Genomic DNA, 234,795 nt, shown 5'->3' with positions numbered 1-234,795 from the left:
CAAAAGACGCGCTAACACGGGACACAACTCTAGCTGAAGCACTCGGCCCGCTCGCCTTAAAAATGAAAGCATAGCAACTCCCGCCGAATATCCCTCTGCTTGATAGTTTCTGGCATAGAGTATTCGCACTGGCGCTACCGTCGTCTTTCAAGGTCGAGTTCGAGGAAAAAAGAGTACTTACCTAAAAGATCGGCTTTCTCTTTTGAGTTGTGGGCCAGATTACCATCCGCATTTCACACTTCACAGTGGTGGTAAATACGATTGACGAAAATATCCCTGCTGCCTTTTGGCAAGGCGGGGAGGTAGTCTTGCCCATTTTGGCGCCCCCCCTTGGACGGCGCCCGGGGCACGTGCCCCCTCCAACCCCCCCCCTAGTTACGCCACTGACAACATATGTAAAAATGGAATTCGGAATATTCCTATAAACATACATAGGGAACTTGCGCAGGGATTTTCTTTCTCAATCACTTAAATCAGGTCAGAAAGGGCGATGAAAAGAAATATTGATTTACCTCTTCAACGGTTTGGCTACATATTTAGAGGTAATGGCTGGCTGAGATACGCGTCATACTCGTGAACGGGTGCTGTTTGTGGAGACTGGTCTGTTAAGCTAACACGAGCTATTATACTTAGTAACTTTTATTAATTAATTACAGTGAGACGCCTCATTCTGTTCTCGTATGTTTCTTTTCTTTTAATGAATGTATTAATTATACAGGATATTGACTCTTGGAGACCTTATACATCTCTAAGGATAACTTGATAAACTATATAATCTTATAGTTCTGACACCTAGAGACATTTACACCTCTAAATATTATAGATTTTTTTGTGTGTGTTTTTTTATCTGTATTTTGTATGTAATTCGACATTAAGAGACCATATACATCTCTTAGTAATTGTAATACGTTAGATTGAATTGTTAGTTTTATTTTATAAAATTGTTGATGTTATTATTTTTGCTTTTATGTAAATTCAATGTTGACGTGTAAAAGTGCCCTTGTGGCCTATTTGCTGAATAAATGTTGATGTTTGATGTAAAACGCATTATTTCCCCCCTTTTTATCTGATTTGATGTACTTGTACTAGCCAACCCTGGTGACATTCCTTTATATAAGCAGGCGTGGCTCACTCCGCGATTTTATCGCTTTGCTACAGGTAGCTAAATGTACATCCGTTCCACGCCAATTTTGGGGAAAGCCATAAGCCGCGCGTGGCGCTGACGCCACCTAGCGGCCATATCTGTGCTGGGGTAGCCAAATTACATTCGCTCCGTATCGATTCGATCTCTACGATCGTAACAGACGCGTTTTGTTAGAGTGAGTCTTCTGTACCTAGTATTGTTATTTATTCTGTAATACATATAAGTATGTACATTAATCTTAATATCTAACATGTTTGAAACGATCGATGAGGGTAGTAATGACTTATTAATATTATCCATAGTCTAATAAAACATGGTCTTCTCTTCCCAGAGTGACACAAGCCTACTTCACAAGTTCACAATAACATGGCCGCGATATATAGCGCCATCGCAAATTATCATATAGCGCTGTTAGCTTGTTTGTTACTGTACACCGTGGTATGGGGACCTTGCACTTTGAGACTATGCGCTGAAACTTGGCACACCCTAGAATCTAAATGGTCGCGCTCTGTGCGGTTTAAGAGAAATTCCCTTCACAGCGGGCGGCAGGAAATTCGTCGAGAAAAAGGAGCTCATTCCATAATAAGTTGAATAAGTTCCCTTTTCTCGACAGGCTACAGGCTATGGTGACCTCCAAAAAAGAAGTGTATAAGTTTTAAAATGGTCGGCAACGCGCATGTAATATAACACCCCTAGAGTGTAGACGTCCATATGATGCGGTGACCGCTTACCATCAGGTGGGTCGTAAGCTTTTTAGCCACCAATGTAATAAAAACACATATACTTATTATGTATTTGTCCAAGTTAAAAGTAAACTTTAATAAGTAACAAAGTGACCCTTTCGTTAGTTAATTTAGTTTGGCGGGGGGGGGGGGGGGGCGCAAATTTGGTGCCTGCCCCGGGCGCCATATCCTCTAGCTACGCCTCTGTATGTTGTTGAAATATTTTTCAGCCACCACAAACAAATTTGTGTCAGAATTAATGATTAATATTAAACATGTTAGTAAAAACTACAGGGGTTGCGAAACTAAACTTCTATAAGGGTTCCTATAGGGTAGTTGAATACGGATTCCTAAAAACAAGCAAACAGCCTCTGTAAAAACATAACGATGAACGGAACACTAAATGCCTCGAGCTATCTCGGGCTTGGCCAAATTATTTTAGCATTAGAAAGAACTTGAAAGAAGGTAAGCGAGCTTGGCATGTTTAATAATAGTTTTAATTGAAAACAGCTTTTTAAAAATCAGTAACTATTACTTATGAAAGCAGAATAATATAAATGATCGTATTAGATTCATAATGAATGATTCGCAGCTTAACACATTCTGATACTGGACGAAAGCCGTTTCTTCAGCTATCGCAGCTGACACCATGGACCTCTCGGTCAGAGTTAGGTACATACTTCGTTACAATTACAAACCCCCTGACATTTTAAGTGACTACTTGAAAGAGCAAAAATCAGTATAATTTGTTCGCAAAGTACTTCTACATAATCTGTAACAGGCAAAACCGACTGCACAATACTGTATAAAAAAATAAATAATTTGGAAGGAATAGGTATACTTTCAAACTAAACAATATTTTCCCAAATCGGTTCAGGAATGACTGAGTTCTGAGATAATAAACAATAAAAAAATACTACCGAATTGAGAATCTGAAACAGCTATAGAAGTCGGTTAAAAATAACAGAATTTCTTCTTTACCAACCACCTGAGACAAGTTAACTTATAGATTTGCTTTGCCATTGACAGTGGTAGAATATTGGGTTAGGTACCTGGGTACTTTACAATAAAGGTTTACCTAGTTTGAAATTTATTGTCCGAGACTAAGTAAAAGCGTTGTATTTTATTTTATGGACTGATTGTATGATTTGAACGTGTCGTGAACCCGTTTCGCCCGTCACGCATGTTTACAAGGTAGATATAGGTATTAGCTGTTTAACTTCTACATTACCGCCTCGTGTCCTTTAGTCGGTACACCCACCTATTAGGAGACTTATTTAAGGGTACCTAATACCTACTTGTAGGTATATATCTATTTATTTCAGTAGGCATGAATGGCATTATTACACTCTGTAAACTAGTGCCTACGCCTATTCTCGGGATTAGTTGTCAAGCGGACCCCATCAGGCTCCCATGAGACGTGGCAAAAAGCCGGGACAACGCAAGGAAGATGATGAGGCATGATAGGTATAATATGCATGATATACTTGTAACATATATCTGGGCATGATAGGTATAATATGCATGATATACTTGTAACCTATATCTGGGCCTCTTATTTACATATTAGCTTTGTTCGGATAAAAAACTGTCTCCATTAGGTTTATAATTTTTACCTGGCCCCTTATAGGTATGTAAGTACCCACCTACTCAATATAGGCGCGTTTTCCGGGCGGGGCGTGAGCGTTTTATATGTAAAAGCGCGCGCACCGCTCTTGCGCTGCTCGCAAACGCGCCTGTGTGACGGAGCCTTTACCCATCTGCCAAAATGTACCTACTTAGGTAAGAATTGTCAACATGACTATATGCAAATACTTACGTACATAAATTATTACATTTGCCAAATCCAAAAATAATACTCCATTACATTACGTAGGTAACCGTACACCATAAACAGTTTTGCAAGTGGGTGTAGGTACTTCTTAGGTACATTGATTGCGCAACTGTGCACTCTAATTGTACGCATTTTCCTGTTCACGTGATGGACTTCCCTGGCTGCACATTGCGGAGCTGCATCGGAAAGGGTAAACGAGCATGACATGACTCAGCGGCTCGAACTACACAATATCACACATCTAAAAAGATTCCTCGTCAGTTTGATTGAAACCAAACGTGCGAATATCTGACGTAATGGGAATTTACATAATACTTTCTACGCGAAATAAATATTATAGGACATTCTTAAGCAAATTCAGTAAGCCCCGTAAGCTCAAGAAGGATTGGCTTGGATTGAAGTATATATTTCATACGTCTAAAGCGTTTCTTTTATTTTTTGCCATTTTTTCTATTGTGACGTTTTTTGCCACTTTTGTATTTCTAGTCAGGATCGCGAGCCCTTTTCATCCTTATAGGAGAAAAAAAGTGTCCTAAAATTTCCATAGGTACATTTTTCTTTTTGTTACCACCATACAAAGTACACGGGGAAATGGTAAAACAGTAGAAAAAAACTCTAGGACATTTTTTTAATTCCATTAGGATCGAAAGAGCTCGTGATTCTGAGTAGAAATAACATAAAAATGGCAAAAAATAAAAGAAACGCTCGTTTTATTAAATACAAGTAGGTACATAGTATATTTTTTTTAAATAATGCAATGTAATTAACATTAACTTTCGATAATACGTGGTCTGAAAATGCGCAAGCTAATATGAGATAATACCTGAATAATATGGCATTGTCTGTGCGGAATCTATGGGGTCCATATAGGGTTGCCAGATGGTCGGGATTTGGCGGGATTCTCCCGATTTTTAGCATGTGTTCCTGATTCCCGACAAAGTGTAAACTGTCCCGAAAAACAGCTCCACGTTATAAAACAATAATTTCAAGTTCCGAACTGCCGTCGAGCGAGCGAGCTGACGTAGTGCCAATAATGTAAAATATCGTTGTTTTTAATACAATTACTTTAATTTGAATGTATATTTTTTCCCGACTCAAGTCCTAATATCCCGAAAAATTGATATTGTTTCCAGATAATAGCGCATTTCGATCTGGCAACCCTAGGTCCATATATTCCACGATCTTCTCTTTCCGAACAGACTATAAATGGCTGTTAGCCGGTGCTTGAAGAACCTATACAAATTAAAAAGTATTACTTTCCACCCTAGCGTGGAAAATGCAATTTTCACCCGGCTAATATCAGCCTATGAAAGGTGAACATTCCGAATAGGAAATATGAAAATAAATTTTGTGGTCTAAATAAAAGTAAAGACGTTTTCATAATAATTTAATGCTGAACTACGAGTAACACATGTAACAAGAGGACTCGCCCCAGAATTCCGATAGGTACCAATGTGACGAATACAAATACACGAATATAGCAAAATATATTCTAAGTTTATTTCTCTGAGGCACTAGATCTACTCGATTGGCCTGCTTTCTGGTGTGTACATTTACAATTAATTAAATAGGTACTTGTGTACGTTTAGGCAATTTGCTTTCGTCAATTTCGTCATACTCGGAATCAGAAAGGAATCATTTCGTAACAATCCTATCATCACCTCACTCATCATCATCCATTAGGACTAATTAAATACAATAAAATAAATAAATGAGGGTGGGCTAATTCGCCCTTTTGACCATTAAGGGCAAGCGAATGTCACCGGATAGGTGCCGGACAGACACTAAATTATTGTTTTTAATTCCCAGATAGTAAAACCACAGTTCAATCGTCCAATCAATCTACTTTCCAATCTGCCTTCTATTTTGTACTGAAATGACAGTTGTAATGTGCAAATTCAATAAGTAGATTGAGAAATTGAGCTTCCCTTTCAGGATCTGGGATACAAAACAGATCTGAGGTACATTCCTCACACACACATACATACACACACACGCGCGAACAACACACATCATCGTCATTAATTATCTAAAATTTCAGCACTATTAGGATAATTGATTTATATCAAATATAATTCAATAATAAAGGCAATAAAATACTTATTCGCTTATAATAAGGAATTAAGGACCGGCACGCATTAACAACATAGAGGAAAACTTTACAAAAATATAAGACGTTGGTAATTAAGAAAATAAATAAACGTAGTAAGGGTAAGTACTATCTGTTTCGCGCTGGTCGTCAGCGTAGAACCTATAAACTAATAATTTATTAGTAATAAAAGTACCTATATCACAATCCTTGCCTTGCTCACTACTCTCACTTCCTCGAGCACCAATATTTATTTATATTATATTAAATATAAAATACTCGTTTTGTAAAATAGACAATCGCCGGTGCCGCAAGAAGGTTAAACGCTAATCACGCTATTGTGCTAGCAGATGGCTGCGGATCGAGTAAACTAGACTAAGGGCCGGTTGCACTGACTACAATTGACGGACTGATCAACATAATCCAGCACTGAACTATGCAACTTTTCATATAATAAAATTCAGCGAACGCTTTGACGGTGACAGACGGTTTCGTGCAACCGTACCTTAATCAAGCAGAAGTGCAATAAGTGAGCATCAGTGTTCATTAGGTTTGATGGCGGCGATGAGGTCCTCCTTGTTGGGCTTGAAGAAGTGGTTCCTGAAGAGGGTGTAGGCCATGCCGGCGGTGAGCGCGCCCACGGCGGCGCCCTGCGCGATCACGCGGAACTGCATGAGGAACACGCTGGTGCTCATGGCGCCGCGCCGCTTGTACTGGTACGCGCCCATGCCCACGGCCGCCGCCAGCCCGCCTAGACCTGCCCCGCAAACAACAACCTTATCGTAAGGGGCCCCACTGATTAACAGTCCGCCGGATGGTATCTGCCTGTCAGTTGTTCGGAACTGTCAACTTTTTGTTCTAACTGACAGGCCGATTCCGTCCGGCGGACTGTTAATCAGTGGGCCCCTTACGCCGTGTTTTTATTCCAGATATGTACTAAAAATCATTGAAAATCACTATATCTTTAGGGTTCCGTACCCGAAGGGTAAAAACAGGACCCTATTACTAAGACTCGGATCCTCTGTCCGTCTGCCTGTCACCAGGCTGTATCTCATAAACCGTGATAGCTGGACAGTTTAAATTTTCACAGATGATGTATTTCTGTTGCCATAAGCTGCGATCATATATAGCATTTCGCTGGCCAAAAGCAATAAAATAAATATTTTTTATTTTAAATGCCTACAAACAAAAATAGTTATTTGTTTTACAAGGGGGCAAAGTTGTTGTTTAACTACTCGTGCCAATATTGATAGCCGAGCAAGCGAAAGATTCCAAAATTGAACCACGAGCGTAGCGAGTGGTTCGAAAAATGGAATCTTGAGCGTTGCGAGGGTTTCAAAGCACGAGGGTTAAACAAAATTTGCCTCCGAGTGAAACACAAAATTTTTCACCACACCAACCCGAAGCAAATATTAAATGTAAAATATCAAACAAAATCAAATGAATGTTATTAAATATTTATAATCCAAAATCATCATTCAAAAGTCAATTATACCAGCAAACATGAGAAAACAACTCAAAATTTGCATTTGATTACTTTGCCTCACATGTGAATAAAATGCAACTTTGCTATCAGTTTTTGAAGTGCAAAGTAAGCCTTTCCGAGCTGGTGTGGTGAAAAGAGATTTATTTAAAATCCAGTATAGTAGGGTCGAAGTGAATTGGCCTCTGAGTGGATGTCGGTTATAAAAAAACTGGACAAGGGCGAGTCGAACTCGCCCACCGAGGGTTCCGTACTTTTTAGTATTTGTTGTGTAGCGGCAACAGAAATACGTCATCTGTGCAAATGTTACTGTCTAGCTATCACGGTTCATGAGATACAGCCTGGTGACAGGCAGACGCACCGTAGAGTCTTAGTAATAGGGTCCCGTTATTGCCCTTTGGGAACTGAACCCTAACAAGGTAGGTATAACATGCTTGTTACAACTTACATTAGGTAGGTACGCCAACTAACTCTACTTTTGGATAAACCCAATTTGGAGGTTTATATGGGTTTGGCCATCACCTAGTTATTAAAAAATATTTTCTTATGTTTGCCGGTAGAATTGACTTTTAAATGATAATAACATCCATTTGAATTTGATTTGGTTTGAGTTTGATATTTTACATTTAATATTTGCTTTGGGTTGGTGTGGTATAAATTTTTGTGTTTCACTCGGGGGCAAATTTTATTTAACCCTCGTGCTTTTCAAACCTCGCAACGCTCAAGATTCCATTTTTCGAATTCGAATTTTTCGATCATCCAAAATCATCATTTAAAAGTCAATTCTACCAACAAACATAAGAAAACAACTCAAAACTTTGCATTTGATTACTTTACCGCACATGTGAATAAAATGCAACTTTGCTATCAGTTTTTGAAGTGCAAAGTAAGCCTTTCCGAGTAGCCTAAGCAAATTAGAAAAATCTGCGGAATTAATTCGTGTAGTTTTGAAAATTGGTACAGGTATACCTTGTGGTGTCCAGATAAACATACTAAAAGTCCTCGAGGGTAGGGGGTGTGCTGGGGGTGTAGAGGGGGGTTGAAGGTACTTTTTTTTCATATTTTTGCTCATATCTCGAATATCTGTACGAATAGCATTATAATTACTTAAGACAAAAGTTTTAACATAAAATTTACTACAAATTTGGTTATGTTTATTTTTACTCTGCGATCAATACTTTAGGGGCTACAGGCTGTTAAAGTTAAATAAGTAATTAAAAATAGACGGTTTAAGAAAACGTCGTTTTTTTGTAATTGTTCATCACAAATAAAAAACTTAGCTTAGAATAAGCAAGCTAAGCAACCTGCTGATAAAATATAAAAAATAGGCCATATGCATGTCGGGCCATGCTCAGTGTAGGGTTCCGTAGTTACCCGTCTGTCAAAATAGACTATTTGCCATAACTCAAAAACAGCTATACCGATTAGGTTCGCTATATTTTTCCTTGAAAGTATTTACTAAGTTATGTTTTCACGATTTTTTTCATATTTTTTGGACCCATGGTTCAAAAGTTAGGGGAACTAAGGGGTAAATCACAACTTTTTTTCTTTCAGATCGATTATTTCCGAAAATATTAAGTTGATCAAAAAATGGTTCTTGAAGACCCTTATTCGTTTTAAAAGACCTATCCAACGACACCCCACACTATAGGGTGGAAGCGAAAAAAAATTTCATCCCCACTTTAATGTAGGGCAACCACCATAAAAATTTTTTTTCTAGATTTGACACGAATATATAAATCAGTTACGCTGACAAAGTTGTAAAATATAAATTAGAAAAAATATTTTTTTAGGGTGGCTGCCGTACATTAAAAAGGGGATGAAATGTTTTTTCGCTTCCACCCTATAGTGTGGGGTGTCGTTGGATAGGTCTTTTAAAACGAATACGGGTCTTCGAGAACCATTTTTTGATCTGCTTAATATTTTCGGAAATAATCGATCTGAAAGAAAAAAAGTTGTGTTTTCCACTTTAGTTCCCCTAACATTTGAACCATGGGTCCAAAAAATATGAAAAAAATCGTGAAAGTAAAGCTTAATAAAGACTTTCAGAGAAAAATATAGCGAACCTAATCGATTAAGCAGTTTTTGAGTTTTTTCAAATAGTCTATTTTGACGGACGGGTAACTACGGAACCCTACACTGAGCATGACCCGACATGCTCTTGGCCGGTTTTTTTATATTTTATCAGCAGGTCATTTAGCTTGCTTATTCTTAATTAAAATTTTTATTTATGATGAACAATTATGAAAATACGACGTTTTTTTAAACCGTCTATTTTTTATCTCTTATTTAACTTTAACAGCCTGTAGCTCCTAAAGTATTGATCGCAGAGTAAAAATAAACATAACCAAATTTGTAGCAAATTTTATGTTAAAACTTTTGTCCGAAGTAATTATAATGCAATTCGTACACATTTTCGAGATATGAGCAAAAATATGAAAAAAGGTACCTTCAACCCCCCTCTACACCCCCAGCACACCCCCTACCCTCGAGGACTTTTAGTATGTTTATCTAGACACCACAAGGTATGCCTGTACCAATTTTCAAAACTACACGAATTATTTCCGCAGCTTGCCCAAATTCGGCTTAATTTGACGTGGCTAGAGGTGGTGTGGTGAAAAATACTTTTATATATTGGCATTATTACATAACTTTTTACAACTACGCCCGAAGGACAACTATTTTTTTTCTCCATAGAAAAGTGATCCACCGTAATGAACACGCAAACTCAATGCCATTGTCGATAGTGTTGATCGATAAGCACAGCTGACTAAGGTTAAGGTTATGCGACGTGATGTGAGGCAAACGTAAGCAGGCAGTAGGGACGTACCTAGGCACTTACCAATTATCATAAACGGAGATTCCTTTGATTTACGCGCCAATTTCTCGCTTTGAGACTCTTCGTGGTAGTCAAACACGGGGTTACTTTGGGCCATTTTAATAATCTGCAAGGAAAACAGCTACTTAATTTAAATGCTTTCACACGAAATGTTGTGAAATATTTATAACACCATAACACTATCGCACCAAAATGAGTTATCAAAATTAGGTACCTATACGCAATTAAAACTTACCAATTACCTTAAGGATTAAGACTAATAAAATAACAGTGAATACTATGTTGTACCTATGTAATGTTCAACAATTATTCACCGACAAGCGAGCACCGTAGGTTTAACAATGCGACTGAGTGAGACTGACTGTGACGGCTGCGAGCGAGTCCCGTCCCGACGGAGTGCTCGCGTGAGCAAGCTGCGGCGGCGGGGCGGGGCGAGGCGGAGGACCGCGATTAGCGGGTGACGTATGCGATGATGTGACTGAGGGCCTACCGCGAACCACGTTCGACGTGTTGCCTCCCTGTCACACTTACGTACGTGTTTACAAGTGCGACAGAGAGGCAAGACGTCGAACGTGGTTCGCGGTAGGCCCTCTGGTACCGTGACGTGACGTGAGGAAACTGCCGCTACCAACTGCAAGTGGGTATTCACCGAGCTACAAAAAGTGACCTTCATTGAATTCCTGTAAACCTTTCATACTTTACTGATCTTTGCTTATTATAATGCATTTGGGAGCAGGTACTTCCTTTTTTTGTATGAAAGCATAATAATTACCTATATAATCTATCTATATATATTATCTATATATATATATTATATATATATATATATATATGTATATAAATGCAAGTGTCCTGACTGACTGACTGACTGATTCATCAACGCAGAGCCGAAACTACAAAAGCCAGAAAGTTGAAATTTTCACACCAAATTGCATTTATAATGTGTACACGAGATAAGAAGCGATTTTGAGAAATTCAACCCCTAAGGGGGTTAAAAAGGGGATGAAAGTTTGTATGGGGTTCAAGTTTTATTTTAAGCAAGGAATTAGAAACTTCGTAAAAATATATATTATTAAAATACAAGAAAACTAACTTCAGCGTTTTTGAAAATTCATCCCCTAAGGTGGTGAAAAAGGGGTTGAAAGTTTGTATGGATATCAAAAAAAATTCCAAGTGGTGGACTTGAATCTTTGTATTTAGGGATATTATTAGAAGACAGAAAAAGTAATTTCAGCGTTTTGTAAAATTCATCCTCTAACAGGGTTAAAAAGGGGTTGAAAATTTTAATCCATTACAAATGCTTTGAAACTTCGTAGAAAGGCATAATAGCCGATTACAAAAAAAGTGATTGCAACGTTTTTGGAAATTCAACCCCTAAGGGGGTTAAAAAGGGGATGAAACTTCGTCTTCGGGTGCAAATTTTATTTTAAGTTAGGAACTTGAAACTTTGTAAAAAAAGTATCAAATTCAAATACAAGAAAACTAATTTCAGCGTTTTAGAAAATTCATCCCCCAAGGTGGTGAAAAAGGGGTTGAAAGTTTGTATGGATATAAAAAATTTTCGAGCGCGGGACTTGAATCTTTGTATTTGGGGATATTATTAGAAAACAATAAAAGTAATTTCAGCGTTTTGCAAAATTCATCCCCTAACAGGGTTAAAAAGGCGATGAAAATTTGTATGGGGTTAAAGTTTTCTTTTGAGCTAGGAATGTGAAACTTCGGTAAAATATAGGGTACATCGCCAATTACTAGCCACCCCCCAATTACTGGCCACTTAATTTGATTTCTATTTATAGGTGAACAAAGTTCATTTTAGTATATAAGGTACGAAAATCCAATTATTAGCCAGTTTTCAATTACTGGCCACCTATTCCAAAAATGAATTCTATTTACAGATAAATAAAACTCATTTTCAGTATAAGGAAAATGGCCAGTAACTGAAATTTATCCACAACCCACTCGTTCAATAACTGGCCGCCTCTTACAAAAATGAGTTCTATTCACCTATACACAGAATTCATTTTAGTATAGGTGGCCAGTAATTGAAAACTGGCTAATAATTGGCGATGTACCCTATATTATTAAAATACAAGAAAACTAACTTCAGCGTTTTTGAAAATTCATCCCCTAAGGTGGTGAAAAAGGGGTTGAAAGTTTGTATGGATATCAAACATTTTTTCGAGCGCGGGACTTGAATCTTTGTATTTGGGGATACTATTAGAAGACAATAAAAGTAATTTCAGCGTTTTGTAAAAATCATCCCCTAACAGGGTTAAAATGGTTTCAAAATTTTAATCCATTACAAATGCTTTGGAACTTCTTAGAAAGGCATAATAGCCGATTACAATAAAAAGTAATTGCAACGTTTTTGGATTTTCAACCCCTAAGGGGGTTGAAAAGGGGATGAAAGTTCGTCTTCAGGTGCAAATTTTATTTGAAGCTAGGAACTTGAAACTTTGTTAAAAGGTATTAAATTAAAATACAAGAAAGCTAATTTCAGGGTTTTTGAAAATTCATCCCCTATGGTGGTGAAAACGGGGTTGAAAGTTTGTATGGATATCATAAATTTTTTCGAGCGCGGGATTTGAATCTTTGTATTTGGGGATATTATTAGAAGACAATATAAGTGATTTCAGCGATTTGTAAAATTCATCCCCTAACAGGGTTAAAATGGGGTTCAAAGTTTGAATCCATTACACATGCTTTGAAACTTCTTAGAAAGAGATAATAGCCGATTAGAAAAAAATGTAATCGCAACTTTTTTGGAAATTCAACCCCTAAGGGGGTTAAAAAGGGGATGAAAGTTCGTCTTGGGGTGTAAATTTAATTTTAAGCTAGGAACTTTAACTTTTTGGAAAAAAAAGGTAATAAATTAATAAACATGAAAACTAATTAAGCATTTTTGAAAATCATCCCCCAAGGTGGTGAGAAAGGGGTTGAAAGTTTGTATGGAGATCAGATATTTTGTGAATGCGGAATGCGGAACTTGAATATTTGTGTAAGGGCATAGGTACCTATTATGAGAATACAAGAAAAGTAATTTCAGCAACCAACATCAAAATCCACTACTTGACTTAAAACTTCATACAACTTGCTAAAAAAGAAAAGTACTTAATTTCAACATTGCTTGGATATGAAAATTATAGGTAGGTACTGAAGATGTAAAATGTTGAAGATAAGATTCCACGCGGACGAAGTCGCGGGCAACAGCTAGTAATATATGTATGTATTATGTAGGTAAGGTGTATTCGGGTAATTTCGTATGTCGGATAATTCCGAAAATCAGATGAAAATATCCAAAATCCCATCATAATAAGAGTCCGTTTTCGGAATTTTCCAACGGTTTTTGACATTCGTAATTATTCGAATATACCTTAATCACTTTTTGCTGAGCAGTCTGTACCTAAGTAAGTCTAACTTGGTCTAACCGTTACATTTTTGACAAAATACCTATATGGAATTTGACATTGACCGTCAGTTTTGTAACGATTGCTAACCGCGGCCGTTAATGATACGCACTCGTGGTTCGAGAAGTGGAAAATTGAGCGTTGCGAGGGTTTCAATGCACGAGGATTAAACAAATTTTGCCACTGAGTAAACACAACATTTTTCACCACACCAACGCAAGGAAAATACATACCAACTATAAACCATCAAACAAAATGAAATCAAATCCAAATGAATGTTATTAAATATTTATCATCCAAAATCATGATTTAAAAGTTTATTCAATCAGCCAACATGAACAAACAACTAAAAACTTGCATATATAATACTTTGCCTCACATGTGGATAAAATTGGACATCTTTCTTATCAGTTTTTGAAGTGCAAAGTAAGCCTTTCCGAGCTGGTGTGGTGAAAATAACTATTTCACCACACCAACTGGTAAAGGCCCTCTTGGTTGTTCAAAAACTAATGGTCTAAGATTCCACATATATGGTCGACCTTCACCAATCTGTCTGACGGCTTTGATTTGATTGAGTTTTTAAGCACTATTTTCATGATTTTTTTCATATTATGATTATTTATGTCCTGGAACATATTTTCTTTCATATTTTCATAGTTTCATCCGTCAGAAGATTGGTGAAGGTCGGCTATATGGGGGATCTCCTACTAAAATGATAAAGTTGCATGTTATCTACATGTGTGGGAAGGTAATCCCACTAATCTGATCCAAAGTTTGAGTTGTTTCCTTATTGATTGACTTTTAAATGATGATTTTCAATAAAAAAAAATTATAATGTTTCTTTGGATTTGATTTGATTTTTTTGGCACCTTACTAATTTACTATTAAATTAGTACCTATTTTCCTCGCGTTAGTGTGGCGAAAAATGTTGTTACACATTTCACAAATAGCTATTACATATTTTGTATATAATTGTCAACTATTAAGAACATTAACGATTAAGTAACGAGTAATGATTGCAGACGGTCGTTGTTTGCCATCGTGACGTGCGCATGCCACGCGCTGAGTCGACGCCGCGCGCCGCCATGTACCCGCGGCGTGACTAGCGTCACGTCGTGGCTCTTCACTCGGCTCAGCGCCGCCGCCGCCGTGTAAAATGACGTACTACATACCTATTATAAAATCAACTTGCTAGATCAGACTATCAGCTCCAAAAATTTATTACAGTGCACATGGTGCTACTTTCCCGCACTAGTGCGGAAGTAAGCACTTTCCGTGCTTATGTGCCGAAAATTTAAAGGGCCAATATCAGTAAAATTAGATTTTCGGGAAATAATCGCTACAGGGGGCTGATTTTTGAAATTCGACCACTCAATTCGTGTATTTCGTTCAATAATATCTCCACTAGTAGGCATTTAATTCTACTAATAGAATTGAAAATGAGTGGTCAATACCACTAGATTCCCAATTTCTATCGCTCGTATTTCAAAATTTTGCATTTCGCCGTTTTCCACCGATTTTTGAGTGACGAAATCAAACGATCGAAATTCAAAATTCGGCCCCCTGTGCTTTAATTTATCACCACTTGTTGCGAATTTCCTACTTTCCACAGTTGTATCGTAAGTAACTATTACAGTACAAGGTCTTAATTGAGTTTTATGATTCACCGAGTTTTATACACTAGTAGCAGTAGTAGCGGTCGGGACACAATGAAATGGCGTCTTGCATATTGTTGCAAACATTTAAAAATAAAGCCCAATTTGGAAGAAAGAAGATTCATACGGCCATTTCCCACATCCAGTATAGCCCAACATACATTGAAGGCAGCCATACCCTCCTATTAACCTTCTCAGTGGAAGTGGGGAAAGTCATGGAGATGGTCATGGGTTGGCACCCCATGGCCGTCATCATGTGGTTGGGGGCTGTTCATAAATTACGTCGTACTATTTTTACGATTTTTTCCGAATGACCCCCCCGTTTCCTCCTACGTCATGTTACCATCATCCGATGTCCTGACCCCCCCCCCCTTATTTGAAATGACGTAATTTATGAATAGCCCCTTATCAGAAATGTTACTTATTGAATGACATTGCTGATTGACATGTCACATAAAACGTGCTCTGTGAAGAACCTTGTCTCCTTCTGTCTAATCCTATTTGAAATGGAGTGTAGGTGAACCTCGCGAGGTGCTGGTATAAAGAGTAAAAATACCTATATTATTAAACATTTAATATATTATTCCAGTAATAAAATAATAACTTACACGAGAAGTACTATCGGCCGCCCCAACAATGGCCGGGAGCGGTATAATTCAATAAGGGAACAATCATAAATGAATTTAAGTTGTAACAAGGTTTACCTCTGAGAATAACACGGCCGAATAGCAACGACCGCGGTTTAACGGGCACCTAATGATGGTCTGCACCAGAGGGCATACCGCGAACCACGTTCGACGTGTTGCCTCCCTCTCACACATACTTACGAATTTACAAGTGCGACATAAAGGCAACACATCGAACATGGTTTGCGATAGGCCTTCTGGCTCGGACGAGCCATTTAAACACGTTCACTGTCCGAGCCCCGAATATGAGTCATGGTAATCCTTTGACCGACAGACTTGGTACAATTCAGATTGAGACAGTGGACATGTTAAAATTCCATTCATTTTTCGTTCCCATCATACTAAGTCAATGAAAAGCCGTAACGGAATGTAATAAACATTACGGGACACTTTTTCTCGTTAGGATCCAAATAGCTCGTGATTATGAGCAGAAATAACATAAAAATTACCAATCTAAAAAAGTGTAGTACTTACACAACTTTAGAAAATGACCCCGAGCACTATCTAATCTTCCTATTGCGCTTGGCCTTACTTCAAGCTTGTCTTGCTATAATTAAAATTACAATGGTGACATAACATGTCCCTGTCCAGGTCCCTGTGACAGGTAATTAGTGTTCCGTACAAAACTTTGTTTACGGAACACTTATTTTATATGGAGTAGCTTCACATAAATTATAAATTTAGAAATGTACCATTATTAACCATTAACTTTAACCATTTGAGGTCCCTCCTATAGTATTTTTCTAACTCGAACGAAGGGTAGGCTGAAACATGTGAAAAAGGAGTTGAGGAGTTGTTTATAGAGTTGTGACAATGCAAATTAGAAACGATTTTTTGCAATTGAGTTCCATTTTACATAAATAAACTCAACGAGATTTAAATTTTTCTTTGTATTTTTATAACATAATAATATATATTTTAGTCATTTGTGTCTATTATTATGAGATATTCTAAGCTATGTATTTTTTGTCCTATTGGAATTTAATTTATTTTTGTTCAAAAGGTTGGTCTGAAACGCCATGGCATGGAATGAAAAAAATCAAATGTTACCCTACCCTTCGCGTTTGTAAAAATAAGTACTACACACAGACTTGAATATTCAAGTCTGTGGTACTACAGTTAGACCAAGAAAAGACAGCAACGATTTTCATAGCACACGCAGTGCAAGTGTTATTTTAAACGTTAAACTTGTATGAAATTATGATTTATAAAGTACACTGCGTATCAAAATTGTGTCAGACTTTTCTTGGTTTAACTATAGTCATTCGATTTCGAGTATGCTTCCGTTAGGGCCACCCCACATCTAGCGTCCCTCGAGCTTCGGCGTCTGGTTAGCGCCACTCAGCGCTATGGAAAATGACGTCGCTGCGCAGTTGCGTCGACGTTGCGTCGAGCAGCGGCCATAGAATAGTAGACGCCGACGCTCGAAAGACGCCAGATGTGGGGTGGCTCTTATAGACTTTCAAGGGTTAAGTAATAAAAATATGGTAAAAACATATTTTGTTGAATTATTTTCTAAATGAAGCACAATCAAGACTAGAAGGGACTGTCATAAGGGATCATCACTCGGCACGCTACGACATAGGTCGGTAGGACCTATGTTTCACGGCCAATTCAATTTTCTGTGACGCCCTCTAGTGAAGCTCCCAACAAGGTATATTCTTACGAATCTTTTATAGTTCGTTTTTTTAGCATTAGAATAAGACTACGCGATCTGTGCCCTGTTTATCAAAAGCTTGTAACTTGTAATACAAGTGGAAGTCCCTTTTTGACAGCTTTTGTTAGAAAGGGACTTCCACTTGTATTACAAGTCACAAGCTTTTGATAAACAGGGCACTGGACGTGTCTTGTAATTAAAAACGCCTTTTAAAAATCAGTAACTATTACTTATGAAAGCAAAAAATTTAAATAATCGTACCTATATGATTCATAACTGTTACATTAAATATTTGCCGTGACTTATTTTTCAAGTGTTTTTCAATTAAAGACACGTCAAGTTTGTTTAAGTACCTTTTTTCTAATACAAAAAAAAAAACGAACTAATTTAGCAATGAGTGCGTATAAAAATAATGTACTATATATTTACATACTATATAATATCTATTAACAATTTTTGCCAGATCATCCTTATTGCACAGGGGACCGATTTTTGAATTTCGACCACTCGATTTCGTGTATTTCGTTAAATAATATCTCCAATACTAGGCACTTAAATTCTACTAGTAGAATTGAAATCGAGTGGTTAATACCACTATTAGGGAATGCAAATCGGTTATTTTTTGTATGGAAATAATCGGTTATTAACCGAAACCGCGGTTATTACCATACAAAAAATAACCGATTTGCATTCCCTAACCACTATATTCCAAATTTTGCTCGCTCGTATTTCAAAATATTGCATTTCGCCGTTTTCCACCGACTTTCGAGTGAAGAAATCGAGCGATCGAAATTCTAAAATCAGCCCCCAGTGCACTAATACAGGTGTACAAGTCATTAACTAATTGAATGTTATTTAAATAAAGCCAGTTAACCTTAAAAAGGAAGCAGGTCAGTATCATATATTTTTAGTATAGTGCATTGTGCCATAACAATAATGAAGTTATGACCAAATTGATAACGAGAGTCAAAGAGAAACAGCTGTTAAAAGTTGTCATGATTCGGGTTTAAAATTAATATCTCCCATGTTACGTCACCTAAATCATTTTAGCCCGCATGTTAAAATTACCACATAAAGCGTATGGACTTACCAGAAAAATACACTTCGTTGAACAACTTCGGAAAAAGATAGTAGTTTAATATAAAATCAAAATTCCGTATTGTATCAAATTGTTATTATAAATCTAAGAGGATATTCATTTCAATTTAATTCTCGTAAAATAGTAATGCCACTGAATCAAAGAAAAATATACATAGATAAATAAATTAGGGTTACGGTATTTGTACATGTCTGAAAATACACTTACATATCAACGTGTATGGAGAAAGAAGGCGGGCGGCTTTATTAGAAGATGTGATGTTCCAACAGTAAGGAACCACCGACTGAGGCCGGCCAGGGCCGGCGCGAGAATAGCATTGCACTAGTAGCCAGTACTTATGATTGTGTTTTTGGTAGCAGTAAATCCTTATGATTATGAACTCACCAGAAACTGTGATATGCCGTCTAGTGCTCAAAATAAACTTGATATGGAATGACCAATCCTTCATGGTCTGTCATTTTGTATGATGAGTGAAGGACACGTTCACATTAGGCTAGCCGCCTGCGCTTTGAGGTCAGCGAAAAGAGAAAGATAAATGAGCGTTCATGCTATACGCACTGGAGCGTACGTCGCCGAGTATAGTAGTTAGTGGGTGTCGCTAATTACGGGCCTAGGCTCAGTGAACGTACCCTAATATAGTTCCTAAAAGCCCTCATATAGATGGAGCGTGTTGTGCGGCGGGCGGGGCGGGGCGGGGCGGCGGTTCACTGGTAGTGCGGGGGCGCGCTGGACGACACCTTCTCCAGCTTCTCGAAGTGCTTGCGCGCGTTGCGGATGTTGATGAGCGTGGCCTCGGACGGGATGCGCGGGTCCGACATCTCCACCATCACGTACGTGTTGCTCGTGAACCCGTCGATGAACGCTGCGAACACGCTGTTGCGGACCTGATCGCAAACATTATTATTACTATATATGTACACATATAAACAATGAAAACAAGAGACATTTATGGTTGAACCCTTATGTATTTTAAGGAGATGGGTTTACCAAACAACCGGAAGACTAACAAAAATATTGTTAGTATTCATTTAGTTGTCAAAACTGGCTCAAGTCTTTGAGTCTACGAAGTACGAAGTCTACGAGTAAGATCCACCCCCCAGTCCCAGAACTTGTTTAGTGCAAGGCAAAGACCACCAGTATTCTACATGCAGAGTATATTTAAGATTTTTAATATTTATTTATTTGAATTTAAAGTAGGTAAGTATAGTACCTAAGCGTGACTATATCTAGAGACCACTCTGTATTGTGTTGCTAACGTGTTTCACTTTCGACAGACACATTTGATCAAAAACAGGAAAAACTAACAATTAGATGCATGCTGTGCTCACATGAGCAGCTCAATTTTTTTATTTTTTTCAGGTACTAGCTAAAAATACTTGTAGTGTGTATATAGTAAGCAATGAGCGAGGATACCTCCATGCTCTGGAACTGCGCGGCGAGCTTGGAGCAGGAGAGCTTGAACTGCTTCACGATGTTGGAGACCTTCTCGAAGCGGTGCGCGTCGCGGTGCGCGCGCCGCTGGCAGTGCGACACCACCAGGAACGTCGCGCGCTCGAACAGCAGCACCTGCCCGATACGCATGCATCATATTATTATACATACACATACTAATGGAACTTGATGCATCACTTAGTCTAATCTAATGTATCTCGTCTGACCACAATGGTACCTTGGTACCTTATTAAGGCACTTATTCCAGATAATGAGATGAGAGAAAACGTTAATAGGTGTTGTAGTTATTATAAAAATACAATAACTACAACACCCATTCACATTTAAAATTAGACTGTTTATAGAATTTAAAATTGAATTGAAACTGTACTTACTTCATCAGCATCCACAATTGAGGCAAATTGTTTCAATGAAGATTCTAAAGCTTTAACATTAGGTATAAGTTTATATACTATGCTTGACCATGCCCTGGAACAAACATAAACATATATATATCACATCTAACAACAGACAACAGTCTTTTGTAAAAAATGTAAACAATAAACATTACTTATATAATGTTTCATCCCATATACTGGTTCGAAAACAAGTGCACTCTAAGGGTTTGGAGAGTCGCTTCAGATCCTCTTCTCTTTCCTTAAATATTTCCTCCCTCGATTCTTCTGGAATCAAGTCCATTTTGTGCACCAGACAGAATATCCTAGCTTCCGGTGAATTCTGGAATATTTACCAATATAATATTAGGAACTATGTATTTTTTCATAAATTATAATATTGTCGGGTGACAAGCCTAACTAACACCATTGAAATTATTGGACAATAACCATGTTTCAAGTGTAATAAAGTGCATTGTTACTTTAATTTTTTGATATTTGCTTGTCACCTAACAATATATGTAAGTTGCATACTTTAAATTTATATATTCAAATTAGAAAAGGTATTGATAGCGAATGATAACAACTAAAACTAGGTAATAACAAGACAATGGAACTCAAACAAATAAATTACAATAAAATACTAATGTGGTTACCTGAAGAATAGCTTCCAAGCAGGACTGATAGTAATGCATGTCCTTTTCCATTTCTCTACTCTCCACATCAAACACATATATAAGTACTTCAACATTTCGGAAAATGTTGTCTCTTTGAGAAGCAAAATAATTTTCCATGAAAGCTTCCTGGCCGCCACAGTCCCACAGGTTGAGCACCAGGTTGCCGAGGAAGCGCACGTGAGAGTGCTCCACGTCGACTGAAACATTCAGGCACACTCTAAGCATCAACAAAACCCCTTGGAAGACTTCACACATACTACTAGCAACTAACTTGTAGCGCCCAGCCGCCTGGTGTCTCTTGCGATGTAGTTGGCGAATATTATGGACCTCATACTTGTCTTCCCTGAGCCACTCTTACCCATTAACAGTACCTATAAAATATAAAAGTCGTCACTAGTTTAGAACGAGAACAGTTATTAAATAATATTAAAATAGCAAATAAATATATTTTAAGACGTACCTTTTTCTTCATGTTGACAAAGTTTGAACTACGAAGGCCTTCAACTTTATAAGATAGGGAGTTTTTATCTGGAACAAGATTTCATGTACCTTGTTAGAAGTATAAAAAAACTCATACCACTTTACCAACTAACCTTCGTGGGGTGATTCAATTACCTTAAAGATTTAATTAAAAATATGTACAAAAATTACAAATAACAGTAGGCGTAAAAACACTGTTCGACAGTCGTCAACTCGTCAGTCAGTCACTTTGTGTCATAGACCAATTCTCTTTTTTTTTTCTAACGACATGTCGGTCCAGACCATAGATATATAATATTTAGAGATTACGTCAAAGCGAGCTGTCACTGTTACCTTGCTGTTACCACTTTTGTTTAGTGTACGATTAACAATTTAACACCACCTTGCTGTACATAGCCATGTCCATAAAGTCATATCGATAAACTATCGACATTTCTTGCAATTTTAATTTTACTTCAAAAGCCCCCTCCAGACTATGCGCGTGAATCGCGGGCGAAGCCGCGAACGCGAGTGTGGAGTCGATTTCGCTGTCTGCGAAAATCGACGAAACACTCGCGTTCGCGGCTTCGCGCCGCGATTCGCGCACGAGTGTGGAGGAGGCTAAGGCCCCATTCGCACGACAGTTTAAAAAGCGTTGTGTTAAAACCCGACGTTGGCGCTTTTTTACCGTTTCCAATATTTGTGTTCATATGAACGCTTAAAAATCACTTGTGAGTCGTACTGCCACGTACGCATCTCAGCAAAGCCATACTTTATTTGCTATTACGACGTATTATTTGAATATAGCTTGAATATTTCAGGAATTTGTAAGCATAAGTTGACATTTTTAAGGTGAAACTAATAATAATCTTGACGATTGACACCAAAAATTGACACTTGACAGCCAATTGACAGCAGCGCCGGCGCTTTTTTGAGTCCGGTTAATACACGACCAAATAAGAAAGCCAAGGGACTCAAATTATTGGACGCGAATTATGGGGTCGTACATTATTGCCCTGTGAAAAGAGTGGCTTCGTATTATCGCCCCGGACCAATATTTCGCGGCCCGAGAATGCTCAACCCAGGAATGTACAGCCCAATAATACGCGTCCACCATGGACGCCTATTATTGGGCTGTACATTCTTGGGTTGAGCATTATTTGGTCGTACATTAGTGGCTCCCAAATTATTGGACGCGAATTATGGGGTCGTACATTATTGCCCTGTGAAAAGAGTGGCTTCGTATTATCGCCCCGGACCAATATTGAGCGGCCCGAGAATGCTCAACCCAGGAATGTACAGCCCAATAATACGCGTCCACCATGGACGCCTATTATTGGGCTGTACATTCTTGGGTTGAGCATTATTTGGTCGTACATTAGTGGCTCCCGCTTTTTTAACGCTTGTGAGAACAGATACACGGAGTTCCGTATGCTCTATTCAATTTGACGCCAACGCTCAACGCCGAAAATCGAACAGTGCTCGATAAAAAAGCGCCGCGCTTAAAAACCGCCTTCGTGTGAATACATACATGGTTAGAGTCTGTGCGGAAAGAGAAGAGTCGTGGGATTTGAGGGCGCGCCAGTGCTATTTTATGGTTTTTGCTATGCTGACAACACTGGTCACGTGATTATAGTACGACACTAAAGGTCATGATACTTGAATCCCTTTTGTTCCGGTTTTTTACCACGGCTTTACATTCCTACCTACCTCATTATTTAAATGTACAGCGATTAAAAAAATATAAATTAATTTTCGGTTACTGATGAATATTGATGAAGTTAAAGTGACGTCACAATGTTTGTGACTCCCCCCTCCCCTATGTCACAACACTGCTAAATATGAAATATAATTTCGTAACTAACAGAACCTACAAATAAAGAAATATTTTATTAGAAAAAGTTTTATTCTTTGTAATCGAAGTCTGAATTAAAATATTCAATGTCACTTATGTTTGAGCTAGCTTCAGAACAACCAGGGACACTCATAGAACTATCTTCATCTGAACTGGATGTGCTTGAATCCGGCACGTAGATTACGAATTCTTGCATATCACCTACTTAGCGGTCTTTTATTCGAGATGCCGTAGGTACTTTTACACAATCCTGAAAAAAAAAATTACATATAAATATGCATAAAATGGCAAGTATCAAGACTATTTGTCAGTTATTTTAAAGACCATGAATGACCTGCATATTTATGAAAATTAATATATTTTGAATGAATATACTTACCGATTATGTACCGGAGACAAGTTACTTAGGGGCCTTATTAAATAGGTAATTATTTAATATTAAATACAACATCAATACCCGCGAATAGCGGAAACACGTTCCGCGACTTTTTGTAAGTCGATAGTCGGCTTTTAGCCGTTTTCTTCCCGCTGACAAAACCGAACAATGTTAAATATAACTTTCCTTGTGGTTTTATGTACGGTTTTATCGTGTTTTGAAAATATTTTATACATAAAACTTGCGGTTTTTGTTAATAAATATACAATGACAGAAGTTTGTTTACTTTTTACATGACAAGGTGTCAAAGGTTTGATTGCCATATAAAATTTAAAATGTTAGTTCCCGTTTCTGCCACGACTCTTCTCTTTCCGCACAGACTCTATCCATTTGTGTCATTCAAACGCTTTTTTAACGCGCGTTGAAAAAGCTGCCGTGCGAACGGGGCCTAAAGGTTTAACGATACCTAAAATGAACAAAAACGCTTTTATTCTTTATTGTGGTTATCAGATCACAATTTTATCGTCACGCCCCAGCAGAGAACGAAGGGAAAGTTCAGGTATTTAATTAAAATACATAAATACCTACTAAAATATGTGTTCCGCAATATTTGAATTATTTTATTATATTCTAATATATTTATTATTCATTAGCATTTCAATTATGTTTATGTTTAACGACGATACTGAAGCTTCAATTAATAGCTATTTCGTTCCGCTGTGTAGCGTTTATCGATATATAATAGATTAAAATCGACTTTTCACATTCCTAAATCTCAAATTCACATCTCAAATTCCTAAAAGAGCACACATACACAGCCTGGATGCACCAAAAAAGGTAACACTTTGATTTGAAGTTCATCTTGTCAACAGTATGGTTGTCCTTTTTTGACAAACGGCATTTTTAAAAAAGCAAGGAGAGAGAAATTATACTAGTTGCTGCGCCGTCAAAGAGAACAGACAGCGTTGGGGCCTTGTGCCAGGGGTGCGAAGCTCCTGAGATCGGCCAAACTCGGCTCCGCTCGGCTCAGCATTGCTCCGAGCAATTATTAGGGTTGGCACCACTTGACTTCCTTTGGCGTGCACGACCACAGATAAGATAATCACTTAAATTTTGACAACCCTAAATAGCCGAAAGGGATAGTGCCATATATTAGAAAGGGATAGTATGATTCGACCCTGAACCGCTGTCAAACTTCGGTTTTGTAGGAAGCTTCCTTTCTGTACGGTCATAGATATAAGAATATATACAGATGCCTTCCAAGCGAGCTGTCAGTGGGACCACTTTTTGTTTAGTGTACGATTAACAAAGCGACCCACTTTGCTGTAGCGATGTCGATAAAGTCATATCGATAAACTATCGACATTTCTTGCAATTTTAATTTTACTTCAAAGGTTTAACTATACCTAAAATGAACAAAAACGCTTTTATTCTTTATTGTGGTTATCAGATCACAATTTTATAATCACGCCCCAGGGGAGAACCAAGGGAAAGTTCAGATATTTAATTAAAATACATAAATACCTACTAAAATAGGTGGTCCGCAATAATTGAAATATTTTATTACATCATAATATATTCAGTATCCATTAGCATTTCAATTATGCTTATGTTTAACGAAGATATTGAAGCTTCAATTAATCGCTATTTCGTTCCGCTGTGTAGCGTTTATCGATATATAACATGATTAAAATCGACTTTTCACATCCCTAAAAGAGCACACATATACGTTTTTACGCACACATGCACAACCTGGGTCGCCTAAAAAGGGGCCACTTGGATTTGAAGTCCATCTTGTCAATAGTATGGTTGTCCTTTTTTGACAACCGGCATTTTTAAAAGAGCAAGGAGAGAGAAATGATACTAGTTGCTGCGCCGTGAAAGAGAACAGACAGAGTAGGGGGCTTGTGTACGGTAGTACCAAAAAGAATAGATAGTATAGAGGGGTCCTGTCAAAGTAAATTTTGTAGTCACGGTACATTTACTGCCATCTATCGACACACGATTAAAACTTAAAATAAAATTGAAAATGTATAAATGAATTAAAATATGTTTACGGATATATGATTATTAATTTTTATTGTTCTACAATGACCCATGTTCTTTCACTGATACGTGTTAAAATTGTTAAATATCAAACGGTGTCGCCAACGCCATCTAAACGACAATAGGCCAAAGGTGTATGGCGCCATCTATTCGACAGTGACTTTTGCTTGACATCCGAGGCACGTTTTTTTCTTAGACTTTATTTATCTTATACGGAGTTATATATATCTCTGGTAGTACTATTATTTATTCTGTGCTTGTGCCAACCCTAAAGTTGTATCCAGACGAGACAATTTTTCGCCAATCTGATGAAATTCTCCGATCGAACAGGGCCGTGCGTGCGGACGCAAATACCAATTTGATCCCCTGATCACATCAGCAGGTGCGGACACAAAAATGCCAATTTTCATAGTAGAATGCAAATTGGTGATTTAATTTGTGTACGTGTGGACGCTAGATGAGATTGACCAATTATTTTCTTGAACAAATCGACTGATTTCGTCAGTCCCGTCTGGATACCCCATTAATTGCTCGGAGCAATGCTGAGCCGAGCGGAGCCGAGTTTGGCCGAAGTCAGGAGTTTCGCACCCCTGCCCAAGCCAGCCGTGTGTTCCCAATGTGTTCCAAGTTAAATGTCAAGCCTCCTCCACACTCTTGCGCGAATCGCGGCGCGAAGCCGCGAACGCGAGTGTGGCGTCGATTTTCGCAGACAGCGAAATCGACTCCACACTCGCGTTCGCGGCTTCGCCCGCGGACCAAAGGACCTAAAAATAAAATCTCGATAAACCTAGGTAGTCTATATAGTTATTAGCGATTGATAAGTTTAGAATGTCACACGCACCGTTGTAACACACGTGCTATAAGTTCAGCTTGTCTTCTTCCTTGCGTTATCCCGGCATTTTGCCATACTTCATGGGAGTCTGGCGTCCGCTTGACAACAAATCCCAAGAAGTGACGTAGGCACTAATAGCTTTTACGCATGAATCTAGGATATACCTGGATCTGGCATGAGTGGTGGGGGTAACTGACAGAACGAGATAGTCTTATGTATCTTTCAGTAGGAGTAGCAGAGAAAGCGGTATTATTGCTTGTCACAGTCTCACTTTTTGTTTGTTCCCCACCTTTTTATTAGTATGGAGAATGGTGGGCAACAAATGAATTCGACCAATCACAGTGTCGCATTTGCGTATGTTTTGCCCCTCACGGGAGGCACGCGTATACCACTTCTATGCGATCCTACCTTCTATGCTTTTACGAAAGGACTGCCATCTTGACCTTGTGATGTTTTTCTTCGCCGAAAAGCAACTGGTAAATATCAAATGATATTTCGTATGTACCTAAATTGAAATAAGTCCCGAAAAACTCATTAATACGAGCCGGGGCTTGAACCCGCGACCTCCGAGTTGAAAGTCGCACGCTCTTACCACAAGGCTACCAACGCTTCTGCGCTAAGTTCGACTTGTGAAATTTCATTTCCTTCTTATTTCCTAGCAGTCACAGTTTTCATTACTTCTCGGTCTTCGATTTCCGTTAACCCTACAACCTACAAAATACAATGTGTAGCGTAGCGAGTGGACTAGACGCCGGCGTGTAGGTATGTATATGTATGTACCTTCTTACTTCGTGTCGATAAACGAATGTTGCAATTTCTGCAATCCGTTAGCAATCCGCTACTTATACCTACATATTCGGCATTAAACAGTTTTTTTGCCAAGTTTTCACAACGACATTGATGCAACAAGGCGGTTTGTTTACTGGTGGCCTACCGTGAAACGCGAAAATCTAAATTTCGTTATCTGCGTCTCATAAGCAACGCGTCGAATAGCAAGAGTGATAGAGAGGCAGAAACCGAACTTTCGATTGTCGTTTCGCGGTAAGTAAGCCCTGTGATGGCGCTTGTGACGCCCTCTACGCTGAGTTTTACGTAATATTTCCTAATGCGAGATTTGGTGCCTTTAGTTTGTAAATTATATGGAGATGAGACCTGACATCCTACCCTTCGAGATGCTCTCGAGTTTGACTAATATGGAGATGAGACCTGACATCCTACCCTTCGAGATGCTCTCGAGTTTGACTAATATTATATATAAATACCAGCCAAAGCGCGTCGGACCATCCATAGTGAAGGATTCCGAACCTTCATTATGATGTGACAAAAGACAAGCAAAATAATTAGACCTATATGTATTTTTAATAACCAGAGAAGAATTTTGGAAACACTCAAGGTTCATCCGCTCATTTTCAAAACAGATGTGTGTATAATGCACTTATTTTCAATGCTATAGGGCAGCCATTCTCAAAGTGTGTTCCGCTCCCTAAGGCTCCGTAACCCCTTTTGGGGCTCTGCGATAATATACAGGGCGTCCCACAGCTATGCCACATGGAGGGTAAGTACCCTGAATATTGTAGATAGAACATTTTGCTGAAAGAAGACATTATTTTAATTTAAAAAACAATTTAAACTGCATTCATAGATTTTTAAATAATTACATGGTTGAACCGGGAATCGAACCCGCTACACGAAAAAAAAAACATCCTGTAGCTTTTTCATACCGATCGAAAGGATTATTTTTTGTTAAATAACATAGTGTCGGTAATAAAAAGAAACCCATGAATTTTAACATTTTTAATTCAAATTAACCAATTTAATTTATCAAATGCTCAAAATGAGTGTCATTCTGTTGAATACAAAGCCGCTCTCTTTTGATTATTTCGCTAAATTTCACATCAAATGTTAAAATTCATGGTCTTCCTTTAGTTTCTGACACTATGTTATTTAGCAAAAAATAATCCTTATGATGAAGCCTTTCGATCGGGATGAAAAAGCTACAGGGTGTTTTTTTTTTCTCGTGTAGCGGTTTCGATTCCCGGTTCAACCATGTAATTATTTAAAAATCATGAATGCAGTTTAATTTGTTTTTAAAATTAAAATAATGTCTTCTTTCAGTAAAATGTTCCATCTACAATATTCAGGGTACTTTCCCTCCATGTGGCATAGCTGTGGGACGCCCTGTATATATACTTGTAGGTAATAATAATAAAAATAACCAGCTTTTCTTTAGATATGTCTGGTTCACAGTGACGAACGAATTTTTTTTATTTGGGGCTCCGTCACGCGTAAAATTTGATTAAGTACTTACATTTTTTTTCTGTCGGAGAGATTAAGTATATCAGAAAATATTCACTTTATCAAAAAAATACTGTTAAGACCCATACTCGTTTTGAAAGACCTATCCAACGATACCCCACACCAAAGGGTGCAAGCGAAAAAAATCATCATCCCCACTTTAGGTCTATAAATATCCATGTCTAATTTCAGCTTTATAGCACTAACGCAGCGTCTTACGTAGGCGAACAACGCGCGAACGCGGCGCAGTGCGGCGCGGCGGCAGCGCGGCGCGGCGCGGCGCGGCGAGGAAGAAACAAAACGTTGATACGTATAGGTGTGTCCTATTCACACAGCGAAGCGGCGCGGCGCGGCGCGGCGAGGCGAGAAAGAAACAAAAGTTGATACGTACATATAGGTGTGTCCTACTCACACAGCGAAGCGGCGCGGCGCGGCGCGGTGTGGAAGAAACAAAACGTTGATACGTATAGGTGTGTCCTACTCGCAGGGGCGTAGCTAGAGGATATGGCGCCCGGGGCAGACACCAAATTTGCGCCCCCCCCCCCAAACGAAATGAACGTAAGGTGGCCACTGCCAAGCCTTCCAACAGTCCAAATAGCGTGGCTGCAATCCAAAATCGGTCCGTGAATGTCAAAAACGTACAATGTTTAATATTAGGATGCCGTCCATTTGGATGAATCCATTGTAACGGCATCCATTTGGAAGGCTCGTCAGTGGCCTGCTTAACGAAACGAAAGGGTTATTTTTTGCTTTAATAAGTTTACTTTTAATGTAGACAAATACAGTGTAGGTACCTATGTTTTTTTAGTACATCGGTGGCCAACAAGCTTACGACCCACCTGATGGTAAGCGGTCACCGCATCCTATGGACGTCTACACTCCAGGGGTGTTACATGCGCGTTGCCGACCGTTTTAAAACTTATAAACTTCTTTTTTGGAAATCTCTATTCATAGGTACAGCGCGGCTTTGGACTGATTTGAAGGACCCAAGGTGGCATCCAGGTGCTCCTGTCCAAAGGTGACAGCAGTACTCAATATATGGGATCAGTCTACCCCAGAGTAAAGTATGGCGGTGGCCTCCCTTTATTGAGCACACCGAGTTTTTTTTGATACGAGCGCAGCCTACCCAGCAAGGTGGCTACGAAATTATTGGACGTCACTAATGGAGATGTCAACACCGATCGAGGCTCCCAATGAGGGTTTGCACGACGGATCTGAAATGTATGAGAAGATCCGTGGATCCGGATCCAGATCCGGATAATTTCATACATTTCGGATCCGGATTGCAAACCTTACTCCCAATACTCCCTGACATGGGAAGGGTTGTGCCTTGAAAAATGAGGTTTTCTTAGCGGTAAAAGCGCAAACTTGAGTCATGGTAGGATTGAATCGGATTAAATTGTCCTGATCCCACACCGAAACTCTGGATAGAATGCCTCGATACCTGACACAGTTATTTCTACTATTATTTTATGGGGTCACTTCCCCATCGCTATTTCAGTTCAGTCCAGTTCAGTTATCAGTGCAAATACCACGAACAATTATTAGAAGGCAGAAAAGCAAAGCAAAGCTTCACCCCAGAATTTCTTAACAAAAGTTATAAGACTCGAAAACTACGAAAAATCGGCTAACATCTGGTACATGGGGTATATTCTGATAACCCACGACGAAGATTCTAAAAAAAAAATATGGGCGTCAAGGTTTGGACCAGCCTGTAGGTATACAGGGTGGCTAAAAAATAACTGCATTTTCGTTGCCAGGCAGGTTTTTGGATTATACTGAGCAACTTTTACTATTAGTCCAACCCCTAAGTCGCGAAAAAAAATTTGGCTGTTTCCTACATTTTGGCTGGTCCATTTTCTATGGGAGGGTAAACTTTTTTTTCGTGATTTCGGGGTGAGTCCCTTAGTAAAAGTTGCAAAACCCAAAACCTCCCTGGCAACGGGAATTTAGTTATTTTTTAGCCATCCTTGTATAGTACTGTCGTCCGCATATCGATGAATGTCGTCGATAGACAACATGTCACAGATATGCAGCAGCTATTGAAGCAGCCGGCCTAGCCAAGGTTACAATCGCTATCGCTTCGACAACGAAAAGCATTATGTCTCTCTATCACTCTTCCTTATTAGTGTGACAGTGACAGTTGCGTTTCGATCGCTACAGAGCGTAAGCGATTGGCATCTTGGCTACGCGGCCAGGTTCCGTCTACTACGGCTCATATGCGCCTGCCGGACAAAGGGCTAGCGATCCATTTGCATAGGTAGTTTCTTGGAGAGTCCATAAGATGGTAACTTCGACAGGAGACCCCTAACGGAAAAGACGCGCTAACACGGGACACAACTCTGAAGCACTCGGCCCGCTCGCCTTATAAAACGAAAGCATAGCAACTCCCGCCTTGATGGAAGTTTCTTGCATAGAGTATTCGCACTGCGGGATGGTGGGCGGTAGGGTGCTACCGTCGTCTGTCAAGGTCGAGTTCGAGGCAAAAAGAGTAAGAGTAAAAGATCGGCTTTCTCTTTTGCGCTGTGGGCCAAAATACCATCCGCATTTCACACTTCACAGTGGTGGTAAATATGACTGACAAAAGTTTCCCTGCTGCCTTTTAGCAAGGCGGAGAGGTACAGGTCTTGCTCATTTTGGCGCCCCCCCTTGGACGGCGCCCGGGGCACGTGCCCCCTCCAACCCCCCCCCTAGTTACGCCTCTGCCTACTCGCACAGCGAAGCGGCGCGGCGCGGCGGCCTTGTCCGGCTAGGGAGACACTCCCGACCGCCTAGGCCGCAAACAGACACGGTTTATTAGAAAATTCGTATTTAAATTATGAGTAAACTATAGTTCGTTTTTTTTAGCATTAGAAAGAACTCCACAGAAGCAAGCATGCAGTTTTTATCAAGCTCTTTAATTGTTAATAATTATTGAATTATCTAATGTAGCATGGTCAATACATATAATTTACTTCAAATTATTACCGCTAAAAGTGCCGGATTTGGAACCACAAGCTTACTTCTGCGAAGTTCTTTCTAATGCTAAAAAAAACGAACTATATGTCTTTTTATGCAAGTAAGTGCAGCGTTCTTCGTTGTCTGAAATTTTGGTTTACTGGCATTTTGATTTGGCACCGCCTTCAAAAACTAAGTACACAATTACCCCGGTGGTTATTAATTTGCTTATTATTAGGTATTAATTACGTTTTGGCAGAAATTGGCTTTACGACGGGATAGGGACTATCCTTTGATAGGGGTGGGATCTGGGTATATAAAAAAATATTTTGTACTTTTCAGCGGGTTGGGTTTTTGAAAGTACCTCAAAAGGAAAAACGGAACCCTTATAGGATCACTCGTGCGTCTGTCTGTCTGTCCGTCTGTCACAGCCTATTTTGTCGGAAACTACTGGACCAATTAAGTTGAAATTTGGTACACATATGTACATTAGTAACCTAAAGATAGACATGTTTTTTTTATAATTTTAAAATACATAGGTTCTAAGATATTTAAGATAATAGCCAAATAATGACCATTCCCCCTCTTTATCTCCAAAACTAACTAGGTCTAAAATTTTGAAAAAAAATATATACAAAATAGTTCTTTACCTATAGATGTCAGGAAAACCTATTAAAAATGTGAAGTCAAGCGTGAGTCGGAATTATGTACGGAACCCTAGAGAAACGCGAGTCTGACTCGCACTTAGCCGGTTTTTTTAAAGAAATTATAATATAAAGTTATTTTGCTTTTATGTTTGTTTATTTAAATTGATTTATTTATTTTTTTACTTTTTTATTTCGTTGTATTTATTTTTGTTTCATTATGACGATCGGTTGATCTTGCTGCGCGCACGTAATATAGGTACACACTCCCACCCACTCGCACTCGCACTCCCACTCCCTCTCCCACTCTAAATCCCACTGAAAACCGCATCAAAAACACGGACAAACATACATACATACACACAGGTCAAGCTGAGAACCTCCTTTTTTTAAGGCGGTTAAAAACAAAAGTAGTTGCTCTTTTCTGTGAGCTGTAGATTTCGCAATTAGCTAAAAAAAAATTAAAATAATTACTTTGCCGAATCTCTATTACAGCGAACTCAGAATAGTCGTAAGTGCCATAGACGCTACTGGAGTTAAGTCTTTTATGCCAATTTCCGCGAATTTGTATATTTTTTAGTTTTGTGCCTATAGAATACAGGAAAAACCTATAAAGAAATCAAACGGGAGTTGATTAATCAAATCAAAGCCGTAAATTCTATATACGCCACGCCTCTAGCCGCGTCATACTCGCGTCTAAAAATCAAATGGATTGATCGCGCCAGATCCGCGCCGCGCCGCGCCGCGCCGCCGCCGCGCCGCTTCGCCATCGCGTTAAAATCGCTCACCTAGGACACTTCCATATGCAACAACGGTTTGTTTTTTCCGTGCCGCGTCTCGCCGCGCCGCCGCCGCGCCGCTTCGCCATCGCGTTAAAATCGCTCACCTAGGACACTTCCATATGCAACAACGGTTTGTTTTTTCCGTGCCGCGTCTCGCCGCGCCGCCGCCGCGCCGCGCCGCGCCGCCGCCGCGCCGCGCCGCGCCGCGCCGCCCGACATTCGCGTGCAAATCGCGCCGCGCCGCGTTCGCAACGAGATCGCTTACGTAGGACACTTCTATGGGCATCAAAGGATTGATTTAGCCGCACCGCGCCGCGCCGCGCCGCTTTCGCGTGTTGATCGCCTACGTAAGACGTAGCGTAACGGTCACGAAGGAAAGCCTCGGATGGACAGGTAGACAGAAGACATGGCAAAACTATAAGGGTTTTAGTTTAATAAGGAACCGAACCGTAAAAAGTGCAGGCTGGAAATTATCATGGAAGTTTAATTATCTACATATAGTAAGAGCACCAGTCAGGGGACATTTAAGAGGAAATTTGGAGTATTTATGATATTTCCCTTATACATGTAAATGGTCTACCGCTTAGCGTGTTAAAAGATGAAAGTCCTATCCGTCTTTCATGTTTTAGGCGTGTTGTACCAAAGATACTGCAATTAGTTTCCACACTTTTAACAAATTAAAACTATGCTTTTTTTCTCCAGTCATGGACACCAAAGCTCCAGTAATGGGCCCCCGGTAATGGACGTGGATCCAGTAATGGGCCCCCTATAATGGACATTGCTCTATCAGTATAAAATATTGAAATGGGGAATAAGTTACGGCAAAAAAATCAATTTTTGGTATAAGCTTTTATCGTTGAATGTATTTTTCTTTCCACAGCCAATTATTATTGTATTAGATCCATCGAGACAATTCTAATATACCCAAACACAATTAGTTAGGGTTTATTGCGATAAAGTTCCCACGGCCACCTCCTGTCTCCATCATCAGATTAGGTCCATGTTATCATAATATTGCATTATCATTCGATTTGCATACTTAATTACATACTTACACAAAATTTCAACTGAATCGGAAATCGAAAAGTGGCTCAAATTCAGCTACCAAGATTGGACCCACACTAACTAACAGGGCAAGTTAAATAAAAGTTTAGAAAAACGATATTAATTTATCCGAAGTCCGAGAATACCTCCTGATTGACATATTTCGTAACTACATTTTACTTCTGTATTGTTTAAACATGAAATTATGGCATGGCAAGCATCATTCTGTCAATTGTCCCATCATAGGAGGTACGCAGTTTTACAGCTCCTATAATGGGATTGGGCCAAATACCACTATTTTTTTACATCTGTGGAGTCACAACATAGGTGTGTTGTATACCTTATCTCATGGTAAATGCAATTAACAAAACACATTCTAGTTTTCATCAAGTATTAATTAATTAAAATTTAATAAATTAACTCACCTCTCTTAGCGAAGTTGTTAAGAATTCGTAGTGGTATTTTTTTTCAGTGACACGACAACTTTTGGGTTGACGCCAATTTCTTAAAAAGCAACCAAATTTAATGAAACTTCAAACTGAAACAGCTCTAGGACTCTTATTTATGATAATATGCAGCCAGTGTTTATAAACTACTTTTAGATACTTATTTTAGAGGAATTATGTTTTTTTGTCCCATTACTGGTTCCACGTCCATTATAGAGTATACTACTATAAGAATAAGAATAGTTTATTGCTCACATATTGATCACGCTGCGTCGACGTTGCGTCGATGTCGGCCATAGAATTGTAGACGCCGACGCTCGAAAGACGCCAGATGTGGGGGGGGGGGGGGGCCCTGAATGTTGATTCCAAATGGCAAGTTGTCAATGTCCACCTAAACCGACAACTCCTAATTGGGTATGATTCGAGATCGTCGCAGTTCATTAAATCCAGTAATGTCTGCTAAAGCTGAAAGAAAACGTAAACCTATTTCACATTCTACTAGGTAGATAATAACAAGTAGGTAGGTTAGTAATAAAAAAAATAACCCCACGTTTGACCCCTTCACGCCCCTAACACGTGTGAAGTAGGTATATAGTAATCGTAAGTTTGTAGATAAGCGATAATTTCAAGTTTAGTCCTGCTTCGTTAAAATAATACATATTGTACATACAATCTAGGTCCCACATGCATTTATGACTAAGTACCTAACCTACCAACAAGCATTGGCACTTATATACCTGCACCGAAGTCATTTTGAGAATAACCGGTAACATCTTTAGTTTTAAAGTGTTTAAACACGATTGGTCTCAGGTCCACAAAAAGGACTACCTACCTGTATGCAAAATATTCGAAACGGGTTGAATGAATGGGGATATACAGGGTGATCAATCTAAATGGGTCAGTATGGAGAAGTCAGAAACTATAAGAGATAGCGAAATCTGTTCTTAGGAACCATGGCTTCGATTTTAGATTTAATAATAATGGCATTAATTTTTTTTTTAATCTATCATACATAACCGGGATTCGAACATGGTCAATATTCTTGTTGTTTGTTTGTATGGCAAATTTTAAACGATGCGTGATAGCTGGGGGGTGCTCGACCAAATATCATAGAGGGCCCCGAGACAAAACAAACTACATTAAAAAAAATTCAAAATGGCCGACTTTTTTTTAATTTTTTCAAGTTGGTCCGAGCGCGCTGAGATTTGGCATGCGGCGAGCCTAGGAGCCCAAAATTACCATGTCAAAAATGTTTTTTGAAAAAATCCAAAATGGCGGCGAACACGGGCAAAGTCAAATTTCCAAGTAGGTTAAGCGAGCCCGAAGGGCGAGCTTCAGGCCGGGAGATCGAAAGCTGATCCCGGCGGAAGGCCGATGGCCCGGAGCCTCCACCCCGACTCCCAAAACGTGAGGCCGAAGGCCGAGCTGCGTGAATGCGGTGCTTCCAAGCTTTTTACCAAGTCAACTGTCTTGATGAGCGAACCCGGCGGGCCGGGCGGTCACATGAGAGGGGGCAGTTGGAGCTTAAACACGACCCAACACTTTTCCTATTGGGAGTTGGGGTGGAGGCTCCGGGCCTTCGGCCCTCCGCCGGGGTCGGCCTTCGGCTTCCCGGCCAGAAGCTCGCCCTTCGGGCTCGCTTAACCTACTTAGAAATTTGACTTTGCCCGTGTCCGCCACCATTTTGGATTTCATCAAAATTTTTTTTTGACATGGTAATTTTGGGCCCCTAGGCTCGCCACATGCCAAATCTCAGCGCGCTCGGACCAACTTTAAAAAATTAAAAAAAAGTCGGCCATATTGAATTTTTTTTTATGTAGTTTGTTTTGTCTCGGGGCCCTCTATGATATTTGGTCGAGCACCCCCCAGCTATCACGCATCGTTTAAAAGTTGCCATACAAACAAACAACAAGAATATTGACCATGTTCGAATCCCGGTTATGTATGATAGGTTTAAAAAAAAAATTGAATGCCATTATTATTAAATCTAAAATCGAAGCCATGGTTCCTAAGAACAGATTTCGCTATCTCTTATAGTTTCTGACTTCTCCATACTGACCCATTTAGATTGATCACCCTGTATAATGATGGCTCGGGATCAGTTTTTAGTTTGCAAACCGGTTTGAAGATTGCTTCTAAAGGACGTTTATCTGTTGCGGAATCTCGGTATCGATATTGCACATACTTAAGTAGGTACCTATTTCTATTTATACATCCAAGTCCAAGTTTTGCGATATGGCTTACCTGATTGCGTAACAGTGGAGATGTCTCTCTAACGAGAGTTATCTACTTTTGCACTATTTAGGGTTAGTGCTTAATAAAATAAAATAAAATAAAAATTCCTTAAACCAGCCAAACAATGTGCGCTTAGATATATTTAGACCACTAAAAACAACATATTATGCGGCTCTTTGAGATTCATAGAAATAGGAACTGGACCCCTATTGGACAAGCGACGTTTGAAGTGTCGTGTTGATGTGGGAAAAATCATAAGTTCTAGAATACGTAAGTACAATGTAAAAATTTGACATGACATGAGCAATCCACAGTTAGGTGACAACCAAACCAAACCGAACCACCCCGAGTTCAGAGTTGAGTTTTGGTTACTTATACCAAATAATATTATCCACAGTTGATCGAATCAACACTTAATAGAATCTTGTTGTTAATTTGACGTTGATGCGAATTCTACCACTGATGATTTTTACTGTGGTTGGCGGAGTTTTGGCAATAAAAAATACCGTAAATTGGGGCTATTCGGTTCAATTTTTTGGAGTAAAACTTCAATAACTCCAAATTACATTCATGATAAGATGGTATAAGAATTTAACAAAATAATTAAACTAAAAATTAAAATTAAAACTAAAACTAAACTCTAACAACTATACAGGGTGATCAATCCAAATGGGTCAGTATGGAGAAGTCAGAAACTATGAGAGATAGCGAAATCTGTTCTTAGGAACCATGGCTTCGATTTTAGATTTAATAATAATGGCATTCAATTTTTTTTTTAAATCTATCATACATAACCGGGATTCGAACATGGTCAATATTCTTGTTGTTTGTTTGTATGGCAACTTTTAAACGATGCGTGATAGGTGGGGGGTGCTCGACCAAATATCATAGAGGGCTCCGAGGCAAAACAAACTACATTAAAAAAATCAAAATGGCCGACTTTTTTTTAATTTTTTCAAGTTGGTCCGAGCGCGCTGAGATTTGGCATGCGGCGAGCCTAGGGGCCCAAAATTACAATGTCAAATTTTTTTTTTGAAAAAATCCAAAATGGCGGCGGACACGGGCAAAGTCAAAGTTCCAAGTAGGTTAAGCGAGCGAGCCCGAAGGGCGAGCTTCAGGCCGGGAGACCGAAGGCCGACCCCGGCGGAAGGCTGAAGGCCCGGAGCCTCCACCCCGACTCCCAAAACGTGAGGCCGAAGGCCGAGCTGCGTGAATGCGGTACTTCCAAGTGTTCTACCAAGTCAACCGTCTTGATGAGCGAAGCCGGCGGGCCGAATGTCCGACGGCGAAGCGTCGGGCCTTGCGAAGGCCGAAGGCCGAGCTCCGCGTAGGGCCGAAGGCCCGAAGCGTCACACGAGAGGGGGAAGTTGGAGCTTAAACACGACCCAACACTTTTCCTATTGAGAGTCGGGGTGGAGGCTCTGGACCTTCGGCCCTCCATCGGGGTTGGCTTTCGGCCTCCCGGCTGGCCTGAAGCTCGCCCTTTGGGTTCGCTTAACCTACTTGGAAATTTGACTTTGCCGGTATCCGCCGCCATTTTGGATTTTTCCAAAAATTTTTTTGACATGGTAATTTGGGGCCCCCAGGCTCGTCGCATGCCAAATCTCAACGTGCTCGGACCAACTTGAAAAAATAAAAAAAAGTCGGCCATTTTGAATTTTTTTTAATGTAGTTTGTTTTGTCTCGGGGCCCTCTATGATATTTGCTCGAGCACCCTCCACCTATCACGCATAGTTTAAAAGTTGCCATACAAACAAACAGCAAGAATAATTGACCAGGTTCGAATCCCGGTTATGTATGATAGATTTAAAAAAAATTGAATGCCATTATTATTAAATCTAAAATCGAAGCCATGGTTCCTAAGAACAGATTTCGCTATCTCTCATAGTTTCTGACTTCTCCATACTGACCCATTTGTGTATACACATATTTACAGATAAAAATGAGAGAGGCTGTATCAGGGACACAGCCGCTATGGCTGACGTGAAACGTGGTGTGGACCGCCAATGCGAAGGCCGAAGGCGTAGGGCCGAAGGCCCGAAGCGTCCAGGATTTAAGTACTATAACACAAAGCAATAGTACAAGTGTCTAAATGCGAAGGCCGAAGGCCGAGCTCCGCGTAGAGCCGAAGGCCCGAAGCGTCCAGGATTTAAGTGCTATAACACAGAACAATAGTACAAGTGTCTAAATGCGAAGGCCGAAGGCCGAGCTCCGCGTAGGGCCGAAGGCCCGAAGCGTCCAAGATGTCAGTGCTTTAGCACAGAAAAATAGTAAAAGTGTCTAAATGCGAAGGCCGAAGGCCGAGCTCCGCGTAGGGCCGAAGGCCCGAAGCGTCCAGAATGTTAGTGCTTTAACACAGAACAATAGTACAAGTGTCTAAATGCGAAGGCCCGAAGCGTCCAGGACATCAGTGTTTTAGCACAGAACAATAATACAAGTGTCTAAATGCGAAGGCCGAAGGCCGAGCTCCGCGTAGGGCCGAAGGCCCGAAGCGTCCAGGATGTTAGTGCTTTAACTCAGAACAATAGTACAAGTGTCTAAATACGAAGGCTGAAGGCCGAGCTCCGCGTAGGGCCGTAGGCCCGAAGCGTCCAGGATTTAAGTGCTATAACACAGAACAATAGTACAAGTGTCTAAATGCGAAGGCCGAAGGCCGAGCTCCGCGTAGGGCCGAAGGCCCGAAGCGTCCAAGATGTCAGTGCTTTAACACATAACAATAATACAAGTGTCTAAATGCGAAGGCTGAAGGCCGAGCACCGCGTAGGGCCGAAGGCCCGAAGCGTCAAGGATTTAAGTGCTTTAACATAAAACAATAGTACAAGTGTCTAAATACGAAGGCCGAGCTCCGCGTAGGACCGACGGCCCGAAGCGTGCAGGACATCAGTGCTTTAGCACAGGAAAATAGTACAAGTGTCTAAATGCGAAGGCTTCGGCGAAGCGTCCAGGATTTAAATGCTATAACACAGAACAATATTACAACTGTCTAAATGCGAAGGCCGAAGGCCGCAGGATGTCAGTGGTTAAACACAGAACTGACAGACTGGACGCTTCGGGCCTTCGGCCCTACGCGGAGCTCGGCCTTCGGCCTTCGCATTTAGACACTTGTAATATTGTTCTGTGTTAAAGCACTGACATCCTGGACGCTTCTTGCCTTCGAGAGCGCAGCCTTCGACCTTCGCATTTAGTTAGACTCTTGTACTATTGCTTTGTGTTTGAATACCGAAGTCGCACATATTTGTGTAATATCTAAATTTTATCTGTAAAGATTATTTGGGGTCATAATGATTCACTGTATCTAGATGAACTTGAATACATTTGATGGGTAATTTTAAAATAATTAATTACAACGTCACACCTATTTAAATAAATGATCAATTCATTTTGGAGTAATGAATGTAACGATTATAGGTACAATTTTTTTGTAAATAACACACCAAAATTACGAGAATACATATTTTATACGGGTAATACACGTTTTATAGCAAACTCGTTCGTGTCTTTTCTGTAGCCATCGCATTTAAGGGAATCTAAAAGCAATTTTTTGCGCAGCACCTTTACAGGCAGAATATTTCATTCAATACTTGAAACTCAAATGAGAAAAACAGGATATATATGAACCACAGTCGTTACCTTTTATAGTACCTGTTGTCCACAGAAGTGACCTTTTCTAAATTATGTTTTACCCATTACATCAGAAAGTACCTAACTAAGATTACTATATACTTACTAGCATTAGGAACTCGGGATTGTCAAGCAGCCGTCATACGTTAAGTATACGTGTTCTATCAAAGTAACTCGCGCCGCCGCGCCGTCATAGATGCTAATGCATTATTTGAGGAGATGAGCATGTAGTACTATGGTGAATGTGGTATTAAAAGAACCGTTATTGCTTTATCTTACTATTTCAGGTATATTTTGTCAGTTATGCGCCCTTTTTTTCGCACACGGTGGCCTCAAACAAGAGCAGTGATAAAAATTCTGTAAAAACTGTCACATTTTTATTTTTTAACAGCTTATTATAATTCCACGTACTTTATTTTACTCATATTTCATTAAAATAAAGTAAGATCTATCAAATGACATGAATTTTACCGAAATCGGTTAATGGGCTAATGAGTCATTACTAAATGAACACTGAAAATAGGGGTCATTTTTTCTCCGAATACGTCGTGTCTAGCGCAGAATCAGCGCCATCTATGTCAGCGGCACGTGCTGTTTCGAGTAATGGCTACTTTCTTCTACACATCTGTATCAAAACTATGTTTATAGGTATTATAGTTTCGGAGATATAAGCCGCCGCGCCATAACACTTTTTCGTTACATCGGTTTTTGATCCGAGCCCCTCTACGGGTTTTTAAAGACGTTTACCTACGTGGTAGGTCCCATAATGACCTGGCCTGAACCAAATATTATTATGCTAGCGAAATAAAACTATTATCACTTTTCAATATAGTCGCTTTTAATGTCAACGCACTTTTGACATCTTTGAATAAGCATCTCTATTCCTTTATAAAAGTACTTTGAAGTATTGTCTTCAAAATGACCTAAAATGGGCCGCATCCAGGTCTTCGTCAATGAAAAAAATTTTTCTCGCAAGTCTCGCTTCAGGTTTGAAATAAAAAGGAGTCACTGGAAGCCATGTCCGCACTATACGAGGGATGGTCAACCTCAGTGAACCCGCACTTGCGAACTGCAGCCTTGGCCACGAAGGCGGTATGCACGGGAGTATTGCCGTGTAGCAGTAGTACCCCTTTGGCTAGTTTTCCTCGCCTCTTTTCTTTTACTGAAGCCCGCAATTTATCGATCAAAGAAGCGTAATACTCGCCATTTATAATGGTATTACGTTCTTTAAAATTGACCATCGGGATACCATGGCAATCCCAAAAGATTGTGCACATCAGCTTTTTGCTGGACTGGTGCACCTTCGCTTTCATAGGAGGCTTTTCGTTTTTAAAACGCCACTCCATCGACTCGCGTTTGCTCTCGGGATCATAATAGAGCACCATTGTGTCGCCTCCAGTCACCAGTAGTCAAATTATGCTTTTAGGGTTTTTGCCACTGAGCTCCAAAAATTCAGAAGCACTTTGCACTCGTCCTTCTCTCTGAACAGCTGTCAGAAGTTTAGGTATCCACCTTGCACTGACCCTACTCTTGTGAAGATGATATTGAATTATGCGGTGGACGGTGCTATTGGAAAGCCCTAGCCTTGCTGCTATTTCTCTGATATTTAGGCGGCGATCACTTGAAATTTCCTCTTGGACGCTGTTGATATTTTCAGGAGTAAGGACCTCCACGGGTCTTTAATCATATCCCAGATCTTCGTTAGCTTCCCGGCCAAATCGAAACTAGTTCCCCCAGTTTTTTACGGTGCTATAAGAAGGTGAAGACTCGCCAAATACGACATCTAAATGAGCTTTGATTTGAGCGGGAGATAATCCTTCTTCAACCAGGTATTTTATGACACTTCGGTACTTAATTTTGGACATTGTTAAAAATCTTGCTACAACCTTGACTTAACTTTCTCTAAACCTGAAAATAAAGCAACCAAGTTGCTGCTTTTCCGTTTACAAACTACTGATTTAATGTGCTATCCAATAGTGCATAACATGTCATGACATGTTGCGTAGAAGTGGATCAGGCCAGGTCATTATGGGACAGCCTGGTACGTTTCACGTCAAAAAATGGGAGCTAGCTCGGCGCCGCATGGTAGGGTGCCCAGAAGGCTGGTGGCATTGCCGCGCTGAATGGCAATGCCAATTCGTTGGGCAAGGAAGTACCCAGCCCTCTGGTCACCCGTAGCATCATTAAGACGCTTCGCCTGCTCCCTAAATATTTGGTGTGCCCCGGGTCCCCAAGGCCCGAGGGTTTCCACCCCTAACGGCTCAAACATGCAACCAGAATCAATGGCTGCATATTTGCGCCGTTTGAGGTGCTCGGCCGTTGCGGCGGCCGTCCCGGCCTTGGTCGAGGTTCCCGGGAGGTGGGACTGCGCCAGTGTGTCGACGCACGTAGCGTCCCACACTAGGGGCCGGCCCAGCCTCCAGGGAACCAAAGTCATTCCGTCGGGCCGTTTGCCGTCGTCCCTGGTCAGGCCTGTGGGTTCCAGGACGGCTGGTGCTCCGGCACTGGTAAAGGCCCGGCGCAGAATGTCATTGATGCTATAATAGATGGTATAATAATTCATTCTTTTGGCCCAACGGTAAAAGTTACAGGATTTCAATAAATTAGGTATCGTTATCATATTGATGATCTAACAATAGTGTGGTACATTTTTTTGCCTAACGTTTGGTTACATACTGAACTTTGTGGTGGTTCGCCTAGGTTACTCAAAACTTAACTCTCGCTAGATGGCACCGCTTTTGCAAAGTTTCAGATTTTATTTTTTTGTGAAATGGTCTTGGTATTTGTATACTTAAAAGTATGTTTCGCGCACTATTTAAGTAAATATTGAACTATTAAAATAAACATTGAATACTTCATTGTGCAAAAACCACCTTTTTAATTCGACGGAGTGTTGCTGTCACGCTTTTTCCTACTATTACTCACACATGCAAACAGTGTTTCCGTGATCCTTGTAGTAGACAATTTCACACAACTTAAGTATGTTGCAATAGCGTAACGGTATGTTCGTGGATATACGTGCAAGAGGATTGGGGTTCAAGACTGGTGCGAGTAGGTAAATTCTTTTTGTTTCTCTTTTGTGTTATCTTACCTTTAAACGAGCAATTATTAGATATATAATTATTTATTTACATATTTGGATGGTATCAGAAACGGCTCTAACGATTTCGATGAAATTTGCTATAAATTTGAAAATGCAGGGTTTGATCTCTTAGCTAGGTCTATGAGAAAACGCGCATTTTTGAGTTTTTATGTTTTGTAAGCTTTGGTCGGTCTCCCAGATATTCAATCTCCGCTTGGCAACTAATCCCAGAATTGGCATGCGCACTAGTTTTTACGAAAGCGACTACCCTGACCTTCCAACCCAGAGAGTAAACTTATTTGGATTAGTCCGGTTTCCTCACATTGTTTTCTTTCACCGAAAAATAGGTATCGGTGTATAAATAGGTAGGTATCAAATGCTATTTCGTACAAAAGTTCGAAAAATCATTGGTACGAGCCGGGGTTAGAACCCCCGACCTCCGAATTGCTTTCCGCTAGGCCAGCAGCGCTTCCCCCACATACTCCAGTGTTATCAGGTTTTTTAAATCACAAAACGATTACTTATGAAAGCAGAAGAATATAAATGATCGTATTAGATTTATAATTGTTACATATTTGCCGTAACTTATTTTTAAAATGTGTTTTTCAATTAAAAGACACGTCAAGATTGTTTACCTTATTTCTAATGCTAAAAAAAACAAACTATAGTAATAATTGTGTTTTTCATTCATAGACAAAATACATTATTTTTAACCACAGGAAATTTTATACACTTCTTTTTAGGGTTCCGTACCCAAAGGGTAAAACGGGACCCTATTACTAAGACTTCGCTGTCCGTCCGTCCGTCCGTCCGTCCGTCTGTCACCAGGCTGTATCTCACGAACCGTAATAGCTAGACAGTTGAAATTTTCACAGATGATGTATTTCTGTTGCCGCTATAACAACAAATACTAATAAATAAAATAAAGATTTGAATGGGCCTCTCATACAACAAACGTGATTTTTGACCAAAGTTAAGCAACGTCGGGAGTGGTCAGTACTTGGATGGGTGACCGTTTTTTTTTGCTTTTTTTTTGTTTTTTTTTTGCATTATGGCACGGAACCCTTCGTGCGCGAGTCCGACTCGCACTTGCCCGGTTTTTATTGCAGTGAGGATGTCCTGATTGTAAAAATCAGAGAGATTAGGAAGAGTATAATTTCTAATTATCTTTGTAAAAATAAAAGAATACGTGTAGCCCATACTTAATAATCGATTTATGATAATAAGAAAAAATAAAAATAAAACAACAATACGAAATTTAGGTGTAACAAAAATACAAAAAGTTATGTTCCAGCATACAATGACTGGGGATCGAACCGGGAATCTTCCGTTTGCAAGCAAAAAAAGCGACTGTTTGCATAACACGCCATGATAGTTCTTAGCAAAGCTGACGAACTTCTCGCTTAGGTCAATTAACTACCTGTCAAATATCAGTGTCAACAAAATTGCACTAAACATGACGGCACTCCAAATTCGAGCCGTGGTCAGCCTGGCAACGGCGGAAATGGTATGGCAACGTCGCAAATGTATCTGTACACGACATTTGTGACACACACATACGTAAAATTGATGAAAAGTTAACTATGATTTTTGCATGATTTCTGTATGAAACATTGTTTTCCTGTTAATTTCGCGCAAACGAATATTCGAAAGAAGATAAATGCGGAAATATTTGTGTACTAATAGTGTGTAGTTACTTAATGAGCTTTGATTGAATTTTGTATGAAAAGCGAACCACCTTAAATCAAATTTCCAATCGTGCTAGAAAATTGCGTGGGCCTCGGTGAAGCCAGTAAAAAGCGCTGCGTCCCAGCAGCAGACGTAGGAGGACGTCTAAAGTAATTGACAACTCGCACTGCGTTGGTGTGCGTTAAATCTGTGACGACCGTGTCGATGTTAATCTTCACCGTAATTACGTGTACTATTCAAGCAGAGAAATAGGCACTGCATGCACAATAAAATTAGGGGGCGTTTTGTGTAGAACAGATTGCAATACGAGTATTAACATTGTGATTAACGATATAACCTAACTATAATTACCTTGTTGTTAAAGGATTACTGCCCGCTGGTAATGGCTCTCTTGATTGTTCAAGAACCGATGAGAAAGGTGCATTTTATCCAAATGTGTGGCAAAGTAAACTTATGCATATTTTGTGTTGTTTCCTTTTGTTTGCTTTGTATCTCCGGGTCAAACAGAAAACTGTGTTACGTCTTTCCTGTAGACATACACAAGAGTTAAGGGCTATACAGGTTAATTTTCTTATTTAACTCTTATCCACGTGAAAAGGTCCTCCTTTTATTCATAGAACTATGATAAAATCATTACTTACATGCCCACAAGCTGTTAACTATTGCCCACAGGAGAGAAAACTAGTGTGTACGCGCGAACGGACATTTTTCTCTCCCAAATAAAAGGAGGACCTTTTCACGTGGATAAGTGTTAAATAAGAAAATTAACCTTTATAGCTTTTAACTCTTGTGTATGTCTACAGGAAAGATGTAACACAGTTTTCTGTTTGACCCCTCCATACAAATTTTCAATCCTTTTTAACCCCCTTAGGGATTGAATTTTTCAAAATCGCTTCTTAACTCTTGTACACTTTATAAATGTGCAAATTTCAACTTTCTAGCATTTGTAGTTTCGGCTGATAATAGTAATAGATCAATTAAACAAATAGCAAACCAATTTTGATTTGTTAGTCAATATTTTTATTATTTTCTATTAAAGTGTACATCAAAGGTTTCAAAAATGAATTCCTCATGCCCGATTTATCTGGAAATGATACCAAACTCGAGGTAGACTTAGCTAAATAGAAGCCGATATGCGGCGTGTTAATTTGGATGCCCCCCTGCCTAACCCACCAGGGGGTGGCGGATGGCTACCGGGCTGGATTGGTTTAGCTTTACCTATACTACATCTGTGCCAAGTGAATTCATCCGATACCAAAATTTGCACGTCCCATACATTGGGTGACAGTACTTCCCTCACTAAACGGTATGTATCGGTATACCTACCTAGTAATTTGAGGGTCTACCACGAACACCGAAGTTCGCATTTTCTGTCATTTCTATTATGCCCTAATTGGACAAAGAGAAAGATGTCCGCAAATTGCGAACTTCGGTGTTCGCGGTAGGCTTTCTGTATCCTAGTCTTTGGTTTGCAGCATCTTTGTGATTATGAACAAGAGTTTACGAGTCGATTTCTGGTTAAAGAAAGGTAATTTTAAAGTATTTAATAAGAAATTACTATCTGAATGTACATAAAATACGCCATGCAGTTTCCTGTCCCGTCCCAAGGCGAATGGGATCCATAAGTTCGATTCCGATCCAATTGGCTCGCTCAAACCTATTTTTATTTACCAACAGTGTTCTTGACTGTAGCTAAACAAACCGCCTGTTTCCATTCCATTTTCTGCAATATCAATACACATCGTATTGTATAATATATCATTTAGCTATTGCTTGACCTTACTTATCGGTGACCTATGTAATGACCTATGTAAGAAAATAACTTTTTGCAGTTTTTGCTGTAAACAAATGTAACTTAATAAAAATGTTTGTTCGATGGAGCAAATGCTTTGGTGTTAGGTACCTATAGGTAAAAACACATAGTTAAAGATCATCTTGCTTGTAGTTAAGTACAATTTACAAAAAATCAAAGGAGTCACTGACAATTAATTATTCCTATTGTATCTTCATGAAATTTAAATATTATAAATTGTAAATGGCCAGAATTCATCGATCTTTTAAGCAAAGTAAATATGTGGTGATGGTGGTGGTGGTGTACCTTAATGAATCTGCAAACCTTATGTCTATCGCATCACATTTATTTCTGCAATTTGGAGGTTTCTAAGACAAGTAAAATAGATGTTTAAATTAAGTACCTATAACAAACATTTTGAATCTCACAGAAAGTAGAATCGATTGTCATCTTACAAAAAATTCATGCATGATGTAGCTAAATAGCATGGAAAGATTGGATGTTCAACTTCATCGGTTACGTAGGACTATTTAAGTATTTAAGCCACCCTCTTGCATTTTACTGTACATAGTAGAATAAGTTACCTATAGTTAAAATAATGTTAATTCTGAGCCACGGAGATGTAGGTATTTATATAGTTTCGTGGTAACTGTGTGGAAAATTAGGATGAAAATTAGGTTGGAGGCGAAAAATGGTGATGCATCGATAGGTAGGTTTAGTTAAGTTACCCTTGCAGAAGCTGAGTTCATATGCGCTCTCCCCACAGGAATGTCCAGTTCTCATATCCTCAATCTCATGACATAATACATACACGAGGCTATACCTACACTAAGAATGCCGGTCACATTTTGACTCATAACTACCAACTGCTTGATTAATGTAATGAGCCGGATGATTCAATTTGGCGACCATTTGTGGCGCGCAGGAATATAGCTATCAGCACGTTACACATCGCATCGTGTTCTATTCCATTGTGTTGGCGAATTAAGACACGCGCACGCGTTTGGATGCTCGTTCAGGAATAACACTCGCTACATGATTCGTCAAGGTCACAGAGTCGACGACTTATCAATTCAATGGAAGGATTTTAATTAATTATGCATCGTCACTTTGAATAAGGCAGGCGGCCACAAATAAGTAGCGGCTCCATTTAAATAACATATATATGTTCTGTAGCAGCATAGCACTATTAGTTATTCTGTGGTAGCAGTAAGTAGGTACCTGAACGTAGTAGGCAGGTATGTAAGTAAGTAGGTACCTAATATACCTACTACATTAGGTATCATAATTTGCCATAAGTACATATGGTGCTACTTTACCGCCTTAGTGATAATATGTAATATGTAAATGGCACAATACATGCATAATGTCGAAGCATAAGGTGTATTCGGGTAATACCGAATGTCGGATAATTTCGAAATTCAGATGAAAATCACCCTAAATTCCATCATAATAAAAGTCTATTTCTATCTATCCGACAGTTTTCGACATTCGGAATTACCCGAGTAAACCTTATATGCACTGTAAAAAAGTACTCACGTCACGTTAGACCGGGCCGTGTCCGGGCCGGAGCTTTAGGCGCTTACTGTTCTATGACATGACAGTCGATCACGTGATGCTTTCAACAGAAAACAATGCGTCGGAAGCACCGTGTTGGACACGGCCCGCTCTAACGTGAACCATCCTAAAAACGTACAATACACGCGCGAATAGATAATTCGCACTTGTATCGTGATGTACTATTTTAAACTGATTTGTCCTATGTAGGCTCAAAGTTCAAAGTTATTATTGTACTTATATAAGAATCAGGTTACATTGCAGGTCGAAAATACAATTACACTGAGACTTTACCTTTAGCGGATGGCGCTGGAGCTAAATATACGGCGTTGCATGAACAAGAGATTTCCTTTGGCAGGATTGGTCCTTAGGACCCAAGGATGGATTCAAGAAGTGGAGCCATCGCGAACTAAATTGACATGAGTTTGACAAATAAAATTATACCAGGAATAGCAAAGAAAAAATAGTCACGGGTATATGTCGATAAAATGATATCGATAAGTAAAATATTGCACTTACTACCCATGTCATAATTATAAAGGGGTCACAAACGATTTCGATTAATATGAATGTGACGAGAAAAGTGGTTAATTCGATTGTAAGATTGTGTCGTTACCAATCAAATCAGGAGGTGCGGATGAGAAACTGACAAATTTCAGTGTCATGTTAGTGTGCAACAACTTGCCGTTCTTTATTTCAAGAGCTCGGTTGTCGCCATAAATCTAAAATTCATCATCATCATCATCTCAGCCTATATACGTCCCACTGCTGGGCACAGGCCTCCTCTCGAGCGCGAGAGGGCTTGGGCTATAGTCCCCACGCTAGCCCAATGCGGATTGGGGACTTCACATACACCTTTGAATTTCTTCGCAGATGTATGCAGGTTTCCTCACGATGTTTTCCTTCACCGAAAAGCGACTGGTAAATATCAAATGATATTTCGTACATAAGTTCCGAAAAACTCATTGGTACGAGCCGGGGTTTGAACCCGCGACCTCCGGATTGCAAGTCGCACGCTCTTACCGCTAGGCCACCAGCGCTCTAAAATCTAAAATGGTGATTTAATTTTATACATGTGGCCGGTAGATGAGATTGATCCATAATTATTTATACTTGGTCAAGCAGATCTTATCAGTAAAAAAGGCGGCAAATTTGAAAAATGAAGGCGCGATGGGATATCGTGTCAAAGTAAATTTGAATTTCGCGCCTTTGTCTACTGACAAGATTTGCTTGATCTTGACCTAATTGTCAACTTAAACGTCCAGTTTAGGGACTGGGCTTCACAATCGAAGCCATAGGGATACTGAGGCGATTTAATTTTTGCGTTCACACCACTCGAATTAAATGAGAAATTAATCACATTATACGAAATATTTCCCCGTCTGGGCCGGCCTTTTTTGTACTTTGAGCCAAAATCACTTTTTCTATGTTATCACCTACAACTTAATTGTTACTCTAGCTGTAAGTTTTCCTAACAAATAAAACAAAATAAATATAATAAAATATTTATTTAATTACAATATGTTTATTCAATATCTTTGTCTCTATTAGGTACTATAAAATTGCACAATTTTGGAAATACCGACATTCTCTAATTCAAACTTTTTTGAAAATATCGATATGAACAACACTGTCCAAACTGTGGTATCATTTGTGCACATTGACCTGTCAATTTAGTTCGCGAGTTTCTGGAGGCAACGTAGGTCAAGTTTGGTATCGTTTCCGTATAAATCGGGGGTGCAGAATTCATTTCTGATATCATAATGACACCATTCCGAAGTAAAAACACATAAAATATATAAAAAAAACTTTTTTTAAATTCCTCTTCACGCTTAAACTGCTTAACCAATTTAGTTAAAATTTATTACAGAGATAGTTTGAGTTACAGGGAATAACATAGCATACTTTTAATCTCAATAATCATCCCTTAAGGGTGTGAAAAGGGAGGAGAAAATTTGTATGGGGATTCAATAACCGTTGAACCGATTTAGATAAAATTTGGTATAGAGATCGTTTGAGTCCCAGGGAAGAACATAGGATAGTTTTTATTCAAAAAAAATACCTTAAAAAAGAAAGGTAAGGTGTAGGATTGTATGGGAAATCAATAAACGCTGAACCGATTTCGACACCCCCCACACCCCACCTGCATTATAAATCTGGGTGGCTCCACTTCTTACTTAAATCCATCCTTGGGTCCTAAGGACCAATCCTGCTAAAGAAAATCTCTTGTTCATGCAACGCCGTGGTTGACCTTTTTTGCTCTGAGCAAATCAGCAAACTCAACTACTTTTCAGGTACATACATTTATTTGCAATATATTTATAAATTACCTAAATACTACAAATACTTAGGTATTAAGTACCTATTAGTTGATAGATATACTCGTAGTGTAGGTAGGGAGGGTCTGTGCGGAAAGAGAAGAGTCGTAGAATACTTATAATGGGCTCCCCTACATTTCACGACTCTTCTCTTTCCGCACAGACTCTACAATGAAAGGCTTAAAAACCTTAAAAACGATTTATTAAGCTTCGTTTCTTTTTTCGATTTATAATTAGGTAGGTACTTTTTATAAAAGTTATTAACGAAATACAAAATTCAAACAAATTATTGAATTAAAATCAAGTTTCATTTTATCTATTTTCAGAACTGACTGATAATCTTTACTCTTGCTTAGTTTTGTGCTTGGATGGCAAAATAGTAGATTGTTAATCAAGGGATGAAAGGCACTGATTTCTGCCGTTCGAGCGCCAATACTCCGAGGCTAAAATGATGCCGCAATGAAAGATGAAACGAAACACTCTACTTTTTATTTCGAATACGAGGGAAGTAAAATGCATATGTTATTTTAAAAGTATAAATATTTTCACCACACCATCTGGTAAAGGCTTGTTTGATTGTTCAAAAACTGATAGCAAATTTGCATTTTATTCACATGTGAGATATATGTAAGGCAAAATAATTTAATTCAAATTTTGAGTTGGTTTCTTATGTTTGCTGGTAGAATTGACTTTTAAATGATGATTTTGAATGATAAAATAAAAATATTTCATAACATTCATTTGGATTTGATTTTGTTTGATATCTTACTGTTAATATTTTCTTCGGGTTGGTGTGGTGAAAAATTTTGTGCTTCACTCGGGGGCAAATTTTGTTTAACCTACCTTCGTGCTTTGAAACCCTCGCATCGCTCAAGATTCCATTGTTCAAACCACTCGCTACACTCGTGTTTCAAGTTTGGAATCATCTCTCGGGTATCAATATTAGCACGAGCAGTTAAACAACAACTTTCCCCTACTTATAGTATTTTATGAGGGTAGTAATTTTATTTATGGAATGTGGAGTCAAATATCAGAATGGAAATTGTATAACAAATCCATTTATACCCAAATTTCAATTGGTTATCGTAAATAAATAATAAAATCGTACGTGGAACCTAAAATGCTCTAGTGCAGAAACGTATCATTTTCTGCACACCTTTTAGAACAACAATGACCTTCTTTTAGAGAGCCAAATGGTAACATTCCATTTCTAACCGCAGCCGCACTACCGGTACTGAACGCGTCGCTGTCATTGTCAATGTCCATACTAAAATGAACAGTAAGTGCAGCTGTCGTTGGAAATGGACTGTCACCTTAAGAAATGAAAAAGTACATTGAACGATTTGCGGAAATGAGTGTGTAAATAATTGAGATTATCTGCTCAGCGGCGCGGGCGGCGGGAACCGGTCCGCGTCGGCGGCGGCGCAGCGTCGCGCCCGCCTTCATTTAATGGTTGGGGAGTCCAACGGGGGATTTTTCTAGTTACTCAGCGCGTCAGATCTCACTACCTTTACCACTTATAGCCGTCTATGTTGAGGCGTTGGTTGATCGTTATAATACTCGCTATCCCAGATTTAAAAAATCTGTGGACTTTTCCTGCTTGCTGGAACAGAAAAATGTAGGTATATTAATATTAATCTTTTTTTCTTCTTATCATCTAGTCTTTCGATTCCAATAGGTCTCTACGACTCTCGCTCGAGTAGGTAACTACACATTTAGGCCGACACCACCACCTAGGTAGGTATATATCTACCATACATGCTATCATATCTATATTTTCAAGTTGATATCACTTTAATACTTAAAATATGTATAATTTTGAATCGGAACTTTCCTGTAGGAACGTCCAATATTGTTTAATCCTGAAGCCCTCACCAAGAGACGGTTCAGTAATTGCTCTGGTTGTACAATTATTTTCCCCTATGACTACGTTGTTGATATAGCTTTAGGGTTCCAATCCGACATCGCGACAAACGAAACCTCTTTTAATAAGCCTCCGTTGTCTATCAGCAGAATGTATATCATGAACAGAATGAAATAAAATGAGAAGATAGCTAATGGCTAAGGTCCTACAGGGTCTCCTGTACGGGTCCAACTTAGCTGTCGTTTAACAGGTAGTTGTGTCGTTCAACCTTTCTCGTGAACCATTAATATTAGGATTGTTTGTATTTTCTATGTCTATACCTAACTGATTTTAAATATAAAGAAGAATACTAGGTACTTACATCCGTGACCAGAAATAATTTTCCACCACACCAGCTCGTAAAAGGCTCTCTTGGTTGTTCAAAAACTGATGAGAAAGTTTTACATTTTAATGCACAAAAATATCAAGCAATTGAAGTAATTTGATGATTGTGAGGTGTTTCCTTTTCTTGCCTGGTAAAGTTGACTTTTAAATGATGATCTTGAACGATAAATAAGTAGGTAGGTACTTAATTAATGATGACATTTTATTTTAGATTTTGTTTGTTGTTTTGTAGCTTGTATTTATCAGAAATGGCATGAGCGCGGGCGCATCGTCGCGTGACAATATTGGTTACTTAAACCTTTGCATCGTTTAAGGTTTATGATTCCGTCTACATAACATAAACAAAGATGACGACACTAAACCCTTGGAGCCGATTCGCACTTGGCTTAGTTTTTTCTGATGTTTTGACCTCCGAATCACTTAATGCTACCTAGGTACCTACATAAGGTAGGTGCAGCCGTGCATGCTGCCTGCACGGTCCGTTTAAAATACTAAGTGGCTAAACTCTTCGTTAATTAATATCATTTTATTTTTACGATATTGTACAACCGTAGAATTTTAATGCAGGTAAATGATACTTGCTGCCCTATCGGTCAACCGTTGGCTTAATTATCAGTTCACCGAGTTATTAAAGTTCTTAAATGTCAGTAACTATCATTAATATTAAAGGGACGTGTAGGTACCTATACAAAGTAGTCGCTGGATTTACTCGTGTTAATATAAGTCTTGAAAATAATTAGTTGGGAAGAATTTTTAATTGAACGCATCAGACAACTTCGGTCTTGCTAAAATAACGGTCAGAATACGTATAATAGTAGAATTTACCCAACTACTGCCTATGCCTACAGGGTGACTAAAAAATAACTATATTCCCAGGCAAGCCAGAGCTGATAGTCCTGCGGGTCCTCTTGAGGTCCACTCCGACTGACGCGACGGGGACACGCTGGAGACGGAGACCCTGATAGGTTTCCCCTGTCTATTGTTTTGTTCTATAGTGCTCATTCTGTGTCACGGAACTACTGTCTGATCAATAGGTAGAATAAACTCGGAAAGATCAAATAATTTGCTTGAGTGTTTTTTGCGTTTTCGCTTACAATCGTCTCGGTGCCTGGATGGACAACTCCACTGGTGCCTGGTTATAACACCCATTGCAAATATCATATGAGATGTAATGCGGACATTATTTGAGACTTTTACAATACATCACGATTTCAATTGAATTGCAATATTAATAGCTGACTATCGTTTAATTAATGTACCTATTAACAAAGTGTCGGCTAGCGAAGCTTTCCCTCAATTATAGGGTTACCAGATACTGAATTAGGTCCCTGACAAAATTTCTGATTTCCGAATATTTTTCCTGACGCTCATATCGGTGATGACGACCTCTAGCCATACGCGATAGGGGACATCGGGGCGAGCGGGGCGGGGAGAGCACAGCATTAATGTAGTAAAAGAGGTACCTACACAATAAAAAAGTCTATTCATGAAAATTCCTGACATTTTCCTGTTCCGGCCACATTCCTGACAAACGGCCAAAATTCCTGACGTCTGGTAACCCTACCCTCAATGCTCGTGAATCGTGATTTCATTTGAAAACTTTCGAAGCTGCAGTCTGATTGCGGAACTTCCTCACTGACATAGATTGTATTTCGTTTAAGGCTTGTGCTGTAGGTACATGAATTAGGTATCTTGTTGCTAGAGGTCCAATAATAGCCATTCGGTAAGCAAAAGATTTCCTTCATACATTGAAACATATGGCGATTAAAATACTATGTACGTATATGATGTAGTTGTAGGTAATAAAACCACTAGGCATTTACCTATCTAAGTAGTGATTGATATGTATATCGATTTTACATTGGTTTCACGCGGCGTTTTAAATAATAGGTATATGTCGATGGTCGCAGGAGGAAGCGCATCGTCTCGTCAGCCGTTTAGTCGTCGATCGTTGACCCGGGTTTCAATTCCGCATTGAATGGCGCTGGCAGCGACTCCTCGCTTCATTTGATGCGAGATAACATCTCAGCTTCTGGAGTTGTCTGCGCCCGCAGACGCGCCTAGCCTAATGGTCGCTCCTGAGGGTTACGCGCTCGGTGCTCTTAATAAGGTAATGTCATGTCATGTCACTTGTAGTAAAGATAATATTATTGGTACCTAATTAGCGCGCGCGGTGTCTGGCTTTTCTCCTCTATAGGTCACATTTCTCAAACGATTCTCGTTATTTTAAACACGCTTTTATTGTGTCGACCTCTATGTACTCATGTAATGGAATCTAAAGTAACTAATTTTAACCATCTTCCAAGGATCGTAGCGTCATGAAAATTGGCAGCTGTATTATGTACTTACGTAGTTTTGCAATACAATAATATGGTTCCGTCGAACTGGGGGCCGATTTTTTTAATTTCGTGCACTCGATTTCGTCACTCGAAAATCGGTGGAAAACAGCGAAGTGCTAATTTTTGAAATACGAGCGATAGAAATTGGGAATCGGGTGGCATTTGACCACTCGTTTTCAATTCTATTAGTAGAATTTAAATGCCTAGTAGTGGGGATATTATTGAACGAAATACACGAAATCTAGTGGTCGAATTTCAAAAATCGGCCTCCTGATCTGATGATGGAGCCGGAGGATAGGCACTGGCATTCCATGATGGAATATCGTATCATAGTCGTGTTTGCACTTGTGAGAAAGGTCACGTTAAGTACCCAGCTAATTTCTATTTTTTTATGACCCTTGAGATATTCAGTTTTGTACCTGCAATAAAAATAAATACTCCAAAAACAATGCCAAAAATGCTGACCACACACACGTCTAATCGGCAACACTTAGGCAAGTACGGTAGGTACGAGTATAGGTACCTAAGGGGTTTCGTCATACAGTGAACCTTCTGTACGTAGTAAGTACTATTATTTATCTGTATATACCTAACAATCGCTCCGCTAATGACGGGCAATTAACGCGTTCGTGCTCCACGCGATACGTTTCATAAAGCATTTCAATGTGTTTCATGGATAACATTCGGTATCAGACTAAAGTTCGACATAACTTCGGAAATAATCAATTCCCAACGAGTGATGATAATTATCACTCGTATTTCTACTGCACTGTAAAGGTTGGCTCACGATAGACTGGGCCGGGGCAGGGCCGGAGCTTCGTTTTCTACGGAAAGCACCGATCAGCCGTTGTGGCTCCTCTACACGATGGCTCAGCGCCGGCCACACCAAGGGACGCATTTATTTATGCGTTAGAGGGAGCAAGTGATATTGCTATCTCATTCTACCGCATGGCTGCGTCCCTTGGAGTGGCCGGCGTTGGCCCATCGTGTAGAGGAGCCATTATAGAAATTGACATGTTGGACGCCTCGGCCCGGGCACGGTCTAACATGAGTCATCCTTTAAGTACTTACCTAATTACATTAAATTTTCAGTCACGGCGACGTCTGAGGATTTTGTTTAGTTACCTACTAGTTAAGTATTAAGTCAACTAAATCAAAGATGTAGATCGACTATAACATTTTTTTTCTAAAACGGTTCACCGGTTATTGATAGCGGTATAGTGTGCAGTTTTAATCTTTCCCCTTTTTAGGGTTCCGTAGTTTTAGTTTTATGTAGTTTTGTTAGTAAATTACGTCTACGGGATCTCGGAAACGGTTCTAACTAATTTAGATGTTTGCTATATGGGGGTTTTCGAGGGCCAAAATCGATCTAGCTAGGTCTTATCTCTGGGAAAACGCGCATTATTGAGCTTTTATGCTTTCCGAGCAAAGCTCGGTCTCCCAGATATTATCAATAATTTGTCAACTCTGAAGACAGAGTCGTAATGTTATTAATATCTTCAAACTGCACTTTCTAAACCTGCATGTAACGTGTTTTGGCGTCATTTTCGAAGGCACGGTTTACGTAGGTGTTAAAGTGCCTCGAATGCAGTACCGTAGTCATTATAAATAATGAACATAAAAGCGTGGCGAAACAATAGATCGCATCAGCGGTGGGTGGCGGCCGTGGCGCCGCTCGGCGCGGCGCGGCGCTCCGTCCGCGATGTGCCGCTCCGGCGCCCCCGCCCCCGCCCCGCCCGGTACTTGCATTGCGATTGCGACCCCTGCGCCAGCCTCATTCACATTCCCAAACGACTTCCTACTCTTCCTAGGTATTCATACGACTTTGTGACCTTTACGAAACGAAAAAATACATTTAAAATAAAATCATCTTCCTGGGATCTGTTTGGCAACTAATCCCAAGAATTGGTGTAGGCACTAGTTTTAAGAAAATATACTATGTATAAGTTTTTTCAATATGGTGCTTTGTGACGAAACGATATGGCAGTTATACATATGTCTAACGGTGTTATTCATAAACGTATGATAAACCTAACAAACCGATTATAATCTACGTCGTTTTGACATTGCTGCTTGTTTAGAAAGAGACTAAAAACAATGCTTTGTAAGAGGTTAACAGTACAGTCACCTGTAATAATATGTTACTCTTCGAAGGCCGTAAAAATATGTGACAAACTCTTAGCCCCCATTCGCACGACAGCGTTTTCAACACGAGTTAAAAAAGCGCTTGAATCTGTCCGCACTCTAAATTCGATTTAACGACCAAGGCTTAAAGTCGAAAATCCAACAACGCTTGATAAAAAGCGCCACCGTTGTCGTATGAATACATACATGGTTAACCATTTGTGTCATTCAAACGCTTTTTTAACGCGCGTTGAAAAAGCTGCCGTGCGAACGGGGCCTTACGGCTCAACAAATAAGATGGTGTCACTGTCAGATATATTTGAGGCCTTCGTTGTGTAACATATTATTGCAAGTGACTGTACATACAGATACATTATTAGCATTATAGAGGAGACTGAAAGTGATTAGTTAAATGTACTGTCAACATGGAAAGTTGTACAACAAGGGGCTTGGCTGAGTAACACTAAATTAAGATATTATGTCAGAAAATATAACAAATAGTTTTAAAGGCCCGGAAGGTATCAAGGTACTTAGTTCAATTCTTATTTATTTGTTTCTAGGAGTCTGGGTTAGGCTGTTAAAGGCTTCAGTGGTGGTGTGGTTGTATTAAATGAAATTAAATCATGCGTGGTACAATATTTATTTTAATATATATTCAGATTTAACAGCAAGATGTCTTGTTTTTGATCTATTTTACCATAATTCCAACAATATATTTACATTTTGTTTGAGTTTATTCCGACAGAGTCCGAAGCCTGTGTCGGGCTTTCGGTGAACGGAAACAATAACTAGGTACATCTATGGTACGAAGTGCGGTGCTCGCCGCTACTGAGTAAAGGCATTTAACACGAACATTCGCGTCGTCTCAAACGACACCTTAACAATATATATATTCCACGTGCCAATTCTGGTCCTCTCCATTCTACGCCTCCATATAACCTACAACACATTTACAAAAAACTCCAGCGCACCATTACATGGTGTCTGATTGTACATAATCCATACGTACATACTTTTTATTATGATTAATATGATGTTATATAAATATTTTTACTTTTAGACAATTAGTAGGTCCGGTGACGACCTTACGACTCACAGCAGAGGGCAGGTGCAAGCGCTACATTGCCGGCGTAGGTACAAGCGTGACCGGCGTCCGCGTATAATGCTAATTTTAATGACTTCTAACAAGAGAAGATAAGTCTCTTGAATTGTATTCTCATTAAAATTAAAACTCGTCTTCGACTTGGGCGACTGCAACTGCATGCAGCTCTACCTCAATAAGTAAGAACCAAAGGGTAACGCAGCATTGGGCAGCCGTTGTTGGCTTTGACAAACCAGCACGTTGATTGGGGCCAGTCGTGGTCGTGGCCCTAGCGAGCTCGGCCGCGGGCCCGCCTCCTGCCCTGTCTCCTGCTGTACAAGTGTACTCATACACTGCTCTATTAGGCACACCGCAATAACAATTGCCACAATCAACCTCAGGACCAATTTACAATTTATAAATAACTTAATTCGCATGCAATAAATCTTATCGACTTAACTAAATCAGTATCACATAAAATATTAATACATTAAATTATGACTTAATTATTGTTATAAATAATAGTATCCGTAATTTTAATATGGCAACAAAATATGTTTACTAGCTAAGCACCTAGACCGTCAGAGTTTTAAGTATTTACATCTGTACATTAAACCCTTAATAATTCTATCACTTTTTCTAATCGTTATACGTTCTTCCTTTATATATTTATAAATTTATTGCCAATCAGCTAGTACAATTCAACAGTGAATTCGTGGCTACACGAGCAAATACCACAATATGACGTTTTGAACACGTTAAATGCAAACAAAAATGTAAAATGTTTCATTTCATAAATGTACTCGTATCTAGTAAGTATAGATTATATTTACAAAAACATTTATTGATAAAATATTGATATGCATTTGACAATTGCAGGCCATTAAAATCTATCGCGTAGGTATGTTTAATTTAAATGCATAATTCGTACGGTGTAAAACGACAATGCATTATTCTATCATCAGTTTTTTCTTTAAAGAAGAGAAAACACACTGTATATTCAATAATTCTGGAGCTAGTTACTGTCACACAGTATTTTTCGTAGGTATATAAAGTTCTTATGAATCCGCTACAGTATCACCGAATAAACGGTACGAAAAACATAGGAGTCTTCAATTTTTCACACTACGTTTGTTACGCAAGGCTTTTTACCTAATGATTTCACACTAAATGATATGAGAATTCTAGGTAGTTCAGACTCCTCAGGGGCGGAAGTGTCGCGACGGGATCTCGAGCGGCGCGGCGGCGGCCTAGGTGAGCAGCACCAGCAGCGCCAGCGCCACCAGCGGCGGCGCGCACGCGCGGCCCGCCCCGCCGGCCGTCGGCGGCGGCTGCGCCCGCGGCTCCTCTCCCCCGTCTGGCCGGCTTCCTGTACACAAAATATCATACCTCATTAAAAGAGAACGTCAAGAAGGAAGGAGCACCGGGTCGGTATTACGCGCGGTGTATAAAAAGGAACTTACCGACGGCGACGTGCCCGGAGCCCTCCTCGCCGGAGCCCTCGGCGTCGAGCGCGGCGTCGTCGTAGGCGTAGCTGCGGCCCGAGCCGGAGCCCTCCTCGCCCGCCTCGTCGCCCTGCATGAACGCCTCGGCGGCCGGCGCTCCGCTCCACGTGTTGCTCGCCAGTAGCTGCGTACATTCACTACTTTATCGATTGCTCTGAGAAATCTCCGATTAACCAGCCAAATTAATCATTATAAATATGTGCGCGTTGAGTGTCCATCTTATCTTATACCTTTAAAGTTTAAACGAGCAATTATTCATTTATATATTTCGGGGATCTCGGAAATGTCTCTAACGATTTCGATGAAATTTGCTATATGGGGGCTTATCTCTGGGAAAACGTGCATTTTAGATTTTTTATATGTTTTCTGAGCAAAGCTCGCTCTCCCAGACAATATTCATAATCAAAGGATCCTATGTTTGCATTCCGTGTGGACACTATAGGTGTGTGTTCCGTGTTCTATAATTTATACCTAAGCAGGCAAGGTAAATGTACTGGTGCTCGACGCAGTCCCAGTCCCGGTCTTCAAACTTAAGTCATTGTCAATAAATAATAAATAGATAAATAAATAAATAAATAAATAAATAAATAAATATTATAGGACATTCTTACACAGATTGACTAAGTCCCACAGTAAGCTCAAGAAGGCTTGTAATAGTCAATAGATGTGTTGTTTTATCATTATCAGTGGATTCATACCAAATTAGTACGATTGAATAATTAGGAACTCAAGAAAATATAAATGCAGTCAATATTATTTACATATTTTACTAAAAGTTTTCTTATTAATAACCTACTAGGTATAGGTACCGGTTATAAGTACTTAATTGTAATTGCAGCTATATGTGTGAGCAGTGTGAGTAATAATTGTAGACGTCAAATCATTATAATTGGATATGCGATAATTGGATATAGGATTATTATCATAGCAGCATCCTTAAGAAACGAGTTATGTTTATGTTGCGGATACGAGAAGGTGAATGATGATTGCTGCCGTATTAAGTTGTATTCCATGCCTCTACAATTTTAATTAATTGTTAAAAACGGTATGTTACACAAAATTATAAATAAGTAATGCGTAGTTATGTTCTAATGTTTACGATCACAACGATGCTGCCATAAAGTGATCTGATTTGAATATAAAACATCCCTAATGTATACAAGCAAACGTTACGTAAGATTTAAGCAAAAGTGTTATTCTGGTTATTCAGTACATACAAGCGTATTTTCGAAGTCCGAATAACGTTGTCCCTTATCGCAAGTTTGATCACACCTAATCTTGCCCAACCAATCTAACCATGCACTTATAACTGCATTTTTATTTCGAACATACACCGATAACTATGAATACTGAACTTACAAAATGAGCGTTAAGGTGACAGTCCATTTCCAACGACAGCTGCATTACTGCAGCTGCGGTAAGAAATGGAATGTTACCATAATGTTACCTGTCTGGCCTGCCGCAGTTGGTCGCCAATGGCCGCCACCTTCGGGTCCTGCGGTACGGCGCCTTCGACTTCAGGGTTGTATTTCTGGTCGCTCAATGAAGAGCTCGCCACAAGGGGTTTTTCGTACCTGAATAGTTGATTTTTATAGGTAATGGACCACGTCAATCTTTTTACTGCATTCTCAAACTAGTAAGAGGCACGTTATGGAATATCTACCAACACCAACAGCCTCCGGAAGAAATACAATGAGTTTCTCGGAAGTTACAGTACCAAGTAAGTATGACATCCTTTGTAGGCTTCGCCACGCGAATTTACAGGCTGGTGCCTCGATAACCGATCTGGCGTGTCTCAAAGCCGCCTCCAAATCTGAGTCGGGTGCATGGTTGCACGCCTTGCCATCCCCTCAATTAGGCACACTGCTAGACAACGATTCCCTAAGGATCGCAGTGGCCTTAAGGTTGGGGTGCAAGGTGTGCAACGCGCACCGCTGCATCTGTGGAGTGATGGTAGAAGAGAACGGCCACCATGGGCTCAGCTGTCAGAGATGCGCCGGTCGTTTCCCCAGGCACCATTCTTTGAATGAAATAGTCCGTCGAGCGATGCTGTCGGTGGGCGTCCCGTGCCTCCTCGAACCACCGGGGCTGTCTCGAACAGATGGCAAACGACCCGACGGGCTGACGCTGGTTCCCTGGCAGAGAGGGCGGTGTCTTATATGGGATGCAACTTGTGTGATTACATTTGCTGCATCCCATGTAGGACACACCGCCAAGTCGGCAGGTTCGGCGGCAGAGACTGCCGCCAAAAATAAGCGACAGAAATACTCTGCCCTGGGAGCCACGTACGACTTCGTGCCCGTCGCTGTCGAGACAGCTGGGCCCTGGGGACGGGAGGCACGAGAGCTTTTCAGGGAACTTGGAAAGCGCCTCAGAGAAAAGGGGAATGACCCCCGTTCTGAGTCATGGCTTGTCCAACAGGTCTCCATCGCCATACAGCGGGGTAACGCTGCTAGTGTGATGGGGACCTTTGGACCCGGCATGGCTCAGAACGGGTTTTAGTTTGTTAAGTTTTATACATACATACATAATATGTAAAATTGAATAAATAAATTATCTTTATATAGTAAGTAGGTACCTACTTGATAATTACATACTTAGTAACTGTAAGATTTTAGCTTAACACAGCCAAGGGTAAAGGATATTACCTACGTAACCGACATAAATTGTCTCAAGGAAGGGCGGACGCTGCTGGAGAGCTGATAGTACCTAGGTACCTACTCAGAAAATCTATGTCGGTTTATTGCATTGAAGATAAATTGGAACGAATTTCGCGTATCTAGTTAGTATACTTATATTAATAAATTATCGCTCTACACACGGTATTGCAATACATACGTCTCTACTTTCAATAGCCCGAATCTAGTAGCTATCATGAAAAGGAAAAAGAAATGAAAACCTAGGCAGGTATGTACTTACGTTCCTAGTGTGTTCCCGTTCCAGCAGTGATCGTTGTCGTCATGGGCGAAGTCGGGTTCGTCGCATAAGTAGTCGGGCAGCGCCGAGAAGAGTCTCTTGCTGGCGGCGAGCGAGGCGGCAAACTGCAGCAGCTCTGCGTCGGGCGGCGGCGCGCGCAACGCGTCGCGCCGCGGCGCGCCCGCCGGCACCGCGCCGGCGCCGCCCGCGCTGCCGGCCTCCGTCGTGTCGGGGGACCCACACTCCAGCCGCACCTGTCCAACATGCACCCGTTAATATTATTACTGACGTAACGACTGGGATAATATTCAAAATATTCACAAATTATGTTATGTATAGTTCATAACATAATTTGTGAATACATATTTATATTATTATTAGTCACTTAAGAGTCGATCAACTCAATGTTCTCTACACTCTACAGAATCTATATAGCATTTTAGATATTCAGTACATAATAGGTACATGCTTGGCACCGAATTGTAACATATCAGTTGTTAGCGCATGTAGAGGGGTAATATTTTATTTTATAGTCCTTTTTAAAGTCGGTATTCTTTTTTAAAGTTGCTGCGTTACTAAACGCTGACGTGAGGTTTGAACGTTTTATTTTTCGGTTTTCACTTAAGTATGCATATCTTGGAAATTTTGCGTCTTGTCTTGGACATGACTAGGTAGGTACTTACACAAAACGAAAGCTGATTAAATTTGCTAAATGTTTAATTAAGTCACGTTTTTCGATATTTTGACCAATTTTCGAGATATCCTCTCTTTAAAGTTTATTTGGGGCTCTAAATTTTAACTTGATATCTACATCAGTGAAGCTACTAGGCCATGTTTGGTATCCTTTTTATATAAATCGGGAATGACAAATTAATGCATGGTATCACATTGCCACGTCATTGACACCTATCCGATATAAAACAAAATTAAAAAAAAAAACTTTTTAAAAATCTACTTCACGCTTAAACCGCTGAACTGATTTCGTTTAAATTTGTGTTTGGCATAGAATAGTAGAGATAACTAGTTTGAGTCCCGGGATCTATGTCCTGATATAGGATAAGTAGTTATTGTAACCAAAATCATTGTAGATATTAGTAACGTGTGACTGCAGGTGTAGCATCAATACCTTTCCTTACAGAGTCAATTTTGAAGAAACATAACAACAACATTTCCGTTTGTGGCCAGGTGAAATACGAGTATCTGTCTGTAGGCTAGGTTTTTATCGGACTTTCAACGACTGAGAGTTTAGATTTGGAAATACAGAAACCAGGAATACCATAGTACTATAAAAACAGGAACATATTGACAAAATGTTAACATTTGTGACGTTAACATATATACGTACGCACATTAATGTAGGAATAGTGTAAATATATGTATAGATGAATAAATACGCATTGATATCTCTGACACCTGAAACATTTGCGCGGCCTAAATTATCAGCTCATTCCGCGTAGGGCACTTGCTATAAGTATCTGGAGTGGCGCGGCGCTGGCGACTGGCGAGCGAGCGCGGCACGTGTGAACGGCCGCTGCGCCGCGCACAGCACGCAAATAAACCACGCTGCCCGCTGCCCCGCTCCAGCGCCGACAAATACTGTCCATGCATACTCACTCGAACGCGACTAATCAAAACTAAGTACCTACTTGTCATGAATGCTTACTTAACACACTAATTAATCCTCAATAACAGGTTATAATTTGAAATTAATTTACTAAAACTTTAATATTTTAGTAGATTGTTAAACAAGGGATGAAAGGCACCCATTTCTGACGAGGTATTTAGTTCGAGTTAGAATCGGTGCTTTATACCTTTTTATTTCGAAGATTTCTGGTATTTTACAAAACATGACATGACTAATTGTATTTTTTAGGTTACCTTCAATTAAATTTTTAAGTAAAAGGATTCTTATTTATGGAATCGGGACTTAAATATGAAATGATACACAGATTAAATTAAGCATCCAGTTTTCTGTAGTATATACCATATTGGAAGTGTCAGCTTACAATCTGGATTTCCCCACTTTATAACTGCCAAATAATAATATCTAAAACATTTTAAAATTTAATGTGAGGATTCATAATTTTAATACCCTTTAGGTACTTATGTCGCAGAAGTTGTATAAAGACAAAAGTCTCAGTAAACAAAATCTACTATGTTTGAAATACAGGTAGGGTTGCCAGATCGAAAGGCGCTATTATCGGGAAAATATATAAATTTTTCGGGATCATGGGACTTAAGTCGGAAAAAAAAAATTCACAGATTTCGTGCCTCACGCGACTATCGAGCACATTGGAAATGAATTTACGGAATTCGAAAAAATATTGTCGCTGAGCGACGAGAAAGTCTGGATAAGGAAAAAGTTACGAAATAAAACTACAACGTTGAATGATAATTATTTTATTCTTAGATTAACACAAGTATCCTGGACATAACGCATGTGAACAAACAAATTGCAAAATTTCCACACGCGTATCGAAGTTTGAATAGTTGTCGCCGTGGCGCATAAGTATAGGTACATATTTCATTTTTCGATTAATAAGCAGGATATATTAATGTTCAAAGTACAAGAAAATTATTACACGGCAAATCCGTAGTAAACTCGAGAAGTGGTAGCCACATCGCCGTTATCGTCACTCGAGTCTTGATCGGCAGCGGCCCATTTGCTGCAAGATATGAAGTTTTCTTGACAGCAGCTTGACGCGACGAGAGATGACCATAACAGCGTTTGTCTATGTTGCACCAAACCTGAGTTCCAATAGGTACTACCAGGGTTCAGCATCAGCTATCTTGGGTAATGCTCTACCATGTGATCATCATGACGAATCGGATGTCCAAAACAGCGCGTGCCTATGTTGCACCAAACCTGAGTTCCGCTAGGTACAACCAGGGTTCAGCATCAGCTCTATTTTGGGTACTACTCTCCTAAGTGCTCATCAAGATGAGTCGGATGACCAAAACAGCGTGTGCCTATGTTGCAACAAACCTGAGTTCCTTTAGGTACAGCCAGGGTTCAGCATCAGCTCTATTTTGGGTACTACTCTCCTAAGTGCTCATCGAGACGAGTCCGATGACCAAAACAGCGTGTGCTTATGTTGTATTAAACCCGAGCTCCACTAGATACTGCCAGGGTTCAGCATCAGCTATCTGCTAGCAGCCGCCAGCAACATGCTCAGGTGAGACCATTTCGTGGCACTTTCTCTTTTTTATGTTTCTCTGTATAAATTTTTATTTTGTGTTTGTGCTCACGAATAAAATTATTTCTATTGCTACCTCTCCCTCTACCTCTACCTATACCTCTACCTCTACCTCTTCTTCTACCTCTATCTCTATCTCTATTTCTATTTCAAACACCACAAGAATGCATAGATTGTCGAATAGTGAACACGTTATCTCTACGCCCATCTCAAACAGGATAGATAGAGTTAGACCAAGAAAAATCTGCAGCGATTTTGATAGCCCACGCAGTGCAAGCGTTATTCTGCCGTCATAATCCCGATAATTCACAACAAACACCGATAACGAAATCTGCGAAACATGAAGTCATAAATGTTATGTGAAAAATGTCGTTCTGAATTTTTGACTATTAGGTTAGGCTACAGGGCAAACCCTTAACCCGATCGTCTTTGTTTTAGGCTCAAATTGTAGCTGACTAAATTGTCCAGAGCCGTTTTTCTCAAATTTTTGATATCACTCTTCGTTTCCAAATTATCGAGCACCAAAATTAAAAATTCGGAAAAAATTGAATTTTATTTTCACTATTTCGACCATAACTTTTTTCGTTTTTACTTTCTCGAATAATTATTTTTGCACCTTACAGCTCTCGTAATTATGCGTCTTTTGAACCTTTTAATATCATATCTTCACAACTTTCCGAGATATAAGGGGATCGCACTTTTTCGTGAAATCGGACCCTATACTGGAGCGAACGAAAAGACATTTCCAATGTTTTGACATTTAAATTAAAGTAATTGTATTTACGCTCGACGTGGGGCGCTCGCTCGCTCGACGACAGTTTGGAACTTGAAATTATTGGTTTATAACATGAAGCTGTTTTTCGGGACAATTTTCGCTTTGTCGGGTATCGGGAACACATGCTAAAAATCGGGAGAGTTCCGCCAAATCCCGACCATCTGCCAACCCTAAATACAAGTTTATCGTCTCGTAATTACTGTCATGTATAAAATAGGTACACCAAATTTTTAACTTTATTCCGCCTCTTTTTGTCTATAACTAAAAGAGGCGGATACGTGTGTTTATTAGCACACTTTTATAAGCGATCCTTTACTTGCTTCGAAAATATTTTACATACATCTTTACTAATCTAAAAGGTATCACACGTATTTTCAGGAGAAGTATCTCTATATTTCACCGTTTCAGTTTGTCGAGTAGACTAACTCTCATCTCAAGGGAATCAAAAATTTATCAACCTACCGTTGAAAATACATATTACATACCTTATTACTTAATTTATAGTTAAAGTTTTAATATTTAATTACTTAAAATGTCTTAATTAAATGTTAAGTACATTTAAGACATTTTGAGAGCTTTAATTACATATGTGTATATACCGTCATTTCCGTCGCTGAGGTATTAAGGTATTCGTGGTATTAATGTTGATGTGCAGAGTCAGACTAGGTATGTAATCAGAAACTTAGAACGTGCGAATAGAAGAGGAAAGGTCAGTGACACAAATCACTAGTGGAACTCGATCCGAACTGAAAGGTGAATGTGATCTGGTCGAGCAGTGCGCACGCCGGCGCAGCGACCGGCGCCCTCGCCGCCCACGCCTAGCCTAGCTTTCACTTACAAGGCGGCTTGGAAAGAATAGACCTGGCAGCATTTCTTCGCTGAATTCTTAGCTGATACGCTGATCGAGGAAGCTGCAAGCCTTTTGGTCTCCTGTGGCGTCTCCGAGTATCATTGGAAATGCCAATTATTTACATTTTTTTCATTGTATTGTACTTACCATTACCACAAATGTGTTTTCTATCAAGATACAGGTTAATACGGTTTATTGTGTATGAAATGAAGCATTGAAGTCAGGCTGCGTTGACAAGGCAACATAGCTCACGGCTGGTACCGCCGCTGCGGCCTACCAGGGTACGTGCGGCGTTGTCGATCACACTAGCTGCCATCGTTATTGACAATATACCCAAATATACCATCCGGCCATCAATACTCGTATTTATTTAAATACAAATAATGACGACATAATAAACCTGTAAGTATTTCAAACACAGTAGATTTTGTTTACTGCGACTTATCTTTAATACAACGTTATACATAAATGTTTCTGCGACATAAGTAACTAAAGGGTACATTTATAAATCCTCACATAGAATTTAATAATGTTTTAGATTTTTATTATTTGGCAGTTATAAAGTGCAGAAATCCAGATTGTAAGCTGACACATCCCATATCACAGAAAACATCCATAAAGGGGCCCACTGATTAACAGTCCGCCGGACGGTATCGGCCTGTCAATTAGAACGAAAATTTGACAGTTCCGAACAACTAACAGCACCTCTAGCACATCTTGCATCCGCGACTTAGACCGCGACTCGAGTCGCCATTCCCGCGGCTGTCAAATCTGTCGATTTCCGTAGCAGCCGCGTAGAGAACTCAAAGTCGCGGCGCGACTCGTCAGTGTTACCCGGCGAAATCAAAGTCTAAACAAATCGATATTTGCAAGTGGCAACACTGAATCGGAAACCAGGGATGTGCTAAATCATTCGTTCTTTGGTGGTAAAAAATCTAGTTTTTTGTCGATGGTTAAGTTTTTCCTGTCAAAGTCAAGGAATTTTCAAATTTTGTTAACATTTAATTACGGGAAAAAATATGAAAAAATGTAAGTAATAGAGCCTTATATACTTAATATTGATAATATTCCTTAAAATATATATTGTTTAAAAATTTCTGTTTAATAAACCTTTTAAATAAAATATTTTTGTAAGTAACTATAATAATGGAATTGCTATTATTGGTTTTGTTCTCATATTCCTGTTGTAAATAGTGTTTTTTTTTTTCAGAATAAGTTCAGCATTATCCTAGACACGATTGATATCCCAGCACCGAAAGGAAAATATTATTAACAGGAACGTGCCAACGGAACCCGAAGTGGAGATTCAGGAAAAGAAACACACTAGGCAAGCTTGTAGGTTTCAAACGCGGAGCTGTCCCCTTTTCTAAATTAACTAAGATGTGAGAAGCGCTTTAGCTTTAAGAACACCACCGAGGAAGTGAACTATTAATAATAACCCTATATAATGGTTATGGCGTAGTACCTATCTAAGCTGCCACAGTAACTCTCAAATAAGTTTCATATAGTTTTTCTTGTGCCAATAATGGATGGCATGTGTGTGTACTGCCTACTGTGTATCTAACTGTATATGATTTGACAAATTGATATGAAAAGCTTATTTCATAGTCCTCGATGAAGTCATGACCATATTTTATTGTCTTGTTTACAAACCAATTTTCTTTCCAGGGTGATATTTTATTGTCCTACGCCGCATGTCGAAGAAAAAGGAAGAGAGAAAATACTTTTCAAGGGTAATAAAGAAGATTCTTACAATTTCTCTATAGTGGTTCTAGATGTTAATATATATTAGGTTTAATAATAAGAAGTCGAATATTGCAAGAATATATAGGTAAGGCAAAGCAATATACTATTAATTTAAATATTGTTTTTTTTCTCTCCTGTATTTTTACCTGAAAAGAAACAAAAATAAAGTAGGTAGGTAAGTACCTAGAACTCCTAGAAGCCATGATTAATTAGCTCCCCAAGGCCCACTTCATACCTAATGCTGACAGCAACGTATCATAGCATGATCGTATCAGGCCCTGTCAAACATGAAGTGAAACATCTAGAACATGGGTATGATCTAGAGGAGTTTCAATATGGTAGACCATATGATAACCGTACCTATGCTACCTACGCAGACTATGACATGAGTGTAACGACTCCTTCAAAATATTGTTGGTCGGCTCGGTCCAGTCACGTCACGGTATGGTGTTGGCAGGGGACGGAATGGTTTAGTGGGTGATGACTGATAGTATTTCATACAAAGCATGATTTTGAGCCGGACATGATCCTGTTATAGGCACGTATTACATCATTCTGTTACAGTACGATGCAGCGGGCAAAGGCCACATGTAGGTATGTTTTGTTGAAGTCGAGGAAGGTTCCAAACGGTACCTAAATAGTAAGAGATTGTTGAAATTAGACATCTAACCGTGATCCTAAATATTACTACTAAGACTATGGCTTACTTAATAAGTTGGATAGTTTGTTTTGAACATTTGTACCTACCCACCTCATCGGCTTCATTTATGTACAAGCAAGCGGGCTCCGTTGTTAGGTTGATGAAAGTTTTGTGTAAGGAAGTCTTAGGATTACTTCTACAAACTTACGAACCGAATTGAAATTAAAAAATCCTACATATGTACCTAATTACTTAATTGAGTACCTACAAGCTAGCTGTTTGAAATTAAAGTTGTAAACATGATGGGTGTGTTGTGGTACTTGTAGGTATCACCGTGCATAATCGATATAAGAGTGCGTAAAGCGCATTTAGTGATTGTTCCATACTTTTTCTCTCAGTGTATCGGCCTGCACCTCTAGCACAACTGGCCGCGACAGGCGTGAGAAGTGACAGATCGGCGCGACTTGGCGGCTTGTCGCGTGTTGGCAGCACAACTCACGCGCGAGAGCCGCGACAAACTCGCGATCAGGTGTCACTGTCAGAAAATGACAACGATCGCGACTTTGAACTAAAATCCGTAGCACAACTGCCTATTTTGAGACAAAATATTCTCTCGTCTTTATGTCAATCCGCGAGTCGAAGTCTACGCGACTTTATAACGCGACTCGCTCTCGCGGGTGGTTTGCTTGTACTTTTTTAACTAAACTCATGATAATTATAACTTAAAAACAAGTTTCATATATTATGTAATAATATAATTTGTATAATTACTTATTGCCCTAAGGAATAAGGAAGTATGGAACAATCACTAAATGCGCTTTACGCACTCTTATATCGATTATGCACGGTGATACCTACAAGTACCACAACACACCCATCATGTTTACAACTTTAATTTCAAACAGCTAGCTTGTAGGTACTCAATTAAGTAATTAGGTACATATGTAGGATTTTTTAATTTCAATTCGGTTCGTAAGTTTGTAGAAGTAATCCTAAGACTTCCTTACACAAAACTTTCATCAACCTAACAACGGAGCCCGCTTGCTTGTACATAAATGAAGCCGATGAGGTGGGTAGGTACAAATGTTCAAAACAAACTATCCAACTTATTAAGTAAGCCATAGTCTTAGTAGTAATATTTAGGATCACGGTTAGATGTCTAATTTCAACAATCTCTTACTATTTAGGTACCGTTTGGAACCTTCCTCGACTTCAACAAAACATACCTACATGTGGCCTTTGCCCGCTGCATCGTACTGTAACAGAATGATGTAATACGTGCCTATAACAGGATCATGTCCGGCTCAAAATCATGCTTTGTATGAAATACTATCAGTCATCACCCACTAAACCATTCCGTCCCCTGCCAACACCATACCGTGACGTGACTGGACCGAGCCGACCAACAATATTTTGAAGGAGTCGTTACACTCATGTCATAGTCTGCGTAGGTAGCATAGGTACGGTTATCATATGGTCTACCATATTGAAACTCCTCTAGATCATACCCATGTTCTAGATGTTTCACTTCATGTTTGACAGGGCCTGATACGATCATGCTATGATACGTTGCTGTCAGCATTAGGTATGAAGTGGGCCTTGGGGAGCTAATTAATCATGGCTTCTAGGAGTTCTAGGTACTTACCTACCTACTTTATTTTTGTTTCTTTTCAGGTAAAAATACAGGAGAGAAAAAAAACAATATTTAAATTAATAGTATATTGCTTTGCCTTACCTATATATTCTTGCAATATTCGACTTCTTATTATTAAACCTAATATATATTAACATCTAGAACCACTATAGAGAAATTGTAAGAATCTTCTTTATTACCCTTGAAAAGTATTTTCTCTCTTCCTTTTTCTTCGACATGCGGCGTAGGACAATAAAATATCACCCTGGAAAGAAAATTGGTTTGTAAACAAGACAATAAAATATGGTCATGACTTCATCGAGGACTATGAAATAAGCTTTTCATATCAATTTGTCAAATCATATACAGTTAGATACACAGTAGTCAGTACACACACATGCCATCCATTATTGGCACAAGAAAAACTATATGAAACTTATTTGAGAGTTACTGTGGCAGCTTAGATAGGTACTACGCCATAACCATTATATAGGGTTATTATTAATAGTTCACTTCCTCGGTGGTGTTCTTAAAGCTAAAGCGCTTCTCACATCTTAGTTAATTTAGAAAAGGGGACAGCTCCGCGTTTGAAACCTACAAGCTTGCCTAGTGTGTTTCTTTTCCTGAATCTCCACTTCGGGTCCCGTTGGCACGTTCCTGTTAATAATATTTACCTTTCGGTGCTGGGATATCAATCGTGTCTAGGATAATGCTGAACTTATTCTGAAAAAAAAAACACTATTTACAACAGGAATATGAGAACAAAACCAATAATAGCAATTCCATTATTATAGTTACTTACAAAAATATTTTATTTAAAAGGTTTATTAAACAGAAATTTTTAAACAATATATATTTTAAGGAATATTATCAATATTAAGTATATAAGGCTCTATTACTTACATTTTTTCATATTTTTTCCCGTAATTAAATGTTAACAAAATTTGAAAATTCCTTGACTTTGACAGGAAAAACTTAACCATCGACAAAAAACTAGATTTTTTACCACCAAAGAACGAATGATTTAGCACATCCCTGGTTTCCGATTCAGTGTTGCCACTTGCAAATATCGATTTGTTTAGACTTTGATTTCGCCGGGTAACACTGACGAGTCGCGCCGCGACTTTGAGTTCTCTACGCGGCTGTTGCAGTCGCGGGTACAAGGTATGCTACGGAAATCGACAGATTTGACAGCCGCGGGAATGGCGACTCGAGTCGCGGTCTAAGTCGCGGATGCAAGATGTGCTAGAGGTGCTGGAATGCTGTTCATATCGATATTTTCAAAAAAGTTTGAATTTGAGAATATCGCGAGAATTAAAAAACAGTTCTGTACTGGGGGAAAAAATGAAATTTTAGTAATATATAATTATGGACATTTCACTATTTCTGTAAAGTTTATTTATTTCCACAAGCAGCTCAGTAATCCCAAATATAATTTCAACAAACAGATAATAGAAATTGCAAGAACTAATAGAAATTGCAAAAGTCAATTTGTTCCTATTAGTTAACTCTCCTTGTCCCCGGATTAAGTTTATTTTTGTAATTCTAAGTGTGTTTTTGTTGTACTTTTCTCTCAGTGTACCGTCCGGCGGACTGTGAATCAGTAACCCCCTTAAGTCAATACACAAATAAAATGCCATGAATGAGGTACCTTTCAATATCACACTTATTTTTAGGAGTAGTATCTCTATTTTCCACCGTTTTCGTGTGTCGTGTCGAAATAGGTATAAATACGTTATTTGCGGTGTACCACTGCCATATATCTTTTTATCGTTGATTTAAAACTCTTAAAAGTTTGAGTTTTTCACTGCTTAAAGAGACTATATAATCTATATTTTCTCCAATATGCTCGGAAATGTTCACCTTAAGCGCCCTCCAGACTATGCGCGTGAATCGCGGGCGAAGCCGCGAACGCGAGTGTGGAGTCTAGTTCGCTGATATGCGAAATCGACTCCAGACTCGCGTTCGCGGCTTCGCGCCGCGATTCGCGCACGAGTGTGGAGCGGGCTTTACTGTAGCAAAAATAGTACGGGAAGTTCTTCGTTAATGTCAAACTCTAACTAAAAAACATCAAACTATCGCTGTCCTGTTCTAGCGGACGGGAAGTAAAAAAACACTACAGTAATAACTTATTACTGTAGTGTTTTTTACTTTTTAATAATAAAAAACGCAAACAGCCAATTATTATTGTCGCGAGCCGCTTCTACACGACCCGATCAGCTATCATTTCACGTGTATGATCGTGCGAATACTGCTTAATAAAATCAAAGATTATTTTTATATTTTTTTTAAATCTCATCCGTGTTCATAAAGCTTACATAGTTTGTCAAAGGACTTTCTCATTTCAAACATAGACAAAGAGAATCATACTATCTTTGTCTTACACTAGTACTAGCACCCAAAAGAAAAGGATGGGTGTAGTTTTCCTGGTTCTTACTGACTGAAAAGTTGGTTTGACAAACTATATTGCGCAATTATATTGAATGAACGAATATTGAATGGTACTGAATGGCAGAATAAGTTTGTGCTTTTAACTTTTAAAAATTAATTAAAGAGGGAAATAAATTGTTTTTGACATTTTGGATGTGAAGGTTTGATTTGTATGATGCTTGATGCTTAAATAATAATTATTTTAGCTTATTTCCTCGCATGTTTGGAGAAAAGCACTATATATGCCTCGGCAGGAATAGCAATTCGTGGATTCGTCTTCTTTGTCGGACTCCGCTTCTCGTCGTCCGACAAAATCGAAACTCATCCACGAATTGCCCTTTCCCGGCCTCTGCAATAATGTACTATTTCTCAAACATGCAATGAAATATTGATGTTATGTTCCTTATAATAGGCTGCGAAGTATGACGTTTCAGGTGAAAGACTATGTAAACTTATGTGACGAAAACGACAGTCAGACGGATACAAGGCGAAAAAATCAAAGATACATGAAAATATACGGGTAGTAAAGATACACGAATCTTGTAAAACATACGCGTGATAATGATATAGGTACGTGTTGGTTATATTTTGGGTGTAGTTTACGTTTAGTTTTTTCTATAAATAAAACTTCGTGGATTTTTTATTTTATTTATTTCATTGCATGTTTGAGAAAAGCACTATACATACCTCGGCGGGAAATGGGGTTGCCCGCGCTCAGACCTATGTCTATATGTCTTCGGCCGGCAACCCCTTTCGTCCCGGCCTCTGTAGTAATGTACTATTTCTCAAAAATGGACGGCAAAGTAGACTTTGCCGTTTAAAAAATAGGTCGCGAAGCGCGTAGTTTATGGTCAGTCAAAAATTAAAAACTCAAAAACATTGCAGTCTCGATTTTGGGACTGCAATGTTGCATACAAATTCCATTATTTGTCGAGTTCCAAACTTTTTAAAAGTTGAAATGGCCATATCAAATGAAGGCACAGGCCCATTAAACAGCCAAATAGATGATTAATACCTACCGCGACTATTTAGCTGTCTCAAATAGGTTAGCGTTTTTTCGGCAGAAAAATACACTTCTATTTTTTTATTAAAAAAATAAAAAGGCGGCAAGGGCTTTTTTCTGCGAAAATATATACGTAAGAACGTTGCTTTTGTAAAACATTTCTATGATATTTATATTTCATGCACCATTTTTGAGAAAAGCAAAGAATACTCGGCTGGAAGGCTACTTGCTGGCTTCGGATTCAATTAAACGGACTCCCAAGGTCGTCCGTTTAAAAGGAATCCTCAGCCTGCAAGTAGCTACTTCCGAGCCTCGACAATAACGTAAGTACTATTTTTCAGGTGTACTTTTAATAAATGGCATTAGGTGACAACTTCACCTGCTGTGCCGCTCTGCTCCCGGCTGTGTGGTGTTGGTGTAACACATGCGATTCTCATTCCAGTGCCCGTATGGCCCGTAAGCCCGAAGTAAATTTATACTCTGTACAGATAGGTAACTACGTAAGTAAAAGCATAGTTATAAGATAGGTAGGTTGCGTACCATACAGTGTTGCCAACTTGGCATAAATGATGCCAGATCTGGCATATTTTCACTCGCTTTGGCACCAAAATTTTCCATTTAGCATCTGGCATATTTTTTAGCATAATATAGTAGGGGCATTTCACGCCAAGCGGGCAGCGAAAAAAGTGTCAGGTCATAGAATTTGCTGAAATTTGGAATAATTATACTACTCGATATTCTAAAAATACGCATTTTTTTATTTTATTTTTTATTTGGCACCGTTTCCGGTTTGGAAGCATTTGAAAAATGGACGAAATTTGAGGAGAGCATTTTACAAAAGCTGATGCAGCTATTATTCAATAAACTGAAAAATAAGTTTAATATTGGTTTGTATACAATTTGTTGCTTTTTCTTGTAGTTATAACAATTTTGATTTTTTTTCTTTTTTTCATACAAAAAACCGGAAATGAAAATTTCAAGTCGAATTTATATAAAGTTCGGTTTTTTTCAAAAAAAATATTTTTACCTCGAAATGTAGCTTATAGTCCATCAAAAATACATGGAAAGTTTGAGAATGGGATCTGCATTAGTTTCGGAGATACATGAACTAAAGTGCAAACGTGCCGGTCTGAGCGTCGTACTGGCGATTCCTTAGTTACCCAGTCAAATAAAGGTTTTGACCCTGGAATGACAAATAATAAGCTGGAAACTCGTATAACTACACCTTCGTTTCGGCGGTCTATAAATTACGTTAAAAGTCACAGAAAACCTCGTGTTCGCGCCGGAGTTTATTCAAGGTCAAAGGTCACAAAAAATGCTTTATCACGAATAACAAGGTTTCTATAGCTCCAATGATGTTTACATATAAATGAAGATTGTAGAGCATATAATTTATGACAAGTCATGTTCAGGAATTTTTTTCCGATCCTCAACCGTTTTGTAGGAATTGTCGAATAATTCGGATATAGACGGCGCAAAACGCGTAACGGTCAGCCATACGCTCAGTAATGCAAGTTCACCGTGAATTCCGGTTAATAATAACTTATATGAAGTTATTTATTTCATAAGATGCTAATTACGGATCATACGCTGATTTTAGAACAAAAGTTGTCTCTCCTGTGGACAATAGTTAACAGCTTGTGTGATTTGATTTGATTTTGATGAAGCTTTTGGAATTCATCACCGCCACGTTCTACAAAATATTTATATTCTATAAAAAAAATTATGAGTGCCTATTTTGAAAAAAAAAAATTATTGGAAATAAATATTATAATAAAATAATAAATATTATTATGAATTCCACATAAATTACCTACCTAACCCTTATATTATAGCTAAGAACTGATGTAAAATTATAAAATTTTGAAAGGCTTTATCTCGGAAAATATTAGATGTACAGAGACAATTCTAGTGTCTTATTATAGCAAATTTAGTCTACTTTAAAAACGCCCTAGGAAGTTACTATCAAAAACTAGTACTTTAGGGTTATAATCGCCCAAATCTAAAAAAATTACGGTATATTCGATTTTTGACAAAGTTGCGTTCGGCGCTCGAGGTCACAAACTTGGATTATTCATTGGGCCATCATCATAAGCAAGCCTGCAAAAAATCAGAACTACCGGATTTGACGCAAAATAGCCAGGTTACAAAATTCGACAAAGTTACTGGATTATTAGTAGAAAAGGAACCATAAGCGGAGCGATTGAAAATTCCTAAAAAGAACTATGGAAGCTCCGGCCCGGACACGGCCCGGTCTGACGTGAATCATCCTTTAGTGCATCAACTCAAGAGACTTTTTGGAGAGATTCTCTACGAAAACGCTAAATTATTTCAAACGTAGACTGTGGTAGGTATTCAAGATTTTTTTTCCCAATTATACAATCGCATGAGTAGGAAATTATTCTTAAAATTGTGTGCTGGCGTCGATTGCCAAACACATCCAAATAAGATGGACCGATAGCCCTTTGGCCATTAAGCATTTAAAAGTATACTTATATATTTGCGGTAGGGGCCAACAAGTGGGCGAGGCGCCCACGCTGCTCTCGCTGTAACATGTGACCCCAGATCGGGCAGGTTCCTGACTTAACGATTATAATGGCGGAACACACTATTGGATCATCACGCGCCTGAATCACATTTAGTATGAACATCCGATGAGAGACCATGCGTGTACACTACCCTACAAGCCAGGGGGCTGTTCATAAATTACGTCATCTATTTTGGACGATTTTTGACACACCCCGCCCTCTAAAATCATCCAAAAATCATGCTTCGAATGACCCCGTTTCTTCCTACGTCATGCTACCGTCATCCGATGTCCAGACCCCCCAAAATTTGAAACGACGTAATTAATGAATAGCCCCCAGGCGCCACGTTTGTAGGCGCTAATACATGGTTTTAAATTAGAGATGCCCCGAATAGTGAATTTCGCCGAATACCGAATACCGAATATTCGGCCCCTCTCTCGGCCGAATACCGAATATTCGGCATGACATGCGTACATTTGTGACTCAAAATATTATGAAAACTGTTCGCCAACAAAGCACAACATTTGCTAAAATATATTTTTATGTTCAACAGAATTAATGAATCTAGTTAGAGTCAATAAAATCAGACCCATGATAAAAATTAAATATTTTGGAATCAACAAATGGTCAAAAACGTGCCTTCGTATTTAACCATTTTCCAAGAATACATTTTAAATATTAAATATACCTTGGTTTTGGTTATTTCTTTTGTGAAATTTTTCTTTTTAGGTAGGTGTAACAGATATTCGGTATTATGCCGGCCGAATGTTGCCTACTATTCGGCCGAATACCGAATATTCGGCAAATGGCCGAATACGCCGAATACCGAATAGTTGCCGAATATTCGTGACATCTCTAGTTTAAATACTATGAAATTACAAGAGTGTCGTGATATAGCATATCAATATATGTACATATATGTTACGAGACTTACGGGTAATGTTAAAAGGTTGATTAAACTTAAGTACCCAGTAAACCCAAGCCTTTTGGGTAAAGTCCGAAAATTTTAACAACATTAATCTGTATTATTGTAAATGGTGTAAGTTTTATTTAATTTTCGGGCTTTACCCAAAGGGCTCGGGAATTACTAGGTATATCCCTGTATACCTAGGTAATCTTAAATTTACTTAAATTAAGTACATATACACATGTATGGGTAATGCCAGAATATTAAGTAAACTTATTTAGGTTTACCCGGGGTTATTTACTTAGTATTACCCACGCTTTTTGGGTAAAGTCCGAATATGAAATAAACATACATATAAAGTATCTGAGTCGTTGTCGGATGATATGTATGCATTTGCCTATTTAAGTATGTATGTATATCGTCGCCTTGTACCCATAATACAAGCTTTCTTAGTTTGGGTTAGGCGGATCAGGGTGCAGATTGTCCCCAAATTATTTATTTAATATTCTATTAAAGAATCATTTGTTACAAGAATCGAAATGGACATTAGTCATCCTTTTATTTGAATAGAGTAAATATTTTATTTATTTAGAATGTACCTAATATAGCTCTAACCAGATCACGAGTTTGACATAACCGGCCAAACTTCATAACCGGTTTCGGTTACGGTTATGTCCGAAAAATAACCGAATCTCGGTTATAATCGGTTACGGTTACTTTCGACGAAAAATTATAAATTTACAATGAAGTAATTAAAAAAATACAAAAATGTTTATTTTAGTACCTACAGTATGGGAATATGAGTAAAAGTCTTCGTTTTTAATAAAACACACCAAATAAGGTGTATTCGGGTAATACCGAATGTCGGACAATTCCGAAATTCAGATGAAAATCACCCTAAATTCCATCATAATAAAAGTCTCTTTTCGGAAATATCCGACAGTTTTCGACATTCGGAATTACCCGAGTAAACCTTACAGCAAAAGTAAAATATGATCTTGGATGTGATACAATATTCAATAAAAATATTTCATAAATAAGGGAAGTAAATTTGGTATATTTTAGTTATTAAAGTCCAGGAATGACAAAAATTATAGTCACAGGCGTCACAGCCAAAAAAGGGAGGATTTTGTAGTAATTAGATTAGATGATAAAAACATAAAATTTAAGTCATAAATAAATAACCGAAAATAACCGACCGGTTATTCGAGTTTCCAATATTCGGTTATGAAATTTTGTCAAAATATTCGGTTATAACCGAATATTTCGGTTACGGTTATAGCCGATTTGCATTCCTAACTCAGCGGACGGCAAAAAGCGGCCCGCGGGCCTCATGCGGCCCGCGAACCTCTCACTTGCGGCCCGCGAGCGTCCCTGTAGGCCACCAAACGAAGGAAAAACAGGGGAAATAATTCGTGTATGAGCGAATTTTGGCATAGTTGTAGGTCAAGGTGCCTTACACAACATACTGAAAGTACTGGTGGATGGGGGGTGTGCTAACGGGTGGAGGGGGGTTTAAAGGTCCCTTTTTTTAGGTTTTCGTAAATAACTCGTAAACGGTGGCTCATAGCAAAAAATGTTCTTATACATAAGTAATCTATATAAAATTGCCTACAAGAAAGATTCCGTACACTTTTTTGCTAGGATCAATATTCAAGAAGATATCAACACGGGAACGTTAATTAAAACCAATTTTGTGGTCTGTTTTTTTATATTTTCGTATATAACTCGTAAAGAGTGGCCAATAGCAAAAAATGTTCTGAAACGTAAATAATCTACACAAAATTTCCTACAAAAAAAATATAGTACACATTTCGCAAAGATCAATATTTAAAAAGTTACTAAAGAAGGAATGTTATTTATAATCAGTTCTAAGGTTCATTTATTTTTAGTTGTTCGTAAATAACTCGTAAACGGTAGCTCATAGCAGAAAATGTTCTACAACACAAATAATCTACATACGATTTGCTACAAAAAATATATTGAATACTTTTCACTAGGCTCAATATTCAAAAAGTTACTAAGCGAGAAATTTAATTATAATCAATTTTAAAGTATCTTTTTAGTTTTTCATAAACAACTGGTAAACGGTAGCCCATATCAAAAAATGTTCTTTTACATAAATAATCTGCATAAAATTTCCTATAAAAAATATACGAAATATTCTTCTCTGGGACTAATATTTTAAAAAATATAAAAGGGGGAATGTTAATTACAATCACTTCGCAGGTCCCTTTTTTTGCTTTTTCATAAATAACTAGTAAACGGTTGCCTATTGCAAAAAAAACGTTCTACTTAAATAATTGTGATAAAATTCTCTACAAAAAATATTATTTATACTTTTTCGCTAGGATCAATATTTCATGAGATATTAAAGGGGGAAATTTAATTTTAATCAATTTGCCGGTTTTTTTTTAGTTTTTCGTAAATAACTTGTAAACGGCGGCGCATAGCAAAAATTGTTCTTATACATAAATAATTAACATGAAATTGCCTACAAGAAAGATCTCGTACACTTTTTCGCTAGGATCAATATTTAAAAAGATACTAAAGAGAGAAATTTAATTATAATCAATCTACACATAATAGTAACTTTACTTTTAAGATTGGGACGTATAGTTCTATAAATAAAATTTCTAATTATGTTCTAAAACTACAAAATCATCATCATCATCATTGCTGACGGTAATTTCGATGGGGGATCCGTTAGTGCATGAGCCAGAGCATACACCGCAGACACTGGAGCACGAAATTCCTGCTTTCCGGCAGCTGCATCGCGCCCCACACCCGGTCGTGCATCGGCAAAATATGGTGTTGAGAATGGAGTCAGGTGCCACTGGGTCGTTGGTTGTCACCCTTTTGACGTTTCCTGCAGTAGTGAAGTCGACAATAGCATTATTGCAACGCGACATTAATGCCGACTGCATTACTGCCGCAATTGTCAAAATCAATGTTGCTTAGTAGATATTTGCTATTTGCGACAGTAATGCAGTCGACAGTAATGTCGCACTGCAATACTACTGCATTACTGCCCGAAAAATTACCTTTTCTACTTTTCCTGAACTAGTGCAGTCGACGGTAACACTATTACAGCGCAAATGTCAAAATCAATGTTGCTGCGCGATTTTCGTCATTTGCGACAGTAATGCGGTTGGCAGTAATGTCCCGGTGGAATACTGTAGCAGTAATGCTGGCGTAGTCTGAATCCAAACAGTACCTTAAGGCTGATATGAAAGATGTAGTAGTAGAAATTTTCGCTGTCTTCGGGTAAGTCTCGGTAGCTCAGTTGGCTTGGCAGAACAATGGGTTGGTTCCAGAGTGTATATAATCTTTTTTGTGTGCAATTTTATCTAGATTATTTATGTTCATGAATATTTTTTTGTTATGGGCCACCGTTTACGAGTGGGAGCATAAAATTGATTATAACTAACTTACCGGCTTTAATATCATTTTTACTATTGATCCTAGCGAAAAAGTGTACGGAATCTTTCTTGTAGGCAATTTTATGTAGATTACTTATGTATAAGAACATTTTTTGATATGAGCCACCGTTTACGAGTTATTTACGAAAAACTAAAAAACCCTTTAAACCCCCCTCCACCCGTTAGCACACCCCCCATCCACCAGTACTTTCAGTATGTTGTGTAAGGCACCTTGACCTACAACTATGCCAAAATTCGCTCATACACGAATTATTTCCCCTGTGTGGCTGTTTTTGGTCTTCATTTGGTGGCCTACTGGCTATTTTGTATGTAATATTGTCCAACGACAATGTCTGATAAAGTCATAAATACAGGGTTACTTTTTTACCGGTACAATAAATTTTACCACATCATTGGTATCGATAATAGATCACATTGCACAAATAAATTTTTTTTATTTTTTATTTCGCATCAATTAATTTATCCTTCACCAATTTAGTAACCTCTGGTTGCACTAATTACAAGGTGTCAACGGTATGAAATCGCGCGCGATGACGTAAACAAACAGTTGCCAGTTCGTGCGTTTGCTAATAATTGATGCGTAAGGCATCCACATTTTCTAGTATTTAGCAGATAAGTTCGGGCATTGTAATTTTTGTCTTTTTGTTCCCAAATAGTAGTAACAAAGAATGCTGGTATTTTTTATTTTTGGCAACAATTACGTATGTTGATTTATTGTACTGGTAAAAAAGTAACCCTGTATTAACAAAGTGCGGCCCGCGTTAACTTCGGTAACTACTATTTGGCCCTTGGCTGCTAAAAGGTTGCCGACCGCCGCCCTAACTGATATAGGTATGTTCTCTCCATCTCGCTCTTACTGACATTGGTGCGTGCAGATGCGAAACTCATGGTGAGATTAGGTACTTCATGTTGTAAGCGAATATATATATGCGTGGCGGAACGGAACGGCGGCGCACCGTAAGTTACTTCACTCGTTAGGCTCTTTAGATGTTAGTTTACAGTCGGTGTAAGTACCTAAGTCTTTCGCGCTAGAGACATAAGAGTGTTGGGGTTGGGTGTGTGAAAGGAATAACGCCGGTAGTGAGTAACGTGCTGACCTTCTTCTCAAGCTGAACTTTGTTTTCCAGCGCGTGCATGACGGCGCGTGAGACGCGCTCGTCGAGCGCGCGCAGCGCGGCGTCGGCATCGGCGCGCGCCAGCGCCTCCACGCCCTCTACATAGCTGGTCCACGCGCCCGCCAGCTCCGCCACCGGCGCCCCCACACATCTGAAACAATGTTACATACTCGTATCTCTACATTATTTTCAACACACTTTCTTGTGACGAGGAACTTATTGAACCGCTTATAAACTCATAATCGGAAATATTAAGCACGCGCGCTTTTTCATTATCGCACTTGTGCGGTAATTAATGTATGATAATCCGATGCAAGTATAAAGACATTCTTAATTGGTCGAGTAGCTTTTACAGTACAACAAGGAATGGAGGGCGCCGGCGCTCCGCCGTAGGCCTGCCGGGGCCCGGCCGCCAGCGGAGGCAGGCAGTATGACAGATTTTGTACTTTTACTAATTTTTTTAACTAATTATAATTTGATTAATATGAAAAACGTCGTATGAAACGCGTGTGCGTTGGTTATTGTACACATCGGGTACATCGGCTTTCTTATTGCGCGCTCGCTTTCTGCTCGCGCGCACGAAATCGTCTCGTGTATAATGACCAACGTAGCACACTTGTATCACATGTACTATTACTGCTTTATTTATTATTAACATTATTTTCCCACTTTTATTTTACACTTAGCCCTTTTACACTTGCATGGTGCCCACTAACCGGTTAAACAGACCCAGTGTTTGTACTGGTAAGAACACTGGGTAACCATGGTAACTCCAGGTCTAACCGGTTAACCTCGGGTTAATGGGATGGTGCAAATGGCGCTTAATGATTCAACATTTAACTTATTCTTAAGATTCTATCTAATGTTTCTACTTTTCGCATCTGCTAATATATAGATAGCCATACGGATAAAAGAGTACAATTTTATGCATATTACAGGTGAGTGTGGTAAGATACTTTACTTCTGTGCTTTTAGGTATATCAGTACAAAGTACATACTTCTCAATTTCCTACACTAAACGTGCATTTGAAGTAGGCATCTTACATTTAATACGAATTCCTCAGTTTACTCCAGACGATCCGGGAATGAAAAGCCTGTGTAAGTCTCCGCGGGAAGTTCTTAACTCAAGCTAAGAGCTTAATTAGCACAGTTTCAAGCTCGCTCGGCTATTGAACTATTTTAATTAATGAAGCATTACTCCGCAGTCAAGACTACTAGACTCTTATAAAAAAAAATAAGCTCATAAGCCAGTAGCTTAAGATTTTGTATATTTAAGTAACTAGTAACTTACTAAAGTATGTTATTTTAAAATTTAACCTTTAATGCAATTGCAGTTATGAAATTGTAGACGATAAACACTTTTAAACTAATTGTAATTTTATTTGCAAGCACAGATAACATACACATAAAAAAAAATTAAAAACCGCCTACGTAAATAAGACTTATAATGTAATAGTTATTTCAAGCTATTTAGATAACATTAAAAAATATGTCAAAAATGCCTAATAACATTTTGGAAAAGAGCTGGATACTCTTCCAACATAGCTAATAAGAACGACCACAAGGAAACTAGATTCCACGTAAAAAACCGCATCGAAATCGGTCCATCCGTTTGAGAGTTACAATGCCCCAGACAAGCTAACATTGGGGTTAAACTTATAACACCCCTCTTTCTGCTGTCGGGGGTTAATATAAAGGTATCATTTGGAATACTCATTTATTTAATCAGTTTTCGTCTATTCGCCAGGGCAGCAGCTTTTCGCTAAGCGCATGCGTTCCATAATTTAAGAACAATAAAGTATTGCGGGCATAGTGATGGGGCTTACCCTCGCACGACGTTGAGGCAGTAGTGTCGGCAGGGCGGCGCGTCGAGACCCCGGCAGCGCGCGCAGCCCGCGGCGCGCAGCAGGCGCGCGGCGCACGCGCCGCTCGCGCGCGCCACCGCCTGCTCCGCCGCCGCCAGCGCGCTAGCGCCCGCGCCCAGCGCCACGAGCAGAGCCCGCGCGCCCTGCATAGACTTCGACAGCGTCATACCCAACTGTCACACAAAACACACGTTTTAGTTTCATTTCATAAATTTTCAACTTGAAATTAGGTATTTTGTATAAAAACAATCTTAGGTAACGATAAAAACCACACTAACCTGTTGCGGAACGTCTCCAAAAGGCTGCACGGCATCATAAGCATCTTTAAGACACATTTCGTGCTGGACCGTGAATTGTTTGGTATCTAGTTTGAGTATATTGTGGTAGGCCAAGGGGAAAAGTTCACGAAAGAACTTGTCAGTAGCAACAGCGAGGTCCCTGGGCGGCTCAGCGACTAGCGCGTCGAGCAGGTCGGAGGCGGGCGGCCGCAGCGCCGCGCGCACCTCGCCGTACAGCGCGCTCAGCGGCCCTTGCGCTCGCGCCCCTTGCGCGCGGTAAACTTGCGCTAACAACACCGCCGTTTTGTTTTGTGACTGATGTGACAGCGCCGTTAGGTGTTCTGTATAACAAAAAAAAGTTATTACCTTAAATAATTGTAACAATTGTCCGTAACTAACATTACGTGCGAGTAATAAGTCAGGAGACCATGTATGTAGAGCTTTCTAATAATTAACATTATTAATACAACAACACTTAAGAATGATAACGAATATGCGCAAAAGAAGGCGAAGACATCATACAAAGGGTTAAACTCACAGAGGTTAACTAGAAACTAATATTTCACGCAAAAAGTTGAACAATTTTATTGTCGCTTAAAGAATGATTCACGCTATACCGGGCCGGGGCCGGGCCGGAGCTTCCGGCGGTTCCTTTTCTATGGAAAGCACCACGTGATCACCGATCAGCCGTCATAGAACATGGCATGTCGGCCGCCTCGGCCTTACGTAGCATGAGTCACCCTTAAATCTACACATGTTTCATCTATCTATACCTACGCTAGTTAATATTTTACATATTAATTTGATGAAAAACAAATTCGCTTTTAATCACTGCTTTACATAAGGGTACATTCAGATCAGAGTACGTGCCAAAAGTCTACAAAAGTGAAACAAACAATAATATTAGTGCTCTCTATGTAACAGTGGCGGCGCGTGAAATATATCCCATCAAAAACATAAATGTAAACAAGGAGAGCCAAGTTCAATACAAAAATTATGCTTGGCTGTGGGGTTCGCCGCAAAAAGAATGGAGATTTAAATGAGTGCCAAGTTCTATGCAAAATCCAAATATGTATTTATAGGAACAAAATAACATTATAAACAAGTATTAAACTCTATTTCTTTGCTTTATTGGATACCTATAACAATTGCTGTTATTTATAAAAAATGCGAGATCTTAAAGCAGGTTAGATTTGACTTGGCCAGTTTTCATTACATCAATCATTTTATAAAGTTATTCAACATATATATTTTGTAATTCTGATAAAAACTGGCCAAGCCAAATCTAACCTACTTTAAGATCTCACATTTTTTTTAAATAACAGCAATTGTTATAGGTATCCAATAAAGCAAAGAAATAGAGTTTAATACTTGTTTATAATGTTATTTTGTTCCTATAAATACATATTTGGATTTTGCATAGAACTTGGCACTCATTTAAATCTCCATTCTTTTTGCGGCGAACCCCACAGCCAAGCATAATTTTTGTATTGAACTTGGCTCTCCTTTTTTACATTTATGTTTTTGATGGGATATCAATACTTTTTGTAAAGAAAACTAGGCAGGTATTGAGATTTAATGTTTTTTCTTGTGTTTCCGCTGCATGTTTTTTACTTCTGTTCTTTGTATTAATTATGTGGTGCCGCGCGCCGCCAACGACACACCGTTGGCCGGTTGTTTAGCGCGTATTACAGGTTTTTTGTATGGGGACCCCCCCTAATTTTTAACTTTTTTTATTTTTAGATTTTTTCCTACGCTTACACACAATTACCGAGCTGGATTCCAAATTTCATCCTTCTAGGTCATCTGGAAGTAGGTTAGGTTTAGGTACTATATGCCAGTCACAATAAAAAAGAAATTTGTATGGGAACCCCCCCTATTTATTAACTTTTTTTTGTTTTTAGATTTTTTCCTACGCTTACACACAATAACCGAGCTGGATTCCAAATTTCATCCTTCTAGGTCATCTGGAAGTAGCTTAGGTTTAGGTACTTATATGTCAGTCACAATAAAAAATGGTTTTTTTGTATGGGGACCCCCCCTATTTTATAACTTTTTTTAATTTTTAGATTTTTTCCTACGCTTTCACACCATAACTGAGCTGGATTCCAAATTTCATCCTTCTAGGTCATCTGGAAGTAGGTTAGGTTTAGGTACTTATATGTCAGTCACAATAAAAAATGGTTTTTTTGTATGGGGACCCCCCCTATTTTATAACTTTTTTTAATTTTTAGATTTTTTCCTACGCTTTCACACAATAACTGAGCTGGATTCCAAATTTCATCCTTCTAGGTCATCTGGAAGTAGGTTAGGTTTAGGTACTATAGGTATGTCAGTCAGTCTTAAAATTTACGACTTTTTGACCTTCATATCTTTATAACCGTTTGAGCTAGCTTCATGAAATTTGGGCTTCTAGATGTCCTTATGGATATAATTAAACACACGTAGTTTTATGTGTTTATGTTAAAGATGTTTTGAGTTATAGAAGGGTCAAAAGTGGCACCAAGTGGTTCGTGTAATATTACACTTGGCGCTGGCTAGCCAGTTCCTTTGCTTGAACTTGGCTTGACACGCTGCCGCGTGTCTAGATCCATAGGCAAGCCGGGGGGGCTAATTTGGCTTACATATTTCCTTTACAATTCTGCTTAAACGTCCAAAAACAGGCAAGCCGGTGGGAATTGGCTTTATTAGACGCGCCGCCACTGCTATGTAATGTAAGTACTCGTACTTAAAACAATCACGACTTTCACAGATATGTACTTTTGAAGGCGAACGGTATATCTTTATTTAAAAAGTATTCCAGGGTGGCAGATATATTTGGCGCGTTGTTCCATCCGCTACTAGGTAATGATTAATGATGTATACAGGTACCTACAATACATACACCGTAGTTATCTCTATACTTACAGGTACCTACGAAAGAATGTGGCCCTAGAGTCCATGACAGATAAGATACCTATTTAAACTAGAATTAAGTAGGCCACAAACAGAGTTGTCACAGCTAATATGAAATAGTAGACAAGTAAACATGGGGCTACGGAAGGCAGCGGCGGCGGCGGCGCGCGAGCACCTGCCGGGAGATCACGCCGGCCCGCATTCCTCGCTAGCTCGCCACTGATATACTCGGCTAATAAATCCCGGGAATGCTCTTAACTTTTTAACACACTGTCTTTCAACATTACTAATTGCAGCGAAATACTAAGTAGGTACCTACACTTCATTAAATTCCTAAAGTAGACTGTATACTCAGGTAAGATACTTAATATACACATCAATCCGGGTAAGTTTTACGTACTGTTAGAATAACATTGGACGGACCTAGAAATATTTTTTGTTAGGTACCTAAGTTCTTATTTTCACGTAAATTTCGCGTATTAAATATTGTAAAATCCATTTCATTACCAGAGCTTATAAATTGAACATAGTGTACATTATATACAATGAGGCATTTATATGGCGGAGAGACCAGAGAGGAGAGTAAAACATATCGAGTGCGATGACGAAGATACGCCATGCTCATAACAGTAATTACGGAAGGCAGTATTTTTCAGACAGAGAGACCTCTGAAATTTCTGTCTCCTGGGTTGGAATCAGAATTGACGGGTTGTTATTGACACTTAAAATTTGGCTTGGTATCCTTGGCCCCGCCTTCAAACCAACCAAAAGTTGCTAGCGCATATAGAACGGGATAATATTTTATAAGTGATGCATCATTCTGTAAGATAAATTCTAATAATAATTCAGCTAAGAATGCGGCACAAAAATATAACGATCACGAACCGGTGGAAAAATCTATGTTTCTGCGACCTGTCAGTGAGCAGGAAATCTTCAAAATTATTAGGGGGTTTAAAACTAAACATAGTTCGGGAATTGACGAAATCCCAGTCACTTTATTAAAAATCTGTAATATGGAACTGACACCACCAATCACTATGCTAATAAATCAATCTTTCGCTGAGGGAAAGTTCCCAGATGACCTAAAAATAGCTGTAGTCAAACCGTTGTTTAAGAAAGGCGATGATACAGACCCTTGTAACTACCGACCTATTGCCTTATTATCATCTTTGTCGAAAATATACGAAAAAGCTATGTGTAATAGGTTGTACAATTTTTTAGAAACCAACAATGTGCTTCATGCAAATCAGTATGGATTTAGAAAAGACCGATCTACAGCTCTTGCTGTGACTAACTATATACAGCATGCTATAACAATATTAGACAAGAAAAAACACGCCGTTGGCCTTCTATTAGACTTAAGTAAAGCATACGATAGAGTATCACACGAAATTCTACTTAAAAAACTTTATAATTCAGGGATTAGAGGTGTAGTCCACGATTGGTTTAGATCCTACCTGCAAAACCGTATTCAATATGTGCAAATTAAATATCATAACCCACACACAAATGAAATCACCGAAATACGTTCGGAAAAGCGACATCTGCTAGGATCTATACCACAAGGTAGTGTTTTAGGATGCGTGCTATTTTTGATATATGTACATAAACGGCCTTCCAAATTTAGTTAATATACACAACACCTTATTTGCAGATGAAATTTCGTTATTGTTTGAAATTGATAAAGGCGAAAGTCATAACGATACAATCAAAAAATGTCTCCACGAAATCAATAACTGGCTAGAAGTTCAAAATCTCGAAATGAATCTTAACAAAACTAAATTAATGCAATTCCATCACGGACTTAACAAACCATTAGAACTTAATATAATAATAAATAACATCAAAATTGAGGAAGTGGACACTTTTAACATGCTAGGAATATCCCTTGACAGTAACTTAAACTGGAAAAAACATGTAGAAATAACTAAAACCAAAATCTCAAGCTTCCTATATGCACTGTACAACCTTCGTCGGACAACAGACTTAAAAACTGCTCTGTCGGCCTATCATGCATTAGCGCACTCGCGGTTAAGTTATGGAATCATGCTGTGGGGCAACAGCACAGATGCCGAGGATTTATTTATTATGCAAAAAAAATGCGTCCGAATAATGGTTGGCATTCAATGCCCCGAAAGCAGCAGACCCTATTTTCAGAAACACGGGATACTGCCATTGCCATGCCAGTATATCCTATCATTAGCCATACATATATGCATTTAAATATAAATATTTATTTAAGGAAACAAATAGTGCTAGGAGAAAATATCAGCTTGTTATCCCCCCTTCCGGCCCTTCCAAAACAAAAACCCTATCCAATAGCCCACAATATACAGCAATTCGGGTATATAATAAACTGCCAAACAACATCAAATCGCACAATAAATATGAATTATTTTATAAGGCAATCAAGGAATTTTTATTAGAGGAATGCTAAAATAAACCTTAAATGAATTTTTAAATGATATTTCGGAATAAATTGAATTTAATAATAATAACGTAAAAATGTTATATTTTATTTGGATTATTATATTATATTAGGATTATTATGTTAAAACTTATAATTTAATAAAATTTAAGGCGGTGAATAATGTATACCTGTTAAGATATAATTTAGATTAAGTATTATTTAAGTACCAATGTTGCTATGCCCTTACGGGTGCATGTTGTAACCTAAGATATATAACCTACTGTAAACACATGTATGCAATAAATGATATGAATATGAATATGAATAAGACTCGTTCCTGTCTGGCCAAACTGTCATGTCACTAGACATTATTGCATTTCGGATACGTGCAAGTTTTAAGGTCTGGGTCTGAAGCTATCTAGATTTGAGGAGTTGGACTTCACAGAACTCATCATCAGAAGTAGATCTTAATACAAATATTCCTTCAGAACTTGCTTACCATGCAAATAACGAAGAGGTTCGACAAATCGCTAAAAGTGAAATATGCGTTGTTAAAGAGTCCCGTTATGGTCATCATCAGTTCCACTTCATTAAATGGCACTGTTTTAGATGAAAATGCTTGGTTTGTTGAAAATAATACTAAAATCGCTATATATTATGCCTATAAGATTTGAGTTCACTAGATTATTCACGGATCCCATTATTAGAGCTGGGTTTTGGCAAAATGGAACCAACTTTGGACTTTTGGACCATACATTCAATCAAAAAAATAGTTTTCCAAATCGGTTCAGAAATGAAATGAGTTGTGAGGTAACATACAACATACAAATTAGGTAAAAAAAATACGGTCGAATTGAATGAATGAGGAAGGAACACGGATATCCTACGTACCTACAAAAAGACAAACGTTAGTAGTCCTACAATATGTATTGAAATAATAAGAGGCATTATAGTGTCTTCATAAAGACTAGAGATCTTAGGGCGGGTGTGGGAGCGGGCGCTCGTGCCGGGGAGCCGCGTCGGGTGCTCGGGTGGCGGTGGCGAGACCTCCAGACGCCCTTCCCCGCGCCGCCGCGCGCCGCGCCGGAGCCGCACAGTCTCCGACTCACCGTCGGCCCCACTCTCACAACGCGAACATTGTTGCCTTTTTAGCGACACCCTTTGCGACATATTAATATATATTATAACTATCTATATGTCACAAACTGTACAACGAAGAGAAATCCACTGACCTCTTTACTTGACAACCGACGATTTCAAACTCCTAAAAAGCTCATGTGGTTTACACATTACACACAACGTAGGATGTAGGCTTATAAGTTCTGTGCTAGATAGAACAAAATATACATAACAAGAGGAATTCATATACTTAAATATGCTGGATTTTGAGGTTATATAAATAGTAAATGGTATCTTATTATTTCAATACTAAATAAATCCACCTATATACTATATCATATATATATGCTCATTTCGAGGTACTCGAGACGAGATCATTGGGTACCTAACAAATAGCAAGAAGATTTGTAAGTTGTAACTAGGATGACCTCATTTATTTCTCTTCTTCTTCCTCGCGTTATCCCGGCATTTCGCCACGGCTCATGAGAGCCTGGGGTCCGCTTGTCAACTAATCCCATGATTTGACGTAGGCAACTAGTTTTTACGAAAGCGACTGCCATCTGACCTTCCAACCCAGAGGGTAAACTAGGCCTTATTGGGACTAGTCCGGTTTCCTCACGATGTTTTCCTTCACCGAAAAGCGACTGGTAAATATCAAATGATATTTCGTACATAAGTTCCGAAAAACTCATTGGTACGAGCCGGGGTTTGAACCCGCGACCTCCAGATTGCAAGTCGCACGCTCTCACCGCTAGGCCACCAGCGCTTCACCTCATTTATTTCTAATTTTAATTTCTAATTAAGTATTTAATTATTATTTTCCGCTTATTATTTTCCGGGCATCTAATGGTTATTTGTGTGGAGAAAAATATTAAACACCAACTTTCAATTTTTATTTAATAATAATAAAATTTGGCAGTGTATTCATATTTAGCTTTGTATTAATAAAACTGGCAGCAAAATCAAGCCACCCAAAATAATAATAGGTTGTTTTTTAGGGTTTCGGGGTTTCGTAGTCACCTAGTACTAGTAACGCTTTCAGTTTCGCCATGTCTGTCGGTCTGTCCGAAGCTAAAGCTGCAATTTGGCATGGATACATAAATCAGGCATTGTGACAGAACAGTAAAATATAGTAGGTAGTGTCCCCTATAAAGGATGTGGAACCGGTAATGGGACAAAAAACCACAAATCCTCAAAAATAGGTTCTAAAAGTAGTTTATAAACACTGGCTATATGTTATATTTGACGCTAGGAATTTCAAACTTCGTTAAAAGATATATTATTGAAATACAAGAAAACTAATTTTAGCGTTTTTGAAAGTTCATCCTCTAAGATGGCGAAATAAGGGTTGAAAATTTGTATGGAGATCAAATCGTTTTTCAAGTGTGGGACATGAAAGTTTTTATATGAGCATATTATTAGAATACAAGAAAAGTAATTTAAGCGATTTTAATAATTCATCCTCTAACGGGGTTAAAAATGAGTTGAAAGCTTGAATCCATTACAAATTACTTTGACCGGCCCCTTGCCTACCTGCCTACTTCCCGGACTTTAGTGCCATCCCATCAGCGATTCGAATCCTGAGTTTTCCCGACTTTCGCTCGACAGAAAAAAAACAGTAACTAATTACGAACACGAGTCTAAATGCGCTTAATTTATTATAATAAATTTTACACATAAACTATACGTATGATAATTATTTCTAAAAATGAGCAATATTATGTTTTAGAGAATTCAGCGATTACGTCATTTATTATTAAAACATATACAAAAGTGCGGGCCCACTCTTACGCGCAGTGAGAGTGAGAGAAGAATGCGAACCTACTGAGCCTTAAGTATAAGTACACTCCATTCAACGTATCAATGAGTCCCGACAACCCTAATCACATGCACAAAGCAAGTAAGATCCATTGTTTGCGATTCCATTAATTTTGCATAGAGCATTAACATGAGTACTATTTGGAAATACGTTAAACATGACAAGGGGCAAGGTAAATTATTTTAGTGGAGGAATGAGCGGCGAGTTGAGTCGACGTGATGTGCCCGCGGCCCCGCGGCGGCCCCACGGACACAACGCCGACGAGTGCGCCACTCTCCCCGTGTGCCCTCTCGTCTCCAAGGATGGAGGGGTTGGGAGTGCTCTTCATTGTACTTGTCAGCTTAGAACAGAGGTCATCGCTCTTATAGGCACACTGCAATGTCTATAAGTAAATTGTCAAGCTCAAGTTAACTTTAAATTGTTTTTTTTTTTTTTAAGATTTTATGTTGCCTTGTTTTCTATGGCATTTCCAGTGCCATCTCGGGATCTTTCTCCTTCCTTTGTTTTTCTGTTTTGTATATTTTTCTCTACTGTGTTTTTGCTTATCTCCTTATATTCTAATAGGGGTATTACTGCAATGTTCTGCCGTCAGAGTGCAGTGCACTATAGTTAGTATTTATTAGCATTAGAAGAATTAGCGAATCATATAAGTATGTAGTTAACTGTGCCTTCATGAATCTTTTAGTAGGAGTAGCAGCGAAAGCGCTATTATTGTTTGTCCTTGTCACAGTCTCATTTTTTTAATTCCCCACCATAAATTAGTATGGGTTATGGTGGGCAACAAATCATCATCATCATCTCAGCCATAAGACGTCCACTGCTGAACATAAGCCTCCCCCTTGGACCTTCATTCGTACCGAATGGAACTGGACATAAATAAATTCGACCAATCACAGTGTCGTATTGCCTATGTTTTGACCCTCACGGAGGCACGCGTAACATACCACTTCTATAGGATCCTACCTTTTATGTGTGCCTTAAACTTTATTTTGACAAGTTTTCACAGACAATATAATATGAGAATATGACATTGATGCATCAAACAGCAACGCGAAAATCGAAATTCAGCTATCCACCTCTTTATCGCTCGAATATGCAAGAGTGATAGAGAGGTTAGATAACAAAATTTCGACTCCTTCGCTCCGGTAGACCCCAGATGGATTATGGTAGAGGCGCTCCCTACGCAGAGTTTCGCGTAATAATAGGGAATATTACGCGAAACTAAAATTCTATTCTATTCGATTTTATAAACACACCCCTCAGAACTTGTATTTCGTGGGTAGTATCACAGAATAAATAATAGTACTAGGTACAGAAGACTCACTCTCTATAACAAAACGCGTCTGTCACGATCAGCACAGATATATATTCTGATGTATTTTGGTAAGGCCCACTTGCACCATTCCACTAACCCGGGGTTAATCGGTTAAACCTTTAACCAAGTGTCAAATTGCACTGGTAACCATGGTAACTCCATGATTTAACCAGTTAACCCTGGGTTAGTGAATGGTGCAAGTGGCCCTAAGTATTTAGTTAAAATCGCATAGCACATTAGTAATAAGACTTACAATAAATTAAAAAAAATAAAATAAAAAACAAACACTCGCGCTATTATACAATCGCTTAGCAGGGATAAGTTGGTACCACGTAGGTACGTCGACGATACCAATCTGTGTGTTCGTCTTGTAATTCTTTTGGATTATTTTTATTATATAAATTTAAGTAGATATGTAATTAATTTTAAATTCTTATTGAATATATACTATTATAAATATAAATAAAGAATACAATGCAACAGCCTTCTCGGCACACTGCGCATCGGGTGCCATCGGTAGCGTTTGGACGATTTTACTGATTTTACTGTTAAGGTTCCGTACCAAAAAGGTAATAACTAAAAAGGAATCTTGATTGTGCGATTCAGATGTTTGTTTACCGATAAGTAATTTATTTTGATCACTATGTCACATGAAATAAATTAATTAATTCCCATGCAATAACTATTGTCGTATCTCATCTTGCGTACTAAAAGTTCCGTCACACAGACGCGTTTTCCGAGCGGGGCGTGGGCGTTTTACATGTAAAAGCGGCGCGCACCGCTCACGGCCCGCCCGGAAAACGCGCCTGCGAAGCCTTACATCTTTACGCATCTATATAGAAGGTCTGATGATGAGACCGGAAAGATGCCATATGCACGCATACATAGGTATTTCTGATTAACTGTACAGTGTGCATAGAATAGAAACTAAAATACACAGATATTCAGCGGGTTTAGGTATTATATCAAAATGTTGTGTATATACGACGTGTCTCTACCCTCTGGACATAGATGAATAGGACATGTCGATTGGGGTATTGCTAACATATGTACAAAGCCTCATTTCATGCATTCCAAACGCCACAGTATTAACGAAGAAATTACTGATTTACGATTTAATACTACGGAACAGCCTGTATCTATAATATCTATCCTAGGTATACACGGTAATTAAAGAATACGTCAAGTCACTGGTGTCACTTTAATCTTATCGACCGTCATTGTGAGCGACTGATAGAGAGTATGCTCCTATTTATTGATGATTTATTTTAATTATTTAACCATTAAAATATATATTTTTATGTCAATAATCAATAACAAGTAATTTACCATTTTAGAACATTCCTGAGAAGTAACTCACCTCGGGATCACAGTCCAAAGAGTAGCGACATGTTCTACAAGTATATATGTAGTATATGTATTTTTTCATATTAAAAAAATATCACCCATGTGCATAATTATGGCCTATGTTAGGCCGTGGCGTGGAACGTTCCGAAAGGCCTCATCAATCATACCTACTCCTAGGTATGTATAGGTAACGGAGCAATGTGTCAATCCATTGTTATTATTACTTAGTTGAGAGCTGATTCAGATGTTAGACAACTGTAACTTTTTAAGACTTTGGCCTGAAGTTGACGTCATACGCCGCTTGCTGCATTAAGGCACTTGTCCCACCGCCGACGATGAGCGATAAGCGATTACTTAGAACGATAAATTAGAAACGAGTGGGCGAGCGGCGAGAAGCGAGTGTTAGATCCAATAGTTTTGTCGCTCGGCTATAGGCGAGCGTTCGAGTGCGACGGGCTATTACTCGCGTCACTCGCTCGGGCGGTGCAGCGTAGCCGAACATGCAGACGTCGCAGACTTGTTCAAACTACGAAGCGAGCATCGCCGAGCGAGTACCGCTGAGCTAGTTTTATCTTATCGCTGCGACAAACTAGTAGAGCGAGTGTTTTCGCCGGCAGTGTTACTTGTTGTCTCTCTTTTACTAACACAGGATTCAAATCTTTTGATAGTTAATCGCTTACTCGCTCTTGATGGGACAAGTGCCTTAGAAATGATGCTGTTTTCCCATATATAACGTCGCGTACGACGTCAACCGGAGACCATAGATAACTAGGTAACCAATTGTCATTAAGGCGAGCCTGTTATTTATAGGTTAAGTCTATTTAGTGACAGTTGCGTACCTTGCAGCGTAGTTCTCGTGGAGAGCAGTAAGGTGGCGATGGGGCGCGTGGCGGCGGCGGCGCGCGCGGCCGCAGCCCGCCGCAGCGCCTCCCGCAGCCGCGCCTCCCGGCCCCGCCCGCAGCACTGCCCGCCGCACACCAAGCCTGCAACAATCAATCAACAACACCTTGTTTCATCTTTCATCACTAACTACACCTTATAAAACAACGTCCCCCGTCGCGTCTGTCTGTATGTTCGCGATAAACTCAAAAACTACTGAACGGATTTTCATGCTGGATGGACTTATACTAGTAGTTCGCCCCGAACTGTGAACTCGCGGTTCGCCAAAAAGATCAATTGAATGCAGTGCTACTTAGTCCGAGATGGGCATTTAGTAATTGATTCCTGATTCCACGACTACTTGAAATTACTTTGTAAACTTTTATGACATAGTGCATGGCAGCCATTTTGGAATTCAAAAAGGTCAACGTTTTCGAAATCGGGGCCCCCTAAAACCTATAAAACGACATCCATGACGACTTTTATGTCATAGTGCATGGCCGCCTTGTTGGATTCCAAAATGGTCATCATTTTCGAAATCTGCGCCCCCTAAAACCTATAAAACGACATTTATGACGACTTTTATAACATAGTGCATAACCGCCATTCTGGAATCCAAAATGGTCATCATTTCCGAAATCTGCGCCCCCCAAAACCTATAAAACGCCATCCATGACGACTTTTATGACATAGTGCATGGCCGCCATTTTGGAATCCATAATGGTCATCATTTCCGAAATCTGCGCCCCCCAAAACCTATAAAACGACATCCATGACGACTTTTATGACATAGTGCATGGCCGCCATTTTGGAATCCGAAATGGTCATCATTTTCGAAATCTGTGCCCCCTAAACCTATAAAACGACACCCATGACGAATTTTCTGACATAGTGCAAGGCCGCCATTTTGGATTCCAAAATGGTCATCATTTTCGAAATCGGGGCCCCCTGAAACCTATATAACGACATCCATGACGGTTTTTATGACATAGTGCATGGCCGCCATGTTGGATTTCAAAATAATCATCATTTTCGAAATCTGCGCCCCCCAAAACCTAAAAAATGACATCCATAAGGATTTTTATGACATAGTGCATGGCCGCCATCTCGGATTCCAAAATGGTCATCGTTTTCGAAATCTGCGCCTCCCAAAACCTATAAAACGACATCCATGACGACTTTTATGACATAGTGCATGGCCGCCATGTTGGATTCCAAAATGGTCATCATTTTCGAAATCTGCGCCCCCTAAAACCTATAAAACGACATCCATGACGACTTTTATGACATAGTGCATGGTCGCCATTTTGGAATCCAAAATGGTCATCATTTTCGAAATCTGCGCCCCCCAAAACCTAAAAAACGACATCCATGACGATTTTTATGACATAGTGCATGGCCGCCATTGTGGATTCCAAAATGGTCATCGTTTCCGAAATCTGCGCCCCCCAAAAGCTATAAAACGACACCCATGACGACTTTTATGACAAAGTGCATGGCCGCCATGTTGGATTCCAAAATGGTCATCATTTTCGAAATCTGCGCCCCCCAAAACCTAAAAAACGACACCCATGACGACTTTTACGACATAGTGCATGGCCGCCATCTTGGATTCGAAAATGGTCATCATTTTCGAAATCTGCGCCCCCCAAAACCTATAAAACGACACCCATGACGACTTTTATGACAAAGTGCATAGCCGCCATGTTGGATTCCAAAATGGTCATCATTTACGAAATCTGCGCCCCCCAAAACAAAAAAAACGACATCCATGACGATTTTTACGACATAGTGCATGGCCGCCATCTTGGATTCCAAAATGGTCATCGTTTTCGAAATCTGCGCCCCCCAAATCCTATAAAACGACACCCATGACGACTTTTATGACAAAGTGCATGGCCGCCATGTTGGATTCCAAAATGGTCATCATTTTCGAAAACTGCGCCCCCTAAAATCTATAAAACGACATCCGTGACGACTTTTATGACATAATGCATGGTCGCCATCTTGAATTCCAAAATAGTCATAATTTTTGAAAAAAATCTAAAATTAAAAAGATAATATTATAAATGTGTAACAAACCGAGCACTTTCATTTGATACAGTTTTCTTTGAATAAAAGTGACCAGAATAGCTAGACCCCTCACAAATGGCTTTTTAGCATTTTAAGCTCTTCTAGCTCAATAACCACTTGTTCGAGCCTGCTCAAAATTTAATGACTAAAATATAATGCCCTCAACTACACGTTTACCCAATTTAATTTAAATTAGAACAAATTTACTTAAGTTCTTGAGTATCAAACTATCTTCTGACAGTTCAGCTTAAAAACATCGAAATGCTGGGACGTGCCGCTAGCCAGCCGCGTGATCCAAGTCGAATGTAAGAACTTCGCTTCGCTTCGCTCGCTCGTTCGATTATTACGTCGTGAAGACGGGCCTTACGGGTGAAACCAAGTGGGCCAGTCTAACGCAACTAGGAGCAAAAAACGAAAAAAACTTTTATACTTACTAATGAAAAATTCTAGCATTTTTATAAAAGAACAATACTTTGATTGTCTGTTCATTGTTTCTGGTAGCTTATTGTAAATGTTTATATTGGTATGTGCTATATCATGTGTATATCATTCATAAATAGGCAATAAAATAAATTAATAAGCAGTAGGTATCTTAGGGATAATTATTACCATGGAAATTTGATGTAGTAGGTGCGTACAGACAACTGGATTCAAAAGTGCATGACCAGTGGCCACTTTGTGAATAATTCCATTAATTACTATAGATATATTGCTTAGTTACGATTAGGTACTATGTTAAATATCACATAAATTGAGTGAGTAGGCGAAATATACTTTTTCAAAGTATGTAGATGCTATCACTTTATTATTTAAAAATATCAATAATTAAGGCCCGTATTTTGGCTGAAAAGTGGAGATACCTACAGTTATTAGTTTTGGCAGAGCTAGGCACCGGCAGCGGGCCGGGTGACCGCGCCGGCACGCCTTGCGAGTTCAAGGCTGCATCGGAGTTGGTGTGACAACCCAATAATAAACACTACAAATATCTTGTGCCAAACTGGACGTGCAATCTCAATAACAAAATGCGGAACGTGTGATTTCTTTCACTCGGCCCGAACACCGCACTAGACAGAGCGGGACAGAACAACGGGTTATCCGATATTTTTTTTAAATAAGGTACGAGTAGAAACGCTACAAAGGCGTGGAACGACGCGCCTGAACAATGAACTGAGGCCGCGTCTCGGCGCGCTCAGTCGAACGACTTCTACAGACGCACCTCGCTCGTGAGCTCTACAATAAAGAGGCCATAAATATTCTAGGAGATACCTACATACGTGTATCCAAATGAAATCACAATATCCGTAAGTATAACTAAAGGTAAGGTTTTAATATTAACTACTCTTTAGGCGCACAGGCATAATGGTATTCGCTGCAACGTTTTCCCGACATTCACCGAACTTAGCGGCCGAAATGGTCTCTAGGGCAATGAAGGGGCTATCTAAATATAGCTCACAACTGACGTTACTCTAGCTAGAGTCTAGACAAAATGCGCCAGTCAAAGCTCGACTAGTGTAGGTCATTCTCACATTTAAGTGAACGGTCACCCTCCAATCGGTCTCCTTTGGCACAAATTTGTAGTGCTAAGTTACCTACATAAAATAGTTATTTGATATACTTCAAGGGTGCAAAGTTGAATTTTAACCGAGTATGGAATTGAAACACAAGCTAGCGAATGGATTCTAGGGTTGAACTACGGGCTAGCGAATGGATTCTATGGTTAAACCACGAGCGAAGCGAGTGGTTCATAAATAGAATCCTGAGCGAAGCGAGTGGTTTGAAAAATAGAATCCTGAGCGTAGCGAATGTTGCAACACACGAGACGTAAAATAACTTTGCAGCCGTGTGTAACACAAATCTTTTCACCTCACTAATGTGAGGAAAAAAAAGAAAAACAACAGAAATATGTAAAATCAGACTTTATTAACTAGAACACAAATCGGCAGGAAATCTTATGTAAGTAGTCAGCCAAACCATTAGCTAACTATTAACAGATATGTAGAGTTGGACCAAGATAAGTCTGCAACTATCGTTAAACCTTTGAAGTACTTAAAATTAAAATTGCAAGAAACGTCGATAGTTTATCGATGTGACTTTATGGACATTGCTGCAGCAAGGTGACAGCTCGCTTAGACGTCGTCTTTAAGTCTATATCTATGGTTTGCACTGTTACTTGTGGTGCGTCCAGAATTTTAAGCGTTTTTGGGTAAAACCATGTAATAAATTCTATTTCAACAAGAAATGTTGGTTATCACTTACTCTATAGTAGCTTAAAGGCCGGAGTCTTACATATTTTTAATTGTTAAAATCTCTTTCATTAAGAAAAAAATGGAAACTCGTTAAAAATATCACCACAACGTTAGAATTAAATAAAATTCCGACTTTCATATTTAACCCTATTTGATCTTTGAACTCCATTCGTTTTCTGCCATCGAAGCCTAGAAAAGATAGCAATGGTGGCACCGGGTCGCCGGCGGCGCCTACGCGGGCGCGCGTGGGCCCGCGGTGGCCTTATGAATATTCCTCATCTTTGTCTCTAAACTGCTATAAAATTAAAATAGAACATCGACAGCATCCGCTATTAATTCTTTTTACGATTTTTAAATGATGTCGCGGTAAACGTGTTGGCACAGGTATTTGCATTTTGTGACGGACACAATAAAGACAAGCTATATACTTACCGTTTGTTCTAACGGTTGACAAAGATTATGACATTATTAGTTACCTACAGTATAATCTTGTACATATATTCATTCAATATACTTAATCTGAGGCAAAACAGTCGACCGGTGTTCCACTTCACCCAGTGTTGCTAATCAAAAGCAGATTCAGGAGTAAATACCTAGGTAGTTAGGTACTAAAAATACACAAAGTAAATACTTAGGTCTTACAAAAATTCTCTCAATATCTTTAGATACTGACATGAATTCATTGGAACCACTGTGACGTATTTTTTTTTTTTGTTAGCCTGGTTAAGTGTCCCACTGCTGAGCAAAGGCCTCCCCTCGTTTCCTCCACTCGACCCTGTTTTTTGTAGTTTCCCGCCAATCCGGATGACGTGACTGTGACGTATAAAATGAAAAAAAGCAAAGCAGCAAAGTTACTGCTATCGCCAGCAGCTTTGCTGCATTGCCGTCGCGATTAGAACGTGCGATGTGTCACTCAATAATGTATCAAGGTAATGAACAGTAATATCGCCGCAGCGAGCGGGTAATGTCGCTCCCTTTACTGCTTCCAGATTCCCGTTTAACTTTTCAAGATCTCTACTAGCCACGTCAAATTAAGCCGAATTTGGGCAAGCTGCGGAAATAATTCGTGTAGTTTTGAAAATTGGTACAGGCATACCTTGTGGTGTCTAGATAAACATACTAAAAGTCCTCGAGGGTAGGGGGTGTGCTGGGGGTGTAGAGGGGGGTTGAAGGTACCTTTTTTCATATTTTTGCTCATATCTCGAAAATGTGTACGAATTGCATTATAATTACTTCGGACAAAAGTTTTAACATAAAATTTGCTACAAATTTGGTTATGTTTATTTTTACTCTGCGATCAATACTTTAGGAGCTACAGGCTGTTAAAGTTAAATAAGAGATAAAAAATAGACGGTTTAAAAAAACGTCGTATTTTCATAATTGTTCATCATAAATAAAAATTTTAATTAAGAATAAGCAAGCTAAATGACCTGCTGATAAAATATAAAAAAACCGGCCAAGAGCATGTCGGGTCATGCTCAGTGTAGGGTTCCGTAGTTACCCGTCCGTCAAAATAGACTATTTGAAAAAACTCAAAAACTGCTTAATCGATTAGGTTCGCTATATTTTTCTCTGAAAGTCTTTATTAAGCTTTACTTTCACGATTTTTTTCATATTTTTTGGACCCATGGTTCAAATGTTAGGGGAACTAAAGTGGAAAACACAACTTTTTTTCTTTCAGATCGATTATTTCCGAAAATATTAAGCAGATCAAAAAATGGTTCTCGAAGACCCGTATTCGTTTTAAAAGACCTATCCAACGACACCCCACACTATAGGGTGGAAGCGAAAAAACATTTCATCCCCTTTTTAATGTACGGCAGCCACCCTAAAAAAATATTTTTTCTAATTTATATTTTACAACTTTGTCAGCGTAACTGATTTATATATTCGTGTCAAATCTAGAAAAAAAATTTTTATGGTGGTTGCCCTACATTAAAGTGGGGATGAAATTTTTTTTCGCTTCCACCCTATAGTGTGGGGTGTCGTTGGATAGGTCTTTTAAAACGAATAAGGGTCTTCAAGAACCATTTTTTGATCAACTTAATATTTTCGGAAATAATCGATCTGAAAGAAAAAAAGTTGTGATTTACCCCTTAGTTCCCCTAACTTTTGAACCATGGGTCCAAAAAATATGAAAAAAATCGTGAAAACATAACTTAGTAAATACTTTCAAGGAAAAATATAGCGAACCTAATCGGTATAGCTGTTTTTGAGTTATGGCAAATAGTCTATTTTGACAGACGGGTAACTACGGAACCCTACACTGAGCATGGCCCGACATGCATATGGCCTATTTTTTATATTTTATCAGCAGGTTGCTTAGCTTGCTTATTCTAAGCTAAGTTTTTTATTTGTGATGAACAATTACAAAAAAACGACGTTTTCTTAAACCGTCTATTTTTAATTACTTATTTAACTTTAACAGCCTGTAGCCCCTAAAGTATTGATCGCAGAGTAAAAATAAACATAACCAAATTTGTAGTAAATTTTATGTTAAAACTTTTGTCTTAAGTAATTATAATGCTATTCGTACAGATATTCGAGATATGAGCAAAAATATGAAAAAAAAGTACCTTCAACCCCCCTCTACACCCCCAGCACACCCCCTACCCTCGAGGACTTTTAGTATGTTTATCTGGACACCACAAGGTATACCTGTACCAATTTTCAAAACTACACGAATTAATTCCGCAGATTTTTCTAATTTGCTTAGGCTATACATCAATGCTTGTTCTTATTTATGTACCGTATAGGTGATTAAGAGGATTCTCTTACAAACATTCTGAAAGGACCAAAAGGCCCACTTCCATATGGTAAGACACTATTATCTATTACTTAAAATCTGTGAGCCATAACATAAAAAGAGTACAAACTTACTAGTATGCTCACCAAAGCATAGAGTTATAATATAATAAATATTTCACTGTATAGCATAGATAGGTCCCAACATAGTATAAATAATACAACACTACGAGTAACAGGTACCTAATTATATGTATATGGTAATTTGTACAATCGAGACTCAGTTATAGAACTGTGGCTACATTTTAATTTCACCTCGACCTACCATTCATTTACTAATACCTTAAATTTATTTAACTACAGTCTGACAAAAAAGAGTAGAAATTAAAAACCGGGCAAGTGCGAGTCGGACTCGCGCACGAAGGGTTCCGTACCATAATGCAAAAAAAAGGCAAAAAAAAAACGGTCACCCATCCAAGTACTGAGTACTGGGGGCCGATTTTTGAATTTCGATCGTTGGATTTCGTCACTCGAAAATTGGTGTAAAACGGCGAAATGCTAGTTTTTGAAATACGAGCGATAGAACTTGTGGGAATCTAGTGGTATTGACCACTCGTTTTCAATTCTATTAGTAGAATTTAAATGCCTACGAAATCGAGCGGTCGAATTTCAAAAATCGGGCCCCTGACCCCGCCCGACGTTGCTTAACTTCGGTCAAAAATCACGTTTGTTGTATGGGAGCCCCACTTAAATCTTTATTTTATTCTGTTTTTAGTATTTGTGTTATAGCGGCAACAGAAACACATCATCTGTGAAAATTTCAATTGTCTAGCCATCACGGTTCGTGAGATACAGCCTGGTGACAGACGGACGGACGGACGGACAGCAGAGTCTTAGTAATAGGGTCACGTTTTACCCTTTGGGTACGGAACCCTAAAAAGCGGCAATACTGTAGTTTCGTCACGTTTTATTATGATTAACTTGAAAGGTACGACACTACAGTATATATATTGACTCTTTTTAATTTCTACACTTTTTGTCTGACTATAACTGCTTTGCAACTATGTCTTTGGATAACACGTAATATACATAATCATATATGATAAAATATAACGGAAGACAACAACCCTACTGTAATAAACTAATTTTATTATACCAATTATCTCTGAATATATCGATAAATTTGTCACAGTAGCCCATCCGCCCACGCGCGCGCGGAACGGAACTTAAAATACGTAATCCGTACAACATTCTACCGCGGGTCACGTGTCGCAGTCTCTCGGCCGGTACATGGACACGGGCAGTGGGCAGTGGGCACCGTGCACGGGGCAAGTCTGTACGAGGACACGGCGGCCGGGTTGTGAACTTGTGGCAAATAGCAAGCGACAAGGTGTCGCCCCTGATGTGATCGTGTGCCTGTGCCACCATTGTGCTGCCCAATGACAGCTTATGGTTTCCGACGAGTGTATTCCATAAATAGCCCATGTCTGTCTAGTCTAATTGAACGTAATACCTCTTGGTATTACCTAGGTACATACAGTGAGTTTATTAAGTCGTACAAAAAATTGTTAAAAACATTACAAAATGGATGCAGTGGTTTACCTACCCGTCAAATAAAAAATGAGGAAACGTGTTAACGAGAAATTACATGCTCGGAAAATGCAAATATGATGGGTGTCATCATCATCATCTCATTGTCAGCCATAAGACGTCCACTGCTGAACATAGGCCTCCCCCTTGTGATGATGGGTGTAAGTGGGTCAAATGAGCTTTTTATTTTTAGGCATTGAGGCTTCTAAGGCTGAATTACAAAAAAGGTAAGTATTAGGTACTTACGAAATACTTTTACAACTAAGGAGTGGTAAGTAACTTCATATTTTAGGTACACTTTAACCCTTAAATTGGCAACGTGACTCACGTGATACGTTGACTTTGAAAAAATACTGAACTTGATTTAAAAGTTTGTTTGTAGAGTTTTTACTGGCAACTCGTCAATTGTATTATATTTTATAGTAGAAAAAATAAATAACACTTGCAACACTGAGTTATAACTGTCAGTGTCAAAATGAGTTCGCGAAGGAAACACTTGCCGGCAACTTCGGAAAGTTATACTAACTTTTTGAAGTTTTTGGTGTGCTGATTTTACTTGACATGTGTGGAATTTAATTTAGAAATATTAATCTATACGAATAATTACACGATCACTTGTTTCCTTCTTAATTCAAAAGTCAGGCAAACGAAACATTTGTATGTACCACAGGAGTACCGTTGCCAATTACATAGAAAATTGCGAACGGGTACTACGAGTTCCATCGCCAACTTGTCCGAAATATACTTTTGTTTATTAATTGCATGGTTTTGTGAATTTTTGTTTATTTTTGGGCATGAATACAGTATTGTTGTGTTTCTTTGTCGACAGTGCTTAAAACTAGCACGACCGCACAAAATCTTGGCTTTGGTTCCTACACCTTAATATGCATGTTCGGATGATGGGTCGGATTCTGAAGATGAATCAAACTTACTAAAATCTCATGAACTGTCAGATCAAGGCATAAGCTCTGATCCACCATCCATCAATTCTTCACTAGAGAGGTTAAACATACTAGGAAGCAGCTCAGACGAAGTAGATTATGATAACGAAAATGCACTAACTACTGCACCGCTTTCCCACCTATGCACCGAAGTTTTGCCATCTCCTGTTTCGATGTATAATGCTTTATCACCATCAGTACAATCAATACAAAAACAACACGCCTTTTTCACCAAAAATAGAGTTTTAATACACTTCTTTTATAAAGATTTCATAGTAATAAAGTGCATTTTTCTTTGATTTGTTGTTTTACTAAGCTCTTGGTAACGGTACACACAAGGCACATTCACCAGACAGGGCATTTCACTGGTTAGTTGGCACTGTGACACGTGTGGTACATAGGTTTTCAGGAAATCTGAAAAACCTGGATTTTTTTTACTATTTTTCCAGGGCAGCTTGGACTATGTCTAGTCACTTTTATCAGTTAAAACTACATTATTTGTAACTTTTATGTCTTGCCAATTTAAGGGTTAATATGCTAAAATTCTCTCTACTTTCTCTATAGTATAGGTACCTATACTAGAGAATATTACCTATGTACCTCCATACTACCTACATATTAGTAGCTCTATGTACTTATACAAAATAATATAGTAAAACAAAAAATATTATTAAATTAATTTTGCGGTGGGAGGTTGACAACATTAATTGCATGTAAAAATACGCAAGTAAGTATAACGGGTTAGCACTGATTGACTAGCACGTTATCTTTTCGCGGATTAGCAAAGTAATATTTTGGTTTTCATTAAAAAATACATTTATATCTGCAAAGATATATCTAGTTATGTATATCTTTACTAATTCACAGATTTTGTAAACGTTAACAACCGATGGGCGACATATTCCCTGTCCAATTACAATAAAACTAGTTTCAAGGTGCGTTCACACCTTCACTTCGCAAGTCACAGCAAAACGACAGTGCAGAAAGATGGATGGATAGGTACCTAGGCACCTACTAACTAAACCTAAAGTTTGGAGCTCGGCGCCCTTAAAAACCATTTCCTTGTGTGGATGGGTAGTATGGGTACCCTAGTAATTGAGCGGCTGCATCGATCGGGAGCACCGCACCGCCGCCGCTACGAGCGGCTACGGCGCCGCGCGGCGCTAGGCGCTACGCCTCGCCATTATTTATGTAACATGAGTCGCGGCACAATCGCCCTGGCCCGTCCGTGATGACGTAACGTCTCATCTACCTACTCATAGCCCTTGCCCTAACTCACTAGTTTTTCAGTCAAATGAACTGTTACTAATTCACGTAAAGTATAACAGGTACCTATTTTTAGTGTTCCGTACAAAACTTTGTTTACGGAACACTTATGGGATCACTTCGGTCTTGTTTTATGTGAGCCACACAAGCTGCTTTTTGACCCTCGCTAAGTCAGTTTTCTAGTTCGTCGTAATAATTGCACAAGTAAAACAAATGAAATGAAAAACTGTATAAACGGTTAACTCCCAAGAACTTATAATTTATAATTAAAACCTGGTGCCAAAACTCCGTTATAATCCAGGTTGGCTAAACATCCGTTACGTTACCTATAATTAAATAACTAAGTATTGTATCGTGGTAGATATGATGTTACTTGGATGTAATCACGTCGATCGGTGTTCGTCTGTACGGTGTACGATAACTGAAATGATTAATCTTCCTCTTCCTCGCGTTTAGTGACGGAAGTAGTGTCATAAGGTGCAAATTTTGGTATCGGATGAATTCACTTAGCACAGATGTAATATACGTAAAGCTAAGCTATTTGAGCCCAGTAGACATCCGCCACCCCCTGGCAGATAGGCAGGGGGGGGGGCAGTCAAAGTAATTTGTAATGGATTCAAGCTTTCTACTCCTTTTTAACCACGTTAGAGAGAGATAAATTTTTAAAAACGCTGAAATTACTTTTCTTGTATTCTAATAATATGCACATATAAAAAGTTACAAGCCCCACACTCGAAAAATTTTTTGATCTCCATACAAAATTTTCAACCCTTAGGGGATGAATTTTCAAAAACGCTGAAATGACTTTTTTTGTATTTTAATAGTATACCTTTTAACGAAGTTTGAAATTCCTAGCTTAAAATAGAACATGAACCCCATACAAACTTTCATCCCCTTTTTAATCCCTATAGGGGTTGAATTTTTTAAAATCGCTTCTTATCTCTTGTACACATTGTAAATGTAACCTGGTGTGCAAATTGCAACTTTCTAGCATTTCTAGTTTCGGCTGATAATACTTAGTAATAGTTGAATAAAAAACACACCAATTTTGATTTATTCGTCAATATTTTTATTTTTTTCTATGAAACTGTACATCAAATGTCTCAAAAATGAATTCTTCATGCCCGATTTATCTGGAAATGATACCAAACTCGAGGTGGTAGGTAAATAGAAGCCGATATGCGGCGTGTAACTTTGGATGGCCCCCCTGCCTACCCACCAGGGGGTGGCGGTTGGCTACCGGGCTAGATTGGCTTAGCTTGACGTATACTACATCTGTGCCAAGTGAATTCATCCGATACCAAAATTTGCACGTCCCATACATCGGGTGACACTACTTCCGTCACTAGTTGTCTCGGCATTTTGCCACGGCTCATGGGAGCCTGGGTCCGCTTGGCTACTAATCCCAAGAATTGGCATAGGCACTAGATTTTACGAAATCGACTGCCATCTGACCTTCTAACTCGGAGGGTAAACTAGGCATTATTGGGATTAGTCCGGTTTCCTCACGATGTTTTCCTTCACCGACAAGCGACTGGTAAATATCAAATGATATTTCTTACATAAGTTCCGAAAAACTCATTGTACGAGCCGGGAATCGGGATTCGAACCCGCGACCTCCAAGGCGGCGTAAAACTTACAGATGTCATAAAATAAAACCCACGATATTAGGTGCGAAATGTGAAAACAAGTCCTGAATCGTCGCAATTGCGCCTTGAAACCCGCTGCCCCCAGGTCATCTAGACACGCGGCAGCGTGTCAAGCCAAGTTCAAGCAAAGGAACTGGCTAGCCAGCGCCAAGTGTAATATTACACGAACCACTTGGTGCCACTTTTGACCCTTCTATAACTCAAAACATCTTTAACGTAAACACATAAAACTATCTAGACACGCGGCAGCGTGTCAAGCCAAGTTCAAGCAAAGGAACTGGCTAGCCAGCGCCAAGTGTAATATTACACGAACCACTTGGTGCCACTTTTGACCCTTCTATAACTCAAAACATCTTTAACGTAAACACATAAAACTACGTGTGTTTAATTATATCCATAAGGACATCTAGAAGCCCAAATTTCATGAAGCTAGCTCAAACGGTTATAAAGATATGAAGGTCAAAAAGTCGTAAATTTTAAGACTGACTGACATACCTATAGTACCTAAACCTAACCTACTTCCAGATGACCTAGAAGGATGAAATTTGGAATCCAGCTCAGTTATTGTGTGAAAGCGTAGGAAAAAATCTAAAAATTAAAAAAAGTTATAAAATAGGGGGGGTCCCCATACAAAAAAAACCATTTTTTATTGTGACTGACATATAAGTACCTAAACCTAACCTTCTTCCAGATGACCTAGAAGGATGAAATTTGGAATCCAGCTCAGTTATTGTGTGAAAGCGTAGGAAAAAATCTAAAAATTAATAAAAGTTATAAAATAGGGGGGGTCCCCATACAAAAAAACCATTTTTTATTGTGACTGACATATAAGTACCTAAACCTAACCTACTTCCAGATGACCTAGAAGGATGAAATTTGGAATCCAGCTCGGTTATTGTGTGTAAGCGTAGGAAAAATCTAAAAACAAAAAAAAGTTAATAAATAGGGGGGGTTCCCATACAAATTTCTTTTTTATTGTGACTGACATATAGTACCTAAACCTAACCTACTTCCAGATGACCTAGAAGGATGAAATTTGGAATCCAGCTCGGTAATTGTGTGTAAGCGTAGGAAAAAATCTAAAAATAAAAAAAGTTAAAAAATAGGGGGGGTCCCCATACAAAAAACCTGTAATACGCGCTAAACAACCGGCCAACGGTGTGTCGTTGGCGGCGCGCGGCACCACATAATTAATACAAAGAACAGAAGTAAAAAACATGCAGCGGAAACACAAGAAAAAACATTAAATCTCAATACCTGCCTAGTTTTCTTTACAAAAAGTATTGATATCCCATCAAAAACATAAATGTAAAAAAGGAGAGCCAAGTTCAATACAAAAATTATGCTTGGCTGTGGGGTTCGCCGCAAAAAGAATGGAGATTTAAATGAGTGCCAAGTTCTATGCAAAATCCAAATATGTATTTATAGGAACAAAATAACATTATAAACAAGTATTAAACTCTATTTCTTTGCTTTATTGGATACCTATAACAATTGCTGTTATTTAAAAAAAATGTGAGATCTTAAAGTAGGTTAGATTTGGCTTGGCCAGTTTTTATCAGAATTACAAAATATATATGTTGAATAACTTTATAAAATGACTGATGTAATGAAAACTGGCCAAGTCAAATCTAACCTGCTTTAAGATCTCGCATTTTTTTTAAATAACAGCAATTGTTATAGGTATCCAATAAAGCAAAGAAATAGAGTTTAATACTTGTTTATAATGTTATTTTGTTCCTATAAATACATATTTGGATTTTGCATAGAACTTGGCACTCATTTAAATCTCCATTCTTTTTGCGGCGAACCCCACAGCCAAGCATAATTTTTGTATTGAACTTGGCTCTCCTTTTTTACATTTATGTTTTTGATGGGATTCACATTCACACGAATTCATACCGCCGCCCGACCATAAGTCAGTGGGACGTTTACTAATGACAATACAATTGCTCACTAAAAATAAGTCTAAGTCTAAATAAGACTTACTCATACTCAAAAGCATTCGAATGGTTTTGATTTTACTGAGCACTTGCATTTCATATTCAGTCAAACATTTTCGTTGTATAATCGTAATGCGATTCGAAATACATATGTATTTTACAGCCACGATTTTTTTTATTAATGTATTTTAAACTTGCTTTCTAATGCTAATATTGTCAGTGTCAGGAGCCGCAGCAAGGCAGACAGTGTGGCGATGGCGGCCGCGCTTAGTGGAGGGCATTCCTACGGAGTTCTAAATTGGTCGCGAAGTTGACGACGCAGCTGCATGCGAAATTAGCTTGCCAGCGCCGCGCTCGCCAGCCGCAGGCCCTCTTGCCGACACATTAAAATACATTATTTCGAGCGCGTTACACCACCTACACGTGCTGCTACTGCTACTATCGCATGAATTGAGGAAACTTTACACATCACGAAGCTCATGCTTTCGTTTTCAGCACTTGCGTCACACTTTACTTTAAATTTCTAACTAGCTGCATCAACATTTGGGTTTCTGCTCGAGATTTCTCGAACTCGTGAATTTCGGCTTTATTCGGGTCAAGTGCGGACTCAAGCCAGGCGCGCCTTTTGGCCGCAACTTGTCTCGTATTGGCGCAAACCGCGACGCTTTATATGAACGTTAAACATCGAGCAAAAAAGACGAAGCAATATTATACGAAAGCACGCTGATTTGCAAAGGAACAACAAGAGCGCGAACCGCGGGCGATCGGCAAGGAAACGGGTTTAGTCCGTGAGAACAAACGGTACCTAATAGGTATAAATACGTGGTGTAGAATCTGGTCAAATTCGTGTGGCCATGAGTTGAAATTAGTATTAATTACTTAGACATTTCCACAGAAAGATGAAATCACGGAGGATTGATTGGAACTATTAGATTGAGTGTCGCTGGCAAGACGCGGGCGCGGTGTGCCGGCGCCTTCGCCGGCCGGCACGAGGCATGAGCGGTGAGCGGAACAAAAGCGATACGGTTGATTAGGCTGGGATAGCAATGCACGCACGAGAACTTTCCATAGTTGCGAAACTTTCCACATGAGAATTTCTCGGTAACTTCTGAGAATGTTCTCGAGAACGAGAATTTATTTATTTATTGTAGTTTATACCATGAATATTCACGATAGTTTAGGTGTAGTCCTTACCCCCAGAAAATTCCGACTTTTGGTCGTCCGCTTCCGGTCAGAAAAATGTATGACGGCCCGGCCAAACGGTCAGACTTAGGTGGGGGGTGCTCGACCAAATGTCATAGAGGGATCCTGGCAGTATTTGACGCCGCCATTTTTTTTCAATATGGCCGACTTTTATTTAAACTTTTTTAATTTTGCCCTAGCGCGCTGAAATTTTAGTCACGGAATCTCGGGGTCCCCTAGCCTATGAAAAATTTTTTTTTGGAAAAATGCAACAATTTCGCGAAAACTGAACACTTTTATTTTGTATGGCAACTTTTAAACGGTGCGTGATAGGTGGGGGGTGCTCGACCAAATGTCATAGAGGGCCCCGAGACAAAACAAACTGCATTAAAAAAATCAAAATGGCCGACTTTTTTTTTTAATTTTTTCAAGTTGGTCCGAGCGCGCTGAGATTTGTAATAAACTGTAATGAAAAAAAAATTTTTTTTTTGGTAAAAATTGTCGAAAGTCGAAATGTTCTCTGAAATACAGTGAGAATTTAAGCAATTTATTGGTAAACTTATCACATCAACAAAATAGCTAACTGTAATAGACAATAATATATGCATAATAATAATAACATTTAGTTTTAAGTTATGCCTCTTCTTTATAGGGCAAAGGTCTCAAAAAAGACCACCCTGTAACATCATCTTTTTGTATTTATTTCTTGTACAGAATTTTTTGGACTTGTGATTGGCGATGAGGCTTGAATTGAGGATTTTTTTCAGTCTTGCCCGTTAAAGGGTTAAACTTTATTTCAAGTATATTCTCTTGTTTAAACAATAATTTCCATGTTGCAGGAATGTTGTGAGAACATTCTCGAGAACGTTTCCGCTTTTTGGGAATGTTCTGCAATTTGTACATTGCTAGGCTGGGAATGCCGCGAACTAAAATAAAGCTACACAACGAGAAAAAGAAAACACTTGTAACTACGGCGTGGCGCTTAGCCCATGCTAACTTTGGACTTGCAAATACTTGCATGCACGATATGTTTTGTGATGATGCCTGTAGCTGATTGTAAATTTGTGTTTACCTGACGAAACCTGCGTTGCGGATATAAAAGTTTGGTCTTTGAATAAAATGTAATTGCAGGCATACTACCTACTTAAAGAACATAATCTTTTCTCTTCTCTAGCACAATAAATAATTAACGCATTCACTGCCAGGGGGTGTTTCCTAGGAACAAACTTGAATGACGATGCACATGTACGCACATGTGCGGGGGGCAGAGAATGTGTTAATCAAAAAGATACAATAGGTACGAGTTATTCGAGCGAAGTGTTTCTTGGATTCTATTAGCTTGGACCCTTTGTCATCGTTAGTAAGAAGAGAGGCACAGATAGCTAACTATATGTTTACACTAGAGATGGGCCGAATATTCGGTGTTCGGTATATTCGGCAAGGTTCACAATATTCGTATTAAGCCGAAATATACGGTTGAAGTGCCGAATATCCGACAAACATATGTTTGTTTGTCCTCCAGAAAGTAGTTGAGTAGTTTTTATATTCCTTATTTTATTTTAGATATATTTAGGGTTGTTAGTATTAATTTAGTATTATTTATAGATGTATTTATTTCATAAGTTATTTATAGTTTTTCTACTGTCTTTTTCCTATGAAATAAATTATCTCTTTATTAAGTAAGTACCTACATACTTGCTCGTCCATCACGTTACGTTTTCCCATTATCGTTAACGTGATGAGACATGTTGAATCCTCAATAAGTTTTTATTATTTGGAAGAGTGTTTTTTTTAATGCGTTTGCGAATATTCTTGCGCGTCCATTGCCTTTTGACAGGTTTCTTTCTATAGGAAATTGTGTAGAAAGCGATTAATCTTCAGTTGCTAATGTAATTGAATCATTTTCAAATGGTTTATTGGAATGATAGGTACAGGTGAACTGTGAATTTTTGGTTCGGTAAGATCTGGACCGTTCAGCCGAATATTCGTATATTTCGTATTCCGCCGCGTAGGGGATGGTCTGTGTATTCCGCAAACTCCATATGTTCGGCCCATCGCTAGTTTAAATGTGCCGAATGTGCGGGTGCTGTTCAATCTTACATGAATAGGTAGGTATGTGCTTTCATAATAGACACCCAACGTAATTAGAATGAATCCTTCAGATACTCTAATCAGTACCGAAAAAAGTCATAGGTATCTGCAGTCATCAATGGTAGAAGTCTGAGTGTCGGTAGGTGCATTGTAGGTAAGTATTAAATAATAAAGTACTCGTTTTAATGTTTATGTGTCAGCCAGCTTGGTCGAAGGATAATATTTAATATATGCACAGAAACATAATCGTTTCTACTTGTGAACACGCACGTCTCGCGTCTATTCACTGTCCTCATTCCACAAATCGTTTTATTAGCTATAGTACGTCATCTCATGTTACGGGTTTAAAGTTCATAACGTAGCATTTAGCATAGGCATACCTTCCTACTGCTCAATTTCGCAAAAATAAGCCTCGGTACCTACACTGAGAGAAAATTACAACAAAAATACACTTAGAATTACAAAAATAAACTTAATCCGGGGACAAGGAGAGTTAACTAATAGGAACAAATTGACTTTTGTAATTTCTATTACTTCTTGCAATTTCTATTATCTGTTTGTTGAAATTATATTTGGGATTACTCAGCTGTTTGTAGAAATAAATAAACTTTACAGAAATAGTGAAACGTCCATAATTATTACTAAAACTTCATTTTTTTCCCCAGTACAGAACTGTTTTTTAATTCCTGGTGATGATTTTTCTCTCAGTGTAGGTATTTTACCTACCCAATTTCAGGCTTGTCTTGTTCTTACTGACTTTTAAATCTTACCACCTGTCCTAGTCTAAATATTACAACTATGTACCTTATGTATAACTTGGTTTAGTAGTCTTAGACACTATTATCTATTATTTACTCGTAGTACAGGCACAACATAACTCATTTCCTATGTGCGTATAGATGAATTAGCTTTAAGGGGCTACCCGAGTTATTAATCGACTTTTGACAAGTTTTGAATCGTATCTCCTTTTTTTGCGCTACAGATAGAATTAAATATAAGACAAATTGTTATCGGTTTTTCAATCTTTTATCTCCCGTTTTCTCTATCGGATTTTGAAAGAAATGAATACTTGTATTTTTATATGACTTCTTTAAACATTTTGTCAAAAAAACACTTTAGTCCTCATCCAGTTTGCAGTGAAAGATCTTACATGTACGATGTCTACATATTTGGGTTCGTCTTTGACGTCTCGAAAAACGTGTCCAGGGTTTTAATTTTAAACTAATTAACACAAAAGTTATGGCCAGCAAACCAGTTTTTAAGCCTATTATTGTTCAACATTGATGCCAAATATCTCGAAGACATTGAACTTTGAAGTAAATATGGGATACTATAATTATTGCTTAAAGCCGTTGCTGTTAATATAATAAGCTACAAAAACATTAGAAAACTAAGGGATTCAGATCGAAGGTCAGTGGCGTGTGGTAGCCTCTTAAGCACCTACTAGGTATTTGAAGTAATGTAACTGCGTAGACAAGACACATAAAGGCGGTTTGATTGGTTACATATCTTCCACCAAGGACACGTAACATAAGTAGGTAGGTACTAACTGCTATTAAAGGATCAGGTATGAAAATGAGACTTTGACGGTCTGCTAACGACTAAAAGCTACGTCACTTTTCACGAATGTATATTTTCTAATTCTCGTAATTAAATAAAAGTAACAGAGTATTTATGGAATTCGTACAAATATTAAAATTTGTGCAGTGTAGAACATATTTTGCGAATAATTAGCATTAGCTCTGCGGCCACATTCAGGTATCCTCTGTGTGCATACTTTGTTCACATTCATTCTTTCATCAAGCCTGTTAAACAATAGCTAGTACCGAGAACACGCTGCAATGACATTTTGATGTATTGTAATCACTACTCTGTCATATTTTTTTTATCTCTCGTACTCTAAAACTGGAACATAGTTTATCTAAGCCGCGGTTTGAAAGTGTCAAGAATTTTCACACCAAGGCTTGAAAGGAGGCCTTCCTCTTTGTCCTTTTTAAATAGGTTTAATTCACCTTCACCCGCCTTGGATTTATTTATGCTTAATGTATTTATTTATTTAGGCTTAGTTGAATGGTTATTAAATTAGTTAAAATAAAGAGAAATTTAAATATAGCTAGATTTTTCTATACTTTACATAAGTTCTACACGATCTGTTTTCTATTTGTATGCCAAATTTCACGTAATGTTGCGTACATTTCGTGTCGTTTTAAAATGAGAGCATAACTTCGATAGTATGGCTGCGGTTTTTTGACGGTGGATTCGTGCGACTCTAAATAACTATCACCATACGACGCTGTGGGTCGGCTTAAATTCCAAATTTAAGGTACATTCATCAAAAAACCTATTAATGCAAAAAATCCTAAGTTCTTTTAATAAAACTGTGAACAAGTGTGAAAACTGAAACGGTCCAAAATGTTTTCAGTTTATCACAAATTACGCAGGGGGCACCACCGCACCACTTTCTTTTGCTTGCTAAACATCATCACATACTCCTCCAAGGAGACCAAATAAAGTAACAAATGCAGCGTAACTTCACGCTTTTCATTTTTAATGTAAAATTTGACTAAATACTGTACAATATTAGTGCATACAGGTATACTGGTACATGGTATGTGTGGGGGCCGGGATTTGAGCGTCGAAAAGGTAAGTCAATTGCATCGATATTACTTCCTAGGTCCTAGACTAATGTGCTAGGGCTAATGTGATTTGATCTCTGATCTCAGCCGTGGATTCAGATGTAAGTAGGTAATTCTTACCTTTGCAAGACCTTGCAAGTAGGTATTTACTTTAACTAAACAAAAGCTTCAAGTAATAGAGTCAGTCATTTACGACTTTTAAGCAGTTTGGCCTGAGTATAAGATGGCATATAAGATTTTGGTACCTACCGAACCATGAAATAATGGTTGTATTTGAATATCGGATAAAATGGAAGCCAGCTATTATCCGGGCGATCGGCCGCAGCGGAGGTGTAAGACAGTTTTCCCGCTATCAATTTCAATCAGGGTCGGCCGACAAACGGTTTCGGACGCGGTCAGTCCCACGATCGCAGCGCGTTCAAACGTAATACCCACAGCTCCATTTATGAACCTGACACGTGTTGATAGATATTGTGTGTATTTGATTCGATTGATTTGTGTGCCATGAATGTCAGTTAGTTACAGACCGATAGTCGGAGTGAAAAAACTTTATTGTAGAATAGGTAGCTAAACTTAGACAGAAAATTGCCCATAGCCTTTCACGAACATGCGTTATGTATCGAGCAGTATGAGCACTGAAAACGGTAAGGGTAATAAATAATTGAAAGGTATATTATATATGTAAGCACCTACCTATAGTCAGTGCATCAATTCTGTGCATTCGAGGGTGCATGCGATATGTGATGACAATATCGTCGGGTAAAAAAAAGCGCGTTGCCGATACGGCGTGACCCGGCGCAGCAGTCGCAATGATGCAAATACCTAAGTACATATTGTGCATTCGAGCCGCATTGCGCCGCCACGCCGCCAGCGGCCGGCTGGCCCGCGCGGGAGCTCGCGGCCTTCGACAGTAGAGCATAATATTGTAAACTACAGTAGCCTCGAGCCGCTTCCCAAATATTGCTACTCGTCACATGCAGCACTTTACAAAAGTGGATCAGCAGAGAACAAGCTCTACGGATATACTTTGCCCTAAGTATTATTAATATAAATACACAAGTATAATACCAACTAGTGCAGCTACTTTTTCCCAGAATATCTTTATTTCCCATCCATCAATCATCGCCTCGCCCACTAGTTACCTACGGACGTAATACGTGCGGGATAATAAACTAACAATACATGTAGAGCTACCATACATATGTATAACTACACAGACAGTTTACTTTTCGGTATTGGCAATCACGGAAAGAGTCATAAATAACCTCTACAGGTATTGCCTAGCCTAGTTGATAGCGTTGTATTTAGGGCCCATCTGTCCTGTCCGTACGTAGCTAGGGACAGGACAGATGGGCCGACTCTGTTCCGTATGATATTTTAGCTAGGGAACCCTAAATACAACGCGTACAAATGTTTACTCTGTAAGTAATTATATCACTTTCAGGTTTTTACGGCCAAACCTTTTTAGGCTTCCTATTAGTTGACTACGGAACTTTACTGTACTTACAACACAACATATTATTATGATGGTTTAGGGACTCTTCTTTATCTTAATAAAGGTGAATCTTGTTCTATGTATCCTCTCCCCATCAGTCGTCGTTGCAATCGGCTCCAAATATGTAGTTATAATGACATGTGGCATGGCATATCATTGCAAAGAAAACGTGCAACGTAGTTGACAGGTCCGCAGGCCGGTGCGGCGCGGCGCGCGGCGCGGCGGTGCACCTGAGTGCCGGCTGCTGATAACGCAAGTTTTAATGAGGCGCCACCGAGATGTGTGGAACTTGCCGCTGATCTCGTTACCGCGGAGTTGCTTATCTCTGATGGATACTACTTCGCTCGACAGCTACAATGCGCTCCTGTTCCGGCCTACTCCTGCCCGCCTACTTCGGTGCATAGCTCCACATTATACTGTTGCCACAGAAGGTCAGTTATACATGCTATGATCCGATATCAGGTACTTATAGCTACTTATTTAATCTATGGGGTCATCCATTAATTACGTCACACGAATTTCTAGGTTTTTTGACCCCTCCACCCCTCCTTTTGGCAAACCCCTCCCCCCTATTGTGACGTCACGTTTTTTTTACGAAATCGCCAAATCGAATTAAGTAAGTACCTAAGTATTATTAATATTTTATCAAAATATTTTTGAACGGCAAATGAATAAGATGAACAAGTTACATTAACTACAAGTATTCATTAAAAGCTCCTACTTAAACACTCAATAAAGATAAACGCACCCCATGAACCCCATCGGTTATTTTAATTGGTTGAAACGAAAATAAAACATGTTTTGTATGCCATTATTAATTAATAAAATATTAATTAATAATTTTATAACCCAAAACTGCTTACGAAAGAAAATTAAACGAATAAAAACGATTATCGTTTTAAAAACTTGTTATTTAAATGTACAGCGAATAAAATAATTCAAATAAATTTTCGGTTACTGATGAAGTTAAAGTGACGTCACAAAGTTTGTTTCTCCCCCCTCCCCCATGTCACAATATGTCACATTTTCTTGACCCCCTCCCTTCCCCTAAACGTGTGATGTGAATTAATGGATGACCCCTATTGGCTGTAATTAAAATAAGTTATTTATAATTATAACTGAAACAATCAATCGAAAATATACAGAACTATTAGCTGTTGCCTGCGACTTCGTACGCGGGGATTTATATGTTAGTGGTTATATTCTACATGAGCATAGAACGCAATGCGAGAAAAGATAGCAGTATTATGGACGGTTAATCATTTGTTGATAATTATACAACGCTATTATTATATGGATTCCCCTTTTTTAATTTATTTCTTTCTTTTTTCTCTTTTCATTATTTCTTATTCCTTTAGATATATAGGAGGGGATATATCCTTAGGGGTTGAACGTCTCAAAATCGCTTCTTACTTTTGTACACATTACAAATGCAACCTGGTGTGCAAATTTCAACATTCTATCTTGTATAATTTCGGCTCTGTGTTGATGAATCAGTCAGTCAGGACACGTGCATTTATATATATATATATGTACACATAATGAAGCCAACTTTTTTCCCAAACAATATAATATTGTATAATGTCACAATCAGTCCAATATGCTATGTAACAATATACTAAATATCTAACGAATTCATTCAACGTTTCGTTAAAACTGCTACTGCAGTACGAGTAAGTTTCTGATTTGACCTGACAGTCCTAATATATTTAAGTTCACGGTTACGTTAAAAATATAGGTGACATTCAGCCTTGTGATAAAAATGTGAGAACGCGCAACGACGACCTAATTGGGGCAACGGATTCAGACTGGCGACTGCTATGCTCACACAAACATATTTATTAATATCTATAAATAACAAACTTATTTGAATACACCAATGTACATTCTTATACCTGCATATTTTTTGATGTTTCTAAATCATTTATTTACAAATGGATATTTGTGGAGAAATTTAACTATTATACTAACCTATACCTACTTTCCTCCTATTAGTATTTTTTGTATTATTATTATAGGTACCTAATTTAGCTAAATGCAGCAAGCAACTCTAACTACATATAGGTATAGGTACCTATATGTACATACATATACCTATACATATATTTAACGATGGATCAATCATATTCATGCTTGTGTTGACTACATTTGGCTTATTACTCTTATTCGATTAGGTGATACCTACTCCTACTTACTTAATAGCATGGACTCACGCAACAATGACCGCACATGTGGTCTTCTTTAGCCGATGATGTAACTGGCACTCTTAATACATATTAATACACGTCTACGTATTATTATTCCACTAGCTAACTGGCAAACTCAGGCGAGTTTAGTTTACCAACTACAAATAAGTCATTAATCGCAGAAAAAGAATTGTTTTTTGATGTCATTTCAACTTCAAACTCGAAATTATATTAATATTTCCAATAACTGATAAATTTTAAATTAATTATGTTAAAAGTATAATCTAAACTTATACGGAGGTATATGTACCTCTATTTGAAAAACACGTACGAAAATAAAATTACAAGGCCAATGGCAATGACACAATCGTGATCTACTTATAGTTTATTTATATTTAAAATCTAATGGAAGCTTTATATGGAAATGTGTCGGAGCATGTTCTCATCGCGGAGTTTCCCGAGAGTAAAGAGGATTTCACCTTTAGAATATTCTGTTCCATTTGTCTACCGATTTAAGAGCTAATATAGCTAATATTAAAAATTATAACTTTATACTCGTAGGTAATTCTCGGCCACGAGCTCGAAATGCATACATAATCAAAAGAAGGATTTTTCGAGAGGGAGTATGTTCTCACCGGCACAACAGTACTTACTCGTAGGCCTGAGGGCCTACCACGAACCACGTTCGTCGTGTTACCTCCCTGTCACACTTACACGTATTTACAAGTGCGACAGAGAGGCAGCACGTCGAACGCGGTTCGCGATAGACCCTCTGTGCCGACTACTTAACGAATTCATGACACTGTTTAATGGACGTTTGTTCAGATCCAGCCAAGGCTCCAAAGGCAAATAGCAAACCTACAGGACGCTCTAATGCGGAATAATGATATGAATTTTAATGGCTTGCTATTTGCTAAGCCGAGCATGTATAGGTAGAGTTACACCAAGACAAGTATGCAACGAATTTGATAGCACGCGAAGTGCAAGTGTTACTCGTAAATATTATAAACGTCAAACTTCTATGAAATTATGACACTTGCAATGCGTATACTGTCATAATCATTGTAGACTTTTTTGATCTAACTCTACCTGGAGTAGACTGATCTTAGCATTATACAATAGGTTTTTGATTTGCGACATAAACGACTATTATAAATGGCATGTTTACCTGTTACGTTTTTTGTGTAGGTGATTTGAATAGCTAAGTAGGCCTACATGGTTAAACCTTTGCCTACTCAGTAAGGTGTCACGACTCTTAACGTTTTCATTTTATACTGCAATGACATGTAAAGTATGCCATACAATTAATAAAATAAATGACGTATAAATCAATCCCCATATTAAATCAGTATATTATGTACGAGTAGGCAGTAACCTACGTATTAATAAATTGACAAATTGTTGGATCTATTCAATTACCAATATCAAATTGTCTGTGACAGGGAAATGGATCACTTCCTAGGGCAACGTACTCATATTACAGCTGATCACCCTTATACACAAGTAGTGGGAATGTTCCTTCTTCGCTAACAGTCTAGCTAGCGGCCCTTGACGCATTCTGCGAGTTACGCACCGAATACCTGTCTGCTACTGATCCCTAATTACCAATCTTCATATAGGTATTACCTACTCGTAGCTACCAAACTGTTTTGTGTTTCTCGGGAATCTTTGTTTTGTCAAATTTCTAGTCATGAGATTACAACGGCCGGCTTAGACGACCTCCGAGAAATGTATAAAAAAATTAATAATATAATTGTTTGAATGTTAAGTGGTAAGCTCGAAGCGTTAAGTTGGCATGACAGTAAAGGAACAAGGAAGCGATTTTATGACAGGTGCGGCCGGAGTGCGGGAGTAGCCGGGCAGGCAGGTACGCGCCTACAGGTACCTACCTACATTAGGGTCGTTTGTTTCCGACTATTAATAACGCGGTGTATTGTTTAAAGAGACCAAAATGTAAACATAAATAAGGTAACATAATTTTATAAAACTTAGTTTCTTATAATATATGTAAGCTAGTAAATCTCTATAATCTTCCACGGTATGGAACCGGTAATATTTAGGTAGGTAAGTACTGTAATAATTTTTTTAATACAGTTGCTCAAAAAGTGCTACTTTACGTAGCTGTTTAGCGTGCGGAAAGTTGGTTATCTCGAACTAGTGCTTTTTACTTTTCCAATTTTTTTAAATTTATACTTGTTCCAATTCACGACTACTTATTGATGAGTGTTAATATTAGTTTCCTTTAAACGTCGTAATCAGCATAAAAACCTACCGTTAATGTAAGAATACGAAAAATATTACATATTTCATATTTAATTACTTACCTCTTCATCATTATAACACGTTTATTTTTTAATATTCAATATTGAAAATTCCGTTCTTAATAAGTTAACTGAATGGAACGGAATAGCTGCCAAACGCCCATAGATATAATATACTTAAAGACGACGTCTAACCGAGCTGTCACTGTTACCACTTTTGTTTAGTGTACGATTAACAATGTTTTTCTTATTTTTTCGCAACTGTATTAAAAAACGTCGTCCGATACACGTGCGGAAATGTCATTCTTCACTCGTCCCGAGTCTTGCCACTCGCCTGCGGCTCTTGGCAAGAGATCTCGGTACTCGTGAAGTAATGACATACCTTCCGCACTAGCATCGAAATGTACTATACTCTATAATTATGTTACCGAGCTTGTAGGCTCTAAATTTAAATAACTCCTCAAGTATAGGTATTACAACTATTACAAGGGTAGCGTCCGTCCTGCAAAAGTTAAAGCTATTTGCATCAAATTTCTGTAAAGAAATTTACGTAAGTCCGTAGGTAGCGCAGTGATTTTACCTAATACAAAGGAGGTGATGGTCCACTTCAAATCTAGGTGAGATCATTAATTATTTGAGTATTGACCATAGATATACATATGTATGTTTGTATTGGAACTTATACACTATGTATTTAGTTATGGATTTCTCTATCTATGTATTTAATTAGTTAACTACCTACCTATTTATCGATTCCTGATTACCTATATATACATCTCTCAAACATTTATTCATTATTTTATTTTTAGCTACTTACTATTTCTTTTATAGGCGTGTACTTTTCCTAATATTTATTTGATAGGTTAGGTGCCTAACTTATAAAACTTAAAACCAAAATCTAAAAACAAATAAGATGGTGCCGTTGATGCTGGCAGCATCACGTCGCTGTATTGTAACAGTAATTCTTTTGTTTATTATGTGATGCATGCATATCTTGTATTTACAATTACATAGTACTTTTTTAGCTACAATAATGATGTTCAGTGGATTGCCAGTTTTACTAAAAACAAAATATTGTCGAAGGAAATAAATCGGTTCTGCCGTTCGTTACTCTAAGATCTAGACTCTCTAGAGGCGAATATAGTAAATAGATAGCAATCAAAATTAGAACTGGATATTAATAAAAATAATAAATATGTAAGTAATAAGGAACTAAAGTTTAGTTCCTAATAGCTAGTCAATTCAGTGCAACTTGAAGTCAATTTAAACGTTGTAAACAGTGTAATTAAAGTATAATTATATGTACATATTTAGATAGTTAGTTATCGATCGAGTGAATAGGTCGGTGTGATGTGGTGATGAGTCACGTGAGGCCGGTGCGCGCGGTAACCCGACGCGGGAAGCCCCGGGCGCCGAGCACCGCCTCGGCATGGGCCCCGACCCGAGCCGGCCCGCTCACACCGGCATTCAATTATCAACCTTATTATAATACCTATACCCTCTTAAGTCCCGATGTCCTTGTCAAAGGACAAAATCAAATCGAATTTGGAACTGCAATGGAATATTTCAAAACTGCTATAACTTTGCATATATTTAAATATTAAAAACAGAGATCGACTTTGAAATGAAATAAAAAATTGATAATGGTTATATGTTAAGTACAAAGGTACATACTTACTTTTTTTTTCAAAATCAAATCAAAGCATTTATTTTCAGACTACTAAGGCCCTAGATACATACCTTACAAACTAACATATATATGTATATACAATAATAATATATGTATATATACATATATGTATATATTACAGTAATTGATTTGAGGGCCACTTGCACCATCCACTCCCGGGGTTAACCGGTTAAACCTGGAGTTACCATGGTTTCCAGTATAACTTGACACTGGTTTAACGGTTTAACCGGTTAACCCCGGGTTAATGGGATGGTGCAAGTGTCGCTTAGTAGGTGAGTAATACTAGTAAAGACCTACCTATACCTGTTGCTTTGGGCAAATTGACTAGTTTATTTAAAACAGTAGAGAAGAACCGCGTGCATTGAACGGGGAATCGCGAGTGTAGGTAACACGGCGATAACCCCGCGGGAGCGACCAGCTAGTAGTCTGGACTACGAGAATAATTAGTTCGGTGCCTTATCGCTGTTAATTAATACCGCGGGTCGCTCCCGACCGGTGCCGACCAGCCGCTGCGAACGGCTTTCTTTATGCCATTTCAATACCTATATAATAGGTATCTAGTGCCATATCACTTCTTAGGGCCACTTGCATCATTCACTAACCCGGGGTTAACCGGTTAAACCATGGAGTTACCAGTACAATTTGACACTGTGTTAACAGTTTAACCGATTAAGCCCGGGTTAGTGGAATGGTGCAAGTGGGCCTTAAGGGCTTACCCGCGGTTTTCACCGATTTTTGAAAAGTATTGAATCGTGTCTTCATATTTGCACTATACAGATAGAATTATAAGACAAACGGCCAGCGGTTCTTCATGAAATCTTATATTTATCTCAATTCTTGTTTGCCGGAACATGAAAGGAATGAGTAAGTAATTATATTTTTATGATAAGTAACTAGAATGCTGTAAAGAATCTTACATAGGTAGGTATACGAAATCTACATATTTGGGTTCGTCTTTGACGTCTCGAAAAACGCGTCGGAGATTTTAATCTTAAAATAGTTAACACAAAAGTTATAGCCAGCAAAGCAATATTTTGTCCTAATATTGACTTTGTTGCCAAATATCTCGAAGACAGTGAATATGGGAATTACTAGGTATATTGCTTAAATCCGGTGCTGTTAATATGATATTGATAAGCTACAAAAAAACATTATATAGAAAAGTAAGGAATTCCGATCGAAGGTTAATCGTCGTTGGCGTTAACGTCACTTTAAGTAGGACAAAAATGCCCTGTTATTGCCCTACAAAAGTACACGCACACACACGGGAGGTAATTATGTATGATCTGATCACAAACATCTTATTTTAAAACAGACTTGTGTAATAGGTATTTAAATTCTTTTATTCAATTACACATCTAGTATTCGTATGGGATGGCATGGGATCCATGAGAAACTGAGGGAAGTCAACAAACTTCTTTAATTGAGTAAATAAGTATAAGTTAACCTACCTCACTTGACTAAAAGTGACATTTGGTGAATCGGTACATACTATTATGTTTTAAGAAGTCAAGTAAGTAAGCACGTAGGTACAGTCAGCTGCATTGAAAGCATACCAACATAGACATCAACCTGCATAGAAATTTGTATGCAAAGGTGCTAATACGCTATAATATTACATAGGTATTAGAAAGATTAACTTCAACTAAGCTGACGTGCCTAGTTTAAAGTTTAGAGAATTTACATAACTCACTCTTAGGGGTATTACGACTGCATCTTCCTCTTCTGGTTTTTGTCACATAGTTTTATTTTGCTTTATCATCTAAATCAGAGGTCACCACATAACGCGATCCGGATAAACTATAAACTCAAGTGGAAACGGACCGCGATGGTCATTTTATTTTAATAACTGGACCCATGAAGAAACTCATTGGTGACCTCTGATCTAAACGCTTGCCGTTTAGCCCCCAATGAGGGCGCCACTGGACATTTAAGATCATCTACCTCTATTTATTTAGGTATACTTACTATACCATTCTAAACGACAACGTAAATATGGAATTATTTTGGAATGTACATTTAGATATTTTGAGGCAGCATGAAGACGTTACGCGCGACTCAGAATGAGTTTGAGCGCAGTACCTGCGAGCGCCGGCGCAGGTACCGGTCGCGGACCCACAATGGCATTCCGGCCATCCGAAATGAATCAAAATTCATTGCAGCAGCTCTCGCGCCTTGCTCGCGCCGAAGTCCGCCAGGATTATACATGACGCCCAAACGTATGACAAGTATACTTGAAATGTTCTCACGTGCTAAAATTTCATAACACGAATAAAGTGGCACCATAACTACATATTAGGCGCTCGGCTCGAGTAATGTAATAGGGAGCAGACTTGTTTTGTGCGGACAACCGTCGAGCCTTCCTCCTGCGGGCACGGGGACTGGTTTCGTAGGTGGATCGCGACCTCCCGCGCCGGCGGGAACAATGAAAGTGAGAGAGGGCAGGAATGCGGCGGGGCGGGGGGCTGTTCCCGGTTCCCAGGCGAGGAATGCAAGCACGACCAACAAAGCCTACGCGCCGCCATTCACCCCTCGCCGCCGCCGCCTCGCCCGCTGCCGCCTCGTAGCGCTCGCTAGCGGTACCGTGTACCGGGGCCCGGGGCCCGTGGCCCGAAACTACACTTCATTTTTACCGACTTTCATCTAAGTAGCTTTCAAGTGATAGGTCCCAAAAGTTCATAATTGTTGGGTCTGCTGGTGCTTTAAGTACTTGCGACTCGATACTAACTAACCCAAGTTCCTCGCTAAAAGCTTTTCCAAATCAATTATTAATTTATTAGGTTATCAACATTCGTAATAGGCAGCTACGTTCATCGCTCCTATTACGATTGTTTGAGATCTCTACATTACATAATCAATACATAGACTCATAAACTAATAAAATATTGAAGATCTGTGAGTACTTCATAGGTACGACTTTATATATATGTACCGCTAAAAATATGACATCGACTTCGACGACAAAATGTCCAAAACAGTATTTGTTAGAAATTATAAGCTAATAGGAACTTATGGTAAGGTAAGGTAAGCTACCGCATTTTTACTAAGTTGCAAAGAAATTGGTCTTATTACGAGAGCTCGCTCTGAAATTATCAATAACATTTTTGTTAACAGGTACATTTTTAGCTTAGGTTTGCTGTTATTTTTGAACCAAATAAATTTCCCCAGAATAGAAAACGGAATAGACATCAGTATACGGAAGTAGAGTGGGCCCTGCGCGGAAGGAAGTAGAGCGAAACACGGGCGACCGCGCAGCGCCGCGCCATCGGCGCCGAGCCGGCCTGCGGGAGCGCCCCGCGCGACAGGTCAAGCTTGTGTGTGGTTACACGCGCCTACGACCTCATACCTGTCCATGTCCACCCACCTCACAACATGTGACCTAGCCAATATACTGCCTATATAGCAATGTATCAAGTAAAATCCGATCCAATTACCTCTGGGTAAAGTTTTCACCGATTGTAAATTACTTATATAGAGTTGGACCAGGATAACTCTACAACGAATTCGACAGTACTGTCATAATTTCATAGGAGTTTGACATTTAAAATAACACTTGCACATTCGCTCACCAGCCACATTCGGCACTCAAAATGGGTCAAACACAAAACTGTGTCTGTGTACCGTACCTACTTTTGTTTTTGTTCATTAATATCTACTAGTAAAAAAAACATACAAGTAATAAACCGTTCGAAGCATAATAAGAAATAACAAAAACTGGATTGGATCATTTCTGTGAAAACTGCGCATTACAACCTCTATCAATCTAATTAATTGCTATTTAATTTCCAAATGAGAATAAGCCTGGGGACCCTCCGTTTTGTAAAAGATAGCGTTTTGATTTTGATTAGAGAGTTTGAGCTAACGTAGGAAACCAGCTGAAAAGACAACATATCGCAATGAAGTAACACTAGTTAGGTTATCAGTCGGTAGGGATCAGTTGCATTCCGCGCGAGACTCCCGACCGCGACGCTCGCGCACGCGGCACCGCCGCCTACCTCCCACCATTGATCCGTAACAATTACCTAGCGATCATTCATCTGCTAGCAATTTGTGGCAAAGCACTTTTTAAGGGAATCGATTAGGCCAATTTTAGTTGACATCATTCGTCAAAGATAATACCGTTTGTCATTTATACCGAATGTAGCCTATACACGAGCAACGAGCACGAGCAAATAATTAAAACATAGATTGTACTCCTCAAACGATGACACTTTTGTTCAACAACTTTTAAAAATTATGAAGTATTTTGGGTCCCTATTTTTCATACAAAATAAATATTATCTTCAATGGACGCCATCGCCACGCTATATCATTGTGATTGACATTGCTTGTCACGCCTTAAAAATAACAAAATTCGCAATACAAACTTTAAAGTGTATTAAAGATAAACCACAAGTTATTTTTAAAAGTTGCTGAACAAATGTTGGTCAGTATAAGGAGTACAGCCTACAGTTAAATTTTTTGCTGGTATTACAGGCCACACCCGGTATACATACATACCTACCTATGTAATAAACCTTAATTCACCTTAGTAGTAGGTACCTAGTACCTACCGATTCCTTCGGCTTAAATTGCTACCCGATTAAATAATTAATGTCCATTAGCAATTAGCATACCATTACTGCCATTAGATAACCATTGATAGGGTGCCAATAATATGAAAGAAAACAATAATAATTACAATACAAGACCTTTCCTTTCGTTACAAATAATAGTTATTTGTTTTACAAGGGGGCAAAGTTGTTGTTTAACCGCTCGTGCTAATATTGACACTCGAGCAAGCGAAATATTCCAAAATTGAACCACGAGCGTAGCGAGTGGTTCGAAAGATGGAATCTTGAGCGTTGCGAGGGTTTCAAAGCACGAGGGTTAAACAAAATTTGCCCCCGAGTGAAACACAAAATTTTTCACCACACCTACCCGAAGCAAATATTAAATGTAAAATATCAAACAAAATCAAACCAAATCAAATCTAAATAAAAGTTATTTAATATTTAGCGTCCAAAATCATCTTAAAAAGGCAATCCTTCCAGCAAACAAGAAAACAACTCGAAATTTGCATTTGGTTACTTTTCCTCACATGTGAATAAAATGCAACTTTGCTATCAGTTCTTGAAGTGCAAAGTAAGCCTTTCCGAGCTGGTGTGGTGAAAATAATGTTTATGCATTGTTGATGAATTAGCCACCCCTTTTGAGGGTGAAAGGAACGGCACGGAATAAAGAGCAGATTTATTTAAAAATTAAGGTACCTACTTATTACCCAAATTGCTCCACGCAGGCGAAGTCGCGGGCTAAAGGCGCAAAATCTAATCTACTTATCTTGTATGTATGTATTTATATTCCTAATACAAATTAGGTATTAGGAATGGAATAATAAGTATATTATTTAAGGCACAGGTATATAATAAATAAATCATAACCTTCACAAAAATAAAGTACCTATTAATTACATTACAAGTTAAGTTGTTATTAAATTATTATTTAAAGCAGGTCACTCACGTTTTTAGGGTTCCGTACCTCAAAAGAAAAAAAACGGAACCCTTATAGGATCACTCGTGCGTCTGTCTGTCTGTCTGTCCGTCTGTCACAGCCTATTTTCTCCGAAACTACAGGACCAATTAAGTTGAAATTTGGTACACATATGTAAGTTTGTGACCCAAAGACGAACATGTAACGTAAACAAATGAATTTTAAAGATGGGGGCCACTTTTGGGGGGTAAATGAGAAAATCAAAAAATAAAGTTTTTCAAACTATATCGTGTTACATATGAAATGAAAGAACTCAATGTGAGAATCTCAACCAATTTTTTTAAATAATTTTAGAATAAACAGTTTAGAAGTAATTTATGAAAATAGGCAAAAATAACCATTCCCCCCCCTTTATTTCTGAAACTACTGGTTCTAAAATTTTGAAAAAAATACATAAAATAGGTCTTTACCTATAGATGACAGAATAACCTACTAGAAATATGTAGTCAAGCGTGAGTCGGACCAATTACTTAGTTTTTGATCCGACCCCTACGGGTTTTTTAAAGGCAATTCACTCGCGTTTCACATATAAAAAAATATATTGTTAAAAATTTAGTAATGTACGGAACCCTTGGAACGCGAGTCCGACTCGCACTTGGCCGGTTTTTGAAGTCGAATAACGCTCGACATGTTTCACTCCATTTTGAATACCTAAATACTAGTGATGTACCGACTATTGATTTGGCCGACTAGCCGACTAGCCGACTAATCGGCGCTCGAATGGCCGATTAGTCGGCCGACTAGTCGGCTAGTCGGCCAGATCATTAGTTTCGTATAAGTTCAGGTGAAAAACAATAGTTTTGCTCTTTAGGTTGCGCTATTTGTATATTAGCTTGGCTAAAAGGTGTTCTCTACATGTTCAAAGACCTATCACAAGAATCCTCGTTCTATTTCTGTCTTTCTTTTATTTTGCGATCCTGAGCAGACCGTCAGTAGGTACAACTTGTAGGAGGTATTTCCAAGGCTCTATTTCTCGTACGTAGTCGCCAGTTAAGAACCTATCCCCTGGAGTCAGCGTCTTTTCGAGCAACGTGCCCTGTTTATAAGTCTCTAAATTTTGCAATAACATTAATAGTTCCCCATGGTTCCTCCATTAAAAAAAACAAAAACTGAATTATAATAAAATCCTTTAAGTATAGAACTTGGCCATGAAATTACACGAGAATCAGTTGAGATCGACCTGTAGAGGAAAACACCAGCCTACCACCATACGATAACGATCGGGTCTCTATTGTTTCCCAAATAGTTTTAAGTCATAATGTATTGTTTGTCCGAATTTTCGTTAGTCATAATTGGTTTTTCTCAGAAACGCGGATTTTTTCAGGATTGCCATAAAACAAACCTAACCTAACCTAACCTATCTACAGAATAACCTTACGAAAAGCCTGAAAAGTCAACGGTTTCAGTTTTATGACTAACGATAATATGACAAACAATACATTATGACTTAAAACTTTATGGGAAACAAAGGGACCCCATAACGATCAAACGGTCAATTATATGAACAAAAGTTTTCACACCCTGAATACGTATTTTGGTAAAATAGACATAAAACATATGGTAAATATTGACTGTTGGCTTCTTTTTTCTGTTTTTCTTTCACTAATAAGGTGCCGACTAATCGGCCATTTTTGCCGACTAGTCGCCGACTAATCGCCGACTACAAATGTGGCCGGATAGTCGGCTTTCCCGACTAGTCGGCGACTAGTCGGTACATCCCTACTAAATACCTATACCTATTTTAATATGTCGGTTCTCACAGAAGTTTTGTTATTAAAACAGTTCAGTTGTATTTGAGTTTTTTGTAAAAGTCATCCCTTCTTAACAAAAATACATACTTAAGTGCTGAGAAGAATGCCTTTTTGTTTATTTTGTCCAACATATAGGTCTCTCCAGTTAAATTGTAACGGGCGGGCAACTAAGGAACTCTACACAAGCTCGTGCTCTTTATTTCTCTTTGTTTTATAATTATAACAGATAAATACGAGCATCTAAGTAGGATGGTAGGTGTAGGTACTCCATCTCCCTGAAGTGGACGAAATGATGCATTATGTGCACTAATAAATGTAAGGAATTGTAACTCTCTACGTGCTCTACCTACATAAAGAGGAAAAATTTAACACGATCGAACCCAGGTAGGTATATTAAAATATAGGACCCTACTATGCAAATACCAATTAGAGGTACCTACTTATTGGTAATCTTTACAATATACTACGAGTATATTGTAAAGATTACCAATAAGTAGGCACCGATCTAAAAACAGCATCAGTAATAAAGCCTAATAATGATCTCTAACTCTAATATAGATTTCGGCGGTGTGCTGGACCAGGTTCGAAGAAAGGCCATGCGACACTGCAGTAAGCGCACTGTGTAATTAAATTTGAAATCACCTTCGTATTTTCGTAAATTAAATATCATCGGTCAAATCAAATATGTATTAGTCGGAGCAAGGTAGGTAATTGTGCAGACTTTGGATAGGGAGTGACAGAGTATGAGTAGTGCCTATGTACTACCATAAACGTCTAATTAATTCTTATAAAAATACGGATTACATTGGCGCCCCCACACTTTGTCATTTCAAAGTCAGCGCGAGTTAGTTTAGAAGATCTCTATAGGTATTACTTACTTAAAGGTACCTACTTCATAACTTTTTTTACTATTTAGGTAGGTACTCAAGCTCTACCTACTCAGCAGATTAGTACCTAATTAGTTGGTACCTTTCTACAGTAGGTACCTATACACTTACATGCTACTTACCAACTTTTACATGACATGACAATACATATGTGGAGATAAATAAAGTGGGTACTATTACTATATGAATAGCTAGGTTATTGATAAATATACTAGGTATACGTATGAGGTAGGTATTACATACGACAAGTCATATGAACATCTTTTAGTGAAGTAAAATAAGTAGGTAATATCTACCTAAGTGGGTGTCGTGTGAGTACAAACCACTCAATAGGTATAAGAAATACGTATTGTACCTATATAAAAAAGATATTCTTAAAATTTTGTAGGGTGTAATGCTACTTCACTACGGTAAACTTAAATAGTTAGCCACTCGACTGGGTGTAAATGAGGTGTTTATATTATACAATCCGCACCTGGTCCATCGCTATCATCAGCTGATACATTATGCCTCAGGAAGAACTCCTCCGAGAGGGCGCAGGGAGCGGCCGCCGCGGCGACGGCCCGGGCTCCCGCGAGTGCCGCCAGGACCAGCACTAAGCACCTCATGTTCACACTCGCACAATAATCCGATCGAGAACGATACGTTTTAATAGGTGCGAGTACTCGTACGCGGAGCGGTCGATAGCGCGCAGATTGCGTGCGCCCGCATTGGAGCGCCGTCCCGGACTGACATTAGTTAGGCTTGCTGGAGCCGTGGAGCGGCACGGCGGCGGGCCGGGGCCGGCCGGGCGACGACACGGGTGCTCGCGTGTGGCGGCGACCCGCGACCGCACTACATACACCTCTCCACGAGCTCAGCGCATACACGCACGTATCCGACTGCTGGGCACAACGTAGCCTTCTGAACAACACAATATTTCCATCTAACACACCGAGACAACTTTGTTTTGAGGTCTGTAAAAGAAGTACAAATACTTAAGCTCTGGTTTCCTAGGATAGAGATGCCGTCATATAGCGGCCGTCTGTATTATACAAAATACGACTACATTCATATTTTGCCGTATTGTTATGAATCCCCGGACAGCCGCTACATGATGGCACCAGTATCTTAAAAAAAACATATTTTGGCGAAATTATTAAATAACTTCATTTCTGTTTTATTTAATTATATAAAGAAAAAAATTCTCAAGATGAGCTCTTTCATTTGATATATATCACGATATAGTTTGAAAAACTTTATTTTTTACCTTTCTCATTTACCCCCCAAAAGTGCCCCCAATGTTCAAAATTCATTTGTTTACGTTACATGTCCATCTTTGGGTCACTTTACGTATGTGTAACCAAATTTCAACTTAATTGGATCAATAGTAGAGATGCCACGAATATTCGGCAACTATTTGGTATTCGTCCTATTCGGCCCCTTTGCCGAATATTCGGTATTCGGCCGAATAGTAGGCAACATTCGGCCGAATACCGAATATCTGTTGCACCTAGGTACCTAAAAAGAAAAAAATACAAAATCGGTCGCCGAATATTCGGTATTCGGCCGAGAGAAGGGCCGAATATTCGGTATTCGGCCAAATTCATTAATCGGGGCATCTCTAATCAATAGTTTCTGAGAAAATAGGCTGTGACAGACGGACAGACACACAGACAGGATATCCTATACGGGTTTGTTTTTCCTTTTCAGGCACGGAAACCTTGTAAATAGAGTGACGGTCAAAGTGCCTTCCCAAATACATCGGGACACGTATATATATTTCTATAGGTAGTCATAGGGGCGTTATGATATATTTGCCCACTTTGGCCGACACTATTGTTTTATTGATGCAGACTGTACTCTGGATATAGGCAGGTATGCCTACCTAAATACCACCGGTCACAGGGTCACACTTGTAGTATTTTAAGGAAATTAGTGAAATTACTCAAATTACCTACTCTCTAAAATATAAATACCTAATTATTCCTATACCTACTCGTAGCTATTCCACCTGTCCAATTTCTTTATCCAAATGATCTTTGAGCACTTAGCACTCAGACCCCGTAGCTTTACATGTGTGACTTGCCGAATGTTGTTACTTGCTTGAGATTTGGCAAGTGTTTTTGAATGCAGTGCCTACACTCCCTACGATGGCTACGAATGTTACCTATACAATTTAAGTAAGGGTAAGGTAGGACGGGGTGTCAGCGCGGCGGGTGCGCGCGCAGTGTATTGAGCGCGCGCGGCCACCACTCCGCCGGCGCTCGCCCGCTGTTACGCGCGTACGATACGAGTACCTACGTGAGGCGTATTCTGACTGTAATAACAGGTAAAGAATTTGATTTGTCAACAGTGACGTTTCTGGGCGAAGAAATCTGTCAGTGTCAAAAGTGAATCTTCCATACCTATCTAATCCCTCTGTTAAGTACCTATCAGAATTAGAATACGCTTCCGTAACTCTAAACAATCATTGGACACACAACACCCTGACTAGGAGAATGTAGCTCTCTACGTACCTATGTCTTGTGTCAGTATCCCGGATGTGTCGGAAGCCGGTGTTGCTCGAAGGTATCCCGTGTGTTTCACCATAGAATCGAAACCACTCAGCCGATCTTCATGAAAGAGATGTTACTAATTTATTAACACATCATTAATGGCCTGGGTGCTGGGTGAGAGAGTACCAGTGCCGGATTTACCACTAGGCTGAGTAGGCTGAAGCCTAGGGCGGCAGATTTTAGGGGGCGGCAAATTTGGGTCAAATAAAATATTTTATGTGCTGTTCAGATAGGGTAGACCAGAATTTATTTGTAAAATTTAAATAACGAGCATAATTTGCCTGTCATGTCAAGACCTTTTTGAAGTACGAAACCCTAAACATGTACCTACCATTTTCTCGAAAAAATTTCGCGCTCGCTACGCTCGCGTTTTCATTTAAGTACCTACATTATTTGTGACCCATCTGTCTACATTGTAAATTTGGGATGGTCGACGATTCTTGTATCTTCGTGGTATTATAGGTTCCGATTCTTTCCTTTTGAAGTACGGAACCCTAAAAATTTACCTACCTACTAATATATTCTCGAAAAAATTTCGCGCTCGCTACGCGCTAATTTCGCGCTCGCGTTTTCGTTTAGCTAACTACATTTTATTGTTACCCATCTGACCATATCATTGAATGATAGCACAGAACCTAGTAGAACGCCAGCGGTAATGTCCACGCTATCGGAGCAGCTTCCGTCTACTATACGCCTCATATGCGTCTACCGGATAAAAAGCTAGCGATCCATTTGTATAGCATAGTCTTTCGAGCAGACTCAATGCCAGACCCGACCGAACTCCTTAGCTAAATCCAGCCTGACTGCCAACAATGTCTCACCTTGATTCTCAATGGCCAAAACCCAGCGGTACCCACCGGTCACCGATCAGATCAGGCAAATATAAAGAGGTTGTATCGTCATTGAGTGACAAAAACGGCCCATATAAATCTGTATCTAGAATGTGAAAGTGACGTCACCTTATATGCATTTTAATATGGCTATGGTGTGTTGTACTATAAAATGAAACGCCTCTGATAGGAAAGTGCTTTAAATAACCTATAAGCGAGGCGGATAGGGGCGGCAAAATCGGCATAGCCTACGGGCGGCAAATGTCTAAATCCGGCACTGGAGAGTACATTTTAAGGTTCCGTACACCAAGGGTAAAAACGACCCTATTACTGAGACTCCACTGTCCGTCTGTCTATCACCAGGCGGTTTCTCATGAACCGTGATTAGACAGTTGAATTTTAACAGATGATGTATGTATTTCTGTTGCCGCTATAACAATAGTCCTCCATGTCGAGTCCGACAACGGCGACCTTTACAAATTCCTCTGATGAGCACGTATATGGCTCGCAAAACCGAACTTAGTTAACCAACGTGTTTGGAAGTCGCACGCGCAAGATCTGAAACTCCAAACCAAGCTTTCTGTATACAAGGCCATGGTGCTCCCAATACTTACGTACGCTTCAGAGTCTTGGTGCCTGTACAAGGGAGACATCAGAAAGCTTGACACTTATTACCACATTGCGTTGTTTACGCAGCATACTCAGAATTAAGTGGCAAGATCGTGTGACTAACACGGAGGTATTACGTCGAGCCAATATGTCCGGCATGGAGGTGATTCTAATGAAAAGCCAACTAAGTTGGAGTGGCCACGTCTGTCGCATGGATGACTGTAGACTCCCTAAATCCGTTTTCTATTCGGAACTCAAGGATGGGAAACGTAGCCACGGGGGACAGTTTCTGCGATATAAAGACGTTCTGAAGCGCCATCTCAAAGCTTGCGACATCCCATCTGAGCGTTGGGAGGAGCTTGCGGTTAAGAGACCGGAATGGCGCAATAAAGTAAGAGAAGGTGTAGCTACTTTAAAACAACAAATATTTATGTACTAAAAAGCACAGAACCTTCGGTGAGCGAGTCCGACTCACACTTGTCTCCGACTATATGGAAAGCACCACGTGATCACCGATCAGTCATAGAAAATGACATGTCGGACGTCTCGGCTCGGGCCCGGCCCGGTCTAGGGTGTCACAGAAACCAAGCGGTTGGTCTCTGTGACACCCGTCCTACCTTACCCTTACTTAAATTGTATAGGTAACATTCGTAGCCGTCGTAGGGAGTGTAGGCACTGCATTCAAAAACACTTGCCAAATCTCAAGCAAGTAACAACATTCGGCAAGGCACACATGTAAAGCTACGGGGTCTGAGTGCTAAGTGCTCAAAGATCATTGAGATAAAGAAATTGGACAGGTGGAATAGCTACGAGTAGGTATAGGAATAATTAGGTATTTATATTTTAGAGAGTAGGTAATTTGAGTAATTTCACTAATTTCCTTAAAATACTACAAGTGTGACCCTGTGACCGGTGGTATTTAGGTAGGCATACCTGCCTATATCCAGAGTACAGTCTGCATCAATAAAACAATAGTGTCGGCCAAAGTGGGCAAATATATCATAACGCCCCTATGACTACCTATAGAAATATAAATACGTGTCCCGATGTATTTGGAAGGGCACTTTGACCGTCACTCTATTTACAAGGTTTCCGTGCCTGAAAAGGAAAAACGAACCCTTATATCCTGTATGTCTGTCCGTCTGTCACAGCCTATTTTCTAGGAAACTATTGATTAGAGATGCCCCAATTAATGAATTTGGCCGAATACCGAATATTCGGCCTTTCTCTCAGCCGAATATTCGGCGACCGATTTTGTATTTTTTCTTTTTAGGTACCTAGGTGCAACAGATATTCGGTATTCGGCCGAATCTTGCCTACTATTCGGCCGAATACCGAATATTCGGCAAAGTGGCCGAATAGGCCGAATACCGAATATTCGTGGCATCTCTAGGTACTATCAGTGGCGTAACTAGGGGGGGGGGGGGTTGGAGGGGGCACGTGCCCCGGGCGCCGTCCAAGGGGGGGGCGCCAAAATTATGATTAAAATACAAAAAAATCTTTACGTATGCCTTTAATATTTGAGGAGTTTCCTCGATTCCTCATGGATCCCATCAACAGAACTCGAGCTTGACAAAAATGTGGCTTAAAAACTTAACTTGCTTAACAAACATAATGAAGAGGAAAAATCGCCATACGTGAACTATGCGCCGTTGAAGAGGTCTGTTCTGGTCACCATCAGCAGTCTTCATCAAATGCGACAGTTTTCAATGAAAATGCTTGATTTTCTGATGTAAACACCAAAACTCTATACGCATGCCTTTAAGATTTGAGGAGTTCCCTCGATTCCTCATGGATCGCATCATCAGAAGTCGAGCTTGACAAAAATGTGGCTTAACAACTTAACTTGCTTAACAAACCTAACGAAGATGACAAATCGCCAAACGTGAACTATGCGTCGTTGAAGAGATCCGTTCTGATCATCATCAGCAGTTCCACTTCATCAAATGTCACTTTTTTGGATGTATATGCTTAATTTGTTGATAAAAACCCAAAAATCACTATATGTATGCCTTTAAGATTTGAGGAGTTCCCTCAATCCCTCATGGATCCCATCATCAGAACTGGGTTTTGACAAAAACGGGACCAATCTGTATGCATATACATACAATCAAAAAAAGAATTTTCAAGATCGGTCCAGTAATGACGGAGATATGGAGTAACAAACATAAAAAAATAAATAAAAAAAAAACATACAACCGAATTGATAACCTCCTTTGAGATTTGGAAGTCGGTTAAAAATTGAGCAAAAAAAGTAAAAGTATAAGTCAGTGATGTGTCCATGTTTTGATTTCAGGTCATCTTTGTGACGAAACGCATCAGCGCATCACGTACGAGCCGGCAGCATCGTATGGCCACTACACTTACCCGATGTAGGCGGTCGCCTTCGGCTGGATGCTGTGCCTGCTCCCAGTCCCAGTTGTGATTATATTTGTAATGTAGGCTGTCTACGTATAGAAAAATAAACTCTCTGTCAAACCCGCAATGTAATGAAAGTCACATGCAAGTTCGCGCGCCGACTAAATCAGCCCTTAGGTTCACCTTTTTTAATCATGACAGCGATTTTTGCAGTACGACGTCACATTTTGATATGCTTGTAGATAGTACAATTTGAGTACATTTGTTTTGTATTCATTTGACCATTAAATTAACCATAATATAGTGTGGTCGTGCCAGGGAGTATCTACTCAGCACGACCATGACCTGTATGTCGCTATGCCAAAACCGTGCGAGTACATTTTTTTAAAACATAAGTACATAAAAGTACATTTCTTTTCATGAATATGTACCGCAAAAGAAATAATAAAATCATCCGTGGACGTGCTGTATAGTACCACACTCATGTACAGGGTGACAATTCAGTACACCTACTATGAAAAAATTTGTTGAGTTCAATTTATTTGAAATATTATTATAAGCTGAGAGCAGGGCTCGGAACCGATATTTTTAGAAAACCCCGAAATAGACCAATATTTAGAATTATTTTATGCTCTTTACGTAAGACTGGATCACGTATTTAGGTAACGAATTTGTGTTATCAGATTGTCCAATTAAAAAAGAAATAATAGGTAAACCAAAGAACGAAAAAGAACTTAATAATACCGGTATTTTTGTATGGAGCTAATACCGGTTTCCGAGCCCTGGCTTAGGGCTTCGTTTCCTTTCGAGCAAAATTCTAAAATGCCACATAGCTGTGATAAATGCGATATTTATAATTTATCGCCACCTGCGGGCGCAGCACGGTTCCATTTTTATCGACTATCACTATGCGCGTCCCTTTCGCACTTACATACTTGTTAGAACGTGACAGGTATGGTGACAAGGGATAAAAACGCCACCGTGCTACGCCGCCTGATGTGCCGCACCACATCGCCTGCGATTAAGGCATAAAGCGCCAGCGAACACCGACTGAATCACACAACGTAGGTATTCGACTAGATTCGCCAAGAAAAGTCTGCAGCGATTTTGATAGCCCACGCAGTGCAAGTGTTATTTACACGTTACAAATTCATACAAGTTCGAACTTTGAAGCTTAAAATGACACTTGCACTGCGTGGCCTATCAAAATCGCTGCAGACTTTTCTCGGTCTGACTTTATTGCTTTTTATCAGATGTTATTTATCACCGTAAATAAGCATAGGTATTATATTCGACGCTATGCCGCAGCGAACGGTGAAATACTATTAATTGAATAGCCCTCCGAAATTAACTATCATCGAATTAATCGAACAACCAAACTCGGAGTTTCAATATGAACTATGTACCTAAGTTACTAAGCTTACACCCATGAGAAACCTATATAATATTATATTTATTAATTTAAGGTAGAGCGAGCAATGGGCCAAAACCGAGTTAACCACTCTTTAATACTTAAAACTACCCCAACGTTGCAGTTATAAAAGGGATGTCTCATTTGTTATTGATAAATTTTACGCATAGAAAAAATTTAAAGGCCTTAAGAACGGAAGGCGCCTGGTTTATTTTTATTGTATTTGTAGATCACAATTACTAAGAAGGCACTTTGTCGGCAGATCAGAATGGTTTCCGCCATGTTTTTCTGCTAACTGCTTACTGTGACTAAGGTGGAGCAAAAAGGTTAGAGGTGATTGGCAAAACATCGGTGACTGCGCGCTGCGTTTCAGGTGAATGGTATCTGTCACGCATTTCTAGAAACTTCAAATTTTGTAATATCGACTTCCGATTTACGATGACCGCAACAGACATTGTAGGACTGTAGGCAAGGTACTTAAGTACTTGTAAAAATCTTCACCACGTGTTTCCTAAAATAACATTTTAGCTAAATAGACCAGCGGTGGAACTAAAATGGGTTTTGATAACATTAAAGTTTTTTCTTTTTTGATATGTTATTGTAAGCATGTTAAATAACATTCATGTAAAAAGTTAGAAAATTCTAGGTGGAGCGTTCGGCCATATTTAAATATTTCAATTTTTGCTAAATAACTATGTAAATATAAAATTAAAGTTACAAAAAACTTTAACATATTCAATAACACTTTAATTTATTCACAATATTCGGTTTTTAGAAATCTGGAACAGCTGCTTTCTGGTGAACGTAAAAACACGAATTATTATGTAAATACAGAATTAGAGTAGCTGATATTGCAAAATTACGATATTACCTATCAACTTAGTATACATGTAAAAAGTTAGAAATGTAGACAATGTGCTTGTCTAGATATTGATTTCTGGTTAAGCTGTATAGCCAATATTGAATTAAAGTTTGTAGAGTTAATACTACACGGTCATAATAAAGATCTTACTTCTCACACAAAAGATTAGAAATATAAAATCACGGCGACACTAAATACTGATACGTAAGTATGCATTCCGAGCTTATATTAAGTTACATTTCAAACGCGCGGCGTTTTCGCGCGCCGCGCTGTGCGCCGGGGCAGGAGGCAGCGATCGACGGTCGCGGGCTAGCGGTTAGCGCGGTGACCTTAAAAATACGCAAAGCGTTTATAAAATTATTATCAATGGTAAACAGTTATTTTACACAGTACACTAATGGAAACTTACCTTTCCTTATTTATTTCTATATGTACTAGGGATTGCCCGCGGTTTCGTTTACGTAGAATTCGTTATCGTGTTAAGTATAGAAATAATAGATACATTTGAAAATTATTTTAGGTGCATTGTCATACAGATAACTACCCTTGTTAAAGTATTCTTCAAATTCAATACACAGGTGTCATTTCAATATAATTTTGCGTAATTTGGCGCTTTTAGGTTATAAATGACTAGCGACATATATTTTTAAGAGCGATCATCTCCGATAATATTTACTTTATCATAAAATCAATTTCAAACTAACGATATTTATCATTTTAAAGTCAATATTACCAACCAACTGATCCAATTTACCTACGGAAACAACTCAAAATTTGCATCAAATTAAATGCCACTTTTCTTATCCGTTTGGAACAATCAAGAGGGCCTTTACGAGCTGATGTGATGAAAATTTTATTTAACCTTCGTCCCTCGAAACCTTCACTACGCTCAAGGTTCAATTTTACGAACCACTCGCTACGCTCGTGCTTCAATTTTAGAATGTTTGAATTTGTGAATGAACTTCCTGCCTCGCACAGCCAAACTGTGGAATGAACTGTCCGATACGACCTTCAAACCTTAAAAGACCCCCATCTTAAACGCGCGTCGGCAACGCGCTTGCAACCCTTCTGGTGTTGCGGGTGTCCATGGGCGGCGGTAATCGCTAACCACCAGGTGATCCGTCTGCTCGTTTGCCTTCTATTTAATAAAAAAAAATGTTTCGCTTGTTTGGGTATCAATATTAGCACGAGCGGTTAATCAACAACTTTTCCCCTTGTAAAACAAATAAGGTAGGTGAAGTGCAGGCATATGAGGCCCGGCGGGTAACAAGGCCCAGCATTCAAAAATAACAGTTGCTCCCTATTATTCCCAATTATTCTGAATTTGTACTTGTTGCTAAGAAGGCCCACTGTCAGTGCAGGTAAAAAGGTCCAGTCCCGGGCCTTATTGAACGTATGAGATGAAATATTAGATTAAAATATTTTAAGATAATTTTGAATATTTTTAATCTCTTATTAATAAGGTCGATTTGAAGAAACTTCTATAAAATTATGACTTATAAATAACACTTGCACTGCGTGGGCTGTCAAAATTGCTGCAGACTTTTCTTGGTCTAACTCTAATAATTTATCACTTGCTTTATTGACCTAAAGACGTTTATAGAATCAAAAAGTCTAATAACATTGAGGCACTTATACTTTTTAAAGGCAGTAACTATCTACAAGTGACTTTTTTTGTTAATACATAGGTAGGTATTTACGATAGAAGTGCGAAAAATAGATATTTTGCAACGAGTGACAAATTTTAACACACGGCCAAAGGGAGTGTTTTAATGTGCTTATTATAGCACCGGTGTCGTAATGTAGCACCAGATGTACTGTCAAAATTATGTTAAAAGATAATACTTATTTGTTACGAATAAATATTTATACTGTAAAAAATTATCCCACCAAACACATTTTCATGTAAATTGTTGCTAAGACGAAACCATAAGACTCGCACTGTCAAAAAGTTGTCAGATCTCTTGTCGAGCCAAGCTTCAGACTCTACAAGCCCTAACTTCACTAACTCTACACCTTAGTCAAAATATGTGGCTTGGCTGTTTCGCTACCGCCACATGGGCATAAGGTGAAAAATTTATTAAATTCATTATTTTTAGGGTTCCGTACCTCAAAAGGAAAAATACTGAACCCTTATAGGATCACTCGTGTGTCTGGCTGTCCGTCTGTCACAGCCTATTTGCTCCGTAACTACTGCACCAATAAGTTGAAATTTGGTATACACATGTAAGTCTATAACCCAAGAACATACATGTAAAGTAAATAATAGAAATTCAAATAAAGGGGTCACTTTTGAGATGAATGATAAATAGAAGAAAAAAACACTATATCTTGTTATATATCAAATTAAGGGGCTCATTGTGAGAACCTCAGATATTTTTTTAATAATTTTAAAATAAATAGTTTAGAAGTTATTTAAGAAAATACGCAAAAAATGACCATTCCCCCCCTTATCTCCGAAACTACTGGGTCTAAAATTATGAAAAAAATACACATATTAGCTCTTTTCTTAGCAGAAAAACCTATTAGAAATGTGCAGTCAAGCGTGAGTCGGACTTAAGTACCTAGTTTTCCGATCCCTACGGGTTTTTTAAAGACATTTTACTCACTTTTCTCTAAAAAAAAAATATATTGTTAAAATTGTGTAATGTACGGAACCCTTGGAACGCGAGTCCGACTCGCATTTGGGCGGTTTTTGTATTATACTTACAATAGTTCTTGTAGAAACGAAACGACCAAGCCACATATTTTTGGTGTAGAGCTAGTAAAGTTAGAGGGCTTATAGAGTTAGAAGCTTGGCAAGAGATCTGATAACTTTTTGACAGTGGTTTCGTTTGGGCAACATTTTACATCAAAAAGTTTTTAGTGGGATTTCACTTCTTTTTGTAAGATGCTTATGACAATCTTCCATGCCGTAATTTAAAGGGTTGGGGGTGATTTACTATTAAAAATCCTGAAATAAGTATCTGGGGGCATCTGTTACACAATGTACTTCTTACTGATTCCCTATATAAACCCTTCACCCCATAAGGGTAAACTTTGAGGTTGAAATCTATTCTATATCCTTCCCCATAACAATACCTATCTACATACCAAATTTCAACTAAATCGGTTCAGCGATTATTGATTCCCCATACAAAATTAAACCCCCTCTTCATCCCCTTAGGGATAAAAAATTAATTTCAAGTTTTTGAATTTATTTGTTGTTTGTGTACTAAAACTATCTTACATACCAAATTTCAGCTTCTTAGAGGACTTCAGGAAGTACCCGGTATTGATGATCATCAAGTGAGTGAGTCAGTGACGAAATCGAAGTTTTTAGATATGAATAAAATCTAAAGTATAAGAGCTATGCAATTGATATGCTTAATAAGTCCGAGAACTTTGTTTATCTGGTATAATCCAACCCCAAGTTATGAGGGTTCCAAAACACGACGAAGCGCTTCGAGAAAAGGTAGATAGTGCCCTTATGCTTTGCTCGTCTTGGCAGGGGCACTGCCGTGCCCCCAGATGTTAAAAGATGATACTACTGTAACTAATAAAGATTTATGTTTAGTTACCTACTATTTTCGCGTAAACTAGACAATTTTTATATCTTTAGTTATTAAGGCCCAAAATAATTATTTTCACTTATTATAAATAAATCCTCCTGTTATGAAGTATCAAATATTGTTATTTGTATATGTATAACTCTTAAGTTAAAAACAATAAAATCTGTTATTACCTACTGTCGAAATGATTATTTTTTGCGGGATTAAGTAATACACTGCTAGTGTTCAATAAGGCCCATAATAGGACTTTTAAGGTATATTTTCCAAGAGTATCGTAATATTTTTATAACTATTTTGGTATAATGAAGAAACTTAAATAAATGAGAAACCTATTTGAGTGAGTTTTTCATACTTCATATCCTGTTTATTAAAATAAACCATTTTAATTTAAGGTGGGCTCTATCTATATAGGCATATACGGCCCACACGGAATATACAATAAGGTAAGTGGCCTCACTTACCTTATTGTATATTCAGGATGTATACCGTGTAATATTGAGCAGTTGGTTTATAATATACATATTATGATATTGACCTTGAATAGGACAGGACATGACAATAGGAACCAGAAATAGGTATAGTTGGTCAAACCATTTGTCAGTAAATAAAAACAAAAAAACTATATTCATCCTTTTCTTTTGGGTGCTAGTACTAGTGTAAGTCAAAGATAGTATGATGATTCTCTCTGTCTATGTTTGAAATGAGACATTCCTTTGACAAACTATGTATAGTAAAAAATAGTTGTGAATATCTTGTACATTTTTATTACAATATTAGTCAAGATAATGAAATATAGCTGGTCAAGCAAATCTTGTCACAAAAAAAAGGCGCGAAACACAAATTTTCTATGGGACGATATCCCTTCGCGCCTACATTTTTCAAATTTGCCGCCTCTTTCTACTGCCAAGATCTGATTGACCAGCTGTAGGTATTTTTACGTAATAAGATATTTTAATTTCACGTAATGTCCGCATCTAATTTATATATGTCCACGGTAAACAAACAAATGAATGATAAGAAAAGACAGACAGTGTTACTGAGCGGGAGGTGGGGCGAGGGGCGAAGTATAGGTAGGCTATGATAGGCTCTCGAGCGCCGCGCCGGCGACTGACGGACCAGCGCGGCGTATGTATGAATTTCGCGCCTTTTTAACTAGATTTTACTATTACAATGCAAGCTACACGCAGAAATTTCTTACTTTCCATAATATGGCTGCGTATATTATTTTATAGTAATAGACTTATTTTTACAGACTCTAATTCAATATTGGATCTTATAGGACAAAAAACGCATATTAATTCTAGAGCATATATCTTATTCTTCTAGCTTTTTAGCGTGCCTATTAACTTAAAAAATGAGATATGTTGTTGTGGATTTATTAAACTTTAATTCAATATCGACAAAATAATAAGCTAATTTGTAGTTTGACAAAGAAGCACGTTAAAAAAATTTCTAATAATTTTACATTATAAAGCGTCATACATATTATAAACAATGGAACTTAAACATTGCACTTTAATTCAATATTAAAAAATCATTACTAAAAATATATAAATACCTAATTTATATCTAACGCTCGTTCTAACTTTTCATCATATATTGCAAATATGGTTAAAAATATGTCCCATATCAGGTAAGTATCACTTTTTCAACTTTAGAATTATCAAAACTTATAGTGCAAAAATCCGGTCCCACTATTGAGCTAAAAGTACATATTTCTGTTTTTTTTTCATGGTGTCCCAATTAAAATGTCACTTTCGTTATCGCAAAGTCCACATTAATTGATTAATTAATATCAAAATAAGGTAATGGAAGGATTTTTTAGTTAATCAAACAGATTAAGTAGAATATATATTATATTTTATATTGAAAATCATCTAAAATGCGTTTTGCTTGCAGCTACTTGTTTGCCGAGGCTCTCCCTCGCTACACGAGTATCATTGCAGTGATAAAGCCATAGTAGCTCTGTTTTCACTGCTCGCAAGTCACAACTAAGCCAGATAAGTCAGTGAAACCTGGATAAGTGGGATCTCAAGGGACGAGCAAATTTGTCTCAACAATGAAGCAAATGTAATCTTTCAAATATAGTCTCAGTAATAGAGGTAAAGTTGACTATAAAATCGAAAAAACTAATCTCAGTTATAGAGGTCCGTTTTATCTCACTAACAGAGGTAATTAAGCGCCAAAGTGCCGGGACCGCACCATGAGGCCCAGCTATAGAGGTTTCTCACTTATCCAGGTCCCACTTAACCAAGTTTCACTGTTTATTTAGTTATAGGTATTACATCTGCAGAGTTGGTTGTCACAAATTCGTGAACACAACGAAAAAAAGAAAGGATTGGCAATTGGCATTATATGTATTTATAACTTTTATAAGCACCTATACAAACGATGTATAGCAATACAAAGGTGTAAAAAATCTTACGGGGCATGTTTCGTCTTGTCGTCACAAGTCGGTATGACTAACACAGACCGACCCAAACCAACCCAAAAAAAAACAATGACAGAATCGGCGTGAACAATGTGCAGATCAAGATATAAATTTAGCCATGAAATAATTTAACTAAATTGTGCATTAAGTATGGCATGTATCCAATTTACGTACTACAGGTGAGGTACCTAAATACTTTATAATTGTTTGCTGTTTTACCTACGCATTAATTGGGTGCTGATGGCACCTGCCTACTGCTATTGTGACTTGAAGAAAGCAAAGACGTTACAAAAGGCAGGTCGTTAACATCGAATTAAAAAAGTAGGTAACTACGTACTTCCTTACGCAGTTTTGTAACCTGTAAATAATGTAAATATTCCTACTACGCATTTTCAAAATATATTAATACACTGCATAGTCTGCATAGGTATATATTTATGCTGGAAAACCGATGACATACGGATGTGACCGCAGCGTAATTATCGGTGGTCGCACTGCACCCCGTCCCGGATGGAAAAAATCTATGCGCAGCGCTGCAGGAGCGCAGGCGCAGCCGCGCAAGACGGCGTGAGCAACGCGATTGGAATGCGTCCTCGTTTACGATGCTCACTGGCCACTCGGTCCCATCCCCGGCGAAACAGCTCAGACCTCCGGTCACAAATAGTTATTGAGAATCTCGGGGTCAAGTTATTTAGGCATGAGCTTAGGTACAGTGGAAACAATGATTGGTGAACAGATATGAATGATATGATACGCGAGAGCGCGGGACCCGCGCCCTCGCCCGTGGCATTGCCGGGACCCTCGCGCCCCGTTAATATTTTGTATCCACAGCAACCTAGGTATTTTGATTTCTCGTTTCTTTCTGACGGTATAGGTATAGATGATGATTTGATACAATCAAATGATTTCATGATACAATCAAATCAAATTTCGCTGAACAATTGGCCATTCATTAACCGGTTTTCAGCCCCTGCGAAAGCTGCTTTCTTAACTCTTTAAGTAAGATATTTAAACTTAATTTGTTTTAAAATGAGCTGGCCGTAAAATACCTAATTTATTCAGGTGACTAAGATTCGGAATGTGCCTTCCTATATTAAATAAATTAACTACATTCAGCGCGGTTTTTGCCCCTGTCAACGGCGACGGTATGAGGCATAATCTTTTTTGTGTAAGTTAGCGTTATGCGACTAAATTATGCGTCTTCTGTCCAGTTGCGATCATTTTTTATTTCCGATCGTTGCGGTAGGCCCTCAGCTTGCACAGACTCTTGGACTGGTGAATTTGGAAAATAACTAAAATCTCGTGGGTAAACGCGTTTTTAACCTGCACTTTATGTAGGTTCAAGTATCAACATTTTTTATTCCAAATATATTAGTAAATCATCGAAATCTATGGTTTGATTGGGTTGGAATGGAATATTGGCGGACCCAGCATGCAGATTTTGTGAGCAGTGCTATAGTTCGTTTTTTTAGCATTAGAAAGAACTTACAAGAAGGTAAGCGATCTTGATATGTCTTTTAATTGAAATACACTTTTTAAAAATCAGTAGCTATTACTTATGAAAGCTGCGGGCGCAGCACGGTTCCATTTTTATCGACTATCACTATGCGCGTCCCTTTCGCACTTACATACTTGTTAGAACGTGACAGGTATGGTGACAAGGGATAAAAACGCCACCGTGCTACGCCGCCAGAAGAATATAAATGATTGTATTAGATTCATAATTGTTACATATTTGCCGTGACTTATTTTTTAAACGTGTTTTTCAATAAAAAACACATCAAGATTGTTTACCTTATTTCTAATGCTAAAAAAACGAAGTACATATACGTGGTCGATACTTACTGGAATTCTCTACTTGTATATCGAGTTGAGCCACTTATTAGAGATCACGCAGTGAAATGAAACTTTTTAGGTATTATTTGAAAATATATCTCTTTGTCGTTCTTATTAGTAGGAATTCTGGCCGTTTTTAAATGTCCAAAGGGATGTTTACTACATATATACCTACTGGTAAATATTATCGCAAAAATCAAAACGGTAAGGCTGTCAACTGTACCTCCAGTTCCATACTGTAACTGAAATTGTATGCTTCAGTGGTCTTCCTTTCGGACATGATAGTTATGAAGGAGTTCGATTCTCTACATTGGAGACTGATACCTACCAGTATAACCAGACTGCCGATGCTCCTTGCAGTACAGTCAGCAGCAGAACTCTTATTCTCATAAAAATAAAGTCGCGTCAAGATCATTTTGAACACCTCGCCAGCTTAGCAACTTTTGCTGATGACTACAGTGGTACACCACGAAGCACATTTCGTTCGGTGAACACGCCTTACATTGTGACTGTGGATATAACTGACACCCAATGGAAATGAGATAAATAATAATTATATTATGATAAACTCAGTATAAAAACTTAGTTTATTTTACAAATCACATTTATTTAACAATACCAAAATGGAATGATGACAAATTGACGTGATAAAACATTGTAAGCAATACATCTTCATTTTATTAAGTGTAGCTGTAGTAAAATAATTACATTACTAATTGTTAAGTGAATTAAAAGGGCTTATGCACAAATCACGCGAGGTTCGATGGGAGGTGGGGGGGTCAGGAAAAACTCACGATTGATCACGTTGGGGGAGGGGGGAATATAAGGAAACCTCACGTGTATTCTTCTACAGTGAACGAAACTAAGAAAAAAAACCTACCACATGAGTAGATATTATTTCTAGGTTTCGTTAAACATAAATCTTCACTCTGCACTAACGAAAATAGAAAATAAACAAGAATTTCTATATACAATACTATTTATCTTAAAATTAGGTCGAATAAAAAAAAATACACGTGAGGTTGTGTGGTGGGAGGGGTAGCCAAAAACCTCACCAAATATCACCAAGGAGGAGGGGGGGTCAAAAAGTAGCCGAAAACACCTCGCGTGATTTGTGCACAACCCCAAACCAGTGATTAAACCCAAACCAACCTCTAGCCGCTCAGAGGCTTATAAAGGGGTCTCACTTACATTATAATTGAATCTTAATTTTGACATATCAAAATTGCATTTAGTAGAAGAGCCGGCCGCAAATTTTCTAACCGACTTGATACCACGATGAAATGCACAATGGTTTCCCATAAAAGTGATGCTAAGTCCGAATTCGATAGTCTGCCACGGCGGAACTTGCCGAAAGTACGAAAAAGAAGGCCACTTCCGGTGCCAAAAAAGGGGGTTGATTTAACCCATCTGATACCGAAATAATAGTTATGGCAGCAGTTAGAAATTTACATGTAGACACATAAAAGCGAAGTCTGCCAGTATTTTTTTTGCCGGAAGTGCTTGGCAGACGCTCTCAAAGGTGGCCACCGGGACCCCTAATTTAACCCATCTGATACCACCATGAAACCAATTCCAGTCGGTAGGTATGAACCCTCATGTCAGGAATATATAAGTCTGCCAAGGCTTTTCCTGCCGAAACACCTTGGCAGACGAGATTATGTGAGCAAGGTAACCATCGGTTACCGTACACTAACCCATCTGATACCACCATGAAACCAATTCCAGTCGGTAGGTATGAACCCCCATTTTAGGAATATATAAGTCTGCCAAGGTTTTTCCTGCCGAAACACCTTGGCAGACGAGATTATAAGCAAGATGATCATCGGTTACCGTACACTAACCCATCTGATACCACCATGAAACCAATTCCAGTCGGTAGGTATGCACCCTCATTTCAGGAATATATAAGTCTGCCAGGGCTTTTCCTGCCGAAACACCTTGGCAGACGAGATTATGTTAGCAAGGTGTACATCAGTTACCCTACATCAACCCATCTGATACCACCATGAAACCAATTCCAGTCGGTAGGTATGAACCCCCATTTCAGGAATATATAAGTCTGCCAAGGCTTTTCCTGCCGAAACACCTTGGCAGACGAGATTATAAGCAAGGTGGCCATAGGTTACCGTACACTAACCCATCTGATACCACCATGAAACCAATTCCAATCGGTAGTTATGAACCCCCATTTGAGGAATATATAAGTCTGCCAAGGTTTTTCCTGCCGAAACACCTTGGCAGACGAGATTATAAGCAAGATGGCCATCGGTTACCGTACACTAACCCATCTGATACCACCATGAAACCAATTCCAGTCGGTATAATATAATATAATTTCAGTAGGTATAAACCCTCATTTCAGGAATATATAAGTCTGCCAAGGCCTTTCCTGCCGAAACACCTTGGCAGACGAGATTATGTTAGTAAGATGTACATCAGTTACATGAAACCAATTCCAGTCGATAGGTATGAACTCGCATTTCAAGAATATATAAGTCTGCCAAGGCGTTAGAAGACTTGACTTGGCAGACTGGACTTGTCAAACAAGGTATCAGATAGGTAAATGTAGGGTAACTGATGTACACCTTGCTAACATAATCTCGTCTGCCAAGGTGTTTCGGCAGGAAATGCCCTGGCAGACTTATATATTCCTGAAATGATGGTCCATACCTACCGACTGGAATTGGTTTCATCGTGGTATCAGATGGGTTAGTGTACGGTAACCTATGGTCATCTTGCTAACATAATCTCGTCTGCCAAGGTGTTTCGGCAGGAAATGCCCTGGCAGACTTACATATTCCTGAAATGAGGGTTCATACCTACCGACTGGACTTGATTTCATCGTGGTATCAGATGGGTTAGTGTACGGGAACCGATGGTCATCTTGCTTATAATCTCGTCTGCCAAGGTGTTTCGGCAGGAAAAGCCTTGGCAGACTTATATATTCCTGAAATGGGGGTTCATACCTACCGACTGGAATTGGTTTCATGGTGGTATAAGATGGGTTGATGTAGGGTAACTGATGTACACCTTGTAACATAATCTCGTCTGCCAAGGTGTTTCGGCAGGAAAAGCCCTGGCAGACTTATATATTCCTGAAATGATGGTCCATACCTACCGACTGGAATTGGTTTCATCGTGGTATCAGATGGGTTAGTGTACGGTAACCTATGGTCATCTTGCTTATAATCTCGTCTGCCAAGGTGTTTCGGCAGGAAAAACCTTGGCAGACTTATATATTCCTAAAATGGGGGTTCATACCTACCAACTGGAATTGGTTTCATGGTGGTATCAGATGGGTTAGTGTACGGTAACCGATGGTAACCTTGCTCACATAATCTCGTCTGCCAAGGTGTTTCGGCAGGAAAAGCCTTGGCAGACTTATATATTCCTGACATGAGGGTTCATACCTACCGACTGGAATTGGTTTCATGGTGGTATCAGATGGGTTAAATTAGGGGTCCCGGTGGCCACCTTTGAGAGCGTCTGCCAAGCACTTCCGGCAAAAAAATACTGGCAGACTTCGCTTTTATGGGTCTACATGTAAATTTCTAACTGCTGCCATAATTATTATTTCGGTATCAGATGGGTTAAATCAACCCCCTTTTTTGGCACCGGAAGTGGCCTTCTTTTTCGTACTTTCGGCAAGTTCCGCCGTGGCAGACTATCGAATTCGGACTTAGCATCATTTTTATGGGAAACCATTGTGCATTTCATCGTGGTATCAAGTCGGTTAGAAAATTTGCGGCCGGCTCTTCTACTAATTGGTCTTAGCAAGTTAGTCTGGGCGGCTCGGACCTCGGTCTAGACCTATATTTATTACTCAAATAGACGTACAACTCATGAATAATGGTAGCAGTCCGTAACGATGATCTCTACAAAACTAAAAAAATCATAGTTCTTCTGGTTGTATTTATATTTGTCCAGATAATGTGAGGTGATGGATGGTTTTGTTAACGACTGCACGCACTTGATGATGTTTCATAACTTAATTAACTATACGAGAGAATGTAAGATCGAAAATGGTGGACAATTTAAATGCAACAAAAACAACTTAAATATAAAAGGTAGTCGTAAGGTAACACTAGACAGCAAAGAGTGGGCGATCACATGAAGGTGATCTTGGTGCGCACCTGGTTCACCTGCCACACGTTCAGGTTCTCGTACTCCTCGATGCACGCCTCCACCTGCAACGCGAGACAACCTCCGAGTCAATACCTACATACATCACTATCTAAATTAATATGGTTCCATATTAACCCTTAATCAAACGGAACACTTTTTATGAGATTTTTGAAAACTAAGAATGGTTTTTAGGTAAATTGGGTGCGTAGATTACGAAAAAATATATAAAAACAATTTTAGTGGGGGGGAAAGGGGGGTTTTGCGGTGGGGAATATTTTCCCGTTATCCGTTACGGAATAGTAAAATTTTGAATGAAGTGGGAAATAGTTTCCCATTGTCCGATACGGTTACAAACTTTTTACTAGTTAGTATCTCCCCCCGGCTTTGCTTGGAATTCAAGTATGAGCCTTTAACGTTATCTTCATAAATCAAAGAAATAAATAAAAGAAAAAAGAAAACAAAAACAGGCACAGATTTTTTTGTGCAACAGGCAAACGGGCATATATTTTTATTTTTGGAAACCAATTAAAATTTAGGTGGAGAACAAACACTGGGAAATAATTTCCCACTTGATAAAACCTACCAATTTTTTTGTAAATCGTACGTTCAGGCACAAACAATGGGAAATAATTACCCACTTACTAAACCTTAAAATCTTGGCTAAATCATATCGTTATCACAATTCCTTTCAAGCAAAACACAGGGAAAATAAGTCTAGTTTATGATAGTATTCAGTGTATGCACTTACAAGATTTTTTTTCGCACTTAACCTCATAACACTAAAAAAAATGTCGTTATTGCAAAAAAAATCACAACAACTGACATTGACTTTGACGTATGGTCACAAATGGCGGCCATTAGAAAAGTGTTGCCATTTTTCAAATTCAAAATGTTACTAAGATTTTAAATCTGTATGGTTGGTATCGCTGAGTGCTGCCATTAAAAAGATAAAAAATATTTCGTAAATTAGAATGAAGTGGGAAATAATTTCCCGATATTTGATTAAGGGTTAATTTCAAACAATGGGGTTGGCAACTGTCAAAGGTTTGCATAGATGACGCCATCATAGCTTGGACGTTTTTCTATGAGATTTGGCTTATAGGGCTGGCATCCAGGGCATAAATTCCATTGTAAAAAAAACAAAAAATTTACACAATTCAATGGATTGGCAGAACAAGCTATGCTGGCGCCATCTGCTAAATACTTCGACCGGCCAACCCCATTTCCATATCGCTTGCCATAAGGACGCTTTGGCAGATTATTCGTATAAAGATACAAACGAATCTCGTCCTTATGGTAAGCATCAAAGTGGGACCTCTCACTGGACTTTGACACAAATGTTAATCTTACTTATAAGCATAGAGTAAATGTTTATTTCATTTCATTTCATTTATTTATAATGTAATATTAGCATTAACAGATAAACCTTACATGCTAACACATAGATTTCATTTATATTTACTTCTTAACTTAACTTATCTTAACATTGTATAATATGTATTTCATTATAATTTTATTTAGGTCGTTACATATTTAGTTTTAAAATGTTTACTGTATTTAATTTATTAGGCTTATCGTATAGCTATGTTTATTGTGTATGTTATATATATTGGTAGGTAGACTAGTAGATAACACAGTATAATTGCATTAATATGAAATAGAACTTTTTGTGACTAGTGTCTCCAGGTAACGGCTTGATGCTATCAAAAGTTTTGATTCTGGGGTAAAAAATACATCCAGGGAGCTATCGCTGACCAGGATATTGTTTATAAGCGTCAGAGCTAGGTGCAGGGGGAGGAGGAAAGAGCGCGCGTGCGCGCCGGCGGGACAGCTAACGGGCCGCGTTGCCTCGCGCGCAACTGCATGCCACACGTACGCGGGACCCTAAATGGGACCAGTGCCAGTAGCTCCGGATTAATTGTTAGTCCTCGGATTAGTTTTAAAAAGTATTTTACTAAATACATATGTCTTCGAAACTCGAGGGACGTGTACTCTACCATTCCGAGGACGAAGAGAGTTGGGAAAAGGTACGGGTAGCGTCCATACATTTTGTGGTACAAAAAGCGCACAAATGATTTTTGTACTTTTTCCAATTGGAGCGTATATTGGTGCTCATGGGGATTCCAAATGACGGAATTTGTTTCCAATTTGCTGCGCACATATGCATTGTATAGGACGCTAATAGCGTGCTGCTTAGTAAACAGTTTGGCTTGACGAATGACAAATCCTAAACATTTTCTAGCTTGACTGCATATCTTGGTAATATGTGGATTAAATGTAAGTCGAACGTCAAACCATGTGCCGTCTTTTACTTCATTTACATGTTTCAATGGCTTAGCGTCAATGGTATATTTTAGATATATATCAGGCTCACGAGCACGTGTGTACGACATCACTGAGCACTTATCCTCATTAAGGGTGAGACTATTATTTTGGGCCCAGATATTTACAGCGTCGATATCCGATTGAAATGTAAGGTTTTAGAAAAAACGCGCCTCAAACTTGACAGCAGTGAAGAGATGTAGGTACTTCTCTAGCAGTGAAGACAACAAGGTATGTAGTTGTCGATGTATGTACGGCCTCGTAGTTCAGGTTGTCAATACTTCGTTCTAAATCATATGGCGCCGTATAGTGTCATCTAGTCATTCTGGGGCGCAACTTTCTTAGACTTTACTTTTTTTGAGGTTTGTAGCGCGTTTATGAATAAGGGGGAAAGTGAACAATCCTTTCTCATCGTATTTTCTAAGAATCGTTCTGATTCGTCATGTCATTTCAGTCATCCTCAGTACTTTTTGTACTGAGACTGACTGAAATAGCAAGTATGGCAGTGGTTCGGGTGACTGTTAAGGGGTCAGGATAAAAATGGCAATGATTTGTGGATGGTGGTGTGACAGAATACGCACCTGGTCGGGTTTGAATCCCTTGTCTACGCAGCGCTCTATGACGTCGGCGATCTTCACGGTCTGGCTGGCGCCCGCCAGGTCGCGCACCACCGCGAAAATGCGGTCCGTCGAGCTGATGCCCCTGCACACAAACATTACACTGGTCATCCAAATATCCTTCATGTAAACTTACCGTCTATTGTCACTGATCACCGCACTATCGAACCTAATTCTTGCAACTCGTCTAAAGTCCGAATGACGCCCAATACCTGATTGACATACCATCGTTACTAATAATTTGTAAACCTTATTTATTACATATAAATACCTGCCGAGCGGGTGAGCCGGGAGGGGCGCGAGCTATGTAACGTACCGCCCGCTATGAAACATACCTTTGGAAATTTTCGTCTACATGCTGTAGTGACTGTTTAGACATCTCCACGAGGCGGATGGCTTCTGAAACATCTTCTTTTTCTACTACGTCCGACAATCTGAAAACAATACATTATATAATATATATTATACAGTAAGAAAACTAATAGACGCATATCTAATACCACAGAATTTTATAGATGCAAACATTATCTTGATTAAACCATGATCTACCATCTCCCGTGGGAGTTTTGCATGCCACCGGACTATTTATGATTGAAACTCAAGATTTTATATTTAGGTTATAAGTTTGATAAGATTAACACTGAAATTAAAAGTCCATTTGAGGTCGAAATATGTATATATAAACAGACTTTTGATTGGTACGGACAAGGATAATGGTAACATTCCATTTCTAACCGCAGATGCACTACCGGTATTGAACGCGTCACTGTCATTGTCAATTTCCATAGTAAAATGAACAGTAGTGCAGCTGTCGTTGGAAATGGACTGTCACCTTAAGGAGGAGGATACGGAGGAAGGATAGTGAATAAGTGAAGTAATACCTGAGACGGGCTAAAGCGGTGGAGAGGCGCAAGATTGCAAGCAAGTTCCTTGCGGAGGTGAAGGTGACGTCACGCGCGTTGCGTGCCTCGCGCCGCAGCTCCACGTATGACGCTGGAGATAAAACAACAAGTATTACAGAAACTGCTGATGACTTTTGATCACAGACTAAACATACACCGCGTTTACAAAGAGTGCGACCTAAAGGAATTTGAGGACTATAATCTCAGGTAACTATAGTCCTTAAGTACAACTGTGGTCCAGTTTTTAACGTTGATTCTTAACAAGCCTTTATGATTTGTAATCGTTACATATATTTTGAACCTTAGATACACTAATGCTCTTTCTATATTATATACTCAACATAATTTGAAAAATACTTTAAATATTTTACTGAAACTTGAATTTGGACCATAGTTGTAAGCTGTGGACTAAAGTTACCTCATTTTACGGTAGGTAAATGCTGTCGTAATGAGCGCAGCTAGAAATTCTTGAGTAGCAAGACAAGACATTGTCGAAACATTTAGCATGATATCGCGTCTCGACGAAGTGGCCTAATAACATCCAGTATTAATTTTTTCATTTCTCATGCTCTGAATGTATTACTATCTCTGCTCTGAGCTCATTATTTATCTATGAAGTGGGTCAAAACTATGTTCCACCCCTAGGGAGCGCCAAAATATCAGAAATGAGCCTTTCATCCCCTGGCTATCCGTATTATTCTACCAAAGTAATGTGTGCAGTAAGTGTATGGTAGTATTGGTACTGACAGACGATGTAGTCAGCGAGGTGGCGCGGCACGACGGGCTGCTTGCGGCGCGCGAGGGCCACGTAGCGGCGCACGAGGCGCATGGGCAGCGCGCGCGTCTCCGCCGCCGGCTGCGCGCCGTGCTGGTGCACGTACGTGATGTGCTTCGCCAGCTCCAGGTCCTTCTCGCTGTACGTACAACACACTACATTCACACTTGTATTTTTATTTCACTTAAGTATTGGACATCGCCACCTGCCCACTTTCATGTCAGACATGTACCTAATTAATAGTACATTATTGTCGAAGCTCGGAAGTAGCTACTTGCTGGCTGAGGATTCGTTTTAAACGGACGACCTTGGGAGTCCGTTTAATTGAATCCGAAGCTAGCAAGTAGCCTTCCAGCCGAGTCATATATAGTGCTTTTCTCAAAAATGGTGCAAGAAATATAAATATCATAGAAATATTTTACAAAAGCAACATTCTCACATATATATTTTGACAGAAAAAAGCCCTTGCCGCCTTTTTATTTTTTTTTAATAAAAAAATAGAAGTGTATTTTTCTGCCAAAAATACGCCAACCTATTTGAGACATCTAAATAGTCGCGGTACTAATCATCTGTTTGGCTGTTTAATGGGCCTGTGCCTTCATTTGATATGGTCATTTCAACTTTTAAAAAGTTTGGAACTCGACAAATAATGGAATTTGTATGCAACATTGCAGTCCCAAAATCGAGACTGCAATGTTTTTAACTTTTTAAATTTTGACTGACCATAAACTACGAGCTTCGCGACCTATTTTTTAGACTGCAAAGTCGACTTTGCCGTCCATTTTTGAGAAAAATAAATTGATGGTCAGGTTAAAAAAATCAACTTTCAGTTGCTTGTTATCTTCAAGCATGATTACTATGATGATATATATTATTGATGTATTTGTCAATTATCACAGAATTGTTTGTTTTTCCTTTAAGTGTTTCTATTTAGCCTTGTGGTTGACTGGTAAAGAATGTTTTTGTTAAACTAGTCACAATTATCAGAAGGGATTCGGCATACAAGGTACGAGTGTGAGTGGGAAGTGTGTTAGTACCCACCGATTAGGCTGGTCGCGGATGAGCCACAGCAGGTCGAACCGCGAGAGCAGCGCGGCGGGCAGCTGGATGTTCTGCTCGACGCTGCGCTTGGGGTTGTAGCGGCCGTAGGCGGGGTTCGCGGCCGCCAGGATCGACACGCGCGCGTTTAGGCATGTCATTATACCCGCCTGCCGCCACACAACAACAATTAATCAGATACAAACACTGGAACCTGCTGCAGTCAAATATTCCGCAAAAAGTTATACTGAAATAATTTGCACAGCACTATGGCTGCGCCGGTAACTGACATACATAAGAGCATCTCCCTCGTACTATCATTTAATCAAACTACAACTAATGTGGCGATGAACTAAGCGTAAGGCAGCCTTTTCGCGCATATAGAATGAGAAGTTAATGTTTCTTTCTCATTATACCTTGGGGCTTTAAATACAGGATTTCTTTTCGCTAAAATGAGCTACTTTTATTACGGGACCAACCCCGAAATCCCAAAAAAAAAACCTTTTTCATACGTTAATTTGGCTGATCAGCTGTCGATATTTTCTATGGAGAACAAAAACTTTTTTGCGTTCCTATACTCGTAGTAAAAGTAGCTCGATTTAGCGAGTAGAATCGAGCCCTGAATTTAAAGCCCCATGGTGGGAGACACGCTGTATAAGATAGGTGGTACTAGTGTCCAAAGAGCACATTAAGGGTCGGTCGCACCAAACCGTCTGTCACTGTTAAAGCGTTCGCTAAATTTTATTGTATGGGAAGACTCATCAGATCTCTGGTGCGTGACGTTGTTCTGTCTGACAACTGGGCCTAAGTGGAGGGTGCAGGTGTCACCTTTGCGATGCTGATGGTCTGCTGCTCCATGACCTCGTGGATGGCGGTGCGGTCGGCGTCGGCCATCTTGTCGAACTCGTCGATGCAGCACACGCCCTGGTCGGCCAGCACCAGCGCGCCGCCCTCCAGCATCATCTCGCCTGTAAACGGATCCTGCCAACCGATACAACTAGCATTTAACATACTTGAAAATTTCGATGAAAGTTTTCACAATTCTTTTTTTTTACAAGCTTTTATTTAACTTGCCCTTTTAGCACCACTTGCACCATCCCACAAACCCAGAGTTGACCGGTTAAACCGTTAAGCCAGTGTCAAATTGTACTGGTAACCATGGTAACTCCAGGTTTTACCAGTTAACTCCAGGTTAGTTGGTGATGCAAGTGGCCCTTAGTATGTTAATAGATTATTCAAAGACGGCAGGCTGATTTATTTGAGCGGGCAATCTACCACAAGGTCCTTTGCTTGATAACATTACATATGTAAAACAATTAGAAATGTAGCTAATAATTTTTAAACATGAAATGTAATAGTTATACAGCTTGGCAAAAAAGAGTAAATCTTTCACATCAATATATATATAAGAAAACAGGACGACACTACAGTGTTGCCACATTTTAATTTCTACTCTTTTTTGCCAAGCTGTATCTCCAATTGTAAGATAGTTATAGCACATTGGTATTTCTGATTCTATTAATGCTGAGTATCAGATTGAGAAGCTCCTCGTTTAAAAAATTTGAAGTTGGTAGAAGTGACATATCGACCGAGCGCGGTCTACACGACATTGACACCCACCGCCCACCCGCTATCATCAGTTACCCGTGAACAAGATGCATGGAAGTGTGTCGAAATAACGAGAGCTCGAAAACACTACAAAATGTAATTACGGTTCATATCCCGGTCGTAATAAGTCTGATAGTGAAACTAACCGTGAATCATTAAATACTGTTAAATGAGAATGAGTTTTAGAGGAACTTCGACACGAGAGAAGAAGAATGAGAAGTGTTCGGTCGGTAGACCAGGTACCTTCATGACGGCGGCAGTGAGGCCGACGCCGGAGGAGCCGCGGCCCGTGGTGTACTGGCTGCGCGGCGCCAGCCGGTCGATGTAGTTGAGCAGCTGCGACTTGGCCACGCCCGGGTCGCCCATCAGGCAGATGTTGATGTTGCCGCGGATCTTCATACCGTTCGGCCGCCTGCATTCATCAATCAATATACCCGACTTTCCTCGTAAAAAATAAAAACTCAAAAATGCGCGTTTTCCCAGAGATTAGACCTAGCTAGATCGATTTTTGCCCCCGAAAACATATAGCAAATTTTCATCGAAATCGTTAGAGCCGTTTCCGAGATCGCCGAAATATATATATAAATATATAAATAAATAAATATATATAGAAGAATCCTCGCTCCTCACGGCGCGGTCGAACCCTCTCCGATATGGCCACGCTTAAGCAAATTGAAATGACTGTAGCTAAAACTAAAAAAAAGGCTGTTTTAATAACAAAACTTCCGTGAGACACAGACATATTAGGAGGGTAGTTTCTCGCTCCCCCTGCCGCCACCGGCGCCTGCGCCGAGTCATCGGGCGCGGAGAGCTAAGGCCCGCAGTCTGCGCCGGTCCGTCACCGTAAACGCAAGCTCCTGATGACACTCCTCGGTACGGAGTGAAACATGTCGAGCGTTTTTCGACTTACAATACGTGAGTGACCCGTTCTTGAGATATTTAATAAAAAAAGGCTGATTTGTGTAAGATAAATACCTCATTTTTTATCTCCAAATTGCTTAATTAAAATAGAATCCCGGTTTCGTTAAGAAAGTTACTTAATTTAAACTCATGCTTTACTAAATACACGCATGAAATTAACGGACTTTAAAAAAAACACAGTGTATATAGTGGAGTATGTAGAAGCGTATGTAGACGTATACAGACCTGTCGACGCCGCCGACGAGCAGCAGCAGCAGCGCCTTCTTGACGTCCTCGTGGCCGTAGATCTCGGGCGCCAGCGAGCGCGCCATGCGCGCGTACAGCTGCTCCTCCGCCAGCTCGCCCAGCTCCTCCTCCGACAGCGCCTCCGCGCTCTCGCACTCCTCGCTCGCGTTCACGCACGTCACGCCCTGCGCACCTCACACATACGACACCTTTACACCTCTACCAACACATTTACAATATTCATTACAAGTATTTTTAGACGTGATTTTTTGGTACGGAACCCTTCGTGCGGCGGTCAGACTCTCGCAGTTTTCTGTTTACCTAGTGTACAAACAATATATTATACTGACGTGGGCTTCGAGGTAGGTGTCGGAGAGCAGCCCCTGCGTGATCTGGCGGAAGCCGGCGCCCAACAGCGGCAGGAAGACGCCGGTGACGGCCACGTGGTCGCCGGGCTGCGCGCGCCGGCACTGCTCGCCGCGGCAGTACACCGCCAGCTGCCGCGGAATATGCCCCACCGGCACTTGGTCCGACTGTACACACAATAACATTTATTGTACTTTCATTCATTTTATTAGCTAACACATTTCTTTTTCTTCATTATTTTACATTATGCCAGCTCAGACAGCTAAGCTAGTAGTCTTAATATTAAAGCCTGACCAGGAATATATAATCATGCGCCATGTTGCGGAATTTTACTGGAACTAATTTTATCATACAATACTGAACTGTCACCCTATACAATGAGGATAACAGCGTACTCTTAACAATGATCATATTTTACTGGTCAGGCTTTAGTAACATGTGCATTACGATTGTATTTCACGGTATACTGGTGTAATGGCAATTAGCCTTTTAATTAGTAAGCTTTATTAGTATGTTTGTGTAGGTAGGATTGGTAAGATCGATATTAACATGTTCCTGTATCTTGATCTCCTGGAACTTCTGGAAGCGCGAGCCGCGCGTCTGCAGGTGCAGCTGTCCGGCGGCGTTGTTGAGGCGGCAGGCGTCTGCGGCGCAGGCGGCCGGCGGCGTGAAGTGCAGCGCGCGCACCGGCTGGTAGGTCTCGGCGCCGCACGCGCCGCATGAGTACGTCGCCACCACCAGCAGCGGCTTCACTTCCGTGCAACGCGTCACTATGCCTGCACAACACCACACAACAACTCCATCTCAACATTAGCTTCATTCAAAAATATCTCACGTTTCTCCCTTCCCTAGGGCCCATTATACAATAAATAATGGCAGTTATAATATATAATCAATAGTATAGGTAATTTAGTTGTATTTCTTTTATTTTGAAATTTAACTAATGATATGCTATGTTCAAATTGAAAATGGGTTGAATTGACAATGCAGTAATTACAGTAGGACCGTGGGGTTTTGCTGCTGACACCTCCCTTGGAGATCTGTAAGGTCTGTATGTGGAACATTTTCAAACTTGGAACAAAAAGCATTACAGGAATAATGGTTATTAAAATGTTACCTCTTACTGTTGTCAATTTGCCAATATGTTCAGCCTTTACTTCTCTAATTGGTACAGACTTGGCACTAGACAGATCTTTGAAGTACACTTCACTGTAACAAAAGAATATCTTTTGGAAATGTTTAACACATGGAAAATCAATAGCTGATTTGTGTCTAAAGTGGTTGATAGTAATTAAAAACAAGAAACTATAAAACAGCAACATTCATCACATGCTTATAAATTTAGTATAAGGTCAGGTGGGTCTTACAATCGTCTGATGAGCTCTGGAGGGTACCGGTTCCTGGGATCCCTCATCTCCCCGGGGATCCTGTGGTTCCGCGCCTCCAGCACAATGCGATGCTCAATATATACATCCAATGCGTCTTTAGCACTAACCTGAACACACACAAAATAAAATGCACCATTTCACATTAAATTATAACAAAATATATAACCCAGGTTAAATTTATTTCATTAATTTGTATCTAAACATCAATTCAATATTTGTTACTTGTCATAATAATTTTAAGTGTATGCTTATGTAGTACTAGATAATAAGATACATAGGAGCAATCCACGGGCTGTCCCATACAAACACATTATATTTCCTAAGTTGCGACTTTTTTTTCGGCATTTAAAGCAGGCTATTATTATTCTGTACATATTATTGACCATTTGTCATAGAAAAGGATACTCTTGTACTTGCAAATCATCAGAAAATCGTGTATACATATATATAAAAAATTAAAAGTCTAAACATGACAAACATCAAAGTTGAGTAATAAGAAAAAATAAGCTATATGGCTGACAACCCAAAGGCAGTATCAGAGAGACACTAGACCAAAATACATTCAAACAAAGACTCAAGTCTGTAGTCCCAAGTAATTCTTGTTTAGTGTTGAACTTGTAAGGAAGACTGTCAAGTTTCATGTTCCAGCAAACGTAGGTTAACAGACTGGAAATGTATGTAGTTATTTTGGTATATTCTCATGTGTGCCATACATGAGGTGGGGACAAATGGGAATGATTTATATGTAAACGCCTATTCATATCTGTGCCCGGAGTGGTCAGATGGGAATACACTGTTACCAAAGAAACGCTTAAACAAGATTAATTTAGTGACAAGACAACCCTTAGATGCTTGTCAGAAATACTTTTTTATACCTCTCTGTGTTTGTAGTCAGGTAGCATCTCATACACTACGTCGGACACCATGCTCGTGTATCGACGCGTGTTCTGGCGCACCGCCTCAGCCAGATCCTCATTTGTTTCGTGCAGGTCATCCAGCTCCACAGTAAATGCCACCTGTACAAAACCATAACGTTACAGCTATTAAACCGCCAACATAACCTAATAACAAAGAATAGAATAAGAACTGTTTTACCTGTTCCCTGTGAGCGACTCTAGTGAGTTGTTCAGCATATTTAAAGTGCTTATTCCCCTCGTCATCGGTCTGGCAGAAATCCACGAAGAAATTCTTCAGTGTTTCTGCAACAAAGATGTTGTCAGGCCTCGACTGTCTAAACAAGAACTCTTAATTAAATTAAAGTGATAAATACCTTTGTCTGCTGCGTAATCTCGCATAGCCATTGTAATTTTGGGATAATTAACGTTTTATTAATAGATTTAATATCCGACAAGCAACTTGTACTGTACTTGAGTTGTGAGTGTTGTCATGACAGTTGTACAAAACGGCGCGAAAATGGTGGTATAAAATAAACTATTGTCTATGGCTAGACGTTAGGCTCGCGTGCTCTTTGTTCCTACGCACTGCGACATTCTATAGACGTTTTTTGTTCCAGCCGTACAAGATTAGAGAGGGTTCAACTTTGCTCTGGAGGGCAAATATCGCCTTTGAGGACAAAATAGGTCAGGGTTTAGGTTAATAAATGAGCCCCCATTTTCAGGGGGGCCTGAAGGATAGACAGTAACAATATATTTCATATATTTGAATACCCATAATAAATAGAAGATTATAGTAGAAAAATGTTAGTTTATTTATAACATTTGCTCAGTCTGGGCTATCAAAATCGATGCTAACTTTGCTTTGTCTCACTCTATTGGAGATTCAATAAAAATAAGCTAACGAATTAACGAAATGGTAAAGAGCTTATATATTACATCTATCGCATCTACCTAATACCTTTAAACAAGCAATTCTTGTTCATTTATTTATTTATATATTTCGGAGATCTCGGAAACGGCTCTAACGATTTCGATGAAATTTGCTATATGGGGATTTTCGAGGGTAATAAATCGATCTAGCTAGGTCTTATCTCTAGGATAACGCGCAATTTTGAGTTTTTATATGTTTTCCAAGCAAGGCTCGGTCTCCCAGATATTCTTCCTAAATTTAGAGTCTGGCTAACCAAAAATTGTTGACAGATATTTCGTTGTTGTATCACCAATTGTCTATGATTTAAAAAAAAGCTAAAAGTCAGTTGTCAATTTATGTCATTCATTCAAATTGTTTGCGGTTTATAATGGGTTTATTTTAAATAATATTAATAATTTATATACTGAGTGAGGTTCGCTAACTATTATTTAAGCTCGTAAATAATTACGACAATGTGCGAAGTCGACGTGTAGCGTTGTATAACGAAAAACTGCAATGTTTACAACTCCTAACCAAATGTAAACAAATTAGGAGGTTGGTGCTCTATAAATATTTTGATACTTTAATTACTAGTTCTAACATTTGCGTATTACTTTGATTAAGTACGTGAATTTATTAATGCCTGAATCTCATAAATATGACAAGTGTACAAAGAAACGGATAAACTAAAAGTTCTGAAAAATATCTATAAAATCTAAATATTGGAACGTAAACATTAGGTGTTTCTCGTTAACTGTACTTTAAATAGTGGTAGAAATTATGTGAGCTGACTTTGAGTGCACGTAAACGTTTATTTAACTTATTTCCTTAGGTACCTTACTTGGACACAGAATATCATAAATATTGTCGAGTATCAAAACTATAATTCCTACTACACAAAGTGTGACCATCCCAAAATTTTTTGAATTTCCCGCCAAAAATTTAGGTAAAATTTCAGTAGCCAGACTCTAGTAACTGACAAGAGGGACACCGAAACACGTGAGACACTATAAAAGATATGCCCTCTATTACATAGAGGTAAGAATGTCGTAATACTTATTTTGTCGACCATTCTTTTCCCATAATAATTATTTGTCATATTATGGAAGCAATAATAAAGAAACGAAAGGTTTTTAAGAAACGGATCGCACAATCCGGAAATCCGTCGTGCGATGAGTGAATGATATTCTAGTGCTAAATGTCATGTACCAAACATATCATTTTATCTAAAAAAAAAGTTTTCGCGCCAATCCAAATCTTAAACGTCAAACTCCAGTAGAAAAAGTAGTGTCAGCGTCAGGCCGTACCGAAAACCTTTTACCCGTAAATCACATTGTAAATACTCTACGAATGAAGTTTGTTGATAAATAAAATATTAAAGCATGGCGGAATCTTTAGGTGACTATCATATAAGATCTGTTAACCCACCGTATTTCCATAAAAGTGTTTTTAACCTTACTATACTCCTTGTTTAACTTTTAGCTGGACAAAGGGCTAAACGCCAAAAAACTGATAAGTTTGGAAGATTATCGGCACTGGAAAAGTTGAAAAATTTGAAAGGAAAAGGTTCAAAAAACAAGTACGATGTGGACGACGTGGAGAACGTGTATGATACAGTGGAGGAGCGCGAGTACAGCGCGCGCGTGCGGCGCCGCCAGGACGACGACTGGATCGAGGACGGTCAGCCTGTTGCTTACCTACAACTATCTACAATTATGTGTTTCATTCTTGTACATGATTGCAAGGGACATATCATGAAACTGGGAATCTGTTATTGGTTGTCTTGTCTTGTGAGCGAGTGAACTACCAGAGCTTACATCCGATATGCCTTCCTTGTACACTTATTGTCAAATAAATATTTGATCATATCTATCATTCATACATCTGTTCACTTTTCCAGATGGAACAGGATATGTAGAAGATGGCCGTGAAATATTTGATGATGATGAAGATGTTGATGACACTTATGTATCATCCACAAACAAAGAGAGTGGCCGTGGTCAGAAACGGAAGGCTCGCGTTGCAGCCCCTACGGCAAAAGGCAATATAAGAAACTTACTGGGAGCCATGCCCACTAAGAAAAAAGAGGTACACCAATTATACAGTTTATGTATACTTGTTTGCTTTGATGTAAACAACAAAATGATATATATACAATTATTAATTTTATTTTACAGGACACTAAAATATCAGAAGATAATATATTATCAGATATTATGTCGGATTTGGATGGCAATGTGGCCTCAGCAGTGGTCAAACCTAAACCTGCGATAGCTCAGAAGGTTATCACTGTGGAGTCCAGTAAAAAAGATGCTCAGAACTATTTCAAAAGCCTGTCCTCTTCAGTCAAAAAGACTTCAAATATTTTAAGTAAGCAGCATAGTTCTGAAGTCAAAACAGAGAAAGATGACAATGTGAGTACATGACGTATTTATTAATTTGTTATATTTATTTTTTGTTTTTGTTCATGGTACTCTAAGGGCTGAACAATTTAAACTAAGCAGACACCTCTGTTCAATGAATTATATTGGTATGATGTCAGTTATAAATTGATTGTATATGATATGTGTTTGTATATTTTTTAAGGCTGTAGATAGTGAGGCTCTCAAGTCGTATGAAAAAACGGTATCAAGTAAACCTGAGTGGACTATTGACAAAGATATAAAAAAAGAATTGGATGACAGTGCTTCACAAAACATTGAAGAGTTTCAAACACAAGATATTGATTTTGCTGATGATTTTCATAATGATGCTTTACCAACACAGACAGATGCTGTAGCAAAAGATGATAAGAGCATTTCCAGTTCAGCTGCCACCTTAACAGATGTGGCAGATGAATTTCTTACTGAGCAATTTGAAATCTTTTCTACTACAAAGAAAGAACCTTCCCCCATGAAGCTAAAAGAATTATCTAATAACTGGATGGATCAGATGGGTGACAACCAAGCCAGCTTAGCTGTCCAAACTGATGGGTTGCTGCCACTGCAGACAAATGAGAATGGAGAACAAGTACTGAGGTTCTACTGGCTGGATGCGTGGGAGGACCGCTATGTGAAACCCGGGGTGGTTTACCTGTTTGGACGCGTGTATGTCAAGCCCGGCAATAAGTCTGCGGGAAGTGTGTCTTGCTGCTTGGTGGTCAAGAACATTAATCGACAGTTATTTCTTCTACCAAGAGAATATGTGAGTTTAATATTTAATTATATAAGTAGTATAAATTACTAACAACTGGTTAGTTGGTGCAAACCCCATGGGCTATCATCTATCATGCAAATGCAAATTATGAGCATATCTATAATTCTGTTTGACAAAAATATTTTATTCATACAGCAGTAGCAGCCATGCAGCTTTTTACATGTGCTAAATAAAAAATATTCTGTACTATTTCTTTAATTGTATTCTGTTCAGTCAGTCACAAAAATGTATACATAAATCAGCATTCAGGGCTGTGTTCATTTATTTATTTATTTAAACTTTATTGCACAGTAAAAAATTGTACAAAAGACTAACTTAATGCCAGAAGGCATTCTCTACCAGTTAACCCAGTTTACTTCATTCTTTGTAAAGTCAATGAAATACAACCTCAATTGAGCTTCCCATCTCAGTAAGCACGGCGCGCTCATTCTTTCTTCCGTGGTAAGCACTCACAGCATGCCAGCAAAATTGTATTAAATTGTGTGTAGTACAACAACTTGCTTTGTTGGTTGCCATATCTAACCTTAATTCTGGAACAGCATCATAAAGGCGAATTTTATATTCCTGTATTAGTTTAAGATGTTAGATGGGTAGCGCACCTACTTCATATATAAAACTACTTATTTATTGCTATTGATATATTTGTAAGTGCCTGTTGTCCTTTTATGATCACTTATTTTTCTTGGTTGGTTCAGTTGCTTATTGTCTTAAAAAACAGTGTTTCTCTACCAAACACCTATCTTTTTTCAATAATAATGGATGACAATACAGTCATTCGACGAAGCCGTCTAGACGGCAATGGTGCGGGGTGCGAAGGACGGGGGTGCCCCCCGAGCTGCATACATGGCCATTGTAAGTAGCTCGGTACTACTTACAGGACTGTCTTACTTATAGGCCTAGCGTATCTTTTGGGCAGTTTTGTAAAAGTCTGTGACAACCCTACTTTGCGGTGTCGGCATTTACGTTACTTTTTACACTGTGCTTCAGCATTGCGAGGGTTTAAAGGCACGAGGGTTAAACAAATTTTCACCACGCCAACGCAAGGAAAATACTAACAGTAAAATATAAAGTAACTACTAAATCAATTCAAATGAACATGTTATTAAATATTTATCATTCAAAATAATGCTGGTAGAATGGAAATTGAATTATTGTTCTATCAGCCAACATAAGGAAAAAACCGGGCAAGTGCGAGTCGGACTCGCGCACGAATGGTTCCGTACCATAAAGCAAAAAAAAAAACGGAAAAAAATGCAAAAAGAAAACGGTCACCCATCCAAGTACTGACCACGCCCGACATTGCTTAACTTTTGTCAAAAATCACGTTTGCTGTATGGGAGCCCCACTTAAATCTTTATTTTATTCTGTTTTTAGTATTTGTTGTTATAGCGGCAACAGAAATACATCATCTGTGAAAATTTCAACTCTCTAGCTATCACGGTTCTATCTCTCTAGATACAGCCTGGTGACAGACAGACGGACGGACGGACGGACGGATAGCGAAGTCTTAGTAATAGGCTCCCGTTTTACCCTTTGGGTACGGAACCCTAAAAAAGGAAACAAGCCAATATTTCCATCAGATTACTTTGCCACACATGTGGATAAAAAGCAACTTTATCATCAGTTTTTGTACAATCAAGAGAGCCCTTTACCAGTTGGTGTGATGAACATATTTATGTTGATCTGTGTACTACAAATGTATTTAGCAAGTTAGCAAGAAACTGCATTGCGAATATTTATAAAGATAACGCGATTATATATTATGCATTCTCAACTATGATGGACGACCACCTTTAATATTATACATAATAGGTGATATACTTAATCACCTTTTTGCTTTGCGATCTTGGCTGACTCACTGCGATTGTCTACACTCTACGTATACATAATTATCTGTACTTTTTTGTTTTTCTGTTTGTTTATCTTCCATTTGTTTGGTTTTGTTTGATTTATTGGTAAGTAATTTTCTACATGTCACAGGCACAATAGTATATATTTTTTTAATGATACTCAATAATGTTTCTGAAACAGAACAAGGGGCCGATTTTTTAATTTCGAGCGCTCGATTTCGTGTGGCTGGATGAATTCTACTAATAAATAGAATTGAAAACGATTGGTCAATGGCACTAGATTCCCAGTTTCTTTGCTAGTACATATTTCAAAAATAATCACATCGCCGTTTTCAACAAATATTCGAGCGACGAAATCGAGCGCTCGAAATTAGAAAATCGGCCCCAGGTGAACTCAGATCAGTCAGAACTTTCGTGTCTAATGTCTAGTATTTTCATCATCATCATCAAGATATTAACTAGTTATAATGACTTCAAATACACCTATATTTGAATCAATTGTTTGCTATTTTGGAACTTTCTATAAGAGAATATATTATATGTACATATTTATTTAATGACAGAGAGAGAGGCCAGCCAATAAAATAATAATATAAATAAATAAATACAACACAGATAATGGATGATACTTTCATACTACCTATGTATAGTTGATTTTTTTAAGCTGTCCGTTTAGGACTATAAGAGCTCATAGTTGTACATAATCAGCTTAGAGACTACCAAAATCGTTACAGCGGTTTAAGCCTGAAGAGGTAACAGACTAACATCCAAAGTTATTTTCAAATTGATAATATTGATTTATAACGTTCTTGTAATTTTCATCGTTTCTACTTATATTTGTGTAAGCCTTTCCAAAGTCGTTTTGTAATGATGTTTCTGTCTGCAATGTTCATGATAATATCTCTGATGTTTCCAGAAATTAGACTCGATCACGTTGGAGGCGACGGAGCAAGAGGTGAGCATGATGGAGGTGTACGAGGAGTTCAGCAGCTGTGTGGCGAGCGAGCTCGGCCTGCAGGAGTTCAAGTCGCGCAAGGTGGCGCGCAGCTACGCCTTCAGCCTGCCCGACGTGCCCGCCCTCTCCGACTATCTCGAGGTCAAATACTCGGTCAGTACAACCACTCATTTACACATGTGTTTTAAAACTATTTTACCCATAACCATATTACAGAATAAGTAATAGTGTTATCATACAGAACGGCCACGCACCGCCCCGCCCCGAATCGCATTACCTCGCCCCGCGACATGAATCTGACGTCCTTTCAAAAAAGCGACTTACCCACACATACACAAAGACGCGTGTACAGACGTGCCGCGCACACATACATATAAACGCAAATGATTTTTGATGTATGGCGTGTTGCTGTGCTCATATACAATACAAGCAGCAGAGCTTGTAGGTACCTTCTATGTATAATGTATATATAGTTTTACTTAGGTTTGGTGATAGGTAGGTCGATTGTCTCCAGGTATATTTTATTTTATTTCGAAATACAAGCAAAACGTAATGTTTTCTCATCTACACATATTCATCCATACTACCTTCATCTATAAGGGTTCTTATAGCGTTTTATCAGTTTTATCACAAATAAAGTGGCTTTGAAAATATTATTAACATGTTTTCGATAGTTTCCATATTAATCGACGTGCATTCATTTGTAATCAATTTGCAGGCAGCATATCCAGCGCCTCCAGTGGGAAAGAAGTATCTGACCTTCTCGCATATTTTTGGGGCCAACACATCTTCGCTGGAGACTTTTCTACTGGAGCGGAAGATCAAAGGGCCCTGTTGGCTGGAGGTCCGACAGCCCGCCGCGGTGCAGGCGAAAGTGTCCTGGTGTAAGCTTGAGGGGGCCACAGAAAAAATGGAAAATATAAGCGTTATCAGGACTGGTGATTTAGAACCTCCACCAATAGTTATGTGCACGGTAATTTGTATTTGTATTTCTTTATTGCACCATGGTAATTACAAGATGTAAAAACATTACAAAATATCTCATGGACCCGGTACGGGTATGGCAATTAAAACTTAAAACTATGACTACTAAATACTGCTATTAAATACTAAAAAAGTTATAATAATTTACATCGTCACTTAGTTTACTAACCACCAAAGTTTTTTTTGAAATCTTCATTGAAAAGATCTATCTTCGGCAACTCGGAACAGCTGAAGTTATCTTTTTAATCTTCAATTAAAATTATTGTGACATAGCAAAACAAATGAACTCTTATTATCTTCCAAAGAGTAACTTAGGGTGGTATCCCATCTGTCCAATATATTGGTCCAATGTGTATTGCGTTTCACATTTATTAGACAGGTGAAATACTACCGTGTTATAAAGTCAAGCTATTATGGACAGTACAAAATACGGCACAAAATTTGAATTGCACGCATCTTTCCTCTGACAAAGTTGTCTGACCGGCTATTTATCTACGTCCATTACGTCTATATTGACAACCAGATTTAGCAACCCTACCTTTATTTATCTATCATGCGCTAACTACGACTCTTTGCTATTAGTTGGAATCGACGTAACAGACTATTATTGAAAAAATGCTCTTTTTCAGATCAACATGAGAACAATTATGAATGTAAAAACTAGGAAACAAAAAATACTAATGCTAAGTTGTTTGGTTCATAACAACTTCCCTGTGCACAAACCACCACCGAACCCGCCCTTCCAGCAACATTTCTGTGGCAAGTATCCCTTCTCAATATAGTAGTAGTTGAATACGGCAGGCCCGCGCGTGTGTGACATGTATTTGTTGTTTTGATTGCAGTGATCACCAAGTGTGACGACCTGTGGCCGATGGACTTGAAGCAGGCGCTGTCTCAGTACAAAGCTACCAAGTTGACTAAATGCGACACGGAGAGGGAGCTGCTAAACTATTTCATGGTGCAATTCTGGAAACTAGATCCAGATTTGGTCGTAGGCCACGATCTACAGGGATTCCAACAGGATTTATTAATAGGAAATGTATTAGACTTGAATATACCGAATTGGTCTCGTTTGGGACGCCTAAAGAGGTCTACGGTGCCGCAAAGAAAATTCGCAAGTAAGGACGCTTTTTTGGGGCGGCTGGTCTGCGACATTAAAGTTTCAGCCATGGAACTCATTTCGTCGAGGAGTTTCGATATGGACACGCTTTGTGTAAACGTGCTCAAAATGGCCGAAGGCGAGCGTGTTGACGTGGCCCACGAAGATTTACCCAGATATTACGAAAACAGCGGCGATCTCCTTCAGCTAGTGTCGCTGAGTATGCAAGATGCATCCTACATACTCAAGATTATGTGCGAACTGAATGTCATTCCGCTCGCCTTACAAATCACACAAATAGCCGGCAACGTAATGTCGCGGACGTTGCTGGGCGGGCGCTCCGAGCGCAACGAGTTCCTGCTGCTGCACGCGTTCACGGAGCGCGAGTACATCGTGCCCGACAAGGCGGGCGGCCGCCGCGCCGCCGCCGCCGCCGCCGGGGACGGGGACGCGCCTCCCGGCAAACAGGCCAAGAAGAAAGCCGCCTATTCTGGGGGCCTGGTACTCGATCCCAAAAAAGGGTTCTACGATAAACTCATACTGCTGATGGACTTCAATTCCTTGTATCCCAGTATTATACAGGAGTACAATATCTGCTTTACTACGGTAAAAAGGAAGAACGCTTCCGCTCCCGATGACGACGTGAACAACCTAGTGCTACCGGGACCTAATAGTGAATTTGGCGTGCTACCGACGCAAATTCGAAAACTGGTAGAGAGTAGAAGAGAAGTGAAGAAGTTGATGAAGGCGAGCGATCTGCCCCCGGAGCAGTACATGCAATACAACATCCGGCAAACGGCGCTGAAGCTGACGGCCAACTCCATGTACGGGTGTCTCGGGTTCGCGCACTCGCGCTTCTACGCCAAGCTCCTGGCCGCGCTCGTCACCATGAAGGGCCGCGAGATCCTCCTCGACACGAAGGACATCGTGCACAAGCTCAACTACGAGGTGGTCTACGGCGACACCGACAGCTTGATGATCAACACCAACTGCTTGGACTACGACTACGTCTTCAAGATCGGCAACGATTTGAAACGAGAGATCAACAAAAAGTACAAACAGATCGAGCTAGATATTGACGGCGTGTTTCGATACCTATTACTGTTAAAAAAGAAAAAGTACGCTGCAGTCGTAATTAGTAAAAATAAAAGCGGAGAATATGTAATGAGTCAAGAACACAAAGGTTTGGACATAGTGCGGCGCGACTGGTCGCAGCTGGCGGCCGAGGCGGGCCGCTTCATCCTCACGCAGATCCTGTCCGAGCAGACCGCCGACGACCGCCTCGAGACCATACAGGCCCATCTCAATAAACTGAGAGAAGACCTTGTGGGTGGGAAAATACCTCTCTCTATGTTAACAATAACGAAGCAGCTGACGAAAAACCCGAGCGAATATGCAGACAAACATACGCAACCGCACGTTCAAGTCGCCCTCAGACTTAATATGAAAAATAGTAGACGATTCAAGAAAGGCGATATCGTTCCTTACATTATTTGCGAAGACGGGACTGCGAACTCGGCGACGCAAAGAGCGTATCATATAGAAGAACTAAAAAGTTCGGAACATTTGAAGGTAGACTACCAATACTACTTGGCTCACCAACTTCACCCGGTCATATCGCGAATCTGCGAGCCCATCGAGGGCGTGGACCCGGCGCGGGTGGCCGGCTGCCTCGGCCTGGACCCCTCGGGCTACAGGCAAGCCGTCAAGAAGGAAACCACACAAACTGACACCTACGAAGTCGAAAACGAACAAGAAAAATATAGACATTGCAGAGAATTCGTTTTTACGTGCGTCGGTGAAAATTGCAAGACTGAAAACAAAATCAGGGAGTGTTTTGTTAAAATGGAGAAGGAGACCGTATCGTTCATGGAGTGCTGCCAAAACTCTAAATGCAGCGCGAAGCCTGTGGATTACTTGGCTAGCGTCCAGAACGCGCTGAGCGGGCAGCTGCGAGGGTACGCGGCGCAGTACTACGGGGGCTGGCTGGCGTGCGAGGACCCCGCGTGCGCGCATCGCTCGCCGCGGCTGCCGCAGACCTTTGCCGGCGGGTTCCCGCTCTGCCCGCGCTGCGAGAAGGGCGTCATGTTTAGAGAGTACACTGAGAAAGACCTCTATCTACAAATAAATTTCTTCCTCTTCCTGTTCGACATCAACAGAAACAATAACTCAAGTAAGTTGGCTCAAAGTACTTCTTTTTTTATATATGTGTTAATGCACGAAAGAGCACAGACCGCAAAACATAATGACGCACTCACACTGGTTCGTCTACCGGGTCGATCACACATGCTTAGTATGGAGTTGCCAGAATACGCTTTAGAGTGCTACTAATTTATGTGTAGAATACTAATATAATTATTTATTTAACCGACGCATGATGTCATTCTTTGGTCGATTATCAAAACTTCATACGGCCCGTCATCATCAGCCCGTCCGACCCGCTGTTACCACAGCGCACATTGTTAATCAACACCGTAGTTGGAGTGGTTTTCTGCTTTTATATATACCTACCTAATAATAACCTACAATTAATGTCTGTATGAATAAAATCTAGCTTTCAAATTCACCTACTTTCCAGTTTCTGATACCTACCTAATTTCGGGGGCAAACGTAATCTTATAGTACCAAACCATAAATCTGGTGTTTAGAGTCAGACCAAGAATAGTCTGCAGCGGATTTGATAGTGAAGTGTTATTTGAAACGTCAAACTTCTAACGTACGACGTAACGAAATTATGACGTAGAAATGACACTTGCACTGCGTGGGCTATCAAATCCGCTGCGGACTTTTTTTGGTCCGACTCTACCTACTTATAATGTGTATTTATAATTGAAACTGCAACATCCATACTATGTAATACATATATGTAGAGACCGAACTACTTAAACTCTAAACTAACACAAACTCAACACGACTCGCTAGGATCGTGTTGATGAATATAGTATAATGAAGATGATTGTATAAAAAGGCGTTACTTAGGCCGCACTGAAAGCTTACCCCAAATTTCACAGCAACGTTTTAGTAAGTTAAAATTGCAGGGTTGCGTTTCATAGAGGCCCGCAACCTGTAATCTCCATTTGCCAACTACCAAATTTGTTTGACTCTGACAGCGATTACACGTTATGGGCGTTTTATAAAACAACCCAATTAATTTACCTTGAATTTAAGTGTGATCCACCGACGGTGTACTTGCAGCAATACGTATAGCTAACGACGGTAAACGCCCGCTCTTGTTACAGAGGTCCGAGTCGCGTCGCACGTGGCCTCAGCTTTCCAAGTATTGAAAGAGATGACAGAGGACTACTTGGCTCACTCCGCCTACTCTATAATAAACCTCTCAAAGTTGTTCCGCTTCTTCAGCGTGGACCCGAAACTCGGCACCAAGACGAAGGCGGAAGCCGTCGAGATCGACATTCTCCCGGAGACTGAACATATAGATGCTTTCATGGAGTTAGGCTCCTACTAGTGTACACCCGATCTATGTTTATGCGTTTATTTGTATAATGTTATTCAATAAACTTATTTGTAGATAAGTATCATGTAGTGGATGCTCATTTTATACACTAGATATTTTCAATCGTTTTACATACTTATACCTGGGTGTGGTATGTAACACGAGCAAATATTTAAAACATAGATTGTACTCCCCAAACGGTTACGCTTTTGTACAATAACTTAAAAATTATGAAGTCTTTAGACTTCCTATTTTTCATACAAATTAAATAGTGTCTTCAATGTACGCCATTATCATTGTAATTGACGTTGCTTGTCACGCCTTAAATATAACAAAGGTTTGAGGAGTACATCCTGCAGTTTAATTTTTTGCTCGTGTTACATGCTACACCTGGTATGCGAGGCACATACATATATTATTATACTCTTTGATGCGAGTTTTAAAAAATTCATGCCCTAATCGGTATCATAGTAGTAGATAGTACTTTTTATTAAGACGAAAGTGGACGACCGCTCAATAACTCTTCACCGATACAAACGTAGTCCCGATTCTCCTCCCTAGATATCGAGATTATGTAAAATATTATTACACAATTAGATGTATATTAATCACAGTTACGCTCCTTCGTTTGATTACCTCGTCCACTATCCTCTTAACCTTTTGGCCGCCGGACCTAGTCCGCAAAGACGCTCACTCACACGCCAGAGCAAATTTTAAGTAAACAACTAATAAAAAGTTTAGGGATTGCAAATAGTGATATCGATATTTACAATATTATGGTAAAAATCTTTTTAATTTAGCTTTGTTCTTATCCTGTTTTAATTTCATTCCAAATTGCCAAAATTAAACATATGTTTTACACCCGAAAATGTTTAAAATATAGGGATTTAACATAAAAAACAACCACTAAACAATGTCGATTCAAGACGTGATATCGCCGCACTAGGCTGTACGAGAAGTCTTTTATACAAGACAACGGCGCCCATGGACTGCCCGCAGTGCAGACCGACAAGGACTGTTTCCGCGCGGATCAATTAATAATAGTCTCTAGGTCAACGGCGTAAGCGCTTGTCGGTACGTAAACTTTATTGGCGTAACGTTAAAGCTGCGCATCATGTGTCGATAAAGTCAATATACCGGAACTGTTTTAGTGAAAATTACACGTGGGTTGAATTTTTAATGAGTGAAGATATTATTCCGGAATTAGAATCTATCATTATAATTTCAGTTTGGTTTACATTAATATATAGGTAAACTCTTATCAAAAAAACGTTCAACAACTTGTTATAAAAAAATTACACATTAACTTCAATGTTATAACAATAAAAGTAAAGTCTGATAAACAGGTATGTCCCTGTCCCTGTACCACACTTGTGCGAAGCGGTCGCTGCGGTGTATCCCTTCCCACTAAGCTATAAAATAACATCAATTATTATTTTTATTTATCTCTTCTGCAATTAAATAGTCCACAATCTACAATGGCAAATTTACTTGTCTGACTCTACTTTATAGAGCTAAAGAAGCTACCTGAACTTTAAATATAGTTATGCCTATCTGACTCTCGTTCTACGTATTCTAGTAAGTAGTTACCTACTATTCGTTGAAAAAAATTGGCGATTAACAAGTGTTCAAATACTTAGATAAAAACATATTTCTGACTTTATATTTACTTTAAAAATTCCCATATCGAGTTAACATTCCCATCCCTAGCTGTCTTTTATACAAGACAACGGCGACGAGGAACATGAAAAATGTTGAAAATTGGAGCAATTTTTTTAAATGCCTTATTATAAAAGAAGGGATTTATATAGCGGCTTAAAAAGCAAATAAATGAAAAAACAAAGACCTTAAATATGAACACGAGTGTAAATGAAATTGCAATTGTTATTATTTTCACATTAACTCAGTGGTTGAATTTGTGTCTTGTATACAAGACGACGGCGCCAGCGTATCGTTCTATCGTTGTCTTCTATACCGGACAACGGCGGTCAAAGGGTTAAGAGAGAATAGAGAGTATATCTTAATGTAGTATTTTTTACTTAGATTACTGCTCGAAGCCGCGTTTCCATGACGAACCACTTCTGAAATGTCATTCATTTATGGAAGTAGGAAGAACGGCCATGTTTAATAATGGTTCCTGTGCCAATAAGGATGACGAGGATCACGCGAAGCTTTTACAAAGAGAAGGGGTAAGTAATGACGCATTTTTTTTTTCAATGGAAACTATTTGCTGTAGGTATTCACACCCACACAGTTTAAGCCAATCTAACCTGTAAGGTAGGTAATAAATAAATACTATTCGCCCCGAACTGAGAACTCCCGGTTCGCCAAAACTAAAGTGTAGATTCATAGACATCTGTTTAATTTTCGACGCGTTTGAATAAAAACCGGCCAAGAGCATATCGGGCCCTGCTCAGTGTAGGGTTTAGTTACCCGTGCGTCACAATACCCACAATAAACTGCCTTAAACGTATGTAACATGTATAACAAATAAAAAGGAGTTGGTCCCTTTACTAAGAAGGGAAGAGGCGTAACCGATTATGTTCACTATAGTTTTTATTGAAAGTATTTACTGAGGTTTACTTACTTGCACTAGTTTTATCATATTTTTTGGACCCATGGTCCTCATTCAGCTCAGCTTAGTATAGTATTTATGAGCGCGTCACCTGAGACAAAATATACATTTCTGCACTGCACTTTCTTAGCCCACTACACTAGTTGCAGACACCCTACATAATTATTATTATGTATGGTTCCCGCACCTTCAACAAAAAGTGTGCAGAGTCTAAACAGAAAGGGGCCTTACCAAGGTAAAAAATACTAGTTTTGGATTTGTACAGGTTTTCTATTTTATTGTATCATACCTTAAGACTTTTAATAATATTTTCTAAGTAACCTTCACCAGGCATATTAGATTAAGCAAGTATACAATTATGCTTATGTACCTAATAGATACTTAACAACGATCAAATGGAAGAAAAAAAAACACTAAAACATGTAGTTAAAAAAACAATTAATTTCTTAAAAGTAGTACCCTGCCAAATGCTCGTATTTTAAAGCAAACCAGTGACCGAGAATGTCTGCGAGCCTCCGCTATATCCGGATTTTTGTGGGAGTTGCGCAATGCCACTTACGAGATAACTACACGGTGGCGTGGCGAATAATCACAGCCTAGCTGAAGGTTAATTTAGATTTAACTATAATATTCTTGAATTGAGAGGATCCACCATTTTCCCAGCCATGAGGGCGACGTGAATGCTAGCGTCCATCACGAAGTACAGGAAGGGATACGTCGCCGAGAAATGAACTGGGGGCCGATTCACGTACCCTGAAACAAAAATAATCAATCTATTGATACTGCTTAACATCTTGCTTAGAGGGTATCTAAGGTGTTGATTTTGTTTTTTTTTTATCTAGGTACACAAACTAGGTCACCTGCGTTGTCCACAATCTACCTAATTGAATTTCATAAAAATGGTAAGCGACCTCGAATTACATGTAGTATCGATGGTTATCATAATTGGCGAAACAAAATAAACGAACTGTAGCAGACCGGAAACAATTAAGTGACCAATATTTTCCTAGGTACTGAAGTGATTACTGATTCATTTCAGGCGCATGCACAAAACAGGCTATTTGCAAATCGCAATTTAAACTCGCGATTAAGCATTCAGGCCGAGTAATGTCGTTATCATGATGGTGATTGGTGAGCACGCGAGAGTGGTTCAATAGACGCAAACGCGCGTGTCGCCGCGTTGCGCCATGGCCGCCGCCGCCGCCGCGGACGCACAGCGCACAGAACAAGCATTGCTGCGACATGGTTCAACCAAACTAATTTGGCCTCTAGTAAGAACACTTACCTATTACGAATCTAGGGGTCTGTGCTGGCCGTAGAAGTTGAAGCTGCTGCTGATGCCACACCCGCGCCGTGCCGTGTCTCTACTCTTAACTGAACAGAGCGCGTCAAAACAATGGAGGGATTCAAAGTACACAATCTCCACTATTATTTCTATCGCCGCTTTGTTTTACCTACGCTTTCGCTGGCGGTACCCACTGCGAAACGACACGACAACTTAAAGTCGCCGCTCTAGCTCTGTTTAGTGTTTAGTTTGCCTGCCTATGGGATGTTATTATATAAATACTTAACTTCACCCCTTTTAAGGACATGTACTCGTAGAGCCATTTGCACCATCCCACTAACCCGAGGTAAACCGTTAACTCAGTGTCAAACTCCAGGTTTAACCGGTTAAGCCCGGGTTAGTGGAATGGTGCAAGGGGCGCTACAGACACAACCCAACAATTAAATATTTAACTAAATCTTATAAAATAGGAAATCAAACACAAATAAATGGGTCATGTTTGTGAGAGGTAACACGACTAATATTACATAAAATCTATCTATCTAATACTTTTAGCAAACGAGCAATTCTTGTAGGTATATTTATTTCGGGGATCTCGGAACCGCTAAGTATATAGGGGTTTTCGGGGGCGAAAATCGATCTGGCTAGGTCTTATCTCTGGAAAACGCACTTTTTCAGTTTTTATATGTTTTCCGAGCATAGCTCGGTCTCCGAGATATTATTGGTATTATATTATTAATAATAAATAGACGATGTTATTGCACGAGGTTTGGTACCTACACTCCGGACTTCGATTAAATAAAAGAGATGGCAATTGTTCCATAATAACGGGTTGGCTTAAAGTAATGAGAATTTTTGTTTTCGGACATAAAGACAAAAAGACAATGGCCATGGATTTCTGGATGTTATATTGAAGAACTATGCAATATCCAACATTAGAACCAAATTCAAGAATGAAGTAATTGGCCTCCCTTGTGTTAGTTTACGTAACATGCTTCTGACCGTTTGCTTTTCACTTTGGACAAACTACCAAGTACTCTCTGACTGATCGTTTTGTAATTACACGGTAAAATTTATTTTATTCTATAATATTTTTGCCTACTATCGCAATATACATATCAGAGTATATAATATTTGCCAAAATTCTTCGATTGATTTAAGTCTTGGGGATATTCTAGGGTTGGAAACGTTTAGTCGTTTTTCCGCGAGAGCCTAAAACCAGTTAAAAACGTCATTGCATACATTTTACCAAAATATGATACATAAACAATTTTCTCTAAATATCAATCAGTTGCAGATTTCATGAAAATGTTAATCAGTTAGCAATTGTGAATGATGGCATGATATAGATAACAAGCTAATATGCCGAAATAATTAAAATTAACGGCAATAAAACAGTTATGGAATGTAAATAAAACGTTGTCCAAAGCATGACGCAGAGGGTTTGAACACAGTTATGAGAAATCGGATGTGGGAGATGTTATAGTATATATAATGTTTTCTTGTAATTTAAAATATGCTCTTGTTTGTCACTGTAAAATTTCGAAAACCCACAGCTATTGTCTTTTTTTTTATATTTCCGAAAACGAAAATTCTCATTACTTTAAGCCAACCCGTTATACAGTATGTAACTAAAGGAAAAGCAGTTACTCAAACCCGTTAATGAAGTCATTCTAAGAAACTTTTACTATGGGACAAACCCCGAAATCGCGAAAAAAAAATTTACTCTTTCATAGGAAATGTCAAATCAGACCAACAAAATGTATGAAACATTAAATTATTTTACGCGTTTTCGGGGTTGGTCCCATACTAAAAGTTGCTCAGCATGACCTAAACATTAACGGGTTTGAGTAATTGCTTTTCGTTCAGTTACATACTGTATACGCTACTTATAAGGCAGAGGGAACATATTTCCCACATGATTTTAAACTTTGTCTCAATGTGATAGGGTCCAATATTGCATAATTTCTGAGACCCTTACGCCTTATAAAGGGTTAAGTCAGTCGACGTAGAACGTGGATTTATACCGACACGGGGACTTTAGTCCGGAGACCATGGAAAAAGTTATACATACCTATTTTACAACTATTAACTCGAACTCACTATATCAGTAAGGTAAATTGAGTATTAATAATATGTATTTTACATTTAAAAATAATGGTATTATACATATACATCTGCACTATCATCGAGCACCTGAGTTGTTCATGTCCATGAATACATATATAAATATATATATACCTAGTCTAGTCTTATCGTGCTGTAGAAACTTCGAGGCCTTTATAAAACCTATCATATCCTTACGTAAATAAAAAATACTTGATACTGTAGGTAGTTAATACGCAGCCTAACACACTACACATTATCTGTAGCTAAAATGATTGGGGCACGACGACGCGTAACGTCGTCCTTCACGGTTGCCAATTTAATTAATAGTGTAAAATCAATTTAGTAAACGTACGTTAGGTACGTACATGGACGTGAGTGAAGGATGTTTGGCGGAAGGCGCGGAAGCGTGACCGCGCGGCCGCGGTCGCGTTGACCCCAGCGGCGGCGCCGTTCGCGCTCCACTACCACCACCAACTGTGTTGTGTCATCATCTAAATATTTCCCATAGGGGTACCTATTTTTGATATAAAGATAAAAATCGCTATTTCTACCAACTACTTTTTGTTGTAAGCTCCTTGTGCTTCCATAGGACAGGTAATATTAAGTTTTTTACAAACTTCACGATGCGTCGATGATCTAAATTCTAACCTGAGGGGAGCTTAATATGAAATTGTAAATAAAAAAAACCGGACAAGTGCGAGTCGGACTCGCCCACCGAGGGCTCTGTACAAATTTAACTTATTTTCCATTTTATTTTATTACATATTTATATTTTTTCCTGTTTTTGTAGTGTAAGACGATATTACTTGCCATCCTAGTTCTGGATCAATTGAACTCTCAATTTGTAATTATTTTTCCTTTGAGAGTGCCAAAGTATACGATTTTTGCGACACAATCGGCCGTATCTTTTTTTTACGTTAACTTACAAGTTTGTTTTTTTCACAGATGCAAAGGATGGTAGACCTGAGTAAGTATATGGTTTTAATTTTAACTCGATATTACCTCCACGAATTGCCGAGATAAAGGGTATTGATAGACAGACAGATAAATGGACGGACAAAAAGTGGTACAGAACCCTAAAAACAGGAAGGTTTAAGTGTCTAAAATTCGTACTCGACTCTCTCGAAATGCTTCTTACTAAATTATACTTCACGTTTATGTAGCAGATATTTATGTTAAAGTATAAAAAATAACAAAGAACAATTTTTTTACCGTAAGATAATACGTTTATGTTAATTTAATATGTAGGTATTATACGAGTATGTACAGTTTTCTCACAAAATGGTTTAAAAATATTTTGAATTTAGAACGTTTTCATGTTTTGATTTTTTTACGCTCAAGATTCTATTAGAATCTCTGACTTGCTCGGGACTCTCAGCAAAAAGTAATTATGGTCTCATCTTGCACAAATAACTTTAGTCTTGCCGATGCCGAGGTTGGTCAAATCTAGCCTTACGTTACGCCACTTACGCCCTCGACAGGTCACACTTGATGGGCACACCTCGCCTGCGCGATATAAATACAGGGCGAGGACCAAGGACGCCAGCGTCCGAACGCGCGCACTCCGCCCGCCTCCGCCACCCGTCCTATCTCTTCGCTAAACAGTTACTGGACTGTGATTTAATTATTCCTTAAGCTATGTAACTACATAATAACAACCCTAAATAAAGTAATACATAATTCGTTTTTTATTTAGGACAACAAAAGTATCGTGCAAATTCGCTCATGTCCCTTTTTACTGGTAAGGCCTCTATCTCAGAAAGTGTTCAAAAGTATGGTATACCTATATAGATGTAGATATGTAAGGTATATATGTGATGTAAGCACTCACTACTGATGTTGCGGTCGTCGGTCCCGTACTTGCGAATGGCCACGGAGACGGCCTGCTCGATGCTGCGCACGTAGACGCCCGCCTGCGGCGTCATCGGCGAAAAGTCGCGCTGGCGCGGCTCGAACACGTCTCGGATGCCCAGCTACAACAAACGTCATTTACTCGCACCCTGCTATAATTCACTTGTTTGTTCAACACATTGATAAAAAGGTATTTCGAGCCAGGAGAAAATATAATGTTAGTTTTAATATTAAGTAATATGAAGAATACACCTACACGTCCATCTTTAGGTTTTTTTTTTCGGCTTTAGCTAGTAAATTATTATTGCATATATATATATATATATATATATATATATATTTATAAACAAGATATATCATCATCATCATCTCAGCCATAAGACGTCCACTGCTGAACATAGGCCTCCCCCTTGGACCTCCATTCGTACCGGTTGGAAGCCACCCGCATCCAGCGTCTTCCGGCGTCCGTCCATCTTGTGGGTGGACGTCCTACGCTGCGTTTGCTAGTCCGTGGTCTCCACTCGAGCACTTTTCGACCCCATCGGCCATCTTCCCTGCGCGCAATGTGGCCTGCCCATTGCCACTTCAGCTTGCTAATCCGGTGAGCTATGTCGGTGACTTTAGTTCGTCTACGGATCTCCTCATTTCTGATTCGATCACGCAGAGAAACTCCGAGCATAGCCCTCTCCATAGCTCGTTGAGCGACTTAGAATTTTGAGATGAGGCCGATAGTGAAAGACCACGTTTCGGAGCCGTAAGTCATCGCTGGTAACACACATTGATTAAAGACTTTCGTCTTGAGGCACTGAGGTATGTCGGACGAAAAGACATTACGTAGTTTCCCGAACGCTGCCCAACCGAGTTGGATTCGGCGGTTGACCTCCTTCTCGAAGTTAGACCTACCTAATTGGACTACTTGTCCTAGGTAGATGTACGAGTCAACAACTTCGAGTACCGAGTTCCCAACAGATATATACATATAAGATATATACAGTGGTATTACTAAAATAAATTCATAAAATAACTTATATTGAGTAATGTGTGTCAAATTCTACTTCTTTTCAATTACTTTTTGTAAGTCAGCAGTAAGCGTGACATGGCCTTTGACAGTAAAGCTGGGCAGCGTGGCGCGCACTTGTCGCGGGCGCAGCGCGGCGTACACGTCGCGCAGGTCGGAGTGGCGCACCAGGCGGGCCAGCAGGCGCGCCAGCTCGGCCGGGTGCGCGCGCGCCGGCAGCAGCGCCAGCAGGTAGTAGCGCTCGCTGTCCAGCGGCAGGCGCAGGGCCGCCGCCTCCAGGTGCGGCAGGTACGCGTGCTCCAGCACTGCGTCGTATTGCATGTAAGACACCTGCACAATACTCCTATACTATACATGCACATCATTTCAATTTACTAATCTAGAGCAGCGGTCGGCAACCTGAGCGGCTACCGCGTAAACCGAAATTCGCAAATTGCGGGGATCTTTCTCTTTTACTCCAGTGAAGGCGTAATTAGTGACAGAGAAAAATCCCCGCAATTTGCGAACTTCGATTTTCTCGGTTATAGCCCTGTTAGCAGCCAAGGGCCACATAGCAGTTAACGAAGTGGGCGCGGGCCGCACTTTGTTAATAATTATGACTTTATCAGACATTGTCATTTGTAAATATTATTACATATAAAATAGCCAGGGAGGCTCGCGGGCCACAAGTGAGAGGTTCACGGGCCGCTGATTGCCGACCGCTGATCTAAAGCATTAGAATATTTGATTAGGTGTGCATTTCCTTACAACTTACTAGTAGCCGTACCAAGAGTCGACACTTGACGTTTACGTTAGCGACTACGTAAACTGGATCGCAGTCCATCTCGCTCGCACTGATGGATTAGGGCGATAGAGAGGGAATGCGATAAGAGTTCACGAAGTCGCTAACGTAAATTGCCGTGCTGGTAATTGCTATCAAAGTTAAATGTTGCTAACATAGGTAACGGGTAGTCGTAGCTACATCAATATAATGAAATGAAATTAAAGAACAGTCATTACCAACAGCATAGAATAAGTAATAGTATTATCATACCAATTACCAACAGTGACATTAACGCTTATCAATAGGTTGAATAGTATAGCTTACTGACCTGAACACTTTTCAATCCATTTGCTAAAAACATTTGGTCATTTCCAAGATTAGGGTTATTCTGTACAGGTATCGGTATATCAAATCCTCTGTAAATCACGTTTTCGTGTATATATGGTGGATTCGTAAAAATAAAATTAACAATAGATTTTTTACGGCGCTCTAGCGTTTCAACGGTGGATTCACTATTTTCTGTTCTAATAGTTTCTGTGGTGTCGAAAGCACCAGTATTAAGCTGCTCCGTAGTTTCGGACTCGTGTACTTGTGTGGTAGTACTAGTGCCGTCGACTGCGACCTCCGTTGCCGTTGACAGTTGACCACTTACTATCGACGGTTTTTCTAATTCTTCATTTGTTGAAAATGTTGATGATACAGACGTGGAAGACAGACTTGGACCAGTCGTCACTTCAATATCAACAGAATTGGCAATTGCTGCCGTGGACGTTGTACTGTCAATCATTGTAGATTGTACATTTTCAGTGTCACGCTCGGTGTTAGTTGTGCCTACATTAGTAGAGGCTGTACTGCTCGAATCTGCAGTGGTCGCACTGTTAGTGGTTTCCGTTTGTGATATACTAAAAAGTGTAGTACTCTCAGCGTTGGGCGCGGCTGAATTGCCAGTGGTTGGCGACGGGGTGGGCATTCGGATGTCAACGTCGCTGATAGTCTCCGCGTTAGGGTTGGTAGTTGTTTCGACAGCGGAGGTGGACAGGTCCTCGCGAGCCAGCGTGCTCGGCGCGGCCGTGGTGTCGGGCGCGGGCGCGGCCGAGGTGGCGGCCCCCGCCGCCGCGGCGTCCCCGTCGGTTGGTGTCGACGACACATTCGTATCATTGTTTGCAGGAGTAGTCGGCAACTGGTCGTTTTCCAGATCAAACCCATAAAACCTTAAGATTTTTTTGTAACTTTCATTAAATGTTACGTTCTCGTTGTTTAATGCCAGTCCTGCGAGAAAACCTTCTTCTGGAACAAAATATGTCTGGAAAAAATATTCTGCTGAATTACTTGCTGAAAGTGGAGTACTACATATTTTGCTCAGTTACATGCTCACTGTACCTACTCTATTTTGCAATACATGGAAAATTTAATAAAAAATAAGCATTCGTTTTTTCATTGCCAGATTACCAGTCCGCCTGTAGTCTCTGGCCTTATCGGCCTGCCATCCTAGGCCAATAACGTTCACCACACACATAAGCGCTTATTACCTGCCGGCAATGGGCCATTGCCAATGGCCTGCTGCCACCGGTGCGGTTTTCCGCCGTACGGCCTTCTGCCAGCAACGGTCTGATATAAGTTTGACAGGGCCCTATAAATTGACAGGTCGTCGGACGAGATCAGCCTATCAGTTAATTTCAGACCACGGACTGTCGGCGCTGAACAGAATCGTCAGATAGTCGCACACTATCGGTTCGTGTTAACCGTTAGGCCGAAACACTATAGTAGACGCAAACCAAACTGACGACTGGGGTCGTAAAACTTCTCATTCACACTCGCGTGGTCGTAGGTAGGGTGAGAGAGATAGTGATATGACTCCGGTCGTCAGTTTGGATTGCGTCTACTATAGTGTGTGGCCTTTTGCGATTAACTGACAGCCTGATATCGTCCGGCGGACTGGTAATCAGTTGGCCCCTTTAGACATAGCGGTCCACAGTAGCACGATTCGCTTACGGCATTACGCCATAAGGAAAAAGTAATCCTCTGCACTGTAGACCGCTTGACCTTACAAGTTTATTTGAAATTGTCGTTACTATCACTATCTCACTATTTACACTCTCTCCTCTCATTTACTCAAAGGTTAACTGGAAGAGATCCCTCAAACGGATAAGTTCGCCTTTGTACTTCTTACTAATTTTATGTTATTTTTAATGTCTTTTTGTACAATAAAGAGTTTACTACTACTATCTACTACATCTATATTAATTTGAGCTACAATTTGCAATAGGTACAGTTAGTTATTTTACATGGGCTAATGGCTGTAAAATAAATAGTAACACTCCATGTCCTTATAGATTATCTAATAAATATAATAATAATAGACACTGAAAAATAAGATAATTAAGTACCATGTAATTAGACATCGCATTGCATAACTTAACGGAAGTGGCACAGGAAGGAATGATCTGGCGGTTCGGTGTAGATATCTATTATAGCCCCCAACGCCCCCCTGCCAGCACTAGACTCGGACTAAACTACTTAAGTTTTTATGCCAAGTGCTACCTACGTCAAGTATGGAGCTTATACGGTATCTGTATGCGTACGTTCTTATTGAAAAGTTTCTGGAAACTTAGCGTGATTAAAGTTTAATGGATAAAAAATATTCTTCCTTGGAATGTATTGTAGATCATTTAAATACTTACTGCATAGTTCATCCGAACGAAACTATAGACTACTTATTGAAAAGTTCAGGCATAAATACCGAATAATAATATAATTATGTTGTTTTTCTTAAATATACCCTCATCTTACAAACTATACATACTGCAAAGTTTTTTGTAGATATTGCGGGGGTCTATTTAAGAATTAAAGGTACTCCTTTATTGTCTAGTAGACTAAAAACGTGGTAGGAATTGGATCCTATGTGGCCGTCTCAGCACTGAAAATTACACATTTATTTGCCCATCTACAACACGGTGGAAAAAGGTTATAAAAAGCAGCTTACTTATAGTTCGTTTTTTTTAGCATTAGAAAGAACTTCGCAGAAGTAAGCTTGTGGTTCCAAATCCGGCACTTTTAGCGGTAATAATTTAAAGTAAATTATATGTATTGACCATGCTACATTAGATAATTCAATAATTATTAACAATTAAAGAGTCTGATAAAAACTGTATGTTTGCTTCTGTGGAGTTCTTTCTAATGCTAAAAAAAACGAACTATATGTACCAGGCACCTTTTTATATTCAAGTAGGTATATATAGTGTGTTGCGTCACAGCGCTTATCTTCCTCCTTCAATTTATTTCCCGCCATATTTTTAATTTTAACCCCGAATGTGAAAAACAAGACTGGGACACAAAAAGATTTTTTATGTGGAATAAGCGGAGTCAACTCGATTATTGAGTACAGACTTGTAAAATAATAATAAAGGCTAGGCGCCGATAATGGTGTAAAATATGTGCATATACTCACTTTTAAAGTGCGGTGGATATCTCTGAAGCCTATTCTCATGACATTTCTGTTCCAAGGCAGCTGCATTCCTTTCTGAATTTGGTAGGAGCTCTCGCCGTCAACTCCCTCATACAACGCCACTAGTATACCCATAAGACCGTAAGGTGAGAAGGCAATGTTATTTTCATTTAAAAAATTATGTTCGGCCAAGACCTTTAAGCCGAATTCATTAGTCACGTCTACCATGTGCGACAAGGGGGTCCTCCCGGTGTCCCATAGTTTAATCTCCACTGGTACCCCATACTCGGAGCCAAGGACGTTTCCGAACGAGAGCACACCGAGCAGGTGCGTGAGGAGGGCAGCGCGTCCGGCCGGTCGCATGGTGTCCGCAATTCTGACCACGCTACGCTGGCCACTGGCACTGCCCAACGGTTTGGGCTAATCTTCGTGTCTAATTGTCATTGAAATGAAACACAAACCCGGTGAACGCCCTCAGCGAACTCGTCGAATTTCACATCCTGAGTTTTCTGACTGACTTCCAAGAGTACCGAACTGGACTCAAGATCATGAATAAACTTAATTATTCAGCGTATCCTTATATAAAAAACCGGCCAAGAGTATGTCGGGCCATGCTCAGTGTAGGGTTCCGTATTAACCCGTCTGTCAAAATAGGCTGCCTTGAACGGGAGCTATCGTACATACCCACTTTCCATATACCCCTACATGCCAACCACCCTAAAAAATAATTTTTTCAAGTTGTATTTGACGACTTTGTCACGGCCTGGCCACGACATTGGTCTAACGCTACGTCTTACGTAGGCGAACAACGCGCGAACGCGGCGCGGCGCGGCGCGGCGAAATCAATCCTTTGATGCCCATAGAAGTGTCCTACGTAAGCGATCTCGTTGCGAACGCGGTGCGGCGCGATTTGCACGCGAATGTCAGGCGGCGCGGCGCGGCGGCGGCCGCTTTCGCCGCGCCGCGCCGCGCTGCGTTCGCGCGTTGTTCGCCTACGTAAGACGTAGCGTTAGGCGATCGGCGGGGCGGCGGGCGAGGCGGAAAACGCGAGCGACCGCCAGGCATGCCACGTACTTTCAGTAGCGGCGGCAGCGACTAGGAGCGGCTGGTACGTAGACGTATTTAAAATCATGTTTTTTTTTCAAAAGTGCTTAGAATATATTTCATTGTTTGTCAATGGGTGCATGGGCTAAATACAGGACGACAAATTTATCTAAATCTAGTTTAGTATTTTATGTATTGTATATATAAAGCACCCAAAAAAACGAGTACTTACACAAGAATAAGTGCGGAGACGTCACAACATACTTAAATACGCGAAAGTACATTTAAAATTTCAATAATAAACCCTTCCGTCTCCATGTCGCTCGAAAAAAAAAACAAAATGTTTTGTTCCGCATCGCCCCGCTCGATCCGTCGCGCCGCCTAGGCCGGTCGCACCGCTCTTTATAGTCCGTTTTTTTTAGCATTAGAAAGAACTTCGCAGAAGTAAGCGTGTGGTTCCAAATCCAGCACTTTTAGCGGTAGTAATTTGAAGTAAATTATATGTATTGACCGTGTTACATTAGATAATTCAATAATTATTAACAATTAAAGAGCCTGATAATAACTGCACGCTTGCTTCTGTGGAGTTCTTTCTAATGCTAAAAAAAACGAACTATAGTCGTGGCATCGCCCGCGCTGCCCGATGCAAATGTTCGAGTCGCGCCCCTCCCCGCTCGCCGCCGCCGCCGGTCGCCCGGTGCACGCCGCGCGCGTTGCCGCTCAGCGACAAGGCTCGTGGCATGCATTATGCGTCGCCGGGTTATTGTTTTTGCGACTTACCGCCGGTCGCCGCCGCCGATCGCCTTAGACCAATGTCGTGGCCAGGCCGTCAGCGTCAACGAGGCGTCAACTGATTTATAACCAAATATAGTCACATATTCGGCTTAATTTGTCGTGGCTACTAGTAGACTACGGAACCCTAAAAAACTGGCCAGAATTAGGTATGTTTGGCCATGCTCAGTGTAATAGCAATAGCCTAATAGGGTACCTTGGGTATCTACCAATAGTTATCCGGCCGTCACAAAGACAGCCTTGTGAACTAGGCCAATCAAAACTAGATCCAAAAAATGCTTTTTTTTTTGTTTAATAATCTCCTTTAAGAGTTAGACCAAGATACAAATAAGTCTGCAATAATTATGATGAGTGAGTATTACAAGCGATTTAAGTAAGTACATTCTCGCGCGAGCCACGAGCCGAGACGCGAGTGGAAGCGGTGGGCACGTGGCTCGGCTCGCGCTTGCGTGGGGAGCGGTTTTTTGGGCACGAGCCAAAGGGGCTCTTCGCTTTCGTTTACACTCGCGTTCGGCTTGTCATTCGGTTATAAACCTTAAGCCCCCTCCAGACTATGCGCGTGAATCGCGGGCGAAGCCGCGAACGCGAGTGTGAAGTCCTAAACGCAGACCTGCGAAATCGACTCCACACTCGCGTTCGCGGCTTCGCCCGCGATTCACGCGCATAGTCTGGAGGGGGCTTTATGCCGCGCCGTCAGTGGCGTAGCTAGCATGGGTGGCACCCGGTGCAGAAATTGTGGGTATCACCCCAAAATTCAATCAAAATTGTTAAATATATTTAATTTACATGATTTTACGAATTTTTAAAGGTGGCACTACTGATGTTCACGGTCGGGTGTCACCCCTACGGCCCTATTCGCACGGCAGCTTTTTCAACGCGCGTTAAAAAAGCGTTTGAATGACACAAATGGATAGCCATGTATGTATTCACACGACAGCGGTGGCGCTTTTTATCAAACGTTGTTGGATTTTCGACTTTAAGCCTTGGTCGTTAAATCGAATTTAGTGTGCGATCAGATTCAAGCGCTTTTTTAACGCGCGTTGAAAAAGCTGTCGTGCGAATGGGGGCTACATGGGTTTTTTTTATTTAAACGAGTAGCTCTAAAGCCTCCTCCACACTCGTCCGCGAATCGCGGCGCGAAGCCGCGAACGCGAGTGTGGCGTCGATTTTCGCAGACAGCGAAATCGACTCCACACTCGCGTTCGCGGCTTCGCCCGCGATTCACGCGCATAGTCTGGAGGGGGCTTTACTGCATGCAAATTGTGAAGCCATTATTAAAACGTAGTGGTTATAATTATTCTCTTTGGCCATTAAGTAGCTAACACACTATCGCACCGCACCAAGGTCATTGAGGGAAGCACCCATAAGTAAGAGGAAGAAAGCGATATCTCTTTCTCCCTCTTACTTATGGGTACGTCCCTAAATGACCTTGGTGCGGTGCGATAGTGTGTTAGCTACTTTATGTCCAACATCTTCGAGCAACACCGGCTTCCGACACGTCGGAAGGGAGGGGCCCAAGCGATATCTCACCGTACAATTCTGCCATTTTTCGCGGGGGGAAGGTGCACACAGTCGCACTTCTCACACACTTACATACAAAATCCAATCAAAGGCCCTACCGCGAACCACGTTCGACGTGTTGCCTCTCTATGGCACTTGTAAATTCATACGTAAGTGTGACAGGGAGGCAACACGTCGAACGTGGTTTGCGGTAGGCCCTCTGTAATGACGACACAAATACATAGAAAATGACACACGTCAAAGACAAATCTTGCAAACCTCGATCTCTTTTTGTGTACGGACGAGTGACTAGTGTCACAACACGCACACTAACACATTTTCTTTGAAGTATGTCATTGTATTCTGAGAGATGAGAAGTCGGATTTGTCGCTCGACCGATCCGCAATTTGTACTGAGCGAGCAAAATCAATAAATCCAACAATAACTTGAGACTAAAATATAATAATTGTATTTAAATGTAATTAAACGTATGATATGTAAAAAAAAAATCCCATGTGAAATGTAACACTTTCTTTTTGTAAATTTGATGTCCCCGACATCTTTTTATAACAAAAAACCGAGCAAACAGGCATTTTTGTGCAGCAGTGTTCACGCGCGCGTCTGGACTCAGTCTAGTGAAAAATCCAAGTGCAACTAGTTTTATTACCCGCGCTAGATTTTATTGACGCGCTAATCTTGTACCCCGGCAGAGGGGAAATAGTGCGAATGCCGCCTCCCTTCCGTGTTGCTCGAAGTCCAACATAGGTCACCTTATGGTTGGCAACTTTGATGGCAGCCGTGTAGAAGGGGCTTTATGGTCTATGAATGACAACATTGACAATCACGACAAGAAAAGAAAATGGAGTCACTGTCTATGCTACTTACATTTATAAACTATCGTTAAAGGAGGGCGCCACCGTAATACAACTGCCCTTAATCCAGTACGTGGCGTGGTTAGTTTCAATTTTTGCCACCAGCATTTAAATTAAATGTCATATCCTCAATAATTCCTCATATCATATCGTGATAGTGACGCTTGGGTTACGTTTTGTATTAATTAATATACACGGTTTCTGGTTTGGATTGGTCCTCTAAGTAATACTTTATCTTCAGCGTATAATGTAATTTGATTGTTGCTGTTTACACGTAGTTAAAAGATGATTTCGTTAATTTAGTGACTGCAGGTTGAAAAATCACAGGTCAGTACTTCAATCGTGCTTAAGTTACCATACTTATACATAATATATTGTTCACTCCTTATTTACCGCTAAAGTTCATGTTATTTGTTGTTACTCGGCTTATTTTGTTAATAATCCGTAATATATTAGCATTCGTACGCAATGATTATTGGACGCAATAGATCAGTCCTTGATATTCACGCACATTTCAATTGTCCATACAGTGCGCAGAATTTGTCAGCGGGCAATTTTGGCCTAAAATTGTATATCCAGTTAAAGTCCTATCACCACATGGTCACAGGCTAGTCCTACAAGTATATTCTAAGTAGTATACTGTTTACTTACTAGAGTGTGGTTAACACCAGTTTTACAGGGACTCATACCTTAATGCTCTAACTATTAAACAGTTATTTGTTCTCTTTATGATCAATTCTTCTCTTAAAATATATGTTAAGAAAATATGGTACTAGAATATAATTAGAATATATTGCTTCAAAAGAACCTAGTACTAAAGTAGTACTGCCTAACAAAAGTTAAGTTTGATAGATGAATGTTATGAATGACATGTCCCTCTGTAGCAGTCATCGTATTCTGTTTGAGCTCTTGCACTGGCAATGCACTTCATCTTATTTGTACAAGCAATTGGTCTGCACCTCTTTTCTTTTCAATTCTAAGACATGTAAAACTAGTATTCATGGAAATATGATGAAGTTGGATCCCTTTGATTGATATAATTATTGAAAGTCATAATGTAATGATCGTCAGATTATCATAAGTCATTATTCTGAAACCATTAACGTTTCAGGAATTTCTTAAGGTTATACTACTGATAGGTTAGCTTAGGTATGTTTTATGGCAATCCTGGAAAGCATTTCTGAGAAAAACCAAATTATGACTAACAAAAATGTGGACAAATAATACATTATGACTATGGGCCATGATGAAGTGACTTACCAGAGTGATGGGTTGTCAAGTTTTGCTATCAGATGATAAAATGCCAATGCAACATTGTGTCAACAGAAAAAAATCCTCTCTCCATTCAAAGCAATATTAATTTTCAGTGAAAGTATGCATAAAAGACTTCAGTTGTTTTTTCAACCATTAGCCATATTTGGGAGGTGAATATTTAATATCTTGGAAACCATTTATTTTAACCCCCCATTATCTTATTTTCTGTATATTAACACTAGTATTAGCATAATGAAGGAATACTGCAAATTACAAACCAACTTTCATAGGTGATACATACTGAGCACCTTGTAGTATGCCTACTAGGACTAGTGGGACTGGGACGAGCCCCATAATCGTTTTAAAAACAATAGTCCACATACAAACCATTGTCTAATCAGTATACCTAGACTCTTTTTTGGCAAAAACGAGGGATTGACAAAGTGATACATCGACATAAGTGTTATTGATACATAAGTTAATATTGTAGGAAGTACTAACATTATTATTTTATTAATGATACTTAAGAACTGTGAAATATGAGAAACATGGGCTATCTATATATATGTATATGTGATTGTTTATGATGTTGATATAGGATACAAGTTTCCTTTTTATATTCAACTAAATGTAGTGAGAAAAGGCATTATGTTGATTTGTATTTGATTTGTGTAACTGTAACCTGTTAGTTGATTATAGCTCCTTATGTTTTATACCATTGAAATTGAGCTGCTCGCACCTTTTTTTTCAAGCACTTGTTTTTTTTACTAGGAAAAGTGCTAGGTCTACTGATCAGCCAAAGTGTACAAAACAGCCAATTTTTTTTCGAAATTTTATGTTATGTTTAGTGTGTAGTTTTAATTAAACATTCACCTCACAAAATATTGGTAAGGCAATTAAAAGTATTAGTAAAACTTAAATTATTTTCACAAAATATTTTTATTTGTTTTTATTCAAGTAGCAAAACTACTATATAAATTATAAACTGAAGTAAATGTCATATTCTATGAAGAACTGACGAAGGCTTCTAGTGCCCCAGCCTGAAATCGAACCAACATCCTTGGCTATTGCCGCAGGTTTAAAGGTTGTTGTTAGATCCCCAAACAACATTGATCTGTGGACTGTGGTAAATACTGTTCAAATTTTGGCCAGTGCTTAACAACAGTGGATAAATCATAGTCAGATATTTGAGTGATAGAGAGATATAGTCTACCGGGAAGCGAACGAAAAGTCTGTTAGAAATAGATTTTTGCTCATGTTGTTTCGGATATGGGTGAATATGGTATCGATGCATTCAGTGTAATGCACTCACCATAAATATATTAGATGACAAGCACAAAAGTGGTGGGGGTAGTTGCTGTGTCGTCATAAAAGTCGGCAGTACAATTTTTTTTTTATTTTCTTTTAAACATACCACGTGGGGTAGCAAATGAAAGGGCTTTGGCTTATATATGACAAATATATAACATACTGTAACATTTTTAATACTTGGTCTACCAAATTATTAGAAACGTTCAAAAATTTCACAATACACCATTGACTTTCAAGTGCTCTAAATTGAAAATGGCTGAATGGATTAGTCTAAAATACATACCAAATGACTGTGAATACTGTTAAAAAATAATTAACCAGATATATCAAAAAATAAGAAAAGTAAATCAAGTTGAGAAAATAGTACATTGTGCTACATGGGGTGTAAGTTGAATATTGCAAACGAGAGAGTAAGTTAAATCGCGACGGCTTGCCGGAGCGATTTATAGACTCGAGTTTGCAATATTATTACGCCCCGAGTTACACACTATGGTTTTCATCACACTTGCGATACAAAAATTAAGCGTAAAGACAAAAAATTGTTAATTATGGCACTAGAAACTTCATAACTCCCTAGGGAGAACCTGCGTGCAATTCCACATTTACTGAGCGAGTGTGATGAAAATGTAATTTTCTGTTACATTAAACTGCAGCTATGTATTATTGAAACAAACAAAAATCCCGACTGTTTACATATATTTTTGAAATGGTCTTTGCACTAGCCTTCATTTGGTACCCAGATTGCTATAGTAAGAAACAAAAACAATCCCCCCCCCCCTCCATTTTTTTTATTGGCGGACGTCATTTTCAAAATTTATATCGACTTTGTCTTAACCACAATTTGAAGTTTTTTTTTTTCTTACCAGAGCAATATGGGTACCAAATGAAAGCTATTCAAATGAGAGTTCTTCCCAAATTTACTTTCTTATTTTTTACACATTATTTTACTTTTTCTTCTTCAATAGACGTCAGAATATAAATAATACCATTTTTAATTTTTTATAGTATGTTAGGCCAAAGGTGTATCTGTGCACTTACTTCAATAAATATATTATACTTATATAAGTAATTATGAAGGATATTTATAATGTTGTATGTATGAACATGCAGATATACCTAACATTGAAATATTTGCGAGTCCAAGTTGCATTAATGGACTTGTAAACAATTGATGTGTTGAATACAAATTGTATGTGGAAGTAGTTTAAGTATCAAGTTGGTGGTCATATGATTGTGTAACCTTGAACTTAGGACACAATAATGTAAGTATTTTGAGCTAAGGATGTTGTAAGTATCAATTTACTTAATACGTGATCTGTTTAACTTAATTTAAGAGCTATACTGTTCTTAGCTATGTGATTTGTGTTACAGTAACGGCAGCAGAAGAGTGAAGATTGTGCTTGAGTGGAATTAGGTTAATAAGGAATAGTTTATGACCGTTTGAGGTCATAAACTGTCAAGTGTAGTGCGTCAGTATGGACCTGCCCGACTGCCCTCCTGGAGCTGAAGGCTACCAAGACTCCGTTACTGAAGTTCCCAAGAAGCCGGAGCTTGATGACTCATCATGCACTAAGGTAAATATCCATTACAATATTTACTTATTATTTATTTATAAATAACCAACATTTTTATTATTTAGAGACAATACAAATACAAATACAAACTTTGAAAACAGTAACAGTAATAGTAGTTTCAGTAAATATTTTTAATCATTAAATTAAGAGCAAATTAGTACGTTCTTAAGTAATGTGGCCTTAAATTAACTACAAATGCTTTTTAAAGCCACTAGCCAAACTTGTGTGATCTGTACTTAGGAATATTGTATAAATGTGTACAAGATTTTAGGAAAAAAAATATTTCTCATCCATTGTTATCGGTATGGTATTGGTATGGCATCATGATTCTTACAATGATATGTGATGCAGTTTGATAGCTAGAACTGAAATAAAACATTATTTTTTTCTGAACTATTCTTAATAACTCTTGCTGATTGTTTGGCATATGTTTTAAACAAGATGGCAAATAATTGTGGACAACCGTGGACAATGCGTTGACATACGTCAGAGCAATTTATGACATTAATATAGCAGTGAATGAGTAAATCCATAGGCTATGAGAGTGAATATATATCAACGCCACCAGAGATCAATTTCCTTGTTTCTGCACATGACTTCTAACACAATAAAACCGTTTAAAAATGACCTTTATTATGCATTATTATGTCTAATTCCTGACGGGCAGTCAGTTTTAGCAAGCTTTACCTTTTTATTTTATCTATTTTATCATGACCAATTTATTGAGTACCTACTCATTGAGTTCAAACTCAGGTGTTACAAACCTTATACTTCTGGGTGAACTGTTTAAAAAAAATAAGACTTAGAATATCTATTATTCCCAAACTAGATGTTTACGTAGGTAATTATTTATATCTTTAAGCTTTGTAACACCCTCAATATAGTTTTTATTTTAGTGAGGTGGGTTTTGTATTACCTGTTACACTTAGGTAAGAGTCTAAGGGTCATGTTGCTTTGGCAAGTAATTTTAGTGTCAGTCATACTCGTAATATCTTAGAATAAAAAAATAATTATTGCTAAGAAAAAAGGAGGCTCATTCCACGATCATTCGGTGGTTGCCTGTTACGAAGCTGGATCTCCTTTGTACATTTTTTTAGAGGCAGCTCATAATATTATCTTCACAAGCGTGGCATAAAGACGCAAAAGCGTTTCACTTCAAATACTTAACCAACTTTTTATGACCTTACTACTACTCATCAATCTCATCATCATCATCTTCCTCGCGTTGTCCCGGGATTATGCCACGGCTCATGGGAGCCGATGTTCGCTTGGCAACTAATCCCAAGAATTGACGTAGGCTCTAGTAGTAGCTTAGAGAAGGAAAGCGAGACAGCTTAAAGCCTAAGAGGGAATGAATTGAATAGTAGTTTGTGTCACAAGGAATATAAATGATATATTTCCGTCAAGGGCGTACATTCAGTATTATTGATTAATTAATTATTAATAAATAATTTTGATACCGTGTGACACATACTGCTTTTCACATCAACTATGTGGAAATTGTTATGTTCTTATGTTGCAAAATATGTATTATATGACAAAAAAAAAATAGTATGCAAGAACGAAAAAATCGTGTCCTAGAACAGAAAAGTGCAACTTTGATCCCTCCTAGCAGGGAAGAAAATTGCCACTTTGATCCCTCCTAGCAGGGAAGAAAATTGCCACTTTGAGCCCTCCTAGCGGGAACGAAAAAGCCCTTTTTCGAATAGGTGATGTGAAAAACAATTTGATTTATCTATTATATCCTATATATCTATATATATATGTGTATAAATGCGTGTGTCCTGACTGACTCATCAATGCTGAGTCGAAACTACAAAAGCTAGAAAGTTGAAATTTTTTTAATAATGCATAATGTTCTATGCTCATGTCGTGTAGAAAATTATAATCACCAACATACAAACCCACGCGGACAAAGTTGCGGGCAACAGCATAAAAAAAGATGGGATTGCTCTAGAATAAAAAAAACCTAATTTTCTGTAAATATTAAAAACCATTGTTAGGACATTTGTATATAAGTTGAAGCGATGAAGTGAATGAAAATATAATCCCGAAGCTAAACCCCTATCAGCTTCACCTAAAAAACCGGGCAAGTGCGAGTCGGACTCGCGCACGAAGGGTTCCGTACCATAATGTAAAAAAAAAAACGGTCACCCATCCAAGTACTGACCACAAAAATCACGTTTGTTGTATGGGAGCCCCATTTTATCTGCAACGTTAAAAGAAGTAAAACAAAACTGCCGAGGGCTATGAGAAAGATCCGTACAATCGTAAGATAGGTACTTACAGATACAGATGGACCATCAAAACAGTGAAATTCTCTTCATGCACCTCTAGCACATCTTGCATCCGCGACTTAGACCGCGACTCGAGTCGCCATTCCCGCGGCTGTCAAATCTGTCGATTTCCGTAGCATAACTTGTACCCGCGACTGCAACAGCCGCGTAGAGAACTCAAAGTCGCGGCGCGACTCGTCAGTGTTACCCGGCGAAATCAAAGTCTAAACAAATCGATATTTGCAAGTGGCAACACTGAATCGGAAACCAGGGATGCGCTAAATCATTCGTTCTTTGGTGGTAAAAAATCTAGTTTTTTGTCGATGGTTAAGTTTTTCCTGTCAAAGTCAAGGAACTTTCAAATTTTGTCAACATTTAATTACGGGAAAACATATGAAAAAATGTAAGTAATAGAGCCTTATATAATTAATATTGATAATATTCCTTAAAATATATATTGTTTAAAAATTTCTGTTTAATAAACCTTTTAAATAAAATAGTTTTGTAAGTAACTATAATAATGGAATTGCTATTATTGGGTTTGTTCTCATATTCCTGTTGTAAATAGTGTTTTTTTTTTTTCAGAATAAGTTCAGCATTATCCTAGACACGATTGATATCCCAGCACCCAAAGGAAAATATTATTAACAGGAACGTGCCAACGGGACCCGAAGTGGAGATTCAGGAAAAGAAACACACTAGGCAAGCTTGTAGGTTTCAAACGCGGAGCTGTCCCCTTTTCTAAATTAACTAAGATGTGAGAAGCGCTTCAGCTTTAAGAACACCACCGACGAAGTTAACTATTAATATTAACCCTAATGGTTATGGCGTACCTATCTAAGCTGCCACAGTAACTCTCAAATAAGTTTCATATAGTTTTTCTTGTGCCAATAATGGACGGCATGTGTGTGTACTGTGTACCTACTGTTTATGATTTGACAAATTGATATGAGAAGCTTATTTCATAGTCCTCGATGAAGTCATGACCATATTTTATTGTCTTGTTTATAAACCAATTTTCTTTCCAGGGTGATTGTCCTACGCCGCATGTCGAAGAAAAAGGAAGAGAGAAAATACTTTTCAAGGGTAATAAAGAAGATTCTTACAATTTCTCTATAGTGGTTCTAGATGTTAATATATATTAGGTTTAATAATAAGAAGTCGAATATTGCAAGAATATATAAGGCAAAGCAATATACTATTAATTTAAATATTGTTTTTTTTCTCTCCTGTATTTTTACCTGAAAAGAAACAAAAATAAAGTAGGTAGGTAATTACCTAGAACTCCTAGAAGCCATGATTAATTAGCTCCCCAAGGCCCACTTCATACCTAATGCTGACAGCAACGTATCATAGCATGATCGTATCAGGCCCTGTCAAACATGAAGTGAAACATCTAGAACACGGGTTTGATCTAGAGGAGTTTCAATATGGTATATAGACCATATGATAACCGTACCTATGCTACCTACGCAGACTGACATGAGCGTAATAACTCCTTCAAAATATTGTTGGTCGGCTCGGTCCAGTCACGTCACGGTATGGTGTTGGCAGGGGATGGAATGGTTTAGTGGGTGATGACTGATAATATTTCATACAAAGCATGATTTTGAGCCGGACATGATCCTGTTATAGCCACGTATTGCATCATTCTGTTACAGTACGATGCAGCGGGCACAGGCCACATGTAGGTATGTTTTGTTGAAGTCGAGGAAGGTTCCAAACGGTACCTAAATAGTAAGAGATTGTTGAAATTAGACATCTAACCGTGATCCTAAATATTACTACTAAGACTATGGCTTACTTAATAAGTTGGATAGTTTGTTTTGAACATTTATACCTACCCACCTCATAGGCTTCATTTATGTACAAGCAAGCGGGCTCCGTTGTTAGGTTGATGAAAGTTTTGTGTAAGGAAGTCTAAGGATTACTTTTACAAACTTACGAACCTGAATTGAAATTTAAAAATCCTACATATGTACCTAATTACTTAATTGAGTACCTACAAACTAGCTGTTTGAAAGTAAAGTTGTAAACAGGTATCACCGTGCATAATCAATATAAGAGTGCGTAAAGCGCATTTAGTGATTGTTCCATAATTCCTTATTCCTTAGGGCAATAAGTAATTATACAAATTATATTATTACATACTATATGAAACTTGTTTTTAAGTTATAATTGTCATGAGTTTAGTTAAAAAAGTACAAGCAAACCACCCGCGAGAGCGAGTCGCGTTATAAAGTCGCGTAGACTTCGACTCGCGGATTGACATAAAGACGAGAGAATATTTTGTCTCAAAATAGGCAGTTGTGCTACGGATTTTAGTTCAAAGTCGCGATCGTTGTCATTTTCTGACAGTGACACCTGATCGCGAGTTTGTCGCGGCTCTCGCGCGTGAGTTGTGCTGCCAACACGCGACAAGCCGCCAAGTCGCGCCGATCTGTCACTTCTCACGCCTGTCGCGGCCAGTTGTGCTAGAGGTGCAGGTCCTTATTAAAAACTTCGGATCAAATATTGTTAATAAATGACTTGATGAAAGAACTAGCTTAGCTAAATTTGGTTTTAGATGTTGCTACATACTTGCGGGGTTCATGTTGAGGCTGTATTTTATCATAATATCCTCTGTATACGTGAAACGCAATAAAATATATGATATAAGTATGAGAGTATGAGTATTCCCGTAGTCGGGTAGGTTATAAATGTTATAATAAAGAAATGGTCTTACAAAATAACTTACCTACTTAATTAAAACGTTAATGTGCTCTTTTCAATTGATTGTCGAATGTATGTGTATGCCGAGTAGTGGGAAAGCTTGTGCGCAATCTAGTGTGGTTTTTGAATGAAAAGTCTATAATTATTTATGCAACATTTCTGGTAGGGCCTACATTGCATAAGTTTTGTTTTATTATATAAGTTCATCTGACCAGGATGTCATTTTTGGTAGGGTTGAATCTAAGCATTATGGAAAGGTATTATTAAATATATGTGATCACATCAGCAAAAAGAGTGCAAAAGGTATCTACAGATTTGGGTAAATCATTTATCCTATCCGAGAACGCTACATTGACACACGACTAATATTATGTTTCTGTCAGTGCGTTCGGCTGTAGCGTCAAAACGAATCCGATTTTATAAATGAGGTAGATAGTAGGTAATAAATAGATTGGCATTCGTTATCATGACCCGGTTGACATAGGCTAGGTTTTTTAGGGATCCGGTACGGTCGAAAGGAAAAAAACGGAACCCTTATAGGATCACTCGTGCGTCTGGCTGTCCGTCTGTCACAGCCTATTTTCTACGAAACTACTGAACCAGTTAAAACACCAAACGAATTCAAGTAATCAAAATACATAAGTAAAAAAGACGAAACGAAAAAGTATGCTAGCACAGGCACTTTATACCGCGAAATTTTTGAACGGCTCCTCAACACTAACGCGGTACTCGCGCGCTCGAGCGCTATTCGTCCAGGATTTAAGAACGATCGACCGCATAGACTGAGTACTGCGAAATTTGTCTTGTTTCAATCATGACGTGTTTCAATTGTCCCCGTTCTAACCTACGCTTTCAGCAAACTAGCTACTCGTTCGGTAAATTGTCAACAGTTGAAAACTAAAGTCTACAGACTGTTCAAGAACTTGTAAGCAAATTACATTGCCAACTACAGAGTGCCTGTAACTGCAACTGCAATGAATTCAGTTGATCAACCAAATACCGCAATGTAACGAAAATCGCATGCAAGTTCTTGAACCATCTAAACTGATAAGCTAGAGGTATTTCAATAATTTTTACGCCAAGCAAAGCAAATTTCACATCGACGGCAACGAGATGAAAAAAAAGTTATTAGAGTCGGACCAAAAAAAGTCTGCAGTGGATTTGATAGCCCGCGCAGTGCAAGTGTCATTTATACGTCATAATTTCATTGAAGTTTGACGTTTAAAATAACACTTTCACTGCGTAGGCTATCAAATCCGCTGCAGACTATTCTTGGTCTGACTCAAAACAATCTATATCTGAGGTTTTGGTTTTCGCCGCATCATTTTTTGTCTGAATTAGTCGTTCATTTATTATCTTCATCATCTATCAATTCTATCAGAAAAAAAGCTTTATCCGGACGATTTATTAATAATTATAGAGTTAGGCACTTGTCCCACCGCCGACGATGAGCGATAAGCGAGTAGAACGATAAACTAGAAACGAGTGGGCGAGCGGCGAGAAGCGAGTGTTAGCTCCAACAGTTTAGTCGCTCGGCTATAGGCGAGTGTTCGAGTGCGACGGGCTATTACTCGCGTCACTCGTTCGGTCGGTGCAGCGTAGCCGAACACGCAGACGTCGCAGACTTGTTCAAACTACGAAGCGAGCATCGCCGAGCGAGTACCGCTGAGCTAGTTTTATCTTATCGCGGCGACAAACTAGTAGAGCGAGTGTTCTCGCCGGCAGTGTGAACAGCCAGCGATGAACTATTAATATATGTGTCTCTTTTACTAACACAGGATCCTAATCTTTTGTTCGATTCTTGGGCGAGAAAATCGCCGATAGTTAATCGCTTACTCGCTCTTGGAGGGACAAATGCCTTAGACCAAGAAAAGTCTGCAACGATTTTGATAGCAGACGTAGTGCAAGTGTTATTTTAAACGTCATGCTTTTATGAAATTATAACGCATAAATAACACTTGCACTGCGTGTGCTATTAAAATCGTTGCAGATTAATCTTGGTCTAACTCTAATATTTTTACACGATTTCCACTTTTAGGTCGAAAGCCCGAGTTTTTACCACTCGACTTTAGACTTCAATTTGACATGCTTAAATAATTTCACAATGGCTCTACAAAAGAGTTATTGATTGTGGATGAGTTGTCGTCTAAGAAAATTTCGTGCCCCCGAGTATGATCGCCATTACGATGACGCGTTGTACGGTGCCATATGTTTTACAGCAACTGGTTACTCCTTTACTGGATTGCCCGTGCCCAATGTTAACTTTTGATAACTAAAGTTACTGCAAAATAAGGTACAGCGCCATCTGCAGCAGCCGTGAAATTCGAAACAAGATTTTTTATTAGATATAAATTGAACGACTCCTAAATTACGTACTTAATACCTCTTTGGCCCTACTAACCCCTTTATGGAATTGGTCGCACCGCACTTTAAATAGAGTTAGCTGTAATGTCAAAGAACATGAGGTTTACATAATAAAATCCTCCTATGACAATAATAAGCTGGTTTTCCGTATATTTTTCTGACGTATTTCTAAATATACAGGTTTCTCTAGTCAACCTCAGTCCTCACGTGTTTTCATTAGACATCCGACCCTTTTGTGTTTCTGGTTATTAGTAATTATTATGAAAAGAAGTGTGTGTGAACCTACCATTACTTATATGGTGATGCAGTTCTTGGTGAGTATGATATTTGGCAAAACGAAAATCATAACTGTTTATTTAATTAATAAAGTAATAAACGATTGGAACTGTTTTATTTGTGATAATTCCTACCAATATAGTGTTTACCATTTCACGAATGACCGCGGGTTTTTATTCATTATCAGTGATTTATCATTATCACACTAGCGGTTATGAAGCGGATTGACGCAGCGGTGAGTGTTCGCAAATCGCCAGTGTGTTAAGGCCGTTACGTTATATATATATATATCTATATTAATAAACGCTTTCGTGATCTGAAAGAACTATTATTATACAAGTTAGGTTATGCGGTACGGGTTTTGTGTCGCCAGTACCCAGACAATACCTAGTGGTAGAATGAGTGTGTAACATAGATGTGTGTTTCCAGGCGGAGCAGGAATTTCAAGAGCATTTGAACAGCCTGCGCATCAGCTGCGAAGATGGCAGCCAGCGGTGCATGGTGGAGCGCCGCGGACGCGACGTGTCCGGCAAGTGGATCTACCTCTGCTACCCGTGTGCCGCCGTCTGCAGCGGCGAGACCATTCTGCAGGTAGCTATCCAATGCTTGCCTACCTTCATATACCTAATATCTAGACACGCGGCAGCGTGTCAAGCCAAGTTCAAGCAAAGGAACTGGCTAGCCAGCGCCAAGTGTAATATTACACGAACCACTTGGTGCCACTTTTGACCCTTCTATAACTCAAAACATCTTTAACGTAAACACATAAAACTACGTGTGTTTAATTATATCCATAAGGACATCTAGAAGCCCAAATTTCATGAAGCTAGCTCAAACGGTTATAAAGATATGAAGGTCAAAAAGTTGTAAATTTTAAGACTGACTGACAGACTTATAGTACCTAAACCTAACCTACTTCCAGATGACCTAGAAGGATGAAATTTGGAATCCAGCTCAGTTATTGTGTGAAAGCGTAGGAAAAAATCTAAAAATAAAAAAAAGTTATAAAATAGAGGGGGTCCCCATACAAAAAAACAAAAAACCATTTTTTATTGTGACTGACATATAAGTACCTAAACCTAACCTACTTCCAGATGACCTAGAAGGATGAAATTTGGAATCCAGCTCGGTTATTGTGTGTAAGCGTAGGAAAAAATCTAAAAACAAAAAAAAGTTAATAAATAGGGGGGGTCCCCATACAAATTTCTTTTTTATTGTGACTGACATATAGTACCTAAACCTAACCTACTTCCAGATGACCTAGAAGGATGAAATTTGGAATCCAGCTCGGTAATTGTTTGTAAGCGTAGGAAAAAATCTAAAAATAAAAAAAGTTAAAAAATAGGGGGGGTCCCCATACAAAAAACCTGTAATACGCGCTAAACAACCGGCCAACGGTGTGTCGTTGGCGGCGCGCGGCACCACATAATTAATACAAAGAACAGAAGTAAAAAACATGCAGCGGACACACAAGAAAAAACATTAAATCTCAATACCTGCCTAGTTTTCTTCACAAAAAGTATTGATATCCCATCAAAAACATAAATGTAAAAAAGGAGAGCCAAGTTCAATACAAAAATTATGCTTGGCTGTGGGGTTCGCCGCAAAAAGAATGGAGATCTAAATGACTGCCAAGTTCTATGCGAAATCCAAATATGTATTTATAGGAACAAAATAACATTATAAACAAGTATTAAACTCTATTTCTTTGCTTTATTGGATACCTATAACAATTGCTGTTATTTAAAAAAAATGTGAGATCTTAAAGTAGGTTAGATTTGGCTTGGCCAGTTTTTATCAGAATTACAAAATATATATGTTGAATAACTTTATAAAATGACTGATGTAATGAAAACTGGCCAAGTCAAATCTAACCTGCTTTAAGATCTCGCATTTTTTTTAAATAACAGCAATTGTTATAGGTATCCAATAAAGCAAAGAAATAGAGTTTAATACTTGTTTATAATGTTATTTTGTTCCTATAAATACATATTTGGATTTCGCATAGAACTTGGCACTCATTTAGATCTCCATTCTTTTTGCGGCGAACCCCACAGCCAAGCATAATTTTTGTATTGAACTTGGCTCTCCTTTTTTACATTTATGTTTTTGATGGTATTGCTATACGTCTACTGCTAGATTTAACGTACTAAAGTACTATATAATTTGTATTTGTAAAAGTCTTCTCCATTTTTTTGTTAAGTAATTAATGCTGCGAATGTACTAAATACACGTGTTACATTTAAAGGATTATTGACAAATTGCTTTAATATAAGTATACTTATCTTTTTTTAAGACTCATATTTCGGGGAAAAAGCACAAGATCAAGATAGCTATGAGAAATGTTTGGCCGCTAAGTCTTTTCGACGAGCACCCCTTCATACAAACAGAACGAGGGACTAAAACTGAAGGTGAGACGATTGTCATTGATGAGTAGGATTAACAATAGCAGAAGTTTCATTAACCGATTTATAAAACGCTGTAAGTTGTCAAACAATATTTTATTGACGGTTCAAATGTTAAGTTTACTTTTCTCTATAATGGCCGCCAAGGTTTACGTTGCTGTAATTTGGTGGCGAAGTGCATTGTATGGTCAGTAAGACTTAGTCTCGATTTACGGTTTACGCGACAACAGCGTTACATACAAATTCTATTATTTGACGCAGTCCGAACTATTATATAGAGGTAAGCGAGAACGCCGTGCTGTGCCGCTGCCGAAAGGCAAACAACCCACGGGCGAAACCTTGTATCACGGTTACTTGACGTAAAGCCCGCTCCACACTCGTGCGCGAATCGCGGCGCGAAGCCGCGAACGCGAGTCTGGAGTCGATTTCGCATATCAGCGAACTAGACTCCACACTTGCGTTCGCGGCTTCGCCCGCGATTCACGCGCATAGTCTGGAGGGGGCTTATCACTTGGCATCAAAACTGGCCGTGATTCGCGACTTTAATCTCAAGTACACCTGTACAATGGTTTATGAACTGTTGGGCAATCTCACAACACATATTCACCAACTTTATGGCGTGGACCATTTCATAGGACGGGAAGCCTCATCAGGATCTTTAACAGTCTTTAATTCATACATGTTTCTGATTTATAAACTTTAAAGTGCTACAAGTACGCGTGCACTTACGAGTCTAATTAGAGTCATTATTTTGTTCCAGCAACGGAAAAGGTGTTGCAAAAGATGGCGCAGGAAGTGGACATGCATAACAAAAACGCCTCAGAGTTTGACAAGAAGTACGGCAAATACAGAGATGTGACATGTCACATACAAAGCATAGTAGATAATGTCAAGTGAGTAAACATAATTCGCTACTTATACAAATACATACTTGGTTTCTTAAATCAGCCAAGATGCTAGTGAATGCATATAGGTATTACGTACAGTAGGTTTTACTGAACCTCATTTAGCCCCCCCCCCCCACATCTAGCGTCTTTCGAGCGTCGGCGTCTACAAATGTATGGCCGCGCTCGACGCAACTGCGCAGCGACGTCTTTTTCCATAGCGCTGACCAGACGCCGACAGACGCCGACGCTCGAAAGACGCTAGATGTGGGGGGGCCCTTGAGCCATTTGCATCATCCCATTAACCCACGGCTAACCGGTTAAACCTGGAGGTACCATGGTTACTTTTTTACCGTTTAATCCTGAATTAGTGAGATGGTACAAGCAAGTGGCACTTACTACATTATGTTACTTATCCTGAAACTATGGGGTTAATGGTTTAAAAGGCCTAACGTAAAGCTTGCGTAAGGCCCGTATGTGTATACGATGCTCATATGAATCTCGTGTTTTTTCTAGCTTTTATTTAGTTTCGTCTATCGTGTTGTCTACACCTATGTAATCAAATCTTGCAAGCTAAATTTCGATCTAAGTACTTCCCATTATTTGAATTAGCTGAAATTTTCATATACTTTCGTAAGTTGGGTGACGATGCAATATTATGGTACCTTCAAGCTGATCTCATGATGATCCTGGTCTCCACCAGGGTGGTCCACTACCCATAGAAACTCTGTGATAAAACAACGGAACCTCAATGTGTTTCAGTTTCTTAGAATTGTCTCGAAGTAGTTAAATGTTGAAAGAGAACATTCCGCGCAGACGAAGCCGCGGGCAGAATCTATTATTAATACATAATTATGTATATGATATATGTATTTGACAAAGGAGAATATTGGTATTCGCTGCACGATCAGTAGTGGTGGTGGTCAGGTGATCCTCGCACCTAGTGGGTACCGACGGAGCACGGGTAGGTGTGTTCGACAGTCGGTTTGATGTTGTGCTGTTGCAGGGCGCCGCTGCTGGGGCTGGAGTACCTGGTGGAGCACCCGCCCGAACAGGCGCACTACGAGCCCTCCTACACATGCACCTTGTGCTCCAAGCAGGGACACCCGCGCACCATCATTAACCACATGACCTGCTTTTGGCACAGATACAACTATCTTGTAAGTATATGCTTATTCATTATACCATGTTCATTTATCTATTCTAAAATCAGTCGAAATGACGTTATTTTCGAAATGAAGTGTCAGTTGCAAACCTTGCAAACAATTTTGACGAATTTCGTATGTTACTAGATATCGAACGATATGGCAGTCGACCTCCGACTCTCAGTCTCTAGTTCAGCACACCTCGCCTGATAATTGAGTATAAAACTCAGGAAGTAGGATTTCGCTCAGTTACCCAAATTGACAAATCGCTTTCGAAACTCGTACCTTATATATTAACACAAAAGACGACGCGTTTCAAATAAAAAATAATAATTTAGTTCCATCGTCAATTTTCACATAGCTTGGGTACAGTGGCAGCAGTTATCTCCATACAATATTAATAAAAAACCTTAAAACGCAAAATGTGACGATGTTGAGATGACATCTGTCACCGTACCCAAGCTAATTGAAAGATACTTATTTATTGTGGCTTTCCATAGAGAAGCGTCCTTGTGATACATGTGCACAAGAAAACCCATCAGGAAAGGGACAGCACAAGGAACTTTCTCTGATGGAAAGCCACCTATAATTTAACACTTGGCTGCCTTGGTTATTCATTCACGCCATCATGTTTTTTTGAACTCCAGTCATTTGTGAATGGGGAATGTTCGTGTAATAGATATGCTTTGACCTCCGGAAACGTTAATATGCGTAGTCATTATTGATTTCACTAATTCACTTGTAAGTATATAAGGTTAATGGTATTCCACCTGTCGAATTCCTTGGTCCAATGTGCATGGTGCGTCTTTCTCTCACTCTAAGCAAAATGTAACATGCAAATACACATTATCGGACAAAGAAATTGGACAGGTAGAATGCCACACTAAGTAATTAAGTAACTAGGAAAAAGTGACCTTCCTTACGTAGCCGCATACTTAATAATGCATACCGGATAAGTTTAGTGAGAGTAGAATGATCGGCAGGTGCGGCACTACGCAAAGGCATGCAGCCTCATGACGCCGTACCGCGCGCAGCCCAAGTACCGCGAGGGCGTGTCCGTGATCATGAACCGGCTGGCGCAGCGCATCGAGGACAAGCACGGCCGCCAGCGCCCCGTGCACATCGACAAGGAGGAATATGAGAACGATAAGTTAGAACCACACTGCTCAAATCACTTGCAAAACTTGCTTTCGTAAGGATTTAGAAGGAAATTATACGTAACAGAAACGCAAAATTCCATAGACAAGGGTTTTTTCGTAATCCTCCTCCTTTTTGGAAGTTGGTTCCAAATATCGGCTGTCTCACACCGACGATAAAAACGACACACTGAGACGAGAAGAATTTCCATCCGAACGGGTTTTATTATACTAATCCAGAGCCTGTCCACGGAGCGCCCGGACGGGACAGGGTAATTAAAAGCGTTCTTTTGTGTCAGGGGTATACCTGAAGGCATTAAAAAAATGTATACTCGTATGGTGTCTTTCAATGAGACGTCGGGGGTTTTCGTCAGCGAACTAAATGACAGCCCTAGGTAAAACTCGACTTTCAGGTGCCGATGATTTTACGGTGCATTTGTAAGATTCGAATACTGCTGTAATGCAGGTGACAAAGAACATCTTAATCGTGCGTATAATTATAAGTATGTAACTGCATCCTGTAACTCGAATACAATGTCCATTATTGTCAATAATGAATATCGTCGCGATGTCGAGATTCTTTTCTTGTGGTCTCGTTGCATGCCTTCGTTTTTAAACTGCTGTAATTATAACATTGTAAATTCCTATTTGAACAGGGAGAGTATTCACCAATGGATATTCAAAGGCTTCCATTACTCCGAAACCAACGGCCCTACCTTCGAAGAAGTGGTCGACATCGGTCTAATCAATACTTTACTGAAATCAGGTGAGTGCGAATAATTACTTGAACCACTTTATGGTTTCCAATGAAGCTGAAAATTTTAATACATATGTAGGCTGGATGGTAATGTCATATTATGGTACCATCGAGCTGATCTGATGATGGAAACAGGTGGTGACCATAGGAACTCTGGGAAAAAACAACGCTTAGTATAGTATTAGCGACCCACCCCGGCTTCGCACGTGTAGTAAAACGTATACGAATCGAGTCACTTTTGGTGCGGCAGCAAAAGCAAACTGAACCCGGCAATTGAAGCTCCTATACAGCGTACTTTAGTCCGACATCATTAGCGAATATGACGAATATTTCAACCAATTTACACAAAACCTTAACAAATTATACACCTAAACCTTCCTCAAGAATCACTCTTTTGATAGGTGAAAATCGCATCGCATAATCCGTTCAGCAGTTTTTGAGTTTATCGCGAACATAGAGACGAAAAGACGGGGCGGGGGACTTTGTTTTATAATGTCTTAAAAGAAAGGCCAGTGAAATTTGTTTCAACGATTTTAACAAGTCAATACCATCTCTTCAGTTCGGTCAGACACTATTTTAACCAAATACTATTGTTTCAGATAACGATTCAAAACTGGCAGTGAGGTTAGTACTGGATTGTTTAAGTCTTGAAAAAAAGTGTGTAAATTGCATCTCGCTCGACACATTTTCCATATTACTCTGAATTAAACATAACAATAATAGAAATAAAGTAAATTTTATTTATTGACCGTAACAGCTCCCGTTCTATAAAATCTCCTTGTGTTGATGACTTGCAGGCGATTCTTGTCAGTATGTTTGCTCGCAATCGAAAGTCGTCGTTTATCTGAAAGTTTTGTAAATTACAAGAATTCCAAATTTTGTTTTATAGTGAATATACCTACTTGACATATTGGTATATGTCGCAGGCAATAGACAACACACCCATAATTAACAATTTGGACCTTATTACTAGCTTCTGCCCCCAACTTCGTTTCCTTAGAATTAGTACTTCCATGCCCCACTTCTATAGTACAATTCCCCTCCCGTTTTAACCTTAAATGATGATATCCGTAATATGTAGAACCTATCGCATGTCCTTTCCCGGGGTTCAATTTGGTATGGTGATTACCTAAACTGGTTCAGCAGTTTAAGCGTGAAGAGGTAACAGATAAACAGGTTTTGAATTTATATTAATTGTTAGGGGCATGCATAGTAGGATAACACGTAACTACCGGTATATGTATATTGTTATAACTGCAGGAGCAGAGAGAGAGATCCATCCCCGCCTCACGTGGCTGCACCGTCTAAACCTCATTTCAACGCATTCTCGGTTAGTAACGTACTATGTATATATTAGTATTTAATTTAAAGCACCTTTTGATTTAATTATCAGCCTAGTTTTGATACTTTACATACCTATTTACTCATATTTTATCATGTTTTAGAGATTGAATTATAATATGTAATTGTCAGCGATCGGGCCGGCGGCAGGAGCGGCGCGGCGCGTCGTTGGAGTCCCTGTCGGACATCAGCGACGAGCAGGAGCCGCGGCGGCGGCCCGAGCATCCGCGCGCCCGCCCCGACCATCCGCACGACCGCGACCGCGACCCGCCCAGGTCACATTACTAATGATAACATAGTACTCAAGCCCTTCAATCTGTGCATCATTACTAACCAGTATTCAACACAGACCACTACTCTCTATAATGTTGTATTGCATTTCTGGTAATAATGTTAATGTAATGTTGAGTAGTGTCTCTGCCCTCCTAACATCGGGTTTCTAGTGGCTCATGATGACGTTGTACCATCACCTTATGTAAATATTTCCTGTTTAGGTATATGTTATATTTGAAGTGTACACGACTAGATACAACCAGCAGACCAACGTACACTTGCCCGTTGTGACTTGCCGATCGTCGCCGGTCGGCCCTAAAGATAATAATTATTCAATACATGATTGTAAATATTAGGGGAAAATATGAACACCAACGGGCGCGTTACGAGCCTTACCCAGACAAGCGGCGGACCAGCCCCTACCGCTCGCGCTTCGCCATCCGGAACCCCCCCGCGGAGAAGCCTCGTCCGAGCGACAAGGTAAGTACGCCAGCGGCACCTACGTATACCTAGAGTACCCACCTATTGAAAATTATTATTTTAAAATTTCTAGAAAATCTATATTCAGTCTTATTGAAATTTAATGTAGTGGAAACTAGTGTGGTATGTTAGTAATAATGTATGTGTTTACGGCTTGTTATAGTCAGACCAGGATAACTCTGCAGCGAGTGCAGCGATTGTTATAGCGTAGAGATGCAAGTGTGATTTTGAACGTCGCTTTTCTATGAAAGTATGACGTTTAAATAATACTTGCTCGTATATGCTATAAATATTCAGCTGCAGAGTTATCTTGGTCTGGCTCTAGGACCTTTAAAACATATTACTTTTGTGTTTAGGAATTAGCTTATTATAGTTAATTATATGTTAATCATATTAAAGCCATAAAACTACATATTGTTTATATACCCTCTGGTTTGTTAAGCAGCAAAGAGCACCGAACTACGCATACAAGCTAAAGCTCGCTGAGGATAAGCGCATGATCGCTGAGGAGTCGGCCCAGAAAACCCTCGCCTACCACGAGAAGAACCCGGAGAAGCATCCACTCTACCCCGAGGAGTGGAAGAAATTCTGGAACAGGCGGTATAAAGAAATACAAGCTGGTCAGTATCGCCACGTGTACTCGCCGTATCTTATTATACAGTCAGCAGCAGAAGCAGCTAAGGTCAGATCATTTAGATCTATACACGAACTTATTATGCTCTTATAAATACATACATGTATTGACATTTCGAACGCCGCGCCCACTTAATAGCAACTTCTGCTGGCTGTACTACGCTCAACTTTCTCAGATTTTGTTTGTTAAATACGTTTTTGTGATTGTTTACAGAGGGCAAGGATCCGTCTAAACACGATTTTAAGCCAGAATGGATAGTGTTCTGGACGGCACGCATGAAAGAATTGCACGACGCCGAATTGAAGGTGGTAGTGAACGAAATCTACCGAAAACTTTGTATCTCACCTCCCGACATGAGACCGCGATCACCCGAGCTGAAGGCGAAGTCGATGGAGCGGCGTAGGTCTCCGGAGGCCAGGCGCCGCTCGCCGCCCAAGCGGCGTTCGCCGGATCCGCGCGACCGCGACCGCGCCCGCTCGCCCGACTCGCGCCGCCGGGACCCTCACTTCGAGCCGCGCCGCAAGTCGCCCGCCCGCCGTGTGTCCCCAGACCCGCGCCTTCACCGCAGGTCAGAATACTCACACTATCACCTATACCCTAAGGTTGAGTCTAAACCACGGTTTCACCGAACGTAAAGCGTCCTATATGTACAAAACAAATGCTGTTCGAAATTCTGCTACCGCGTCGTATTATATTTCAATTAAAAATGTTTGTTAAGTAATTAAATGTTGTGTGTAATGCGTAGAGCGCGCAGCCCTGTGCGTACCAACTTCACACTGGAGTCAGTGCGTCGCAGCCGCAGCCCGCTGTCGCGGCGCGAGGCCGAGCTGCGCAACCGCAGCCCCGCGCCGCCCGCGCACCCGCACCCCCACCACGCCGCGCCCAGCATGCAGACCGTCACCATCTCCGATGACGAACTTAAGATGTAACTTTTTTCTGTATCCTAACGAAATGGAATTGCGGTCCTGTTTAAATAATAAGCAGTCATTAGAATTATAGTTCTTTTTTTAAAGATCAATTTGTTTGTGATGAGTAAATTTAAATGATAGTGATAAGTATAATAATAATAATTATCTACATATTATAATATCGAATACCACGTTCAGTCGTCATCCTATGTACCTACAAAGCAAGTTTCAAGTTACAATTTACAACAAAGCTGCCAACACTGATTAGTGGTTTCTAATATTACATTTTTGTACCTACCTACTTATACATAAGCCACATGCATGCCAAGTTTCATTCGATCTTCTGCATGGCACAATACTTTTAATACTTGTTTAAGTATAAAGAGGTCAATGTACCTACTGATTTGTTTCATTTTAGCGATGACAACATATCACCGTGGAATTCGGACGACATGGACTCAATAGGGTCAGTGCCGGAGGCGCGGTCTCCGGGCACACGCGCGGGCAGCGTGGCGTCGCGCGGGTCGCGGTCGCGGCGCGAGTTCCGCGGGCCGCTGGCGCCCGCCGCCGCGCCGCAGGACCTGGGCCCGCCCGAGAACGTGGTCGTCACGCTGCGGCTGCTCGTCGCGCTCGAGGACTACCTCGGCAGTCTTGGACCGAAAATAGTAGACTTGCTCACCGAGGCTATCCGCATGGAAAAGGTATAAAATGGCATTGCCTATATACACCATGACCAAGAAATTCGAATACATTTTTCTAGCACCGATTTGACAGTTGAGTACATTGTGCAACGAGAAGGTAAGCGAGATTTTATAAACGAGGTGTATAATTCTGACAGCCGCCGGCTGGAGGAAGAGAATGTTATGATGGAAATTTCTGTCACCATACAAAGAAGAGTTAAATACGGCGACATGTCAAACATTCGTCCACTATATTTTCATTTCTTGACAGGCTAGGCATCGAAGGCACAGGCTTTACTATTTTAATTATAACCTATTTGGTTATTATCCTAATTAGTGACATAATAATAAGGAAAGCTGCATAAGACGCTGGCTGGTAACAGCCACTGGGTAGAAAGCGGCGCACACCTCTCGACACCCCTGAGCCGCTCACACCGATGTTGCTTCTGGTCGTCTTCGCGACGGCAGTTTCAGGGGCCCATCTAGTCAGCGCCAAGTCACCGCCTGCCTCGATAACGTGTAGAACATTGTTATGGTAGGTGTCCGACCTCTCTACAATAGCCCAGTCTCATTGTCCACCCAAACTTCAAATTATAGACCGGTATACTGTTCACTTTTTCTACAATAGTCCCAATGCCTGCTGTGACCGGTTCATGGGTGTCTATTGTTGCGCCTGTGAACGGGTTCCAGCAGGCGGTCTACAATTTCTACATGACATTAAAGCTCTCCAAGGGGCCTCTACGTGTTGGATCTATATCCCCTCGCACGCCTTATAAATGACCGGGATTAAAAACCCGAGAGTTTGTAAAGGAAAGCTATAACTCTCTAGGGAGTTAAAGCTTTTTTTCACAATTTATAACTACCCCGGGAACAATATAGGCCATACCCCCCAATACATCTGCATGAAGTATGATCTTTTTCAAGCAAGTGTGATGAATAAAAACATACACAAATTTCGGACAGTTTTGTCATTACAATTTGAAGTGTATATTGTCACGCATAAATTACAATATGTTAATAATATTTAGCGAACGTTGTTGGCATCTAGTTCACGATGAAACAGTTCCGGGAACTAATCATCTCAAAATTTCTTAAGGGCTATCGCAGAGGGCAATTTTTGTGGCGTTGAAACCTTTTGGAATTGAGAGTAACCTAGTTTATACTACACCTAGAAGATACATACTAAGAGACCTCTTTCTTCGTTAGAAGACCGGAAGAGATCTGGTCGCTTGCGTTCGGCAAGAACGGATACGGTCGTGGAAATCGTGGGAAAACGTATCCGCCGGAAAAAGCACCATGCGGTTCGAAAATTAACTGCAGACTTAAAGATTTCATACACATCAACTTGAGAGCAAACCTCAGATGTCACGCTTACAAGAAAAGATAAGTACACGGTATTTTCGAAGCGAGGTTTGCTAATAGTGGTCGGGGTGTTAGAAATAAAATTTCCGATATTGTTTCTATAGTTTGGTGATTCTTGATAAAACATTTATGAACTTGTGACCTTATTCCGGAACAGGAAAAAGCGAACTCCTCGGAGGAGCTCTTGGAGCGAGAGTCGGCGGTGGTGCTGATCGAGACGGCCAAGGAGAAGCTGAAGGGCGCCGTGCAGGCGGGGCTCGTGGCCGCCGCCGCCGTGGGCGCCGTGCGCGCCGCCATCGTGCGCGCCGCCGCCACGCTGCACGTGGCCGACACGCGCGCCCCCACCCACAACAAGGTATACCTACTACACGAGCCCCACGGAAATTATCCTCCCAACATTCAAACATCTGGAGGCTTGCAATTTTAATAGTGCTCAAGTCAATGCCAGGAAGTTTAGATATTCTCTAAGGTAAAACCAACCAACCACGTTAGGTACACATTCATACCCTAAATTTTACGAAAATTTTTAATTAAATTTAAAAACGTACAACAATCCGATTAAAAGTTTCACTTGCATCGCGGTTTCCTAAAACTTCATATTCAAACCGGGTTCAAGTAGAGTTCCAAAGTATTGCTGAATGATTCGTAAACTTTTTAAACCCTTAAATAATTCGTTTTTTTTTGGCATTAGAAAAAAGGTGAACAATCATGACGTTTACTTTGGTTGTACTTTTGAAAAATAAGTCACCCAAAATATGTAACAATTAGAATTTATTAAAAAAAGTGGCTGTGACATACACGGACAGACATGACGAATCCATAAGGGTTCCGTTTTTTACCATTTGGCTACGGAACCCTAAAAGCGTATTCCAATTAAAAGACACTTCAAGATTGCGTAGTCTTTTTCTAATGGTAAAAAACGAACTACATATAATAACTTCAAACACAGTGGTGGTCCATTGTGTTTGACGCCGTGACCAAGAGAAATAGGGATTCATTTTTAGTGCTACTATCAGTGCATTGTTTTAATGGTAGTTATGTAATGAAACTAATGAATATACGTACTTGTGATATTCAGGGTTTAAAGAGCGGCTCAAGCGCAGGCCAGGCAGGTAACGCGGCGGCGGCGGGTGCGGGCGGTGCGGGGGTGGCGGTGGCGGGCGTGGGGTCCGTGGACCGCGCGCAGATCGCGCAGCAGATGGCGGCCGCGCTCGTGGCGCAGGGCAAGACGGATGTCTCTTCCGAGGAGCTCGCGCAGCTCGTCGACGCCGTCGTCAGTACTAATACTTATCATAATTACTTCATGCTACTCTCATTGCTTATACTTAGTAATACATATATATATAAATACCATGCAGTCCAACAGTACTTTTTTGTATGATTTGATGTACACACTACACAGACACATATATTTTTTAATCAAATTTTATAAAGAAAAGTACCTGCCGTATGTTATTGTATGAAGTGTCTAGTAATTTAAATTATATTTTTTCTTATTTAGAATACACAATATTATGTAAAAATTATGTATGTAATTTAGTCAACCAGTGAACACTCCTTATCTTAGATTGCTCCATATTTAATTTTATTTGCAGGTCGGAATTGCTGAAGAAAAAAAACGACAGGAACAATCCAAGAAAAGGATGGAACATAAAGTGACTGTTGCTCCAACCGCCAAGCCCGTCAGCGGAACCGCTTCCGCCTTGCAAATGTTGCAGTCCGCCTATGACGAGAACGACAAGAAGTACAGACAGATAAGACATAATCTCCCTCAACTTATGCATTACAGTGGAACCTGGATAATTGCTATCTCAAGGGACCGGCCAATTTTTGTCAATTAACCAGGTTTTTCATTTAAGCAGGTCGTGTCAATTAACGAGGTTCAAAAAATCGTTGTGTCAATTATAGAGGTTTTCATTAATAGAGGTTGCGTTCTGACAAATTTCTTTTATGGAGGTGCAAATAACCATTTTAAGTAGATTTACACGCTTACATTCTATATATAGCTTCCGTCTATAGGTACATGCACTTTTACACTACATTAATTACCACTTTATTTTCTTATCATTTGGGTTTAAAAAATTCCCTTGAATTGTAGAAGAAAGTTTTATTAGAATGTAAAAAGCATAATTTGTTTTTTATTGATCAAAACGGTTTCACTTACTACAGGCTGTGATAGATACCCAACAAATAAATTAAAGTCTGGATGGAGATATAAATAAAATGATCATTGCTATTAAAAAATTGTTTCTGCTGTATACAACAATTACAACTACATTATTTCAATTACAGAGGTAATAAGCAAGACTCGTTTCAATAATAGAGGTAAAAACAAGAGCAAAAATAACGGATTTTTTTAGCACAGTGTCAATTATAGAGGTCTTAAGTTGCGATGTGGTCAATTATAGAGGCAAAATTACGAAAAGCACTAAAATCTAAATTTCAATTATAGAGGTTCCAAAATTTCAATTATAGAGGCCTTTTGGTCTCAAGGGACCGGGACCGGACTTTTGGTTGCAATTATTGAGGTTTTCCATTTATCCAGGTGCCAATTAACCAGGTTTCACTGTATATTATAATCAAACGTCGGACTATAGGGGGCAGTTTGAGGGCAAGGTAAGGTTTACAAAAAAATCTTAGCTTACGAGTATTATAATGTACCCAGTATTTGTAACATAGTTAATTAAATTAGTTACCCGTTATCATTTATTCATCTTTAATGTGTAAATACTCTTTGAACGCAATTGTCTAAGTGACGGATAACGCCAAACGAACTTTTTCGCCAATTTGACTTATGTGTAGTCCAAGTACGTTTATAAATAGAGTCTGTGCGGAAAGAGAAGAGTCGTGGCAGAAACGGGAACTAACATTTTAAATTTTATATGGCAATCAAACCTTTGACACCTGTCTTGTAAAAAGTAAACAAACTTCTGTCAATGTATATTTTTATTAACAAAAACCATACAAAAACCGCAAGTTTTATGTATAAATATTTTCAAAACACGATAAAGCCGTATATAAAACCACAAGGAAAATTATATTTAACATTGTTCGGTTTTGTCAGCGGGAAGAAAACGGCTAAAAGCCGACTATCGACTTACAAAAACTCGCGGAACGTGTTTCCGCTATTAGCGGGTATTGATGTTGTATTTAATATTAAATAATTACCCCCCTTTAATAAGCCCCCTAAGTAACTTGTCTCCGGTACATAATCGGTAAGTATATTCATTCAAAATATATTTATTTTCATAAATATGCAGGTCATTCATGATCTTTAAAATAACTGACAAATAGTCTTGATACTTGCCATTTTATGCATATTTATATGTAATTTCTTTTTCAGGATTGTGTAAAAGTACCTACGGTATCTCGAATAAAAGACCGCTAAGTAGGTGATATACAAGAATTCGTAATCTACGTGCCGGATTCAAGCACATCCAGTTCAGATGAAGATAGTTCTATGAGTGTCCCTGGTTATTTTGAAGCTAGCTCAAACATAAGTGACATTGAATATTTTAATTCAGACTTCGATTACAAAGAATAAAACTTTTTCTAATAAAATATTTCTTTATTTGTAGGTTCTGTTAGTTACGAAATTATATTTCATATTTTGCAGTGACTTTTCGGCGAAGTAAAATATCGTGAGATGAGAGAACCGGACATATCCCCAATAAGGCCTACCTACTTATGCACTATTTTTATTCATTAATTCATTCATTCATTTCAGCCTATATACGTCCCATTGCTGAGCACAGGCCTCCTCTCATGCGCGAGAGGGCTTGGGCTATTTTTATTCATATTCATATTTATTATTAATAATGTACACATACATTACAAGTCAAGTTTACAATGGGTGAAATATATTCCAGATAAAATTACAGTTCTATTGCCTAATTTCTACCCGATCTACCCGGTTTTAATAACTGTTGGACTGCACAGATTAGGCAGTACATAAATGAGACTCGTATTTTGTTTGGTACTAAAATTACAGTTGTATTGGGCAGATTCTTAAATAGTTTTAGCAGTTTTGTCAATCGCAGTCACTTTTTAGTATCTGAGATACAAAAACAAGTGTATTTTAAAAAGAAAACTAGTGCCTGCGCTAAATCAGAGGATTGAGTTGACGAGCCGACACCACCACCAGGCTCCGTTTCGTAAGCCGTGGTAAAAAACCGGAACAAAAGGGATTCAAGTATCATGACCTTTAGTGTCGTACTATAATCACGTGACCAGTGTTGTCAGCATAGCAAAAACCATAAAATAGCACTGGCGCGCCCTCAAATCCCACGACTCTTCTCTTTCCGCACAGACTCTAACGCAGTTAGTTGCTATGATATTTGAAATTTCACATTATAAATACTAGGTACCAAATACTAAGTACAAATACTCGAAAGTGAATTAATTGATTTGCGAACCTTACCTATCATTCTGACATGCCACGAGAATGCCCGCTGGAGTCCGACGTATGATTATAATATATATGTACCGGGTGTAGCCTGTTACACGAGCTAATAGTTATAACATAGATTTTACTCCTCAAACGATGATTCAAAAACTTTTACAGCCTGGCAAAAAAGAGTAGAATTTAAAAAGTGGCAAGCCTTTCCAAATCAATATACACGGTGTAACATGAGGAAACCGAATAATTTTAACAGCGTATTCATGATCATATTTAGAGACAAAAATGTCCTATAAACTTTTTTGAAATTCGCCTAGTTTCAGATATAATATTAATTTAAAAAAAAACAAGTTTTTATTTTTACATAGTGTAAAAGGCCTTTTTAAATAAATAAATATTATAGGACATTTTTTTACACAAATTGAGTAAGGCCCACGGTAAGCTCAAGAAGGCTTGTGTTGTGGGTACTTTTTGGTGGTGATGTTGCTGCTATGGGATGTAGTCTAAATATCCTTATTGATAGATGTCAAAAAGTGACAAGCAACACTTACGAAAAAAATGTAAAAATCAATTTTAAGTGACAAGTTTACCAATAACATTTATTTTTTATGTACAAATACATTCAAAAAATTGAAAAAACAAAACAAAAAATAATTTTATTTTTGGCGAAATTGACCTAAACTCATATTGCATTTCTTTTGACCTCAGAAATGCGTGGTAAAAATTATTCGGTTTCCTCATCTTACACCGTGTCGGTATATAAGAGAACGGGACGACACAACACTGTTGCCACTTTTTAATTTCTACTCTTTTTTGTCAGGCTGGAAAAGTTATGAAGTATATAGATAGATTTGTTTCATACAAATTCAATATTATTTTCAATGGACGTCATTATCAGTGTAATTGATGTTGCTTGTCACGCTTTAAACAAAACATAATTCCCATAAATTGCATCTTAGAATTAACTTTAAAGTGTACTAAAAATATCATATATATAAAATCGAAAAACCAGAACGGGATAAAAAACGAGCGAAGAAGCGAGATGGCGCCTTACAAATTTCTAAAAAAGTTTTTGACACGTATCTCGAATACGACGCACGTATGATAAGAAAAAACTGTTTAAATCTATTATCTACATATGAGAATATAATACAGTAAAATTATACATTTTGCGTTTGCGTCAAATCCGGTAGTTCTGATTTTTTGCAGACTTGTTTATGATGTTGGCCCAATGAATAATCCAAATTTGTGACTTCGAGCGCTGAACGCAACTTTGTCAAAAATCGTAAAATCCGCGGAAATTTCGGTTTTCTTTTAGATTTGGGCGATTATAACCCTAAAGGACTAGTTTTTGATAGTACCTTTCTTAGACGTTTTTAAAGAAGACTAAACTTGCTACAATACGAGATAAGAACTGTCTCTGTAGATTGAATAGTTTCCGAGATAAAAGCTTTCACAATTTTGATATTTTTGAAATTGAGCTGGTAAGCTAAGTGAGTGCAGTGAGTATGCACTTTTGACTCAGGCGATGCCGCTTGGCACGATTGTTCCTATGGTCAAACAAAGCTGATTTGGCCCAGTAGCTACGAGATCGTACCGTACCTACCCCCCCAAAAAGGGAGGGGAAAGGGTCGGATCCCCAGGTCCAATCTAAGCCATATTTCATCCTGCTCTTAGAAATTAGGGCAAATTATATATGATTTTCATATAATTTAGGGCTTCCTTATTCTATAAAGTATCACTTCAAAGCAGGCATTCATACATTTTTTTGTAATAATATGAAGCGGATTGAGTGACGATTTCCATAGAAATGTAATTATAGCCAAAGTCAAAAGTTAAAAATCTTAAAAAAAACACTTAACTTGTCGTTTTAAAAGTATGAATATAATGTTTTCATTCCTAAATTATATGAAAATGATATATAACGTGTCCTAGCTCCTAAGAGTAGGAAGAAATATAGCAAAGATTGGACCTGGGGATCCGACTTTTCCCCTCCCTTTTTGGGGGGTTGGCACGGTACGATCTCGTAGCTACTAGGCCAAATCAGCTTTGTTTGACCATAGGAACAATCGTGCCAAGCGGCATCGCCTGAGTCAAAAGTGCATACTCACTGCACTCACTTAGCTTACGAGCTCAATTTCAAAAATATCAAAATTTTGAAAGCCTTTATCTCGGAAACTATTCAATCTACAGAGACAGTTCTAATCTCGTATTGTAGCAAATTTAGTCTTCTTTAAAAACGTCTAAGAAAGGTACTATCAAAAACTAGTCCTTTAGGGTTATAATCGCCCAAATCTAAAAGAAAACCGAAATTTTCGCGGATTTTTCGATTTTTGACAAAGTTGCGTTCAGCGCTCGAAGTCACAAACTTGGATTATTCATTGGGCCAACATCATAAACAAGTCTGCAAAAAATCAGAACTACCGGATTTGACGCAGAAGAGCCACGTTACAAAATTTTACAATTTCACTGGATTAATACAACTAGACCATACAATTTATCGCTTTCGATGCGTATTTAATTTACAATAAGCAAAAGAAATTTTCATAACATTCTTCATTTTACGACGTTCGGCCATTTTCGGAAACTCTCGGTTGGTTTCGTTTCGAAGTTCAAATAACCTAAATTATGTTTGTTATGTTGGTATGCAGTGATTTCGGCTTTTTTTACTCGTAGTAAAATAAAAAGTGCTGTCAATGTCAACCTTGGTATATGATGCCCCCATACGAGTGACTTCTGTCATATTTGACTTATCATTATTTGTATTAATATATTACTAATAATTTGCATTTCGTGGTTTTAAATTTCGTTTCGAGTTATATTATTCAGATTTACTTTCACAGCTTCGGCAAACAAATTCGTCCGGGGACCGGGCTGCCGAGATGGGCCAAAAATACAAAGTTGATAGCAAATTACAATGTAGATAGATAAAGTGCATGTTCAGATATTTTTTAGCGAAACGACCTGGCCCCTGTTTCACCAACGTGACAGGTGCGACGAATTGTAAAATCACTGTTGCTGACGTCACAGGCATCCATGGGCTACGGTTACCTCTTACCATCGGGCGGACCGTATTCCTGTTTGCCACCATCATTGTATTATTAAAAAAAACTTTATGATATCGGAAAAAAACAGATATTTCTCTTGCTAAGTTTATGACAATTGTCACAAGAAACACTACAATTGTCACGAAATTCCGACATATAACTCATTACCTGTCAAGAATTACCTACAATTCTTCTAAATCTTTGACAATTGTCAGAAACTTCGCAGGAGAAATATCTGTTTTTTTTCCGATATAATAAAGTTTTTTTAAATAAAACAATGATGGTGGCAAACAGGAATACGGCTCGCCCAATGGTAAGTGGTAATCGTAGCCCATGGATGCCTGTGACGTCAGAAACAGTGATTTTACAATTCGTCGCACCTGTCACCGATGTGAAATTGGGGCCTGGTGAAAATAAGCAAATGTACAGTCAGCAGTCAGCCAAATATCGCAATATAACTTTATTGCCATAGAAATAAGGATGTGTTCCGACATAGTGGCGGAATATGGAGAGACAAAAGTGGCTAAGCTTACATTGGCACGGACATTTAGAGAGAATGGGAGAGGATCGTGCCGTGACGAGAGCGTACTTGGGACAACGAAATGGGAGACGCCCGATTGGACGTCATATGTACCTACCGCTGGAACGACGTAGGTGCTCAAGATTTGATTATCCTCGGCCATGGCGACTGGCGAGAGCTATCGCAAGACCGAGAAACATGGTGTGATCTGGTCTCGGAGGCCAGGACTAACATAACTGTAGTAAGTAATGTTAGTATTCAGAAAGGGAAATGGAGGTTACGTATGTTTGTATCAAAAGGCGATTTATGGGCGGTGGTCGTCCATATTCGTCTTAAGGCGGAAATTAATCTAATGAATGTTTTTGCATTTAGGCTTATAAAAATAAATAATGATTTTATATTGAAACGAGTTATAAATAAATAACTATGTAGATGAAAAAATACAATCTTGCCTTTTATCAAATCACATAATTTTTTTCAGATATTTTGCGAATTAAGTTATCTAAATAACGGCTACAAATAAGAAATTCCTAATCACAATTTTATGAACCCTGGCAGGGTTAAATTGACACACTCTTTATTTCATTTACGCGAGCGGAGCTGCGGGCCCGTCTAGTAAAGAATAGTTTTTTTTAAGTTGCTGCCCAAATGTTGATGAGTTTTAGGAGTACAATCTATGTTCGTTCATGTCGTCTTAGATACGAGTGAATATGGTGTCGTTGCATTCGGAGTAATGCCCTCAACACAAATATAAGAGACAGCAAGCGCGAAAGTTGTGGGGGCAGTTCCTGTGACGTCATAAAATCGACATTACACACTTTGTTATTTATTTTCTTTTAAACATTCCATGCGGGGTGCCAAATGAAGGGGCTTTGTGAGCATATCACAAATATATAACATTCTTTAACATTTTCACTACATGATATATAGCTGCTTTGTTACTTACTGCACACCGTTGTATGGGGACCTTGCACTTTGAGACTATGCGCTGAAACTTGGCACAGTTGATTCTTAGCTGGTCTTTAGCAGAAACAGATCGGTAGACATCGAGAGCAACGTCTCATTTAGTGGGAGGGAGGGGGGGAAGTTCGCCGCCGCCGCGCTTCACTTGGAGCAATATTTCTCTAAAACTATACCTATTAGGGCATGTGATATATCATTTTCGGATAAATTAAGAATGAGGAATCTAGTTTTGGAACAAAAACAATGCACTTTGTAACAAAAAAATGGCATAAAGTAGAAAAAACCAAAAAACGTATTTTAGATTTTTTCATAATTACCAAATTTTTTTTAAAGTGTAGCAGGAATCTGAAAACAAAAAATATAGTCGTAAAGCTACACTTATTACGCTTAAGAAAATATATAGTTTATTGTACAAAACTATTGATAAATGGGAGATAAAAAAATAATATTAAGCGTGGGTCAGAGTGATCTCAATACAAAATATTATGAATGTGGGAAAGTTACTTATAATTTGTTTTACAATCGTTTATTTTTCTTGTTTCTCGTAAATAACTCGTAAAAGGTAGCCCACAGCAAAAAAAATTCTGTTACGTAAATAATCTGTTTCAGATTTCTTATAAAATAAATGTTACTTTTTTTCGCTAGGAAGAAAATTTAAAAAAAATTAAAGGGAGTAAATAAATTGTAAGGTCCCTTTTTTTAGTCATTCGCAAGTAACTCGTAAACGATGGCCAATAGCACAAAATGTTTTATTACATATATAATTTACATAAAATTTCCTACAAAAAAGGTTATTCAAACTTTTTCTCTAGGGTAATTATTTAAAAAGTGGACCTTAGAATTTATATCCTCTCTTTAATATCGTTTTTAATATTGACCCTAGGGAAAAAGTTTAAATAACCTTTTTTGTAGGAAATTTTATGTAAATTATTCATGTAATAAAAAAAAATGTGGTATTGGCCATCGTTTACGAGTTATTTACGAATGACGAAAAAAGGGGACCTTACAATTTATTTTCTCCTTTCAATTTTTTTTTTATATTCATCCTAGCAAAAAAAATTAGCACTTATTTTATAAGAAATCTGAAACAGATTATTTACGTAAAAGATATTTTTTTGCTGTGGGCTACCGTTTACGAGTTATTTATGAAAAACTAAAAAAAATTAACAATTGTAGAACAAGTTATAAGTAACTTTCCCACCTTAATAATATTTTGTATTGAGATCACTCTGACCCACGCTTAATATTATTTTTTATCTCCCATTTATCAATAGTTTTGTATAATAAACTATATATTTTCTTAAACGTAATAAGTGTAGCTTTACAACTATATTTTTAGTTTTCAGATTCCTGCTACACTTTAAAAAAAATTAGGTAATTATGTAAAATGCAAAAATACGTTTCTTAGTCTAGAAAGTGCATTGTTTTTGTTCCAAAACTAGATTCCTCATCCTTAATTTATCCGAAAATGATACATCACGCCCTAATAGGTATAGTTTTAGAGAAATGTTGCTCCAAGTGAAGCGCGGCGGAGTCGAACTAAATGAGACGTGGCTCTCGATGTCTACCGGTCTGTATCTGCTCAAGACCAGCTAAGAATCAACTGTGCCAAGTTTCAGCGCATAGTCACAAAGTGCAAGGTGTCGTGCACTAACAAACCAGGTAATAATAAATTATTAGAAAACGTTCAAAAATTTTATCAATCTACAGTTGACTTTCAATTCAACTGCTCTAAATTGAAAATGAATGAAAGGATTACTTCAAAATACATATGAAGTGACTATGAATATCCTTTATTTAATTTTAAAAATAAATTTATTAGATACATACCTATATCAAAAAATAAGACAAAGTACATTAAATTGAAAAAAAAGTATTATTTTCTGTTACATTAAACTTCAACTATTTTTAAAATAAACAAAATACCTGACTGTTTACATATATTTTTAAAAAGTTTTTTTCACCACCTTTCATTTGGAACCCATATTGCTGCAGTGAGAAGAAACAACAATCCTCCCCTTATCTTTCATTAAAAAGCTTGCCCAAAAACTCTTCGATTTGCCATTGCCTCAACCACCATCCTGTATGTGCTTTGCCATGTTTATTATATTATTGCAAGTAAATAATTTAAAAACTAATACTTGTTTTGTTCAATCTAATGCAGAGCGGAAAAGGCGGACGCGCCAGACGCTATGGACGGATTATCAGACTCTGATCTGGAAACATTGTTAAAAAATTTCAACGAGCTTTCGGCGGAGGAACAGCACAGCCTCATAGCATACTTGAAAAAATTAGAAGCGCGTGAGCCTCAGCGGGTGGAGCGACTTAGGCAGTACGTGAGCGCAGCCGCATCGCCCGTCGCCGCCGCCGCCGCCGCCGCCGCCGCCGCGCCCCCGGACGAGCAGCCCGCGCGCGCCGCGACGCCGCGCCCCGCGCCCGAGCCCGCGCCCGCGCCCGCGCCCGCAGTCGCCGTTAAACCCATCGCCATCGACAGCGATGACGACGACTACACCGTTGAGGAGGTAAGTTTTGAATCCATACTAGTATTGACTTCGCTGGAAGGCTCATAAACCCTAATAACACTATCATTATTTTTAATTATAACCGACTAAATTAAACAGGTTGGGGCTTTCCCACGCTGCGTCTTCCCGTACGTGATCGCCACTCGAGAACCTTTCTGTCCCATCGGCCATCGGTTCTGCGAGCAATGTGGCCCGCCCACTGCCACTTATGTCTGGCAAATCTCTTGAACTATGGCCGCAGCATGGGAAGGCCCCAGACTAGATTGACCGACGATCTGGTTAAAGTCGCGGGAAACCGTAGGTTAAGGGCAGCGAATGACCGTTCGCTGTGAAGATCCTTGGGGGAGACCTTTGTCCAGCAGTGGACGTCTTTCGGCTGAGATGATGATGAATATAAACATTTGAGAAAAAGAAAGCAAATACAATCCGACAAGAAATAGTAGAATTTACATTAACAGAAACTAATATTAAATATAGTTTATAACCGGCAACACTAGATTTCTTGACAAATGTATGTAATAAAACTTCACAAAATTAAACTTGTAGCAAATTTGATCAGCTTCGTATTGTGTGAATAGTCTCTAAAACGCAAAGTTTCCAAGATATGACTGAAAAACCGAATGAAGGACCAGTTCTTTGAACTTGGCTGGACACGCGACCGCGGGTCTAGATTAAACTTATTACGTTTTGACTTTGATAATGCGGATAAAACTGTGTATATTATGTAATTAAAACACACACATTGTCACCACGGCAGGCCAAGGCTACATCAGTCACGGTACTAGAGTTTGTTCGGAAAGAGAAGAGTCGTGAAATGTATTGGGCCCCATACATTCCACGACTCTTCTCTTTTCGCACAGACTCTAATAGGGAATATTACGCCAAACTCTGCGTAGGGGGCGCCACTACTACTATCCATCACAATTTGGGGGTCTATCGCGAAACGCGAAAATCGAAATATCGTTATCTAACCTCTATATCACTCTTGCGTATTCGAGCGATGAAAAGGCAGATAACAAGTCTTGTCTGAGCAACCATAATGAGCTAATTAATTAGTGGAAACTGTTTTGGCTTATGTAATATTTAATTGTAATTATCTATATGTGTTATTTTTCGCTGTTTGTTTCCCATTATCAATAAAAAAAAAATAAAAAATAAAAACTAAATTTCGATATTCCCGGTAGGCCTTTGCTAACAAACCGCCTTGATGCATCAATGTCATATTAGTTTTATTGTCTGTGAAAACTTGTCAAATAACAGTTTAAGGTACAGTATGTATAAGTTACTCTATGGTTTACTAGCTAGTTTAGTGCTGCACTCTGGCGGCAAAACACTGCAGTAAAACCCCCTATTAACGATGACAGCATATCTCAAGATATCTATGGTCGGTACATATCCAAACATTCCTGAAAAAATCGTGTTTCAGTGGACTCAATAGAAATACCCACATAAATTATGTAAAACTTCTTTCTGTTCTAGGTATTCAAGTCTGTAACAGAGAAAGTGAAAGAAGACCAGATACGCCAGGAAATGGAAATTGTCAAGAAATCGTTGGAAGAGACGAAAGCAGAAACGGCCGCAGGCGAAGTAGTGAGAGCTCCTCCGCCTGATGTATCCAAAAACATGTCGTCCGCGGCCAACTTGCTGGCACTGGTACAAGCTTCGATCCAGTCCTCGGCGGCCGCTACGAGCACGCTCGCGCCTTCCTCGGACGTCGTCGCCAGCACCCTTCAACCTAGATCTTTCGGCGATATGCCGATCCCGCCGGTTCACGCCGAACCGAGCAAACCGCAAATGCGAACCGTACCCATAACGACATTGACCACTCCACCCGGCCACCAACTCGACGGCTTCAACAACCAGCAGCAGCATGCTCCCTTCACCAGTCTTCAGACCTCATTAGCGGGACCTATACATGACAGGCCCAATTTTGGCGGAAATAACAATTCTCATATCAATGTATGGGATCAAAGACCAATGCATAATATGCCAGAAGTAAGAGGTTCTATGCTAAGGGCTCCCGGATATAATAACTATGGGCAAAACAATCCGTACAACCAACAAGTACCCAGGGGTAATTTCATGAACGGTAGAATGCAGGATAGTTACGATACGAGGCAGGATGAGATGAATCAACAGTACGAGCGTGCCCAGTATGATCAAAACAATTATGGTCGTAGAGGAGGCGGCGGAGGCCGTGGCCATTTTGGCGGCCCTGGGGGAGCCAAGAGGGGCCGAGGACGCGGCTATTACTAACATTCGAGTTCTAACTTTCATTGACTCGTAATAGAAGAAAGAACTCGTCGTTCTATGTATTCATATATTGATGGAATCGCTTGTTTTACTTATTATTTTCTCTCCTTTATTCATGAAACTTAATGCCTATGTTAGGGGGGTATTCCATTCCATCTGTCCAATATCTGTGTCGTACATTTTGCTCGATGAAAGAGTGAGACGCAATGACATTGGAGAAAGAAATCGGACACGGACAGGTGGTAATACCACACTTAGTTACAATCCTTTTTAGCAAAGTTGCCAATGTTTTATGTACTTAGTGCATAAAAAATAATTTTTTACATGTTTAATTTTTTGCTACTACTTACGTAAATGCGTGTAACTGTAGAAACTATGCTCGAATCCAGAATAAGAAAAAGTAAAGTGACAGCTGCGGGTGTGTATTTCATGGGATTGCCGTGTTATCGTATAAATGTTTTTTACTGCCGTTAGTCGTCAGTTTACTGTAGAGTCGGCGGGTGTGTGTAGGGAACGTGCATGAACTGTAGGGGGCACTACAGGAGCCCTCTGTTTATTGGCGCGAAGTGTAAACAAGATTAAGCTTTCGATGTAGCACACAAGATGGCAGAACCCACAATGCATAAGAAAACGTACGTGAAATGTAGAGGGCAACACTTGCTTTGGCGTGAAGTGTCAATGTACAGTTTTTGTTTCCGATTAAGCCACATGATGGCAGACCCTCCAACGCGCACGATCCCTATACCGTCTTCACGACGTCCTATAGGGGCCCACAGATTACCAGTTCGCCGGACGATATCAGCCTGTCAGTTGTTCGGAGGTGTCGAATTTTGCGTTCAACTGACAGGCTGATATTCCGGCAGTGATAGTCCGGCGGACTGGTAATCAGTGGGCCCCTTAAGACAACGCCGGTCGTGACGCACGCGTTGGGATTATAGTTCCATCCCTGTTTTTTAATATTTTACCAATGACAAAAATAAACTTAAACAAACATAGCATTAACATTGTCTTTTATTTATCTAATTCCAAATGCATGAGAACATTCTTTAGGTAGACTCTGACCACGCTAACTTTGCACAATCTTGAATGGCGGTAAGTACGTATAAATATTGGACCGCGAGCCACGAACACATTTCCATGACAATCGCCTCCCGGGCGATAAATCGTATATTGGTTAACGGCTATGTATGATGATCCCTCATGGGCGTCAGCTGGCGCTCCGTTGGGGGGTTAAGGAATAGCAGCCACCGAAACGTAAAAAATTAAAATGAATTATGTCATCGCCTCCCGTTTGATACATTGTCAGAAGATATGTTAGTCAAGCAGATCTTGTCAGTAGAAAAAGGCGGCAAATTTGAAAAATGTAGGCGCGAAGGGATATCGTCAGAAAATTTGAATTTCGCACCTTTTTCTACTGACAAGATTTGCTTGAGTTTATAGTCGCCCCCGCACTGCGCAGGCGAGGACTCAGTTAAGCGGTCGGTCTATAGATGTTGTTGCAGTTTTTGACAAAAAGCTACTTTGGTTGTTTTAACTTTTATTTGTTAATTTTCTTTCTCTTTGTACGTTCGCACTACACAGTAAAAAAATAAAAATTTCACAACAAAAGAACTGGCAGGGGCACTTAGATATACAAGAGGGGCACTTTGATATGTTCAAAACTGCCCCAATCTTTATTGTACCAAAGTACCCCAATGGTCAAATAAATTAAAAATAATTTATTAAAAATATACTATTAAGTATTACTTTAAAATAATACGCTAATCTTATTACTGAATAAATGTACTAAGCGCTCATTAAGATGTTCATCCGGTAAAGTCTTTTCGGAAGCCGGTGTTGCTCGAAGGGTAAAGTCTAAAATTTCGCACCACGACTCGATAAAAAAATCATAATTTATTTACTATGCGACCGCGGAAACACGTTTTCACGCACCAAGCGGCAACGCCTGTCAGGAGAGATGTGCCGAAGCTCGTACCTCACTCACACATACAAAGCTACGTTTTAGTGTTGGAGAAGGTAAACATAAGTTTTTAGTTAAGGAATTAGTGTGGGTGTTCAAAACTGCCCCTTGTGCCTATCTACCCCGCTTCCCCCTACTAGGTACAGAAGACTCACTCTCTAACAAAACGCGTCTGTTACGATCAGCACAGATATGGCCGCTAGGTGGCGACAGCGTCACGCGCGGCTTATGGCAAATCCCAAAATTGGGGTCGAACGCATGTACTTTTAGCTACTAGCAAATCGCGGAATGAGCTCACTCTCTTCGTCACTCTAATTACGCCTTCATTGGAGCAAAAGAGAAAGACCCCCC

The 234,795-nt window shown here is 39.2% G+C and overlaps 7 protein-coding genes and 1 long non-coding RNA gene across 10 annotated transcripts; 3 read left to right on the top strand and 5 right to left on the bottom strand.

The window, feature by feature from the left end:
* Nucleotides 1-5,074: 5,074 nt before the first annotated feature.
* On the bottom strand, nucleotides 5,075-176,822 carry LOC134678819 (HIG1 domain family member 1A, mitochondrial-like). Of its 2 annotated transcripts, none has more exons than XM_063537524.1 (3): nucleotides 176,812-176,822; nucleotides 10,115-10,235; nucleotides 5,075-6,546 (listed from the first exon to the last, which is right to left on the bottom strand). In XM_063537524.1, exons 2-3 carry the CDS (start codon nucleotides 10,206-10,208, stop codon nucleotides 6,326-6,328), a joined length of 315 nt encoding a protein of 104 aa, XP_063393594.1. In that variant the 5' UTR covers nucleotides 10,209-10,235; nucleotides 176,812-176,822; the 3' UTR covers nucleotides 5,075-6,325. The 2 variants fall into 2 exon arrangements, with proteins under 2 accessions (XP_063393594.1, XP_063393593.1); XM_063537523.1 differs by lacking the exon at nucleotides 176,812-176,822 and adding an exon at nucleotides 10,354-10,479 and having other exon boundaries at nucleotides 10,115-10,217.
* On the bottom strand, nucleotides 17,245-21,805 carry LOC134678246 (ras-related GTP-binding protein A). The gene is made up of 8 exons (XM_063536717.1): nucleotides 21,734-21,805; nucleotides 21,579-21,646; nucleotides 21,390-21,489; nucleotides 21,098-21,315; nucleotides 20,618-20,784; nucleotides 20,442-20,535; nucleotides 20,029-20,181; nucleotides 17,245-19,499 (listed from the first exon to the last, which is right to left on the bottom strand). Exons 2-8 carry the CDS (start codon nucleotides 21,588-21,590, stop codon nucleotides 19,320-19,322), a joined length of 924 nt encoding a protein of 307 aa, XP_063392787.1. The 5' UTR covers nucleotides 21,591-21,646; nucleotides 21,734-21,805; the 3' UTR covers nucleotides 17,245-19,319.
* Nucleotides 58,464-134,428, bottom strand: LOC134678800 (division abnormally delayed protein). The gene is made up of 9 exons (XM_063537497.1): nucleotides 134,172-134,428; nucleotides 97,496-97,639; nucleotides 85,752-86,092; nucleotides 85,435-85,646; nucleotides 83,591-83,759; nucleotides 63,345-63,595; nucleotides 61,873-61,999; nucleotides 60,384-60,549; nucleotides 58,464-60,289 (listed from the first exon to the last, which is right to left on the bottom strand). The coding sequence occupies exons 1-9, from the start codon at nucleotides 134,302-134,304 to the stop codon at nucleotides 60,171-60,173; spliced, it is 1,662 nt and encodes a 553-aa protein (XP_063393567.1). The 5' UTR covers nucleotides 134,305-134,428; the 3' UTR covers nucleotides 58,464-60,170.
* Nucleotides 153,742-165,807, bottom strand: LOC134678797 (DNA replication licensing factor Mcm7). The gene is made up of 16 exons (XM_063537494.1): nucleotides 165,682-165,807; nucleotides 165,507-165,610; nucleotides 165,287-165,427; nucleotides 164,391-164,518; nucleotides 164,141-164,232; nucleotides 163,573-163,799; nucleotides 163,008-163,190; nucleotides 162,658-162,842; nucleotides 161,755-161,923; nucleotides 160,732-160,884; nucleotides 159,907-160,073; nucleotides 158,838-159,004; nucleotides 158,070-158,181; nucleotides 157,524-157,622; nucleotides 157,153-157,273; nucleotides 153,742-154,311 (listed from the first exon to the last, which is right to left on the bottom strand). The coding sequence occupies exons 1-16, from the start codon at nucleotides 165,710-165,712 to the stop codon at nucleotides 154,231-154,233; spliced, it is 2,160 nt and encodes a 719-aa protein (XP_063393564.1). The 5' UTR covers nucleotides 165,713-165,807; the 3' UTR covers nucleotides 153,742-154,230.
* LOC134678792 (DNA polymerase alpha catalytic subunit) lies at nucleotides 167,509-177,833 on the top strand. Its single transcript, XM_063537485.1, has 10 exons — nucleotides 167,509-167,615; nucleotides 167,700-167,897; nucleotides 168,118-168,305; nucleotides 168,395-168,631; nucleotides 168,804-169,400; nucleotides 172,179-172,370; nucleotides 172,936-173,190; nucleotides 173,831-173,960; nucleotides 174,044-176,473; nucleotides 177,540-177,833. Exons 1-10 carry the CDS (start codon nucleotides 167,600-167,602, stop codon nucleotides 177,764-177,766), a joined length of 4,470 nt encoding a protein of 1,489 aa, XP_063393555.1. The 5' UTR covers nucleotides 167,509-167,599; the 3' UTR covers nucleotides 177,767-177,833.
* Nucleotides 177,834-180,578: 2,745 nt separating this feature from the next.
* LOC134678207 (uncharacterized) lies at nucleotides 180,579-191,336 on the bottom strand. The gene is made up of 5 exons (XM_063536676.1): nucleotides 190,804-191,336; nucleotides 187,684-188,658; nucleotides 186,644-186,922; nucleotides 185,555-185,696; nucleotides 180,579-181,082 (listed from the first exon to the last, which is right to left on the bottom strand). The coding sequence occupies exons 1-5, from the start codon at nucleotides 191,161-191,163 to the stop codon at nucleotides 180,952-180,954; spliced, it is 1,887 nt and encodes a 628-aa protein (XP_063392746.1). The 5' UTR covers nucleotides 191,164-191,336; the 3' UTR covers nucleotides 180,579-180,951.
* Nucleotides 191,337-195,168: 3,832 nt separating this feature from the next.
* LOC134678530 (uncharacterized protein CG7065-like) lies at nucleotides 195,169-233,486 on the top strand. 2 transcript variants are annotated; one of them, XM_063537105.1, is made up of 21 exons: nucleotides 195,169-195,335; nucleotides 198,945-199,147; nucleotides 207,205-207,366; nucleotides 209,072-209,186; nucleotides 209,941-210,073; nucleotides 211,071-211,224; nucleotides 212,193-212,359; nucleotides 213,002-213,111; nucleotides 213,702-213,726; nucleotides 214,363-214,432; nucleotides 214,576-214,718; nucleotides 215,073-215,196; nucleotides 215,642-215,816; nucleotides 216,044-216,398; nucleotides 216,576-216,755; nucleotides 217,157-217,439; nucleotides 218,938-219,135; nucleotides 219,859-220,053; nucleotides 220,376-220,524; nucleotides 229,874-230,231; nucleotides 231,711-233,486. In XM_063537105.1, the coding sequence occupies exons 2-21, from the start codon at nucleotides 199,049-199,051 to the stop codon at nucleotides 232,485-232,487; spliced, it is 3,972 nt and encodes a 1,323-aa protein (XP_063393175.1). In that variant the 5' UTR covers nucleotides 195,169-195,335; nucleotides 198,945-199,048; the 3' UTR covers nucleotides 232,488-233,486. The 2 variants fall into 2 exon arrangements, with proteins under 2 accessions (XP_063393175.1, XP_063393176.1); XM_063537106.1 differs by lacking the exon at nucleotides 198,945-199,147.
* On the top strand, nucleotides 201,474-202,636 carry LOC134678954 (uncharacterized). The gene is made up of 2 exons (XR_010100268.1): nucleotides 201,474-201,826; nucleotides 202,009-202,636. It is a non-coding gene; the product is annotated as an uncharacterized LOC134678954 (long non-coding RNA).
* Nucleotides 233,487-234,795: the final 1,309 nt, after the last annotated feature.

The sequence above is a fragment of the Cydia fagiglandana genome, chromosome Z, assembly GCF_963556715.1.
Source record: "Cydia fagiglandana chromosome Z, ilCydFagi1.1, whole genome shotgun sequence".
In the NCBI taxonomy this organism is placed as follows: domain Eukaryota; kingdom Metazoa; phylum Arthropoda; class Insecta; order Lepidoptera; family Tortricidae; genus Cydia; species Cydia fagiglandana.
This window is presented reverse-complemented; position numbering and strand designations above follow the sequence as displayed.

What these genes read in the sequence shown, in the direction of transcription:
- LOC134678207 (XM_063536676.1), bottom strand. Translation starts at nt 191,163, where the DNA reads ATGCGACCGGCCGGACGCGCTGCCCTCCTCACGCACCTGCTCGGTGTG. An exon ending in TTACTGCTGACTTACAAAAA is followed by an intron (nt 185,697 to 186,643) that starts GTAATTGAAAAG and finishes CGTTTGTTGTAG; the next exon opens with CTGGGCATCCGAGACGTGTT. An exon ending in CGACGACCGCAACATCAGTA is followed by an intron (nt 181,083 to 185,554) that starts GTGAGTGCTTAC and finishes TTTTTGTTTCAG; the next exon opens with GGTACGTGAATCGGCCCCCA.
- LOC134678792 (XM_063537485.1), top strand. An exon ending in TGCCCACTAAGAAAAAAGAG is followed by an intron (nt 168,306 to 168,394) that starts GTACACCAATTA and finishes TTTATTTTACAG; the next exon opens with GACACTAAAATATCAGAAGA. An exon ending in CTTCCAGCAACATTTCTGTG is followed by an intron (nt 173,961 to 174,043) that starts GCAAGTATCCCT and finishes TTTTGATTGCAG; the next exon opens with TGATCACCAAGTGTGACGAC.
- LOC134678819 (XM_063537524.1), bottom strand. Translation starts at nt 10,208, where the DNA reads ATGGCCCAAAGTAACCCCGTGTTTGACTACCACGAAGAGTCTCAAAGC. An exon ending in ATCTCCGTTTATGATAATTG is followed by an intron (nt 6,547 to 10,114) that starts GTAAGTGCCTAG and finishes TTTGCGGGGCAG; the next exon opens with GTCTAGGCGGGCTGGCGGCG.
- LOC134678530 (XM_063537105.1), top strand. Translation starts at nt 199,049, where the DNA reads ATGGACCTGCCCGACTGCCCTCCTGGAGCTGAAGGCTACCAAGACTCC. An exon ending in AGCATAGTAGATAATGTCAA is followed by an intron (nt 210,074 to 211,070) that starts GTGAGTAAACAT and finishes GTGCTGTTGCAG; the next exon opens with GGCGCCGCTGCTGGGGCTGG. An exon ending in TCCGATGACGAACTTAAGAT is followed by an intron (nt 216,756 to 217,156) that starts GTAACTTTTTTC and finishes GTTTCATTTTAG; the next exon opens with CGATGACAACATATCACCGT.
- LOC134678800 (XM_063537497.1), bottom strand. Translation starts at nt 134,304, where the DNA reads ATGAGGTGCTTAGTGCTGGTCCTGGCGGCACTCGCGGGAGCCCGGGCC. An exon ending in TGATGATAGCGATGGACCAG is followed by an intron (nt 97,640 to 134,171) that starts GTGCGGATTGTA and finishes TGATTGTTGCAG; the next exon opens with GCTTGGTGTGCGGCGGGCAG. An exon ending in TGCCTCAACGTCGTGCGAGG is followed by an intron (nt 83,760 to 85,434) that starts GTAAGCCCCATC and finishes ACATTGTTTCAG; the next exon opens with ATGTGTGGGGGCGCCGGTGG.
- LOC134678797 (XM_063537494.1), bottom strand. Translation starts at nt 165,712, where the DNA reads ATGGCTATGCGAGATTACGCAGCAGACAAAG. An exon ending in CAAATTGACAACAGTAAGAG is followed by an intron (nt 163,800 to 164,140) that starts GTAACATTTTAA and finishes GGTGTTGTGCAG; the next exon opens with GCATAGTGACGCGTTGCACG. An exon ending in TCACTGCCGCCGTCATGAAG is followed by an intron (nt 160,885 to 161,754) that starts GTACCTGGTCTA and finishes ATCGGTTGGCAG; the next exon opens with GATCCGTTTACAGGCGAGAT.
- LOC134678246 (XM_063536717.1), bottom strand. An exon ending in GCTTGGAAGCTATTCTTCAG is followed by an intron (nt 20,785 to 21,097) that starts GTAACCACATTA and finishes TAAATATTCCAG; the next exon opens with AATTCACCGGAAGCTAGGAT. An exon ending in TGGGATGAAACATTATATAA is followed by an intron (nt 20,536 to 20,617) that starts GTAATGTTTATT and finishes TGTTTGTTCCAG; the next exon opens with GGCATGGTCAAGCATAGTAT.